General features: G+C 39.3%; 2 protein-coding genes and 1 pseudogene across 3 annotated transcripts in view; 2 read left to right on the top strand and 1 right to left on the bottom strand.

Annotated features, from left to right (window-relative positions):
* Positions 1–9465: 9465 nt before the first annotated feature.
* Positions 9466–161996, bottom strand: Ddx10 (DEAD-box helicase 10). Its single transcript, XM_005069535.4, has 18 exons — positions 161701–161996; positions 157484–157544; positions 155334–155464; positions 154264–154422; positions 153166–153286; positions 151911–152100; positions 142021–142147; positions 139001–139163; positions 136933–137017; positions 129110–129211; positions 128300–128387; positions 125960–126048; positions 122744–123215; positions 81500–81619; positions 78768–78929; positions 70260–70316; positions 28265–28401; positions 9466–10182 (listed from the first exon to the last, which is right to left on the bottom strand). The coding sequence occupies exons 1-18, from the start codon at positions 161884–161886 to the stop codon at positions 9999–10001; spliced, it is 2634 nt and encodes an 877-aa protein (XP_005069592.1). The 5' UTR covers positions 161887–161996; the 3' UTR covers positions 9466–9998.
* Positions 95177–95640, top strand: LOC101832881 (annotated as a pseudogene).
* Positions 161997–224205: 62209 nt separating the features above from the next.
* The window catches only part of Exph5 (exophilin 5), a 73648-nt gene continuing 9495 nt past the window's right edge, over positions 224206–288358 (top strand). The window contains exons 1-5 of one of the 2 annotated variants that reach the window (XM_005069536.4): positions 224206–224546; positions 263673–263833; positions 266363–266519; positions 277993–278041; positions 285336–285471. In XM_005069536.4, coding sequence (XP_005069593.1) covers positions 224428–224546; positions 263673–263833; positions 266363–266519; positions 277993–278041; positions 285336–285471 — 622 coding nt within the window. In that variant the 5' untranslated portion in view covers positions 224206–224427. Of the gene's footprint in view, positions 224547–263672; positions 263834–266362; positions 266520–266931; positions 267501–277992; positions 278042–285335; positions 285472–288358 lie in introns of those variants that run through there. The other variant, XM_021226821.2, reaches the window with a different exon arrangement.

A 288358-nucleotide genomic window follows, 5' to 3' on the forward strand; every position in this document is an offset into this window, starting at 1 on the left:
CTTTTTAATTCCCTACTATCACACAACAAACTTCAAGACATCAAGGTTTCCACAATGGCATTTCTCATGATTTTGTAGACTTGACATGTTCAGTTGGTGTAGCTGATGTGGCCACAACACATTCAGAGCATGACTGGACCTGGGATACCTAAAATGGGGCTGCTTATGGCAGGAAAGGCAGTAGCAATGAATTAAGAGGCCTGGAGTATAGCAGCAAATGCAGTGGGAACAGTGATGAGTTGACTGTTGGATGTATTTCAAAAGAAGAGCTAAGATTTGTTGATGGGTTAGATGAAAGATACGAGAGAAGTTGTGAATATCACAACATTTTCATCCTGAGAGACAATCAGTGGAGAGAGACAGAAAATGTACAGCAGGGGAAGATTTTGGCCTGTGGCTGGGAGATCTAAGGCCCTATTGCAAATGTTACTACAGTTTGTTCCAGTATATGGGCATGTTAAGACCATCAAATTGTTCCCTAAATGTTTCTGTTTATGCCCATAGATTAGTGTTGCTCTCAGCTTTGGCCTGAGGAACTAGGTTTTTCAGTGTATAGTAGTTACTACAGAGACTCATATGGTCAAAATGATGACAATAAGTGAAGAATGATTAACCCTAAAGGGGGCCTTCCTGCACCTTCTCCTAGGCTCAGGGAACATTGTGGAAAAAGTAGGAGTGTTGTGGAGCACCGTCTTCCAGGTGTGACATACCACTCTGTTCATGAACTCACAAGAGCTGTGATTACCTGCACAAGATTGTATCATCAACATAGGGAGGAAAGAGTCACAGATAGGACCCATCAAAGATAGGAGAAGAACATAAGATCCCACCTCCTTGAGGAACTAATGGCAGTTGTTTTATGGTCATGCAGACGCTAGTTTATTGTTCATATTCCTGTAAATTACTGCTCTTAATGAAAGCAACCCTAATTAAACTTACTGGGACACACACACACACACACACACACACACACACACACACACACACACATTCAAAAGAGAAAAAACCGGGCTTGGAAGAAGATCAGCAGGAATGAGATGGGGTTGAGAGTTAATGGGAGGTGAATATGAGCAAATGTATTATATACATAATATACGAAAATGTCATAATGAAACCCTAATCGTGCATAACTAATATGCAATTAGGAACACCAAGAGAAGCAAACAAAAGAACATGAGAAACAAATAGAAAATGAGACTGAAAAAAGGAGTCAGTGTTGTAATAACGCCAGAAACTCAAATACTACAGATAGATCAACAGAGGAACCCCAACAATTGATCTTGAATTTAGAAACACAGAAGATCATAGCAATCTAACAAGTTCTGTTTTAGCAAAGAAAAACCAAAAGCTTAATAATGGACTGGCTTCCAGTATTTGTCAGAATGATGGGGAAAACATTATTTGACATCAGAGGTAGGCTCTCTGAGGAAGAAACCCAGTGAAGATGAAGATTATCAATTACACTGAGAAAAGTGGTGCTGGCCAGGAGTCTCATTTCCATGAAAGCCCTGCCACGGCAATTTGAAGAAAGGGGTTACAGAATGAGGGGTTTGACCTGGATAAGCACAAGAAGCTTCTATCAACATGTCTACTAATGGGGCACATGCCCAGTGCAGGCAGGCCAACAACCTACGGGTGCCCTGGTAGACACTGTAAGATACTGTTGATCAAAGAGACAGTCATGTCTAAAAACTGAAATTTAGTTGACAAATTTTGCCATATATTAGAGTTAGCTCTAAAGGAAGCTGAAATCTGGATAGAAACTCTAAAATTTTACTTTTTAGAGGAAAAGATAGAAGATGTGATCTTAGGATAAGAAAATATTTCTGAGACATGACACTTCACAATCAAGAAAGGAAAAGTCAAATACACTGAACATCAAAAATTAAAGTTCTTAGCCAGGTGGTGGAGGCGCATGCCTTTAATCCCAGCACTCAGGAGCCAGAGGCAGGCAGATCTCTGTGAGTTCGAGACCAGCCTAGTCTACAAAGCTACACAAGAAACCCTGTCTCAAAAAAAAAAATTAAAGTTCTTCAAAAGAAAGCCAGGAGAAAAATGAGTAAGAAAGAGAAACCCAGACTAAGAGGAAAGATTTGAAATTCATATGTTCAATAAAGAACTCAGATCTGGAATATCAAACTTCTCAATTCTCAAAGATTCATAATAAAAATAATTAGAAAAATATGAAATAGATACCTCACCAAAGAAAGATACAGAAGCACATGGGAAAGCCCTCACTGATTTAGTTGTTGGGACAATGAAAGTCATAATGTAATACCACTAAGTATCCATTACAATGGCTTATCCTATCAAATAATGGGTGGAGAAGTAGGGTCTATCACACACTATAGATACAATGATAATAGCCATTTAAGAAAAGCATTTGGATTTTTTTAAGAGGTAAATGAACACTAGCCCACTGGAACATATGACTATGCACACACTCCCATTCCCTCTGAATTGCTAAAAACCATTAGATTACATTACTAAAGCTAGACACCAAGGTCTATTCCTTCATTTGACCACTTCCTCCTCCTGAGGCTGACTACCAAAATCCAGCAGTGAAAAGTCCCCATTGGTTCATCTAGTTAACATGCCCAATTAAAATTAAACACCTCATCCTAACATGGGGTTTCCCATTTTAACCTTCAAATACACCATTTGCCTATGTCCTACATCTGTCTCCCCTCTGGGACAAATACTCCTTCCCCCTTTCTCTAGTTCCCTATCTCCTTTACCACTGTGTCCTAGCCCATTCTCACACAGACCTCCCTTTCTTCTCCTCTTATGGATGACTCCTACAAGGTCATTTGCTGCTGTTTTTCTGCCTGAGTCAGAAAGCAGCCACTTTAACTTTTCTTCCCCACTTAATAAAGAATCTCTCTGTGAAAACAAGTGTTTGGGTGTGGTTTGTAGCTAACCCGGGGTCCAGGAGGAAGCCCCGCTGTACGTGGGTCTCCTTCAGTAAATATACACTACAGCATGCAGCAGTCATTCTACTTCTAGGCATCATACAAAGAAGGATCATGACAGCTGGAATTATGGTTTCCAAAAATAAAGAAAATTTAACCTGTTGGTTTACAGGTAAATGTTCAAACTGTGGTATGACCCATAAAATTGGTTTTTAGTCAGCAACAAAAAAAGAATATGCTATTGACTTAAGTTCTTCAGGGATTGACCACAGAGATAATGTTGAATAACAGGGTCAAGACAAAAATCAAGTGAAACTTGTCCCATTTATAAAAAATTCTAGAACACGTAGACTCTTGAACAGTGACAGAAAGCAAATCAATGGTTGGTGAGAAAATAAGGTGTGAGGAGGTGAAAGCTGGTCATAAGACGCAGAATACCAAGGGGCACGAGAAAAATCTTTGGGGGCAACCATCTATTCATAGATAGATGTGTGTATGCATAGTTCAAAACAAATTTCACGCTTTAAACATGTGCAGCTTTTTGAACATCAATTATGTCTCATAAACTGTGACTAAAAAAACTTGGAGAACGGTATAAATAGAGAGAGACAGTTCTTTGAGGAGTTATACCAACAGGCATATCATGACTAACCTGCAGTCTAGGAGCCACATGAACCCCGGGATATCCAAAAATTGTTCTGTTACTCAACATCATTACCCTGAGGTCAACCCATGGAGAACTTAAAACAATGGCATATTCTTTTATGTTGTGAATAATAATTCATTGTATGCTTCATAGCAGTTTAACCATTTACTTTTAAATCAGCAGATTAAAACCATAAATTTAATGAAAACATTATGAGAATTTGAGTATTTTTTTCATAATTTGATTATGTGAATTCTCAAATGTGAACTTTCTAGATGAAATCATGTTGCAATGTCAAAAGGTTGGATACACTTGGGAAAGTGATTTAAGGTGGCAGGGAGGGAATCAAACTTTTAGTTTTAGTTTTGTTTTGTTTTTTTTAGATGTGTCCTAACATTCCAGGAGACCTATCTGTCCACTAACCCAGTAGGAAAGAAAAGTTAGCAATTAAGGAGACACTTGTAGCAGTGATAATCTTGAGCAGACTAGAAAAGATGGAGACTGACATGCAAGCAGTAGGGAGGAACGGAGAGTATTCAGATGCCAGAAGCAGATGGACAGAGGCGCAGCTGGGCAAGTTCTCTTTGGACTACGTCCTTCTTAGCAAAACCCAAAGCAAGGTCATTAGAACAAGAGAGAGTTTTTCAAGTCTACGAAGAGACTCACGAGGTAAGCAGAAGATGAAGCTGGGGAAACAGTAAAGGTTCACTGAAGAACAGTGGCCATGAATTTGACAGTGGGGTGGGCATATGGTTGGACACTTTTCTAGTGCTAATGTCTACAAAATATGCCCTGTTCCTCCAGACTTTAAACCCATCAGATTCATCCAAACAGCCCCTTACTCTCCACCCCTGCTGTCCATTCAGTTACTGTTTCACTCTTTACAAATGTGCCCTCTGCATTTTTGCTTACCGTCTACCCTTGCTGCATCCCATACTGAGAACTATGCCTGGTAGGCAGTTGATGAGGAAGGGAGACCACAAGGAGCACTTTCCTCCTCCCTCAAGGAGAGTCTGTTAGCAGCTAAGTGAGGCAGACACTCCTAGGGGAAACTATGAATATTAATGCACCTTCAAAGTGTCCTTCCTGTAGCTGCAGCTAAAACCTTTTTTCTTTGGAGGGGAAAGCGATTAAGTATGCCCAAAAGTATTCCTGTCCACCACTGAAGATATGAGTTAAACATGTTCAGAATGTTCCTGCCACCTTCAACTATGACCTTAATCCAGCACACTCGGTCATGCACATCTAAAGCTGAAAATGCTCTGGAATGTGCCTGCCCCAAAGTGCTTTCTCAAGGGCTCCTGGGATATTAGCCATGTATTTTTTGTTTGTTTGTTTGTAATTAACTCTGGTGCTTCTCTATCTCACTTGCCTTCTCCATCCTTATCTTTGCCCATACTTGTTTGGACTTTGTACTGATCAACATACACACCTACTGCGTTTGGTTATAGTCTTCTATTTATGACCTCTATCTGTGAGCATTTCTCTAACTTATCCCTATACACCATTCACCCTGATGTTTCCTGGGAGGCAATCTGTTCTCAAACTTCTAGTAGGGTTGTATCAATGGAGGCCATCAAGTAGTCTAGCAAAGATAGCTAGGTCTGCATTTACTCTGTTGGTCCTTTTCAGCCACTCACTCAACCTGCTGAGTGTGTATTTCAACTTGAAGGTCATAAAGTAGCTGTGCATCTACTCTCTCCTTCTGGGTTTTAGTCATCAGCTTTCTCAAATCCTCAAGGGGGTTGTGGTAATACCTATTAGTAGCCTTAAGGCAGACAAGCTTTTGTGATTCTCTCATTCTGCCTCTTATATGTAAATAAAATTTATATTAACACTGCCCTCCCTAGGATTATCCCAATTTGTATGCACCATCTGTTTCCTGCTGGGACTCTGATAGAATGAATACCTGTTTGCGAACAATGATTTAATAACTCTGAACTCCATTACAGCCTCAAAACAACAGTTATGGGCCAGCAGCATTGCCACCCTCTGGAGCTTGGTAGAAATGCACAATTCCAGATCCAATCTCAGACTTGCTGGATCCCAGTCTAGAATTTGAAAATTCCTAAATGTCTCCTTTGTAAGTTGCAACCCAAGGAGCATTACATTGCTCTAAATTTTATTAAAGCTTTTTGAGGGAATAAAAAAAAGTTGAGAAAAAAAGAGCTAAGACTAATTCAGGTTATGGGATCTCAATCTCAGGCAGTAAATGAGAAAGACTCTGTCTCAGAAATCTAACAGGACCCATGAACGGTTTAACTTGTTACTCTGGAGAATAAGGGGGTCCCTGAAATAAAATGGCTTATTGAAGCATTGCTGCTGCTATTCCCAAAAGGACTGCTTCTAAGACAAGTTTCCAGAGCTCTCAGCAGCAAGGGCAAGTACTATTTGGAGAAGTATCTGTTAGACCAAAAGAAGAAAGAACATTTTCCTATTAAAAGATTAGAGGAAGGTATATATACATTGTTTGTACTGATTCTTCACTAGCTATAGCAAGGGAAGGTAGAGTTATATGATGAGAAAACTGCAAGAGGAGGTCAGCTAGCATGGAGAAGTCAATATGGTTTCTAGATCAGTTGGTGATGTAAACAAGGTATCAGTTTAGGTTTTAGCATACATTCAAGAATGTAAAATGGTCATTTTCCATTTCCTTGTCTCACTTTCCTTCTATCTGTAGAACCTTCTAATTAATCTTAGAACACTGGAGAAACTTTCTCTTATCAAGCTTAATGAACACAAATAATAGAGTCAGCTTATGATCAAAATGTCAAGTACAGGAAAAGTCAGGAGGTGTTTTAGTTTTGTTGTTATTGTGAGCAAACACTCAGCAGAAACAAGGAAGTATGTATGTTGCTCATGGTTTTCGAGGTTTTAGTCCACCATAAAGTGGGGTTATTACAAAGGTATTCACACCATGGCACAGCAGCCACACTTAAACAAGAAACCAGAACTTGCCCAGAGGTCTATTTCTAAACAAACCTCATATTCTGCAGTTCTACCATTTCCCAACAGTGTATTAAAAAGTTGAATTTTATCAATGAATTTAAATGATTCATAATCTGTCTGTCCTTGGAAACATCTTCACAGACATACTAAGAGGTATGCTATAACTTAAGCAGGAGCTTCTCAATCCAACCAAGATGAATCACTGTGGCAGGCCATGCCCTGTCATCCTTAACCATAATTCACTATTTTCCACATTGCTTTGGTTCCCCAGAACCTCTAGATCTCTTAGGCATGTATTCTTTAGCTTCCTGCCAACATCTTCCTTCATTTACCTATTTGCTTAACTCATAATCTGAGCTCTTTTTTTTTTTTTTTTTGAGGGAGGGACGTTCATCATTACACTCCCTGTTCTGTCCTGTAAACTCCTTTCTTGGCATCTAAATTTCAGTTGGGATAAGAATGTCATTTGTCTATTTGGGCAAAGCTTTCAGCATTGGTGTCTCTCACAGACTAAATGAAGGGTTAGCTATCAATTGCTGAGTCAGCAGGCACAACATAGCTGCTCTAGGCTATCTGGTCAGCAGGGGCAGTGTAAGAAAATCATGCCATGATTATGTCTAGTCTTAAGTGATTCAAAGCAGGGTTTCAAATCCTTCCCCTAAAGCACCACCTCACAGAGACATCTGCATCCCCTGGCAGCCTCTGATATCAAGGCTAAGAGATTACTTCATGTTCAGGGTATTTCAAGTGTTGTATAACAAAATTAATTACATTTAATTAAACTTATCCATTTTTTATGGCCCCAAACAAATCCAGAATGCCATGTAAGCTTATGAGATGGCAGCTCTCCAAAGGCTTTTTGCTTTCAGAGACTTATGTAATTTTAGGGATTATTTTACACTACCGAGTCTGATGAATGGCCTTTCAGCCTTGGTTTAGCAGCGAGAATTAGTCTCTGGGTTCTAGAAAATACAAACTGTCTTCTCTCTTTCCTAAAACCCTGCAATAACTGCCTCCCTCAAACAAGCACCGTCCTTTTTCCATCTGCTCTTTTTATGACACATTATAATTATGCATTTGGTTCCTTCTCCCAACTAAATAAATGGAGGCAGCAGAGGGAAACAGTCTCTCACAGGACAGGTACAGAGTGTGCAGCAGCATAGGACTCAGTAGTATAGTGAACCGATGGCTATTCTCATTTGCTATGTTTCTCTCAGGTTGTGAGCTAAACCAGGACTCCGTGTGTTTCTTGTTCTGCAAGCAGAGAAGTGCCTAATCTATTTCCCCTTGGGCCTAGACTGAAGGAATACTTTTGTCTCTAACTCATGCGGTCCAGGGGGTGGAGGTCCGTCTGACAGGAGCTGACAGAGCCAACATCTATTACCTAACTTTTAGATAGTTTTCAAAATTAGCAAAGAACACACTGAACTGCTTAACAAGAATTCACTCAATTCTACAGATAAAACACAACCCAAAGTATTTTATGAAACAAATGCCTTACAATATATTTATTCAGTATTACATAGAAGCAGCCAATAGGCTTAATTCCTCTTCAGGAAAAACAACTAAAATGGCGCAGCATGAAATCAATGGCAAGCCTTCAGTTTATGCTCTCTTGTACTTCGTGATCTTTGAAAGTCTTTAAAGACAAGACACTGTCAGAAGCCCTAACTTCAAAATCTTCTTGGGTTTTTAAACCCTGATTTCCTTTCCTATTTACCTTTTCTTCTCTGTTAAAGTAATTGCAACTAGTTTTTATGTCCAGAAACTACTACTCAGAGCTCACTGATGCTAGGCAAGAAAGAGTCAGTTTTCTTTACAGTGTTCTCTTGTAGGTTGACCATAAGTGGATGACCCCATAGCCATGCATTGATGGGCAACACTAATTGGACTTAGGAGGACATGAAGTTGGGAGAGGGATATGACAATGGGGTGGTACCCAGGAGGAGCTGGAGGGAGAACAGAAAATAAATTAAATAGTGTGTGTAAAGTTCTCAAAAATTAAAAAGATACCATATTAAAAAGTAAATACATTTCTCTTGGTTTACTATGAGCACTCATTAAATCAAAGCCCTAATTATGAATTGTAGGAAAGGTGCTATATTTAGCCTGAGCAGTATAAGAGATGGATAAAGTACAATCCTGTTCTCAAGGAAACTGTCAGATAACAGGGTAACAGATTTATACACAGAGGTTTATTCTATCACATGATAGACACCGTAACAAAAGGAAATAGATGAGGGAAACATGCTCAGATTACGGGCTACAGAGAGAACTCCCAGGGAAGGCAGGTTCAAGAATGTACTGGAAGAAGCAGAGACTAGCTAAGAACCTCAGGGGTCTGGGAAAGTCCCAATAAGACTAAACTCTGAATAAAGGCTGAAGATCATAGAATAAGCAATGGACCAGTCACTAAAGAGGAGGAGTGAGAAGGAACATGATAGTGCAGAATGGGGAAAGCTGGCATTCACTTTGATTGTGGGAAGATGGCCACTCATGAGGACACTCAATATACAAGGAAGATGAGACAGTTTTTCAGAGACAAATACAGGCAGGCTGAGTTGGAAGTGTTAAGATACCCAGAGGTTGTACAATCAATCTTGCTTAAGAGTCGGGATTGAATTTACAGCCATCACTAAAGATTAGTTTTAGTAGTGAATTGGATTAGAAGGTGGGGTTAAGAAAAGAACCCCAAGTGTGACAGTCTACATTAAAATCAATAATTTCATATCAATGCCCAGATTTCTCCATTTCTCCATGATGCCCGCTAAACAGAGCTCATAAAGAATGTCTTCAGAGGTCTAGAGAATGTATAAATAACTGCCAATATAAGTGCAAAAAATGTTACTTTTGAGCAGACTTAACAATACGAAACTTGCTTTAGAAGTTTATCACATATTTTAATTTTATGAATCTGAGTATCTTTCATATTACTGGACACAATGAAAACAACAGTACTTTATAGAAAATATTTATTTATTGTGAGCTCAATTAAAAATAACTCATTCTTTGTCAGTGCTGATCCATTATATTGTTTCTTCAGAGATGATGAAATATACATAAAATTATTAGCCACTTAATAATATTAAAATTTCTGTATTGTATGAAAGATGGGTATGAACAAGGGATCCAGAACCTTGTAAAACAAAGAAACAGGGACTAAGTACACAGCTTAGTAGTAGACCGCTTGTCCACCATGTGCAAGGCCTTGGTTTAACCTTCAGCATGGTGAAAACAAACACAATAAGCATTTCCAATGGTGATTATTAGGAGCCTATTAAATTCTAATAGAGTACCCAGTGCATATTTTGAGTATGTTCCTTGATGTTTCAAAACTTAGTATGTGAAAGAAAACCAGAGATGTGATAACTTCTGTTAGAAAATATATCCTCTGAGAATTGGACACATAGTACCTAAGTGTCCCATAGCTCTTTTCAACTTCTTGCACACATAATGATGTCCATCAAAGTCCATGAAGGCACAGAGAATATTTAGTTTTGACTTTTGAGCAGGTGTAACACTAGCTCTTCATCCTCTGCTAAAGACAGGCCTGTATCCAAAGGATCTAACGTTTCCCACTTGGCCTTCTTTCCATGACGATTTCTTGGTTGTACATCGTCCAAGTCCTCTTCAGTACTGTTCCTTTTCCTCATTCCTTGTTTCTTCTTGGTGTCACTGGTGGGAACAAATCCAATGATTTACTTTATAATAATTAACTCAATATAAAGTCAAACATTTAAAATGGAATAATCCAAATGTAGAACAGAGTTGATAAAATGACATAATATGCAACCAAAAGAAACCACAGTATCAAGACACCTATGTCATATATATACACCTGCTCATAAGCGCACAATTATAGGACCTATCATAAACCAGGCACATGAAGTGTACTGTATAAGCTGTATGGCATTCAATACAATAATAACAGGGAGCTCTGGATATATTATCCATAATTTGAAGACACTGAGAAGCCCCTTAGGTATGACAGAGTATAGTCTATCCTTGTCTTAACATATCAAATTATCTCTATTTAAATTTAAGTTGCTCTTTAGGTAGCAGGCTACATAGGCTGTAGCTACAGATAAGGGTATCAGGTACTACTTTTAATATTATTAGACTATGTTATGATAAAGTGCCTAAAATGTCAAAAAGCACCAAATCAATTTTCTTCCTAATGTGCACACACAGTCTCAAGAAACTAAGTACTGTTGGATAATCCTGTACACATCCTGCATACTGGCCATAAAAGTAGAACTAACTTCTGAGATGGGAGGGGGGGGGAGGGACAATCACTGAGCACACTAAATAAAGACAAAACACGGCGCAGATGAAATGGCTACCTGATTTCAATTCTGGAGACTCACATGGTAGAAGAAAATTGTTTACTGATTTCCACAAGTGGCCATGACACACTCATAAATCAATTAATATATTTAAAATAATCATCATAAAACTTTGAGATATGTTCCAGATGACTCAACTGGAGGGCATGGAGCAAGATGACAACTGAGTAGGAACAGCTGACAATCTCCCCTGCCCCACACTCACCAAGTTGAATAGCTATTTACATATTAACTGATCAGCCCAGAGCTAAGGAAGTCAGTAATCATTTCAAAATAGCTCACTATAGAAAGATGACATTTTTATAAACCTCATGGTAACCAAAAAGCAGACATCTGTAAATGACAAATGCTAAAACAATAACAGGAAATAAAAACACATAAACAGAGCATTTCCCTTAACTACCAAGAAAGACTGTGATAGAGAAAATAACCACACCACTAGATATTTTATACAGAATCCCACCCCAATACCAACAAAATATTGGAACTAATCAGTAAACTTAGCAAAGATATAGAATGTAAAATCAACATACAAAAATCAACAGCATGACTACATCTAACAGTGAGTTATCTAAAATACAAATCAAGAAGCCTCTCCTATTTATAGTAGTTATAAAAATAAAACATATTAAGAATAATACTTAAGGCAAAGGAGCTTGACAATGAGACACTAATAAAAACTTAAAGAGGAAACAAAAAAGTAAAAATGCATTCTATAATCATAGATTAGAAGAATCAATATTGTTTAAAATGTCCAAAGTGACTCCCAGAGTCAAAACACTCTCCACCAAAGTATCAATGTCATTCTGAATAGAAGTTGGAAAAACAATTCTAAAATTTACATGGAATTAGGAAAAAAATTCCTAAAATTTACTCAAACCCACGATGAGGTAAGAGAAGGGGAGAGAAGGAGGGGAGAAACAGTAGCCAATCAAACTCTGAGGTTTTGTTATTTACTTAGAATTATTCTGAGAATTAAATGAAACCAGCTAAATAAAAACATACAGTAGATCTTAACACATTAACTAACTTTCTGTATAAAAATTACATCCATTCAAAAGAATTCTCACAGTGGCTGTATATAATAACCAACAAAAAATGCTACATAAATATTACATTATATTCCAACCACATGATTATTCAAAAAGAACAAATTGTTCAAGTTTGAATGGACTCCATTACTGTTTAGAAGATAGTCTGATATAAAAGTGAAAATGCCTAATCAGCATATCCATTTATAACCAGCTGGAAGCAAAACTACAGATAATTTCCCCATTTACCTCCCAGAAGCCCAAATACTCTGACACAGCCATTTTCTTCACCAACAGAGGAAAGGCATGCTAGATGGCTTGATGTGGCTATCCAAAGCCAGAAACTGCTGAACTCTGAAAAGGCGCCTGGAGCACGAACATGAAAGACTTCAAAAAGAACTCAGCCAGCAAAGAATTAAGATAATTCTTATTTTTAAAAAATTAGAAGCTTTTAAAAAAATACTTAGTCCTAATGTGTTTAGGAGTGTGGCCAATTCTGTGACAATGACATTAGGTTATAGTGCCATGAATAATAGATGATGAAGACAGTGCTGGTTTTGTCCAGCTTGTGTACTGAGTGCACCCTGGAGAGGCTCACAGAAAGCTTAATTAGTAGGCTCTACTAATGCATCTTCCTCATTTAATGTGCTCTTGCACATTATATTCTCTGTAGAAAATAGCTGCTTCAGGTTTTTTTCAAAGGAAAATCAGATATGAATGTCACCTATATTCAATTAGCAACTGAAATTTTAGGAAGACATTTTATGACTGCTTTCTATAGGAAATGGTGATATAAATAAATCATATGGTACTAGAATGGGAATTCCACAAATAATCTGCCACAATTTAAGCCCTAAAACACAGTAATCTGAAAAGCAACAATTTAGTTTCATCAGAAAAAGGTCTCTTTCCAATACCTTCCAATGTTAGAAGCCCTCAGCTGTTTCACACCCTGCTGCATTAGGCAGGGGGCCTCTGGCCTCTGAGAACTTGGTACTTAGTGGGCACTCACTGAATCTAAGGAGGGACTGGGACTTCCTCATCAATTAGTAGACTAGTACAGGCCATGTTCAATTAATTTCTTAGTTCTTAAATTTTTTTTTTTTACAAATCCTAGGATAGCCTGTAGCTATCAGATAGTATATAGTAGTTGTAATGGTTAATATTGATTGATAAGTTAACAGATCTAGAATCACCCATGAGACCAACACCTGAGCTTATCTGTGAGGGAGGTTTGTTGACCGGGTTAAGTGAGATGGGAGAATCTACCCTAAACACGAACTGTAACACTCCATGGGCTGGGGTCATGGACTGAATAAAACTGAAAACCACCTGAACGTCAGTATTCATCCCTCTCTGTTTCCTGACTGCAGATGCCATATGACCAGCTTCCAATGATCCTGCTGCCATCTCTTCCCAGCCATAATGGACTGTGTCCTTAGAACTCTAAGCTAAAGCAAACCATTCTTCCCTTAAGTTGCTTCTTCTCTGGTATTTGGTCACAGCAACAAGGGGAAAACAAAACAAAACAAAACCTCACACACAAAACACAACACCACAGCGCAACACAGCAACACATCACCAGTGTCATTTAGCAAGTAGGTGGTAAAACTTCCTGAAAATACCAAGGCTGGAAAAATGAAAATGTAATACACTCCAAAACAGAAATGCACAATATGAAACCCATAAAGTAAGTGAACCCCAATGAACTGAAGAGGGCAAAGTGGCACACAGCTAACTGACAGGTAGGTAGTAGCCTTCATGGTGGGGCAGAATATCTGGGTTTGAGTTCCACATTTTATCCTCCTATTAGCACCCCTAAAAGGACATAAAGAGCTGATCTCTTTCCCCAAACTTCAAATGTTTGAGCCATATTACAATAAGTAAATATTAATAACATACCATTTGATAAAGCACCTCATAAAACATAAAAACAAGGCTTAGCCTGGAGCACCAAAAGCCCCACCAATATTAAAGTAAAAAAATTCAGAGATACTAATCTTTTAATAATCTAAACCATAGAGACTTCATTAATAATGTGTGCTTAAAGAACAAATCATACAACTAAGTAGAGAGTAAAACATTATCATTTGATATGCAATATGAATAGACAGCAAGAGGGAAATTGACTGAGACTTTACTGAAAACAGTAATACAAAAGCATACCACAGTACGTAAACCAAATACTTGAACCAATTATTTACTGGTAATAACAAAGGAAAATGAAAAGTGGAATGTGAAGTTTTAATATATTAAGAACTGATTTTTAAATGGGACATGACTTTCTTATTTCTTCCTTTGAGGCCCAAACTCAAAAATCTTCTAGAAGCGGAACTTATTTTTCTGTAGTTTCAATTTTTCTGGCTTCAACATTTAAATTATTTTCACACAATTTAATTGCATTTCCTACAACAAGAAAAGCATCTGTGTTAAATTCAAGAGTAACAAAAGATGGTGGGAGGAGACATGACACCCCAGTCTACACACTGGGCCAGCATTTCCACCAGTGCTCTCTGTTAGAGTAAGGCATCTCTTTCCAGCTGTATGTCTTAAATTTCAAACTCATCTCTGGTTCATCATCTTCCCTTGAAAGACATACAAGCACACAACTGGCCTATTAGTATGGATCTTTTCCCTTGAATTCAATATAGCTCAAATTGTTTACTAGCCATCTGACATCTAGCATTGTTACTGACTGATAATGTGATTTTTCTCACCTGTATGCCATTTGGCAGCACCTTTCAAAAGTTTTAAAGTAAGCATGCCCAGATTTTTTTTTCTGGGAATCTTGCCCAAGGCAATAATTAAGAGTATGCTAAAAGATTTCTGAAGAAAGATATTTAAGATAGAGCTATTTTTAATTTTGGAAAGTTAACAACCCTAAAATCTGCCCTAAAGGATTAATTCATTAAATACATTATAAAATTAAACATGAGATATTAATTAGCTATTGCAAAATTTTCTTTATGAAAACTGAAAAAATTAAGAAACCAACAAAGAATGAAGATCCATCCACATTTTAAAAATGTGTGGAAAATGATTTGGCGGTTTATTTTTAAATGTTCTTTTTGCTAATGCATGTATCTTCTGCTTTTTCTGTAACCATCCTATATTAGTCTTTGAAATAAAAATTAAACTCAAAGTTCTAAGTAGCTAGGCACATGTTAATTATTCTTTATAATTCCACAGAGCTTCAAAGCACACAGTGTGGAAGGAAGGAAGGAAGGAAGGAAGGAAGGAAGGAAGGAAGGAAGGAAGGAAGGAAGGAAGGAAGGAAGGAAGGGAAAAAATGGTTCCCATTGATAACCTAACTTAGCACAGAAATAGGAACAGTGTAAGACTTGGTAGTGCAGGATATATGGATGATGGGTTATTTTCAGCAGTCTTTAAAAAAGCTAGGAGTTGTAGTACACTCCTGTGATCACAGCACTTGGGAGGCCAGGGAAGTTGCATTGCAGGTAGAGGTCAATCTGGGGTACATAATGAGATTCTGTCTCATAAACAACAGAAGAAAGCAAAAAATATAAGCCAAATTACCTTCCAGCCCTTGTTTAGGTCCCCAGGGCATCTCTTCTTCCTGTAGTCGTGTGCCACGTTTAGCTTACTACTTTCTAATAGGATCAAGGAGACTAGCTAGAATGGCTATAGATCTTATATGCAAGCCCTACCATGAACTTAGTATCAGTCAGGATATGTAATGGGTAGAAGAGTGTCGGGATGAAAAGTAGCTACAAATCTCCTCTGGTGGGAATACAGGTAACTACAGAATCATTATTATTCTATTAGGTTACATATTTAATTGCAATAATTGTCCAAAGCATTCATGATTCAAATACTATGATAGATTAGATTATTCATTCTTTTCTTAGAGAAGGCTTTCAACAATTCTTCAGACTTTATTCAGAGAGGGCTTTCTTAACTACTTCGTTAAAAGTGAACTTCCAATTCTGCCATCACCAGTTATATCTTTCAAGGCCCTCATGACCAACTCTGTCTACTTTCTGCTTATTTCTTTATGGTCTCTCTGTCTCTCAGCAGTATAAGATCTATGAGAGCTAGGATCCACTCTTTTTCATTCTCTGCCTACTATTGAGTCAATTTTGGGTTTATCTATCTACATACATAGAGTAAATGATGAAGAACCAAAAGAGGACACTACCCAGACTCTGGATTTGTAATATGGACACTCTCTCATATATCAAATAGATCACATGGCATTAATTTCACAACATCATTCATTTCGACCAAGTAGAATATTTTTGCAGACTATTCCAAATATAGGGGCTGACATTTTGAATATCAAGCACTTAATGAACAATTCTGAAATGGATAATAATAATAATAATAATAATAATAATAATAATAATAATAATAATAATAATAGAAAGGAAACATTTCCAGAAAACATTATTGTCTATCAATTGTATGCTGATCTAGAATCTCCTACCAGTTTCACCTTAACTAATTACAATGATTATCACGCATCACTGACCTCACTGTGTTTCAGATCAGACTTCCTTTTTTACTTTCATTAGGTCTTGCAAGTTAAGCATTATCATTTGGTTGACTGTGAAAACTAGAAGTTAAGTAGTATATCTAAGCTCCAGAACTTGTAAAAGAAATTAAAATTCAAAGCTTTGAGTGTAGGAAGCCAAATTGTTGTTGTTTTGTTTTAACACATACTTAGTTTCCCCAAACCCATACTTCTTCTCATGTTGCAAAGTTTATGTCAATATCCAAACTACATGGAGTGATGAATGGGAACAAACACTCAGTAGTCTTTTGGTTCATAGAACCTTATGTAGTTCACATATCACCCCTTTCTAGAGCAACTACTTTTGCACTATCAATGTCTCTGAGATCTTTCTGCTTTACCAGATAGAGAGGGAAACTAATTCTATGACATACCTTTCCACCAATCAGAAACAAGTTTTATTATGCTACAGTTCTTAGGAAGCTTTAGGCAGCACTTACAAGAGTCAGAAGGGGGGTTATATGTTGCAATAGCAAGAACAAAAGAAAAATTGGTAACCACCATGAATATAGTTAACTGCTCACATTAAACAGCATATTTTAAAATTATGTCAGGGATTAGGAAAACAAAACAACAAACACCCAGATCAGAATGTCCTTTAGCTGGAAAACTACATTCCCTGGGTTACAAGCTTGTTGAAGTTAGAACTATTATACCAGGCCTTAAGAATGTTCAAGTGTTGTAAGACATGGCTATGATCTAGGCTGAAAGACAAATGTTAGCTAAGAAAACCAGTCAATATCTGCTGTATGCAATGCTTTGTTGGAGTGCAGTCTAGTGGAATGAACTTCCAAGGACACTAGGGAAAGTAGTTACATAAGCTGGACTTTGGAAAAGAGGATGTACTGTATTAGAGCTCCTGCCCTGAGAAAGGCTGTATGTGTATATATGTGTGTTCCATCATAAAACAAGATCAACACCACTGTACATCTTAGAAACCTAACAAAAGCCAGCGCAAAGGGCTTCTGAAAGAACATTTTATTGTAGTATCAGTACAGATCTTCAACTCATTATCCTTCTCTCTTTTTTCTTTTAGAATGAAGAGAAAAGATTTGAGCATATCTATAGATTGGTCTAGTTGCCAAGAAGATGACGTTGGTATTTAGAGGTATAGAAACACATACTCTCTTTAAAAGAAAACCTGAAACCCAGTGTAGACCAAGTTCAGCATTTCAGTGCCCAGTTTGGGTCACTATTTGTACAAAATTTTCCTCAGTCAACAAATACAGCTTGGATTTTTTCCCTACATAATTTAAAACTAGTAATAAATAAACATGTACTATTCATTCAAAAAATTTCTCCGAAAGTTTTGACCTATCCTCAAGTATTGACACTTTAAAATTCAAGTAAGTTGTGTCAGAGATGTTATCCCTTATAATTATAATTATTAATTGATAAGATCATGGTAATAGACCTAATGGAGATTAATCACTGCACAGTGTACTCCATAAAATCTGCTGTTTCCTTCTATGGTGAAGACTACTAGTGCTTATGCAGTGTTGGGGAAGTCCTGTGCATTTGTCAATAAAGCACTGTCTGGCCAATAGGGAATCTAGATAGGAGGGACTAGGAGTCCAGAAGGACTCTGGGTAGTAGAAACACAAGAGTCAACATGTAACGCCATGGGGTAGGAAGCCCGGAACTATTCTCCGGTAAGAAACATACTTAGATTAACAATTATGGGGCAATTACTTAAGTCAGAGCTAGCCAGTAAGAAACAAGCAAGGCCAACAACTTCATAATTAATATAGCCTCCTGTGTGTTTATTTGGGACTGATGCGGCTCTAGAACCAGGCTGGTGGGAAGGCTTCTCTCAAGGAAAAAAGCTTCTCTTTACAATGCAGTACTAAGAACGCATAACATTCTTAATGCCTCAATTCTCAATTTTCTGCTGGAACTAGAAAGAATTACGGGGGGGGGGGGGGATGTAGCACAGGAAAATGTGTCAAATTTATTATGAAGGTAACAAAGTAAACCATCCTGAGTGAGGTAACCCAGACTCAGAAAGACAAACATGGTATGCACTCACTCATAAGTGGATATTAGACATAAAGCAAAGGACAACTGGACTACAATCCACAGCTCCAGAGAAGCTGGAGCCTTCTTCCAGTAATTGATGGAACCAAATGCAGAGATCCATAACCAAGCAGCATGCTGAGCTCTGGGAATCCAGTCAAAAAAAGGGAGGAGGGAACATATGAACAAGGGAGGTCAAGATCATGATGGAGAAATCTACAGAGACAGTGAACCAAGCTCATGGAAACTCATAAACTCTGGATGAACAGCTGTGGAGACTCCATGGGACCAAACTAGGCCCTCCATATGTGGGAGACAGTTGTGAAGCTTGGGCTATCTGAGGGGCTCCTGACAGTAGGATCAGGATCTATCCTTGGTTCATGAGCTAGCTTGTTTGAGCCCATTCCCCATGGTGGGATGCCATGCTCAGACTTAACACAGGGGGAAGGGGCTTGGTCCTGTCCCAATGCCCCAAACTATGACCCATGGGAGCCCTTACCTGTCGGGAGGAGTGGATGGGAAGTGAACTGGAGGGAAGGTGAGGAGGGAGGCAGTAGGAGAGGTGGGAGGGAGAACTTCAGTTGAAATGTAAAATGAAATTTAAGAAAATAAATTCAAACATTATTTGAAACTGGTAAGATCTGTTTGTGGTTGTTGCCCATAAATAATGTGGGGATATGGTGAAGAACTAGGAGCTCCCTTGGAGACAGACAGACACAGAGTCATAGCCATTACACAAATACCTACATCATTATTTTCTATGCTATTTCTAGATTTTTGAGATTGATCTAACACTTATCTGCAGAGTCGAGGTTAAAAACATCTACTACTCTGCAGAAACTGTAAACACATAATTGTTTCTTCTCGCATACTGAAGTTAAATATCATCTAAGTTTAAGCTACTAATCTACATGTAGAATATTGTGTACTCCCTAGAAACAACAGCTTCAATCTCAAGCTACCTTAACTGATTAGTTTTCAACACCAAAGATCATCATGCACCCAAACATATCTCCAATGTTCCAGTTACATGACAAAATTAAGTTCACTATTACTCTTCATTAGTCTTCAAATGGCTTCAAAAGAGAGACAACTCTAGTCTTCACCAAATCTGCTCATTAAACAATTACTTATACTGATAAAACCAAACAAGAATCAAAAGCACGAATACAACTTAAGAATCTGAAAGGGAAAGAATATTAATAGACTATTACATTTTTATTATGTCATATTAATGGAAATTAAATATAAAGGAGTGACAGGGTGCATGTACAGTATCACTAAACACAAACGTCTCTCACATAAAGCAATGGCACCAATGATGTCACCCATGAAGGCTGGGTGACTAAATGACAGAGTAGAAAGCCTAAGCAAAACCTAAATGCAAAGAAAGTCAAGAGGGCAGTTTCATAAACCTCCAATCAGCCTTTGAAGTTTCCCCAAATAGCTTTGTTTTCAAATATTTCAAAAATAGAAGATAATGTGAAAGGATGGCAGGCTTCCAAAAAAAAACAAATACGTTATTTATATTATTAAGCTGACCTGACCCCTTTTTCTGTATCTGCCAAGCCACAATGAGAATAATCAGAAAGCAGAGAGGTTCGGATAAATGGAAATTGTCTTTAATAGTTCTCTCCCCCTCCCCCCTCTCTCTCACACACACACACACCACCTAGACTGTGTATGAAAAAGTGTTTAATTTTAAAATAATCTCTAAATCTAATAACAACAAAAAACATACTACTAAGATTTATATAATGTGCCATGCCCGGCCCCAATCAAAAATAGTTGAAATGGGCTGCAGAAATGGTTCAGTGGTTAAGATCACTTGCAGCATCACACAGCGACCTGTAACTCCACCTCCAAAAGAGACTTGACAATCTCCTCTGGACTCCAGGAAGTTTACACACACAGAAAGAAAATAAAATAGTTTTTAAAAGAAAAAAATTAAAAGGAAGGGTTGGGTAGATGGCTTGGTCGATAAGTACTTGCTATGTAAACTTGAGACTGAATCCCTAGAACACATGTAAGGCTAGGTACAATACTGTGTATCTCTAACCCTCGCACTCCTAAGGCAAGATGTGTGCCAAACAAGGAGAACCTGTTTCAAACAAGGTAGAAGATAAGGACTGACACCTAATGTGCTAGCAAGTTTAAGGTCAACTTGACACAAGCTATAGTCATTGAAAGAGAAACCCTTGAATGAGAAAAATGTCTCTGTAAGATTGGGCTGTAGGCAAGCCTGTAAGGCATTTTCTTAAGCAGTGATTGATAGCCCTTCGTGTATGGTGCCACCCACAGGCTGGTGGTCCTGGATTCTCTAAGAAAGCAGGCTAGGCAAGCCATGAAGAGCAAACCAGTAAACAGTACTCCTCCATGTCTTCTGTATCAGCTCCTGACTCCAGGTTCTACCTCAGTTTGAGTTCCTGCCCAGACTTCTTTCAATGATGGGCTATAATGTGGAAGCATAAGCCAAATAAACCCCTTCCTCTCAAGTTTCTTTTGGTCATGGTGTTTCAGAATAGCAATAGTAACTCTGACTAAGATACCTGAGGTTGTCCTCTGACATCCACTGGTACACTGCAACATGTACACTCCCTAACTCATATATGTGAAAGCACATGCCCTAACTCTCTATCAACACACACACACACACACACACACACACTAAAAATTATTTTTGCCCATCTTTTCTTCCTCAGAGTCTCATCTTTAATTCATATATGCTTGTGAAAAGTCCTCTGAATATTATAAAGCTGACTGAAAATCTTGAAATAGAAGTTGATGAGCAAAAATGAAAAAATGCTACAGAAACTATATACTAAGAGAACCCATGAAGATTAAAGTAGTTCACTAAGATATTTACAAAGGCAAATTTACTCAAAATTAAAACCATCACCCAACACGTTTCAAAGACAAAACCAAACACACAAAAGGCAAAACAAAATAACCCAAACATTGACCACTTATCAATTAGTATTAAGAACCTGTTAAGAACAGCGAATTACACATGAATGGGCTCACAGGCCAAGGTATCATCTGTAGAGAAGTCATGTTAAAATGATGACAATATCCTTAGTACAAACTATAGATCTAACTGGCATTATGCTACCTAGAACAACCTACCAAACACACCAGTGTGTGAATCACCCCTGCCCCTTTATTTCTGCAGTCATGGAGAATGAACCCAGAGCCTTGCACATTCTAGGAAAGCATTCTGCCTTAGCTTAGCTTGGCAGTTTCTTTTTTTTTTCTTTTTTAAAAATTTTTAAATTTCATTTTACATTCTAACCACAGCTCTCCCTCCCCCTCAAGGTTGTAGTCTACAAATAAGAGATCAAAAGAGGATACAAATAATTTAATATTTTCCTTTTTGTTTGAAACATTAAAAATATTAAATACTCAATTTTATTAGATAATGAATATCTAGAATATCCAGGTGTTTCTTCTTAATCATATTTAATACTTGGAATGTTTACATCATTCGAAATTCACATGAGGATGGCCATGAACAAAACATGATGAATGGTATCATATATATATGAAAATTAATATACTACATGCGAATAGTCAAATCTCTTATCTTGTGAGACACAGCCAAAAGAAGCAATCTTATTGCAAGAGTTTAAAAGAACTATTGCCAGCTGGGTAGTAGTGGCCTAAGTCTTTAATCCCAGCACTCAGGAAGCAGAGGCAGGTGGATCTAGGTGAGTTCGAGGCCAGTCTCTACAAAACGAGTTCCAGGACAGGCTCCAAAGCTGCACAGAGAAACCTTGTTTAAACCAACCAACCAATCAACAAACAACAACAACAAAAGACTATTGCCACCCTACTCTCTGTCTGGTTCCGATTTCTGGTATAGCTTAGTTGTTATTCTCTTCAAGGAACTCTTCTTGATCCACCATGTTCCAGTTAGGATCATGGCTGATGTGTTCTCCACTTTCATTTCCTATGTCTGTCCATCCTACCACATCTCTCCAAGTATACAAATCATAACATTTATGCATTACAAGTTTCAATAGTTCACACTTAACTCTTTATAACCACAAATGAGTTAAAAGCTCTATGAAAGTGCAGGAATGGTATTTTCTGTTTAATCTTTTTATGCTCTGTTCCTGCATTTGTTATGGGTAGCAGATGTCAGGCACTAACTCATTCTTTGTATAAAGAATATACAGAGAGAAATGATAGACACTCAAGAGACAAGCAAATCTGGTATTTCATTTATTTTGTGTGAGTGCTCTTGTGTACCACTTATGTGAAGGTGCTGTCAGAGGCCAAAAGAAGACAACAGATCTCCTGGAATCAAAGTTACAGACAATTGTAAGCCACCTGATATGATATGGGAGCTGAGAACGAAGCCTGGGTCTCCCCTAAGTGTGACAAGTTCTCTTAACTCCTATATTTTAAATTAAGTAGAATGTGGATTAAATAATGCAAAACATTCTTACTGTAGATGTTTCTACCACAGAGATAAATACTTTTCATCATTTAAGCATTGTGACTATAAGGCAACTGCTTAAATTAGCCTTTTTCTGCTAAGATCAAAAACTGTGCACTCAGAACACACCAATGATTAATGTCACAAAGTCAACCAAAACAAAGTCCTAGTTTCCCTAGGAAAAACCAGAGAAAAGTGGGCTAGCCTTTTAAAACAGATGAAAATGAAGAATCAGAGGGAAAAAAAGCAAGTTTTTCTTATTTGGATTTGCTATGAAAAAAAGAATATACTAAACTTGACTGAGGCAGAGTTTGGCTCACCCAACACCAGTCCCTCCTGTATCATGAGCACATTCCGGCTCCTTGCCCCCATTTCAGCTGTTTCTGAAGATAAACTAGGATGCTTTTTTAAAAGTTCCCACATAAGTACACTGTATTGTCATCCCCTCCCCCCTCTTCCCATGTTGGTGCCTTAGAAGGAACTCAAGGCCACATGATGTGCATTGTTACTAAGATGACAATAAGAGCTGTGTCTCAGCTGTGCTGAATTAAAGGAGTTGAATGATGAACATTAGAACACTCTGGAATGTCACAAGAGACATTACTTTGGGTAACTCCACAAAGGCCTGGGGATGGTTTAAATTCTCCTGCAGGTGTGCAATGAACTGAGGAGGGCAGAAGGATAAACTTTTTAAAGCCCTGTCGGATCTCCCTGGGAAAGAACTACTGACCAGAGATTCGGTCAATCGTCACTAAACATGGTTCTCCTGCTGCATTCTTCTTACTGGCAAAGTGTCTTTCCATGAAGACACAAAGGTGCTACTTATGATGAATAGTTATAAGCAGCAATAAAGTAAAGGAAACTTCCAAGTGGAACCAATTCACACTAGTTCAAGACTAACTGCTATTTTCTAATTGCTCTATCTAGTCCCTTAAGACTGAACTTATCTTTGGAAGCACCAAGTTTATATCCAAAGAATAAGTTTCTGAGAGAGTCATGATAAGCAGAATCAGCATGGGAATTGTTTATATTTATTGGAGCCCAGAAAGATCACTGCAAGCAACTCTGTAAACATGCAGGGAGAACACCCCAAGAGGTGACTGCATAAAACCTTAGGAAATCATCAAGTTAGCAACAGGCAAAGGAAACCTATAGTCCAACTGGAACAATATAGGACCACCTGTGCCTACCTTATTTCTATAAACAATAGTAGTTTCATCAAGTATTACTATCTTTGGTCTTCTGAATACTTCAACTTAATTATAGACTACTATTTGTACCTTATCATAAAACTCTGCTTTCTACTCTAGGGATGATAAATGGGGTTTACTTTGTGTATCAATTCCACTTGATTGACAAAGGTATGTGGAGAAGCATGACTTGGGCTACGTGGAAAGAAATATAAATTAAAACATATCTTCCATAAGGACATGAAACACCAGTGGTTTGTATCTGCCAACCAGAGTCTAGTCCAGTGATTCTGAACTACTACAAACACCCCTACAACCAAATCCCAAGCAACACCTAGCAATAGTTAAAAACATTTTTGGTCTCAACTCAGAGGGTGGGGATGCTACTTCTAGTGGCCAAACACAGTGTTAAAATAGCTATAACCCCCACTGCCCCAAACACTGTACTATGTGGACCAGAATATCAACAATCCTAAAACCAATCAGTACACGGATCCAGGTCTTCAGTCAAGTATCATCAAATGTATCTTCAGTTTTCCTGACCAACTTCTCTAAGGGCCATGGCAGTTCCATGTAATGTGACTGAAGTAATAAAACTAGGGAATCAGTTTCATTTACACTAATATTTTCTGTGACCATGGACATAAATTATTCCATCCCTTAAAGGTTTTGTTTCTTTACCTGTAAGACTGGACTACATGATGTTTATACACACACACACACAGAAAATTAACAGAGAACTCTTAAATATATTGATAGAATAAAATCTTCATGCTAGCAATAAAACCCTGTCCATACTCTCTTCAACAAAGAATATTTCTTTAGCTTAAGACAAGCTAAGCAATGTTAATCTTCCAGAATTAACTAGCTGCCCCAGAAATTAAACTTGTTTTAATTTTCATGTAATACTTAACTATCTTCCATCTGAATGCCACCTTACATTAAAATACTTTGGTACTTTTCAATATACTCTATCTCCTTCATCACTGTACTATATGCTCCTAGCTTCTTCTAAAGGTGTAAATAAATTCTGTTGCTTTTTGCATTATTGTTAGAACCAAGTATATAGTTTCTTATTCTTTTATCACCAATCAATTAAGAAACTGAAATATTTAAGGGCCTCAATACTCATGTCATTGATACCAACAGTGAGAACAGAGGCTGGATTTGCACATGTTCCTATAAAAAGGAATTGTGTAAAGTCAGGCTCTCTGAAAGATAATTAAAAGAGTAAAGTTATTATAAAAACCAATATGAGACTATTAGAGGACAAACCATACTAGCCATAGTAGGAATTGCTATTATGCAGGCAGCAATGAAAGAAACCTGAAACACAATGCCTTTTGAAGAATGACTTACAAACTGAACCCAAATCACTTACTCTAATGGTACAAACATGTATGCAATTAAAATTATTTTTACCCAAGGGATTAGAGTAAATTTTTTAAAAAAATCAGGAAAAAGTTGACAATTCAGATATAGAAAAACTACTCCTATTTGAAAAGCTTGTTCTCCTTTTAAAGTCATGTCAGGCAAGCATACAAAACATGATGGCAGAACAAACTGTAAGGCCCAAATTACACAGAAATAGCTCAACTCATGCTGTAAACCAAACTACATCTACCAAAAAAGAGAGCCTATACGCCACTCTTTAAGGAGAGGGGGTCCCCTTCTTAGAACATTAAGACAACATGCGGACCTTTCAGGAAACACCAAGAAACTTTCTGAAGCAATGTGTGCAGATTTACTTTAGATGTCACTTAACCTTAATGCACAAAATCTATTTATTTTTCTAAAGCCTAATGAAATTATTTTATCCTTGCTGTTTTTGTGTTTTGTTTTTTGCACTAGTAAAACTATGCCTGCCATTTAGCATCTGGAAACACTATAAAGTTTTGGTATATTTACTAGCTAGTTGCCCAATAGCTAATTCCTGACATCATTACATTTGGATAAGTAACTGCTTTAATAAATAAGGACACAGTTTGAATAAACACTAACTCTGAGTCTCTAAAGCATGGTTTTCTAAGATAATCTTTTTGAGAATTTTGCAAAATGTTGCTCTTGTTTTAAAACAAATTACTGTTTCTGTGGCATATTTCTTCAACACTAAACTAGTTCCTGGACTAGCATCTGAGGGGATTACATCAACTTTGTCTTTACATCAAAAATATTACCTTTATTTATCATTGCCTCCTAACTTCTTTTCAGTGGCTTAGAAAAACCATGATGCTTAAACCTCAATACAAGCTTATTACACAGTAATCTAAGGGGGAAATGCTGAGTAAGTCATACCATCATTCAATTTACCATATTTCACTTAATTTTGGAATAGAGGCAAATAGATAATAGACAGTCAAATGAACAAGCTTTAAATGGAAAGAACTTGGCTGTGTACATAAAATTTTTTCCATTATTTTATTTGCTAATATGGAAAATTGCAAATTGTAACTTTCTCTTTTAAATTTCAGAGCCTTTTGTTTTTTTAATTACATTTTATGTATTCATTCATTTGCATGGGGGGTTGCAGACAGTATGCCCACCTGTGGAGGTCTGTAAAATACACTATATTGGAAGACTGTTGGTAGCATTTGAGAGTATTGAGAAGCTGGAAGCATTTTGGTGAAATCACTTCAATCCTAAGCACGTTTATAAAGTGTCCTCAAAGTGTCTGCGGATGGGTATCCCAAACCAACTTTGTGACAGGAAAGCAGAAATGACAGCAATAAAGCCCAAGAGTAAAACACTGTGCCCCTGAGAACAGCTAGAAGATAAATAAATTCCAACAGAGACTTCTAGTGTTTATGCTATGATATAAATAAAAATGCCTGCAGTAGAAAGATGAGTAAGAAGTTCTACCATGAGCTCATCCATGGAGAGGAAATGCAATTGGGAACACCAACTTCAATGCTTAAAACTCCCCAGTCAGGGAAGGGCCTAGGCCCTGCCCCAAATGATGTGACAGACTTTGATGATTCCCCCATGGAAGGCCTCACCCTCCCTGGGGAGCAGAAGAGGGATGGGATGGGAGGTTGGTGGTGGGAATGGGAGGATGGGAGGGAGAGGGAACTGGGATTGATATGTAAAATAATTGTTTCTAATTTAAATAAAAAATCTGAAGAAAAAATACATTATTTAGAATTATAGGCTATATCCACATAAAAATAAAAATAAAAGTAGTTAAATGAGAAAACAAAACAAAACAAAAAACCTCCCCAGTCAGTTTCTGCTGGACATTGTGAGGGGCAGATTATGATGTTACTATTATGTGCTGTTATTTGTTCTTTTACTTGGAAGTTCTGCCCAAGGGAATATTTTGCTCTGCTTGGGACTCCCTGGGTTAGAAACTTCATCTGGCTGCCTTAAAGAGCTTGCCAGAGATAATATTGTAGATTAGTCTCTGAACTGTACAGAACAAATTCAGAAGGCAACTTGATAGAGACAGTTCTCTCATTCTACAATGTATATCTCTGGAGTCAAACTTGATTACAAGTACCTTCATTTGTTGACCCACCTCACAAGCCCAATTTTGTTGTTGTTGTTGTTTTGTTTTTTCCTTAAGACATAGTTTCACTTCACTTGTATAGCCCAAGATGATCTTTACCTTTCTCAGCCTCTTAAGTGGAATTACAGGTATGTACCACCATACCCAGGTTTTCAAAGATAATAGTATTCTCAATAAAATCCATTGATAGTTGATCAAAATAAAACCCTGACTGTTTGTACTTACTCTACTTTATAAACTACTCAAGTATAAAGGATTAAGAATGAAGGAGGAGGGAAAAAAAAGAAAGAATAAGAAAATAGAATTATATGTGATAACAGGAATTACAAATGTAATATTAACCAAAGTCCTTGAAATGATCAGAAGAGTATGAGCTACATGCAAAACAAGTAGAAGTAGATTTTATAGGGCATTAAAAGTAAAACTCACCCTCCCTGGGGAATGGTGTGGGGATTGAGGGGAGGAGGTGGGGGGGGGGGCTGGTGAAGGGACAAGGGAGGAGGGGTGGGAGAAGGAGCTGGGATTGACATGTGAAGCAAGCATGTTTCTAATTTAAATAAAAACATATATTTAAAAAAAGTTTAAAAAAATACAACAACACTCTTGATGTTACTAGTTCAGTAGTCAATGAATTCATTAAAATAGGGCCTAAGTGTGAAATTTGTATTTAATGATACTAAGGGTAAGAACACACCTCATCTTCTGTTTTATGTCTTCACTCTCAGATTCCTCAGAACTTCTGTACTTATCTGGATCTGGAAGTGTGCTTGGATCAAATCCACCATCATCTTCATCACTCCAGTCCAGAAAGGCTTCCTCTTCATCTCTGGCCTAAGAAAACACACAGAGAATTATGATGTCAGACGTCATCTGATAATAGTCATGTTTCGTGATATATTCAAATAAAACAGTCCTCTGATATTCCTAAATTACCAGATTTCATTATAAAGGTCTCGAAACAAGACTTCAAGAACTTCAGTATTTACAAAGACAAAAGCTATTATTATTTCAAAATTACAATAAAATATAATCCAGAAAATGTATTTCTATTGAGCTCTTTTAACTTGCTTCAGGAAAAAGTTATTGGTTTTACTTTTTTCCATGCAATTCAATTATAAAAAAAAAACAAGTTGCCTCATTACTCTTATCTACACACACACATACAACTTCAAAACTACCAAATATCAAAGCCCAGAAGTGAGAACATATTGTCTGATTTTTATGACTACAAAAGTTGACATTTTAAAATGCAATCACATTTTCAAGAAACTTCTTTATATCACTGGAATTTAAGTGTAGAAACAACGTGGCTAAGAACATTAGGGAAACAAAGGATGGAGAAAGGGAAAAGTGGAGAATGGGCAAGGACAAAATAATGCAAGAGTGAGCAACTACACATCCAAGGCATGAGCATCATTCATCTAAAATTGATTCCTGGAAGATTAGTTTGGCCACCTGCTAGATGAACTCTTTGAATTGAACAAAAAATATAAATAGGATTCAAATTTGAAAGTCTAAATTTAAGTTTCCTTTGGCTAACAAGTTTATAAATCTTTTTCACATCATGTTTAACAAAGCTAATGATTTTTTTATTCAAGTGGTTAATGATTTCCAAGAAAAAGATGCACTACTGCACAAGCTCACGCCACTGCAGAAATTCTCTTACACACATGAATGGCATTCTTAACAATTTTTAAATATAAGAAAATGAGGAACAAGTTAAGAAGGTAAGGATTAGTCACTTCTGCAAAAGTCTCTGGTGTTTTTCTTAAGAAACCTTCCTGGTAACAATAAAAGGTTAACAAATAATAGGAAGAGAAGGGAAGGAAAATTGCCTTTAGAAGCAACAAAACAGTACAACTATGACAAACTATTATGAAATATTTGAAATTAAAGATAGCAACAAAAATTTGGTGTTGCCATACACTGAAGAGAACACTAATCTCCTGGGCCACAAGATATTCAAAACTTCCCAGTCTGCTTCTCATAAAGGAAAATGCTATCTGGAGATGAAGGAAGAGTTAACTCTGAGAGGTTATCAATGTTTTTGATCTCAGGACATCTTCACACTTAAATAGAACTAAAGATCACAAAGAGTTCCTGCTAATGTGAATAGACAAGTTATATTAGAAGTTAAAAGTTAATTAATCAATTCATTTAATAACAATAAACTATGTATTAACACAAAAGATATATAATCTTTTTTCCAAAAAAGTCAAAGAACACTTTTATACTTTTCCAAGGTACAAATGGCTAACTGCATCCAATCTGCTACAATCGGTTACTGTGTCCTCTCACAGATAAGTAGTTAGAAACAGAGAAAATACTTTATAGCCTATAATTTTTAACACCCTAACAAATCGTCATGCATTAAATTTAAGAAAAAAACCCTTTATTGTCTAATATCATAATTTTTGGATCTGAGAATTATGCAAATGTATTTTTATTATATTCACCCACTCACCTATTCTCACTCTTTTCCTCTACCCACCCATCTGATATTTTTTTAATCTTCAAATTCAATTTGTGTTCCTCATAAACTCTTGTGTGACCTACTGGGGCCACACCCTTAAAGAAAATTGATTTTCACTTCCCCCAGCAGCTACCAAATGCCAGCCGTTCCGCACAAGGGGCAAGACTGTGCCTACCTCCCCACCCCACACTGGGATATTATCTAACTTCAGCTTGCACGATTAGCATGCTGTCACAACCACTGTGAGTTCATATGTGTAAATGTCATATTGTTTTCATAAAACACCATTTCACTACAGTTACCCACTGTCTCGGACTCCAATAATCATTCAATCCCCTGCTTTGCAATGGTCCCTGAGCTTGGGAGGAAGGGGTGTGATATAGATGTACCATTTAGGGCTGGGTACTCCACTGTCTCTTATTTCCTTCACCTTGGCCACTTGTGGATCTCTATAAAATGCCATCTACTGCAAAAAGAAGTTTCTCTGACAATGATTAAAAGATACACTAAACTATGGGTATAGCAGTAAGTCATTAGGGGTCAGTTTAATGTTATGTACTTAAGGTGTAAACCCCATGAGTAATAATAACAGCCTGACAAGTGACTAAAAACGGTACAGAAAAAGTGACCAAAAGAGGTACAGATTCATTTGAGAGAATCAATAAATATAAAACATATATGGACATATCAGATCCATAAAAAATATGAATGCTTAAACATGGTCTAAGAAAGCAGTATAGGAAATAATGTGAAGACGTCTTACAAATATGCCAGAGTTTGAACAGTTGTCTCTCTCTGAAACCCATCTCTTCTTATGTTACTGTCTGCAGTGTTAAATCTTGATTCTAAACAACTAGAGAGCACATCTGGAAGATGGAGCCAGACAGCATCAATGAGGAAGCATGACACTATCAACAGTGTCTGTCTACATTAAAAGCAAATACACGTCTCTTATGTTCATTCTCTTCTACTTTCTCTCCTCCCTCCCCTCTCCATAGCCTCACCCCCACTCCCAAAATAAATTAATCTGTCTTTAAACCTATTGGCTATTTAAGTTTATCCTTTCTTTAAAAACTGCCACATAGTTTTGCTTAGGTCTCCCCACCCCAGAACCCAACAGTATTTCCTGGCACATTCTAAGTGACTTAGAATACAATTCTAGAGTGACATCGTATTTGCCTTGGATGTTAAAATCCCCAATATTTTGATTATTCCTAATGAAATTTCTGTGTCTTTCAGATGTTTTTGTTGATTGGTAAATTTATTTTCCCTTTAGTTTATAAATCAGGTAAACCCAGAGAAAAAACATATGAATAGTACTTCCTTATTAATAAGTAATTTAAGATTGCTACAATATGTTTGAGTTTCTAGTTTACTTTGGACAGAGATGATTCCTGAAGCTTTTATTTGTGGAAAAATTCCAACATCTCCAGAATAATCACAAACGGAAAAATCTATACTCTAGTTTATGAAATATCTTGAAATGGATATAGAATCTTATACGTTGTCTATAGTTTTAGACTTAGAAATAAATCCTATAATGAAAAGCTAGTTATAGATATGGAAGATTAACTTTTAAACATATGATTGTCTTCTGACATAAATATTAACTTAGAAAGAAACGCATGCTCAAATCTCACTTGGTATAAAAATTAAAAAAAAAACACAGAACCACGACCAGCCTCTAGATTAAAGTTATGTAGTCACTATTTACTGAGTGCTTCCTATGTACAATAAACACATACAAATACATAGTAACTGACTCTGGTAAAGTCTGTCCTATGCTCTAAACATGCTTCTCCATTAACAGAGTCTGTAATGTACATACACAATTCTAATGTAAGGAAGAGAGTAACACATGTTCTATGAGTTATTTATAACTGAAATGCTAAGGAAGTTTAGCTAGTGGAGGGCTACATCTGGCACTGGGACTGGGATAATGGCAGATAAGATGACAAGAAACACCATTTAAATTATGGTTAATGAAACAAGAAAGGGATTGGAACACCCAGAGAAGTCCCTAAAAGGATGTTATGAAATATGGGATACATAGCACAAGCAAAGACAAAGGACACAGATTGTGCAGTCAGTGCAAGGTTGATTTGAAACTAGAGGCATAATTAGAAAAAGTATTGCCCACCCCTTCTCCAAGCAGAGTCCCCTGCCATAGTTCACAGCCTAAGAAACAGAAGGCCAGCTGGGTTTTAATTGTCTCTGGTTCCCTTAGTCGGGCATTTTCCTATTAACAACCTGGTACAAATCTGAGCGCTATGGACAGAGTACAGAGAAACATCAGCAGTCACTGAAAGACATATTAAACACGGGTTCTATCCTTGCAGCTGTGCAGCTTTACTTCAGGTAAATGACAACCTTACTACAGAGTTTAGTATCTTGGAATTTAAACATTATTAATGTCTACTTAGTGAGTCTATACACTAATGAGAAAATAATACCAAGTGCCCTGCACAAAGCTTGATAGTCAATGCAGATTCTCAACAAATGATCAGAGTAGTAATGTTTTGGGGTAACAGAAAGGGAAAAGGAGGACTTAAAATTCTAGAAAGGCCAACAGGACCTGAAATCCTGAGCTAATGTTTTTGCATATTTCTGAGGAATCAAAATATCTATTGCTGTGTGACTTCTGGGGAGAGCAGAATACCTTCCTATTCACTCCAGATAGGGCACCAGTGACAGACCAAAATAGCTATTCCACCCAAGTCCAGTTTAGTGAACCAGTAATTTTACTGGAAATACAACAGCACAGATGAGGGCTTACCTGCAGGAGGATAGATGACTCAAAGGCAGTTAATGACCAAAAAGTTCATCCCAACACAGGGAAAGATTCACAGAAAGCTGTGGTGATATTTTATTTATGATTTATTAAACCTTGCCTAAGGATTCAGAAAGTCAACCTCAAGCTATAGAGGTCAGGCAGTGATGGTACACACTTTTAATCCCAGGACTCAGAATTAAGAAGCAAACGGATCTCTGTTATTTCAAGGCCACCATGGTTAACACAAGAGTAACAGAGCTCATGCCTTTGATCTCAGCACCTGGGATCACACGCCTTCAACCCCAGCATTAGGGAGGTATTTAAGACAGAAGCAAGATCTCAGACCTAGCACTCAACTACCCATGTTGAGGAGAGCATAGCAGTCTGAGTGAATTTGAGGCGCAGTGAAGTTGGGAGCAGTTTGAGGATTTTGTCCCTTTGCTCTGAGCTGAAGTAGAGGTAAGTGCTAGTGACTGGCTGCTTTGCTTTTCTTACCTTCAGCTTGAAGCTTGAACCCTAATATCAGTCTCTGTGTCTTTTATTAATGTGCTACAGACATGAAGAGCTATAGGCAATTAATGGCTACTAAGAGAGGGAGAGACAGTCTTCTCCAGGGATGAGCCCTAGATACATTATCCATTCCCAAGTGGTAAGCCCTAAATACACACACATATAAGCAATATGCAATGTACTTAGCAGGTTGTGATTGTGTGTGTGTATATACCTTTACATACATATAGACACAAACATGTGAGATACACACACACACACACGCACACACACACACCTCCACAAATATAGGCTATTGTCAAGGCTATTGGCCATTCTCCATAACTTAATGGTAAGCCTTATTGCTGAAGACACCACTTACTTACGCTGTCAAACATGGAGAAATTAAGTTGGTACCCAACTAGAAGCTGCACCTCTACTGACTAGGATTCATAGTGCTGAAAGGTACTTGGCACACTACCAGAGGGAAAAAAAGCAAGCATCATTATCACCCAGTTACAAATCCTTTGACCTACAACAGTGACCTGTCTGCAAATATACTAGTACAACAGGTACTACAACTTTTTTTTATTGAATTTAAGGCCCATTCTGGCTATGAAATGGAACCCACACCTGACACTACTAAAGTGGCCAACAACCTAAGACTAAACAGGCCATGAGCCCTAGGTCATTACTACTACTATTACTCTGCTAAAGGAATCAGAACATGACTCCTAGTGACACACTGCTATACTCACTTCCAGTGCTCAGCCCTCATCAGAGAAGCTTCTTGCAGTAGATGGTAATTAACACAGAGGTAACTGAACAGAGTACAGAGAGTGCAGAGTGAGAGACTTTGAAATACTCAGTCCTAAATGGGATGTCTTGATCAAACCCTTCCTCTCAAGGCTCAGGAATCTATTTGAGAAAGGGAAGCAGAAAGACTATAAGGGCCAAAGGTGATTGATTGATGGATGATTCCAAGGAAATATTATCTTCCATATACAACAGGGCTGACACACATATGAACTCACAGACACGGACAGAACACACAAGATCTGCACAAGTTCAAACCATACAAAATCAGCACAGAGAAGAAGTAGACATAAAAGCCCACCCCTAATCAAGAAGCTATTTACAATTTCTACCTAAAGGAAAACCAATCCACTTTCTCCAATGGAGTGCCACTGAGCACATCAACTACATACCAGGGGAGGTCCCATGCCCAGGAGAAGCTGACCAACACCAAACAGACTCCATGTTCATTTTATACTTTTTGGTTTTGTACTTTTTTATCTTAGTGGTTTTTCGCTGTTGGTGGTGATTGTTGGCTGGTTGGTTTTGAATTTCATTATTCATTTTGGGGTGGTGAAGTTAGGTTGGTAAGGAAAGAGAACTGGGAAGGAGTTGGAGGAAGGGAAAGGATATGATCAAAATATACTGTATGAAAAAAACATATTTAATTTAATTTTAAATGTATTTTCTAGTTCTAAATCATATATATATATATGCTTAAATTTGCAGTACATATATATAAGACATACTTCATCTTATAAAAATTAAAGACTAAAAAAAATTAAAGACTGCTTCTAGGTATGTGAAAATCTCATCTTTGCTTATTTCATGATGTTTTGGGATTTTTGTTTTTTGGGGTTTTGTTGTTGTTGTTGCTGTTTCGGTTTTTTAATTGTCCTGGTCACTTTTCTTTCTGCCTAGAGACCTACCACCAAGTATCTGGGAAATTTCTGACTCCACACCTACTATTTGCCAAATTCAAATTACTGGTACCACAATCCTAAGCATAAATTATTATAAAATTTGGTAAGATTAGGTAGTCAGTTTTACAGGAACGGTATGTTTTAATAGACATGTTTTGGTACTCCTTAAGGTTCTCAAACTATGCTATGAAATATAAAAACTGACTCAAGAGTAGTACTTTAAGTACAAAATGGGAACAACCTGTGAGAAGTCTACTTTTTCTTGAGAAAGTGGTTAAGCTATCCTCAAAGCCATATGTAACTTGAGAAAGTCCATAGAGGAAGATTCTGATTATTGAGAAAGGTTATTCCTTCATCTGTCTCACCATTCTGATTTCACTGACCACATTCTAATCTCAATTGTGTAAGTTCCTGAAAAAGATTCAGGAAAGTCAAAAATCCTCCGGAGGCCTCAGGAGAGCTGATTGGGCTAAGAATGACCAGATTTTAAGATTAACATTTCTCAAAGTACATAAAATCGATTTCAGAGTACATATGGGGATGCATCTTCATGAAAGGCAGGGCATGAGTAAGATAAACTTGGAATACTGAGTGGTAGACAGAAAGATGGAAAGAAAATCACATGTTGGAATGTCCCTAAACATGGAAAGAGTCAGGAGAAGGCTGACTGGAGCAGATGCAGGTCTGTGGAAATAAGGAAACTGTCATATCTACTAGGTCAGAGATATACTCTAACATGCCCCCCTGAAAGCAGTCTGTATATCTCACTTTATTTCTTAGTTTCTTCTACTCTTTACTTCATTCAGTATCCCCACAGTGTCCCCCTTGTAAACATACTTACTCATGACTTATTACAAATGTTATTGTGAATTTCTCCAGTCCTCTATGGATTATAACAGTATAAAAAACAAACAAACCTATTTATATTGGGATTGTCAGATGAGGTCAGATTACATTTTCAACATTTATTGAATTAGAATCAATGAGGAAGTCTATACAAATATTTAAGTAAGAGAGTGTTACTGTATTTTTAGCAAAAAATACCAGAATATTATAAGAGAAATATAATCATCACTGACTTCAAGACATATTACAGAACTACAGTAATAAAAACAGCATGATTGGCAGAAAAACAGACATATAGATTTATAATAGGATAGAGGTACTCAGACATAATTCCACACAACTTCAACTATCTAATTTTGTGAAAAGATGTAAAAAAAAATACACCTTGGAGAAAGAACAGCATATTCAACAACAACCAAAAAAATGTTTAGAAATCTGGATATCGACATGCAGAACAATGAAACCCAATCCTTATCTCCTGCCTCACACACACACACAAAAAATCCAAATGGAAATGATCATAACTTAAGATCAGATACTCTGAAAGTACCAAAGAACTCAGTTATGTGTCAACACATAGGCTCAGGGAGACTCTAAGTAGGAATACGGGAAGTACAAGAAGTAAGACCAACAATCAAAGAAATGGGATCTCATAAAACAAACAATTTTCCATACAGACAAAGAAACTGTCACCTAAGTAATAGGAGAAAATCATTGTCGGCTATACATCTGACTAAAATACAAGTGTCTAAAATAGAGATAATTCAAAAATTAACACCAAGAAAACAATCCAATTTTAAAAATGGATTACAGAATTAAATAGATAGTTCTGAAAGGAAAAGAAACAACAACTAAAAAACACTTTTAGAAGTATTCAACATCTTTAGGGAAGTGCAGCTTAAAATTACTTTAAAATTACATCCTAGCTAAAGAGAGATCATATGGATAACAACAAATGCTAGCTGGGATATAGGAAAAGGAGAATCCCATATTACGTCCTGTTGGTGGGGGTATAAGCCAGCGTAGCCACTTTGGAAACCAGTCTGGAATTTTCTTTAAACACATGCACACATGTATGACCTAACTATACCATTTAAGGGCATATACCCAAAGGACTCTGCATAATTTCAAAAATACCAGGACATCCATGTTCATTGCTGCTATATTCACAAAAGCTGGAAAATGAAAGCACTGTACATGTTTATTAACTGAGAAATGAATAATGAAATATGAGGGCACATATACAAATACACACACATAATGAAATGTTATTCAGCTACAATGATAAATGAAATCTGCAGGTAAATCAAGGAAACTTGGAAAGATTAGAATGATGTAACCCAAAAGCAGAAGGATAAATACCGCATATTCTCTCTTATATGTGAACCCTAACTTTGACTGTTGCTTATTTAAACTGGAGTACTTACAGAAGCCAAGAAATAATGAAGGAGATATTTGGGGTAAGGCATCTTCAGAAGGGAGGACAGTATAACACAGTACAAGTAAAGGTAAAGGGGAAATATTAAGAGTGAAAAGGGTTAAACTGAGGGGAGGGTGGGAGAGTTGGGGAGACAAAAGGGTAGAGAAGACTTCAAAGTAAAGAGTGACACAGAGACCTGTATTATAAATCAAATAAAAAATGCAAAAGAAAAAGTGAAGTATATTTACCTTGCATAGCTAGATAATGAAGCCCTTAGAAACAGTGGGTTACCGATGGATGGATGGATGGATGGATGGATGGATGGATGGATGGATGGATGGATGGATGGATGGATGGATGGATGGATAATGGATGGGAGGGAGGGAAGGAGGGAGGGAGGAAGCCAGCCAGCCAGCCAGCCAGTCCCAGATGTGGGATAATTTCTATAGGAGTTGTGATCCGAGAGGCCTCCAAAGCATGCCAGATTCTTGTCAGTCCCTTTGGTTGCCCACCAGAACTAGAAGACAAGACCCTATTACTGAAGGCACCAGATAATTCAGTAGAAATACACAGAAAAACCAAGCAGGGAATGAGCTGAATTTTTTCCCTGCTGACTAGCATTCAAAGAAACAGACGGTTATGTGCCAGAAGCTTGGGAAGAAAAGTCTTTCTCAATGATGCTACTAAGCTGTAAAGTCTATGAACCACAAAAACCAACTTCCTGGGTAAGATGTACTGACATGTGTAATGGCAGCATGGCTATTATGGAGCTAACAAGAAAGTCTGCTCATAGGGAAGGAACTCATGCCTAAAACTGCAAGCATAGTGAATGTTGGGGGCACAAAGGTCCTTGCACCCATAGATCACTAGGGAAAGCAGAAATGGAGGAGATAAAATACCTGCTTTCCTGCCTAGAAGGTTGGGAGTGGTGAATTTTGTTAGCAACCTGCTGACCTTTTTGCTCTCTGTGGAGGCAAACCATACCCATCTTTTGATATAGAGGCAGGCCTCATCCAAATTCCCAGAATGATTATCCCAGACTCTTCCCTCCCTAGACCATTATCCATCCTTAGGGGAGAGATGACATGTACTTTATGGCCTGCTGACCTCTAAGCTATAGGTCAGGGATCACGTTAGATTCTAGACCTTTTAGTTATAGAACCCACCCTCATGGTCACATGTACTTTGTAAAGGAGTTTCTATGTAGCCACACCTTAAACTTTATTGTGCACCTGGAATTGGAATGGTTATGGGAATTATTATTGCCTAGAGACCCTTTTCCAAACTGTACTGTGTTTTAATATGCTGACAATGAACCACCTGGCATTAGACTCCCTGAAGTTTGATCCAGGTTGTCATGGTAGGAAAGCGAACCCATGATGAGATGAGAAATTAAAAACCTGGATGAGGCAGATTCTGTTATTACTGTATTCCATTTAAAGATACAAAAATTGAAGTCTGGTAACAAATGCATAAGTAACATCTTATTAATCCTGACCTCCAACTTAATCACACTAGGAAGTTAGCTACGTAATCAGCATTCCTCTACAATTACTGCTTCAAGTTCCTGCTTTAGTTTCTATTGTGACTTCCCTCAATGGTGTATTAAACATATATGCTGAAATGAACCTTCCTCTAGGGTGCTTTTGGTCAAAGTGGTTTTTTATCACAGCAAAAGAATGAAACCAGAACACTTCCTAAACACCACCAGTTAATTTTTTGCATCTATATTAAATATATTATTGATTGTTAAAATGGAGGCTTTGCTATGAGTTACTGACAGAATCATATATTACTTAAGTTGGAAAACAGTGTATTCAAATGTTCAAATCATGAGTTTTGGAGGCTGGTGTCTGGTACTGATAGAACCCAGCTCCCTTTAAGGCAAATCTGCACTCACTAGTGTGATATCAACATTCTGCTCTGAGATTATAGCCCAATGCTAGACCATTATAAGTTCAGGAAATGGTCTGCCTATGACAGACCACAGCTGAGAATGATTCTTCTTCTGCTGCTGCTGCTACTAACTTGCTAACACAGGTACAGCCCATGTATCATCTACATGTTATATGTAAATTCCTTAAATATTCCAAAGCTGCCACCTTGCTTTCAGAGTCTCCCAAACATATCCTGCTTACTGTAATACAATAGCACTCTTCTCATTGCTTTAGCATGGTACTCACTGCCTAAGTAATGTATCATTTTCTCTTTTTATACCTAGAACGAGATCATACTAAATGTCTTAGAGAACAGTTGTAATGCTACCAGTTTTGAGCACTTATCTCCAAGAAAATTTAGAATGATATCCTTCTAGATACAAAACAGTTTTAAAAAAGGAAAGCATGTATGTGGGTCCCATTGCAAAATTCACTATCAAACTGTCTACTAACAGGATTAAAACAATAGCCTAGGTTTGTTTTTTGACAAAGTTCTTGAAAAGGGCACGATTGGGGGTTTAAAAAACTATAAATTTATTCCTCTAAATCTGTATCTTTTCTGAAAGTTAAAGAAGGAAGGAACGAATGAAAAGAGGAAAAAAAAACCCTGTACATATAATCCTGGGAATTTTGTTCCACTATAGACAGCTTTGGGGGAGAAGAACCTTAATTTTTGTTAATTAGCAACTAAAATTAAAAATTACTAATACATGAAGAAAAATAAAGGCTTAAAAATGAACACTGCTCTTATTATTCCTATATGTAACACACGGGGGGGGAGGAACTTTTAATTTTCTTTGGTATTCCCACCAAACATAATTAGCAACCCCAGCTGTAACTCTCGAGTATTAATGGAAACTAGAACAAAGCGTTCTGGAGCAGCAAGAACAGGGGAGTACAACTGCATAGGCCCTCCTGCTCTTTAATATCATTGTTTAATGATTTTAATGAGAACTGTTATTTGAAATAGTAAAACCAAAAAGATCAATGAATATACAAAAAGACCCAAGTCACAGAATTTTAGATAAGACATATTTTAAAAAACAAATGGGGAAATGTGAAAGATGGAGATTTTAGATGATCTGTTCAAAGTCCTTTCACTGACCCATAAAAAGCAGCAAAGTGGAGCACTGAATGCTTTCCTGTAAGAATACTTTTGTAGGCCCGGCGGTGGTGGTGCACGCCTTTAATCCCAGCACTCGGGAGGCAGAGGCAGGCGGATCTCTGTGAGTTCGAGGCTGGGCTGGACCGACAGCCTCCAAAACAATACAGAGAAACCCTGTCTCGTAAAACCAAAAAATAAAAAAAAAGAATACTTTTGTAGAATATTACCAAAACATTTTCCATAATTTCTTAAAATATTAACAAAAATAGAAATCAAAAGCAAACAGGAAGAAAAACTTGTAAATCTAACCAATTGTTCATCAATGAAAAACAATAAAAATTTAAATACATATGATTTAATATTACAGTTCAAATTACCTCGTTACACAACTAAGACTAACTTCTTTTTTTCATGTTTATTACAGCCCTATTTATAATATTTAAATTAAGGGATTAACTTTGTTGCCCATCAACAGATGAATGGATTACTAAAACGCGGTAGAGGGCTGGAAAGATAACTCAGAAGTTAAGAGCAATTCTTACTCTCTTTTATATAAATTTTATTTAAATTACAAACAATCTTATTTTAATATCAATCCCAGCTCCCTCTCCCTCCCATCCTCCCATACCCCCTAATGAAGCCCTCATCCCATCCCCCAATCACTCCCCAGAGAGGGTGAGGCCTTACATGAAGGATCATTAAAATCTGTCAAGTTATTTGGGGCAGGGCCTAGGCCCTCCCCTGTGTATCTAGGCTAAGAGAGTATCCCTCATGGGAAATGGGCTCCTGAAGTCCATTCGTGCACTAGGGATACATCCTGGTTCCACTGCCAGAAGCCCCATAGACTGCCCAGTGCTCCTAACTGACACCCACGTACAAGAGGCCTGGTTTGGTCCTATGTTGGTTCCTCAGCTGTCAGACCGGGGTATATGAGTTCCTACTTGCTCAGGTCAGGTGTTTCTGTAGGTTTTCCCAGCGTGGTCTTGACCCCTTTGTTCCATTACTCATCCCTCTCTGAAACTGGATTCCAGGAGTTTGGCTTAGTGCTTGGCTGTGGATCTCAGCTTCTGCTTACATCAGTTACTGGATGAAGGCATTTAAAGCAGTCATCATTCTCATTATAGGAGATGGGTATTTAAGGTAGCCTTTCAACTATTGCTTAGGGTCCTAGTTGGGGTCATCCTTTTGAATCTCTGTACAATGCCCTAGCGCCACATTTCTCTTTAAACCTATAGTGGCTCCCTCTATTGATATGTCTCTTTTCTTGCTCTCATCTATTCCTCTCCCCACTCAATCTTCCTGATCCCTCATGTTCTCCTTCCCCCTCCTCTTTCTCCTACCTCCCTCCCCCATCCCCATATTCCCCATTTGTTCAAGGGCTCTTATCCCTTTCTGCTTCACTGGAGGCCATGTATGTCTCTCTTATGGTCTTCCTTGTTTCCTAGCTTCTCTGGAGGCATGGGTTGTAGGCTGGTAATCCTTTTCACTATGTCTAGAATCCATACATGAATGAGTACATACCATGTTTGTCTTTCTGTGACTGAGTTACTTCACTTAGGATGGTTTCATCTAGTTACTTCCATTTGCCTGCAAATTTCAAGATTCAATTTTTTTTTTCCCCACCGAGTAGTACTCCATTGTATAAATGTACCACATTTTCTGTATCCATTCTTCGGCTGACAGGCATCTAGGTTCCTTCCAGGTTCTGGCTATTACAAATAATGTTGCTATGAACACAGTTGAACAGATGTCCTTGTTGTATAAATGTGCATGCATCCTTTGGGTATATGTCTGAGAGTGGAATTGCTGGATCTTGAGGTAGACTGATTCTCATTTTCCAGAGAAACTGCCATACTGATTTCCAAAGTGGCTGTACAAGTTTGCACTCCCACCAGCAGTGGAGAAGCATTCCCCTTTCTCCATATCCTCTCCAGCATAAACTGTCGTAGGTGTTTTTATTTTAGCCATTTCTGACAGGTATAAGATGATATGTCAGAGTTGATTTGATTTGCATTTCCCTGATGGCTAAGGAATTTGAGGACTTAAGTGTTTTTCAGCCATTTTAGATACCTCTTAGTTCTGTACCCCACTTTTTAGCTGAATTATTTGGTGTTTTAGTGACTGGCTTCTTGAGTTCCTTGTATATTTTGGAAATCAGCCCTCTGTCTGATGTGGGGTTGGTGAAGATCTTTTCCCATTCTGTGGGCTGCAGTTTAGTCTTGTTGACCGTGTCTTTTGCCTGACAGAAGCTTCTCAGTTTCAGAGGGTCCCATTTATTAATTGTCAATCTCAGTGTCTGTGTTACTGGCATTATGTTTAGGAAGTGGTCTCCTGTAGCCAATTTGATTAAGGGTACCTCCCACATTCTCTTCTAAGAGGCTCAATGTGGCTGGATTTATGTTGAGGTCTTTGATCCATTTAGATTTATTTAACTTTTGTGCGTGGTTATAGATATGGATCTACCTGAAATCTTCTACATGCCAGCCTCCAGTTATGCCAGCACCATTTGTTGAAGATGCTTTCTTTTTTACACTGTATAGTTTTAGCTTCTTTGTCAAAGATCAGGTGTTCATAGGTATGTGGGTTAATATCAGGGTCTTCAATTCTATTCCACTGGTCTACCTGTCTATTTTTGTGCCAATACCAAGCTGTTTTCATTACTATAGCTCTATAGAACTCACCACGAAATTATTATGAAGTTTAGTCTAGGGGTGGTCCTTTGGCCTGGGGATTAACCTGAAGGAACTGGAATATGAGGTCTGCACCCAGGCCAGAGGTGCCATTTGCTCTACTAGTTTTCTTTATGGACCTGTAATGGCTGCTCTAAAATTGAGAGACCCTGGGATTTGCTTATCTTTTAAATTTAGATGAAGGGGGCAGATTATTAAGCAAACATCATATTACAGGGAGGATTATACCAAGAAGCAAAATAGTGGCTTCAAAGAATTCTTCAGAAATTTGGACTGTAGCTTGGTATTAGTTTGTCTTGCCTTGATTTATACAGTTCTAGGAATCAAACCCATGACCTCACCCAAAACAGCAAATACCACCACTAAGATGCACTGGCTCTGAACTGATTATTTAGTTATGGAGGATGAGATGCTTCTATTGTAATTTTCTTCTCATAATTCAAAGTAAATATGCCTGATGTTCAATTCTCTTCCAGGAAGTAAAAACATTATATACATACATACATACATACATACATACATACATACATACATAATATAGCTGAAAATTCAACTACCTGTAGATAAAAAGTTTGATCTTGAAGGATAGTCTACCATAAGATAAAACATCTCAAAATACCACAAACAAACAAAACATTTTAGGGCTAGCAATAGTGGTTATGGTGCTTTTCATCAAGTCTGTGACCTAAATTCAATATGTAGGACTCATACGTTAGAAGGAAAACATCAACTATCATAGATTGTCTTCTAAATCATGCCAAATTCAACATATACATAAATAAATTTAATTTTAAAAGGTCAACTTGCATTACTGAATTGAAAGAACTAACATAATCCAAACAATAATTCTACTAGAAGGAACAGGAAGGCTTGCCACACTGTGTGTAGTCATCTTTAATTTACATCTCAAATGCATGCAAGTCACCAAATTGATCCATTAAAAACTTGTACAAAGCCAATCATCCTGTGGAAGGCCATCATAAAGCTTAATAACCAACCCTATCTTGAAGGGAAAGGAGAAGCTACCATTAGACTACAAGGAGCTTTCTGGAGGACAAAATAAAAATCCTAAATCTTTTTGTTGCTATACAATTTTGTTTTCACAAAGCATGAGTACTTAAAAGGAGTGTAAAGGGAGTTTTAAACAGTTCACGCAATATAACTAAGTTAAAAAATAGCAAATAAGACTCCATCTAAAAAACAGACTAGTGTTAAAAATAATTTTGTTGTGTTAGTCAGTAGATAAAGCAATACAAATATTACTTTAACTAATAGAACAAAAATAAAAGGACATTATTACAACAATTCTACAACAGGAAAAAGAAAAAAAAATCTCTTCCAGAAATATAGTTGGGAAATAGCTAGCTTTAGGTCCTTAAAACTTTGGTTCTATATGTCTGAAGTCTAGGTAGAACTCTAAATATAGACTAGTTAGTTACTCATTCAGTTACTAGCACATATTTTTCCCACTGGTGAGGGAAAAGAGATTTGAAATCTGTGGATTTACCTGGTAAAATTCATTTGATGAGGGGAAAAACAACTCCCAGATATATGGTGGCAACAGAAATGTACCTATGAAATACCCCACCCCACCCAAAACAAGAAAATATAAAACTGACCCCTTAACAATGAACTAATCAAACTATTAAATAGATAAGATCAGAAGTATATAATTACACCTATTTAGTGTTGTTACAGCTTAGATCTGAGTGTTCTCCATAGTCTCATGTATAACAGCTTGGTTTTCTAGCCTGAGGTGTTATTACAGAGAGATAGGACTTAGAGGCCCTAAGTCAGGTAATTGGAAAATGCCCTTAAAAGGATATAGAGACCTGATCCATTCTTTTCTTTCACTACTTCCCAGCTGCCATGAGGCAATCTCCTGACTCCCTGAGATGTCATGCCTCCAACTCCTCAAGCAACAGAACCATCTGGAAATGGAACTCTAAAGCCCTAGGCCAACATAAATCTTTCCTCAAGTCGATGGTTTTCTCAGATATTTTGTCACAGAAAATAACACCAGTATCACTGAGTAATTATTAGATTCAATTCATCATGAGAGGGGTGGCTCAATGGTAAAACATGTACATATGCAAGGCCTCAAATCTCCCAAACTGCAAAACAAGAGTATCTTGTGCTCTGGTTTTGTCTTAAGAAACTGTTAAGGTACTGGTAACTTACATATAGTCAATCTAATATTTAACAGAGGCTGTTATCCCCATGCACAAAACTTGGAGGCCATGCAAATGTTGCAGGCATTATGTGATGCAGAGCATGTAACAGCTTTCAGCTATGTTGAGACATTTTCCTAAGGCCAATAGCATATGGATCATACATAAGAAATAAAGAAAACAAGTGCCATCTGGGAATTCGTTTGGCCTCTCCACTCTGAATATCCACCTCCAATTCCTACTAAAGAGTGGCAGTGAGAAGCTAAATAACAAGACCATGACAAGTAAAAAGTGCCTCAGAAACTTGGAGGGTGGTACAGGTCTGAGCCACTGCTGCTATTACAGTTAAAAGTCTGTGTTTTCGGTGGGGGGAAGGGTAAAAAAAAAAAGTCTGTGTTTTCTTTGTAGAAACAAAGACCCCCTCCCCCCACTTCCTTGCAACTGTTCTCCAGGACACCTACTCATTTGTTCTGAATGAACACTGGAATGGCACAGACACCACTGTGCATCTGTACACTCAGTAAAAGCTACAAGACAAATTTGGTGAGAACTACAAAACTGAAACAGTAACTCTTGCCCAGATCTTTCTGAATTTACAACCCTAAAAGGGGTCTCCTCAGTGACATGAAAAGGACCAGGATTACAACTACCTATACTCTTTCAAATGCTGTGACCCACTGGCCCCTCTGGTTTCTATAGGGTCTGCACACTTCAAAATAATGACTCACTATGTTACCAGTAGAGACAAAACCCTAAAATACAAAAAGGCAAAATTTAAAAACACTTGGAATAGGATCTTCGAAACAGCTGTGTCAACAAACAACCAGCACAGACTGGAAAAACAATCATCCAGTCTTTTCCTTTAAAAGAGAATCAAAATTTCCCTGGTAAGGAGCTCATGGACCCCAGACTGATAGCTGGGAAACTGAACATGGATGTCAGTTTGGAGGTCTGGTTAATCTATGGGGCCTCAGGTGGTGGATCAGTATTTATCCCTAGTAAACGAATGGACTTTGACAGCCCACTCCACATAGAGGTGGGGGTGGGGGGTGTCCAGGCCCTGCTCCAAATGATATGACAGACTTTGAAGATCCCCATGAAAGGTCTCACCCTCCCTGGGGAGCAGATAGGTGATGATGGGATGGGGGTAGGTAGGGAGCAGGGGAGGAGGGGAGGAAGAGGGAACTGGGATTGACATGTAAAACAAGCTTGTTTCTCATTTAAATTTTAAAAAAGGAAGAAAAAAAAAGATTTCCCTGGGAAATCACATGACACTCTAGCCAGGGGTCAGCTAACTGCAGACCTTCACCTTTTTTCCCTACATATTTAATTCCCCTAGTATCACTCCCAACTCTGCAGCAGACCATCATCCTCTCTGGCCCTATCTCCTACTCATCTCATTGTTCCAGCCCCCAACTCCAGCAGTCATTCATTAGGAACACTTTGGCCAAGACTGCCAGAGAAGCCAGAAGGCTAGGGAAGCAGGTAGGAGAGTTTCAGATATTCACTCTCCATCCTGCAAACCCAACCCAAGGTTCACATCCCCCAGCACCTTAACAGGCTGCCTTCTGTGGCCTCTCCTCACTCTCTATTCCCATTTCCAGGAAACAACGCAAATCCTGGAAAATCCTGCTTCCATTCCTCTGGTGAACACCCTAAGGCCCCCAAGTCCACATTCCTAAGTGTCAGTTCCCAATACCTAACAATACATTTTCCCTGGAACTTTCAGTGGCCACATCTCGCAGAATATCAGAAGAATTCCCTACCAGGTAACACATAGCCACCACCCTCTCCTAAGAACCAGGAAGGGCAATAGAAACCAAGGAAGGAAGCACCCACCCAACAAAGACAAGATCAGGTATAGGCACCCAGATTACAATCTTCCCAAACCCAGATCCCTAGGCACCAAAGTAAAAACATGGTAACAGCCAGACAACATGTCTCCATTAGCACCCAGCAGCCTACTACAGGAAGCCCTGAGAAATGCAACACCGATGAGGCACAAGACAGGGAAAATAGCCCTTATGAATATGACGAATAACCTAAGAAGGAGTGCCTAAAAAGTACAAGAAGCATACAGAACACCAAATAGATTGGAACATAAAAGTTCCCTCAGCATATAATAATCAGAGCACTAAATGTAAAGAATAAAGAATATTAAAAGATGAGAGAGAAAAATATCAAGTAACATATAAAGGCAGACCTATTTAGTATAACACCTGACTTCCCAATGGAGACTCTAAAAGCCATAATGGCCTAGACAGATGTTCTACAGATTTGAAGAGACCACAGATACCAGCCCAGACTACTATACCCACTATAATTTTCAATCACAATAAATGGAGAAGGAAAGACATTCCACAATAAAATCAGACTTAAGCAGTATATCTACAAATTCAGCCCTACGGTAGATGCTAGAAGGAAAACTTTAACCTGAAGATGATGGGAGATGTTCTTTTGTATATATGTTTCTCTCATTAGTTGATGAATGCAACACTGATTGGCCAGTAGAGGCAGAAAGACAGGCAGGGCTAGGAGACGAGGAGAATGCTGGGGAAAGGAAGGCAGAGAGAGACCAAGGAGGGATGCCACGTAGAGACTGCGAAGATAGGATGGGCCAGGCATTCTCTGGTAAGAAAAGGTCATGTTGAAATACACAGATTAGTAGTTATGGGTTAATAATTAAGAGAGAGCCAGCCAATAAGAAGCCATAGTCATCAGCCAACAATTTTATAATATATATATAGCATCTGTGTGTTTATTTGGGGGTGAATTAGCTGTGAGACCAGGCTGAAAAGAAACTCCAGCAACATAAAGAGGTTAACCACACCCAAGGATACATAAGGAATAATACCAAACCAGCAAATCAAAAACGGGGTAACATACCAAAGAAAAAAATAATAGGAATCAACAAACACCACTCATTGATAACTCTCAACATCAGTGGTCTCAATTCTCCAAATAAAAGGACTAGCAGAATGGATGGGAAAACAGGATCCATCCTTCTACTGCATTAAAAAAACAACAAAAACGAAAAAGCACAATTTAACATCAATATTAGGCATCACTTCGGGGTTAGTGTAGAAAAGGATAGTCCAAGAAAATGGACCTAATAAGCATGCTGGTATAATCATTTTAATGTCTCACAAAACAGACTTCAAACCAAAACTAATCAGAAGAGACAGTAAAGGAAATACATGCATTAAAAAAAATCCATTAAGAGGACACTGGAATTCTTAACATCTATGCACCAAACACAAGGCTACCCAAATCTACAAAAACACTACTACAGCTTAAATCACATATTGACCCTCACATACTACTATCACCACCAGACTGGTCTTCTAGACAAAACCTAAACAGAGAAATGCTGGAGCTAATGACATTATAAACCAAGCGGACCTAACAGATATTTACAGAACATCCCATCCAAATACAAAAGAATATACTTTCTTCTCTGTACCTCATGGAACTTGCTCAAAAACTGACCACATACTCATACACAAAGCAAATCTCAACAGACACATACACAAAAAAAATTGAAATAACACCCTGCATCCTAACAGAGCTGGATAGAAACAACAGAAATCTTACAAACTCATGGAAACTGAACAACTAAACATACTGAATGAAAAAAGAGTCAAGACAGAAATTAAAGACTTTCTAGAATTAAATGAAAATGAATACATAACAAACCCAACCTTATAGTGGGGTTTTAAGAGGCAAGTTCATAGAACTAAATGCCAACATTAAAAAAAAAAGTTTGAGAGACCTCATTTTAGTAGCTTAACAGCACACCTGAATACTCTAGAATAAAAAGAAGCACAAAAAAGACACCAAGAAATAATCAAACTCAGTGATGAAATCAGTAAAATAGAAATAAACAAACAAAAACCAATACAAAGAATCAATGAAACAGAGTTAGTTCTTTGAGGTAGATCGTAATCGATCTACTTCAAGATCCATCTATACGACTCTTAGGCATATTCCCAAAAGAGGTTCCATCCTACCATAGAGACACTTACTCAACCATGTTCATTGCCATTCTATTTGTAATAGTCATGAGTTGTAAACAGCCTAGATTTCTGACAACAGATGAATGGATAAAGAAAATGCTGTATATTTATACAATGCAATAGTATTCAGATGTTTTTAAAAAATTCAATCATGAAATTCACAAATAAATGGAACTAGAAAAAAAATCCTGAGTAAGATAACCGAGACCCAGAAAGACAAATATGGTATATTTGCTTATATGTGGATATTAGCTGTTAATTCCATGTAACCAAGCTACAATCTATAAAACCAGAGAGGTTAAGTACAGAGTAAGGGAATAGGGGGAGTGGGATGGATATATCTCCTATAAAGGGAAAAAAGAACAGATAGTTGCAAATGGATGGGGAGGGCTGGAAAGGCAAGATCAAGTGGGAAAGAAAGAGAAGCACATAGGGAATATGGGGAGATACAGCTAAAATTAAGCATCATTTGAGTGGTAGCATAGCAACTTAACACAGTAGAAGCTTCCTAAAATATATACATATATGAACACAGACTAAATGAAATCACCAAACAACAGGGTGACAGAACCCCAACTAGACATCATTTGTTACCAAATGAAGTTTCTATTACCAGGAATGGATTACATCTAACTGAGTTGTTGGGCAAAGGGGTCCCATGGGAACCTCTAAACAACTCAGGCTGTTGTCAAAGCTACAGGTTGCTCTCCACAAACTGTCAATAAAGCTATATTGCTGAAGATAACACCTAGGCAACTCACTGAATATGAAGAAGTTGACCTGGTGCCTATTTAGAGCCTTCACCTTAAATACTAGGGGTGGTACAGGACATGCACTACCAAAGGAAAAATGTTAAGTACCAACCCAGCCACAAACCCTTTGATATACAATAGTGTCCTGCCTGCAAGATGTGGTAGTGCAATAGGGGAACAAAGCTTGTGGGAGTAGGCAACCTATACCTGATTTGACTTAAGGCCACTCCACAAGACAGAACCCACATCCAATATTGCTTGGGTAACCAAGACCTGAGACTAGATAACTCAGGAACCTAGGGTAAAACCAAAAACCACTGTTCTACTAAAAGGACATAGCAATAAAATGACTCCTATTATCATTCAACTGTACTCATACAACAGTGCTTGCTCTGTCATTATCAGAATAGCTTTCTCTTATATCAGACAGGAACAAATACTGAGACTCAAAGTTAGACAACATGCAGAGAGTCAAAGACCTTGAAACAAATTTACTTGGTACGGGTGCTATACAGCCTATATTTTGATAAAACAATAAGGACATCTAAACTTTCTTGCAAAACAGCTGTATATTGTGAACTAAACATCTGAAATATGCTGTTAAACAAATACACACATTAAATGTGATGCAGCTTCATTCTTGGGGGGGTCAATCATTTAAAATGTTCAGGTAAAATATTTTATGAAGGCCAGGTGGTGGGGGCGTACGCCTTTAATCCCAGTACTCGGGAGGCAGAAGCAGGCGGATCTCTCTGTTCAAGGTCAGCCTGATCTACAGAGTTCCAAGACAGCTTCCAAACAATACAGAGAAACCCTGTCTCGAAAAACCAAAAACCAAAACAAAACAAAAATATATTTTATGAAAAGAATTCAAGATTCTTGACAATGGAAGTGATGATCTAGAACACAACAGAAGTTGTTCAAAGATCAACATATTTAGGGAAATAAACACTCTCTGGGATGGAACATCAGCATAATGTCATAGAACAAAAGTAATCATAAACTGGTAAGAAGACACATCCCTCAGTGATATATTTCTCTGTAATGGGTATCCTATGCTTAACAGGGCTATCAGCAAGAAAAACACAACTATGAACTATCACGTATAATGTGTCTACAGATCTGAAGTTGACAGTGAAGAAAACGAAGGAAAAAGTTCTAACATTTCTTCCTGAATAACTATGCTCCTTATGAAGAACAAGACAATCATTCATTATAAACATGCTATTCAGAAACAAAAATGTCAAATTTTCCCCAAATCTGACCTCTAGATAACAAAACATCCTTGTCTAATTGTTCTTGCAATAAATAAGACTCCTTTAATAAAAATGTTCCTTATTCCAACTTAAGCACCAAAACAAAAATGCTAACACAAAATAACAATACTAAATCTCCTGCCAGTTCTCTATGGAATCATGAAGGAATTATAAAGCATTGTGTATTTAGGGTGATTTAATTAAGAAGTCTGTCCAAGGTGTTTATTCTATATTTTCTCACAGATTCATTTCAGGATTCCATCTGAGCAGTGGCTCTTATTTGTGAATCAAAACAGTCCAGATTTAACCAATGTTTTTCAAGTTTTTATAAGACTTTATATTATGGAAGCAAAAACAAATGGTAGGAATGGGAGAATGAAAATACATGGGAAGAACAATGACTGCAAGAGAAAAATATGGAAGGAAGAGAGATTAATGGAAATTAGCATCCATATTTAAGAAAATATTTACATTTCTATTAAAAAGACAGCAAAAATCTTACTAATATTTCAGCAAGTGTTCTCTCTCTCTCTCTCTCGCTCTCTCACACACACACACACACACACACACACAGTGACTAAGTACCACAATTAATTCAGAAGTTCTTCTAAAAGAAACAGAACTATAGCAGTGTCAGAAATAACAGAAGTCAGTTGAGAAGTTAGCACACTGAAGCAAAATGAACTCAAAAGTTTTACTGTCAAAATGTTTGTTTTACAAATCAAAGCTGTCTAAACTCAGGGACAATATTATCTTAACATATTCCTGTTTTTATTTGTTTATTTTGGTTTTTCAAGACATGGTTTCTCTGTAGCTTTGGAGTCTGTCCTAGAACTTGCTCTGTAGACCAGACTGGCCTCAAGCTCACAAAGATTCACCTGCATCTGCCTCCCAAGTGCTGGGATTAAAGGTGTGCGCCACCATTGCCCAGCTTTAACATATTTACTTATGCTACACCTCTATCTATCCACCTCTACATTAACTTCTTAGAGTGCTAATTTTAAAAGAATAAGAAATGTTATGTATTTCATGCTTCCACCTGAAAATGCCAAACAGTCAAGAAATGACTTATTTTACAGATAATAAAATGGGACACTAGAGTATTCCATGCATTCCATACTTGATGAATAAGTCACTTATGTAAATTTAAATTGATTTTGAATGCAATTAGTCACCAATCTTTGATTCACTTGTGATTTACCTTGTTGATATAACATTATACTGGAATTCTGTATCCACGGGAAACATTTGACAAGATGATTTTCAAAGAACACACAGTACAAAAGAATGAATCAAAATAACCCCAAATGGTTGTCATTTTGTTTAAATTATTACTAGCAAGGCAATCACTTGTGAACTTAGGATCCTCAGTACTACATTAAAACTCTGATATAAAAAGGGGGAGATATCCATGCTACTAATGCTCAACTTGTTTGCTTTACTAACTTACAAGACTGGTAAGAAGAAGTTGATGAAACAAACAGTTGTAATTTAAGTTCTGGAAAAATAGAGGAAAGGGGTATTTTTTTCCTCTATGCTACTATGACAAATAAAGAGAGTACTGAGCTGGGCGGTGGTGGCGCACGCCTTTAATCCCAGCACTCGGGAGGCAGAGGCAGCCGGATCTCTGTGAGTTCAAGGCCGGGCTGGACCGATAGCCTCCGAAACAATACAGAGAAACCCTGTCTCATAAAAACCAAAATAAATAAATAAATAAATAAATAAATAAATAAATAAATAAATAAATAAATAAATAAATAAAAAATAGAGAGTACCGCAAAGGAAAAGAGAAGAATGGAAGATAATAAGGCATTATATCAAAGTCTCATTTTCTAGCAAGTGCAGCTTATGTGTTCTGTATTTCTAAGCCCCACAGAGATCAGGTTGAGTGTTTCCACAGGCTAAATCAATGGCATCTCTGAGTTATACAACTAAGGTGATACTGTAGCCTGGGTTTGCCCAGAATCAGTGGCCCTGGTGTTATTATTCACTGAACTTCCTTTTATTCTCCAAAGAGTTGTTTAAATGGTCACCTGAAATGACAATGGAAATTACCCACAATGTGTGACATCTTTTCTATGAGGCGGGAAGCATGCTCCAGCTTACACAGTAGATGCTGCCTATGGGTAGTCATTTCCACTTGTGTGCAGTAACATCATTTCCATCACATTTGGTATTAACTTTTCTTTCTCCAAAGTTATACCTTCTAATAAATAGTTCCCTGCAATTCTGGAGAGAACTGTTTTCACAGTAGAAATCAAGAAAATTAAAGAGGCAATGCTTCTGCAACACTGAATACTTACTATTTGCTGGGCATCACCCTATGCCACATACATAAAAGTGAACACAGAGGTTCCCATGATAGTGTAAGTAAGTCAAGCAACAATACATTGGTATATATTTATATATTTCATAGTAGGGATAAACACTAAAGAGAAAAAAAATATTTAGGTAAAAGTATGAGGTTAGTATCCTCAGGAGAGGATGAGGTTAGTATTTTATTATCAGGTGATTAGGAAAGCTTCACTAGTGAAATGGCATTTTTAGTAGAAATCCTAAAGGATTAAGGAAGTCATTCACATAGCAATCTAGAAACACACCAAGGGCACAGGCCAGAATTTGCTTATTGTTCATAAGAAATAATCACAAAACCTGAAGTTAAAGTGAATTAATTGGCAGAACCGAGGGAAATAAAATCTGAAGTGTATGCAGAATTTTGCAGCTATTGATTAAGCAGGAAAAGCCCTTTAAGACTTGGGAACTGAATTGAATACAACTTAATTTTCTAATTGTTGTTCTCGCTACTATATTAAGGGAGGAGGCAGATAGTAAAAATGCTATGAATAGACTAGAAGGTTCTTAAAAATTAATAGCCTATGTTTAAAGATGATGGTGACTTGAAGCAAAGTGATAGTAGTAAATATATTATTATGGATATAAATCTTATTTTTGGATAATTTTAGATTTATAAGAACTCTGCAGATATACAATTACTATATGACTAATATTTTATGGTATATTTATCATAACCAAATAACTAACTATGGAATATCACTATTAACTAATAATAACTTCAGATATATCTGAACTATACCAAATTTCCAGTTTTTTGTTTGTTTGTTTGTTTTTTGTTTGGTTTGGGGTTTTCAAGAAAAGGTCCCCCTGCATAGCCCTGGAACTTTGTAAACCAGGCCGGTCTTAAACTCACAGAGATCTATCTGCCTCTACTTCTCAAGTGCTAGGATTAAAGGCCTGTGCCATCACACCTGGCTTCCAAATTTCTTACTTTCAAGATAAAACAAATAAATAGACATTACTGTTCAGCTCTGTAGTGTCTGAAAGACAGACAACAACAGTGTTTCTAAGATTTCTACTCAGCTAATGAAAGGATATATGTATCATTTCCTGGGATAATAAAGATCATGGGAATAACATATTTGAGACACAAATATATGAAGGTTGAATTTAGTTATATTGAGACTCTAACTAAAAATCTAAATAGAGACATCAAATGGGCAACTGGATGTAGTTTTAGTTTTCAAAGTTATACCTTGTAATAAATAGATCACATTTCCCAATAATTATGGAAGTTACAGTTTTTCACAATAAAGTCAAATAATTAAACAGAATATTATTTTCAAAGGAATCTAGCTAGATGCATCCAACATGTGGCCCACAGGCTTCAGGGATCTTGTGGAAGCTATGATTTTAGCTCAACACATTCACAGATGCCAATGCCACATCACAGTATTGAAATGTAAGACACCCCATTAGATAAGTCCTTATTGGTTTGCATGAATTACTGAAATAGAATTACAAAAATCTGACATAGCTATGTAAGTGTGGAAACACTGAAAATGACTCCTAGATTTCTAGGCAGGGGGAAACACATAAATGATGCTAGAAGTTCTTGAAATTCAGCCTTTTTCTAATATATATCCACATCTTATAAGAATTCTCTACAATGAAGGTAAAAATATTAACTATCAAAATGTCTGTAAAAAAATTAAACAGGTTTAGCACACTTCATAAAAAGCATCATTTTAGAAAATAGCATTTCTACCAAACTTAATATAAAAATCTTCTGACAAAATTACAGAATATCAAACAAGAACAAAACTGGGATTTTGTGATCTATAAATACATTCAAGCACACATTCACTCTTATTTTTGATATCCATATTGATGATCCACAGTCTGTTCACAGTAAAATTTAGGGTAGTATTTATGCTTTAAGCAACTTTCAGTAGCATAGCAGACCTACAAGATAAATGCTAATAAAAACTTTCTCAATAAAAATATGTGATGAAATATGTCAAACAGGAAGATTTAGGAACATCAGCATGTGTTATTGTAAAAGAGTCCTCTGACATTTAAATACTAGTATTTTCAGATTTGAACATTAAATAATGAAACTGCTTTCCCAATTCAGCACATTCACTGGGAGGAAATTGGGAAAGTATTTTTCACTGTTTAATGTTGACACAGTTCATAAATTCCATGAAACCATACCACTCCTGGGTATATTCACCAAGAAATCTAGGTCAACATACAAGAGAGATAACTGTGTAATTCATGTTTATTTAAGCACTATTTATAATAGCCAAGTTACAGAATTAAGCTGAATATCCGTTAATAGATAACTACATAAAGAAAATGGGATATAAATGATAACAACATTTTATCCAGTCATAAAAGTATGAAATTATTCCATGTTCAAAAAGGAAAGATGAATGAAAAAAGAGCTCATCATGTTAAATGAAATACACCAGGCTCATAAAGACAGATTTCTTTCAGATTTCTTCCAATTCAGTGTTAGTTCCTCAAGAACGGGTTTAATTCTGGTATGCCATTATCAGAACACATCACACGCACTTCAAGAGTAAAAACATGAATCCTGTTAGGATCATTCTGCCACCCTATATTCTTCCTAAAATCCTAAGGCATTCTCCCATAGTTATTCTGAAACCTGCTACCTCTTTGCATCTATTAGCCTCTATTATTCATCAAATTCTTAAACTTTGTTTCCTGTTGTCCCTTTACATGCCAGTAAAATCTGATATGCTGTATATTCTTAAAAGTATTATGTTCTCCAAAAACCTTAAGAAAGTCCAATAAATATGCTACACTGTGATGATTATAGGTTTTTTTCTACATCCTAACTACTGTTGAAGATGATGTGCAGAATGAACCCACACACCTGCAAATGTAAACATGAAAGTGACAGAGGATACTTCATTACCTAATAGATAAGAAAGGAATTGGAATTGTAAATCTAAAAGGGACACTGCAAAACATCTATCTGGTCTAGAACACCTGAGTCATAGTAGTTATGAGATTTATTCAATGCTGTAATGACCTATTGCCGATACTAAAAACAAAAACCAGAATCTCAGACTATTAGATCTGGTTAGCATGAGATTAGGTTAACATCAGTTTTATGTAAACCATCAAGGGTACATTTACCAGTGTATTTACTCTCAAGGCTTTCTCTTTCCTTTAATACTGAAATGAACACACAAGATTTACATATTCTCAACATGGAAATGCCAAATTCTGATTGTCCTCCTATTTTCCAAAGCTCTGAGCAATATTTTTTCATTGCTTATATTGGTTTTGCATGTTGTGTGATGGTTTGCAGGGCATGAACAAGATATGTTGGCCTGCATGCAATCAAGCACTATGAGACACAACTACAACTGGGCATGCTGAGCTTGAACTGATTAAGGGTACATTTATCTTCACATAGACAATCTCCTAGGGAAGCAGAGGGCAAACCAAAATGGGCTTCTCATCTCAGGACTTGAAAGTACCTCAGGTTATAAGGTAAAATATATAAAGAAGCAAATTAGGACTTGGATCTCTGGCTCTTAGTGGGGGTGGTTGTAGTATCTTAATTATATACATGAACACTGCATAAATGCATGCAAATAAGCCTTCTGCCTAAATAGTTAGATGTCAAAGAAAAAAGAAAGAAGATGCTAAATGCCCGAGCTGAAGCATCTTTCAGCTACTCAATGGCAAGACATTCCATCTTTTATTGATCTTGGGTATCTCAGAACAACCTTATCTTAACAGACACATATAATAATGCTGATAGCAATAATTCACATTTTTAAAGTGATTCAAGGCTTACTATACAGATATATAATCCTCACAAGAGCCCTGGAAGGCTGACAATGCAAGATACATCACTGCTATTACAGAAGAGGAAACTAGGGTTTAGAAGATAAGACCTGGACCACAATCTCATTGGCAGAAATGAACTTCCAAACCTCATGCTCTTCTGAGAGCAACTCAGGAGGCTGGCAATTACTGATTAAGGGAGACTCACAATGCAAAAGAATTCATAGCATGGGTATTCTCATCCATTATAACCTTTCCACCTTAGAGAATATTTGTTCTTTTCTTCCTTTATTTTGTTTTTATCAAAGGAGTACTACAAAACACCAAGTACCAGTTGTACTGACAAGGGCAAAAAATTTAAGAGTAGGTGGGCTTTAGGACTACAAAAGCTCACTAGTAGTCATGTTAACAATTTCAATACCAATCATGTTTTAAAAAATTCAATGAAGCTGAATATACTTTCTTAGAATATACTTTCTGGCTTCCAAAGACAATTGTATTAGTATAAATAAAAGGATGGAATTGAGAGTATGTATTTTCAGTATAAAAGAGATATTGTCTTTATGAGGTAAAACTGAAATGTGCCTGTAATAAGGGGGAAGTGATGAACACAGGCCAAAATCAAGATGGGTAAAATAAACCAATCAATCCTGAATCTACTAGCAATTATGTTCCAGTTTAAAACAGATAGTCAACATGATTATTGCTCAGGGAACTTTAAGGTCATGCATATATTATTTTGCAGCATTTTCCAAGCTACGGAATCACAAGAATACACATTTTCTTATTTGAGAAATATAACTGTATAAATTTTAGGAGGTGAATCATCACATGTCTCGGAACATTGGAATCTCAAAATAAGTAATTGAAGAATATAAATTATTAACTTTTCCAGAGCTTTTGTTTAAGCCCCATTTTTTGCATTATTTACAAAAGTTACTCATAATATCCTATATTCAAAAATCTTCAAACTTAAACATCTGAGCTGAAAGACCTCTAATCTACCTCTTCATTTTCAATAAAAATGAAATCTTAATTGAAGTATGATATGTGTGGTGGTTAATCTTACTATCACCATGGAAACAAATTTCTGGGCATATCTGTAAGAAATTCGCTAGACTAGGTTAAATGAAGAGAGAAAACCTACTCTAAATGTGGATAATATCACTCAATAAGGTGGGATCTAGGACTGAATAAAAAAGGAGAAAACAAGCTAAGTATGAGTATTCCATTTCTGTTTCTTGACTGAGGAAGAATAAAATGTGACCAGCAGCCTTAAGCTTCTGCTGCTATGGCTTCCTCCCTCATCATGAGCCAAAATACACTCCTCCTTCTTTTAATTGTCCTAAGTGGGTATTTTGCTACAGTAATGAGAAGGTAACAAGTATGCTATTCATTTGGGAGCAAGCAAAAACCACAAGCATATAGCCCATAAGAGATCACAACGACATTACTAACTGACCAGAACTAACATGAATTAGAACTCAAGCTCCATGGAAATCCCCCACGTTCATCCTGCATTCTCAGTAGCAATACTCTTCCTCCCCCACAAAATCAGTCCTGAATCCTAAGTATAACCCCAAACATTAGTTTTCTTTGAGAAGGACTTTATATAAATGCAGTACTATACATTAACTCTCTATCTGGCTTATTTTGCTCAATTTATATTTGTGAAATTTGTTCCTATTATTATACATAGCAATGATAGATACATAATATTTCAGTATATGAATTTACTATAAGTTATCTACTCTGTAATTTAGGTAACTTCCAATGCTTGTTTATAACTAGTGTTGCTATGTGAACAGTTTTTTTTGCATAAGCATGTATGTATTTCTTTAGCTACATGCCTAGACAGTAAGTATGGCACACTGCATAAGCAAATATTCACCCTACCAGAAACTACCAACATTTCTCCAGAATGGTTGCATTAATAAGGAAAGGTAAAGCTTAGGGAACTAGAGTGATTTTGCATATAAACTGTCAGTGGTTTAGAAGAACTAGAGATAAATTCAGAGACTCATTCTACTACTACCTCCTAAACACTCTGGATATTGCCCAAGGCAACACAAGTACGATTTGTTAACTAAAAATCTCAAGAGAAAAAAACAGATAAACTCCTACACCAGCCCAAAAGACCTTTGTTGAGTCCTAAAATGTTTCACCCCACCAATTAGATATGATTTAATCCAAGTCAGTTAATTAGAATTTTGTTTTGTTTTGTTTCTAGTCAGGGTTTCTGTTTTGCTTTTGGAAGTTGTCCTGGAACTCGCTCTGTAGACCACGCTGGCCTCAAACTCACAGAGATTCGCCTGCCTCTGCCTCTGGAGTGCTGGGATAAAAGGCGTGAGTCACCAATGTCCTAATTAGACTTTTTGATTCAAACTTTTATCAGTTGAAAGACTGTAATGATTCACTTATTTCATAAGTGTATTTATTGCTCAAGTAGGATAATCTTGATGAAAGCATTTGAAAAATTGAAACATTCCAGGTGACGTAGACCATCTATACCAACAAACCCCACAAATAACAAATTCATGAGTTCTTCAAGCAAAAAAAATTTTTTCAATCCTGAAATACATCAATAATAAAAAACATGGAAAAGAAAAAACCTTTCTACACAAAACATTACTGATACTTGTGAATATCTTTTCCCCAAAGCAAGAAATACAGCAAAGATGAATCATTTATTGTTGATTATAATAACAACAGCTATAAAATTTTAGTTTTCAAGTACTTTTACCTATAATTTCTTAGAGGGGCAAAAGAAAAAACTATGGCAAGTAAACAAAGAAAATACCATGTCAAAGATAAAAACAAATTCTTCTTAGAGACATGATTACTAGTTACTAATTTAGAGTAATCAGGCACTAGTTTATGGTGCTCTCCAACAAAAGCCTTTATGGCTTAAAAGGAAGAAACAAACAAAGCGTTGCCACTCTATAGCCCACATGTAACAAAGAGTAAAATGTAGACCCAAAAGTCTTATTCACAAACCTACTGCCACTAACACAAGAGGTAGTAGATACCATAAATTCTTGAAAATAGGAAATCACTTCCCCTACCACCTCCAAAACCAAGAATGGTTTTTAATAATCAGTACAAAGCTTATTCTTTGTTAGCTATCTATGATACTGTTTTCATTTCCCACTGACTTCTTCCTCCTTTAAAAGGCAGAACCCTGGCTTCTTTTGATGAGAGATCAGTATGTTCTCCAAACTTGTCTTTTCCTCTCTCTCTGAGACTGCCTTGGATTCTATTAGGAATTTAATCCTCCTGTTTATTTACCATATAATTTTAAGTTTTGTACTGAATTCTAAAAACTATTCTTACATTCAATAAACCAGTACACTCAGGTGTCATTCAACAACATCATTGGGTGATTATTTCTGACCAAATAAATATTCTGTAGCTATTTATTGGGTTCATTTGATTTATGCTACAGTTTGATTTTGGAGGGTTATATTTTATTACTGATTTTGGGTTTGGATGACCAATCTATAAAAACAGGAGTAGAGTATTGAAATCACCCTCTACTGTTATATCAGAAACTAATTCCATCAGACCTTTTATACATTCATTAATATTTCTTTTATGAAATATTATTCATAGCATATATACTATCATCTTGCTGAATAAACCATTTTATTACTAGTGGTTTATCTCTTTTGAGTAATTTTGGTTTGGAATTTACTTTATCAAATACCAGAATAGCCATGCTAGCTTGTTTTCTGTTTCCATGGGCTTAGTGTTTTCTGACAGAAAGCAGATAAGTGGATCTAGTTTTATGATCCAGTCAGTCAGTATATATATTATTTGCTGGTCAGCTGAAGCAATTATTATAATTAAGGTTGATACTAGGAGATGTTTGCTCATTTCTATGGTTTTACTGGTTATTTCTCTGGTTGGTTCGATCACTGTGTATTCTATTTCTTTATCCCTACTAGAGATTTGCTGTTTTACTGTGTTAGATAGAACAGATTTCTTTTATACTCTACTTTATCTATTTCTTCTATTAATTGTATTCTTTCTTGTCCTCTCATACTTAAAACTGTCTTTTTATTTCCTCCGTATCTACTATTCTATTAGGTATTAGTATACATTTTTTGAAATATTGGCTTAGTTTTGTAAAGAACTGCATTAGTCTGAGCTTATATTTGAATGTTTATATTTCACCACTAATTTTAAAAGACAGCTTAGTTAGATATGGCAATTATTTACTTTTAATGCTTAAAATATATTCTTCCATTCTTTCCATGCTTTTAGAGTTGCTGATAAGTGATCTGATATTATTTTGATGTGTCTTTTGTGGCAAACTTCTTTTTTGTTCATTAAAGTTTTTAAAATTATTTCTTTACTTTTTATTTTTGACATCTTGACTTTAACAAAAAACCTGAAGTGATGGGGGATGTCCTTCTGTAAACTGTGAAAATGTTTCTCTTATTGGTTGATGAATACAGTTGTTTGGCCAATGGGCAGGCAGTATTTACCCAGGCAGGAAATCCAAACAAGAATAGAGAAAGTCCTTAAGAAGAGAATAGAGTAGCTGGGTGTGGTGGCACATGCCTTAAATCCCCAGCACTCCAGAGGTAGGCAGATCTCTGTGATTTGAAGGCCAGCCTGGTCAACACAGTGAGTTCCAAGACAGCCAAAGTTACATAGATAAACCCTGTCTCAAAGAACCAAAAAAAAGGACATGTAAAGATGGAAAATATACAGACAGTCTGGATACTGTATGTTATTGTATTGTCTTTGAATTGTTTGATGGCTGAGGAAGGAGCAACAGCTACTAAAAAAACATTTGATTACAAATGCTTCTAAATTAATCTAACCTACATATTTTGAAAATGCCTTGACTTCAAAATTGAAGTCTAAGGACATGTTACTTTGGAAAAGAAGTTCTGCTTTTGTTTCCATAGAAGATGAAAAGCTGTGGACTCCTTATAGACTTAAATGGTTTGATCAAGCAAGACCTCTTGAAACAGTAGCCCAGGTAATCCAGCATTCAAAACAGCTGAGACCTTGCAGCCTCACAGATCACTACAGCCAGGATTTGGCCAGGGTTCTGGATTTTCTCAGGATCCCCATGGGATTGACAATGTCCCCAAACAGTAGGAAGAAGTTTAGAGAGGTCAAATTCCCAAATATTGTTTATAAATGTTTGTTTCCATTTAAACAGGGTTGGATATAAAAATTAGTGATCACAGTCAATCTTGTTCTAAAGAAAAAAGAGAATATGATATAGAAATGAATATTTGCATAAGTATAGATTTTGGTTTATTGATACAACTTTAAGGTCAATTTTGATATATGTATATATATCACACACACACACACAGCTCTTTTAAAAATGTAATGTAATACAGATTATAGATAGTCACAATAGTCAAACTTATACTTTTAGTTAGGTTTTCTAGATATTCAGAGATATATTTCAAATGGATTGTTATTCTTCAAAACCTTTCAAAGAGCTATAGAATATGGCATTTAAAATGGCTTATTAGGGTTTTTCATGACAATGAGATACAACTGATCCTGGCAACATCAATTTTATCAGAGAGTAAGATGGGCATCAAAGAAACTAGTTATGGAGTTTGCCTTCAACATAGCAGGGATAGCCATTTGGACAAGAAACTGCTCTTGCCTAGACTGCTTGACAGCACGCTGTCCAAACTGGAAAAGCAGGTTACAAAGAAAGGCGACAGGAAGGTTCCTGCTACATCAAAAAGTCTGCCAGATATTCTGGGCTTATGGGCTGAAGAGGGACAGACAAACTTTGGGTGACTGTCCAAGCAATGAAATGTCTCTGTCAATTCTACAGTTTATATATTATCCTTCTGGGGTCTTTGATGGAGTTCAAACAGATAGTTATGGTTATGGTTTTTCTTAGTTATGATAAAAGATAAATTATATATAAAACTTTAGACTCAAAGATAAGACAGATAAAATATTTTCTTTAAATTTTACCAAATGTTAATGGACTAAATATTGTAACTATAATTCTTGCTTGATAACTGTTTTCTTATATGCAATTTTACTATGTTAAAGTTAAAACCTTCCTTTTTATTTAAACAGAAAAGAAAAGATGAGGGGGGATGTCCTTCTGTATGTTGTGAAAATGTTTTTCTTATTTGTTGATGAATAAAGCTGTTTTGGCCAATGGAGAGGCAGGATTTAGCCAGGTGGGAAAATCCAAACAAGAATAAGAAAGGTAGTAGGCAGAGTCAAAGAGACGCCATGCAGCTGCTGTGGAAGCAGGCCCAGGCATCACTGGTAAATCAAGACTATGTGGGGATACACAGATTAATAGAAATGGGTTAATAATTAAGAGAGTGCTACCCAATAAGAAGCCTGAGCCATTGGCCAAACGATTTATAATTAATATAAGCCTCTGTGTGTTTACTTGGGACTAAATGGCTGCAGGACCTGACAGGACAGAAACTTCCATCACCACTGGAGGGGTTCCTCTTTTTGTCTGTTTGGAGTTCTAAATCTCTCAAAACTGGATGTTTGTTTCTCTCTCTAGATTTGGGGGAAAATTCCTTGGATAGATTCACATGCCTACAGTTTTTATCTCAGCTCCTTTTATACCATTTGGGGATATCTCTCAATATCATTGCAGACATGAGACCATGCCTGTTTGTGCTGTTCACTTTTGAGTTCCTTACTGAGTTTAATATATACTTGAGCTTGTCTTTCCATCCCTGATATTCTTCCTTCTGTTTCTTTTGAATCTACTGGTGATGTTTCCATTGTAGTTTTTGTTTGATTCATTGACTTTGTTTCTAACAGTTCTTTTTAAATTTTAATTTAACTTCAAATTATTTTATGTGTATGAGTGTTTTGTCTCTACATACATGTATACCATTTACATGCCTGGTGCCCATGGAGGTCAGAAGAAAACATCATATACCCTGAAACTGTAGTTACAGGTAGTTTGTAAACTGTGGGTGATGGAAATTGAACTTGGGGTCTCTATAAGAAGTGCTCTTAACTAAGCCATCTCTTCAGGCCCCATTTCATACTTTTTGTTTTGTTTTGTTTTGTTGTAATTTCAATTTCCTTGATGAATTTTTTTTCTTCCATAGTTGGAAATTTTTCATTCATATTGCTAAAGTTCCAATTTTTTTTCTGCTTTTTCTTCTGTTGCTATGTTGAAGTAACTCATTGATCATTTGTATTAGGAAACTTGAACTCTTCACCCAGCACTACCTCAATTGGTATTGTTTAATTAAGAAGTTGAAAGCTATGGTATTTTGGAGGAGTCACGTTGCCTTGCTTTCCATGTTTTTGTTTCTACAATTAAAATGCACAACTGTTGGCTTTGATATTTCTTATGATTTTATTTATGGAACCTTAAAAAAACAAGGCCTATAGTTTAGATTGGCTCATTATGTAGCTGACAATGACTTTGAACTACTAATTTTCCTAACTCTACTGGAATTAAGGGCATTGGCAACCACATTTATCTCTTTGAGAAACTTGCTAAGCAGAGTACTCTTGAAGGAAAACTAAAACTAAAAAGTTTTACATGTAAAATACTTTGTCATTTGGGGAAGCAAAAATACCTCATTCCAATATACTCAGTTACTAATATTGAGTACCCTATATGAGTCATTTGATTTTTAAGTGAACTGCTCTAATACCTTGTACAAAAAAAAAAAAAAGGATAAAAGGGAAGTACCCTTAAAACAAACAAACAAACACACACACACACACACACACACACACACACACAGATTACATTTTAAAGAAGCTTCTTTCTGGGTCCTTGAAAATTGGAAACTGCCAATCATATATGGGGGGAGGGGAGGGGAGGTAAATTTGAATGTACCAGTTCTCCTGATTGTTTTTTGTCAACCTGACAGACTTAGATGATTGGAAAGAAGGAATCTTCATTGAGGAAAATGCCTCCATAAGACTGGCCTGTTGGCAAGTTTGTGGGGTATTATCTTGATTAATGATGATATAGGAGGCACCAGATCATTCTGGGTGGGACAACCCCTGGGTAGGTGATCCTGGGCTGTATAAAAAAGCCAGTTGAGGCAGGGCATTGGTGGCGCACACCTTTAATCCCAGCACTTGGGAGGCAGAGGCAGGTGGATCTCTATGAGTTCGAGGCCAGCCTGGTCTATAGAGCGAGTTCCAGGACAGCCTCCAAAACAATACAGAGAAACCCTGTCTCGAAAAACAAAAAAACAAACAAAAAAGCCGGTTGAACATACGACCATTAGGAATAAACCAATAAGCAGTTCCTCCATAGCCTCTGCATCAGTTTTTGTCTCCAGGTTCCTGCCTTGAGTTTCTGCCCTGAATTCCCTTCACAATGCCTTACAACTGTAGGCTGAAAAAGAAAAATCCTTTTCCTTGTAGGAATATACTATTTATGACTTACTAAAGCTTGCCTGAGGATCAGAAAGCAAAATCTGCCACAAGCTATAGAGGTTAGAAGTGGTGGCACACACCTTTAATCTCAGGACTCTGGAGATAAAGGCAGACAGATCTGTTAGTTCAAGGCCACCTAGGGATACATTAGAATAAATCAGTCTAAAAGAAAATCAGATCTCACACCTTTAATCCTAGGTCTCATGAGAGGTATTTAAAACAGGAACAGCATTCATTCTCCAGCCACACGGAGGACAGGAAGGCACTGAAGTCTCAGGATTCTCCAGCCTTGCTGAGGAGAGCATAACAGTCCCAGATTGCAGTCTGTGGAGCCAGGATCGCCTTAGAGTAGAGGTGAGGGCTAGCAGCCAGCTGCTTTGCTTTTCTGATCTTCAGCTTGAAGTTTGAACCCCAATACCTGTCTCTGGGTCCATTTATTTATTCATGCTACATTTCCTTCCCAAGTTGCTTTTGGTCATGACATTTATCACAGCAATAGAAACCTAACCAAACACCAACTCTTCTTTTCTATAGCATATGCTGGTGTTTACATTTGACTAGTGTTAAAATGTCAGCCAGACTGTTTTCACTTTAATAGTTTCTCTGGCATATCAGGGTCATCTGGTGGCCACACTTAGCTTTGCAGTCTATGGGTTAGACAGGTTAACTCACCCTCCCCCAAACTCCCCAGCTCCTAATCCCTGGAGAAGCTACTGTTCAAGCTGTGTTGGGAGTATAGGAAGCAAACACAAGCACTGAGATGTGTACAGGCACAGAGGCTTTTTTATACTTTCAAGACTCCCTGAGTATTAACCATGCTGTCAGAGTGACAGCACTATGAATCTAAAGCAGATGGCTAGAGCTTCAGAGTCTTCAAGTTCTATAGCAGTGAAAGACAGATATGTGGCTGCAAAGGTTGGTCTGTCTTTTGAGTTCAGGGCTCAGGTCCATCACTGAAGGCTACTGTCAGTTGATGAGCTCTGCTCTCAGTAAAAGAGTGTGGGAATACTATTCCCTATGTATTTTCTGTCTCAGCTGAGCCTACTGCTGCATGCACTCTCATTCTTAGTAAATCTTTTTTTCTTCTTCATCTCTTGCTGCTTTCTTTTTTCTTCCATAATATTGTTCTCTATTCCTGCCTTTAATTTAACTTTTTTTTCTCCTCTATTTCCTTCTTTTATTTGTCTCTGCCTGAAGGGTAAACTATTCTTAAGATCATTATTGTCAAGTAAATTAAGCATCCTAGCAATAAAACTGGAAAGATTTATAGTGATTATAGAACTTCAACTTCAAAACATATGAATTGTTTTGCATTTCAACATGTTACTTTTTAGTGTTTCAGTCTTCTAAGTTGTTTTCTTTTGTTCCTTTATCATCATTTCCTATTCCATCAGCATTACACTTGTGCTTAATAAATCCTGATTTTTTAAAAAAAAATTACCAGAGCCCTGAGAATTAAGGGGATGCATCTCAAGTTTCCACGCTGTTGTTTTTTTTCTTTATATAGCTGCAAAACTCCTCCCAGACACCAGATTAACATTTGTGACCAACCATCAGAGCAACAGGAAACCTAGCTAAATAATGATGAGCTGGGGCTGGACAGCTAGGCTCACAACCAATAATAAGATGGAGCTGTATTTCCCATACAACTTCTCTTAACTCCAAAACCAATGTACCCTGTTGATCATCATAACCACTACATACCATTTTATTCGCTCAAACAGAAGCAGTCCTATTGTTCAGTGTTTCTTTACTAAAAGAAAGTTTTCATACCTAAAAGATCTGCATCATGGGCCAGTAAAATGGTCAATAGGTAAATGTGCTTGACAACAAATCTGACAGCCTGCGTTCACTATCAGGACCTACATGGTAGAAGGACTGAACTCCAGCAAGTTGTCTTCTGACCTTCACTTGTGCACGCACATGCATGCGCACGCGCACACACGCACACACACACACACACACACACACACACACACACACACCAAAAAATAAATAAATGTAATTTTAAAAATCTGTGTGTCCCAAACCACTAAATATTGGGTACTCCATAAATCATCACGAAAGTTTCACTCTCATACTCTTCTTTCAACAGACCATAAATATAAACTTTAACAAAATAATATTATCAAGTTTCTAAGAGATAGATCATACTTTCCTTTTACCTCAGTGGACTGTCAGAAACCTGGATATAAACTGCCACTGAGCCCTATGGTAACACCACTCAAAGGAGATGGCTTTCATCTCTGTAGCCCCCAGAAGAGGGTTGTGATTTGGAGGTATCTCACCTATACACAGCAACTATAAGACAAAGCCTCTATCTACTAAAGATCCTGGCTGAGAGAAGAACCTCATCATTGGCACAACTTTCCCCCTTTGACTCATTCTCAGCACACTCCTCATGCCTATACAATAAGAGGTCTTCTTTTGACAAGGAAGGCTCTCTCCTTTTCTGGTTGTCAAAAAACAAACACACAGGAAAAACATGAAAAAAGGGAGGAAAGGAGGAGGGTTTTTGCCAAAAAGTTCAAATTTGAGATCAGCCCTAACGGAAAATCCTAACAGCAGGCTATAAGTTGACTTCTCCAACAGAAATAGGATCAAAACTAAACACAGACAACAATCTACAGAGGGATTAAAGAAAAGGAAAAGGAACCCAGAAGTAGGCTAAAAAGTGAAAACAATTTCTTAAAATTCAATCCACTATGAAAGACAAAGCACACAGCATCAATAAATATAAAAAGTAAGCCACAATGAGCAGTCTTCTCTCAAGGCAAGGGAAACTGCTTCCAAGACAAGATTCTTATCCACCCTCAATACCTAAACCTGAAAATGTCCAAGTCCCTATACTTTAAATCATACCAGAGTTATAATAACCAATGCTCTGTAAGCTGTATGTAATTGTTAAATTCTTTAAAAAAAAAAAAAAGAAAGAAAGAAAAGAAAAGAAAAGGCAGAGTGAACAGATAGCTCAGTGGTTATAGGCATGTGCTACTCTTCCATGGGACCTGAATCCAGTTCAGCAGCCACATCAGGTGGCTCCTAACCAATTCTATCTCCAACTCCAGGAGACCTGACCTCCATAGTTACCTGCACTCATGTGTGCATATCCCCACACAACAAAAAAGTACATGCAATAAAAATAAAATCTTTAAAATAAAAATAAAATGCAAAAAGATCTGTACATGCTCATTACAGATGTAGGATTAACTACACTTCTGACCTACAGATGGGAAAACTCTATAGCTATGAAACCCAGTACAGTTCCTATGATCCAGTTTTCAGGCCATGACACTTCAACCTTACATGATAAACATATGCAGAAGTATTAACAGTCAAGCTGAAAAATGTAGAGCTTTCATTTTCGAACACTTTTAAAGAGAGTGCTCTTTAATAGTGAGTATATACAGTCTTTCCCTTTTACACTATAGAGTAATTGCTTTCCACTTCAAAACTATAACATGAGTTATCATCTCTGACTGGCTGTCTAAGTGTTATGCACACAGTATAAGGGGTGGGGGTAAAGGACACTGTGTTATGGGCTTACTCAAGAAAATCAGATTTTTGCTAACTGCCAAGGAAAAAATTATGACTAGTCAGGCATAGCCCATACAGCATGAGACATGGCATTCAGTATTTGGCCCTGGGTCTAGAAAACCATTTCTATTAAATGTTCTGATAATGAGGGAGCTGACACTTTCTCAGGGTTAAGCATGACAGATTAAAAGTCATAGCTGTATATGGGTGGTGCTTATAATTTTACATATATATGCCAGGGAAACTATATATGTTTATGGGATACACTAAAGCTGATAGAGTATTCCATCTAGATCCTCAAAGGTGAAACGAAGCAACCAATGTTCTCACAGCAATCTATTATCCAATTATCCAGCTGAGTATAAACTGGCCATATTTCTAGTCTAAAAGAGACAGGTATGCAAATCCTGTCCGATTGGCCCACAAAATCAATTGTCTTCTGTATTTAACAGAAAAGGGGGGGGGGGGTCCCAAGCAGCCCAGATTACAAATTAGCTTTTTTAATTTTCAATCTTCTATAAAGGAAAACAAATAAATGAGAAACTAAACAATAGGCCACAAGTGCTCAATCCAACTAGATCAGAATGCCATGAAATAAAAAGGAAGATAAAAAAATAAATGTAAAATAAATAATAAATATATAGAAAATAGGGATTTAAATTAATTTCAATATTACAAAAGATTGTCTTTATTTTGTGTAAATTTCTCTTTGTTAAATACCTTAGCAGACCGGTTTTTTAAAGGAACAAAACAGCCAGGTGGTGGTGGTACACGCCTTTCATGCCAGCACTTGAGAGACAGAGGCAGATGGAGTTTGAGGCCTGCCTGTTCTACAAATTAAGTTCCAGGACAGCCAAGGCTGTTATCACAGAGAAACCCTATCTCGAAAACAAAAACAAAAAGAAAGCAAAACAAAAATAACCAAACGGTATAGATACGAAGATACTGATTTAAACACACACACACACACACACACACACACACACCTTTCTTACCTTTGTTTGTCTTTTGTTGGCTTCTCTTCTAGCTTCTTTTTCTTTTAGCCGTCTTTCCTACAAGAAGAGAAGGTAAATTAGAGGCACATAAATTTCTAGACATTTAAGTGCTAAGCAGCATACATACTCTTCAATTTTACTTTGTAAAACAAACTAAAAGCAATACTTCACATTTATTTTTCAATAAATTTTAACAAAATACCTACGGATGGGACTGGCCTAACAATTCTTAATGAATAAATACAGGTCAGATCTGGAATCATGAATCAATTCTATAATTACATACTACACAATTTTAGTTACTAAGAATTTCTTGCTCAGCCTAAAAGGAAAACAAAAGAAGCATGCATTTAATAACATACACACAAACATATATATACACATATATGTATATATATGTTGTAAGTATAATATCTGATACATGACTGGTACACAATCAATGACATTTACTAGAATAAAAGGAAGAAAAATGCACTCATAATTGTTTTTTCCTTGTCCTCAGTGTGAAACAGAATTTACAAAATATAAGAAATCCACACCTTTACTTCTTAGGAATGATGTTTATTCAAAAGCAACCAAAAGTCATTCTTATGAAACATGATACTTTATTAAATTGTTTTATAAATTCACCATTAGTTTTCCACTGATTACAAAAATGGTAAAAATGGGAAAGAAAAGCATATATAGTATTAAAGTTCAAAACAAAATGATTCAGCAAAAGTAAAAAAGGATATCATTTTAAATTCCATCTCACTCCTGTCAGAATAGCTAACATAAAAACCTCCAATGACAGTTTATGCTGGAGAAGATGTGGAGAAAGGGGGTCACTCCTATACTGCTAGTGGGAGTGCCAACTCGTACAGCCACTTTGGAAATCAGTATGGAGATTCCTCAGGAAAATGGGAATCAGTCTACCTCAAGACCCAGCAATTCCACTCTTAGGCATTTACCCAAAAGATGCAAATTCATACAACAAGGAAGTCTGTTCCACTATGTTCATAGCAGCATTGTTTGTAATAGCCAGGACCTGGAAGCAACCTAGATGCATCTCAACTGATGAGTGGATAGAGAAAATGTGGTACATTTACACAATGGAGTACTATTCAGCGGAAAAAAAAACAATGGAATCTTGAAATTTGCGGGCAAATGGATGGCACTAGAAGAAACCATACTGAGTGAGGTAACCCAGTCACAAAAAGAGAAACATGATATGTCCTCACTCATTTATGGATTTTAGGCATGAATCTGGGAAGTGCCAGCATACAATCCCACTGCCAGAGAGTCTAGGAAACAGAACCTTCATCCAGCAAATGATGAAAGCAGAGGCAGATACCCACAGACAAACACTGAACTGAACTCCTAGAATCCAGTGTCAGAACGAGAGAAATGGGCAAAGGAGTTAAGACTGGGCTGGTTTAACCCACAGAAACAGCTGACCTAAACAAGGGGGAGCTCTTGGACTCCAGATTGATGGCTGTGTGGAAAGCATGGGACTGACCCAGACCCCCCTGAATGTGGGTGTCAGTGAGGAGGCCTAGGTAATCTATGGGGCCTTGGGTAGTATTTATCCCTGGCATTCAAATAGACTTTGAGTGCCCATGCCACAATATGGGAGGCTCTCTCAGCCGGGACTCTTGGGGAGGGCCTAGGCCCTGCCCTGGATGAAATGACAGTTACTTGAGATCCACCATAGAGTATCTCACCCTCCTTGGGGATCATACTGGAGATTGGGTGGGGGACTGGGGGACCTGGTGGGGAGGGCAGGGGAGAAGGGGAGGGAGAGGAAGCTAGGATTGACATGTGAAACAAGATTGTTTCTAACCTAAATTAAAAAAAATAATAATAATAATAAAACTAGATTCCAAGAGAAACTAATAAAACCTCAAATTCATATGGCTACTGGGTATGTGTAACATCTCTAATGTCTATCTTTGCTGCTTCTGAAATTAAGTACTCTTTTTCTTCTCTGACCTACACACTCTTCTCTCTCTCTTTCTCTCCCCCCCCCCCCCTCTCAAAGGTGTCATGATTTGATCCTCTAATGGGAATACAAGGGCTATCAATGTTTTCTAAGAGTTTGGACAGGGAGGAGGAAGGAGAGAGATACACTTTCTAAACACTTTATATGAAAACTTTTATACAGTTGGTACCAGTTACTGATTTTCTTTGACCAGCAGTAGACTACAAGATGATAAAGTGAACCAAATTAATATTATTAAATAAAAAAATTTAAAAATGCATGCTATTTTACTAGTGTGAGAGCTATCTTAGCTTGCAGATGTATGTATCTGTAATTTGTTGTTTTTCTTTCTCCCTAAATAACAGGACTGCTGAACTATCTCTCCAACCCCTAAATGATAGTTTAAAAGTCAGGGTTGGGAACACAAAAGTACTTACTATACAAGGTTGGTGACCTAAGTTCAATTCTGAAATTACACATAAAGATGAAAGGATAAAACCTATTCCACAAAGTTGTCCTCTGAGCTCAACAAATGTGCCAAGTAATATGTGCACAACACCACATAATGTACTCATGCATACACAGACAATATTAATAATTGAAAAAGTTCAGGCTTGTGTGCTATTAGAATTCAATGTACATGCAAATCCAATGTTTCCTTTGACATTTCTTCTGCTGACATCAGATAAATGAGAGAGATCTAAAGAAATGGAGGTGTCATATGACGAAGACATGAAAGTGCATGCAGGGGGTGGGTGGTGGGGTATGCATTAAAGAACAACTATCTTTCAATATTTGGACAAAACAAAGGAAAACAATTCAAAATAAATCACTAGAAACTTCTCTGTCCTTCATATCATTCATATCCTACTATTCTCTCTGGAGCTCCACTATCAAAAAAAAGTTATTAACATTCTAGAAAGAGGAAATGGCCTTCAAACAGAAAAGTAGAACAGGAAGTAGAATTATAGTAATCCAGGAATTAGAAATGAACACAAGAAGTACCTTTTTCTTTCCTGAAACAGAAAAAAACTGTTATTTAAGAGTTGTGATAACACAAAACACAAAAGGCTACACTAGGTACAAGTAATACCTAAACATTATTATATTCAATAACTGAGATCTCCCTTAATTTAATATAGTTTGTGAAGTTTAATAAATTCTTTTTAATATCATTTTTGAGAACATGCTGATACCAAAAAAACATTTTATACCATGACAAAAGACTGAATTTTATCTTTAGTTCAGCCATGCTACAAGTGATTAAGTAAAAGAAAAGCATGAAATTCAATAACGAAAGTCAAACTAACATCGGAGGAAAAAAAAGAAAATCTCATTTCAAGGCACAAAATACTCACTGTATAACTATTATCTTTCTTTGACATCTCAGAAAGTTTGGACCCTCACCCCGCAAGAAAAACAAGTACCATGAAATATGAATTTGATCAGCAGTCAGGGCAAGCATCCATGATTTTTCCTTTCTCTGGTCATATACAGGAATTGACGATTTAGAAATGAGTCTCCTTTTTCAGCACATGATGGGAACACAAACCATTTGAATGGGTATCAGGCAACACCAACAGTTTGGTGCAGAACAGAGTTCCTAGCTATCACATAGGACCAGAGAGGGTATCTACTATCAGTTCGATATTACTTTCATCTCTTTTTCAGGGGCCGGGGGGTTGAGGAATGGAAGCCCAGCTCAATGCAAGTATGCTCAACGCACTGGCACAGGAAACAACTTTATGAATAGAACATAATAACTCAGGCACTAAGATTAACAATTAATAAATGGAACTTTATGAAACTGAAAAGCTTCTGTAAGGAAAGGACACCGTCAATAGGACAAAACAGCAGACTATGGAATGAGAAAAGATTTTAACCAACTCCACATCCAACAGAGGGCTAACATCTAAAATATATAAAGAAATCAAGAAACTAGATATTAAAAAGCCCAAATAATCAAATTTTAAACAAATAGGACACAGACCTAAACTGAGAATTCTCAATAGAGGAATCTCAAATGTCTGAGAAACATTTTTAAAATGTTCAACTGCCTTTACCATCAGGGAAATGCAATTAAAACTGCTTTGACATTCCATCTCATACCTCTCAGAATGGCTAAGATCAAAACCACAAGTGACAGCTTATGTTAGTGAAGATATGGAACAAGGGAAACACCCTTCTCCATTGCTGGTGGAAATGCAAACTTGTACAGCCACTTTAGAAATCCATATGGGGGTTTCTCAAAAAGCTGGTGGTAATCAATCTAGCTGTACTACTCTTGGGCATACCCAAAGGATGCTCCATCCCACTAAAAAGACACTTGTTCAACTATGTTCATATTAGCTTTACTCATAATAGACCAAAACTAGAAGCAATCTAGATAATCTCAACCGAAGAATGGATAAAGAAAATCTGGCACATTTACACAATGAAGTATCAGAGGTTGAAAAAAAAAAAAAGGCATGAAATTTGTAGGCAAATGTATGGAACTAGAAAGAAAAAAATCATCCTGAGTGAGGTAACACAGATCCAGAAAGGCAAATATGGTATGTATTCACTTATAAATGGATATTAGTGGTTAGGTAAATGATAATCAAATTATAACCCACAAATCCAGAGAGATTAGGTAAAGAGAAGGCTGTAGGGGAAAAGCATGGATCTCCCTGGAAAGGGGAAACAGAACAGATTCTGCAGATGGACTGTGGGTGAGGTGAGGACAGGAGCAAGATGGATCAAGTGGGTAAGGAAAATCTTGGAAAGAGATGGCTGGAATTGGGCAGCATGAGGGGGAGGGTGGAAACCTAGTGCAGTGGAAACGTCCTGGAATCTGTAACAATGACCCTAGTGAGGACTCCTACTAGTGGAGGATACAGTCTAAACTGGCCATCATTTGTAGCCAGGCCAGGTTCCTAGTGTTGGAAAGGGGCTACCTGTGGTCAACTTGTTAGCCAAGGGGATCCCATGGAAAAAGTCACTCTCCAAAGAGTGGGGGTGGGGGTTTTGCCATGGACAACATCTACACATCTCATTGAACATAGAGGGGGAGCTGGTACCTGCATAGAGCCTTCACCCCTATGTTCTAGTCTTTTTGGCATGAGAAGGTACTCTGCAGGCTACAAAAAAGAAAAACTTGGACACCAACACAACCATGAAACCCTCCACCTACAGTATTTCCTGCCTTAAAGATGTGTCGGGCCAGTGGTATCACAGAATTTGTGGGAATGGCAACTAATGTTTGTTTTAACTTGAGGCCCACACCAGGAGAGGGAACCCATACCCTACTGTGTAGCCCCAAGACTTGGCTATCAGTGCCTTGTCCAGTCACTCTGGCCACAAGTGGAGCAGGTAGGTACAGAGACAATCAGACACTATAGAGTCTAAACTAGAGGTCTCCTCACCTCAGAGATCAGGGAACCCAGAGGAAGAGAAAGGAAAGACAGTAGGAGTCAGAGGGGATGGAGGACACCAGGAAAATATGGCCCACTGAATCATCTGAGTAGGTCTCACATAGTCTCACAGCAACTGAAGGGATATGCAAGGGGCCTGCTTGATTCTACACCATATACCAGGTCCTCAGTGTATATATGATGGCTGTTAGCTTGGTGTTTTTGTGAGATTCCTAATAGTGGGAATGGGTGTATATCTCTGAGTCTTTTGACTGCTCTTGAGACTCTTTTTCTCCTACTGGGTTGCCTTGTTCAGCCTCGATATGAGGGTTTTTTCCTTGTCTTAATTGTATGTTGTTTTGTCCTGCTTAGCTGTCATTTCCTGCCGTGCTCCTTTCTGAAGTGGAAACAAAAGGGGAGTGGATCTGAGGGAGAGGAGAGGTTGGGAGGAGCTAGGAGGAGGGAAGGGAGGAGAAACTCATTGGATATATTGTATGAGAGGAAAATCTATTTTCAATTTTAAAAAAGAAAGTATGCCAAACTGATCATTAAGACTAAACTCATTTAAGGAATTAACTTTTGACATGAAATTATCATTCTGAAATATTTTAAACATGCATTTAAACATTCTGGAACTTATGAAACTCACAACTGACTTCTATTTATAAATAAGCCAAATATAGAAGCATGAAATCAGTTTCATGATGTTTCTTCCTACCGCATAAATTTTATCCAGTCACACCCCATATTCATGGTGGTTTTCTGTTCAATTTTTACTATATTTAGTGTTTAACGTTCTTGTATCCAATATAAATGAATAGAAACATTTAAAATACATTATTTGACTACCTACTATTTGCATGACAGTGGTGCATTAAAAGTTAAAGTAACCTGGATTGGTGATACAAAGCAATACTCAAGAGGCTGAAGCAGAAGGATGAGGAATTGAAGGCAACACCGAACTACACAGCAAGTTATAGGTCAGCCTTCGGGACTAATGAGACCTGTCTCAACCAGACAAACAAGGTGATTAAGGTAGGCAGCTACCAGGATAGAAGAACGGGAGTATAGGTATGAGCCAGGATATTTGGTCATTTTCATCTTCATTTCAAGACTATGTGGATATATCACTCATTCAAAAAGAAAAAAGTGAAAAAGACACATTTTACTCATTGCAAACATCATCACAGTTAACTATAATTTAAACAATTTTCCTAAGGACTGAGGATCATGTATTTTCAGTACTCTACCTTAACAGCCCACTTTAAACTCACTCTCTAAAAATTTCGGTAATGATATTCTATAGATAGTTGCCATTTGTGGGAGAAAAGAGAAGGCAAAGAGAGATCTTGTTTTATGTAAATTCTTCACATTTCTTTTATAATTGATTATAATTTTTGAGTAATATAGTATAAAACACTTTATACTCAATATATAAATACTTGGAGAAGACTGTAAATTAAACTATGGCAAGCAAGCTGTTGATACTCTTAGTATTTCTAAAGACTATAACAAGTAATGTCATATTTCAATTTACATACTGTACTAAAGGAAGCAATACAAGAAACATTTGTTTCTCTCAATAACATAAATATCCAACCTTAGGCATTACACTTCAGTTTGTGTTCTGCATGTCTAAAATGGTTTGGCAACACTCATTTCATACTTGAAGCTATCTTCAATATATACTTTTTTCCTTTGGTTCTTTCAAATGATATTGTAAAGTTGTATTAAGTCTTTAAAAATAGTAACTCTCATATATGTATGAGTGTGTGTGTGTATGTGTGTGTGTGTGTATGAGAGTATAATCAGACCACTAGTTACAAGATTAAAAAAAAAAGAACAAAAAATGTGCAAGAACCCTTTGCAAGGTGATAGCAATAATATTCCCATCCAAAGCATAAAAGGTTTTTAAAATAAAATTTAATAACATGGCAAGGATTCTCAAATATTATACTGTGCCATTCTGAAGTCACTCGTGCTTTAGAGGCATGCTGAAGAAAGGTATTTTTGATATTTCCATATACTTTATCTCATTAATTGCCTCATTAATCTAGTGGTTCATCCCACTTTTGGGGAATTACATAGTATGGCAAGACAATAATACATATGTCACCCACGAAGATAGAAGATAACTGAGGTGTAAGGTCTCCAGGGTCTTATACTTATAGAAATATTCTCTTTTACAAGGTATCATCAAGCAACCAATATGGAAAGAAATTTAGCTAATAAAATCTATCTGGAAACAACATCAATGTCTTTCGGTGAATGAATAATGAAACAATCCTAAGTCTGTCCACACAACAGGCCATTGCTCAGTATTTAAAGGATAATACAAAGGGTTGGAGATGTCTCAATAGTTAAGAGTATTTTCTACTCCTTCAGAGGACACAGATTTGGTTCCTAGCACCCTATTGGCAGCTCACAACAGTACCTTAATTCCAGCGTATCTGATACCCCCTCTTTTGGCCTCTTCAGGAATTACTCACACATGTGGTATACACACATACATTCAAGCAAATAAAATAAATATAAATCTTTTAAGCATCTTTCAGGAAAATGTCTTGATATACAACAATGTGTTGACTTTCTAGGAAATAATGATGAATGAAAAACAATCCTAAAAGGCTATATATTATATAGTCTCACATATTACAATATTCTGGTGATAATAAAATTCGAGAAATGGAGAACATGGGATCTCTCTGTATTACTTCCTACAATTACATGTGAAACTCCAATTATCTCAAAATAAGAATTTAAATTATACAGCCAGGAGTCAGTGATTTCATTGTTGTCACATATCACACAGTACATTTACAAACCAAGAGGGCTAAAACATAACCACACCTTAAGAAAACACCCTCAACTATGAGGCCCATGACTGATATGGGCATTACTAATTGGCACACAGACTGTACTTTTAAAACACAGCAATACTATCTGAGTTATATTACCAAAAGCAGATTTCAGTGGCAACTCAGTATTATACACTCTGCAGAAGAGCAAAAAAAGGAATAAAAATACAGTGCCTAATCAGCCACAAAGAAAGTGTCAGTGAAAACAATGATCAAAGCAATGTTATTAATGCGCTTCCAATGAATTACAAGTTAGACATATTAGGAACACAGTTGTAATTCAAGACAGAAAACTTACCCGATGCTTTGCCTTAATTTTCTTCCTATATTCTTCTTTGTCGAACTTGTCCTCTTCCTGAAGCCTTTCCTTTGCCTTGTCTAAGTTGATGCCACCAGAGTCATCTTCTTCCTCCACATCATTTGTAGCAGATTTCTGAATCTGTGGCCATTGCTGAACCAACTGAAGACAGGAAAGGGTAAGTACAGGGTGATGGAAAAGATGTCTACAGAAACTGTTTGCTTTTAAGGACTCATTTAAAATGGAGTATATGTCTACTTTCTACCTTAACTGTGTTATTTCTTAAACTTTCTCAGAAACTTCATAATTAAATTAAGGTACCATAGAAAAGACCTTCACAGCCACAGCAATAATGCCATCATACTTTGAGCACATGATTAAAGACTACTTCATGGAAGTATTTGGTAAAGGTGATTACAGAATAGAAACACTTCACAAAACTACCTGTTAATACTGTGTGTGTCCTCCTGCAACTAAGCTCAAAATCATCTATATAGAGCAGAAAACTGAGGGACACTGTATCTCCTCTGAGCTATACCCAGGTGTCTTGTGTAAGCTTCTGACATAGCTCACCAAAATGTGATGTTTTACATTCCTGTTTCTATTAGTAAATCTAATATCCTCATGGGTATCTGTCTAGATTGTTTTCTCATTCATCCTCAGAGCCCATAAAAGTATGAGACAATTAAAATTGGTCATAAGTCACATACATATCAACTAATACTACAGAGTTAAATAACTAACTAAAAAGGAGAAAATTGGTTTGGGTTTCACGGGCTGCTCATGATTCCACACAGCAATTTATGGATAGGAACAAAATGACAAGCAGATGGATCCAAAAGGAGACTTGGCTGAGTGTTCTGGCTTTTTCACTAGTTTAGTGTGTCATGCTAAGTAAATTCATTATTCTCTGGACACCTGTGCCCCTTCTATAGCTAAAAAAAAAGAAGCAACACAATAACTTCTCTTATCTCACACTATAAAAGTATAAGCTCTAGTCAATTTAGACAAAACAGTTCCATTAACATAAAAGCTTTAACTTAAAAACTGGTTGCCAGAGCATTTAAAATCTGTATCTCTGACTTGAAAGAATTCTAACTAAATTTTCAGATAAGCATTGCTACCCAAGCCATCCTTCAAGGTGAGATTCCCACAATCTTATTATTTTGGCAGCCAATGGTGATAGCAAAAGAACTTCCTGACAAACTATGAGCCCCCAAAGCTGTGAAAGGGATCCCTGGAGATGAAGAGGTAACATCAATTACTCAAACTTCTCATCCAACTAGATTCACAGAGGGAAATTAATACACTATACCTTTCTGTGGGTTAAACAAATCACAGTCCATTTTTTAGAGGTGCATAGTTTCAGTATTATGCATAGCTCCTCTTAGTAACAAGCATCTATTGCAATATTATACAGTTAAGAGATTTATAATCATCTTGGAGCTAATTACTGCAACCTGTGCAGCTGAACTCTGTAGCACACTAAACTCATTAGGGTAAGAGCACTCATTTTACAGGGGCATTAGACATGACTGCATTCTCCTCTAGTTCACTTCTTGGGTGCTCAATTCTCTATAGTAGTTTTATAATGAATATTTTTTTTCATTTATATTGGCTTCATCTTCCACTTCTGGAAACTCTGAACCACACTGTTATCTTGTTATTTTTCAGCTCATTCCTATACCCCCAAATAACATCAAATTGTTTAGCTTCAAAATGAAAAAGAAAAATACCCCTGTGGATGGGAACTATTTCAGCAACATTTCCATGATGATGAAACAAGTCATGAATTCTTTAGTTAATATGAAAGTAATCTGGAGTAACAGATTACTCATTCCAAACATTACTTTGAGGGTTTAATGCATGCTAGACAATATGCCTATGCTAGGAACCCAACAGCAAACAAAATACTTTTCTTTGTAGACAAGTACAAAAGAAAGTTATAATCATCAAAAAGACTGTGAAGTTATATAATAATTTCTAGGAAGGAAGGGAGGGAGGGAAGGTAACAGAGAAGGAGGAGGCAGGAAGGGAGCAATGAGATTATACAGTACTGTGTGATATGTCAGGATGGTTAGAGAACTTGTATGCTAATGAGAATGGGGTCATGAAATGAAATTCTAAAGACCTTGTTATACCAGGAACTAGTCTTCATCCTTTGGGTAATTTACTTGATGTCCTAGATTTACTTGATCATTTAAAAACAAAACAGTAATTCTTAAGATAACAGCCTTGTCTGAGAACAAAATAGACATTATGAATTCAGAGTCAGGCCCAGAGAAAGGCAAAATGAGAAGAACCTACATCTGAAATCACTTGAAGACAGAGAATTCCCACCATGAGTCAGCCCTGCAATGAACATGCAAGCACAGCAATATAGCAGGGGAAGTGCAAATGGGGCAGTTTACTGAGAGTCATGCTAAAGATGCTCTGCTAAGTAGCTGTGTTAGTATTCTTGTGCTTGTTTCCAGGGAACACTACCAAGGATTTTGATGAGAAAATCTTTTCTATAAAGAATGGGATTTAACATCATCTCACAGGCAGGACTTCAGTTTCCTGCCTAAGAAATCCCTGTCCACATCCAACAGCTGATGAAAAGAACAGGGAAAGAAGCAGCCAGTGTGCTGTAAAGACATTTTCAAAAAATAGTAAGTAGCCAGTCAGCTGGAAAGACAAGCTCCACAATCCCTGAGATGTAGTTCAGAAATAACATATTTATAGAATCTTACCTCCCCTTCGTCAGTAAATGTTATTTTCTTATTCACTTTAAAATTTCTCTTCATTACTTTTTTAGCTTCTGCAACTTTGGTTAATTTTTTCTTGACACTGGATTTAGAAGGTTCCTTTTTCTGTTTAAAGGGAAAAAAAAAATTAGAAAAGTGGTTACAATATAGCAATAAACTTTCCAAAAATGACTATACTTTCTATTCTCATTGGTAACTACAAGCACCTAAAATACTGTTCAGAAACTGAGCTCTGTGGTATTTTAACTAGCTCCCTCAGCTAAAAGGGTTTTAAATGTGAGTAAGACAGACATTAGGCACAACCTTTCATTTTGCTCTATTGCTAAAACTGTCCCATTTAAAATGCTAAAGCAGCAACACAACAGGATAAAGCAATAAGCAGTCATAAGACAAAGATATTTTCCAGGTAAAGCATAAAAATATTAAATTACCAAGTGCAAGCCTAAATTTCTAGACTAGGAATATACAAAGTCAGAGCAAAATGACTAATACAATGTTTGTAATTCAACATCCTTCTGTCAGCTATAAGAATTTACTCTAGGAGCTGGAGAGATGGCTCAGAGGTTGAGAGCACTTGCTGCTCTTCCAGAGGACCCTGGTTCAATACCCAGCACTGACATGACAGCTCGCAACTGTCTATAACCCTAGTTCCAGAGGACCAGACACCCTCACACAGACATGCATGCAGGCAAAACACCAATGCACACAAATTTAAAAGAAAAAAAAACAAGATTTTAAACTATGAATGCTGGAAAATATCCTATTACAAATTGAGTCCAAAGACAAGATAAATTAACAGTACTTTAACAGACCATTACAGCATAATACTGAAAATTCAAAGCTACTGCTTACTTATGCTAGTGAACACTAAGTGAGCCAATGAGGAAAGGAATAAGAAAGACCATGGTGGGGCTTCTATGATGAGTGATGGGAAATAACTCATGTCTTTGAAATGTTGGATAATTCTCCATGAACTGGAGCCGTAGTAGCAGTTGGTAGTACTTAACTAATACAGTGCAGCTTCCATTACACGAATAAACAGAAAGAGACGTCTTTGATATGGGACTAGTAAGTTTGCTCAGCAGTTAAGAATGAACACTGCTCTTCTTCAGGATCAGAGTTCAGTTCCAACACCCACATCAGGAGGCTCACAGCTGCCTCTAACTTCAGCTCCAAGGAACTGGAGCCTATGATCTCCAAGGGTACCAGCACATACTTGTATATACCCACACACAGACACACACATTCACATAGATTAAAATAATATAAATAATTTAAATAAATATTTGGCAAAGTAGTCAAGAAAACTTGTGGTAAACTCTGCAATTATGAACTGTGTGAAGATTATCTACAAATTGAGGTTACTAATATCCTACACCATCTCATAGACTGTGAAAAGGCTAAATAAATAAATGTAAAACATGCATGATAACTTCATGTCAGGCTTATTCTACAGTGTCCTAGACGATGAGCTTCTTAGCTTTTAATTCTGTACTACAGTATACCACTTAGCAAAGGAAAAAATAAGAGAAATAAAACAAGAATCATCAGAAGTTTTGGGAAGATACACAACTATTACATTATGATAATAAGTATGTCAATGTTGAATAAATTAAAATTAAGCACCCTAAATTAAAAACAACCAATTTATAAAATAGTTTGTGATACATTATTAATATATTTTTAGATATTTTTCATGTTTTATTATCTTGGATAGTTTTATGTCAACTTGACACAATCTACAATCATTGGAGAAGAAGATCATTCAATTGAGACAATGCCTCCATAAGACTGACCTATAGACAAGTCTGTGGTGTATTTTGTTGATTCATAATTGATGTGTGAGGACCAAGATCACTGTGGGTGATACCAACACTAAGCTGGTGATACTGCGTGCTATAAGACAGCAAGATGACCAAGCCATGAGCAACCCAGTAAGCAGCGTTTCTCCATGGCTTCAGCATCAGTTCCTGCTTCTAGATTCCTGCCTTGACTTCCCTAGACTACAGGTTATAAGACAAAATAAACTCTTTCCTCCCCATGTTGCTTTTGGTCATGGTGTTTATCACAGCAATAGAAACCCTAACTAAGACAGTTATGTAAATCAGACACTGCATACGATAAAATTATGATTTAAGTAAAAGTTGTATAAGAACTGATGTTTCTACCTATATATATATATATATATTGCTAATAACACTATATATTTCTCATTTTTGCAATCTATAGCATTTAATTCTATTGCTTCTCTGGCAAAAAGTTGATTTATGTTTAGTAAGGTACTAGCATATTTAATTCATATAAGGTTTATGAGAAGATTTGTTTGTCAGATAGCTATTAAGATTAATATACTACAATCTTCCTTACAAGACTTCAACTCCCTATGAACAGATAGAGAACATCATAGTAACATTACTATTGCCAACAACTGACAGATTGGAATTAAAGTCAACAAGAAAAATAGTACACTCCAGTACACAGGTCTGGTAAAAAGTGGAGTTATTTCTTTTTGGCACTGAATGATTTCTTAGTTTCTTGCTCCAGCTCCTTTGCCTTCCAAAAGGGTTCCCTTTATAAAGTAAAATATTTTAAGAAAACCACTGAAAAAGCAACAGAAGTGCCAATATGGCTGAGAAGAGGCTTATATTATCCCGATTAGTTACAGACTTGCGTCTAACATCTTCACTCACTCCAAAGTGTACTATTGACTCTACAACGCAAGGCATCTGTGTCAGTTAGCTTTCTGGATATATCAAACAAGCAAGATAATCAACTTGCACGAGAATATGTCTATCTGGGCTCACAGTTTTAGCTAAGTTTTCAGTCCAAGATACTGGCCCCTGTGGTGATATATTATTAAGATTTAATAAAGCTTGCCTGAGGGTTCAGAATGCAAAGCTAGACACAAGCCATACAGGCCAGGTTTTGGTGGTATACATCTTTAATCCCAGGAATCCGGAGACAGAGGCAGACAGATCTCTGTTAGTTTAAGGCCACACTGAACTACATGAAATTGATCCAGTTTGAAAGAGAAAGAGCTCATGAAAAGGTGATCTCAGCACTTGGGATCACAAGCCTTTAATTCCAGCACTAGGGAGGTGGAGACAGGAGTGATATGGATGGGCAGAGAAAGGAAATATAAGGCAGGAGATAGGAACTCAAGGACTGCAGGCTTGGTGGAGAGCAGTACAGTCTGCATTGCACTCACACTCTAAGGATTCACGGACACAGGATCACCCATTTTGATCTGAGCCAAAAGCTAGTGGCTGGCTACTTTGCTTTTCTGATCTTCAGCTTGAACCCCTCTGGGTTAATATTCGTGCTACAGGCCCCAATGCTTTGAACAAAATAAAACACCATGAGGGCAAGACTATTCTTTCCATGGTCAAGTAGCTAAAATGAAGAAGGGGTCCAGGTGGCATTATCTCCTTCAATGCCATGACTTCAATGGCCTAAGAAAAATAAACTGCCATTAAACTCCACCTCCTAAAGGTACCACCACCTACTGACAGAAATATCCTAAGACTCAGGTCTTTACCACATTTACCTTTTGAGGTCATGTAAGATCCATATTATACCTCTATCAGAGCATAGAGTTGAGGCCTAATAGTGCAAGCTTGGTGTTCTCTCTGGTCTCTAAGAGCCTAACTGATAATGATATAATAATTAATGAACATTAACTATTGAATCACAAGCACAGTAGGTGCTCAAATAAATATGCAAGATGAATAGTAACTTCCTTTTACAAAAAGGAAAGATCTTTAAACTTGTAGGAAAATACTAAGACATGTGCATTACTAGCACTTCAATGGTTACAAACACCTCAGAGGTTAACTGAGATTACCATCTATCATTCTCCATCTTATTTTTATGAGGCAGGGTCTCTCATTGAACTTGGATCTCACCTCTCTGGGGCATAGGCAGACAGTGCCCAGGATCTGCCTATCTCCCCTTCCATCCTGCACTGAGATTTACAGGTAGACACCCCCACACACATGTTTTTTTATGTGGATTCTGGGGGAGGGGAGTGACCAAAATCAGGACCTTGAGTTTTCAGATGAAGCACTTTACTAGGTATCCTAGTTGGCTTTCTTTTTTTTTTCTGTGACATATTCTTTATTATTTTATTAACAAAGAAACAACTGTGATATGACAAGTGAATCAAGAATGAAACAGGGAACTAAAAGTTATAATAATTCATAAAATGGCCTAATCAGGTTATATTCAGGAATCAAAAATATCATGTTGAATTGGGCAGGGTGGGTTAGCATTTGTAATACTAGTACTTGGGAGGCTTGGATAGTAGATTAGTACATTTATGGCCAGTCTATGCTACATAGCAAGACTGAATAAAATATAACAATCACAATTCAATAAAAAGCAGTCTATGCTCTCCACAAGAGCCATGAAATAAGAAAACTCTCAGTACCATCAAGCAACCTCCTTTTGAATGGTTGTTCAAGGTAGTTCAATTGACACCCAAAACAATATAGATTATCAATATAGTTCTTGGTTCTCTCTCAGGGATTAAGGGTCAGAACCTATTGCTGAAGATACCATACACTTAGGACACAGGACTCAGATGGTTTGAGCTGGATTCGACCTGAATGTCTATTTTGTGCCATCTAGCGTCCAAGTTTTCATAAAATACTATACAAGCTACCAAGGGAAGGAAATAATTATGCAACTGGAACACCTATGGCAAGATATGCATATAGGTGCACAAGATATGCATATACTTACATGTTGGTGACAACCACCAGCTATCTAACTAAACTCACTCAATAGGAATGAAATTATTCCTTGTACTGGAAACAAAGCCAGCTTTCCATGGCTAGTGACATCATAGACCTTACAAAATAATCTACTACTTCCACTTTGCTAGACCAGCTTAATTCCCACTACATTCTAAGTTTTATCCTAATCACTTCTGGGCATTTTGGATGAGATCAAGTGTAAATTTTATCCTATACACATAGAAAAGTGTGACTATCACTCCCATTAAAAAGGCATTATTTAGAGTGAATGGAGACCACCTCAGAAAGTCATAGCGGAACACAGTGCAGAGATCCGCAGACCATGTGAAGTTCAGCCCTAACAGATACATCTAAATCATAACCCATGCCTTTAAGCAACGTTTTGAGAAAGGGGCCAGAAAAATTGTAAGATAAAGAATATAAGGAAGTCTTCTATGAAACAAGATCTCCAACTATTGACTGCACAAACAAGACCAGAAAAATGACATCATCAATGGACATATTAACATGGAAGAAGGAATATTCCATGACAAAGCCAGATTTAAACAATACATATCCATGAATCCAGCTCTACAGAAAGTGCTAGAAGGAAAACCTAGATCCAAGGAAGATAACTACATTCACAAAGACACAGGCAAGATATAATCCCACTCTACAAAACACCAAAAGAAAAAGGGAGGAGAAACTACACAAAATAACTTCACTAACAATAAATCAAGCACAAACAAGAATCATCAATCAATGGTCATTAATATCCCTCAGTGTCAACAGCTTCAACTTGCCTATAAAAAGACACAGACTAGCAGAATGGATACGAAGACAGAACCCTTCCTTCTGCTGCATACAAGAAACACATCTCAACATCAAAGACAGAAGTTACCTCAGAGTAAAGGGTTGGGAAAAGATCTTCCAATCAAATGGTCCCAAGAAACAAGCGGGTGTAGCAATCCTAATATCTAACAAACTAGACTTCAAATTAAAATCAATCTAGTTGGCTTTCTACTGATGTGATAAAAAAAAATTTGCCCCAAATCAATTGCGGGGAAGTCAAGGCAGGAAACTGGAGCAGGAACTGAAGCAGAGACTACAGAAGTAGGCTACTTACTGACTAGCTTACTCACATTGCTTTCTTACACAACCTAGGACCACCTGCCTAGTTGTGACATTGCCTAACCTAATAAATTCTCAAGTAAATATTTCTATTATCCTAACTTGAATGTTTTAATAAAAGCAACTCCCAATATATTCATTTCCCTTTTCTGTCAGACACATTCCAACACCAAACTTTCATTCAAATTCCTTCAACACATTATCTACCTTCTCATCAATTTCCTGTTAGCATTAACATAAATTTCCTGGTTTTAAAAACCTTCTATATAGAAGTTCAGCCTAATAATTCCTTAAACCTTTCACTGTTTCCAATTAGTTTGATAAAATCCTATTCTCCAGAGCTAATCCTGTTTTCATCTCATGCCCTGATATTAAGACTTAAGTGTGTCACAATCAATTGAATTCATCTTACTCTTCCTCTTACACTCTTAAATGGTTCTGTTTACCTTTTCATTCTGAAACACATAAGGCAAATAAATTTTCATGGTCCTATATTTAATTACTCGTTACTAGGATATTTTCTTTGATTCACTTAAATTGTTGCTGGGATCAGTTTAGTCTGACTATAGCCACCATGAGTCATAAAATAGTTAAAGCATTAGAGTGGTATTTGGAGTTTTGTGACTAGACCCAAGTACTATGAGTGCTGGGTAAATGCCTCATATCTCTACTAGTTTGAGATATCAAACTGTGTTCCATTCAGCTTGGATAAAATCACTTTTCTCCTGGACATTACATGACCTCCTTCCATCAAGTCATGGAGAGCCACCATTATTGCTACTACTTAAGAATCATTTCTACTCTTAAGTACCCAACTGACTGTGCTCTAAACACTCATAGCACTTTGCAGTTGGTTACCATATGCTGGATCTGGATTTTTCCAGAACAGTTTTCTAAGCTGTTTATTAGTCTGTCTTCCTGTTAAAATGCATGTATCTGTTCCCCAATAAATACCTAAAATAAAGACACTAAAGTGATAAAACAATCTCAGAATGTTTTACTCAGATAAAATTATAAAACCAGTGATATTTTGTTTTACAAAATCAATTTACAAACCTGCCACTTTTAACCAACATTTATATTAAAAGGCAAGAAGCTAGAAACAACTTTGAGAAACAGAACCTGATACATTTTTGCTTTGTAGACTATACTAATCTTATTTCTAACTTATGCTAAAATTGGCTACATCACATTTCTGTTGTCTCCTGCAACTTATGAAATCCTTCTAGAACTGACGAATGTATACCAAACACCAAATTCGTGAAATCAAACTTTGAAGCTTATGTTCCTTTCTTGAGTCCACTATTCTACTGATACAAAGTAAATTCCAGGAATATTACTTATATGAAGATTAGTTTACATCACAAACACTAATGCCTAGAACCTTCCTCAGAGACAGGCATATGGTTTTCTATCTCTACTTTAAACAATTCAATAAAGAATTCACCAAAAAGAGAAAACATGTTGGTTGGGATATATATTTCTATTTTTCTTATATATCTGACAGTATTATATAAGTGGAAAACTATTCTTTTTACAAAAGGGGGAGAATATATGTCATTTCTACACAAAATGACATTGACCAAAATCCCAATCTAAATGAACTTTTCAAGATCTACTACTGCCCTAAAAAGATCTAGACCCTTAAAAGACCTATCCTAGTACCAAAAACAAAGATGTCAAATTTTCTTCTGTCACTCAAGGAAAGGATAACAGTAATTAAAGACAAAAATGAAATAAAGTTGTAAGGGACAGGAAACCTGACTAGTTACCAGTGCAACTACAAGCCAAGAGACAACTTGTAATAACAAAATAGACAGAGGGAAGGAAGGCTATCTGCACTTAAGGCAGTTACAGTGATAAAAGGAGACAAGTGGAAAACAAAATCACAAGAAAGAACAAGGGAGAAGAGAATAGAAGGTCTGTGAAAACAAATTCCTCTCATGATTAAAGGTGTGTTGCCAAACCACTGCTCCATTCCTACTCATACTATATAGTACTTTCCCACAACAGATTCCCAAACTCAAGTTCAAGAAAAGAAATTAAGTCAATAGGAGAAAACTGAAAATGCCTTAAGCAGACATAAACAGGATGCAAAATAATTGCCATCCACCTCCCAAAATATCTTCTTTATAGATAATATTTAAGATAAAATACGAACAGTACTAAGTAAAAAAAAAAAAAAAGAAAGAAAGAAAGAATACTGGAACACAAATGAACCAACTGATCTAGACTATTTCCTCTCAAAATTCTTCAATTATTTAAGCCATTTAGTAGTTAGACAGATTTGGTTGACTCATCAATAAACAAAAATATGAAATAACAATATTCCTAATACAAGCACATGTGGTAGGGGTACAGAAAGGAGGAAATGCAGATGTGTGTGAATGTATCAGTCAGTTTCCAGAGGCACCGTCTTATCATCTCATGCCATTTACATTGAAGATGGGTATTAAACACAGCTGTCCAACAGCAAAATGATAAGAAAGCTGTGTTTCCCTATGGTTTAAAAAATAAAAAATAATTGTTGTCCTCTTAAAAACATGGTTTTCTCTTTTCATTCTGGCACTAAAGACTTAAAGAGTCAACTCTTGATCCATATTTAAGACTAATAACATAAAACGATGTGACCTGCATTTTATATATTCTGCTAATCATTTCTGTTCTATTTATTGTGCACATATGCTGTCAGTTTCTAATAGAAAATCCTAAGAATATTTTAAAACTATTTCAAATTCATTTTGAAATGGAGAAGGAAAAATATGAATTAAAACAAAACTAAAGTTATATATTCAATAGACCTTCTCTACTATACTTTTTATTACTGCAACGAATATATAAAATTTACTAAGTTTTATCATGCCTTACAATTTTGAGGGGTTTCAGTGAATAAGCAATTACCTTTGTTATTTTGGGATACAATAAGGCCCAACTCTAAAAAACATGAAAGAGGAGGAAGCTTAACTAGAGATTCAGGCAAACAAAACAGGCAATGCAAAGAAATGAGTCTGTTCTTCACACACACACAAAAACTTTAGAATGATTACAGGTGGAATGTGATAAACCAAATCATGCACACAAGAAGATTCCAGATTACCTAAGATCTTAAAACACATGCTAAGGTGTAGTGATATACCAATTATCATTTATTAAAGCTTGACTGAGGATTCAGAAAGCAAAGGTCAACCACAAGCCATAGTAGCCAGGCACACACCTTTAATCCCAGCATCCAGAAGCTAGGATATGATGGTATACACCTTTAATCCTGGGACTCAGGATTAAGAGGTAGACAGATCTCTGTGAGTCCAAGGTCACCCAGATCTACACAAGATTGAATCAGTCTAAAAGAGAATTATAGCCCACACCTTTCATCCCAGCACTAGAGAAGTTTAAAAAACAGAAGCAAGGAGTAGGAGTCATTCATTCTCCAGCCACACTGAGGAGAGGCAGCAGTTTGAGGCTGGATCAGCCTTTTCAGCCTGAGCTAGGGGTAAGGATTAGTGCCCAGCTGCTTTCCTTCCCTGATCTTCAGGTTGGGCCCCAATATCTGTCTCTGGGTCTTTTATTTGTCATGTTACACAAAAGGATTGGGTTCCACACAAAATACAAGTCTGGGGCAAGATGCCAGTTACTTTTCTAAGGTGTTGGATACCAGGTTTTTCAGCAGTCAAGGTTGGTAGACAGAAAACTAATCAGAAATTATTCTAATGGCCTATATGCAAAATGATAGAGGGTTTTAACTGGGGCAGAAAGAATAGAAAATGATATGGTTTAGAAAATTTTGAAGGCAGAGTAAACAACCCTCCCTAAAAGAAAGGAGTTTAATAAAAGGACTATTCAAAGACCATGCATGTTTCTGCCCTCAATTAATGAATAAATGTATTAAATATACAAGAAATAATAACTGGATAGCTAAAATTTTAGGAAGCTAAATGGGTTTTGGACATATATTTAGATGTATTATCAATTTGCCTATGGAAGCAGAAGGCAAAAAAAAAAAAAGCCTGGGGGTACGCCATCAATTACACATGGGAAATAGATGAACCAAGGAATACAAGCCAAAAGAAACTATGGAGCAAAAGAAGTGGTCCCCTCAGAAAATGTTGCTGAGGTATTCATTACCACAGTCCAGTAGATCGTAGGAATGATTGTTGGCTTCAGGAACGTAATTTTACACAAAATAGCAGTGACATAATTTTTTTTTCCAAAAGAATTATGAGGTTAGGGAGCAAAAACTGTAGGCATAGTTAAATCTTCCAAAACATCTTCTTCCTTTTCCCTCTCATTGTGAAGGTTTAGAACTGAGTCCCACATTGGTACTAGGGTTCAGTTGTATCAACAGATACTTTTTACTTTTTCAATTCTAGGTTGAATATAATCACCAGATTTTTTCCCAGAAAATAATGATTATTAAAACTTCCTCATGAAACTGTTTCATTTATTGGGGAGGGGAAGTTTCAAAAGCATCATAATAAAACTTACCAAAGTAAAATGTGTATTTCTACTTACATAATGAGGTATAATATAGATACTAAATTATAGCATTATAGAGGTATATATAGTAACATGGAAGTCTTTACTGATATTTAAATTTTCAAAAAGTTAATTAATACAGCAAAGCTAATATGACAATACCATGTACAATCTGTAACTTAAACTCATTGGGGGAGAAGGGATATGGGAATGTTTGTATATAGAGAAAAGACCCACAAGTACAAATCAGAAGGGGGCTGTAGTTCAAGTGCTTTCTGGGATCATGATTTATTTCTAATTTATTTGTCATATCTTCCCTTATATTTTGAGCTTCAGTAAATAAGTCAGTAACAAAAATTACCAGTCACAATACAGTAAGGTTTATTTTCTAAAAAACTGTTTTTTAAACAAACAAAATTTCTTGCTGCTGCTAGTGGTGGCACATGCCTTTAATTCCAGCACTCAGAGGCAGAGGCAGGCAGATCTCCTAGTTCAAGGCCAACCTGGTCTACAGAGGAAGTTCTAGGACAAACCCTGTATTGGAAAAAAAAAAAAAAACAAAAACAAAAACCAAACAAACAAACAAAAAACACAGGACACAAAATTCCTACCTATCCTAAGTTAACTCTAACATCACTAAAGTCTTTTCTGTTTACTCATCAATACAGGATGATAAAGGACCTGCACTTATATGTGCTATGAGATATTATTAAGCTGTTTGTCCCTTGGGGCTTATGATTCAACAAATTGATCAAAGTTATTAAATTAAATGAGGGAAGCTGAGCACATTAAGTGAGCATTAACTGGCTACATTCATTTCTACAACAAATTTACAGATTGAATTATATATTTCCTCCATAATCGCTAAATTCCAAGAGATTATTCTTCTTTTAACCTTGGGTTTTTGTCAAATTTTATGGGAAGCTTTTTGTACCTCAATATTAAAGAATTTAAGTTCCAAGATTTTATGAATTAGAAAATTTGATGTTATATTGAGGCTTATCAAAACATATTACATTTTTATTGTGTTCACTGTTCTATGTTAATATTGATGCAATAAAAAGATGCAGATCATGGTGTGATGACAAGTCCTAAATTACAAGAGATAGGAGTTCAAAATGAATTCTCTATCTCTTAAGCTTCAAGTATATATATTAGTAACATCTGATTTGGGCCACAAACAAAGTTCAACAATTCACAAAGCTCATTAATAATAAAATGAACAGACATGTTTATACTGACACACAAAAAATAAAAATGTGCCCTCTAGATTAGCCTAAAAATAGTCTTTACATTAAAAGTAAAATTAAAAATCAGAGGAATAGGCTACGGAAGTACCTCAGTTGATAAAGCACTTACCATGAGTTCAAATCCCTAGAACCCACTTAATTCTAATGTGGTAACATGAAACTGTAATCCTGGTGTACCTAAAGAAAGATAGAATACCTGGAAGCCTGGAAGCTAGCTAGCTTGAAGTACACATTACAACAACTAGAGACCATGCTTCAAACACGGTAGAAGGTGACAATCAGCACTTGAAGCTGTCCTCTAACTTTCACAGGTACATCCACTTATGCTACAACACACTTAGTGAATAGATTTTTGAAGAGCAAAAACAACAGAGAAATATCTAAGACTACCAAATTATCATTGTGTTGATTACTATAATATAAATGAACTTATAAATCAATGTAGGTAATGAGCTGACACAACTGTTATTTCACACAAAAACATCTATGAAATACTAATATCATCCTTCGAGTGCAACTTTCTGAGACACACAACTCTATTTTTAAAAGGAATATTCAGAAAAACAACAGTGAAATTAAAATAAAGATAGCTTATTTGCCAAATGTAAATGATACCAATTACAGAAGAGTTTGCTGGTAAATCATGGCAAAAATTAGGCTTATCTCAAAGGCACAGTAGCAGTGTATAATGATTTAACAAACCCTGGAAAATAACTAGATTTGTCTTAAAGTTTTAGTTATTGATTTTCTTGTCCATTCCACAAATTGTGTCTGGTATATAAGGAAAGGTCTGCAGGCAACAGCCAAAGGAAAATTAATGAGCAGGCTGGCTATGAACCATTAATGCAAAATATGCAGTCGCTTTCTTAAAAGAAAAACAGAAATATAGTAATACACATACACTTAAGAAACACCAAGATAAAATAATCATTTCTATGGTAAGAGAACATCACCAACAAATGTGAAGATCTTTCCATACACGAACAAGTCAATATTGCAACTAACAGTCTAGTTATTTTTTAATTTAGAGTATAGTACTAAATATGAGGAAATCAAAGAGATGAAGCTATTCCATGGAAAGAAAATGTACTGCCTTCATAAACAATTCTAAAAAAAATAAAAACTAATGTCACTGTGAAATCTAAAAATAAAATACTGCTAAGAACAAGTAAATATGGATATTATCTTCTTCCATAACTATTCTTTAAATGAAACATGTTTACACTAGAAATGTATCTTTGATGTCTATATTTTGCCTACTACTTTCAGCAAAAGTAACTACAATATAATGAATAGTTTCACAAAAAAAATTATGGTAAGTTGTAATGATATTTATTACTTAGGAAAAGGGTTTTATAATTTATATTCATAATGAAGTAATTTCACTGATTATTACCATCCTATTTAATTAATATTTGTCCATTTGTTTTACATACCTACCACAGTTTCCCCTCCTCTCTCCCACCCCACCCCCACCATCTACCTCCTTTCCCATCCATTCCTCTGCCTCAGAAAGGGGCAGGCCTCCCATGGGCTTAAACAAAGCATGGTACATCCCACTGAAGAAGGGCCAAGCCCACAAAATTTTAATGAATACAATCTGGGGAGAAGGTGGGACTGACTGTCACAGTGTAAATGTCTCATAAGAGGACAGGTACAATGTCAGGAGACCTGTCCAGTTAAAATAGAAGCCATGTTTCAACATACTGTTCAGTTTGGTCCTGACAGGAAAACAATAAGTAAGGAAACATGCCACTTTAATCACCAGACATTTATTTCTATCTTGTCTATGGCAAAAGAGCCAAAGGTGACACCTCAATGACTTCGCCTTTTTATTACTAAGCTTGTGTAATAGCCTTACCTTCCATGTTAAGCAGGGCTTTATAGCTTTATTCTCTTCAATGCAACATGTCAATAATCACAAAGCATAGCTCATTATATAACTAAGAAAGGTAGTGTCTTGCAACACCAAAAAGATTAGTGCACACTGAGCTGTTAAAACAACAAGAAGTTGGGTGCGGACCCAGTGCCTCTTTTGTGAATTGGCAGCTGAGGAGACTCCGGCACTCGCCATGGCCGACAAGAAATCCAAGGAAGGAGTCAAGACTGAGAACAACAGTCATATTAATTTGAAGGTGGTGGGGCAGGATGGTTCTGTGGTTTAAGATTAAGATTAAGAGGCATACACCACTTAGTAAACTAATGAAAGCCTATTGTGAACGACAGGGATTGTCAATGAGGCAGATCAGATTCCGGTTTGACGGACAACCAATCAATGAGACCGACAGACCTGCACAGTTGGAAATGGAGGATGAAGATACGATTGATGTGTGCCAGCAGCAGACAGGAGGTGTCTACTAAAAAGGGAACCTGCTACTTTACTCCAGAAGTTTGTTACAGACCAAGAATACATTCGCAATTAGAAAGCCGCAATTTGTTTCCGCCACATCCTGACTACTACAGTATAGTTTTCTCTATTCTTTCATTTCCCTGTCACCATTTCTTTATTGTACATAAAGTAACTGGTATATGTGCACAAGCATTTTGCGCTTTTTCTTTCTTTTTTAAATTAAATGGCCAATGTTCTGTTTTGATTGACATCAGTTGAAGATGCTCTGGGGGGAAGTACTGGTTCTGTGAAAATATCCCCCTTTCTCCATTAGTGGCACGCTCATTCAGCTCTTATCTTTCTATTCCAGTAAGTTATGTTGCTCTCAATGGTTTTTTTTTGTTTGTTTGTTTTTGTTTTTAAGAGACAAGGTTTCTCTGTATTGTTTTGGAGGCTGTTGTTCCAGCCCGGCCTCAAACTCACAGAGATCCGCCTGCCTCTGCCTCCCGGGTGCTGGGATTAAAGGTGTGCGCCACCACCGCCTGGCTGCTCTCAATGTTTTAACAAAAGAACCCAACAACAAAATCCTTGCATACCTTGTTCAACTGGAGAATTTTAATGTTTTTCATTTATCGTTGTAAAACCAAGGACAATTTTATAACTTTTTTGTACGTAGCTGCTACATGTAGGGCAATCTGTCGTTAAGTAAGGATAAATTACTCTTAAACAAAATGGTCCTAGATAGTTTTCCCTTCAAGTCAAGCATCTTGTTGTTTAAATAAACTTCTTATTTAAAATAAAAAAGAAGTTAATTTGCACAATTCTAGAGTAACAAATATGAAACTGGGATGGAAAATGTCTCAACTGTTAAAAGGCTAGGCTCAAAACCAAAATTACAAGAAATGTGAGAGCAAGGTTATTAGCAACTCAATTCCTTGCGAAGATCCTCAATGGTTTTTGTAGAGGTTTTCTTGCTATATTTTAATATGGACATTAAGTCCACAATATGTAGACTGCAGTCAACAACCAGTAAAATGCTCAGTTATGCAGATGCAAACAGCCCCCCCAAATGCATTTTATGCCAATTGAGCCCCAAAATGAAAAACAAACTGGCAAATGCTTGATTGCAACTTTGTCAAAAGATCATGAGTAGAAGATCCAGTTAACGCATACTCAAATGTCTGGCCCACAGAAAACATGAAATGATTAACATGCTATTTTTTTAATTATCCCATTTGTTTATGTTTATTTATTTACTGTGTGGTTGTCAGTGTGTGAGGGGGGAGAGGGACAGAGGGAGGAGAATGAGAGGGAGAATGAATGATGTACAGGTGCCTGTGTGCATTAAAGGGGAGGGGGAGGGGGGGAGAATATGTGTTTGTACACACACCTAGAAAGGAGGTACAGGGGGAGGGAGGGAGGGAGGGAGGGAGGGAGGGAGGGAGGGAGGGCATGTGTGGCTGCATGCATGTGTATCACCTGTCATGATTCATGTGTAGAGGTCAGATGACAACTACTTGGGGGAGCCAGTTTTCTCCTTCCACCTTGTGGGTCACAAGAAGAAAGCTCAGGTCATCAGGCTTGACAGCAAAAGCCTTCAACTGCTGAGACATTTAGCAGGCTCTAAACACGTTATTTAATGCTAACTTTGTGACAATTTTTATACAATATGAAACTAGTATCCTTGAACTATCCTAGATAGTTCAATTATAATTTCTTTGGTATATCTGGACTAATATAATAGTACTACCCTTCATGAACATTTACTACGTTAACTATAATGGACAGATATTTATGATCCATTTTTATGTTAGTCTTAAAACCAGGCAAAAATTAAAACAGAAACACACAAACTACCTTCAAAACAAACTCAGCAGTAGTGTCATGTTCTAAAAGGGATTAAGGTGTAAGACCCAAAAGTCAGAGGAATAAGATTTCGCATAATCCTCACAAGCTGGAAAAAGGGACCAGTTCAGAGGCAATGAACAAAAATAGTTATTTCCATTAATTAGTGCTATATGCAATCTTGGCCAGAGAAGCTTCTCTCCCACAGTAAACAACAGATAAAACGGAGACTCAACTGGTCAAGATGCTGAGAATAAGTGAGTTCTGAGTGCTTAGTCCAAAATGAAATGTTTATACCATCACCATTGCGACACAAGGCTCAGGGAATATCACATAAGGAGGGGTGGAAAGAATGCTAGAAGGTGGTAGGGGCGCTGTAAAATGCTGTCTTCTAAAGACATGATGTGGCACTGCACTCGTGAATTCATCACAGCCACACAAGACCAAGCTAACAGGAACAGGCAGCACTCCAACAAACAGGCAGCGCTAACTGGACTCAGCAAACTTGGGGGGAAAAAAGGAGATGACATGAAGGTAGGAAAGGAGTGTTTGCGAGTCTCCAGAAACAGTTGGTAAAAGATAAAATCAAGGCGCATTGTACATGTGTATGAGATTGTCAAAGACTAAACGAAAGATGTTTTTAAGCCAATGTGGGAAGCCACTAGGGAAGCACAGACAGGATGATCCCTGGGGCAAGCTGGAGAAAGTTAGTTTACCAGAATCAGTGAGCAACAAGTTCAATAAGAGACCCTGTCTCAAAAGACCAGGTAGGGAGTGATAGAAAAGACTTCTGACCTCTACACACACACACACACACACACACACACACACACACACACACACAAATGAGAACATAAAACTATATACTAAGTACATTTTAAGTTAAATCAAGACTTGAATGATATGTGCCTTTGAGATGTGAAAATGGTAATGATTGAAACAAAGATTCTTGATGGTTGAAAGGTTCTAAAATATTGCTCCTGATAAACACTATTCATCCAGTGGAAGACAAATCCTGAGTAACAAATGTAGCAGAAAACTTGCAATACTGAATCAAGTCTAATACTGGGAAAGGGATGCTGGCAAATGAAAAAAATCATTTATTAGGAAAAGAAACAAGGAAATTAAAGAAAGTATTGTTGGAGATGTTGAAGAGGGCACTGATTTCTGACTATTGAATCCACAGAATAACCTCTCATCTGATTCCTAGGAACAAAGCTTTGTTGTCTGCTGTGCTGTACTATGACAACAGATGAAGACATGATTCTATTTAAATGTTGTATTTATATTTACATCTAAGCAAAAGGACTGATAACAACTGAATACACTTTACACATATAATGTTGTCATTCAAAAACGTGAACAGATGGAGTACATTTTTACTAAAGAGAACATATTTCTAAATATATACATATGTATCTTTCTACCCAATGTAATGGCTCCATGATCCTTTTTGTTTTAGCTGAGGGGAGGTGGATATGCTTGCTTCAGAAAATGAAATCCCATCAAGACTAAAGTTTCAGAATATTACTAAAGGGAAGTGACTTAATAGAAATGTATCAGAACCAGTGTCAAGAGAAGTGTCATGCCCAAATTAGAATAATTTGGATAAATCAATCAAAACAAGAGAATTTGTGAAAAATACAGAGAAATCAATGATTCACCTTTATTTGTATACTAATAAAAGGCTGTTTTAAAGAAAAAATCATTACAAAATAAAAGGCCATGGAGTGGAGGGTAATGCAACCAACACCAGTTATTTTTGAGCTACAGGTGTGTGCTATGGGTGGGTCTAGTGAACTTTATATCAACTCATTACTACTTGAACGTTACAGGTCTCTAGATCTATATTTCTGCATTTTCTAAGTACTAACGGGCTCCAAGTAGTCATCTTGAACAGCACTGCCTATCAAACACAAACCAGGGAGCAAGGGTGGGGGGTGAGGGAAAACTCCACAAATAAAACTTCCTGAAACTGTGTACCCTTACATAATTTTCATTTTCTTAACCTTTTATTGATTTTGTGAATTTCACATCTTGCATTCCAATTCCACTCAGCTCCCCGTCCTCTCATTCCCATCTTCTGCCCTTCCAACCCCCTTCAAAAAAATTTTTAAATAAAAACAAAAACGAAACAAAACAATAAAAAACATCTTGGCATGGAAGCTGTAGTGTGACACAGTGAGTCACATAGTATGCCCTTCAGTTCATACAGCTTTAGTTTTAAGTGTTCATTGCAATGAGTGTCTGGTTCGGGGTCTCTGACTTCTACTACAACCTCTACACTGGGCCGTCACTGGGATTCCTCTTGTATATCCTATTGTGTCATAGAGATCCTGTAGCTTTGGATCTGTAGGTCTGGCCCCTACGCATGTTCCAGCAGTTCATAGATGAAGTGGATGTTGGGGCAAGCTATTTCATAGTCCTGGTTCTGGGCCTGGATGGTAGCTGTGTCAGTCAGTCTGCCAGCTTTCCCTAATTGTCACCAACCAACCAAGCTCCCCTGCACTGGCCCTGCTAGCTCACCCAGTGTAGCAGGCAGCAAGGAGTGGGGCCAACTCTCATGTTGTCATACCCTTGGGTACAGCTAACCTGCACTTACACAACAAGGTCCAACCCAGCCAGGCTGTTGCCAAAGACCATGTCTGGGTCCGTGGTTGTACCACAGCCTGAGTCTGTGCTGTTGTCTGTGGTCCATGTTGCCACCAGAGACCACACTGATTCCCAGGATCTGGGCAGTAACCTTCTTGGTGTCCAAGGGTTGTGATGCTATCAGGCCCATACAGACCTGAGTAACACATGCCCCCAGGACCAGGGCATCATACAGGCCTGAGCTGAGGCCAGGGCCAAGTCTGGGTCCATGATCTCAATAAAGATAGGACCTTTGCTGATGTAGGGAGGCTCAGTTACCATCAAAAGCAGTGAAGATGACCAGGATCTGGGCCCATGCCTGGGGCCATACAGTGGTTTGAGGGCCATGCTGTCCCTGGGCCCATGCCGATCTAAGTGACCTACACTGCCACTTGGGGCCATGGTGTCATCAGGAGGCAAAGGCAGAAGCATAGGTAGATGGACCTCTTGAGTTCAAGGCCACTCTGGTCTAAAAAGAGAGTTTTTCAGGACAGCCAGAGCTACACAGAGAAACCCTGCCTTGAAAAGTAAAAACTAAAAAACAAAAAAGCTTCCTAGACCTCCCTTTTAATTAGTAGCTTTCCTAAATAATGAAATTCCCAGTGTGTCAATTCTACTATAATTGTGGTAATATAGTTGATAACATACATATTGATCAACAGCACAGGCTTAAGAGTAAAACACATCTGATCTGAATTTTAACTCTACTGTTCATTATTTTTGTGTTTTTAATTTAGCATAGTATCTAGAGCCACGCATACACAAAGACATCAGAAGAAAAATCAATGGTACTTTTATAAGAATGGAAAGGGCACCTGTTTAAGGGAATTGAATGCATCATAAAAAGTTGGAAAGAAGGTAAAAAAGATGTTCACATGGAAGCTGATCTAATGTCATGGCTAAGTTACCACATGAACTGGTAACTTCGCACATTTGTAGCACACAAGCTATAAACACTTCCACTTATAGTCTTATTTGAATTTCACAACAGGGTACAACAGAATAGTCACTTCTAAGAGATCAGGAAACTGCAGTGATAAGAAAATATAATATACATTCAGGATCTACAGGCCTTCTGGCATCTAGCCTACAAGAATCTTCGTTACAAATACCATGCTGCTGCCAATTTTGAATTTTAAGTGGTGGAAGAAGGCAACTGACTTCAAGGGAGATGCAGGAAACATGCTTATAAATAGGTTTTTAAAGGTTTCACCATACTTTCTATCACTCAAAGCCACTTTGTACTTATGGAGGGCATGGGGAACAGACTAACCAAAAAGTTTTAATTACTAAAGGTACACAGACCATCCAGTCATAAACTATTGTCAAATATAAGCAAAATACCTTCTAACTCTACCACAGTAAATATCAGTCAGCATAGGAGGTAATGGTTAAAAGTAAGTAGTATATTGTGTCCTGTGGAGAGGAAAGGGACTGACTGCCCAAAACCAAACTCAGAGCACACCAACGTAAATAGCATACTTAGAATCTCTTTTTTTCCCCCATAATATAAACTATTTTAACAGACACAAAATCTTCTCTTCTATGGAAGCAAAACACAGTATAACAAACACTAAAGAAAGTATATATTTAGAAAAAAGAACAAACATAAAACAATGCTCTTTGGTATAACTTGATATGGGTCTAACTATACTTGTGTTGGGTGTGATTGATAATGATGAATAACTCATCAGTATGAAGAGTACCTGCACAGGAGAATACCCATGTGATCCATCATGCTCAAATACCAACCAACAAATGATTCACACCTGGAGGTAAAACAAGCCCAGGCAAAGTCTACTCACATCAGAATACATCATGGACTACCTCTATACCTCTTACTGAAAACAACAACAAAAATAAAGCCTTTTTTGTCGTTTCTTTTCTTTTTTTTTTCTGGTTCTCAAATAGTCTCAAGCACAGGAAGTGGGTCAGAGGAAGTTACTATTAGTGGTTTTTCCTTTCCTTAAAAAACACATTCCTAGATAGGCCCTTCCTCAATGGATGTCTAAAGTCATTGGTCATGTTGAGCTTGAAATTTTTCATATATACACATGCAGATGACTATGACAAAGTTTAATTTATAAATTAGATACAATAAGAAAATAACAATGACTAATCACATGTTATAATAAAAGCAAATTAATTTCTGGAAATTTCCCATAGAACTTGGTTGACCAAAAGCAAATGAAACTACAGAAAGTAAAAGCATGGATAAGAGTGAATAACTGTATTAGGTATTTTCTGTAATTGCTTACATATCAGTGGTCTTACTAACAGTTGGCCTCTGTCATGACAGTTTGTCATGAGAACATACTGACACTATGCAGCCTTATATCACCAAAAATTCCACAACCCAGGGTTCTACATTTATCTGAGAATCAGTCCTTTTTACCTTGTCAAAGATAAAGAAAATATCTTCTTTTGTTATTCTCTTCTGCCTAAGTTCCAGGTTGGATTTCCTTTCTCAACATAATGATATATTACAAAGCAACTTACTGTGATTTTAGGTTTTTATTATTAATATTATCACTACTACTAATATGACTATTAATTATTACTAATTGTGTGTGTGTGTCCCGGGAGAATTAAATGCCCCTGGAATTGGATTTAGATGTGATTGAGAGCTGTCTGACATGTGGCTGAGAATTAAACCCAGGTCCTCTGGGAGAGCTTTACGTATTTGGTGCCTTTGATGGAGTTGAAGATAAGATAGTTATGGTTGCAGTTTTCCTTGGATATGATAAAAAGTAAGTTAGGTTTAAAATTTTGGATTAACCAAGATAGGATAGATTGTGGAGAATTTTCTTTAAATTTACCAGACACCAATGAAGTGGAATTAAGTACATTGTGAATGTAATCTTTACATGATACTGTTCTTATTGTATACTATCTTACTATGCTAAAATTAAAACTTTTCGGCTCTGCAAACAACTAGCCTAGGCCACTGCGCACTGGGCACTGCAGCTCCCGTCCTGGTGGGAGTCAACAAGCCCAAAGACTGCCAGCATCCTGGTCCCTTTCTCCGCCCACGGTACTAGGTAGTCCTGGGCCTGTCTTTGGCCCACCTCTCAGTGCCCTACAGGCAACTAGCTGTGACCTGGGGCATCCCATCCCATCAGGAGTCAGCCTGCCCAGAAACTGCCAGCGTCCAAGTCCCATTCTCCACCCATGAGACAGGTGAGGTAAGCGTGGGCCTGTTTCCAGCCTGCCTTCTGGTGCCCTGAGCAGAACCACGAGAGACCTGGGGACTGCGCACTGTGGATCCCACCCTGACAGGATCCAGCCTACCCAAAGACTGCCAAGGCCCTGGTCCTAGACCCACCTCTATCCACGCAAGAGGAGAGCCACCAGAGTATTAGGCCTGCTTGCCCCCACCGGAGGAAACCGTGATCATGCACCAACCAGGAGAGGAAGAGGGCTCCTTCTTCACCCACTGGAAGAAGTGATAGGAAGGAGACAATATAAAAACACACTCAGCAACAGAAAAACCAATGACACTGTCAAAGTCTAGAGACTCTACACCAGCAAGACCTGAACATCCCAATGCAGATGAAGCAGAAGAGAATGACGTTAAAAACAACTTCATGAAAATGATAGAGTCCCTCAAAGAGTATATGAAAAAATCCCTTAAAGAAATGGAAGAAAAAACAAACCAGAAAATGCAAGACATAGAAGAAAAAACAAACCAAAAAAAATCGAAAAATTGCAAGAAAGGGAGCAAAAGACACAGCAAAAAACAATACAAAGAGTGCAAGGGTAAAAAGCTGAAATAGAGACAACTAAAAAAAAAAAAACCACAGTCAGAAGGAATGCTGGAAACAGAAAGGCTGGACAAATGGCTAGGTACTACAGATGCAAACATAACCAACAGAATACAAGAGATGGAAGAGAGAATCTCAGGTGTTGAAAATACACTAGGAGAAATAGATTCATCGACCAAAGAAAATCTTAATTCCAACAAATCCCTAACACAAAATATCCAGGAAACATGAGACACCATGAAAAGACCAAACCTAAAAATAATATATATAGAAGAAGGTAAAGAAAACCAACTCAAGGGTCAGAAAACATATTCAACAAAATCACAGAAGAAAACTTTCCCAACCTAAAGAAAGACAAGTCAGTGAAAATACAAGAACACATGCAAAAAAAAAAAAAAATCCCCTGGTCACATAATAATCAAGACCCCAAACATACAAAATAAAGAATATTAAGAGTGGCTAAGGGAAACTTTAAAGTACCTTAAAACGTCCAAATTCAACAACTTAAGGCTCTTTACAGCAATACCAACATCTATCTTCCACATCAGTTAATATCTTCTCACTTTGCCGAATCATATATAAAGCACACTGTAGGCAATTAAATCACTGAATTGAAGCTTTGGCTTAATAAAGAAAATCACATTAATAAACAGATCAAAATCATTTTGTAGTACTCACATGATAAAATGTTCATGAATAAATATCAAACATCATAGTACTTTTACAATGCAGAAGTAAACTGACACATATTAAATAGAAAATAAGTCTTGGATCTAATATGAAGTTGTCAAATTTCTCAAGCTGCAGTCAAAATATTTTATTTCATTTCAGCAGCAGAAGTGAAACTAAGACTACAAATACTTTTCTTGGCCAAATTTCAAGACAGGCTACCTAATTTACTTGAAATTTAATATTAATAGCCATATTGCCATCTCATCCTAATTAATGATACAAAAAATTTATACTAAATTTATCTAAAACTAGGAAACTTAGTATTTTCTTCTCTGTAACAAAATATTATGATTAATTTTACTTACATTTAATAATCCAAAAGATGGACATGATGAAGATTTAGTATAAATTGAAGCAGCCTATTTTTTTAATTCAGCCCTATAACTACTGTTGTTTTATTTCCATTAATTTTAAGCAAATATTAGGTTATTACACTTACAGCCTCAGATTGAAGATGCCAACTCATCTTGGGGAATTGACAGAGTATCATTACTATATATTCCTCTGTCTGTGCTTCAGGTCTACAGTGAAACCCTATTTCAGTACACTGTTTAATTTGAAGGTCCATGGAAATCTCATGTAAGATGAACCTTGCACCACATTTCCATAATCCTAGCATTTGGGAGATAAAAACAAGAGACTCTTGTGCAAAGTCTATAACAGAGTCTAATTATACAGCTATACCGCTCTTGGGCATATACCACAAGGACAGTTGCTCAACTATGTTCACAGCAGCTTTATTCATAATAGCCAGAAACTGGAAATAGCCTACATATCCCTCAACCAAAGAATGGATAAAGAAAATATGGTACATTTACACAATGGAGTATGACTCAGCTGTTAAAAACAATGACATATGAAATTTGCAGGTAAACTGATGGAACTAGAGAAAATTATCATTAGTAAGGTAACCCAGACCCAGAAAGACAAACATGATATGTATTCACTTATGAATGTAGAATGTATATTAGCTGTAAAGTAAAGGATAACCATGTTAACCAAAGACCCAGAGAAACTAAGAAACAAGGAAGACTCAAGGCTAGACGCTTGGATCTCCCTGAGGTGGACTGGTGGCAGGTAGGGATGAGAATAGGAGAGATGGGGTTGGGCGGGTGGAGAGGGGAGAGTCCTGGAAGAAACAATTGGATGGGGGAAAAAAATACATCAGTTAAGGAGGTAGGAGTGGATCTGGGTGGAACTGGAGAAAGAGTGAGAGTGAATATGATCAAAATGCACAATAAAAATTGTATTTAAAATGAAGTTAAAGTTTAGAAACTTGATAGGCATAATGGTATATACATGTAATCCCAACACTCTTGAGGTTGAGGCATGAAGATCTTGAGCTCAGGGTCAGCTTGGGCTACAATGGACAGACTTTGTCCAAAAAGAAAAATTGATCAAGATCTAATAAAGGTTTATGGACTCCTTTTCAGCAAATTATGTTTTTTATAAATACAGGTTTAGAAGAAAACGTTGCTTTTAGAATTCCTGAGTTTTTTCATCCTACTGCCAAAAAATGCACTAGAAGTATCTGTTAAAGCAGAACGCAGGAAACGTAGAATTTCTAATCTGGCAATCAGAAAATGAAACTGATAGAAATTTAAAGTAGTTTACACTGGCTCCTAGTGTACATTCCTTTTTCTCATTCCATGCTGATCATATCTATATCATAAACTCTACAAATTTTACCAAAGATCAAAGCTAGCTTGACAGATCTCACTGTCAGAATTTGTTTATACCTTTTATAAAAAATACACTTATTGCCTTTTTTCTAACTTCTCAGCATTTTTGAAACATTAAATTATTCATTAATTATGACTGTTTCCACTGTTCTCTCTAGGATCCAAGCATACAGTTTTGTGACATCAAATTTTAGATAAAGATGTAAAGAGACAAGCACGTGGTATTAAGAAGAGAAGAAAAAGATTTTTAGTCCATGCTTGATGCAAATCTAGAAAATTATCCTTGGAGTAATGCATCAATCAAACTATCTCAGTTCATCTGAAATTGGTTAAGAAGCTGTCACGAGCCAGGCTCTGGTGGCACACGCCTTTAATTCCAGCACTTGGGAGACAGAGGTAAATGGATCTTTGTGAGTTCGAGGTCAGCCTGGTCTACAAAGCTACACAGAGAAACCCTGTCTCGAAAAACCAAAAAGAAAAAAGGGGGGAGGGGTCACTAATAACTTTCATTTTGACACACGTGAGCATTTTTTTAGGTAAGATCATAAAGATTCCCATTTTTCTTGCAAAGATGCCCACATACTTCATACCATTAAAATCCCCTGAACTGAATAAATCTTGATAAAAATGAAGATTGATTTTAGTAGGTACTAGGTGAAAACTTTTCCTATTACCACAACACTTGTAATAAAAGTCAACAGTGAAACGGTTTTACTGCACAAAATGTTCTTTTTTTTTAACTTTGGATGAATATGTCTAATGCTTAAAATAAGGTCAAGTTATCTGCTCTCCAGTAGAGCTTTATAATGTCTTCTATAAGGTGATTATGGCAAATCATTAGCGTTTGGAACAAATGGTTAAAGAAAGGTTACCTCTGACTCATACCTGGTAGGCTGAAATATTAATGTTCTCAATAGTTAGAGATTCAGTAAATTACTCAAACTGAATAAATGAACCGTTACCCATATGTACTACTGGGACAGTCAAAAGCACTGCCAGTTATGACTTGCTAATAATTTTTCAACTTAATATATGTAGACCTTCATTTTTTTAATAACTTAAGAAAATCAAGAACAGCAAGTTCAATTCAAAAGGACTGTTATTTTAATCCAACTGCCAGAAAGGGAATTCAAAAGTACCAATGAATAATACATATCAATACTGCTTACTTTTAATGAAAAGTACAAACTCAAACTTTTGATTTTTAATATATTATTGCTGAAATGTCATATACATTTACTTAATGATGTATTAACTTTATTTCCTATTCATAGTACATTTATTATGGTTTCTACATTACACTTTAACCAAATACATGTTGCAGGGAATCTGCATGTATAGATCTCCTTGGTATCAATATTTTATTCTTTTGTAACACTGCTTCCTCCATTTTATTTCTACCCCAAAAGGCAGAAGTCAAAATTATGTAAGTTGGAGCAGGAACACTACCAGAGCTACTGAAATGCTTCACAAAGACAAGAAGTCTGAATTTATGCTTGGTCCTTTCTCTACAATCCTTATCTTGATAATTCATGGTTCACAGTTTTTCCAAGTATTCCATCTAACAAGGAGCTCTCATCAGAAACAAATCACTGAGAGCAGCGTAACAATGGATAGATAGGCTCATCAAGCTAGAAGTTTACAAGATATTTTGTACCCAAAACATTTTTAAAGTTGGCATTAATAGCCATTTAGAAAGATTAAAATCAGAGGAACAAAAATATTATTTCAGTTCTAATGGTTACCACCAAGCAAAACAAACTGTCTCAGACCACACAAAGAAAGAATGGTTGCCTCCAGACCACTGTTCTCCAAAAGAAAGAAAAGGTGTATACAAAACAGCTATTTTTGTAACAGATTTAAAACAGTCTTCTGCAAAAGCATCCCTGCTTTTAGTACTCAATAATGTTGAAAAGAGAACCACTGGCTCACTCTTTGATAGCTGCTCAGACCATCCCCTAATTATGAAAAGAGAATGCAAAAAACTAACCCAATTCTTTGAGAACGTATCATATGCAATAGTAAAATGAAATGGGAAACATCTAAAAATGTTTCACTTCATACTTTGCATTTGTACTATTTGTTTAATTAAGTACATACTGTGGCAACTAGTAGGCATAAAAATTAGGATTTGTTGCATAGTTACAAGTATAACAACACATGCTTAGTGAATCAATTGCTGTGTTTATTCAACTTTCTACTCCTGATAATTTTTCAACAAATTTTAGTGAATGGCTCTGCCCATTAAAGAGAAAATATATGGCAATGGCTAAAATAAAGCTTAGAGTTCTGTGATGGTTAATGTTAATTGTTTACTTGATGGAGTTTAACATAATCCGGAACGTGAGCCTCTGGGCCTGCCTGTGAAACAGGCCAGCACAGATAGCCTCTGGTGCCTGAAAAGGGCAAGGCAATGGCTCTCCCCCTTCCCACAGAGAGAAGTTCAGTGCTGCTGATCCTTTGCTTTTAGCCAAGTGAATTTTATTTAATACTTCTAACCTAGGAAAAAAGTGAAATAATAAGTTCATATTTCCTTATGTCACTATTTGTAATAGTGTACTACAGAAAACAAAAACGCTCCTATTACTGCACTTTCCCCATCCTAATATTTTTTGAAACCAAAAGCTTTATTTACATTTACTTCAATATTTAATATAAACTTACTTGTGGTATTTTAAATCACTTATAAATTAATAACATAAAATCTTAAACATATACAGATCTTGAATACCCTCTGACCTGAATTTGCACTATATGTCAGTTTACAATGTTATCCATCACTTACCACCAAGCATCTAGTTTGGTGTTACATGTATAAGTTTCCTCCTAGCAATCATAAGAATAAGGTAAACAAGGATGATGGGTTAATAAATAATGAAAACAATTTTATGCTATCACCATGGTTTAAAAAGCAGCAGTAACAGTGAGGGGCACAGCTAAGATGCCCAGGAATAAAATAGGGAAGTTGGACAGCCAAATTAAACCTAGTTTGAACCTTGACAGGTAGAAGGGGTAGAAAGGCAAAAACACAAAGTAACTACATGTACTGATTGCTGAAGAATTATATATACAACAGAGAAGATAGAAAACAGGAAGAAGCTGAAGCTAATAGATGATCAGGAAAAAGCCATGAAACAAATGGAGAATAACTAATTATAAGGGCCAGAAAGTAAATAAATTAGGGTTAGAGAAATCATCAGGTGATAAAATATAACTACCCTAGTTTACTACAGGTCTAACATACATGTATATTAAATATGTATTGAAATATTAAATTATACCCTATAAACATGCAATTATACATTGACTAATTTTTCTTTTAAAATAATGGTTTCGTACGATAAGGAGTATCAAGAACAAAGAAATTAGAGTTAGGGAGAATAACAGTTTTTAAGGGGACAAATAATTCTGGAAGTAGAATTAATGAATTTGGTCAAATCTAAACAGAAGCACAAGATGATAAAGAGAAACTTCATTATTAAGGCAGCTAAATTTTGTTTTGTTTTATGTGTGTGTGCATCTGCTATGTCTGCTGAGAGAGAGGGGGGAGGGAGGGGCAGAGAGAGAGAGAGAGAGAGAGAGAGAGAGAGAGAGAGAGAGAGAGAGAGAGAGAGAGAGAGAGAGAGAGAGAGAGAGAGAGAGAGAACCACAGAGGCCAGAGGTACTCACTAGAGCCCCTGGATGCTAGAACAATCTGACATGAATACTGTGAACTGAACTCAGGGCCTCTAGGAAAGCAAGAAACACTCTTAACTGCTATACCATCTCTCCAGCCCCAAGACAAGACAAACTGTAAAGGTTGGTATTGAAAAAAACTAAATACACTTTAGACAAAAACCCTTGAAGGGCTCACTTGGTCACTTAAGAGATTAAACATCTTTTAAATAGATAGGAAAACAGGCAAGGATAGAAATGAAGGTGGCCGAGGAATTCGTTGTAGAGAGAAAGACAAGATAGACATGTGCTATAATTAGAAAGCTGAAATTTACCTGAGATCAACACAGACTACAGGCTTCAAAAGGCCATACCCCTCCCATAACATGGCACCTTCCTCAGCTGCCTTCTCTGTCCGTATCATGTGAAGAACTACCTCATAGAAAACTTTAGCATAGACCCAGGCTACAATCAGTATTTGTTCTACATTTACTTTATTTGTTCAAAACTTTCCTCTATCAAGAGAGATCGTTAATGTGTGAGGAAATACAAGAGAGACCATTCTACCAAATAAATGACAACTTAGTCATCTTTCAACTAAGACAAAACAGGTGCTGACTGTGACTTACTAAAACACAATCACATTAAGTTAGCAACAAAAACCTAGCAGGCATCAGAATCCTTAGAGAAAGAATGTCTTGATAAATACTCTACAACACGAGAATATTAGCTAGGCTGCACTGATGGGGCCTTTAAAGGAAGCCACCCTGATACTGAAAAAAGGTATTGACAGTGCACTACTAGACTAGCAGACCTATAAAGATGTTACAGGAACAAATTTACAAATTTAGTACCATGACTACAAAGATCAAGTAAAGTCTATATATTAAACCAACAGACATATTTAGCTACATAGAAAAAACTAAATAAACAACACTGAAACAAAGTACCCAGTAAAGGCACAGGCTCAATTTAAAATTATCTCTAACATAGTCCATGAATTCATTCTCTTTTTTTTTTTTTTTTTTGGTTTTTTTTGTTTGTTTGTTTGTTTGTTTTTTACGAGACAGGGTTTCTCTGTATTGTTTTGGAGGCTGTCGGTCCAGCCCAGCCTCGAACTCACAGAGATCCGCCTGCCTCTGCCTCCCGAGTGCTGGGATTAAAGGCGTGCGCCACCACCGCCCGGCTCTCATTCTCACAACTATTAATGTAAGAGTTCATTATGGTTGTAATCTGATGAATACAGTTGAATACACTGTAACCTCAGTGAGCTTGACATATATATGTATTTAAGACCATATGCGCCCTGGTATACATATAACCACTATCCAGCAGTCCATGAACATTCTAATAAGCAATCCCTGGTAGAATTATTGCTGTCAATATATTTCTTCTTAAATCAGCTAACACAAAACACATTCAATAAAATTTGCTGTAAATTAGCAATCCTATTGCTTGAACAACATCTTTAAAGCAGAAAACTATAGGAACACTAAAAAGAAAATGAGTATAGCCAGTAGTTAAGCATTAAAGAGTCAACTTCCAATGGCCTAGGAAAAGTTTTTCTTCACTTCAGAATAAAAGAAAAACAACCTAGAATGAAAACAGGCAATATTTGTTTGTCAATCCTTTGAGCTAGTGCTAACACTAGCCCCTCTTTCCAACCTAAGAAATATTTCTCAGAATTCATAGTTTATACATAGTTAAGATTTAAACTCTTTACATTTTACTCCTGAGTCAACATTAACTATTCCCCTATACTGTCTCAAAAAAAACCCAAAAAACAAAAAACAAAAACAAAAACCTTTTCCATGTAATGACCTGAAAAGTCATAACGGACAAAGAATAAAATTACTCACAAATATCTACAAGCTCAACTGGCTCATAAATAAGTGCAGATAGATAGATAGATAGAGAGAGAGAGAGAGAGAGAGAGAGAGAGAGAGAGAGAGAGAGAGAGAGAGAGAGAGAGAGAGAGAGAGAGAGAGAGATAGTTTGTGGCAGGAAGAGGGGCTGGGGAAAGGACAGGTAAAATATGGAAACCTAATTCAGTAGAAGATTCCTAAAATATATACATATGTAAAGGTGATCTAAATGGAATAAAAGTAACAGGGAGACCAAGCCCAAACTGGACATCTCTTGTCAACAAATGAAGCCTCCAGTTTTGAGAATGGGTTACATTTAATCAAGTTGTTGGTCAAAAGGGCCCCTACGGGAACCTCTAAACAGCCCAGGCTGTTGCCAATGCTATTGGCTGGTCTTCATAAACTGATGGTAAAGCCCTAGTGCTGAAGACAGCACCTACAAAACTCATGAAGAAGTCAAGCTGGTGCCTACATAAAGCCTTCACCCGTACAAACTAGTGTTTATGGTACTGAAGGTACTGTGCAGGCTACCAAAGGAGAAAGATAAATGCTAACTACAAATCCTTCGATCTACAATGATGACCTGCATATAAGATACACTGGTGCAACAGAATGATAAAGCTTGCTTGCCTAACCAAACAATATCTGATTAGATTTACGAGCCACTGCATGAGATGGAGCCCATCTCCCCAACACTGCTTGGGTGACAAAGAACCTGAAACTAGGTAGCCCAGGTACCTAGGAGGAAACCAAATACTACCGTTCTGCTAAAGGAATGTAGCAATAAAACGATTCCTAATGACATTCTGCTATGCTCATAGATTAGTGCCTTAGTCATCAGAGAAGCTTTCTCCTGCAGTACATGGGAACAAAAATACTATAAAATAATAAATCTTTTTAAAAACTTTAATTTAAAATAGGTATTTTATTACATTTTTTACCCATTATGAGTGTGATGCATGTGCCAGGACACACATGTGAAAAGTCACAGGACAACTTTCAGAAATCCATTCTCTTCTTCCTTCACAAGGGTCTTGGGGATCAAACTCAAGTCATGGAGCTGAGTGGCAAGCACCTTTACCTACCTAGCTATCTCAATATATTTTAGCAAAGTAATAGAAAACTTGGGATTCACATCCGCCATAGGTTTTGTATTAATACGTTTGGAAAGTAAACCTTTAATGTAAGTATAATGTAAGCTACTCTATGACTTTCAGTTTGACCACACCTGCCAAAACAAAAGATGAAACAAGCTACTATAGTATCATTTATTGCTAAAAATACTGAAACAAAAGATCTTTGAGATTAGCTTTTCTGACTGTTTCCCAAAGAAAACAATAAATGACACCCCAAATGTCTCCTTCATAACAAAATCTAAATATGGCTTCTTATCAACTACAACTTTCAAAGAAACAGCTGTACTTGATCCAGATTTTGAAAATGTTAGCTTCAATCATAACTAGACTCTAATCAGTCTTTTAAAAAGAAATTGCAAGTCCAAGACAGAAATCATTTTATAGAGTATTTATAGAATTGTCCACTGTAGTAAATGAAGAGCTGACAAGTTCTGTGTAAACTTTCAGCAAAATACACATTAAATATGATCCATTGAACTTACTTTATGTTGCATGTGCTGTATATACTGACATTTACAGAGCCAACCTTCAGCAGTGGTACCTCCAGGAAGTATAAGGAGATAAGGTCAAGCAATTCCACAAAATATTTAATAGGAAACTTAGATCTTCACTTTTTGAAGAATAAAAGTGTCAGTCTATGACCTTTAACTGCCAAAAAAACTTTAAATTTTTACCTGATAAAATACAGTCTTGTCAGTAAACTAAAGCTTGTGAATTAAATACGATAGCAATGCTCCATTCCTTTAGGGACTCCTGTCAGTAATAGTGACACTGCTGGAACATAGTCCAACCATTAACATCTTAATCAAAGCAGCTGTGGTTGCCCAGACCTCTCTCATAGGAGAGTGGGAAAGATCACTATCACCTCACCTGAGATTACAGCTGCTCTCTTCCCATACCCCAGCTATGTGTAATTTCTGTTCAGCTGTATGCTGTCTCTGGAGGTGCTAGAATATCAAAGGTAGAAGGTTAACCTCAAGGAGGGCTCAATCTATGCAGCTCATGGAAGATTGTCACCTATGTTGGGGTGAGACTGACTGTTCATTGATTCAGATACATGGAGTCAACCATCCTCCTGTAAGGAAACCCAGTAAGCTCACTGGCTCACCAAAAACTAGACTGACCCACCTTAAATTACTTAACATATAAAATCACATTAAACACCCCTATCTGGGGTGAATAAATGCTTGCTCATATCTCCTCGGAAAAACTCACACAAGTATAGCAAATCAGTATTTGATATACAGTGCATAATGATAATCTTTACTGTAAGCACTATTCTAGCCTTCAAAATAACTAGACATTAATTTAAATAATCCATATGGAACCCATTCTAATTTTTATTAGGTACTTCATTAGTATTAAACAATGGTCACCTTTGTTAATATAGTAGCTGAGGAGCCAAAAACAGATAATTAACAATGGTACTGTTTTAAAACCTTAAACAGCCACAATTCCCCAATATTCTGTTTCTGAACAGGTCCTATTGATTTCTATTTTAATTCAACTGCAGTTGGAGTACACACTGTTCATACAGTCAACCCATTAAAATGTTTTGAAATATTTAACGACCCAGTATATCACTCCTTCACTTTTTTAATAAGATCAAGTATATGACTAAGTATACAGTACATTAGAAATATATCATACAAACCAAGAAATAAACATTCTTTAGTACAAGTTATGGTGTTCTCCAACACCAATTAGGCCAAAGTAGTTGACAGTCAATACCATTATATGTCTTATGATTTTTTAATCAGCTTCTCTATCATTTGCTGACAAAGCAAAATTAAAATTTTTCATCATGATCTTGGAGCTTTCCACTGTCTGTGGCTCTTCCAGAAGTCTGACTCATTCTCTAGCAACCTTGTTCACTGACCCTTTCCTCAAAGCAACCAAAAAAAGAAAATTAAGTAAATTCTAAAACAAATTTTTAAATTAAGAAAAAAATTCAAACTTCTACAGGAGTTTGTCTTTCATGAAGATCATTCTCAGGACTAAGATAGTAACACAGGAAATCTACCCTTCCCTATGCTACATAGCCCTTTCTGGAAACACTTTTTTTTTTTTATTTCATGTGTATGGGTGTTTTTCCTGCATGCATGTGCTACACAGTGCCCCAGGCCATAAGATCCCTGGAACTGGGGTTACAGACAGTTATGAGCCAGCATGTGGACACCGGGAATGGAATTAAGGATCCTCTGGAAGAGAAGACGGTGCTCTTAACTGCTGAGCCAGCACTCCAGCACTCCAGCCCTCTTACTTCAAAATTTTGTTTGCCCTTTAAAACCTGATTACTTTTGCTCATTCTAAAGTTTTTCATTTTGTCCAAAATTCTACCCTATCTGCAAGAGGTTCAATTTTTAGAAGCTTATTCCACCATATCCAAAGCTACTGTGTAAATGTTTCTTCAATCTTACTTTGCATGTGTATGTTTATTATTCTGGGAAATACAGTATATACAGTATACAGTACTCCATATGCCCAGAACAGACCAGAAGTCATAGGAAGCTGATAAGCGTGGTATCAGCTGAAACAATTCCACAAATCAGTAACTTGAAGATTATATTATATTAAGCAAAAGGAAGTTTATTACAGTACTGACTAAATGTCTAAAATTATTTTGATAGCTATGTTGAGGAATACAATTGAGAAAATATATTGGGTGCTGATTTAACAACCCAAAGGACAGAATAAGGGAAAAAATAGTAGGAATAAAAAGAATGAAGAATGGGGTTGGATCAGAGATATTAGTAGGTAAACAAGCTCCACAGAAATTAAAAAGCAATACTCAAGAAGAGGCCACAAAACATTTTGTTTCCAAAATCCTCAATCTACAAACAGCATTTCTTTGCCTTGTTTCTTACATTCCTTACTATCACCCTGATTCACCTGAGAAACGGGAAATTAGTAACCATGTCAAAATTCCTCTAAAACATACTAGATGTAGGTCTCAGTAATCACTGTACTCTGGCCAATTCAGTTAAAGTTCAATTCATCTTTCTAGCTAATAGAGAAATATATGAAATACTATAAAATGACCGGTTTGTACAAAATAAGGAACCCATCTGTTATTAATTATTTACACATGGACTAGACTGACCCTCCTTAAATTACTTAATATATAAAATCACATTAAACAAAAAAAGCTAAGTGACTCCTATCTACCTGTCAAGCTGAAACTGATACACTGGAACCTCTAGCACAACCAAGTCCAACTTAACTCTCTTATATGTATATTCACAATCAACCTAGTTTCCAGTCATAACAAGACATTTCCATCCTCAAGTCTTTCCTTGTCCATGATATTTCCTTGCTTAAAAGTCCTTATTAACTACAATTATTAGCAAAGTCCTATTCTAAGACTCAATTCCTGTCTTCATTGACCCTCTCCACCCAAATACTTACCATATACAAGCGAACAAGTATTCCTTTAATATTTATGCTCTGTATCATCAACTAAACTATAAACAAAGGCCAAAGGCCTCAATGCACATGAAAGACCAAAATCAAAAACAACAACAACAACAAAAAACTCTTATATTTTTGGTTGTGAGCCTAGCCTTAAACCCCCAGAGAAGAGGAATGAGGCAAGATCTCCTGAACAGATTGGGAACACGGCGAGAAATAGGAGAGGGGGAGTGGGAGCTGGGAAGAAGAGAGGGGGGAAAAGCAGAAGAGAGAGTAGGTCATGGGGGAACAGGAAGGTTGAGTGGGGGGTAGAATAGGGGGAGAACATAATGAAAAATACCATAATAGAGGGAGTCATAGGTTAGAAGAGAGATCTGGCACCAGTAAGACCTCTAGTGCTCTAAAGGGATGACACCAACTGGCAAGCTAAGCAATAGTGGAGAGACCATCCCTGATAATGAACTTGACATCTACACTATATGCCATCCTAGAACCTTCATCCAGTGACTGATGGAAGCAGAGGCAAACACCCACAGTTAAACACTGAACTGATCCCTTGGAACCCAGTGACATTGAGAGAGGAATGATGAGCAAATTGGCAAAGAATGAGCTGGCGAAACGAGCAGAGACAGCTGATCTGAACAAGGGAGAGCTCATGGACCCCAGACTGACAGTTGGGAGGCCAACATGGGAATTATCCAGACCCCCTGAGTGAGAGAGTCAGTGAGGAGACCTGGGAAACCTATGGAGTCCTGGGTAGTAGATCAGTGTTTATCTCTGGCATACAAACAGACATCGTTGTGTTCATAACACAAAGAGGGATGCTCTCTCAGCCTGGACTCTTAAGGGAGTGCCTGGACCCTGCCCTGAGCAAAATGACAGACTCTGGATATCCCCTATGTGGAAGGAAGTGGGGATTGGGTGGGAGGCTGGGGGGGGGGATGGTGGGGGGATGCAGGAGGCGGGGAGGGAGAGGGAACTGGGATTGACATGTGAAGCAAGCTATTTAAAATTAAAGTAATAAAGAAACCCACAATGAGACAATAGTTCACACACACTAAAACAGTAATAACCATGATGGTACACAATGGCCAGTGACATGAGGATATGGAAGAACGGGAGCCATCATACACTGCTGAGTGCAACCACTTTGGAAAGCAATCGAACAACTCAAGTCTTAAGCATATAACAAACACTGACTGGACTCAGCACTCCTAAGTGAGTACTTCCAACAATAAATATGAATACCCACCTAAAAGCATGTATCAGTATACTTCCAACAGTACTATTTATAAATACCAAATGTATTAAAACTATTAAATGTTCATTAACTCATAAATGATAAACAAAATTAGCCTTTAAAATTTAAAGCCAACAAAGCCATCATATAGGGACGAGATACCCTGTGTGTGTTCCCATCCTTATGTGGCTTTTTCCTTTTATATTACTTTACTCTCTCTTTAAAGACTTCAGTATTTTTAAACTATGTATTTTCTACAGCTGCCTATACCCATTTTCTTTTCTTTCTTTATCATCTAATCACAGTTTTTAAGCATGCAATATGTGTTTAGAGGTTTTCTCAGTCTGGACCTGACTTATTGTGCATCTGCAGCCTTCTCTGACCATGTGAGCTAAACCTTAAACTGCTAAGCAACAGCTAGGCCCTTGCAACTTAGCACAAGGCCTGGTGGCTGACTCCATCCCCTTCATGTCAGTAAGAGTGGAGACTCATGCCTGGGCCGGTCTGGAGCCTGTCTATCTGCCCCAGCTCCAGTAGATGCTCCTATCTAGTCTCCTGTCACTGAGTAGCAGAGCGCCTGCTGCTCATAAACCCCATTCAAGTCCTCAGAGCTTTTATTTTAGTTTTCACAGGCCCTATGTGGGTTTACAAGCCCCATGCAGGGCACCAAATGTAACAGTACTTTCTCATTGGAACTACTGGCCTGCAAATAATGACATGGAGACTGTCCAGACCAGCGGGACAATCAACATGGGACTGGGGACACCTAGGAGAGAGAGATGGGGGACAAGAGAGACAAGGAACAGACAACAAGACAGGATTCTGATCAAGTCGACAATCTTTATTCTTTCCAAGGGGGTTTATAAAGGGCCATAGGCGGGAAGTGAGGAGGGGAGAGAATGGGGGGTATACTGCAGCTGCAAGGAAGCTGGCAGGGCAAGAAGTCAGTAGGAGGGATAGAACATCCTGTGTTGCCTGGTAACCTGACAGCAGGGTCTGATCCTATCTTTACAATTTACTGTCTATTGCTCAGGCCTATCTTCTGACGGACTTTGTAGTTTTCCAATTAAGCTAATCTTTAACTGACAGATAAGCCACAGGCCTGTTTCTTGGAATTTGCTTCATGTCAGAAGAGGCGGCAGGGTGGTCTAGAGTCACATCTTCTCTATGAGGACGTGATGCTGCTAGGGCTGGATTATGGCGGAGGTCCCTGACAGAAGACGTTTATTAATTATGAATGCTTGGCCTTCGCATAGGCTTTTTTTCTAACTTAATTAACCTGTTTCTACTAATCTACCTTCTATCATGTGGTTTGGTTACCTTTCCTCTGTTCCCATGTCCTGATTGGTCTACGTCCTAATGGTGTCTCCCACATACCTAGATTCATTCTTCCAACTTTCCCTCTCTGTCCCCAAGTCCCACTTAGTCTCTCCTGCCTAGCTACTATTCATTCAGATTTTTATCTTCACAGTATACAAATATCCCATATCAAAACTAGGGAACAACTGTCCAGCAACATACCAAAAAGTACAGCAGGCTTAATTGTGAGCCTCCAAGTAGAGGAGGGTCTTAACACTCCTAAAAACTTACAAACATCTCTCTTCATAAAGAAAAAAAAATTCAGATGCCTCTGTACTGTCTGCATTAAAATAGGGTTAATTAATAAAAGGGAAGCATGGGGAAGGAAGAAAAGATAAACTACAGATAGTAAAGGAGACCTTAAAAAAGTAAAGATTATCATATTCATAGAATCAAAAGACTCAGTATTCAAGTATCAATTGGCTCCAAACAAATTTAAAACTTCAATGCAGTATTAATGAAGACACCAGTAGGTTTTGTGTACAAATCAAATAACTAAATTTAAAGCCTATGAAAATGCAATAGTACCAAAACAGCTAACATTTATAGTGGAGAAAAAGATACCAAATTGGAAAACAGAAAGCAATTTGATTTAAGATTTACTATAGCCAGGCGGTGGTGGTGCACGCCTTTAATCCCAGCACTCGGGAGGCAGAGGCAGGCGGATCTCTGTGAGTTCAAGGCTGGGCTGGACCGACAGCCTCCAAAACAATACAGAGAAACCCTGTCTCGTAAAAACCAAAAAAAAAAAAAAAAAGATTTACTATAAAGCTACTGTAACCATGACAGATGTCATTAGTGAAAACACAAGCACCGCAGATAAAACAACAATCACAACACCACACACACACACACACACACACACGCACACGCACTCACGCACGCACGCACGCGAGCACATACACACAGCGTGTCTGTCAACTGACTTTCAACAAGGAATCAAGGTAATCCAATGGGAAAAAAAGCATCATCTTTTCCACAAAAGAGTTAAATTTGACCCCTGACTTATAATCATTCACAAAAATTAAGTTGACATAAATTTTAGTTCTAAATAAAATGCTAAATTCCTAAGAGTTCTGAAAGAAAATAGTTACATTTTCATAACCTTATATTGACCACAAACTAACTAGACATGATATTTATAAATTACAAAAGATAATAAACACTTCAAAACTTAATATTCTGCTCTTTGTAAGATATAACTGAAAGAAAATATTAGCAAAACACATCTAATGAGGGATACGGATCTAGAATACAAAAACAACTCAAAGTAATACAATTTTTAACAGCAAAAAATAGACATTTTACCAAGCAAGATATATAGACAGCAAATATAAGGTGATAGGATGTTCACCATTAGTCATCAGCAGGAAAATACCATAAAAACTTTAATAGACTCGACTATGTAGCTAAATATATACAGTTTAAAAACAAGCAATATTATGAGTTTTAAAGACTCGTCAATGTTCAAATGAGCCCATTTGATAAATAACTGTAGAGATTCCCTCAAATAAAAACATACTTACTTGCCTTACATCGTGATGTTTATCTACCCCACTAGTTTGCATTCATGCCAGAGAAATGGAAAGGGTACACATAGCTTTTGTCATAACCAAAAATTGTGGAGAGCAATGCCTACTGACAAAAACCTTGTGAATCCTCATACTATGAAACGGAACTCAACAATTAAAAGGAACAAGCTACAGATGAATATAGTAAAAGTAAGTACACAAGCACAAAATCACAAAACACACAATACTACAAACTCTACAGTTCTACCTATACATCATTCTGAAAACTGCAAAACTACCAGAGCAAAAGTCAGATCAGTGGTTGAGAATGGAATAAAGTAGCTTATTACAAAGGGAATGAAGCAATGTTTTAGTGATGAACTGCTTTATGCTGGATTGTGACAATGATTAAAATCTTCTTTCAAGCTGGGCGTTGGTGGCGCACGCCTTTAATCCCAGCACTCTGGAGGCAGAGGCAGGCGGATCTGTGTGAGTTCGAGGCCATCCTGGTCTACAGAATGAGTTCCAGGACAGCCTCCAAAACAATACAGAGAAACCCTGTCTCGCAAAACAAAACAAAAAAATCTTTTTTCAAGCTAAAATGTACTTACTAAGTGATTTTTTTTTTTACTATGTATCTGCTACATAAATTTACCTTTGTAGAAAGGTGAAATGACGGACTATGGACACCCCCCCATGGAGGGCCTCAACCTCCCTTGGAAAAGGAGTGGGGATTGGGGGAGGGAATGGGGGGGGAGGTTGGTGGGAGGGCGTGGAAGGAGGGGAGGGACAGGGAGAGGGACCTGGGATTGACATGTGAAGCAACCTTGTTTCTAATATAAAAATAAATTAAAAAAAAAGAAAGGTGCTTTACAGACAGTATGCTATACAAATCTTTTGGATGACTCTCATCCCAGTCAAGCAATCAACATCAATCATCACACTGACTTAATAGATTAGAATTAAATCCAATGTCTTATCCTTATTTCACTTACTCATTTAAAGGAGTCATAAAATTTAAATAGCTTAAATAAAGCAGAATAGGTCAGTACAGGATTTTGCTCCAGATTTTCTCTAACCTATATAAAAGTACCTACTTCACAGGACAGTTCAGGAAATGACATGCTTTTTATAAAGCATCCCTCTCAGTAAGTCAGGACTCAATAAGCCTATCTGCCACTTCCCAAAGTTTCCTAATGCAAAATGAGGTACTTGGTGTAACTAGTGATTTTTATAAATACTTTATTGATAAATAAGAATCAGGCTAAATATTTCACATAATTCTTTCAGAAGATCACCAAAAATAATGGGAAATTTCTACTTAAGATACTAACTTGGTTATCAAAAGCAAGTATCTCATTAAAAATAAATTTAATGGGCTGGGGAGATGGCTCAGTGATTAAGAGCACTGGCTGCTCTTCCAGAGGACCCGGGGCTCAATGGCAACTCACAACCATCTTAACTCCAGTTCCAAGGGATCTGACATCTTGATACAGTCATATATGCAGGTTAAAATACCAGTGCACATGAAATAAAAATAATTAAATAGACAGATAAATTTCATGAGGATAGAGGAAAGGCTCAGTAGCTAAGAACATTTGTTGCCATCTCAGAGGACCAAAGTTCAGTTCCCAGCAACCACCTAATGGCTAACAACCACCCCTGGCTCCAGTTCTAAGTTCTCCTGACTTCCACAAGTACTGCATGCATGAGATGCAGATGCAGACACACATGCATAAAATTAACAGTCTTTAAATAAATGAATTCATTTCATACTCAGAAAGAGTAAATACTAACAGCTAACAACTGCTTGGAGAGAAAAGGCTTATTTCAGTGGTAGGGCCCCCCGTAGACTGTCTTTGCTATAGAGACAGTTCTATACCCACAAGCATCCAGGCAACACTAAATTGACATGGTAGGTTTTATATATGGGGGGGAGTAGATTATATAGACAGAGATGGTAAACATACATATACACATACATACATACATACATACATACATACATACGAGAGGCCATAATTACACATGTATTGACATGAGGCAATTGAGTGAATCTGATCAAAATAAAATGGACTCGTGTATGAAGAAAACTAGTAATTTTTTTAAAGTATGTGTAATTGCAATTACTCTTTACAATAAGGTAGTCCATCAAGAAACTGGATGTTAAAAGACTCATAATAAGGGATTCTCACATCATAACAATAAACGACACTGCCCCCTTCATGCCACAATCATTACTACAGCTACTTTCAAAACAGCATTAGAAAACCATTCAAAAAGATTGCGGCTGACAACCTCTTGAATTTTGAAGTTAGGAAATATATGAGAATGTATTTAAATATGAAGAAAAACCAGAATCGTACACAACAAAGACACTTACTCCAACCTTCTCTTAGTTGTTACTTTTCATGAGTTTCCTAAGACGACAATTAGCACAAAGTAAAAAGACGAGAAGACTCCATTTGGATGAAACTTACCGACAATGCTTCATTCTCTTTAAGATCCAACCCAAACACATCACGCCGTTTCACTGTGAGGAAATCAGCATCAGGCCCATCTTCATCATCATCATCTCTGTCTAAGAACTGCAAAGGAACTTCCTTGGCCTCCTTCTGGGCCTCCTCAATGTTGGCAACAGATTCAGTGTGAGGTGTTCTTGCTTTTCCCAGCTGCTCTTCCGTTTCTTCATCTTCTGTGTCTTCGTCCTGTTCTTCACTATCACCACTGACCACGTGGTCCTCTGTCTCTTCTATTCTTTTTCCACTTTTGTGAAGAATGGACATTTTCTCACTGAAATAAGCTCGAAATTCTTCTACCTCATCATTGGTGAGGGAGGGATCCCTGGGCTGGATTGCTTCAGTGACTTGATTCCTTACCAATCCTTTGGTAGGCTGCTTCTCCATTTTCTGAAGAAACCTTACCCGTGGGGCCACAGCAAGACCAAGAGACCTTCAGAAATGGAAAGAACGAAGGTAATTATCTCATTATAGTGATGGTATGTTTGTTGTGTTAATGGAAGTTTCTCCACAGCACAGATCTATTTCCATGACTTTTTTTTAAACATTCCTCTAAGACACATCAATTCTGACGGATTAAATGATCCAAAATAAAGCCAAAGTTTTAGACAGCTACCACTGCTTCAACATAGTTGATATGGTATGTAAAATAGAAATAAAGTGGTCACCGTTCATGTACTAGACCCAATTTCCAAGCAAACTCTCAACTTCCTCACAACACATAATAACACCTGCCAGGTCTACCTCACAAGTGCTATGAAGTCTCAATTAACTGTATAGAAATACTTTGCAAAACATAAGCTACTACATAAACTATAAAAGGTATAGCTGAGAAATGAGGAAACAGTTATTCACAAAAAATAGAGCAGAATACATACCATCATTCCTACCTCAAATCCCACTTCTGAAAAAAGAATATGGTATAATCAATGCTACAAAAATAATTTTTCTTTTTAAAAAAGCTAAAGGAGGGAAATCTTGGGGTTTTGTTTCAATTTTGTTTTAAGGTTTTTTGTTTGTTTGTTTGGATTTTGGGTGTTTTGGGGAGGTGGGGTTGGTTTATTTTATTTTGTTTGTTTTTTACCTAAGAGTAAGATTTTGAGTGTTTCCTTCCAGGATCAAAGCTAACAATTTTTACTAAATTCCCACTGGTGGATAGAAATACAACTTTTAAAAAAGCAAAGGTTAAGCCAGGCATGGTGGCACACCTCTTTACTCTTTAATCCCAGCACTTGAGAGGCTAAGATAGGCAGCTCTCTGTGAGTTAGAGGACAGCTCCAGGTCTGCCAAGGTTCCATAGTGAGACAAAGCCTCCAAATAAATAAATAAATGCCAACTTTATCCACTGGTTTTTTTCACCTATATAATTCACTATGGAAACTGAAAAGGTCATTTTGAAAAGCACAATAGAACTGCTAAGGTTCAAAATGTACAGCTCTACCATTTACTAGCTGCATAATCTCAAGAATATTCCCCTCTAGACAGTTTTCTTATCTGCAAAATGGAATGATTGGGAATGCCTACCTAAGAGAGTTATTATATAAAGTTAATAAACAGATACAATACAGTGAAAGTAATAAAGAGGCAACTGTGGCAGTCATTTCTGCCATTACCACTGTCATGATATGAAGGGTTAGGACAATGAGTTTATATATACCAGAGGACTTCTCATAATACAGTACAATGACATGGTTTTCAAGAACTAAAAACCTGAATTCCTTGAAGACCAAGAGTATGTATATACTTGGTCCTGCCCCAACTGGGTATGTCAGACTTTGTTGACTCCCCAAGGAGGGCCTGACCCCCTGAGGAGTAGATGGGAGTGGAAAGGGTGGGAGGGAGGAGAGGGGGGAGAGAGGGAACTGGGTTTGCTATGAAAAATGAAAAATAAATTTTTAGAAGAAAAAAGAGTATACATACATATATAATTCTATCATTGAATATAATGACATATATATATGTATATATATATATAGGTCACTCAAAGTTTTTCTCTAGCACATTTTTTAACCTTGTATCTTATAGACATAGCATAGCAATTGCTTTAGCTATCATAGGCTTCTAGAGGATATCCTACACCTCAAGAAAAGTATATATCTTAATATCAATATAAAATAAAAACACAGTTAAACTATACTGATATCTTAGACTTAACATAATTATTTGCCTTCTATAAACATCACCAAAAGTAAGTCTTCAACAACAAACATGGCATTTATTAGTTTGATGTAACAAAACAGCTTCTAACTATGCCCCTACAGTATTCAAAACCTATGCCCATCATTTGTGAACATTCCAGCTGCAGCAGCCAAAGAAACACAAGTGAACTTCACATAAAATACAAAAGTAGCTAAAAATCCTAATCTTTGGACCATATTAAAAATAATGAAACTAGGAACTAGTAAATAAACATAAGGAAACAAAAGCATGTTTTCCATGGCACATGGGTTTCCACCCATTACTAAAACAGTAATATTATGTAACACTGTCTTACACTGCTATCTAACAAAAGGGTTTTAAAACAGTACAACTGACAGATTATGTTATATTAAACATACAATCTAAGACAGAATAGAAAACAGCATCTTACCCAGGTTGAAATTTTTATTATGAGGGGGAAGTCAAAAGGATACAAATAGTATCATGCATGAAATCCTCAAATAAAAACTTTTTTAAAATTTTCTCTGTTAAACTCAATTTAAAAATAAACATGGAAACCTAAGATAGACATTAAAGTAATGAAGTTCAAGGGTACTTCTAAAGATCTGATCAATGCATTTCCCATGGATAGGGCTTCCTCAAAGAGAGCTAACTCTTCTTTATAGGTGAAAAGATTATCTTTGTTTTTATAATCTCACAACTACTCAAACAAAACCAGTTAGTCATTCCATACGTTTGGCAACCTGAGTCACTAAATCTTGCAACATCTTACAACAGTAACTGCATAAGAGTGTCCATAAGAGGAAAAGACTGAAAAAAATAAACAAAACTTACAAATAAGGGCCTCCTGACAATAAGAACTAAAATGCCAGTTAATTTCCAATAATTAATTTAATATACTTCTCGGCAAATTTCCAATGGTTTGTTCTGAGGTAAAGCAGAAATGGTCTAAACTAGGACTCTTAGACGAAACACTAGGGGCTCTGGCTTTATTACAGCTATGTTATCAATACTTACAGTGCATATTCAGTAATAGGTAACTTGCTCACATTAAATACTTCTTTATCCTTCATAAGATATACTGAACGTATGTAGGAGACAAAACACTGTAAAAACAAAAGTTTAATTACAATGCAATACAAGATAAATACTAAGCTGAACTAAATTAGAAAACTAAGAGATAGTCAGCAGTAGTGAAAAAAGAAACAAAACAGAGCAACAAAACTGTATTTTACATACCCAGAAAAATAAACTTCTACAACTGTAATATGAGAAAAGATTTTGCATTTTATTCCATCAGTCCAACATAATACAAAATATCACCTTAGCTGGGCATGGTGGTACACTGCCCATAATTCCAACACTTCAGAGATAGAAGCAGACACTGGAAATTCAAGTCCAGGCAGGGCTATATGAAATCTTACCTCAAAGGAGACAATTCCTCAACTTCCCAAAAAGCTACTGAATATTAGTACCGCTTAATTATAGTCAAGTGCAATGGGACAACACAGGCAATAGAATAATACAGATGGAGTATCTGTACTGATTACATATTCTTTTAGCTAAGCAAACGTCATCATTTTCCTAAACTGCAATTTAATCTATCAAATTTATAACAGTACCTTCTACTAAGTGTTAAAACAATAAGAAATTCAAATGGAACACCCAGAATATCTTCTGAAATATTGTAAATGCAAATAAATGCTTTTCGTTGGTAATATTACTGTAATAGTCAAAAGATAATTTTTTTCAACAAACTAAAATTTCACTATAAATGAGCCACATTTTGACAGAAAGGTCGTTTTCCCTTTTTTATTATAATTTCAAATAATTTACCATAATTCTAGAAATTTTTACTTCCATTTTTTAAACAAAATTATGTCATCCTGATCCTATCAGTTTATAAAAATAAATAAATACTAAAATAGATCTAAGCAAGCATTTTTACTTTAATGACAGTTTGTAAAGTACTGACCACAAAAGTTTAAGAACTCAAGTCTGAATGCCCAGCATCCACATTGAAAGTCTGGGCATGCAGAATGTGCCTATAACTCCAGCAATGGGAAGCCAGTAACAGAAGGGTCCCTGCAACATGCAGCCCAGCTAGTCTAAGTCTAGCCAGATGCATAGCTCCAGGTATAATAAAAAACATTGTCCCAAAAAAAATAAGGTAGAGAATGATTGAAGACACCCATAATTGACCTCTAGCCTCCACACACAGGTAATCACACCTATACATGCAAATGCCACATGCACACACAAGAATGCATACAGTACACATATATAATTTTTAAAGGGGTATTTAATCCTTCTGTCCATATTTCTTAAACTTTACATTTTCTTGTGCATTTCTACATTTACATCAATCTTTTCTACCCAACTAATGTCCCCACAAACTTTCATTTTCTGGCTCCAAAGGTATTGACAATGAATGGTGCTGATTCAAAGGTATTTTCCCCTCCAATCATCCACAAGAAATAATACCACATGCTTATAGGTTTTGTTCCATTCAGATTAATCAAAAGCTAGAAAGTCACTTTTCTGAAACCAGATGGCCTGATGGCACTCTGAACACAGTCATTTTACTAAGCCATGCATGACACCAATAAGTCACATCATTTACTTCAGTGTACTAATCTAGTTTTTCTTCTAGAAGGCTCATTTCCTATATTCTCAAATCATTGAAATTACATCTTTTCAGCATTTTCTATTCCTAAACAACCTGCTAGTCATGTAGTACATCACACCACCAGCATTTTCAGCATTATGTGGCTTTTAATTTCTAATATTTCTCCTCACAAATAACTGATCTGAAGATTGATTAGTCTGACTTGGCCATTCCAGAATGTACACACATTTCAAAATGTCAGATGTACATCATAAATAAAATGTCTGTGTAGGAAATTTCTTACTAAGACTCTTTTAGTCCAGAAAAACAATAAAAAATTAAGCTGTATTAACAGATTCAAATTTCATTATTGAAGATAATTTGCAAAAATCTATGCCAACTAGAAATTTAGCTTAATACAAGACAATGCTAATCTATCAGAAAATGCAATCAGAACATATAACAATTTCATTAAAAAAATAAGAAGTTAAGTTTATCAAGCATACTAGACACCAGGCTGCTTCAAACCTAAAAATCATCTTGGACTTTCCCCTGTATCTCTAACAAAATTATACACAAGTAAATTTTAAGAAACACTTTTTTAAATTAAGAAGCCATCTATGTAAAAATTCCATTGCTTAAACCTTTCAGCTATAGCCATGCAACATAGTAATAGCAGAAACTGATGATATATAATTTAATTATATAAATGCATTCCAAAACAAATCCTGAATTCATAGGTAACTTACCCTTTGAGCTCTTTCTTTTAAATCTTGGTCTTGGGCTAAAAACGATTCTAATTTTTTCTGAACATCAATAAGTTTTTCTGGATTGATTCTTTTTAATAAAAAATAAATAACAGTTAAACTAAAAAGCAATCTTAATTTCAAAATCATGAATAATACATAGCATTTTCTTATTCCCCCTCAATTTGACTTTAAGTGTTAACATTACTTCTCATCTATTGACCGAGAATAAAACAGGAAGAAGAAAATGAAAAGACAGTAGATTTGAGTAAGAGAAGTTATCTACATTAATACCATTATTACCATTGGCTACTTCTTATTCTATAAAGCTACAAGATTCTCATAGGACATAATGAAATAAATTTCAATGTCACTTTTACAAATGATCCTGCTTTAAATCAAATATATAAAATAAATTTCGAGTAATAAAGATATAGAAATTTTTACCTATTTAAAAATTAGATACATCAGAAACAGTAAGTTTTGCTCAACTATGCTATAGCAAAGAATGAAAGGGTCTACATTTCACAATAGACTTCACTTGTTTTTCTAACTTGAAACTTATGACATTATTCCAATGCTAGCATAGCAACAGGGAACAGTAAGTGTAGATGAAGCTGGTTTTCCTTTATTATTAAATTTTTCAGAACATACAAAGCTACATACGACTTTTTAAAAGTCTTTTTCTCCCCTCTAAATCAGAAGCCAGATGGTGGACTAGATTATGAGGAAGAAGGAGGCAAGTGTAGGCAATAAGCGCAGTGATGTCATGTTCTCACTCCTAACAGCAGCACAGGAACAACTAGCTCTTACTTGATCTCCTTCACAGGCACTTTCTTCTGGAGAAGCTGCTGCACCATGCCTTGTTCTTCTGAGGGTAGTAAAATTAATAAAGCTTCTCCATCCTCTTTGTATCTAAGCAAAACAAAATGTTTTAAATGCATCAAGACAATCTTCATTCTACATTTTGACAGTAAAATGAGTAGATGACATGAAATCAAGTTCTCTTAATTAGTAAATGCTAGAAATACCCACTTTTAATTTTCTATGATGTCAGAAAAGTAGGACTCTAGTTGCCTTATATCAAATTCCAATCGCCTGCTATAAGTCCCATTGTCTTTAAGGCTGTACCTCAAAAGTAGAGGTAGCATGTAAAAACAATAAATAAGCAACTAAACAGAATTCATCTTTTGAGACAGGGATCTCCATATTGTAGGCCAGGATGTCTTTGCTTTTGTATGGAACCCATGCTGCGCAACAATAGGCCCAACTCCAAAGGAAATACTTTTAAATAGGTTCATACAAATATATCAAAGAGACTGTTTCCACCTAAACCACAGGAGTGTTACGACAAAATTACTTATTAAACATGGCAACCAAATACACTGAAGAAATCAGTTTGTTGGGAACACTGACATATTATACTGACATACATATGCCTGCAATTTCTGGATACAGGAGCAGGCAGAAGAATAGCTGCAGATTCAAGGTAAGATTGAGCTATACAGTTAAAACTCTGTCTGAGAAAACCAAAATATATAAATCAATCTTCCTACAGACTTTATTAATACCTTTAAAATAAAACTTTTCAGATCAATTTAAGAAATGGGCCTATGTAAATACCTCCAATCCTTATAACTGTTCTTCCCTCATCTAAGGCCAAGTCTTATTTTATAACCATACCTTCAGGAATCTGTGCTGACACAGGCCAAAAGCTTCCTAAAGTACTCAAGTTGTTTGTGCTGCCTGAATATATTTACTAACATCACAGTCGGTACACATGAGCAACAAAACAGAATCAAAAGGGATATTTAGGGAATTTTTTATTTACACAGAAGAAAACATAATCTCAAAGCATTCTTTACATTCATGCTATAAAATCTGAGGTGCACATGTTTATAACTAACCAAGTAACTACTTACTAAGAGGCCATGACTCAGGAATAAACCAAACACAGAGAAGCAGGACCCTGTCTTGAAGCAAAGTAACACTCAGCAGAAACGGCAAACACATTACAAGCACAAGATTCAGGAAAACAATCAAAGAATGCCAAAGAACAATCACAGGCAACAAACGCCACCAGTCAGAAGTAGAGAAGAACTATTCAGAAGTGCCAGAACAACAAAAATATGACACAGCAGATGGAATTTCAGGTAGGTCTTTAAGGTAGATAAGGGACATAAGGTGTTCTAAAAAATGCTGTGTCATGGTATAAGAAACCAGACAATACAAAACTGATTTAATAAAGAGGGACCTAAAAAAAGGAAAGGTCCACAGTGGGAATACAAAAATGAACAGCAGGAAAGATGACTTAAAAAGCTATATACAAGCATGGTTTTGCACTACCTGAATGCCTCTGCAAGAGATTCTGTAGCACTGTCTGAAAATAGTATTTTATCATTGAATGTTGAAAGAAAAACTGGCTTTAACAACTTAACTAAGAGATGGTACACTTTTATTATGAAAACTAAAGGAAAGCTTTTTATCTTACATATTAATTTTAAAACTCAACTCCACTATAATTAGAAAAAAATATATCCTTGTATGAACAGACTGAAAAAGAGTAAAAATATATCAAAATGTTAAGCTAACTTATTATAAATAATTTGTTAATTTTTTTAAATCTTATTAATATGCCAGGTGCTAAAATGTGAGAAAAATAGACATCATGCTGGCTATTAACAAAGTTGAGTGCCTATATGAATTGGTATTTAAAACCAGAAATAAATCCCAGCACTCAGGAGGCAGAGACAGGTGGATCTCTGTGAGTTCAAGGCCAACCTGGTCTACAGAGTGAATTCCAAGACAGCCAGGGCTACACAGAAAACTTTGTCCATAGTAACATAGAGGAAGCTGCAAGAGCATGACAGAGAATTCTACCTAATAGCCTAGATATTAACAAAATTGTCCAGAAATGATGACATCTTAAATGAACTTGAAAAATCAGGAGTCAGTCTAACATTAAGTGTAGAGACACAGAAAGAACAGTCAAGTTTCACAAGTGAAAAGGTCATATTTCAGTGATCAATGAATACTTGAATATTTTTGTCTTCATGCTTATTTTTCTTATACACATAAGAAATATGAATATATAAATACTCCTTTATCCAACTATATGTTAGAACTGAAAAAACAGTTGTAAATACTTTCCTCATTGCTTAAATGCAAAATTGTATGGTTCCAAGTTATTCATCTTCATTTACTACCAAAAAAAAATATGAATTTAAAACACTCCTCTTTAGCCATTTGACTAAACCATACATGATGGCAGAAGTTATTAGATAGATGACAGACATCAAAACAGCTGTGTCTGCTCTTTGAGGATAGGTTAAAAGTCAGAGAACAGACAGGCGGTGGTGGTCCGCACAGCAGGTAGCGCTCTGAGTTCCAGGACAGCCAGGGCTATACAGAGAAACTCTGTCTCAAAACCAAAAGAGAAGTCAGAGGACAAGTTGAGGAGGTGGCACCATGATGAACTAGGAAAAAGCAGCACATGCTTTGTTGAGTAAGAGTGAGGGAAGACCTGAGTTCAGTTCCCAACATCCCAGTGAAAATCTAGGTATAGCCATGTATGCATAGAACTCTAGTGCTGAGTAGAAAGGAAAACAGGAGAATCTCTTGGACTTGCTGGCCATCAATTTAGAAAAAAAAAGTCTTTGTAATACAATCTAGTAATGAAAAAAGGAAAGAAGAAAAAGAAAACCAACTAACCACTCTAACATAATAAATGTAATAAAAAGGATACAGAAAAGAGAAGGGTACAAAGGAGTGGCCTACGGAGGATAACAGAAAGAGCCATACAGATAACTGTGGGGAAAGCAACTAATAAAGAAACAACTAATATAAAAGGTCCTAAAGCAACACCATGCCTAACATATGTAAGCAGCAGGAAGACACAGAACAAGAAAAGCAAACAAACAGGGAAGTGTATAGGCCTGTCACTGACTGAACTGGAGTGAAGAGAATTTGAATTACATTTTAAAAGACAACTGCCTGCTGGACTGAGTAGCATAGGAGAACAAGGAGGAAGGAGGTGCCTGAGAAACAGCTGACTCCTAAGAAATATCAAACCCTTACTTGCCTCTGTGCCTCTGCCAGCTGTGTGTCATCCCAGCTCTTCAATGCTTCAAGTTACAAGACAAAGGATTTACTCTGCCAGTTATTAAGCCTTTAAAGCCCAGTTACCAAGAGACATAGGTAGATAGCCATAATGAAGCAATTTCCTCCTTGGGAGAAACATACTCAGTAGAACTTTAAAATTCCTAGCTAAGTGAATTTTTAAGAACAGGAAATTTCACTCGAAAATACTGTTCCTATCACATACCTAATAAATTCACATTAGGCTTCATTTTTTGTGGAAATTGGCTGTTCTCTATTATTTCAATTTGCAAAGAGCTAAGGAGTCTTTAAAAATTATCATTGATTCCTTAAAATATGAGCATTTTCTGCAAACCATGAGCCCTTCACAATTTAGGAATTTGAACTAGTTTACAGCTTCATACTTGCTGCTAAAATGCACACCAAAGACATATGAAATGCAAAAGCTTGGCTCTGCTGTCCCCTAGTGGAATCATAGCTTATTATCTAAATTAACTCAGAATTTTGAGAACTACAAACAAGGCGTAAATGACTAAATGGGAATACAGCTAAAATGATTTTTTTCTCTCAGCACTCTACAATGGAAACAGTTACATATAAACGCCTATCTTATATCCTAGCCTCCCTACTACCCACAAACAAAAGGCTTATCTGGCATGTGCCTGCTTCCTAAAAACAAATCTTCTGTGTTTTCAACTGCAAATTTTTATTTAAAATAAAGGTCAGACTTTTGAGTACCAAAAATTGCAAGCCTTAACGACAATCGCTTTTAAGTGGCAAAATGTACCACAGGACAGACCAAAACACTATCTTCACTCACTTGTCTCAAAAAGGACATCATTTTGTTAAATGGATTAAGGGAAATTTTTCTTTGTTATAGATCCAACAAATTCATTAAAGATCAAAGAATCCATTATAACAATAAATGCATAGAGGCAATAAACACCTGAATTGCCCTTTATTTTTCCTTGGTAAAGCACAAAAAAACAAAAAACAACAAAAAAAGCCATATTTTCCAACTTTAGCAATGTTTCTAACAAATCCACTTTTTTTATATTTATATATTAATGCTCAATTCCAAAAACAAACACTTTCTGGCAACCTGGTTTTAATTACAGCCTAACACAAGATTTTAATTAGTTTCAATTTTTAATTTAGCCTTTATTCAACTCAATTATTCAGTCTCATGGCCCACGAAGCTTTCTCATTATCTCTAAACCCATTAATGGCCATTTGAAACCACCAGAGAAAAAAGTAAGCACAATAAATGCAAACCTTTTCATTGACTACACATCTGAAATAGTCAATTCAGAATGTGTTGTTTATGTATGAAGGGTCAGACTTCTACTTTAAAAGCTAATGACTATGGTAAAAATATACATTAAAATATTCTTTAAAATAGTATTCTCTTCAGACTCAGCATTGCAATGTTATCCTATAAGTCAGCTCCATAACCATCAAGACCCAATTTAATGCTCAGCATAGCATGTTCAACTATACTATATTTCAACCAACTTCTCCAAAACTAAAAATTTGGAATACTTTTCTTTTTTGAATCGTTTCTTGATATACTGAACTGTTCATTAATCTCATATGGAGAGATTTCAAAATGCTGCTAAATTCTATGAAAGAATCAGTGCATACTTACCACATCACACAACTGGCACAGGTGAAAGGCCTGTAAGTCATCCTCTGGGCTAGTATTTTTGAAAGATACCATATACAACCATTCCTATCTAAAGACATACAGAACCACAAAAATGCAAATGTGCATGGGTGCATGCACCAATTTTTATGAACTACATGCTTACTAAAGGGAACTAAGTCATTGGGGGAAGGGTTTTATTACCCACCAGCTTCCAAAAACTCTCTCCATGAAAAATAATTCAAATGTGAACCCATAATATTAAGGTACACCTTCTTAAGAAACTGAAAACTGGTGAGATGGTTTAGTGGGTAAAGGCGCCTGCCACCAAACCCTAGAAACCTGAGTTCAAGCCCTGGAACCCAATCGAAAACAGAAAAGGAAAACTGACCCCCCCCAAAGTTGTCCTCTGATCTCCACAGGCATGTCATGTGTACTCACACATACATCATACACTTACACACATACACATACAACACTAGTAATTAAAAACAGAACAGTTTTGTGTCCCATTTTTCTTAGCTCTCAGAAAACAAATTTTAGAGGCTAGTTCTGTTCTACAGAACTCAGTCTCAACTCTTACCTCTTGTTTAAAATATATTAATTCCAATCCAGAGATTTATTTTTGTACCTTCTAGCATATCAATCCACATTAAAATATGCCTACCATTACAGTAGTCTTCCTTCTTTTATTCTTAAAAGAAACATTTGTGTATATTTTTACTACAGTCATATTTGATGGTGACCCATGATGCAAATTCAGATCAGTCAGAAACACTTAGACATTCTTAACAGTCTATGAAAATTAGAAAACAGGAAAGGAGACGCTCTATTTCTTATTATGCTGTAGAAAAACATGAAAAACTTTTTTTTACTTCAGCTGAGAAAACCTGTCTCTACATATAAAAATATCTGTTATTTTCTTCAAAGTTAGCTAAAAACTGAATGTGAAAGGGAAGAAAAGAAGGGAAAGTTTGCAAAGAAAGAGGAAGGAAGTTTGCAAGAAGGAAAGATGGGAGGAAGGAAAGGGAGAGCAAGAAAGAGGAGAGGCTCAGGGGAAGAAGGAAGGAGGAGAAGGAGCGGGCACTGATGAGGTAGAAAGACAAAGCCAGCCAGGGAGAAGTCTTTGGCCCTCAGGCCTGAAGATCCTATCATCCCTGGGGAAAGCCTTGAAATCAAGCAGATACTATCCAGTTAGATCAACACCAAACTGCATGAAAGTACCAAATTACACCATTTTGATGGCAAGGAAAACAGTAAGAAAATGTAAACCAAAGAAATTGTTCAACTACAGCTAATCATAAACATGACTTTATTACAACCAACATTTATGTTACTTACAACTCCTATTATAAATATCCTATTACAACAATTTTATTTAAATGTTATTCATCTTTTTTTCATTTTTTGCTATTCTATGTTGCATGTTCATGTGAGTGTATGCACGTGAAGGCCAGAGATAACTGTTAGTGTCGTCCCCATTTGCTCTTCGTCTCATTTTTTGAGACCATCTCTCACTGAACCTGGAACTCAGCTACTCAGCTAGGCTAGCTGGCCACTGAGTTCCAGGGATCTACCTATCTCTATCCAACAGTCGTAGAATGCAGATGCATATCACTTCCCAAGTGTTTGTACATGGGTACCAGAGATTCAAACTCAGGTCCTCATATATGCAGGGCAGGCACTACAGACCTCACATGCTAGGATGAGAATTCTTCCACTAAACTATATTGTCAGTCCTCTTTTAGCTTCTTTTTAAAGCAAGGCCTAAACTGCTTAGGCTTGCCTTAAACTTAGTCTGAAGCCCAGGCAAGCCTTGAACTTTAAGTTCCATCTACCTCAGCCCTCCAATCTCAGCTGAGAGCCATCACATCCAGATTTCAGCTCTCAATTTTACAAATTTCACTGTAATCTCAATAGTACTAACACATTACATAACACTTTTCAGTCTTTTAGAGCCATTTGTAATTTAGCTGTGACTTTGCTTTATGTTCTAGACATTTTCCCACAGCTCATTAGCCAGTCTAAGATGCTTTAACTTGAAATATAAAAAAACAGAGAAACAAACAAATGAAAAAAGTCACTGGGAGAGACCTTCACCAGTGCTTTTGCTCTCACTTAGAAAAAGAAATATATGACTCCTACCAAACCTGTCCCTTACTAAACCCTATACCACAGAAATTAAAAGGCCTAGGCTAGAGAAGTCAGACTGCCTGGCTCAAATCTTGGCTCTTTGTATTTTCAAACACATTGTATTGCTGCTTAAAAACTGGATTTCTTCATATGAAAATAGAGAGGTCATGATGATTCAATGAGATGTCGGTCAGTAAGTGGTTCTTAGAAAAATTTAGAAGGATAAATTAAAACAAAATACAAAACTTCATGGACTATTCTCAACTACAACAGCCTTCAGGCTATAGTTTTTTGGGTTTTTTTTTTTTTACTGTTTATTGTGCATGCATGTGTGAGAAAGAGAGTGAGCAAGCCATAGTCTTTGTAGAGGTCAGAAGACAACTTTTTGGAGGTGGTTCTCACCTTCTACCTGCTAAAGAAGGCTCTCTTGCTTCTGCTAATACAGGGTTACTCTAGGCTAAGAGTCCAAGCATCTGAACAAACCAGCTAGCCATCTTACCATAGGAATACAGAGGTAAGTACCCCTATATTAGGCCTTTAAGTGAGCTCCAGGGGTCAAAGTCAGATTGTTAGGCTTATATGGCAAGCACTTTAATCCACCAAGCCATCTCCCTAGCCCTATCAGGAAGTTACTAACTCACAACAAAACACTAGCACTCACATACCTAATTGTTCCATTCTTTGTTTACCTACAGCTAGAGCAGAAGCAAGCTTTGTTATTAAACAATACAAAAGCAAAGAAATGGGCCAGCCCACCTACCTGGCAGTTCTACCAGCTCTGTGAATATATGTGTTAGCATCCTCTGGACAATCAAACTGAAGAACCCAATTCACAGCTGGAAAATCTACACACAAGAAATAATAAGGGAAAAAAAACAATTTCAATATCTATCTAGACTGCTGTACTACTGTTATTTTACAGTATCATATGCCAAAACTTTCTATCACATCTCCCTAACAAAACTTTATTAAAAATAAAATCAGGGCGCCGGGCGGTGGTGGCGCACGCCTTTAATCCCAGCACTTGGGAGACAGAGGCAGGCGGATCTCTGTGAGTTCGAGGCTGGGCTAGACCGACAGCCTCTAAAACAATACAGAGAAACCCTGTCTCGTAAAAAAAAAATAAATAAATAAAATAAAATCAGTTGTATTAACCAAGAAATTTTAAATATTTCTCTATTTTAACAAAGTGAATTAAAATTAGATTGCTTCTTTCTGAAACAGAAGAACCAGTTGCATTGTGACAACAATGAAGCACCCTGATGTTTGTTTAATTACCTTAAAGCAACACTCTTCATAAGGTCCCAGTAAACTGGTTTCTGGGTCAGAGGAGATGGCTCATTTTGGTAAAGTACCTGTCACACAAGTATGAGGATCTGAATTTGAATCCCCAGGACTCAAATATAAATCATGTTTTAAGTCAGGCATAGAAGCACTTTCCTCGTAGCTACAGCTTGGAAAGCGGGGATAAGAAAATATTTAGGGCTTGACAGTTATCTGACTTAACAGATTCTATGAACTCCAAATTCTGTGAGATACTAGATATCAAAAGCTAAAGTAGAAAGCTTAGAAAACCTTAGAAATTACCTCTAGCCTCCACACACTTTGCACACCCACAACATATACATGGTTACACAGACACATAAAAATAAGAATTTAAAATTATTAAATATTTTTTAATTTACATAAAGCTTTAGTTTTCTTGCTAGTCCTACCTCTAAATAAACTGATATGCAATTATATACCCTTTATTTCTGGATACTACAAGCTTTATTCATTTTCAAAGAAGTCTACTCTCAATTCTAATCACTTACAGGGTTTGCTTCAAGGATTTCTAATGATAATAAGTAAAATAATTTTTGTCTGATTTTTTTTGTTTGTTATTTTGGTTTTTGAGACAGGATTTCTCTGTGTAACCCTGGCTCTGTAGATCAGGCAACCTTGAACTCAGAGATCAGCCTGTCTCTCCTTCCCGAGTGCTAGGATTAATGGCATGTATCACCACAGCCTGGTAAAATAAGTAAATAATTTTTAACTAAAAAATAAATAAATAAATAAATGAACAAATAAATAATAAAAGAAGGAAGAGGAAGAGGAGATGATCACTCTACAGGGCCAAGATCACAAAGAGAATCACTTAAAAAAAATTTTCAGCTGTAAGTGGTTATATACACCTCCAATCCCAAGCATTTGTAACTTTGGGCCACACTAGTCTACAAAGCTAGTTCCAGACCAGCTAGAACTACACAGTCAGACCCTATCTCAAAAGAAAGTAATTGCTAAAGTAGGGTAATATGTTTATCTACTGTTGATTTATGTTTTAAATATACTATAATTAATTACACAGTAAGTGACTGAAGAATTCAAGTTACCAGCTCTCTAGTCACCCCACCTCATCCTATCCCGCAAAGCTACAAGATGCTTGTCACCACAGTACCTTTTTGAAAATAAAATTAAAGTATGTTAAAAATAGTGACATTAAAATAAGAATGGCTGGTCAAAAAGGAGATTTCACTGATTTTTCTTATTAATTAAGTTAACAATTTCAGTCTTCAAAGTTATAAGATTTTTTTTAATCTTTAAACTCTTCCTTTGATGACTATAGAGGTTCCTCAGGGTTATGATTTAATTATCATGAAACATAACCAAGCTCACAAGAGATGTAAATACTACACAAAGTTTCACTGTCATCTCTCATGTTCATCAACTTACCAATTTACTAATGTTTCTCTCACAAGATCTGAGACTCTGAGAATTCCAGAAAAACACCCTATAAGTAAATATATTTGTCATGACCACAGCAATGGTACTCCAGGAAGTTTACTTACCCAATCCCCTGGCTGCAATATCAGTAGCAAACAGCACTGCAGCCCTTTTTCGGACAAATTCATTGTAGACTTCCATTCTTCTCATCTGCTGTTGCCGGCCATGGAGAGCAAGGATAGAGATACCTGGGCGCAGCCGGCAGAAAACCCTGTACAGGTACTGAACCTGGGCACAAGCAGAAGGGTAAGTCTGGCACCTCTTCAGAATGAAGTACGAATTTCACCAACTGACAGTTTTTTAAAAGAAATCTCGTCTAGATTTAAAGTCTTGAAACATTTTTGCTTATATATTTTCTAAAAGAATTTTTATTTCAAACAAACTTTTAAAAATCTCAATTACTATAGATGAAATTTGGAAAAAAAAAAGGAAAAAATTGCTCTTACATTTCTAAGTCACCTAAATTGCTTCCAGTTTTGAAAAGCTGTGAGAACATGACTTCTGTAAAACTGTATTTAAAGAAGACACTCTATCATATGGATACCCAGGAGACACTTAAGAGAAACACGTGAAGAACTCCTGCAACTTCATTGCTATCTCTTGACCTTCACAGCAGAACTGCAGCTTATGTTTTAAGCCTGAAAGTCTTTTTCTTTTGGGTTTTTGGGTTTTTCTGTCCCTTTCTTTTCTTTTGTTTTTGTTTTTGTTTTGTTTTGTTTTGTTGTTTTTTTTTTTTTTTGCTTGTTTGTTTCTTCAAGACAGGGTTTTTCTATATAGCCCTAGCTGTCCTGGAACTAGCCCTTGTAGACCAGGCTGCCCTCATACTCACAGAGATCCACCTGCCTCTGCCTCCCGAGTGCTGGGATTAAAGGCGTGCACCACCACAGTCTGGCCCAAAAGTCTTATTACTCAAGTTGTAATTCATAAATTTCTACAACAAAATGTCCTTAGGTTGTGTATTTACTTCCTAAACCAATAGGCTGTGTTAACCTTCTCCTCTGAGTGAGCACTTAGCTGTACCCCCTTCCTGAAAAGATAGGACTTAAAAACTTAGACATAAATAAAATTTTATTATAAATGTATTTCAATGTATAGGCCTAAAGGAGTTAACTGTTGTCTTAGCTTTATTTCTTTAATATGTACTTACTACTAACTGGATACTGTTAGACTGAGGCAGAATTCAACGTCATTTCTAACACATATTAAGAAAATTTGTATACATAAATTTTTAAAAAATGGATTCAAAGAAAACTTTTTGAACTCTGAAATGACAAAATCACAATAAAAGATGAAGCCTGAATTGCACAACTTGTTACTAGTCCTAAGTGTTTCTGCTTTACCAACAGCAAAATTCTATATAAGAACACAGGTCTGCCTCTAAACATATAAACTGCATGCATTACTTGTGAAGGGAATTATGTGTCACCTTCCTTTTTGGACCAAGGATTGCTGTTTTATTACTTCTATGCTCTTTAATAGTCTAGAGCCAAGAGAAGCTCTGATTCTAGCACATTTATGCCAATAAAATCAAGAATATTGGACTCATGCCTTTTTACTATAAAGATACATGAAGAAGACACTACAAAAAAGGAGATGGTAAAGGAGGATCTGCAGGCCACAGATGCACCTAGGCAAGTTAGTTTTATGAAAATCACATACAGAAATTCAGTTAAATGACTTTAAGAAAACTTTCTGCAATCTGACTCTCTTGAATCAAAAATGGGCTTTGATTCCTATTCTTTAAGAAATCAGCTGAAGCTGAAGGTAAGTGTGACCTTATGGAATCTAAGCATGGACTTCTCTAACTCACAGAAAGTCATTAGAGGGTTTTAGGCAAATCAGCGGCACATTCTAGTGGCCACTTCCCAAAAACCACTCTAGCTAAAGCAGAAAATCTAAAAGAATGGGAAGATCAAATGGGAGGCAAACAGAAAGTTAAGCATGGTCCAAACTGTACTGGAGATGATGAAAAGGTATAAAGCTAACAAATTACCAATAGCACCACTATGGATGAAAAGACCAGAATTAAGGATTATAAAAATGGAGACAAGTTTGGGGAAGCAAATCTGGGAACAGCAACTCTTACATTTTTTTCAGAGGCCTCTATATACAACTAGATATTCTCAGCAGTCGAAGGAGAGCTCGGGAAAGAAATCAGGACTTGAGATGGTGATTCTGCAGTTGACAGTATACAGACTGCATTCACACCATGAAAGTCAGGAAGTTACCCACAAAGCATATTAAGAAATGGAGGCAGAGAAGTACTCAAAAGTTCCAGTAGTCAAACAGAGGAAAAACCCAGCAAAAGTAGTTAAAATAGATCAGTCAGTAAGGTAGAATACAAGTGAATGGGTATGAAGTCAAAATTTTAAGATAGGGCATAGACAAGATATTGCAGAAAGATTTTTTAAAAGGATTGATCCCAAAAAGATCCTAAAAAGGACTTTCAGGTATAACAATTCAAATATGCCTTAAAAAGCACCAACTATTTACCCAGAGGCAGGCAAAGGTATGTAGTGCAAGCACTACAAAAAGAGATGACCATGAACAAAGATTTGGGGCATAGGGAAAAAAGAATATTCAGTTCCATGCTCCTAGAGGTAAGAAGAACTACTACATTATAAAAGCCTCAACTTAGCCTAGCTAAGTTCCTTCTGTGGGTACTTCTGATGGAGACTACTATGTTCCCAGAATTATTAACATCTAAAACAGTACTAAAGAAGAGACAGCCAAGTGCCTGCTTTCAATGGGCTTGAAGTCTCATTCATGATTTTTTTCCAATAACAACACAGGCTGGGCGGTGGTGGTGCATGCCTTTAATTCCAGCACTCAGAAAGCAGAGGCAGGTGGATCTCTGTGAATGAGACCCGCCTGGTCTACAAGAGCTAGTTCCAGGACAGGCTATGCAGAGAAACCCTGCCTCAAAAACCAAAAAACAAAAACACAAGATTTTCGATCTTTACAGATCTGTCTCCTAGCATTGCATAGCATACAGAGTAATGATTTGTCTAACTGAATTATGGACAGCTCAAGGATGGTGATCTAATGCAAACACATTCAAAAGGAAAAATTAAAGAGTCAATACCTCTTTGCAACTGGAGAAAAACACAATACTCTTCTTCTTTAGGTGGCTTCTCAAAAAGGAAAACAGCACACTGATTTTTTGGTGCAGCTCACAAACTATATAGTTCTGTTCCAATGTAGCAGGGGTGCTTGTAGAACCAAGAAAAACAAATTCTTTTAACAATGTCATATTTCTGCTTTGAAATCAACACTAAAAAAACAAAAATAAATTTACCAGTGGTCCATTCTCCCAATTTCTGTCATACAAACACTTTTTTCTCTATTGTTCTCTATAAAAGAAATTTACCATGGCTAAATATATTCAGAGGTTGCATGAAAAGATATGAACAGAGAAGTACAAAACCAAGAGTCAACCACAGAAAGAAGACGAAAACCATCACCTATGAGAAGCAGCATAGGAAAACTGTGGACCTGATGACTAATGTCTACATCATTTATTGGGTTAGAGATCAGAGAAATAAAAACATTCATCTAAGCAATTTAAACTTAACATATGCATGTTTCATAGTAAATGTGACAAAGAAGAAAATATATCAATATTGAACTCACATTAGTAATCATGTATGATGAAGCATTTATGGGCATCCAATATTAAAATGGGTTAATATACAAAAGTATGAAGAAATGGCTAGTAAATGGATCATCATTGGTAGATAGTAAGATCACATATAGCAGGTATAAAGAATATATTGTAGACATGGAAGTAGGAGACAGACATATTAGGAAGGAGAGGTTCAATGGGGGAAGAAAGGACGTAAGAGAGAGTAATGGAAATGTAATGACTGTTTATTACATGTATATATGTATACATACATGTGAAATTATGAATAAGCGACATTTTTAGAGAGTATATTGTAGGCCGGGTGGTGGTGGCGCACGCCTTTAATCCCAGCACTTGGGTGGCAGAGGCAGTCGGATCTCTATGAGTTCAAGGACAGCCTAGTCTATAGAGCGAGTTCCAGGACAGACTCTAAAGCAATACAGAGAAACACTGTCTCGAAAAAACCAAAATAAATAAATAAAATCAAAATAAAAAATGGTGCTGAGATAGCTGGTTGTCAACATGTAGAAGAATGCAAATAGAAACATATCTATCGCCATGCACAAAACTCAAGTACAAATGGATCAAAGACCTCAATATAAATCCATCCACACTGAACCTCATAGAAGAGAAAGTGGTAAATACACTTGAATGCATAGGCATAGAACACTTCCTAAATAAAACATCAATAGCATAGACACTGAGAGCAACAATTAATAAATGGGACCTCCTGAAATTGAGAAGCTTCTGTAAAGCAAAGAACACAGTCAACAAGACAAAGTGACTCCCTACACAATGGGAAGATTTTTCACCAACCCCGCATCTGACAGAGAGCTGATCTCCAAAATACACAAAAAAAAATTCAAGAAACTAGGCATCAAACTACCAAATAATCCAATTAAAAAATGGGGTACAGAACTAAAAAGAGAATTCTCAACAAAATCTCAAATGGTGGAAAGACACTTAAGGAAATGTTCAACATCCTTAGTCATCAGGGAAATGCAAATCAAAACCACTCTGACATTCCATCTTACACCAATCAGAATGGCTAAAATCAAAAACACTAATGACAGCTTATGCTGGAGAGGATGTGGAGTAAAGGGGAATACTCCTCCATTGCAGGTGGAAGCGGAAACGTGTATAGCCGCTGTGGAAATCAGTATGGCAATTTCTCAGAAAATTAGGGATCAACCTACATCAAGACCCTGCAATACCATTTTTGGGTATATACCCAAAGAAGGTACATTCACACCACAAGGTCATTTGCTCAACTACATCATAGCATCATTGGTTGTAATAGCCAGATCTTGGAAACAACCGAGATGCCCCCCAACTGAAGAATGGATAAAGAAAATGTAGTATATTTACACAATGGAGTACTACTCAGAGGTAAGAAACAATGACAATGTCGCAGGCAAATGGACAGAACTAGAAAAATACATCCTGAGTAAGGTAACCCAAAACCAGAAAGACAAATACAGGATGTACTCACTCATAAGTAGATACTAGACATAAAGCAAAATATACCCAGCCTACAATCCACAATATCAGAGAAGTTAGAACCCTCTTCCAGAAACAGATGTAAACAGATGCAGAAACCCACAACTAATCAATGGGCCAAGCTCCTGGAGTACAATCAAAGTGAGGGAGGAGCGGCAATATGAACAAAGGAGTCAAGACCATGATGGGGAAACCCACATGGTGACCCAAGCAAGCACTAACTCAGGCCTAACAAATGGAGAACCTGCAGAAGATAGAACTAGACTCCCTTAATAGAGGTGACAATGGTGTAGATGGGATAATAAATGAGGCCACTGGCAGTGAGCCCAAGATCTATCTGTAATGCCCAAACTGACTTAGTGGAATCCTGTAGGGAGTGATTTTATGTATACGTAAGCGCTGACCACTACCATGTGGGTGTGTTCACAGGTACGTGCAACATACGGGTAAATAGAGCGAGAGGAAGGAGACTCTCTCTTTGGGTTTCCATTTCGACCTGGAGAGCAGTGTAGAGACCTTTGGTTCTCAGCTTTCTTGACTTTTCACATAAGTGATTTCTCTTACAATAAATATCATAGAACATCCCTAAATTTGTGTAGTTTAATATTTCTGTTTCAGAGCCCATTCTATATGGAGAGACACCTTGCTCAGCCTAGACACAGGGTGTGGGGGGTGGAGAGGTCCCTTGGTCCTGCCTCAAGGAGATGATGGCCTTACCTTCTCCGAGGAGCAAATAGGAGGTAGGAGGGGGAAGTGGGAGGAGGTACTGGGAATTTAAAGTAAAAAATAAATTAACAAAATAAGCAAAAAAAGGATGCCCCCCCACTTATGCTTATGAGAAAAATTCAAAGATTCCACTATACACTCCACTATATACTTAAGAGCCTCCAATACCAGATTTTGAGAAATGATACAGCTACTTTAAGATAGTTTTCTTCCCAAACCATTCTTGTCATCTAGTCCAGCAATCATACTCTTTGACATTTGCCCAAAAGAACAGAATATTCAGTTTACACAAAAAAAAACCCTGCACCAGATATTTAACAATTTTATTCCCAACCACAACTTAGAAGCAATCAAGATGCTGTAAAATAAGTAAATAGATATAAAGTGTTATGCTGAGATAATAAAGTAATTTCAGCAGTAAAAAGTTGTCAGGACTGGGGTGTAGCTCAGTGAAAGAACACTTTCAGAGCACACACAAGGCCCTGGGTTCAATCCTCAGCAGTACAAATATTAAAACCTTCACACACCACTTATAAAGCCTACTGAACAATACATATTTCTTAAAGTTATCTTGTCAGAAATAATTATTATTATTACGGATCTTGTCAAAAATAATAATAATTATTATTATTATTATTATTATGTAGAACTAAAATGATAAACGTTTTACAGGAGATAACTCAGGACTGGGAGATGGCTCAATAACTAAGATTCTCATTCATAGTGCATGCATGAGAACTTGAGCTCAAACCCCAGAACCAACATAACCAGAAGAGCATCTGTAACCCTAGTGCTTCTCCTACCACAAGATGGAAAGCAAAGATAGTCAAATAGCCAGGTCTATGTACCAAAACAATCACAAACAGGGTACAACAAAGATTATCCTCTGATCTCCACATGCACACCATGGCATCCATACACCTACACAAAGACACACATGCATATATACACAAATAAAGAGGGGGGATAATTTAGAGCCAAATGGTCTGTAACTAGGAATATTTCTTAGCATTCTGTTGGGAGCACAAAAGTCCTTGTACCTACAGATCACCAGGGAAACCAGGAAAGTTAATCATGCAGGGTTGTCCCTTCAAAGGAGGAAATGAATACGTGTTTTCTACCCATAAAGGCTGGGAAGTAGATGTTGTTAATCAACTGGTGACCTTTGCTATCTGTAGAGCCAAATCTCCCAGAATGTATACCCTAGACTCACACCCCCTAGACCATTATTTTTATCTTTATTTCTCAATCAATAGGACCCTTAGGGGAGATGTCACATACATTTTAGCCTGACCTCTATATTATCTCAGTAAGACACTATACCAGATCCTACGCCCCTAAGCTACAGAACCCAGCTTCATGGTCACATGTACTTTAAGTTGAGCTTCAACGTAATTATGCCTCCTTTGTACTCCAGGAATTGTGTTATACCAGGAAGATTTTTTTCCAAAAAAATTGTACCGTGTTAAAATAAACTGCCTGGTGTCAGATTCTCTAGGAAATCAAAAATCAACACCAATTTTTCCTTCTTGCCTGGTGTAGTTCATTTCCCTGCCACCCATGGCACTTGCAAGGATACACACACACACACACACACACACACACACACACACACACACACACACACACACACAGCACTCCTCTCATGCCTAGATTTAAACAATATATTCTTAACAAATTCACATAACAATTTTGTTTTAAAAAAAAAATCAGTGAGTCTCAAAAAAATCAAAAACAAAAAAACACTCATCCTTTAAACCTTAGTGTAAATTACACTGAACAATGTATCCTAGAAAACCACAGATACATATAGACAGTCTACTGACAGTAAGATATGACTCTCCCTTGGAAGCCTATATCCCTATCTTAGCATTCCTTATGATTACACTGGGAATCTCCCTATTAACCCATGTGCTTAGGAGCTACATTAAAAGTATTTTTTAAAAAACCCTGGGTCACCGGGCAGTGGCGATGCACACCTTTAATCCCAGCACTCGGGAGGCAGAGGCAGGCGGATCTCTGTGAGTTCGAGGCCGGGCTGGACCGACAGATTCCAAAACAATACAGAGAAACCCTGTCTCGTAAAACCAAAAAAAAAACAAACAAACAAACAAAACCCTGGGTCATGATGACTTATCCTGAAATTCCTTTCAGTGACCCCCAAATGGAGGTTCCTAATACAAAAGGGAACTGGTGACAGTGAAAAGTTATGTCTCTGTCCCTGTCACCTATACCAAGATACACCTCAGAAAATACCATGTGACCATATTTAATAAATTCCTAAGCAAATCTTTGAAGACAATAACTTCAAAATCACCAAAATCCTATACAAAGACACTGAAGTGTATGCTCCTTTGTGAAGCCCACATACATACTTTAATGTCTTACCTTTGTGGGGTGCCTCTTTCTTTTAACCTCATACTAAAAATCTTTATTACAATCTCTTTTAATAAGTGATTTCATAATATCTAGTGCTGAAATTATTTTCTGCATCAAAGTCAAGAATTCTAGGTTTGCCTAAGCGGACATCTCTAATAAAACTCAGATCACTACCAACAACAGTGTGGAGCTGGGACCCACGTCTGCCTCTGCTAACAACTTGCCCAATGCATTTAGCCCTATGATGGAATCTCATGACAAAGGAAATCTTTTCTCATGGGCAGCCAGAAAGGAAAAGGAAAGGGAAGAGAGTTTTCCACATATCCTTCAACATCAAGTCCTTAATAACTTCAACTACACTATACCCTAAAGGTTTCCAAAACTTCCAATAATACTGCTGGCTAGGGATCAAGCTTTCAACCTATAAGCCTCTGGGGAACATTCCATATCTAAACAACAACCAATTCTAACATTATATACTGGGGTGATAAGATTACAACAGGATAACTACATCAATGCAGCAAAGGTCCAACTCTACTGGTGATTGTTGGTAATAGGAAAGAGTATGTGGCAGAAGGAAGCATGCAGAAATTCTCAGTACCTTTCTTTCAAACTTGCTGTGATTCTATAACTGCTCTAAAAGATAACTTTAAACAGACAGGGATATAGCTCAACAAGCATAGTGCTTACCTAGCATACCTGAGGCTTTAAATTCCATACCCAGTACCAAACAAAACCCTATGTGGTGGAACAGGCATGCACTCCCATTGAAGAGGCAGAGCCTATAGTGAGTTTGAGGGCAGTCTGGGATACATGAGACCCTATCTCAAACAAACAAAAGTATTTAAAATGAAAGCAAATAGGCCATAACTGCAAAGGAATGTGTTAACTGAGCAAAATAAAAAGAAATAAGCATTTTCAACAACATAAAAATTATTTCAAAGTACATTGTTACAATGCCGAACCAAACAAAAAAAAAAAGAAATGCAAAGGAACTTCAGACGTTTCTAAGTAGTCATAGTGTTGCTAGTATTGGTAATACCCTCAAATTATTGTCTCAAATTATTCTAGATAATGGTGACTAATAATAAGTACAAGACTGCAGAAATGAAGGTATTTGGTATAAAGAACATATTTTTTTTCAAAATAGAGCTGAGTAAAAAGCCCCAACCCTAAACTTGATTTCTAAGTATCAGTAAGAACCAATGTGCTTACTCTTAAAAGGTTTGTCTGCTGAAAAACAGAGCTCTACCCACAAAGCCCATTCTACCAGTACTTAGTTGTGCCATTTAAGTTACATATCCTGATAAAAAGATTTTATTATGAGAGACAGAAACATGTAAGATGAACCTAGAACACCATAAAGCAATGAGTCCAAGGACCAAGGGAAGACATGTCACACCAACTCAGGAAACAGTCTGAACATCACATTCTAAGACAAGTATAGGACAACTCTAGAGAAAATAGTAAATAAAATAATTTCTGTTGTATGCAAGATGTAAAAATGGTTTAAATCTACATAATAAAAATCATTAATTTATCATTCATCATCAAATCTGAGTCAGTACAAATAAAACAAAACAAAACTGGTCACAGTGTCAAGTAAGCTAGCAACTCAACTAATAGCTGATCAAGAGAAAGCACATACTCATTAGTCTCACCTTCCTCTCAGAATCATTCCTGAGCCTAACACATTTACAGGGAAGCTGGTGGATACAAAATATTCCAGCCAAGAAATGATACAGATAGAATAGAATAATGTTATAAATCCTAATGAAATAATGGAACAAGGCAGTATACAAAAATTATAAAATTTCAATGGTATTGGTTCCTGCCATAAAGTAGTTGTCTATATGAGTTTAACCCAGAACACTAGCTAGATTTAGCACCAGACAAAAAAATTTTTAAAAGACTGAAGGTACTTGAAAAGCCACCAAGGTAGCCAAGACTTGATCTACTAAAGGAAAAAAACAAATAAATGTGAGGCAGGCATTTGCTTTCAAGACAAGAGACATACAAAGCCCCAAGATCAACATTTTAGCTACAAGATCTCCAAAGAAGAAAAACTATACCTAAACTTTTCAATAAGCCAGTTCCTAAATGAGTATACACAAGGAAAAATGTGTGACACTGACAAGCAAAAAGTTTCTGTAGGAAGCTACAGAAATGAGCAGATAATGGCAGTCTCACATTACAGCTTGAAAGGATGTCACCAAGGGCTCCCAGTGTAGTTCAGTACTATGCCACCTGCCTAGCATGCACAAAGTGGGTAGGTGTGACAAAGTAAAAGGACAGCTAAAGATTAACTAGCAAAACACTAACAAAAGAAAGCTTAGATGACCCAAATAATTAGTACTAAGGTAGATATTAAGGTCCAATGTTAGTAAAGATGATACATTTTTAAGGATTAATATATAATATTAATAAGCACACAATATTAACTGTATGTACACAGTAGCTCAACAACATTATCTAAAATTTGAAATTTTTCCTACATCTCCAGATAATTTAACCTGTAGTCACTGAAAAACATGACGAATTTGCTACGGCACAAGGACAGCTATTTCCCCAAAAACCATTATAAGCATCACTTATCCATATATAGTAATAAAAAGAAAACACCAGTGTACTTTTTATAAATATATGTTGATGTTCATCTTTAAGAAAGCTTAAACTAAAGCTCAGACTAAAGACTGAGTACAGAGCCTCATGAATAATAAGGACAAATTCTACCACTGATTTTTATGTATGTATATATATATATATACATATATATATGTATATATATATATATGTTGTTGTCCTCTTTTAACGTTTTATTTTAAGGCAGAGATTTACTAAGTGGCTAAGGTATGCCTTCAATTTGTGATCCTCCTGTCTCAGCCTCTCAAATAACTGGAGTTACAGAGCTACACCAGTAGCCCAGGCAAGACAGTCTTGTTTATCTTTCATAAACTGTTAATGATAGTGATGCTATTAAAGGGGAAAAGTCCATTATACAAAAGAAATTACACAAAAGTTCCAACAGCACCTGCTCTAGAATTTTGGATCAGAGTCCTAGACAGTGCTGGAAAGGCACAGCTAAGTTACATATCTATACATCTCCCTTCTAAATTTATTTGAAAGTCACAGTTTTACAAATGACAAAACTACACTTCAAAACTCACTTATTTTTTGAAATGAAAGTATTTGCATTTAATCTAAAGATGCTAGTAATCAGTCATTTCACTAACTCAAACTAACCTAGATAGTGTCTATATCAAGTTTATCCTAACAAAAATATTAAGATACCTCAACAGAACTGAAAAATAGTATCTCCTCAAGAGTAAGCCAAGGAATAACTATTCCTCTAACACTTTTTGCTATCCCATTCCCATGTTCATGTAGCCAAAGCTCCCAGAACTCATATTCTCCAAAGTATATCCACTAAAATCACCTGAAATCATGAAATACAGATTTTTCTTTCTTTTTTTTTGGGGGGAGGGGTGAAAATTTTGTTCGAGACAGGGTTTCTTTGTGTGGTCCTGGCTGTCCTGGAACTCACTCTGTAGACCAGACTGATCTTAAACTCACAGAGATCTACCTGCCTCTGCCTCCCAAGTGCTGGGATTAAAAGTGTGTACCACCACTCTGCTCAGGTTTTTCTTTAATCTTAGACATCTAGTCAACAAAGTCAAGGTGGGTTAAATACCCACAGTATATATTTATATCTAAGAACTATATTTAAAAGCTTTCAAATAAAAATTAGAGTTCTTTTTCCAAATCTTTCCTTAGACTGACATTTCTTCATCAAAAAAAAAAAAGAAGTGAAACTTTTAAGATGAAAGAACAGCAAATTTGAATACAAATTGATATCTTTATAGTATCCAACTTATAGTAAATAAACAATGTATCTTCATGCCGGGTGGTGGTGGCCCACGCCTTTAATCCCAGCATTCGGGAGGCAGAGGCAGTCGGATCTCTGTGAGTTCGAGGCCAGGCTGGACCGACAGCCTCCAAAACAATACAGACCCTGTCTCGTAAAACCAAAAATAAAAAAAAAAAATGTATCTTCAGGAAGTTAACTGTGTCCACAGTCTATAATGGCTCATATCAGGTATTAAATACAATTTAAAACAATTCCAGCAATGTTTATCCACAAATATATACACTCTTTACTGTCACATAAACATATATACTACAGTCCACATTTATTAAGTCTAAGATAAAAATAACAGTAGCTAAAACAATCCCAAACAGAATATTGTTTTGTTAAATATTAGTACATTAGATATGTTCCAAAGCATTACTACTGCTTAACAGTGTGACTCTGTACTCAGTTTTAATAGATTTAGCACACTGTATTCATCTCACTACTTTAGAGTCACAACATCCACAGAAACAAAAGATTCTGAGAAATTTTGTCAAGACAAATGCTTGACTTTAACTCAGTATTTGCTATTATTATCCAAAAATTTATCCTCTCCCCTCATTTATAGTGGGAGTGGCTAGTAAATGGTAAAAGACCTGTTAACATCATATCAAAAATGTTTCTTCTCCAGACCACATTTTCAGAAACATTAAAATATTCTCAAACTTAAACATATGCAGAATTTAAGTAATTTTAATAGATAGGAGTAGTATGTTCTGTATAGCTAATGACAAAAGGCATTCCACACAAAATTTTTAAAAATTAGATCATCAAAAAAAAATTAGATCATCAATTACTGAAATAAAAAGATGGTCAGGAAGAAAAGAATCCCTACCTGTATTTTGCTTTTTCATGAACCCAAACGTACTCAGGATCTTTCAAACTCAAGCGTGCCAGGTCCTTTACAGATTTTGTCTGTGTGGCTGAGAAAAGTAAAGTCTGGCGTTTCTTGGGAAGATTTTCAATAATAGCATTCATGGTGTCAGCAAAGCCCATGTCCAAGATCCTATCTGCTTCATCAAGAACTGAAAAAAAAGAAAAACCAAAGATGCAAGCTGCTCTATAATATTTAAAGAACAATTTAGCACACTGCTTGGGATTCTAAAGTAGAAAAAGACCTTAGCTAAGATAAAAATACAGTTCAGGAGTAGTGCAATTGCCTAGCATGTATAAGACCCAGAGTTCAAATCCCAGAAACCCAATTCAAATCAAACCGATAATAACATAGTAGAAAACTGATAAAATCTAAACCAAGAAGCCTAGTGCTAAATTAATATAGTGCATTGTTAATCTTACTATCATAGTTATGTGCAAGTTTAAAACTAGGGGCAACTGGGTAAAGAGCAACACAGAAACCCTGCCATTGAAACTTTTCTGTAAGTAGAAAGCATTCAAAATGAAAAGTTATCAAATACCAGTAAGTAGCATCTCCATGTAAAAAAGTTCAATAAAACAAATGATAACCAGTTACCAAAAGTAGGTATTACTTAAAAGAGGAAAAAAAAAGAGGGGTGGGGGAGATGGCCCAGTGGACAAGCACTTGCTATGCAAGCATAAGGACTAGAGTTCAGATATCCATCCACATGAAAAGCAAAGTCCCAGCACTTGAGAGAGATACGGGATCCCCAGGCAAGCAGATCAGTTGTGCCAATCTGGTACACTCTGTATTCACCAGAAGATCCTGACTCAGTAAATAAAGTGGAAAGCAATAAAGGAAGACACCTGACATCAACTTCTGGACTCCATATGCATCCACCCAAGTGTGAGCACACATGCATGCACACATGCCAGAGAGAAAAAAGAAAAAAATTGTCAGCACCGAGTTAAACACGTAAGTCCATACATTTTCCTCTTTTGATTAAAAAAAAAAAAAAACAACCTTGACCTCCCAAATATCAAAATAAAAATACGAATTATTTCTCAGACTGTTTTCAATCTGTTATAATACAACAGTTCAACTATTAAATCTCAGGAAGGCTTTCTTGGTAGTAAGCTGCGTTTTTGTGGGGGGAGAGGTTAGCTGAGGGGGGGCTGGGAGTTTTTTGGGAAGAATGGTGTTTTGTTTTTTAACAGAAATCGTTAAGACTCACCTAACATCTGAAGATTGGTGGCATGAAAACATATTGTTTCATCCATGTGTTGAAGAAGTCGACCTGGTGTACAAACGAGTATATTTATGTTGTTGATCCTCTCAGCTTCATGTTTCAAATCCTGCAAATAGTTGTTTCTTTGATTACACATAGACGCCTCACAGCAGCACTTGTACATAGAATTTCATCAGAGCAGTTTAGATACTTAGAAATATATACCACTTCTCCCTTCCAGTTCTGTTGTATACCCACATTTCCAAATTAAATCAAAGTCCTCAGTGAAGACCTAAGACGCTCAGAGCTTTCCTAGACCCCTTCATCATATCCAGGACTCTGAGGCTAAGAAAAACTAACAAATGACTGAGTCAAGACTTGATTTCCTAGTAAGTCACTAAAACTGTCTTAAAAATTAGAATTTCTCACACTCTTCCAGTCAGGACTAGAGTCACTGAACAGGCTCTCCCATACAGCTTCCCACATCTTATGGATGAGGGCTAAGTAAGCACTACAGTTTATGATTTAGTTTACCTTGTGATAAGAACCAGCAGATACTCCTAAATGTTAAAGACAAGTAACAGGTACGTAAGTAATGTTTGTGATGCTACGTCTTCCTTGCTTGTGCTCATTTGCACAGGAATTCAACATAACTTATCCTCATAGTCCAGAGGTGCCCATAGCAGATACAACCATCTCAGATGTACTAAAAAGTCAACAGAAGTTGACCAGATTTTACCGTGATCTAAATAAATATTCCTCAAAGCAATCTATCTTCCTATCATATAGCATTGACACAACAGGTTTTTAATTATTAAGCCTCTTAGACATCCTATTAAAAGGTATATGTCCACATACTGCAATGTTCTCTTTCCCAAAGCACACAAACAAATAGGTTTGCTCTAGTTAACCTGTACATCCATCTGAAAACCTCATCAACTCAGATGCTGACAAGAACAGACTTTCTGGACCTAGGCTCTGGATGACAGTGATCATAATGAAGACCCCACCTAGAGAAGGCCAATCAAGTTAGACGAGTCTCCATCGCCTTTCTCCCTGTCATTTGCATAGTGCTACTGAAGGAAGGGGCAGATAAAGACAAACCTTTCCACCAATGATGAGGCCAGCTGAAAAATCATGATTCTTTCCTACTTTTCGTAGAACCTCAAATGTCTGATAGGCCAGTTCTCGAGTAGGTGAAATTATCAGAACCCCCAGGCCATCGGTTGATGTCCACTGAAGGCGGTATAAGGCTTCCAACACCTTGAAGACAAGAGCAAAATGTGCATTCAATAATCTCTTATAAAAGTCTGCATTGAGACTCAAATCCCAATGATGTGAGCTATTGTAGAATACTATCTTAACAGCTGTCATCTTAATTAGAACAGTTGTAACTACCACCAAGAGACTCCTGAAATTGAGTTTGTTGATGTTTCTCATAGCAGAGAATAGGAAGGTCACTGACGTTCTGTTCACTCCCTTCTGTACCTCCCAGTCATTTATATATCATCTTCCCTAACTGTATATGGCTCAGTGTCTCAAGAGATGCTAGCATACACAGATGTAGTGAGCTAACTGTCAGTGTAGCTATGGAGATGTCATGACCATAGTCCCTCACTCATGTTCTATAAGCAAGCCCAATAAACTCACTGGTTCCTAAAGCTGAACTTCAGGGGGACCATACTTTGTTTTCTTGGTGGTGTCTGCAAGGCAGGAGTAGATATTTGCTTACATCTCCCTGGGGAACGAATTCTCACACGAATATATTTCAGCCTTATCCTAGACAAGTTGCAAATATAAATACCAGTGGCAGGAAACAGTTTTCTCCACCAGGTCTCATGGGAATTATATCAAATGAAATAAGCCAAGCACAAAGACAGCGCAGAACCATTCTAAACTGCCACGATGGGATATCCATCTCCTTCAGAATGCAATAGCTTATAAAAGTATACTGATTTCTTCACTGCGATAAGTTACTTCTGGTGTCTTCCATGAGCAAGGCCCTGTGGTAGGAGTTAAAGAGTGTGAGAGCAGAAAAGAACAAGGCAGACGTGGCTCCTATCTGGCCAGGAACACCAACATCAAACAGCTGTTTACCTAACTGTTTTCCTTGTAGGTACAGAAGGTAATAAAATTATATAATAGAGGCTCTGATCCAAAATAAATGTACTTACTGGAATAAGAAAAGCCAAAGTCTTGCCAGATCCAGTTTTGGCCGCTCCAAGCACATCTTTACCTTGCAAAGCCAACCCTATGGTCTGCTTTTGTATTTCTGTTACCAAGCGGTACTGGGCTTCTTGCAAACCTGGCAGTGTAGAAAGGAGAAGGATACTTAAGAAAATTCCTAAAGGATGATGCTACAGGTTGAACTGTATGTCCCCATCACAAAAAAATGGCTGGAAGTTCTTCTGTTCTACCCTGATTGAAATCAGGAAAAGAACAGCTCACTTAATTTTGAAGGCCTGGAGGCTCACAGGCTAGACTTCCAAACCTACTGTCACTAAGACTTATATCCTGAAAATTAAAAGCTTATGGCTTTCAATGCTGCAGGAAATAGGTCAGTGTGATGGCTCATCAGGTAAAATGCTTGCTGTGCAAGCCTGATGACCTGAGTTCAATTCCCAGGACCAAAGTGAAAGGAGAGAACTGCCTTCACAAAGTTGTCTGACCTCCACATGGTCACTGTAGCACTCACAATTCCCCTGCAACATACACACGCCAGTAATAATAATAAATTAGTCATTTTGTTTTAAGTTGCAGACTAATTGTTCCAGTGTTCAAGACAGAGGCTTATTTGAGGACTTAAGATAATGCATAGAATGATGACAACATGGATGAACCTAGAATAAATTATATTAGATGAAACAAGCCAGGCACAGAAAGATAGATACCAGATAATCTTGTATTTATAGATCCTAAAAAGGAAAAGAATGCTTGTTACCAGAAACTAGGGGAGTGGGGAGATAGAAAGCTATTACTCAAGGAACACAAAGTTAGGTTGGAGTAAGTTCAAGAGATACATTGTGGACTGGGGATAGTTGAGTTAGTAGTGTTAATTAGACAGATGACGCCCAGGATTTAATCCCTGTTACATGCCTATAAAACCAGCAGTTAGGACATAGAGATGGGAAGATCAGACATTCAATACCATCCTCAGCTATAGAGCAATAGTGGTAAGGGGGCCAATCTGGGATACATGAGACCTATCTCAAAAACAAAAATCAGATATATTGTACATCACAGCATCACAAGAACTATAGTTAATTATGTGTTTTTATGCTTGAAAATTGCTGAGAGTTTAAGTGTCTTTATGCAGAAAAATAAGTACATTAATGAGCTTGATTTATATAAATATTTCAAGCTATACTGTTGCATACCATAAACACACACACACAATTTTTGTCAAAAAAGAAAAAAAATCACTCCAAGAGAGAGGCCATCTGCAAGTCAAGGTGGCAAGCCTATCAGAGACCTTTCTCTTAAAGCCCTGAGACTATTCCTGCCAGCATCTTGTCCTTGAACTTCTAGCCATCAATTCTAAGAAATTCCCTACTGCTTATGGCTGCTATTTTGTTAGGGCTACCCTAAAAAAAACTAATGCAAAGGGTAACATATTTTTGTTTGTTCTCCTGTTTAACTAGCAGAATCATCAAATTTCATTCTAATTTTCCAGAGATTCCTGATAACTAAACCTCTTCAACCAATCCAGAAACAATAAAAAATAAAATGGTTAAATTCAGTATTTTAGAGGTGTGGCTGATGGCACACGCCTGGCAGGAAGAGTGCTGAGCCTGGACTATAAAGGGAAGTCCAGGCTACCCTGGACTGTGAAAGGAAACTCTTTAAAAACGCAGACCTTGTGTTTATGGTATTTCATATACCAAAAATGTCAAAAGGAGAATTTTTTTCAGGTTAACTATTCCCTAAACTATCTTATCTTACAGAAAAGATGTGGGGCTCTGGAGAGATGGCTCAATCAGTAAAGTGCTAACCTCAAAAGCATGAGGACCTGAGTTCAATCCCCAGGACCTAGGGAAAAAAATGCTACACATGGTAGTATGTGCTTTCCAACCTAGACTGGGAGGTAAAAACAGAGAACTCCTGGGGCGTGGTGCCCAGTCAGTCTAGTCTAATTAGTGAGCCCCAGGTCAATGAGAAACCTTACCTTAAAAGAAACGAATGGTTTCATGAAGATAATACCCAAGGCTGTCATCGGGCCTCCACACACAGGCACATATAATCAGGCATACACAATATGTACATTTTCTTAAAAATTGAAAAGACATGAATAACAATCTATCCTAAAATGACCATATATACCTACCTTTCAATGTTTTTTTGGACAAAGGGAAATCTGAAAATCTTGTAATTTCATTTACATTTATCTGGAAAAAGATTGTAAAAAAAAGAAATACTTTCAGATAAGACAAGAAATGCTAGATGATTCATTCGTTTAATAATACAAGCCCACCGCCCCCACAATCACCCCCCATCCCCCATCCCCCCACCTTATCCTACATTGTGCTGCCTAGCTCATCCTGCAAATAACAGAATTAGAGGCAACCATCACTTGAAATAACATTAAGTCCCCTAGAGGAACCAATTGGCAGATACCCTCCTAAACAGGACATAAGATGTGTTTCTCTTTCCTTTTACTTGTGGTACAACTAAGGAGCTGCTTTCATAGATGTAGAATACCCAAAGGAAGAGTGATGTTTAACACTGACTGTCAACTTGAAAGAATATAGACTCATCTAGGAAACAAACATTTAGACATGTCTATGGGGCAGTTTCTAGACTGGCTTAATGGAGGTGGGAGGTCCAACCTAAACACAGGCAGCACCAACATTCATCTGTCTCAACATAACCAGCCATCTCAAACCCCTGCTGCCATCTCCTCCCTGCCAAGACAGACTGAATCCTTTCAAACTAAAAGCCAAAATGCACCCCTTCCCTCCTTAAGGTGCTTCTTGTCAGGTATTTTGGCTCACAACTTAATACAGAAAATGGTACCAAGAACTGCAGCTGTTCCTATGATAAGCCTGATGATGTGATCTATAAGCCTTCAGCACTTGTTTGTGAGAGGAATATAGAAGAGTATAAAACTTCAAGCTAGAAGTCTTAGAGTGCGCAAGCACACCTGAATAAGATATTCTTGTGACAGTTCAAAAGACCAGAATGCCAAAAGAAATGCAGACAGTGGAGGCCCAGCCCAGTTCATGAGGTTCAGAAGGACAAAAATACTGTCCAGAAATATACTATAAACCATTCATGTTTATAATATATCTCTGTCCAAGAATCTGACTGCATTCTGCCCGTGTCCTGGGAACATGCATGAAGATGAAATTCAAAAATAAGGAATTAATTTGTTTTGCTAGGGAATCTCAAGACAGGGTAGCAGTCAGCCTGTCCGTGTCATAGTTACAGCTTACTGCTCTTAAACTGGTCTACAGTGAAAACATCTAACAAATGAAGCAGATAGGGAAAATGTACCATTTCGCAAGGAACGAGGGGAATTTAAAGTTTCAGGATATATGGTTGCTGAGAAAGCAACTGTAAACTGTTAGGTTGGCACCATTAGGGGAAACCTGTGTTCTGCTGGAAACGGTGCCTCAAGAACAGGACTCTACCCATAAATCTCCATCTAAGGGGAAAATGCAAATTCATCTGAAAGGAAAGTACCTAAACTGAGAATGCCACTGAAGAAACTCCCTGGTCGGAAACCAACCACCTAGATAGTGCTTTCTGGGGTCAACACACAGAGGCTGACCCAAGTGTATTCCAGAGTGGCCAGGCTGTAACACAAGCAGACAGCAAAACTTTCAGTCTGGCAATGCCATCCACATGGTGCTAGTTTTACAGGCACAGACATGAAAGATGCCAAGAACAAGGGATCAAGGAGATTTGTGCTAAGGTTCCAAAAGCCACTAAGGCCAGGTGAATGTGTAGCAGGGTCAGAGTCTCTGCAAGACTGCCCTGAGAAGCCATTACATCAATGTGTAATGGTGAAGCCCAAGATGCTGGACCATGGGACATCACTGATGAAAGCTCAGTCACAGAATGGAGCCAGCCCAAGAGAGGGGGCATATGTACTGCAGGTGATAGAGCTACAGAAGTGGAGTCTGGAGCCCAGATGACTATTCAAGTCTCCTATGTCAGACCTGGAGTTTCAGGGTATGTTTGCTGTTTGCCCTGCTAGGTTTCAGTATTGCTTTTATCAAATCATTCATCGTTATGACCCCAATCCTTCCTTTTGGAATGAGAATGCTTACTCTGTGCTATTATATATTAGAACTACGTCGTACCTTGTTTTTTATTTTATAGGAGCTCACAGGTAAGGGCTTGTCTTCGCCTCAGATGACACTTTGGACTTTTTAAATAATGTTGGGACTGGTAAAAACTAAGGGGACTTTTAGAGATGGAACAGATGCATTTTGCATTATGAGATGGTCTTGAGCCAATGGACAAGGAACACAAGGTCACATCTTTAAAAAGGTATGCTTAGATGTCAAGTTGTAAGAGGTAGACTTGTAATAGTTCACATAATCAACTAGATGAGATCTAAAATCCCAAAGAGACAAACTTCTTGACATAACTGTTCAGAATTTCTATTTGGGCTAACTGGGGTGAAAAGACCTAAACATAGGCAGGGCCATTCCATGGGCTGGAATTCCAGACTGGATAAAAGTGAGAAACTTAAATGAATACGATATTCAATTCCCTCTGGTTCCTGACTCCAGACAGAAAATGACCAGTGGCCTCACGTTCCTGCCACCAGGTCTTTCCTGCTATGGCAAACTCTCCTCATTACAGTCAAAATAATCCCTTCCTTCCTTAAGTTGCTTCTTGTCAGGTATTTTTGGACATAGAAAAAAAAGTAACTAATACAGAAGGAAAGAGGGAGCCAGCCCACTCTGCAAGCTTCACCAAACATAGCACAGGCAAGCATTGCTTTCAAAGTTTAAGGTGTAACTGGGTGGCAGCACACTCCTTTAATCCCAGCACCGGGAAGGCAGAGGCAGGTGGATCTCTGAATTCAAGACCAGCCTGGTCTACAGAGCGAAGAGATCTGCCTGCCTCTGCCTCCTGAGTGCTGGGATTAAAGGTGTGCCGCCGCCACCGCCACCACCACCAACAACAACAACAACACATCACAGAATACCCTGCCCCAGCAGCAATTTGTTTTCAATGGCTTCTTCACTTGACTTTGACTATTTTCTATGGACAGGCATTGTGAATAATGCTTTCCACACATTATCTTACTAATTCCTCACAACTTATAAGGTAGGTACTATTGCTAAGCCTTTTAAAGACAGGAGAGGAGCTAGTATAAGAAAAGTAACCAAAGACACACAGTTAGTGGACAAAATCACAATCAAATCATCTGAACACAAAGCCCACATTAACTCTTAAATGCCACCAACTCTAAACAGTTACCTCAGTGTTGATTGATGCTGTTGTTTAAGCTACAAGATAACAAATAATGAGTTTAATTCCAAGATGATTCCACTTGTGTTAAGCCCCTTCACTAGAAAGGTGGCATTCACTGACAGAGTGAGGTAGATGAATGCTGAAAAATACAGGTTTTTACGGGGAAGGAAAGGAAGTAACATTCCTAAGGAGCAGAAGTCCTGTCACACCGTTGACTAAGGAACTTATGTAGGAACATTTACTACAAGGTAACAGATCAGCACAGTCCAGTTTCTGTACACTGATTCTTGGTGAAAAACACGGAGTAAGGAAATAAGACAGAGCAAAGAATTATGCTAAGGGATGCAGTCAAATGTCCAACTTAAAAGGCTTTGGAAATAGACATGGGTTTAGGTTCCAACTCCATACTACTAGGTGTGAAAAACTAGGACTAGTTCTTATCCGCTCTACTGTTCTCATCCATAAAACAGAATGTTAAGATCCATACATACCTAAAATAGGAGCAAAGAATATACATAAAACACACGGAGAGAACCTTTAAAGGTGGGTATTATCTCTATTGTTTTAAATTAAACATTTCTCAAGAACAGCAGCATTCTCTTATATCATTCCATATTTTATTTTTGAGACAGAGTTTCATGTATCCCTCCCTGGCTGACCTCGAACTTGCTATAAAGCTGTGGAAGAGTGTGTACTTCTGATGCCCCTGCCTTCGTCTCTCTGGTGCTCCGTTTATGTGGAGCTGGAGACGGAACACAGGGCTTGCTGAATGTTGGGCAAGCACTCCACTGAACGCCAAACACCCTCGGCTCTCACTCCATCCGCTATGTTCTTTGCACGGCTGTCAATACTACCTCGGCCCTATTCTGTGATCACTGCTGCACTAAGTGTCCCTACCCGGAGTATCACTGCATGTCCACCTCTTTTCCCAGAACTGTGGCAAGCAGAGGAGCCAGACCTGGGTAGTGACACCCAACCGACTGCCGGTGAGGCCTCTCTGGTCGGGTCCGCCCCATCCCCGCACCACCATGCCCCGACGTCCACCGCCGCCCCGCTGCGCCCACCCGCGCTCCCCAAAGCCGGACCGGACGTGCCTGGAGCCCGCCTCACCTTCTCGTAGTTCTGCGTGAGGCGGCTGATCCCCTCGCGCTCGACCTGCCATTCCGGCTTCTTCAGCTGCTTCCTCCGCTCCTTCTTCTGGTTCTGCCTGTGGCTGTGTTTTTTCTTCCAGCGATTGAAGCTCCGCACAGGGTCTGGTCGGGTTCCCTGACCCAGAGAATCAACCGTTTTGCCCATGGTGGCGGCGACTAGGACCCACGTCGCTCCTGACCCGAGACAACTCTTCCCTTAGGTTACCTTACGGAAGACGCGAAAACAGCGTGTGGAGAGAGCGCAGGAGCGCATGCCCAAGGCCGGGAGCCCGCCCCAAGCCTGTAGAGGGTGGGCACGCGCTAATGACGACAGTCAATGCGCGGGCTATGATTGGGTAGTTTGGCTTCCGCAGGGCGGAGCTAGCTCAAGGCACCGGGAGAAGCGTGCTCTGGGGAACTGCGAGTGCTCTGCGGCTTCTGGAGGGTGAGTTACCTTCTTGAGACAGCGCATGTGCACTGCTTGTTGCTGCTATGGTGATGTCATACTACCCCGAGTTAAAGTACTCTTGTCCTTTTGCTCTGGGTTCAGAGGTACCCAGCATTCACGTTATAGAATACGTTTTGTAATCATAATTTTCGTTCTGCGTATTTCAACCCAGAGAACAGAAAGATTTGTCAAAATCTGCTAGTTAATGATTTATCTCCTTCCACTACAGTGTACATCTCCAGGAATAAAAAAGGACATTTAGATCTTTCGGCGTTTTCCCCTCAGCCCTTCAGACTTTAACCACAGTAATGAGGATACGGATACAAACTGACTGAATTCGCCCTAAAATGCTATTACAAAAACAAAATGATAGCTAACAAATAAGTTGGAGAAAATAGGTTGAGCAAACCATTTGGTTTCTTTTTTTTCATTTTTCGAAACAGGATTTCTCTGTATAAGATCTGTCTTGGAACTTGCTCTGTAGACCAGGCTGGCCTTGAACTCATAGAGATCCGCCTGCCTCCGCCTCCCTAGTGCTGGTGTTAAAGGCATGTGCCACCAACGCCTGGCTACTTGTTTTCCCTTTTTAAGTGAATTCGTTTTTGATGAACTGGAGTTCCTGACACGTTTACATAGAGCCTCTCCAAACACATCTTGGATTGGCTATGGAAGGGACCAGGTTTTGGAAATGGACATTGGAGAGTTAGGTTGGAAATTTATACGTAAAATGTTGAGACCTTCAAGTTCCTCTTTGACCCCACATATCCACACAAAGACCCTAACTCTCTGCTTTATCCATCAATCAGGAGCCACTTATTCAAAATGACAATATGACAAATACGACAAAGAATAACCATAAACCAGCAATTCTGCCTCTGAAAATAAACCCAAAATAATTGAAAAACAGAGCTTCAGATATACTCCATGCTCATAGCAGCCACTCCATCCACAAATTAAGGGGTAAACATAAAGGGAAATATTATTCATCCTTTAAAACCAGAGGATTCAACCCAGAACACACATGGTAAAAGGAGAGAAGTGACTCCAACAAGTTGTCCTCTGATTTACACACACACACACACACAGAGCAAATATTATTTTTTTAGCAGTTTTATGAAAGAAAGTAGAATAATGGTTGCCAGGAGCTAGATGAAGAGAAGGTTTTAACTGTTTTCTTAAAGAGTTTCCAAGATGAAAACAAGCCTGGAGATTTGTTGTATGATAATGTGACTGTACTTAACTCAGCTGTAGACTAAGAAATGATTGAATGATAAACTTAACAGTATATGTACTTTACCACATATAGCACATGTGTGTGCACACAGAGTATCAAGCACCTCTGCTTGACTCACTGTTCTCCTAAAACTGAAGAACACAGGCACAAAAACACCAGGAAAGAAACTGGAAGCCTTATCTATCAGAAAAATGAATGTTCAAGAAAAAGTTAGAGCAGAGGAAGTGATAATCAAAATATAGTGTATAAAAATATTTCTTTTTAATTTTTCATTCTATTTTATTTAGTTACATACTTAATTTTTTTAAATCCTAAGATTTTTGAAACCTAATTTTTTATTGATTCTTTGGGAATTTCACATCAAACACCCCAATCCCACTCATTTCCCAATCCTCCTCCATATCCACCCTTCCCCCTGGTAGGGTCTCCCCCAAAATGGAAATTTTAAAAAGAAATAATAAAAATAAAGAGCACAAATAAGAATATTAATTTTAGAGCCGGGCTTTGGTGGCACACGCCTTTAATCCCAGCACTCAGGAAGCAGAGGCAGGCAGATCTCTGTGAGTTTCAAGACCAGCCTGGTCTAAGGAGCAAGTTCCAGGACAGGCTCCAAAGCAATACAGAGAAACCCTGTCTCGAAAAAAAAATATTAATTTTAAAACAAACAAAAAAGTAAACAAATAAACAAACAAAAAGCACTTTGCTCTCAGGTGGTGGTGGCACACACCTTTAACTCCAGCATTTGGAGGCAGAGGCAGGCAGATCTCTATGAGTTTGAGACCAGACTGATCTACAGAGTGAGGTCCAGAAATGCTGTCTCAAGAAAAGAGGGAGAGAGGGAGGGAGGGAGGGAGGGAGAGAGGGAGGGAGGGAGGGAGGGAGGGAGGGAGGGAGGGAGGGAGGGAGAGATGGAGATCTATTTTCAATTAAAAGAAAAGGAAAACGAGCTCCATAAAATGACATAAGGGCAGTTTGCAAAGAAATGACAAATAACACATCTCCCTCTGGCTTCAATGAAACTTACTCATTAATATGCCCTCTAGCAAAATTTGGTGCTAAATTCCAGCACTCAGGAGGCAGAGACAGGAGGATCGTCACAAGATAAAGGCCCCCCAAAAACCATATGTTTCCCCAGGAAAAGTCACACAACACAAGGGAACCTGCAAATAAGCCTCACTTCATTCTTTCCTCCAGATATACTCACCTTCCAGTTTCCCACCTTTGGATCCTGCTTACTGAAGATGGTCCATAAGCCAGCATTCCAAGTCACTGCTTAGGATGCTTCTGAGGTTTCTTGAGAGTGACAGGGACTGAATTAACATGTTTTCCTCTTGCTCATCTGTTCCAGATGTCTGATCCTACTACAAATGTATAAGCATTAGGGAAAATTGGATTCCCTCACTAAAAAAATAATGAATGGGGTTTTTTTCTATATATTTTTAAATTTTGCTTTATGTGTATGAGTGTTTTGCTTACATGTATGTCTGTGCACCGTGGAAGCCAGAAAGGGATGTCAGATCCTTTGGAACAAGAGTTGCATACAGACAGTGGGTTTCTCTGTCTGTGCTAGAAATCAAATGAGGGTCCTCAGGAAGGGCAGCCAGTGCTCTTGACCTCTGAGCCACCCCTCCAGCCCCTGGGTTGTACTTTCTAATTAAAATGTGTTTTGGAGTGTAGGGCTGGAACTTGCTTTGTAGATCAGACTGGCCTCAAGTTTATGATAGTCCCCCTGCCTCCTGAATGCTGTGATTTCATTTATATGCCACCATGTTGGCTTCAAATGTTTTAAAACAAAATTCTCAATAACAAAAAGTTATATAACAGAGAAAATACACTTAACCATAGGCATTTCAAAAGTTGCCTTTGCCTAGAATTCTTGACATCAATCACCATTTATCTCATAAAATGCCAAGAAAAGACTGAGATGATTACCATCTTTCACTGCCCTATCGCAGTGAAGAGACACCATGACCAAGGCAACTCTTATAAAAGCAAGAGCTTGCCGGGCGGTGGTAGGGTACGCCTTTAATCCCAGCACTCGGGAGGCAGAGGCAGGCAGATCTCTGTGAGTTCGAGGCCAGGCTGGACCAACAGCCTCCAAAACAATACAGAGAAACCCTGTCTCATAAAAGCAAAAAAAAAAAAAAAAAAAAAGCAAGAGCTTAGCTGGGGCTGGTTTACAGCTTCAGAGGTTTAGTCCATTATCATCATGGAGAGGTGGGGCAGGGAGAGAGAGGCTGCTTGGCATGGGCTTTTGAAAGGCTAAAGCCTGCTCCCCTCCCCAGTGACAAACTTTCTCCAACAAGGCCGAACTTCCAAATCCTTCTCGAATAGTGTCACTCCATGATGACTAAGCATTCAAATATATAAGCCTATGAAGCCATTCTTATTCAAACTACCACATTTACTAACTCTAAGTATGAGCAGCAGGGTGGCTATAACTGAATATTCACATTGTATATTTTATAGTGATTTTTAAATTAAGTTAAAAATGTTTATTTTCATGACTATGACTGTAGTTGTAGGTTGAACAAACTGTAGGTTAAACAAAGATTTTTTCCATATCTTCCGTCACAACATACTTTTTTTTGAATGCACGAAGACTGCACTGTGTGAACTTTCTCCGAGGACAAATGAGATAGGACACCAACAACAACTAAAGCTAAGAAAGGATTCTATCTAAGGGGAGCTTGGAAAACCAGAAATTATAGTTGGGAGTCTTTTTTAAAAAAAAATATGAGCAACCTTGGGCACCTACACTACTGAAGAAAACAGGACCCCTTACCCTCCTTGTGAGACTAGGGTATTGTCTAGCCAACAGACTTAGGAGGGCTTGGTATTGATGCAAATAGGCCAGCCCATCCACAAACCCTGTAGCCCTCAACATCAGAGACCAACACTGAGCTCTTGTCTCACAAACACTTCCAACGAATCCCAGACAGAATGAAACTGCAGACAGCGAATGCAAAAGGGAAACAAGTTCATTGAACAACCGAGGGAGGAGACAGAGCTCCTGAGAGTAGAGATGCTTAGGTCAGGATCGGTCACCAGAGCTGCCCAACAGAAGAGGTCCTAAGAGTGGGTTGCCACTGAACAGCTTCTCTTTGGGGTCTTTAAAAAGTAAAGGGACTGGGGATGGCACCTGCATTTAATCACAGCACTCAGGAGGCAGAAACAGGCAGATCTCTGTGGTTCAAGGCCCTGTTTTGAAGATAGATAGATAGATAGATAGATAGATAGATAGATAGATAGATAGATAGATAGATGGATGAAACTTCAAAATAAAAAATAAATTTGAGGTGGTGATTTCTCTTGCTGTTACATCTACAATGCAGCTTCACATCTAGGACTCAGGGAAAATTCCAGAAGAGAAGGAAGAAAGATTGTACAACTCATCGGATCAGGACATAGGCTTCAAGATAGCATGTTTTAGGTACGGAAAGGAAGCTGCACTTATGAGATTTCAATAATGTCATTGTCTGAACAAGACCTCTGCAATAACAACACCAACAGACATGCCACCATAAATGGAGGGGGGGGGATTTCACAAGACCCTACCACTGGATGCAGAGCTATAGGAACCCAATGGCTCATGAGAGAAAGAGAGAGAGAGAGAGAGAGAGAGAGAGAGAGAGAGAGAGAGAGAGAGAAGGAGCATCAGTTTTCTCTAGGAGCAAGGCCCCCAATAGGTCATCCAATCCCAGTGGTCAGCCCTAAACACATATACATATGAGCAATACTAAATAAATACACGCACGCACATGCACATGCACACACACGCACATGCACATGCACACACAAAAACCAACCAGTAAAATATAATTTAATATTTAAAGTAAATACTTGTTACACCAGTGAGACAACTCAGCGTGTAAAGATGCTTGCTTTGAAAGCTTCATGTCCTGAGTTCAATCCTTGGAACCCACATAAAGATGGAAGAAGAGAACTGAATCCACAAAGCTGTCTTCTCACCTGTGGCATGAGCACACTCAATCAACAACAACAAATATTTTTAAATAAAGAATATCCCAGCACTCGGGAGGCAGAGGCAGGCGGGTCTCTGTGAGTTTGAGGACAGTCTGGTATACAGAGCGAGTTCCAGGACAACCTCCAAAGCAATACAAAAAAACCCTGTCTCAAAAAAAAACTCGTTGTTGCTATAATTATTATTACCAGGTTTGAGTTTCCCAGAGAGCTATGAGTGAGAGAGTATTTGATTTTCTCAAGGGAACATCATTTTTCAACTTGCCATAGCATCCTTACTTCAAAACTGTAACATGACAAACTTTCATCAGGTTACAGTCCTTTTTCAGTTATAATTTTAATACTGTTATAAGGGACTTTTTAGACATTTATTTTAATTTTCAGTATTTGTTCTACTGCCACTGCAGAAAACCAACTAAATCAGGGTAGTAGAAACATGCTTTCAAGATGTTATGAGTGCAGGAATATATTGTCGAAAATACAATGATCTTTTCCATTTACTTTAATTCAAATATCTTTTTCCTTTTACACTATTTTGGTTTTGTTCTGTATTTACAGGCTGCCTATTAAATAAATGTGTGTATGTTAAATCATTCAATTGTTATATCTTCCTGCAGCGTTGATGCTATACTAAAGCCCTGGCAAAAGAAGGCATGTTCTAAAGAGAGACACTGTGCCCCTTCTGTGGGCTAACCATCAATCAAAATAATGACTCTAATACAATGGACCCCAAAGAATCTCATCTTGGGAAGGAAAAGATTAAAATGTCCTGTGGCCAGACAGCCAGAAGAGGAACTACCTCAGAGAAAAGTTGTATTGTTAGTTTTGTTTTATTTTCTTTTGTTTTAAGATGGAGAGCCTGGAGCGATGGCTCAGAGCCTAAGAACACTCCCACTCTGATGTAGGACCAGAGATTGGTCCCACAACTCACTGAGGACCATGTGGCAAAAATGTCTTAACTCCAGCTCCAGGAGATCAGACACCTGCAATTACTCACCTCTCTCTCTCTCTCTCTCTCTCTCTCTCTCTCTCTCTCTCTCTCTCTCTCTCTCTCTCTCTCTCTCTCTCTCTCTCACACACACACACACACACAATAAGAAGAAGAAGAAGAAAGCAAAAATAAAACTAAAAAAGATTTCAAATTTCACCTAATTCTAACTCTTATCTCATAGTTAAATTGGCAGGTGTATATTTCCTGGCTTTTGTTTTATTTTTCTTTCGGTAACACTGTAACATTATTACAGACAAGGTAAAGAGAACCTTGGGATCTTCCCTTACCTGTTTTTTCCCTTTACCAGTTTCTGATTCCTTATGTAAAATATAAGGAAACTGGCTGGTGATGGAGCTCAGTTGGTAGAGTGCTTGCCTAGCATCCACAGGATCCTGAGTCCAGTCTCCAACACTGAACAACACTAGACATGGCAGTGCGCACCCGTAAACCCAGCACTCAAGGAAAAGGCAGGGGTGTCAGGAATTCAAGACCAGCCTTGGGTACACAGAAAGCGCAAGGTCAGTTAAAGCTGCACAGACCCTGTCTCAGAAATGAAATACAGGAAAACTCAGGTAGGAGGTTTATGAACCTGAGCGCCCCCCAAAACCCACTCACAGCATCTGTGCTCACAGAAATGTAAGGGTACCCCAGTCAACATTTGATTTTCTGTGGATTCTGTAACCAGCACCTGTAGTCCAAAATATGAATATTTGTCTTGAGTCTTCCAGAGAGTAAAACCATGGAATTTTATTTCAGGACATTGTTACAATTGTTCTATTTGATTAATAATTACTGTTGATCTTTTTACTGTGCCTAACCTACGTGCTACCCTGGATTAGAGGTATGAGTATATAGGAAAAGCATATTATATATGAAACGGTGTAACATGGACCATTAAACAATAGACTTGAAAGAATTAAAATTGTCCATGGGTTTCATGTGCCCATAGATAGGCCCAGATGCCAAAGGAGGCAAAGATCTCGTGCAGCTCAGCCCTGACAGCTTACATCCCAGACAGAGAATCCTAATACAATTTTTTGGTTGTTATTTCATTTTTTTCTGTAAAATTATAATGCTATAGGAAAAGAGGGAGAAACCTGAAGTCTTTTTCTTCTTGGTTTGGCCAAACTATAAAGAAATTCATTTTTTCTTTATCAATTTCTAGATCTTGATTTTTTTTTAATTCAAGGAAACTACAACCCAGATTTATGGGCCACAGTTGGGTTTTTTAAACAGTGTCTTACTAGTCCAGACTGACTTTGAACTCTTCCTCCTCCTGCCTCTATCTGCCTTACCATACCTGGCTTGCATTGGGCTTTAGAAATCCATAAGTACTTATCTAAGATAATTAAGCAATACATAATGTTCAGCAAATGATCAAATGATATTAATGTTAACTCATTTATTCTGCGTGTGTGTGTGTGTGTGTGTGTGTGTGTGTGTGTGTGTACCTTCAAATAAGTTTTCAACTTTGGGTACTTCTACTTTGTTGATATGCTTTATGGTTATAAAAATATGTCATAAATGTCAGTCTTTTTATTCTATGGTTGCATTTGCATTGTTTGGTTGTTTTTTCTTCAGGATTTTTAATAAAGACAAGGATAAAGTAATCAGAACAAGAAAATTCTTACCCTTTCAGTTTGTGTTTTAAAAAAAAGTCTTCAAAAACTTACACCTTACTCTGTTTTCTGTTTCCTAAATTTCAGGTTTGGTGGCTTCTGTAAAGTAATTCATAATAAAAATGACATGCATTTTACTTCATGTTACCTGATGACGCAGCTGAGTTGAGTGAATGCTGTGATGTCATTGGTGAGGGAATGGACACAGTTCCACACTGTCACCCCCATAATCTTTTCGGGACTTTGACTCAGCCCCTAATGGGAATTTCAGGCTTTACCAGTTTGATGGACAGTCAGAGATCTGATTGAATATGTTAGTCAGAAAAGACACTGGGAAGAATAAAGCACATTCACGAGCTTGTGTTGTGGATTACCCTGCTCCAACACCCCTTGAGGGAAGAGGTGAGAATGAGAGATCCCAACTCAACATATTTAGACCCCTAGTGACTAGCCCATCACAGAGTGACTTGCCCTTCTGCCCTCTCCTGAGAAACCAGCGACCTCAAGATAAATTTAAAAGATAACCCTCCCTGATCCAGGAACTAGCTCACCACATTCCTGCTCAATGTTTAACTGTACAATGCCCAAAGAATGCTTCTTGAGATAACCTTCCTGTTAAGACATAAGCTATCATTTAACTTCCTCATCCTTTATGATGTTTGCCTAACTCCCCCATTCGGTTTTTCCCTTTAAAAAACCCCTGACTGCAGCTACTAGGGGTCGAACTCCTCTGCCCCTGCGAGGCCCCAGTGCACTGGTTCCCCGAATAAACCTCGTGTGCTTGCAGCAAGAACCGTCTCTCTTGAATTATTGGGGTGTTGGCTTATCCCGAGACTTGAGTGAGGGTCTCCCTCACTCAAGCTGCACCAATGACTTAGGCCCTGGGAGTCAGTGAGAAGCAGGCCTGCCTTTATACCCACTCCCAAGGTCCTATTGGCTCAGGAGGCGGACTCTGTTGCATTGTCCTTTCCTCATTGGTGTCTCTGGGTCAGGTGTCTCTCTGTTAACAATCTCTGCGAGTAGAGGCCGGCTTGGCTCAGGGAGGAATTGCCTGCCTCGCATGCTCAGTGGACTGGCCTGGGCTTGGGCGGGCCAGGGTGACTTCGGCTTGGGTAGGCTGGCCACAGTTTCTCCTACAAGCATGGGTGCGAATGTCTTGAAAATGAGTCACAGAAAATAAATTATAACCCCTGTGAGTATGTGCGCCTCTAGGGGTTTAATTAATGCCTCATTGTTAACCATGTATAACATTTTGGTGGCTCCCAAAGTACATCTAAAAAAAGTAGGTGAGACCAAGCCCCCCTCTTTTTTGATACTTGACACTGGGGGACGGTTCTGGAGATGCCTTGGGTGGAGTTACAGTCTGATAAGGTACAACCAGGAGCCGCTAGGGTTGCACAAGGGCTTTTGCACATGTCCTTTCCTGTATTAGAGACTTCTGGGAGGCTCTTTGAACATTGCATGTTTACAGCTAGAAAGGGAGAACCGCTGCAAGCAGGGTTAGTTGTGCTGGAATTCTGAATTCTCGGCTTCAGTCAGACTCCTGGGGACGGCCCCATTCCCTTCCCACACCCTTATAATATTCACTTCTTTGTCTTCGCTCAGTAAGAAAAATGTATACTCTATTTTTCCTTCCACATTTGTTTGTTTTGTTATTTTTTGTTTTATTTGGGACAGGGTCTGACTATGTAGACCAAGCTGTCCTCGAACTCACAGAGAGCCACGTGCCTCTGCCTCCTGAGTACTAAGGTTAAACGTGTGCACCACGACTGCCGACTCCTTCCTTTTTTATTCAGTTAGTCTGGGTGTTAATGCAGAGGTAAAGAGCTGGTTCCCATTCTCCTCTCAGTTCTATGCTATCTTCACCTTTTTGTGCCCGAATTCTCTGTATTTGCTTTGAAAACATCTACTATCCTACTTACCGTATCAACCATGGTTCTCTAAAGGAACAGAACTGGTAGCATGGACATATATAGGTCTATATTTAAAGGGGATTGAGTTGATTGGTGGTCCAGGTGGTCCACCAAGGGACCCCATGTGTGTCAGCTGCTTCCATATGCAGTCAATCTGACAACCAAGACTAGTCATCACACTTAATATTGCTTCATTTCCTACTATTATGGCCTCTACTTTCTGGTTGTTTTAAAATACTGTTATCACAAAATTTATCATTAGATATTAGTATTCAATTATGTGATAACAGTATTTTACCTCAGGTTTTTGTTTGTTGCTGCTGCTGTTGTTTTATGACAGAATTTCATTATGTAACTGGCTGACCTGGAACTTATTATGTAGACCAGGCTGGCCTGAAACTCAGAGATCTGCCTGCTTCTGCTTCCCAAGTACTCAGATTAAAGGTGTGTGCCATCATGCTCCTGTTTATCTCATACTGTCTGAGTACTTTGCTATTATTTTTTTGTTTTTGGTTTTTAAGATGGCATCTCGTGTAGCCCAGGCTAGCCCCATATTTTCTGTATAACTAAGGATAATCTTGAACTTTTGATCCTCCTACAGACATCTCTGAAGTGTTGGAATTAAAGCGTATGTCACCATATCCAGATTTTGTAAACATTTTAAAAATACATATAAACAGCAATGTCAAACTCTACTGCAACTCTTCACTGTGAACTAATGTAAAAAAAAAACCTGTTTTTAAGAACAGACAACTTGAAACCAGTTAAATCAATTTAGTTCTCTGACAGTTGTGTGAAATTTTATATGATACTTATGATGTCTTGTTTTACTATGACGTCTGTTTTCTTTTGCCATTTTAATTTTTTATGTCACTAAGATTGAACCATAGAAAAACCCTGGAATATTAACATGCTAAAGGACATCTCCTTATGATTCATATGACCTTAATTCTATAGATAATATTAATATACTTAACAAAACAATTTCCACTCACTAGCATGTAAAAAAATTATGGGTGTAGCACCAGCATTGGAGAGACAATAGCCCAAAGCAGCTCCTAGCAGCCAAGGTAGTTTCCTTCACACTTAGGGATGCTCAGAGAATGCCAGATTCTTGGCTACCCTGAAGAAGAGACTTTCAGGATGAGCTGGAGTAAAGTCAAGTTAGTGAGTTTATCAACCACTCAGACAGAGCCTTGTAAAAAATGGACAATAAACTATCCAGAGACATGGGTTCAGATTTCCTGAGAGACGGCTATCCTTAGGGTCTTTATGAAGAATAAATGTGCACATGCGCACACAGGATCCTGTGACTTTCTGAGATGTTCATCAAAGGATGTGATTTACAAGGTTCAAAGATGAAGCAAAGCTTAAAATTTTAGAATGTTTAAAAGTTAAGTACTAATACATGAGTTGGCTTGTTTATCTATTATAATTTGGTGTGTATGGGTGTTTTGCCTGCCTGTATGTATATAAACCACATACATGCAGTGCCTGCGGAAGGCAGAAGAGGGTGCCAGATCTCCCAGAACCAGAGTTAGGCTGTTGGTAGTCACCATGTGGGTGCTGGGAACTGAATCTGGGTCCTCTGAAAGAGTGCTCTTAACTTCTTGAGTTGTCTCTCCAGTTCCCATGTTTATCCATGTAAGTGTAATTGTGAGGTGGCCTTATGAGGTTTAAGCATGGGGATGAGAAAGGAGGGCTAATATACTAAAACTCGGGGCTGCATGCATTCTGGCCCTAAGTAAGCATGGTTCATCAGTTGTATTTGATATACTTGTTTAGGACATCTTTAGAAAAGCACGTAGGTAGCTAAGCTTTACCTGTTGTGTTGGCTTTTTTTTTTTTTAACTCTCAGAAAGAAAAGCAAACTAGATCCCAGGGTGAGGGGCATCCTTCCCTTCTCCTGTCTCCTACCTTTCCCCTCCTCATGTCTCCCACACATATTAATTCTAATACTGTAAAAATACTTGAAAAATCATTTTTAATCATGTGTCTGAAACAAACTCCACTTCTACAATAATTTTTTTTCATCAAGTGAAAAATTAGGATAGCCACGTTGTTTGGCCCATTTCTGGCCAGCAGGTGGCAGCAGACGATTAAGTGCTATTTTCCCTTGGGGATTTGATTAAATTTGCCACACATTTTTTTTTAATAGCCACCAACTAAGTAGTTGGCTTGTTGGTGAGTTGACCTGTCCATCTACATCACTGAGCCTTTGAGACATTAGAACTCCTCAAATTTTCTAGAATAGTTTTGAATTGCTTTTTCCATATTTCTTTTTTCTTTCTTTCTTTGTTTTTGTTTTGAGACAGGGTTTTACTGTGTAGCCTTGACTGTCCTGAAATCACTCTATAGGCCAGGCTAGTCTCAGCCTCACAGAGATCCGCCTGTCTCTGCCCTCTTGGGATTAGAGACTTAACTGGCTGGCATAAGGCTTTGGGTTCCATCCCTAACAGCACATAACACTGGGCGTGGTAGTGTGTGTGTAATTACAGAATGGAAGGTAGCGGCAAGAGAATCAGGAGTTCAAGGTCATCCGCAGCTTCATAGCACGTTTGAGACAAGCCTAGCATACATGAGACCCGGTCTCAAAAATAAGTAAATGAATAATAAGCCCAAACAAACAAAAACCTTTAGTCTAAAGCTTAAATGATATTCAAGAGGGTCAAGCACTCAGTAAATGAAGGCAAGCATTGCTGGGACCATAAACTGACAGAAACTCCTAAATGTCTTTTTGATAAACGGCTGGAGACTGCTGTAGGCTATGGTGAGAATTAAGGACACATTAAAGTTAACTAATAGCCTCAGAGGTTGGTAGAGATGGACAATGAAGGCTCCAGTCACTACTGAGATACTACAAAGAATGATAGCCATTTTAGAAGACAGATTCTATAAAACGAAAGCACACGGCCCAGCCACACTAGCAGACTTGAAAATTCATGTCTGCACAAACATCATTGTTCTGAGTTTTATATGAAATGTCCCCCACAACAGATTCACATGTCCTCAGCAAGTGATGTTATTCTCAGAAGTTGTGGAAACTTTGAGGCCTAGCTGGAAGAAGTACATTGCTGTGAAATATTATTTTAAGATGTGTTACATTTGTTTATGCTGTGGAACATTTGTTTAATGATGCAAAGATGTGTGGCACTCTTTTATTCTTTTATGTTGCATTTGTTTAACTCTGTGAAGCTATGTTACTTTACCTGTCTAAAACACCTGATTGGTCTAACAAGGAACTGAACGGTTAGTAATTAGGCAGGAGAGAGGATGAGCGGGGCTGCCAGGCAGGGAGAATAAATAAGAGGAGTCTAAGATGGAGAGAAAAGGGAAGAATGAGAAAAGGAGGAGAGGAAGATGCCAGAGTCTGACCACTGAGCCACCCAGCCAGCTACAGAGTAAGAAGGAAAGAAAGATATATAGAATAAAGAAATGTAAAAGTCCAGAGGCAAAATGTAGTTAAAAAAGAAACTAGATAATTTAGATTAGAAAGGCTGGCTAGAAACAAGTTAAGGTTGGGTGGTGGACCCCAAAGAGTAAAAACAAAACAAAGCAAAAAGCAACCAGTTACAGTAACTAACTCAGGGATGGTGGGAGCTAGCTTGTCTTTCCCTGCCTTCTCTGCTTTATGGCCTCTCTGACAGAAGCAGCCTCTCCCGCACACTCCCTCCATGACATTCTGCCTCACTTCAGGCCCAAAGTACCGGATCCAGACAACCTTGAAGTGGAACTTCTGAAACCATAAATTAAGTAAATCTTTCTTCCTTTTGAACAGTTTCCTTGGGGCATTTTAACAGTGAACACTCCTCCCCCTCCCACACTCCCCCCAAAAGAAAACAAGTAAAAATTTTCAGATAACCTATAATGGTTGAATAGAGATTGAGATGACAGACAGCTTTGGCATGATTGATGCTAAGCAATCCTATGGTATAAGCAAACCTTTGCATCCTGCCTAGAAAACCAACAAATTATAAAAATAATGTCTTCATGTAAGACTACTTTCCTTTAGCACTAGTTGGTTCAGGGACAGCCAGATAGTTTGGTGGGTGAAGGTACCCATTGCTCCCAATCTGAGTTCAACCCTTGATACATGTTCTTAACCACTGAGCATTCTCTCCAACCCCCAAAATTCATCCACTTTCATCAGGATTTTGGACCTAGGCATTTGACAGGCAAACCAACACACTTTTAACAGAGAAAGAAGAAGAATTAATCATTTTCCTAAAGCATAAATTGTGTTTGTCCTGGATGAAAATGGGTCATACTATCTCTACAGTGACTATTACAGTAAGTCTGGTGGCATTGTTTCAAATAACAAAATCAAAAAATTTGTATAGGTTGAATTTGAATGCATTCCTCTATCAAAATCCCAGAGTGAAATTAAAAGACAAAGTAGAAAGTAGTAAAACCCTACGACTTAAAAATAAATTCAAAATGCCAAAGACCACCTCTTCCTAGTCTAATTTGATACAGGTTGCTAAGATGAACTGAACATAGATCTATCCTAGGACAGTTCTAAAATTAGTGCATACAACACCATCTGTTCTAGGCCGCCTTCCTGCAGCCCCGCAATTATGCACTTTCCTCTATCTCACATTTTCCTTTTATACTGGATCTTTGTCTTTGCTTTTCTCTATAGGAGAAAAATAAAATCAAAGCAAAAGTTCCCTTGAGGGACCATTATTACCCTGATGTTCCACTTTTCTTTATAAAGCCCTTGGGAATATTGCCTGCATCCTACGCATTTAATTTTTCTTTCCCATCCACTCTGGAATCTACTTGCCAGTTTTTTCGTTTTGCCATCCATCTAAATTGCTCTGTCAAGATTGTTTCAATGATAAATCCAGGCATCCTTCATCACTACCAGCAGCACCATTTGACATAGTCAGGCTCTCTCATCTTCCATCTTCAATTGACTCCAACCACATTCGATTCCCTCTTTGCCTGACCTCTAAATTTTGGAATCATCCTAGTCTTTATACCTTTATTCTGACCTAAACTCACTTCCTAGGTGAAGTCACTTAGTTACATGGCTTTAGATGCCATCATCTGAAGTGATCATTCCACACTTGTATCTTAGATACAGGCATGGATTGTGAACTCCAAGTTTTCTGTGTCCACCTATTATTTGACATGACCACTTGGGTATTTTCTGTGTATATGTATCTGCTTGTGTAAATGTGTGCTTTCAGGTGTATACCTGTGCTTGCGAATGACAGAGGTTGGCATCAGAGATCTTCCTTCAACATTCTCCACATTGTTTTTTGAGACAGGGTCTCTCAATGAACCTGAAGTTTGATTCATCTAGGCTGGATGGCCAATGACACCCAAGGCCGGTATTATGGACGATACCCTCTTGGCTCCTATGTGTGTGTGGCTCCTATGTGTGTGTGCTAAAGATTCAAACTCAAATCCTTATGCTTGCCTAGCAGACAGTTTACTGACAGAGCCATCTCTGTAACCCCTTGATATCAGCATGTGCAACTCTTCTCCAGCTTCTTCAGCTCAGTTCATTGAAATTCAACTCATCTGTTTACTTATGCTAAAATTCATTTATTTTTTGCCCTATGTTTGTGGATGGGGTAGGCATATTAAAACTATTTGCATATCCACAGTGGACTAGGAGTTATGTGGTTCTGCCACGAGCTGTAACTAGGTCATCCACACTGTGCAGAAGATCTTTATAAGCATGCTCAGTCTAAAGCATTTGCCATATTAGTTGAGCATTCCTAGTGGGAAGCCATGTTATAGTCATCTGGTGGGAGTTTCAAGGGATCTAAACATACCCAGGGGCTGTTTTTAAGACCCAAGAAAGAATCAGAGTAGTAGAGAGAGAAGAACGCATTCCATTTGACTAGGTAAGAAGAAATTAGCCTCTGAAGAGTAAAATGAGGAGGAATCATTTAGCGAGCATTGGCCATTATTCCAGATCTTTTACTTCCGAGCTGGCAACCCCGTCTCTAAAGCTGAGATACAGCACAGTTAGAATGTTGGTCTAGTATGTGGGAGGCTCTGGGTTTGATCCTTAAAGGTACTACATAAATCATGTATTCTGCCTATAAACTCAACCTTTGAGAGGCGAAAGTAAGAGGATCAGAAAGTCACCCTCACCTACAGAGGGAGTTCAAAACCAGCCTGGGGTAGAGACCCAAACAATTAACAATAGTAATAACAAGAATGGCAGTAATAACTGTCTGAAACTTAGTCACCTTTTACCACCTTTCCTCCACCACCTCTTCTCTCTTCTGTCTTCCTCTTGCTTTTCCAAAACATCCATCTTTGTTCTCCAGCCATTAGCTATTCAGAAGGCAAAGTGTCTAAGCCGTATCAGTTCACAAGGTGAACTGCTCAAAACTCTCTAGGGTTCACTGTGCAACTCAGCATAGAAGACAAGGTCCTTATTGTTAGGCTTTGCATGGGGCAGGGGAAATTCAAGAAGACACAGACTCCTGGGGACTGACTTTATTAGCAGATTTGTTAATGCCCTGGACAGAGGGGTAAAGGGGAAGCAGCATGTCAGGAGACCCAAAGAGAATTCAGGCCCCAACACCAGACATAGATGGTGTTTGTCAGTTCTCTGAAGAGAATCAGAGTGGCAGAAATAGGGTCTGTTCTTATTCCTTTGGAAGATGTAAGAGGTCTAAATTTTTCCCATTCTATAACCAGATTTTTTTTTAAGAGCAAACAAGTTTTTTTTTCAACAAAGGGCCATTGGTCAACACCACCACTAACAGCACAGATGAGTAGAAAATCATGTACAAGGCCTGAGTCAGCCCCACAGTGTCACAAGACAGTGACCAAAAAAAAGGACAGTCTCCTTAACCCCCTGAAATAGGCCCGGACTTGCCCTAGTAGGCCCAAACATGGAAAAACCAAAAACCTCAGCCAATCAAAAATAAACTAGTATAACTGCTGCTTGCTTGACCAATCATGTTTGAGATGACCTAACTGTTCCTGAAATTTCCTTGGCTGAGCTTAAAAGCAGCCTGCATGATCTTCTCAGGGTTGGTGCCATTTTGTACAGGTGAACTAGCCCACATAAGCTGGTAAGTAAACACCCTTTGCTGTGGCAAGTATGGGGTCTTCCTTCAGCATTTTCTTGGATCCCTACAAGATCTTGGGAGGGAGGTCTGTAGGAAGAGTAGGCAACCAGGCTCTCTGAATCTACCTTCCCTTTCCTCTTTAACTCCTTCCACTCAGCCAGGCAGGCAAGCCGCCGTTGGGGAGCATGCCGGGTGAGACATCCTGCCTGCAGAGTCTCTCTCTATATATAGTGTTCCTGTCGGTGTCTACCAGGGGGCGAACTGTTGTGCAGCAGTAGTTGGGTTTTGCCATTCCAGTCTTACACTTAGGACCTGTAAGGCTGGACCCACGAGCTCTGTGGCTTCCTGCTCTAAAGGCAGCATGAATCTGGGAGAATGAGGCCTAAAAATGAGGCACACTAAAATCTCATGCAATAGCCAACTTCATTTAGAGCATAAGACAGTTTGTACTCTCAGGGTTAAGAAGACTCGTCTGAGTAAAATGTACAGTCACAAGGACGAGCCGCACATGGCATAAAACATGTTTTTCCACAGAGACACAAGAATAACAGCTCACTGCTATCTGCCACACCTGGGAGGAGCAGGAAAACACATTCTAAAACAATTCTGTGCTTTGGAGAAACTGAGGTCCCAAGGCTCCTGCCTTGTTTCCTTGGAGTTTTCTTACAAGCACGCAGAATTCTCAAACGGCTCCATTCTCAGACCGTGTTCTGACAGCTTGCCATCTCTCTGACCTCATTTTCCAGCACTTCCCACCCAGTCTCTACCCTGGCCACACCTTCATCTGTGCCTGTCCTTGAACACGCTGTGAACATGCTCGCAGCCGGCAGTTTGCCCCTGCTGTTCCTTCCAAAGCAGGTATCTTTCAAATATTAAAAAACAAAACAAAAACATCTTTTCACCAAGGCTTTTGACACGCCCCCACACAGCCATCCTGACTTCAGATACTTCATACATATTTTAGTTGTTTTGTCCCTGTTATGTAACACATTTAGATTTCCTCTAAGTTCCGTTCCTTCCACTTGTTGAACGAGTAAGCATAAGATCCAAGAAACATGTTGAGAGTCCTTAATGCAAACGGAATGCTGAATTAATCCGATCCAACATTTCTTAGATTCCTCAAAATTTCTTAGATGCCTTGCTTTAGTTCTCAGAACCCAGTGACCAATGGATCTAGACCCAAAAGTTTGCTCCTGGGCGAAGACCAGTGCGCAGGCTCAGTGGTCACTGGAGGGAAAGGCCTCAGGAGCTGGCTTCTGGTTCCATTAGGGAGTCAAACCCCATGGGGCATCTCCTTCATCACTTCCTTGTGTTCCTGTACCAGTGTAGAAGACCCTTGTGGCCCTCATAGTACAGGATCAGAGACGGTCCTTCCTGACAGTCACTGTAACTTCCTTTTCCTATCCACTTCCTGTCACCTTAATGCTGAGCTGAGGGAGAACTTGTCCAGAAAACAGAGTTGAATTCTCTCACAACAGGGCACTTTTGTTATGCACGACAGCAGCTGCAGGATTTCTCAGGACTTTTTAGTAGGCTGATAAGATAAATCAAATCTCCAAGAAGCAGTGTTTCTATAATTTATTTGGTCATTAATGCCATTTCTCTGAGCCTCTTTATTGCAGAACAAAAATGTCTCTTTGGAAAATTATGTAGCACATAATCATTCATTATACTTCAACATTGCTGATATTACTGTGATAAACTTTTATGCATCTGTTACATAAATGTGAGCTCCCTTCTCCATATTTAAAGCTGACCAGAATCTCAATATCTCCTTTAAGTTTTTCTTGGTCAGCCAAGAAAGAAGACATCAAGATTCTGCAGCACTTACTGCAATCTTTTTTGGGTGCCTGGGTGGGTGGGGCAGCTTTATTGGGATATGACTCAGTACCATACAACTAATTCATTTTAAAGTATACAATTCATGACTTTGAGTATGTTCGCATCTTGGTAATCACCATCATAGTCAATCTTAGAACATTTCCGTCAGCTCTAGAAGAAACCGTGAACTCTTTAGCTGGTACCTTCTCAGGTCACCATATTCCTGCAGCCTTAAGCAAGCACTAATCTTTCTAGTTTTGAATATTTGCCTATTCTTCATATTTCACCTAAGTAGAGTAATATACTATATGGCCCTCTGTGACTGGTTTCTTTCATAAAGATCTCCATTCATTTGGGTATCACCCTCTCATTCTTTTTATGTACAAAAATAAGCTGTTGTACTGATTAACCATCTTTTGTCAATCTCTTCTTCAACTGATTGATGGGCATTTGGGCCTTTTCTCCTCTTTGCTATTAAGAATATGAAGATCCCCATAGAGGTTTTCATGTGTATGCTATGAACAGCGTTCTCTAGAAGAACAGACCCCCTGGAAAGTGTATGAAGAGACAAAACTGTTCAGACAAAAGGCATCGATGGCAAGCAGCACGAGCCAATGTTCTTTTAGACTGCTTTCTATCTGGGCTACTCTTTCAGAAGATGACACCCACTTTGAGGGTGGGGTCTTCTTACTCAGTTAATCCTTTCTTGAAACACACACACACACATACACACACACACAAAGGCACTCACACTAGCACGCCTCTATGCAGGCTGTTTTTCCTAGGTGATTCTAAATTCCATTACAGTGTTTTTATTTTTCCTTCATATGTACTTAGCTTCACAGTCTTTTGAAGACAAATTGGCTAAGTTCAATCTCCTGCTTAAACATCTTCCTGGTACAGTTAGAACAGAATCCAAATTCTTTACTAATGCTTTCAGGATGTCCTTAATCTCACATTAGCTACGTGTCCCCTCATTTACCATGCTCTGACAATCAATGTCCACCAAGCTTGTTCCTGTTGGCTTCTGAAATTGTCCCTTGTTCTAACTCTTCCCCAGATGCTTGGTTGGATAACTATCTTAGTTATGTTTTTATTGCTGTGAAGAGACACTATGACCATGGCAACTCTTATAAATGAAAGCATTTAATTGAGGGGGTTCACTTGCTCGCTTACAGCTTCAAAGGTTCAGTTCATTATCATAACGGCAGGGAGCATGGCGGCACACAGGCAGATGAGGTGCTGGAGCTGACAGTCCTACATCTTGACTCAGAGGCCACAGGAAGTGGACTGACTTACTGGGCAGTGTCCTGAGCATAGGAAACCTGAAAGCCTGCCCCCACAGTGACACATTTCCTCCAACAAGGCCATAACCACTTCAACAAAGTCACACCTCCTAATAGTGCCACTGCCTATGAGATTATGGGAGCCAGTTACATTCAAACTACCTACTTTCTTTGATCAAATAGACCTCAGTCCAAAGATGGCCATGCTGGCAAGCTTTTATATCAACTTGACATAAGCTAGGATCATTTGGGAAGTCTATAGGACAAGTCCATGAGGCATTTTCTTGACTGAAAAGGGAGGGCCAACTTGCTGGCCACTCATAGGCATGTGTCCTGGATGGTATAAGAAAACAAGTTGTACATGTGCAGGGTAACAGCCAGTAAGCAGTACTCCTCCGTATATTTGAACCTACTTCTCCCAATGAGGCTTCATCTCCTAAATGCTTTATAGCTTCCCCAAATAGTACCACCAACCAAGGAGCAAGTATGCAAAACAGTAGTCTGTGATGGGCATTTTAGATTCAACTCACAATAAGACATATACCCAAGAGTGGGATAGTTGGACTCTACGCACTTTCTATATTTTAGTATCCCATTAGCAATATTGGCTATAATTAAATTTCCAATAAGGACATATAAGGGTCCTTTTTCCCCCACATCCTTCCCAGGGTTTTTCGTTTCTGATTCTTTCAAGGGAGCTATTCTGTCAGGAAGAGGATAAAATCTCATTGTAATTTTATGTATTTCTCTTATCCATATTTTCTTGGATCCAGGCAAATATTGGGCGATGAAAAGGAGAATCTTCTCCTTTATCCACCTTTATTACCGATTTACTTGAGGTTCATTTACTCAAAACATATTGTACCTCAGTTTCTGTGATATGTTTCAAACATGAAGGCAGTCATGCTTGGGAAGCTCATGAAATGAGGTAAACAAGCTGGGTCAGTGTCATGTGGATGATCTGTAAAAGGAGACACAACTCCACGCAAATACAATAAAGTATTTATTGTGCTACAAGCAACTACAGCCTCACCAATCTCTGTAAGGGTAAAGAACACTTGAAATTGTCATAATCTAGTTCCTTTCATGTACAGTTTATACAGTGTCTAATTTTCAATCATATTATAGGAGAAAGTTCTGTGTGTTTGTCTCTTTCAGTTTTAGATTCTGCTACACTGGACAATGTCAGACATTCATTTACTTAGAACAATAAAAACTGTATTGTACTATGCACAGCATAAAACATATAGCTGCTTGTGGTGGCACACACCTTTAATCCCAGCACTGGGGAGGCAGAGGCAGAGGCAGAGGCAGAGGCAGAGGCAGAGGCAGAGGCAGAGGCAGACGCAGAGGCAGAGGCAGAGGCAGAGGCAGAGGCAGAGGCAGAGGCAGAGGCAGAGGCAGAGGCAGAGGCAGAGGCAGAGGCAGAGGCAGAGGCAGAGGCAGAGGCAGAGGCGAGATCTCTGTGAGTTCCATACCAGTGTGGTCTACAAAGTGAGTTCCAGGACAGTCAGGGCTGTTACACAGAAAAACCCGTCTCAAAAAACAAGCAAAAAGTGCACTTTGGCTGAATGCCACATTAGTTAATATTCCTGCTTGTTCTCTTGTTAAAGTTCATACCTGGCCAGGGTAAGCTACTACAACCAACCATATGCTGCTGTATCTGCTTCTATTTGTGGAGCAAAAGGAATGTGATTTGTTTACAATGGCTACCAGGGCTGGTGACTATTGTGAAAGTAGGTGACCATGATGCTTAAAAAATAATGCATCCATATTTATATAGGCTAGGGCTATTATGGTCAAGAATCCTGGTCCAGATGATCAATGGAGAAGGAGGGAGATGAAAACCGACCTATCCACCATTCAAGGTGAGCCAAGCAAGCTCGCCCCGTGCTTGACAATAATCGGAGCAGTAAACTTGATAGAATGTGCTTGAGAATTATGGGATGGTTTGCTTTAAGAGAAATATTCAAGAGTCCCACTAGAGGCTGCTTTCTTCAGGGAAGTGTGTTCGCGGATAGGAAATGTTGCTCATCTGCATTCCATTCACATGACTCCTGGCCTGACCATGTAGAAACAGAATCAGAGCTGTTAACCACTTCAGGCCAGAGTTGGAGAAAAGCAGGACAGGAGAGAGTGCTTACAAAGAGGCTGTCATGCACTATAACCTGATGACTTCCGTAGATCCAAGTAGGCACAAACCAACTTGCTACGGACACTTGAGCAGTTAAACAAAAGGTATAGGTTATGACCACAGCGTTTATCTGAAGAACTTCTATGCGCAATTTCAATACTGGATTGGAAACACCCAACCTAATTGTTGTCATAGTTGTGTTGTGTGGGGGTAAGCTTGGGGAAAGGGAAGATTTCTGGGGTGTCTGCCAATACATGGAAAACAAGCCTCTAGAATAAAACAACACGAATGAGGGGCTTAAGAGCAGGTGGAGTAGGTAAAAGAAAAGCACGACAGAAAGCAATAGAAGATAGGAGAAAAGCTGAAGAGAAAAAGGCCAGCCCACCAATATCTTACAGTCATTAAGCTGACCAGCCATTTGATGGGCTGGGATACAAGAAGAAAAACAATCATGAGGGAAGTTACACACTATCTATTTTTGTGATCCATATCGTAAAGTGGAAGACGTTGGGGTGTCAAGGATCCAAGTAAAAAATTAGCTAGCTAATGTTAAAATACGTGAATTTAAGTCAAGGTTCCCAAGGTTTGATGTGGATCAGGCAATCCCGATGTGGCTTTTCTGCAGGCTGGAACATGAGGTGGCCTCATCAGGAGAAGAGATAGCCATCAGGCCTGGTGGCTTCCGTGCTGGCAGGTGTGGCTTCCAAGATGATGGGTTCTCCTAGTTTTCACGATATAAGTCAGCGTGTGCAGTTTCCAGTTCTAGATGCTCTCTTGACTTCCTGCTCTGGCAAGCAAGAGTTTATATCTTTACATTTAAATCTTACTTACGCTTAGTGCAGCAACCTCCTTCACAGACATCTTGGGAAGAGAATTCGAGGCGTCAAAATGTCGAGACCCCGTTTGTCTGAAATGGCCCCATCCCCACCTCACATTTTCTTAGGTTGTGCAGGAGGGATGGAATTCTGGCTGGGAAGCCATTTTCCCTCAGGCACTTGACCATGCCGCTCCACAGGCTTCTCAGTTGCTTTTGAGAAATATGCCCTCTCTGCCCCCCATTCTTTGGACCTGACACAATTATCTGTGTCTCTCCTTATTTTCTAGTTTCCATTACAGTGTGACCTTGCAGAATACTGTGTCTTCGCATGAACTGTTTTCCTCTACTGTGGTGATTCCTTTAGCCAGGAAATAATCGTCCTTTAGTTTTAGTTTTTGAGTTTATTCCTTTGATAATTTCCTGTCCATTTTTATCTCTTCTCCAACTTTATGGTTGCCATTTTTTTCTCTGATTTATGGGAAGTTTGATCTTTCAACACTTTGTTGAATTTATCTTACACTTTATTTTCCAAAATTTCATTCATTTTACACATGTTCTTTTTGTTTGTTTTTAAGTTTTATTTATTTATATTTATTTTTTAGGGAGTCTCATGTAGTCCAGGATAGACTTTAAATTTTTATGCAGTCAAGGATAGCCTGGATCTCTTGATCTTCCTGACTCTACCTCCCAAGGGCTGGAATTACAGTCATACACCATTATACACGGTCCATTTTCAGTTTGGGGAACAGAGTCTTGCTGTATTGACCAGTCTAGCCTCAAACTCATGGAGGTCTTCTTGCTTCAGGTTCCTTAGTATTGAGATTACTGGCATGAGCCACTATATCCAGCTAAAATGTCCTTTTTTTGTTTGTTTGTTTGTTTGTTTTGTCTTATTCTGATTTTTGGATGCATTTTAAAATATTAATATTGAGACAGAGTCCTATTGTACAACCCAAGTGGGCTTGCACTTGCAATCCTCCTGCCCCCAGCCTCTCAAGTGCCAAAATTCTAGGGTGTATCGCCATGCCGGGCTGCTTTTCTTAGATTTTTAATTATGATTTTATATGCAGTAATATCCATGTAGCATACATATAAAAACACTTATTCCCATCTCATTGCGTCTTTTAACACTGCATCTCTTTTTTATTCTATAATTGTTCAAAATCTCTGTCTTTCTGGTTAAAGAATGACTCAAACCCCAAATCTTTGGTTATCCTAGTCATTTTTTCATCTGTAAGAACAAGGCATAAACAATGAATTAACTTCAGTGAGACACAGGTACACAGAAAGACATGGAAGTTGGACAGGGGGCTGATTGAAAAGAAGGAGGAGAGGGAGGTAGGTAAGAGAAAATAATGGGAGTGACTCTAAAAACAATACACTACATACACGTATTGTCAAAAGTCACACTGTCCCTCATTAACTGTATTATAGTTATGTGTCAATGAAAATAAACTTGAACGAAAAGTTTTTAAAATTTTATTGAACCGACTTATTTATGGGAAGGGTCCACACATATCTGTGGAGGTCAGAGACAACCCAGAAGAGTCAGTTCTCCTCTACCATGTGGGACCAGAGGGTCAGACTGGGGTCTTCAGGCTTGGCAGCAGGCACCCAATAAACCATGTCTCTGCCTCCAAATAAAAGAGTATTTTAAGTTGGGGCTGAGGGATGGCTCTGTAGTTAAGAGCACTTGTTGCTCTTCAGAGGACTTGAGTTCCAGTCTCAACACCCACACCGTGACTCACAACCACCTGTAATTGCAGCCCCAGGGGATCTGACACCACCTTCTGGTCCCTACAGGCACCAGACACACATATGATACATACACATACACACAGGTAAAATACTCAGACTCAGAAGACAAAAATAAATCAATCATTATTAGATACAAAAAAAGAAAAAGCCAGTTTGACCCTAAGAATTTGGGCTATGCCTGTCAGGTTTAGTGATGCAGGGTTAGTGACAGAGATCCCAGGATACTTTGTTCTCTTTGATCTGGCAAATGTTCTACCCTGAAGACTGTCCTTTGCATCTGGGATGTTTAGCTTCACCCCAGCCTCTGCTCGTTAGATGATAATTGCAAACTCAGTCTGTGACTACAAACTGTCTCCAGACACTGCCAGATGTCTAAGGTGTCCCTTTTCAGAACCACTGTTCCAGACTGGTCTGGGAAAGATGAGGGTGGGCTCCAACAAAGTGTCTGTCATTGTCCTTTTTTCTCACCGGTGTCAGCTTCTCTTACAGGAATCCATTCACTTTCCTGCCTGCAGATGGTTGCCTGGATGTCAGAAGTGTCTTCTGCTTCTGTGTTGATTGAGTTTGATACTGTCACCATGCTCATCTTATTACTTTTTGCTGATTTATATTGTGTGTGTGTGTTTACATGGGAGTATGTGTATGTGTGTGTGCATACACGAGTGCTCACATGTGTGTGCACCTGGAGGTCAAGAAGTCTCCCCTTCTTCCATGTGCCTCCCAGGGATCGAACCCAGGTCATCAGGCTAAAACAGCGGTCACCTTTATCCACTGAGTCATCTCATCAGCCCATTCTCATTGCAGCTGCTGCTGGCACCATCCAGAGCAGAGTGCCTCTGGGCTCTATTTTTGGAGAGCATTGCAACTCCGTTCTTCTGTCAGGAGACGACAACCATGCAGCTGCAGTTCTGCAGGATCCGAGAGCTAATCTGAAGATTCAACCCCTTCTTCCACAGGCTTGCAGGGAATCTTGTTCAAACCTCACCTGCTCGCTGACTTCGGGCTATCTGGCATCTCCAGTCCTAGGCTGTTTACAGTTCTGCATCGAGAAGCAATCTGCTTCTCGGCTCCTCCTAACCTACATCTTTCTTGGTTCTGTTATGTCAGTTTGTCCTCATCCATTAGCTTCCCAACTTCCAAAGAGTTTTTTTCCTCCTCTCTGTTTGTCTGTATGGATTTTTGGTCATTTGTTTTTTGTTTGTGCAATACAGGGTCTCAGTCTGTACCCCAGGCTGACCTTCAAGTTTGTAACCCAGTCTGGCCTTCACCTTCTAACAAACCTCAGCCGCCCAAGTGCTGGAATTAGAGGCATGCGCCGCTGTGCTCAGTTGTGGAGTTCTGTCATGTTGAACTCTAAAGAGATATGACAGTTTATAGAAGCATAGTAAGTTTTATTAAGACAATCAGGTTATTTGACTAAATAGAAAAAAAAAGTTCTTCAACATTTCCCTATTACTTTGTTGGTGTTAGAAGTGTTTATCAGGATGCTATTGGAGACCTCCTGTGAATGGCCCTACCAGAGACCAGGGCAGTCAGAAAGGAAACCTGAGGCCTGAGTGTAATAGGAAAAATAAATAACCCAGACAGATACGAGGGTTCAACCTTCAAGCTTAAGATTAGAAAAGCAAAGCAGCCGGCCACTAGCTCTCACCTCTACCTCAGGCTGAAAGGGACAGCCGGGCTCCACCAAATCCCAGACTGCTATGCTCTCCTCAGCATGACCGGAGAATCCTGAGACTCAATGCCTTCCTATCCTCAATGTGGCTGGAGAATGAATGCCAGTTCTGAGACCCTGTTCCTGCCTTAAATTCCTCCCTAAAGCTGGGATTAAATGCGTGTGATCCCAGGTGCTAGGAATAAAGGCATGATCTCTGTTACTCTTCACTCTTGTGTAGACCATGGTGGCCTTGAACTAACAAAGCTCTGCCTACCTCTTAATCCTGAGTCCTGGGATTAAAGGCGTGTGCCACCACTGACTGATCTTCATAGTTTGAGGCTGACTTTGGTTTCTGAATCCTCAGGCAAGATTAAATAAATCATAAACAATATATCCCCACGCCTGAGTCTTTCTCATTATCTAGGACACAAGGCTCTTGCTGTTGTCAATGCTGCCCACTGCTGAACTTCTCTTTGTATATTAACCTTCCCTTCTGTAAAGCAGGAAAAATGACGCTGACTTCACTGAAATTGCTTTGTCAGGTCAGGCTGAGAGATCTGTGCTACACTGTACAAAGCAACCTTTGAAAAGTAATAATAAAGCTTCTATAGAAAGACTGGAGTATTGTCAGTGGGGTAACCGGCCTCCAAAGGATTATCTAAATCAGAAGTGTGCCTCCATTTCTGTTAGCCGACCGCCATGTTCCAGTATTCACTGTGTGCCAAGCTGAACTGCCAATTCCCCGCCCACAAAATTAAAACAAAAGTGAACCAAGACAGGAGGGGAAGCATTGGAATGAAGATCGAAAAACTAGGAAACATTATATGCCATTTAGGTTTCAATCCACCTCATTTTCTGCTTTAGGAAAGCAGACACCTGACAAGCAAGGTCCTTCTTGAACTTTCCAAGTGAATTCTAAAAGAGCCAGTCAACGATAGTTGTTCAAATCTGAAAGGGTTAATGTTGTCATTATGACACACAGTTGTCTTCACTACTGCTCCAGCCCTAGTATTCAAAACATGATCGAACAGGGAGGATCTGGAAACAGCTCTCCATGGACCTACATGCCACGCCAGTATAAATGTTGCACCGGGGAAGCATGCTAGACAGGTATGTTAATTCTAAAGGAAGTTTACTTTTAACAACAGTGCCAAGTACACGCCGGAACATCTCCAAAACATAAGCCCTACCTCCAGTGAATGATATCTTTGATGAGACAATAAGCATATGTTGGCCTATCGGCTTGGGAGAGCTTGTAGCTATGATTACAATAGATTGACTGCTATGTACATATTGATACAATCATGAGTGAAGAAGTCAAATGTTATTGAGCATACTCCTCAAACTTATGGCCTAGAATTCTTGGGCACAGGACTTTTGACCTTTCATATGTTTTCATTTCCAAGGTCATCCATGGAATTAATATTAAGGCTGTTCTACATATATTCTATTGCTGGGATAAAATGACTAAAATCAACTCTGGGGAGGAAAGGATTTGTGAGGCTTTTACTTTCAGGTACAGTCCATCATAGAGGGAAATCAGGCCAGGAACTCAGGGCAGGAACTTGAAGCAGAAACCTTAGAGAAATGCTGCTTCCTGGCTTACTCACAGGCTCATGTTTAGTTGGTGTTTGCTTTGTTTTGTGTTTTAGTCTGGATGTGTCTTCATGAGTTTACGTACATCGTATGTATGCAGGTACCTGCAGAGGGCAGAGCCTGTTGGATCCCCTGAAAATGGAGTTCTGGGCAGTTGTGACTGAGTGATGTGGATGCTGGGAACCAAACCTGGGTCCTTTGCTTAACCACTGAGCCATCATCTCTCCAGGCTCTTAATTAAGATAGGTTCTTATGCATCCCAGGACCACTTGCATATGGATGATGTGGCCCACAATGGCCTGGGTTCTCCTGAATAATTTTGTCAGCCCTATTTTGCTTCATCACAACTAAATAATAATGATTTTGTTAGAATAGAATTCTTTATTTTTACTTTTCTTTTCTTTTTCCACTCATTTCTTTTTGTTGTTGTTGATGGAGGAACCCAGCAATTAATAGTTGTAGGCTGTCCTATGTGGACTGGGTTCCAGGATTCCCCACTGTGCTTCAAACTGCCTGCTGGTAGGAGGAAAAGCAAGGAAAGTCTCTCCTGGTCAAGAAACCAATGATGTAATTTTTAAAAAAGGGGTGTGTGAGAGAAAGGCACCATTCAACAGAGCTTGGGTGGAGGTTTTTTATTGAGGGAAAGGGAAAAGGAGAGAGAGGAGGCGGGGAGGCAGACTCTGGGGACAGGAGTGGCATAACAGAAGAGAGAGGGGGAGGGAAGAGAGAGAGAGAGAGAGAGAGAGAGAGAGAGAGAGAGAGAGAGAGAGAGAGAGAGAGAGAGAGAGAGAATTCTATTGATAGTTTTGAACTTTTATTCTATGGGCTTTGTTGATAGGAGTATTGTTTTAACTAATGTGCCCTTTTAGTGTAATTTTTAAAATCTTTGATTGTCTCTTTAAAATGTTTTAGATGTTTTGTAGTTCTTTCCTCTGAAGAGAAATGTGTTTTGTGTTGATTACTTTTCTATTTCTGTGATAAGACATCAAGCCCAAAATCTCCTTATGGAAGAAAGGGTTTATTTTGGTTTACGGTTCCAGAGGAATGTGAGTCCATCGTAGGGGGGAGGCAGGCAACATGTGGCAAGTGCATTGGCAGAAACGGGGAGCTAAGAGATCAGACAGCAGAGAGAGCAAACTGAAGTAGCCAAAGGTCTAAACTCTCAGTGCCTGCCCTTGACTATGGACTTCCTCCTGCAAGGCTCTGCCTGCTGAACCATCTCAGACAGTCCCACTAACTTGGAGCCCAGTGTAGGGATATCCAAGCCTATGGAGGAATTTCTCACTGAAACCATGTTTCTCAAACATTGTAAAACGTTACTTCTCTCACTCTCCATTCCTCCTCTCAAAGTCCTTGTTAGATAAACATTGACGATTTTACTGTCTCCATTTCTGTCTTTATTTCAGACAGGATTTCATGTAGGCCATGTGGCTCAAATTCACTATGTAGCTAAGGGTGACCCTTAGCTGATCCCTCTGCCTCCTCCACCCAAGTGGTACATTACAAACTGAGGCACACTTTCATCTGCCAGACAGGAGGAGAGTAGAAACGGAACACTTTGCATTCATCATGGGCACTTTGGTATGTTTAGTCACACAAGCTTCCCATGGGTTGTTTAGTTCTATGAAGCATATGAAAGGATCTACTCCAATTTTGATTACAAAGCTGCATTTTCCTGCTGTAAGTGTACATAGTTTTAAACGATCTCATGGGGGAGAAGCCCTTTTCTCCTGTAGCTTAAAATGCATACTGAAAATGTCTTCCCACATTTGTACACTCAGACATGTGTTGCCTCACTGAGTTCCTCGAGATCTTATAAGCTATAAACTTCTTTTGACGTTCACCTTCTGTATACACCTCCTTGGTGTGTATTGTAGGTCATGAGTACAGGAGTTAGGTTTTAAAATGGCAGTTGTAGTTTTCAGTTTTATTTCAGGAACTCTGAAAGTGGGTAGCAGCTTCCTATTTCCCACCATTTCTTATCTCGGGCTACTTTAATCAGACTTGTTTTATGGGGCAATAAGCTGCAGGTCTCAGGAGAGACAGCATACATCAACCTGCTGGCTGTTGAGCCTCTGATCTGCTACACCTAGTGGATTACTTCCTGCTGTTTCCTCACTGTCAAACTTTCACTCTGAGCCTCAGTGGGGATCTTTGTGCAAGGCTTTAGACTCAGAAGCCCTCCTAATTGGCTCCTTTAGTAGTTGAGTTTTTGCTTTTTCTAGGCTGTCGGGCTGTTTTGCATTAGGCTTTGATTGGCATGGAAGTTCTTGGGCCATGTGGAAAGTACCAGATCTATCTGTACATAAAGTTGGGGGTTTCAGCCTTCAGCTCTGTCCATGAGGTAAACTTAGGGTTTTTATCTCTTGGGAGTTTGGGGGCTATTCTTTTCACAAAGCCCAAGATCTTAGTAAGTTTCGTTGGTGCCTTCCTCTGTGACAAGACAGAGATTTCCCAGTCTCTTCTCCACACAAGTATATTCTCTCTGTACCCTTGCACAGGTTTATGCTTCTGAATCTTATTTTTAATTTCAAAGCCTATACTCACCTCTGTTCACCAAGGCCACTGCAGCTCAAGGTCGTGAGCTTACCACATGGCACCCGGCATTCAGAAATCTTTCCTATTGTTCACATTTGGAATTTCTCATTTCTCCATACAGTCATACATAAATATAATGCAGCCCCAGTAGTTGCTTTACCTAACTTTTCAGGGTTTGCAAGAGAGGATACTGTGTTATGCTAGCCCCTGCTGTTAGAGTGACAGGCAAAGAACTTTTAACTTGGATTTCATTTTAACATGTCCTAATAAGGAAACAACTGTTTTCTGTGTGCAAAATAGTGCTCATGTTTAATTATTTAGTCAAACTCAAGCTTCTCTTTTTACTGTGCTAATTCAAAATTAAAAGTCATTTCATAGGGAAAAGGACATAGTCTCATAGAAGACAGTCATTGAGACTTTGGTTGCTGTGTAGCAGTCGTGAGCTACTGTGCACAAGAAGCAAATGTAACCCCGGAAGGACCGGGTCCAGTCCAAGTGGAGGCTTAAAGTCTACACGAGTGAAAATTTTACAAGCAGCAGGAATAGAAAAGCAAACTGACTCATCACAGAGTAAATCCTATAAAAAGCAGGCTGTCATCAGTGAACAGATGTGCTACATAAAGTTCATCTCTGTACATGAAAATTCCAACACTTTATGGGATAGTGGGAAATAAATGATCAAGAAATTTCTTAAAATTGTTTTCTATTCATTTGCATTGTATTAATGGATAGGTCATCAATGGGATGTTTCATTAATGTAATGGACTGGTGATTTTATTATTATTATTATTATTTAGCAGCAGAAAAAAATTGATATTCAAGGCCAGCCTTGGCTACATAGTAAATTAGAGGCCAATCTGTGCTATAGGAGGCCCTATCTCAATTAAAAAAGAAAAAACTCTGAGAGTGAGGGAGGAAGTTTAGATAAAACACTTGTCATGAAATCTGTGGACTGGAGTTTGGAGCTCCAGCATCCGTGTAGATACTAGGTGGGTATGGCAGCCCTCCTGTAGTCCCAGGCCTCAGGATATAGAGAAAGGGGATCCTTGGGCCAAACTGTCTAGTTAGTCTAGCTGAATCAGTAATCTCTAGGTTCAAGTAAGAGGCCTTGCCTCAATACAGAAAGCAGAAACTAACTATGGGAGACACTTGACATCATCAACCCTGGCCTCCACATGCTCTCTCACATAAGTATGCACCCTCCACATATGTGAATACCGCACACATACACCTGCCAAAAAGCTGGCTTAGTGTTGTTTTCAGTAAAACAGTATCCTGTGTCATTACTTATGTGGACAAATTGTGAAATTTTTGTTTTTCTTTAATTTTCAAATTAAAAAACTTGTTCACAGTTAACACATGAATTGCAACTTTATGCTTAATTTTCACTTGTATATATTAAGTTGCAGAGGTAAGTCATCATTAGAGAATCAAGTAAGAAAAAATGGTTGTGACTGGAGTAGGAGACAGGAAGCAGGCACCAAGGCCCTCTCCTTTCTATAGGTTGAGACACATAGAATTATATTATGGCCTTCTACAGTAGCTGCTTTTGCATAGCCGTGACTAATGGTGCCTGAAAGAACAACCTTTTCAGCTTTCTTTTTCTTTATCCTTTCTGTCTTCCACATCATGCATCTTGATCCCATTCACTTTCCATCCCTGCGTATCCACTCTCTGACCTGGCAGCCACCCCCACACCAATAAAGTTTAAGAAAAAAGAAAAGAAAATTGCAGGGGGGGTCCCATCATGGAAGCTGTAGTGTGACACCGTGAGTCACACAGTAAGCCCTTTTGTCCATACATCTTTACTGCGAGTGTTCATTGCAGAATTATTGATTGGTCTGGTTTGAGGCTTCTGGATTCTGCTATGTTATCGATGCAGGGTCCTCACTGGAACTCCTCTTGGTTATCCTGCTGTTGTCCTGTGTTGTGGGGATCCTGCAGCCTTGGGTCTACAGAACAGCAGATCGCAGATGGGGGAGGGATATTGGGGTGAGCCAACACATAACTCTGGTTCTAGTCCTGTTGTAGATAGGGTGCAAGTTCTCTCGGGTCTGTCGAAAGACAGAGGCACCTTAAGAATGACTTTCTAGCCTTTTCCAGCTGCAAGGAGGTCAACCTCTGCAGACTTAGCCACTATAGCTCAGCAAAGGGCTTTTTTATTGTTACACAATTCACACCTTTAGCAAGTCAATTTCTGTACACCAAAATGTCTTATCTAAACTGCCAATTCAAACTCCAAAATCACATGGTATCTCAGTTTGCTGAGTGCTCCTATAATCAATTTTTTCATAGGCTTTGAACCCTTAGGAAACTCTCAGCTAAGACTTGAAACAGAAGGTACCGGACCCAAAAGGTAGCAGTCACCATAGGCAGATCAAAGCTAGGTGCTAACACTCCAGAATCAAACCAGCTGCAGCTTTGCGGGAGCTCTCCCCACATGGGCCTAGGTAGTTGCAGGGTGGGTCAGCCCTCCAGCTCTCCCTTGTCCTCACCACCAGGGTGAGCCCTCCTGCATTGCCTTGGTGAGTTCATCCTTTGCAGCAATGACCAAGGCCATGTGGCAGCATAGGCGAGGGAGAGATGTTCTCCTACACCCAACACCAGAGGCAGGTAGGAGAGCTGGCCCTGAAGTCAGAAGATCGAGCAGGAGAGCTGCTTTTCCAACCACCAGCTGAACACTCAGGAGAGCAGGCCCTGCACCTTGCCTGGCAGCACAATAGAGCCAATCTTGTTGGTGGAAGTGTGGGTGAGCCAACTCTGAAGTTGTGAGGATGGGAGAGCTGTCCCCATTACAAAAACAGCTTAAAAGGAAGGCTTTACATTGCTCACAGTTTCAGAGGGTTGCTTGGCCCCAAGCACTTGAGCAGGGTATCACACTGTCAGGGCATATGGCTAGAGGTAAAGAGCCATGAGGTATGTACTCTGATGGTTTATTCACTTTGATTTCAAACATAACCTTCTATTGTCTACCAAATCAGGAACATACAAATAGATATGTAAGTGCAATGAGAGCTTCTCCCTCCCTGACCCAAAGCTGTATATGGATTTTAACATAAGTGCCCACTACCCCATAAAGTGTTGGGGGCTCTTTACTGTATGATGGACAGAAGTAGAGAGCAAGGAGAAGGCTGGGAACCAGCTATAACCTCCAAAATCACACCTCCAGTGACCTACTTCTTCCAGCTAGGACCAACGTTCTCAAGTTTCCACCACCTCCCAAAAAAGCTTGTCCATCTGGGGACTAAGCTTTCAATATGGCATCTGTGGTAGACACTTCATATTCAACTGCAATGCTTTTTTTTTAAAAAATGTTTTAATTGTGTGGAAGTGGGTGGGTATGTGGCCACAGCACTCATGTTAGAAGGCAGAGGACAACTTGCTGGAGTTCTTTCTTCCTCCATGAGGGGCCCAGGTATCAAACTAAGGTCTTCAGGCTTAGCAGAAAGCACCTTTACCCACTGAGTCATCTCACTGGCTTTCATTTAAGAAAAGTTACTTGTGGATGTTCCAAAAATAGATAATAGTCTTATTATGAAACTTATGTCTTTGAGCCTATCATTTCTCATCTGTAAAACAGAGAAAAATGGTTCTAATCTATCAGATAGTTGTACCATGTTTTTCCTTTTGGGCCACCAACCAGCTCCCAACTCATGACATGATGACTTCTTATTAGTTATGAATGCCTAGCCTAGCTTCTGCTCATTTCTGGCTAGGTCCTTTAAATTAAATTAACCTGTTTCTCTTTATCTATCTTTTGCCTCGGGGCTTTTTACTTTCCTCTCTATATATATCTTACTTTCCTGATGTCTCTATGTCTGATTGATGGCTGCCTGGTTTCTGGCCCCAGGTTTCTCCTCATTCTCTCTTCCTTCTTCCCTCATTCCTCCCATTCTTCTTTTCTTCCACCCTAGCTTTTGCCTCCTATTTATTCTCTCTGCCCACCAGCCCCACCTATCCTTTCCCTGCCTACCTATTGACCATTCAGCTCTTTATTACAACAATCAGGTGTCTTAGGGAGGCAAGGTGAAACAGATGCAACACATCTTTACATAGTTAAACACTCATCCTTACATTGTTAAACAAATGCAACATAAACAAAAGTAACACACTTACACAGTTAAAGTAATATTCCACAACATATAGTTGCTTATACATTAGAACTAGATTGTTTTTACATATCTAGTAGATTGTCATTTTTCCATTAAATATATACTCCCAGAGAAATGCATAGTCTGGGTCTTTGAAAATCAGACAGTTGTTCCATTCCCAAGGAACAAACTAGATGTCCTAGTAATCCAGCCCCTACCCAGGAGGAGCAGCAACTTCTTGAAAGACAAAATTATCCCCAAAGTGGAAATTCTCCACAGACCTTAAAGATGGCTCTGTCATGTTTGGGAATGTGTATACTCTTTTTTTTTTAAGATGGGTTCTCACTATGTAGCCCAGGATGGCCTGGAACTCACCCCAGACCAGCATGAACCCAGAGAGATCCACCTTTTCTTCTCCCAAGCGCTAGAATTAAAGGCATGAGCTACCATGTTCACCCATTACTATTTTTGGTTTGACTAGAGCCTAAATTTAAGTAACTTCTGAATATGTCACTCTAGAAAGCCAAGGTGTTATATGCCTCACAAAGTACACAAAGAACAGACTCAGTACCAGAATCTATATGTAGGACCATCAGGATTAAGCAACTTATGTCAATATCCACATACAACTCTGTTTGCACTTATTTAGCTGTTTGTAGGATCTTGACTTGATAGACAAAAAGAAGGTTATGCTTGAAACTAAAGTGAATAGCTGAAGCCACCAGAGTACATACCTTGAGAATGGATTAAAGGAGTCAGAGGAGATGTCTCAGTAGCTAAGAGGTACTGCTCTGTCAGAAGTTTGGTACCTTGCAATTACCTGTAACTTCAGTTTCAGGAGATCCAGTGCCCACTTCTGGCCCCTTACTTGCAACTACACACACACACACACACACACACACACACACACACACACACACACACACACAGTGCATGTAAATAAAAATATGTTTTTTTATATTTTAGGTGTTTTTTGAGACAAGGTCTCTCTGCTATTTAGGTCTGGCTGTCCTGTCCTGGAACTCACTATATAGATCAGGCTGGCCTTGAATTTATAGAGATTCATCTGCCTGAGTGCTGGGATTAAAGGTGTATGCCATCACATCTGACCTAAAGCCTTTCTTTTTTAAATGGGTAAAAGCTATAGGATATAAGGCATTGATACATAAATCTACAAGCATATATGTGAAATGCATAAAACCTTTTAGTCAGCAAATGCAGACACAAAGAAAGCAGGTGGAGGCACACAGTGGAAGGAACAGAAAGACTGGGTGCATTTTTTTTATGGATCACAAGGAACTAAGAACCACCACCAGATGTGTTGACTCACATCTGTAATCCCAGTACTCCAGAGATTGAGACAGGATGATTGTCTTGAGTTCAGGACCATTTTGGACTAAATAGTGAGTTCTAAACAAGCCTAGACTACAGAGTAACCAAAAAAGAGGGGAAAAAGAATTAAGGATTGACAAACAAGGTTAGTCAGTCGCATTTGGACTGGTCAGTATTCATTTTCATCAGTGTCCAAGGTGACACAAAATTCAATCTAAAGTCCCACATATGGGGCTAATAAAAAATTTTCTCAAGGACTTGCCTCAGGCAGTCATGAGAATTAGGTAGCACGAGACTCGATTTCTCAAGGGGTTGTAGTGACCATGAGTCACGACATATTTGTTGTAAGATGACTACCTACTGTCCTATTTTTTATTTACATGGGACTGGGGGGAAAGGAAGTAGATTTCACAATGTAACTAATTTTGAACTTTTAAATCTTTTCATGAGACCTCTCTACTTGATTCTAGACAAAGGTTGAGCTGTATGGTTGAGATTATTAGCTTTCTCAAAAACTCAAATGAAAGCTAGACAAAATGATCCCTCAGTCAGGCAACTACACAATGTTGGTCTTTTCCATTTAGGATGTATATGTTTCAGGTATCAAGAATATTCTAGAACATTCAAAGAAAATAAATGTGTTTAGCAGAAATATTTCTTAATATTATGAGGTCCCTTTCTTCTAAAACTTGGATCATAAATTCTAAAAATGGCTATGCTGGTGTACACACATACTACCTACCACCAATCTTTAAACAAATTCCCCCTCAGTTTTCATATATTCAGGTACATCTGAAGTTTGTAAGTGTGGTGTGGGAGAGACATCATCTTTGTATATAGCTCTGGCTGTCCTGGAACTAACAATGTACACTAGGCTGGCCCTAAACTCAGAGAGATCTCCCTGCCTCTGCCTCCCAAGTGCTGGGACTGAAGGTGTATGTCAGCACACTCAGTATTTCTAAATTTAAAAAAATGTTGTGTTTTATTATTATTATTGTTATTATTATTACTATAACTCTTAACAAATGCATGCTCTCAATCATGGTTGGGTAGATATCTCAACAGTTAAGAGGACTTGCTGTATTTTCAGATGATCCAAGGCCAGTTCAAGCACTCACATGGAGTGGCTCATAAAAGGGATCTCTTCTGGTCTCCAAAGGCACTCACATACACTTGGCACACCCACACTTGGCATACACACACACACACACACACAAAGTAAAAATGAATTCTCCTGGTGACATATAAATTTACAAAAGGATGAGGAAAGAGAGGGTGCCAAGGAGCTTATGCCATTCCCTAACATGCTAGACCCACGCAATCATGCCTTTAAGCATCCAGCTTACTGTGGCTTCCATTCCAGGCGACTTTCAGTTTACCCAGATTCTGCCATAAAATCATTAGCTCTTCATTAACTGGATCCAACCTCAAGACTCTCTCTAGAACTTCCCTGATATACTTCTGATGTTGAGAGAAAACACACAAAGGAAAAGAATAAAGGCTTTGCTCCATCTACACCCTCACAAGGTGACTCACGGTTTCATGCCCACATATGGCATCCACATTCTGCAATCTGACAAGACAGCATCATCAGGTAAAGCTTCCATCTCTCTCTAATCCTGGAAGTAGCCCTAGTCTAATTTCAAGTCACCTTCTTCTGTTTGTTTCCTATTGACACACTCTCTCTCCTAAACCCAGCTATGAAGACCTGCCAACACACTGTACTCTTAGAGAGAGGAGGACATTGGACTAGGACACGAAAAGTTTTCTTTCTTTTGTATGTAATGGTGATAGTGGAATCCCTCTGTTAAACTTGCTTAGAATGGAAACGCAAAGGATTTATTAAAGCTTTGAGGGACTTAAAATGGTCTGTAGAATTAAAAATCTCCAAAGTAGTTCTTAATAAACTCATGGTACTTTTTCTAATTCTGTACATTCAATGTGATGTTAAAATGCAGAAGCCCTGGGAATTCACTGAGGATTTTTGATCCCAAATTGGGAGCACATGTTAGTTTAGGTCAATCGTCACTTTGAAGAGAGGTCTTGTCTTCACCAAGTTACCCATGTGTTTTTTGTTCCCTCACCAGTTTGTGAAGATTTAAAGGGCAGACTAGGACACTGCGTATTGCATTGCTTAGATGCTCATGTAATGCTTAAGAGTAGAGACACTCTTACTGCTGCTAATTCAGCAGGGTACACCACTCCTGCTCTGGAATGTGGTCACCTGTCTGGAGTGTCATGGTGAAGGTGTCGACCACAGTAAAGAGGAAGCAATCATTCAGGAGAAACCAGGAGGCATCCTTCTACTTAGTCAACATACACAGAAGACTAGGCGATGACTCATGCAACACCACTGAGGCAATTGGTAAGCAATAGAATTAAAAGTCAAACAGAAATTATGAGTCACCACAGTCATGCTTTAGGTTGACTATCCAGGTTGTTTTGGTTCTCAGTTAAATAATAGGTAGCATTCCTGAATACAGATGAAAACAGAGTCAGAAATCATTTGATTTTTAAACTTAAATTCTCTTTATTTACACACACAAAAAAAATCTGTGGTTTCATGACTATGGAGGAAATGAAGTGACTTTTTTACATTTTCTTTATTCTCCAAATTTTTACACATCCCTAGGACTTACTTGTGTACAGGGCTAGCCTCTGAGCCTAACTGCCACCATCTCTACCAGCCAGCTGTGCCATCTTGCAAAAGATCACCACAGCTGGGCTTGCTGACTGCTGATGTTCCCTCTTAGAAGGCATGGAGGGCCAAAGAAGGAAGGATGGTGAGGGCCAGGGACATCAGCAGCTCTTCCCAACAAGTTGTATGCAGTTGTGTCCTGACTGCATGTGGCCTCTTGGAAGGGCTCTCCCATATAGGAGGGAAGGACTAGGAGATGAGGCTCCTTCTACACAGCCGTGAGGCAGCCATCATCCATGCTTGGTGCAGACCTTCCAGTGTGGGTTCTTTAAGGTCACTCATGCTCCCACCCGTAACTCATCACCCACTTTTTGGTAAGTTAAATATTGGTTCCTAAAGATGAACTTTGATATAATCACATCTCAGTTTGTAGTTTTGACCTTATAAGAAAGGTGTAGACATTGTTTAGTTCTCTCCCAGGAGAAGTGAAGAAAGAGTTAAATTTTTACTATAAAACGTCTTTTATGAACAGCATGGCATCTGTTCTTGGGCTAGTATGAGTTGTTATCTCTTAAGAAATATAGTTGACTTGAGAAGCATAGACAAGTGGATCTCTAGGAGTTCAAGGCCAGCCTGGTCTATAGACTGAGTTCCAGGACAGCCAAGTCTACACAGAAAAACACGAACAAACTGTGTGTGTGTGTGTGTGTGTGTGTGTGTGTGTGTGTGTGTGTGTGTGTTTGAAAAATAATGGTCACAATAGTGAAAGTACCACAAAATAACAAGAAAAAAAGCAACCATGATTAATGAGTAATACTTTCTCTTATCACTTTTAATAAAAAGTAGGCCAATCTTTCTGGGAGTTAAGCCTTTCACCCTCTGTGTAGATATTAGCATAGTGAAACTTTCTCTACTAAGTCCTTAATCATTTTGGCTTTCCATAGTATCTTCCACACAATGGTGTCCAATATGTACTTGATTCACAAATAGGTGAAGGTATTAATGAGTGAAAGTATATTAATGAGTTTCTAAACTTTGAAAAGCTAGACTTCTTAGAGATCCTTTGAACAGACTTTGAATTGATTTGACATTATTCTTTAACACTCCTGTTAGAAGCAGCTGTTTTTCATGCTACCTGATGACCTTGAAGGTCACCAAGTAAACAATACCCATAGACACATCCCCACAATCATGACCTAGACTAAACTACTGCATTGCATTCTTGTCATTGCATTTACAGGTGCCAGTTCTGTAATACTCTATGTGGAGTAAGAGTGAAAATTTTGCAAATTCCTTCCCTCATCATTGATCAGTCACCACAGTGCCTAATAGATATGCTGTATAAAGAAAAGCTTAAAAGAAAAGCATGATGTAACAAAATTAAGCTATACACATTCTGCTGTAAGTTAACTTTTCTGGTACAATAATAATTCATTCCGTGTGTCTGGCTGAGCACTGACACAGTAATGATCGGCATTACAATGTCTTAAATAGTAATCTTTACGCAACTAAACCCTGTGTATGCTCATCTCAAACTTCTTGTTATTTGTGTAGCCTTCCTTTAAGTATTTCTCAATCCAGAAGTGATTTTTTTTAATTTACCCTGATAACTTATCCAAGAAGGAGCAGCCCAGTCTCTCTGAAACATGAGCTCATCAGAGATTTCTACAACTTAGGAATTTTCTTACTGTCAATACACTCCTTGAACCATTAACTGAATAGCTCTTCACCATATTCCTGGACCACTCATGAAAAATGAGAAGTAGAGTGATTCGTTGATTGACCTGTGTTTTTCCAACATTGTCAGGGAATGACGTTCTTTAAGTACCACCACTGACTCAGAATCTCAGAATGTGTTTCTCTAAGTGAGACTTGCCTTGTCCCTCCCTCTAAGGCTCGTTGGACATCTTGAATATCCCTGCTAGGAGTACAGGGCAAAACTGATCCAGTGGAAACATGGACATTCAAAAAGCTAATATAGCATCAACATGGCCTTAGTAACTAGAACTAGTAACTACAACAGTTTTGTGTTTCCTTGAGGGCCTGAGAAAAACTACCCACTATTTAATAAAAAATACTATGACATAAAATAAGTAGAGAAGAAATTTTCATTATTGAATTCTTATTAATAGATGAATATAACTTTGAGTCATAGTATGCAATAATAGTGAAAAAATACACTTTGTTATTTTGTATATTGGGAAGAGGAATACACAGTCAAGAGAATGCTTGGGCATCTGCCCAAAGAACTTTGTCTCTACCACAGATAATTAACCATTCATGTGCATTGATGCTGTGCTCACACAGCAAGAAAATGGAATCAACCTAAATATCTATCGGTTGAAGACTGGGTAACAAAAATGTGAGATATATACTCAGTGAAATTTTACTCAACTGTAAAGAAAGATGAAATTAGGATATTTGTAGGAAACTTGATGCCACTGGAAAGCATCATATTGTAAGGTGAGGTAACCCAGAAAGACATAATGCATGTGCTCTCAAATATATGAATCCTAGCTTCCCATTTTTATACGTATGTGTTTATGTGAGAGAGAATATAGAGACCAGGAAACTGGAAAGAGACCCATCTATGACAGGGGCAAAACAAGCTTTTAAGGAAGAACAGTGAGTAGAACACTAGCACACATTTAAAATGAAAGAGAAGGGGAAAATACTGGGGGCAGAAGTGTTTAAGTGGAGATGGGGATCAAGGAAATGTGGGAGGAAAAGTAGTTGGGAAAGGGTCAACCAAAACTAAATATGAAAACACCACAAGGAAACCTGCCACTCTGTAATCTAATAAAAAATAAGGAAGTTAGAGAGATGGCTAAGTGATTAAAGCACTTGCCATACAAGTGTGAGGACCGAAGTTCAGATCCCCAGAAGCCATGTAAATGCTGGGTGGATGTGGCAGCCAGCCTGTTATTTCAGCTCCAGGAAGGAAGGCTGAGGTGGGGCAAGCTTGCTTAGCCTGTCTAGATGTGTCATTGCGCTGTGGGTTGGACTGAGAGACCCTGTCTCAATGAATGAGGTGGACAGTGATTACGGAAGGCAACCAATGGCAACATCAGGCTTCCACAGAAAGTGCACACGTATGCATTTGCGCCTGCAGACATACACATGCACCCACATACATGCAAATATGCACACACACATACATGCACACAAAGTAATAAAATAATAAGAGATAGAACTCAAGAGTCATAACTCTGGTACTTATCTTTGACCACCTAGAGTCTGTGAGAGTTTCCTCATCTAGTAACTAACACAAGAGTTTTCAACATTAGCTATGTTTTTATAAGCTCTAGTAAAATAGAAATTAAGAATCAGATTTTCGCCTCTAGAGTCAAAAGTCTCAGTAAATGTACTCAGTTCATGAATCACATTGTAAAAGAACTAAGTAAGATAAAAATAATGTTCTAGTTCTAAACTCATAAAAATGCTAGTGAAAATGAGCATACAAACCCATGATTTTGGAAACAGTTACAGAGGAGCAGTTCAGTGCAGTGGAAAGTAAGCATGAATTTTTAAAACGAAAAGGAATTAAGGTCACATCAAATTCATCCAAGAACTGCTCTTCTCACTTTGAGCAAGGAGCTGGATGCTTCTAAAAATGTTTTCTTCATAGAGAGGAAAGTTATGAGATACAGTTTTATTCAATCTACTTTTCCATATTATGTAAGGCTCATTCTTCTTTCATATATAGTTAAGAAAAAGAAACATTGCCAGGGCCGGGGATGAGCTCTTGCTGGTAGAGTGCTTGCTAAGAATGCATGAATTCCTGGGTTTGGTCCTCACAACCATATAAACACCACATGCACATGAGTCAGAATGGCACACACCTGTAATTCCAGCACTCAGGAAGTAGAGACTGGAGGATTAGAAGTTCAAGGTCATCCTTGGCTCCATAGTGAGTTCAAGACCAGCTGGGGTTACACGGAAACCCTGTTTTACAAAAGAAAAGAAGCTGGGAAGTGATGGTGAATGACTTTAATCCCAGTACTCCGGAGGGGGGCAGATGGATCTCTGTGAATCCGAGGCCAGCCTGGTCTACAAAGCTACAAAGAGAAACTCTGTCTCAAAAAAAAAAAAAAAAAAGCCAAGAAAAGACTGCCAATTGCACACACAGTGCTTTCCTGTAATGTAGAATTTTTTGAAAGAGCTATTTAAATGTATTTACCAAGATAAAAAGAAAAATCTTAGAAAAATAAAACATTAATATTCCTAAATGGTATAGTGACTTTTGATTCTGTCACAATATCCCCAACTCTATCTGTTATCAGCCTCCATGTCAGTGGTTCTCAAATGGAAGGTCACGACCCCTCCAAGAGGTTGCATATCAGATACTTACATTCTGATTCATAACAGAAGCAAAATTATAGTTATGAAATAGCAACAAAATGATTTTATGGTTGGAGGGGATCACCACAACATGAGGAACTGTATTAAAAGATCACAGCATTAGGAAGGTTGAGAACCACTGCTCTATGCCATCAAAAGCATTGAAGATATTCATTTCTTTTGTGTGCCTACATGTGGTATTGTAACCTTCACGCCACAGGAAGCAACAACCAGGTAATGACAATTTGCATATGAGTTGCCTTGTGTACAGAGACTATGCTATATCATCTGCTGTATGATGTATTCTGAATCCAGAGATGTTAGGTCTGAAAAAAGTACATCTTAGCACTGTGAGATTCAGGTAACACTTGAATCTCCAAAGACCTATTGTGGGGATTAATAAAGTACATTGGAAGACTTAATAATATGCTAGCATACACACAGGCAAATAGTAGACATTATATTACAGGGAAATGGAGGAATGCAATGCTCCTGCTCTGACTCCTCTGCATGCTGCTGGAACATTCTTAACTGAGTAATTACAAACTCGGAGTTGTGTCCTACTTCAAGTTTAGCACTTTTGTACATGATGGACTTTTAAAGTCTGAAGTAACCATAGCCAAATAAAATGCCCTTTCCATTCTCTCAGCCCCTTCATCCAAAATAACCTAGCACAAAATCTCATGGTTGTCCTTATCATGTAAAAGTTTGGCAACACCATTGCAGTGAGACCCTCTTTTCCTTTCCTGTTTCCCAACTCACCTTCTCTGCTCACTGGATCCTGCTCACTGCTCACAGCCTCATGGCCCCAGGTCCATTGTAAGTAGCCTTATTTAGAGATGCAGGTCTGGCAAATCGCAGAGAGTTGAATCAATTAAAATGCTAAATCTTCTTTTGAAAGTAAATGTAAAATGGCCATAGAAACTCTTGGGATTTTATTAGTTGACTTAGGTCTCCAGTGAAGAGTCTGAGGATTCATCATGCATAGAAGGGAATGATGAGAGATGCCCCTCTGAATTTCTCTGCCAAAAGAATAAGGCAATGGTCCCAGGCTGTCTTCACTATACCCTCCAATTAGGAGGCTACATCCCTGCAAACTCCATAGGATGCTCTAACTTTTCAGACAGACCTTGTAGTAAACATGGACCAGAGCTTGGAGTGGAAATATTCTGAAAATACTTGGTACTGGGAACAAGGTAGGAGATGGGGGATGGACAAGGGTCACACACCGGGTAAGTCAGGCAAGGCAATGTCCAACAGGTCAAAGTTTTTCCATCATCTTTCATTATTTGCATTTTGGATGGAGAGGGCTCCCTGAACATTAAAGGAAATTCAGTATCAACACTGGCTTCTGTGAAACTGGATGCTAGCAATGACCCATGAGCATTACCCTTCACCATCATTCTGTAGCTAGTGGCCATCAAAATTGTCTCTGGGTATTGCCAAAAGGTCCCATAGGGAAGGGACACAAAACTTTCCCTGGTAAGAACCACTGGCACAGGATAATATCAGCAAAGGTCAGAGTTTATTGTGAGACACCAACAGCCCCCAAAAGAGTCTAAATGAGGATTAATTCATTCAGGAATAGTTCTCAGGAGTGGTTGCTGGGATTGACTTTAGCTCTGACTCATTCCTCCTCCTCCTCCTCCTCCCCCTTCTCTCTCTCATTTATCCTCCTATTCCTTCCTCCTTCCCCTCCCTCTCCCATCTCCCCATTTCTCATATTGAAGATGTGATTTTGGCATTCAGTGAGTAGCCCTTTGAAACAGAAGCTTTTACAATCTATGCTTGAGCAATTTTAAAATACCTTTATATTTTTAATTGTGTTTATGCATTTGTATGTGTGTGTGGAGGCCAAAGATCAGCCTCAGATGTTGCTCCTTGGGTGTCAGTCACCTCATTCCTTGAGATAGCTCCAGGGATCCACCTGTCTCGACCTCTCCAGCACTGGGATTAGAAGTGTGCACCACCACATGTGTGCCACCATACCTGGCTTTTTCACTGAAGTGCTGGAGGTCCAACTCAGGTCAGCATGCTCGCCTGGCAAGCACTTATCTGACTGCGCTACCTCCCCGTTCATCCCAGTCCTCTAAGTTTCTGGGGTAAAGGCACAAGAAGCATGACAGACCCTCCTCCTTGTCTACTCACCAAATGTACATTCAACTGTGTAGAGAAAGAGCACGGAGGAGGAGCTAAGTTCAGCTGGTGTATTTGAACCATATTGAGAATCTAGTGAGCACAAACATATTTTTTTTCATTTTGTGACATAATATTGTCAGGTGATAAGTTACTGTTTTAGGAAGGAACTTGGCACATGAAAACCTTGGCAGTGTTTGCAACTGTCTGTATGCATAAACCTCATCTTGCTGCAGAATCCAGGTGCTGCTCCTGCTCTTGTTCGGGAAGCCCTAGGAAACCCAGTGATTTGTATTCTTAGCAAGCAACTCAGTTGATTCTGGTCTTCAGACAATCCTTTGAGATACACCAGTACAGAGTGGGGGTTAAAATATTAGCACGCACTGAAACTAGTTAGAAATGTATGCTCTGTCAGCAGTGACAGAGTGCAGCTTTCTTCAATGAAAATAAAGCTTTTTAAAAACTTGATTCCCAAAGAAGAACTCAGAAAACAATAGGGCATAATCCTAGGGCTATAGAAATGTCTCTAGATTTGATTTAAGGGCAGGCAACTGTCAAGTGTCTCAGGTCTTGTTTGATGCAACTCTGGGTGGAGGTATGAAAGATTAGTGAAGGGGAGGGATTCCTCACATGGATAAATCACCCTGTGAGGAAAGTGGGTAATTGCTTGGCGTTTAGGTCATTAGGCATGCAAATTAGAAGAGAATATATATATATATGAGCCAAATGAAACAAAACCAATTGTTAGCATACTGAGCCACCATGCCAGTCACACCATCATTGCCAGCTTCCAGGATGTAGTAAGTACCAGCAATGACATGGGTTTCAACTGCTCGATGCTTTGACAGTCATGTATGGAAGCAACATTGCTTTCTTTGGAGGGTGCTTTGGGCATTAAATGAGGAGAAATTATCTTTTTTTTACTGGTTGGTTCTATATTTCTCCCACACTAAAAACCAGAAAATATTGATTATAGAGCCAAATAAGTTTAAAAACAATTCTTATTTTCCAAATTCGCATTTTAGTTATGATTTTTATTTTTTCCTATAAAATATTATTATTGAAATTTTAACATCCAGTGTTAATAGTGATTGTTCCCAGCATGGGACTGTGGGATTATTTCTTCTTTCACTTCTCTCGATACTTCATAGAAAACGAATGGCATGTTGGTGATGAAGGCAACAAAGAGAAATCTCTAAGACCCTCAGTGTTTCGTAGTTTCTCATGTTTGTCTTTTTAATCTGTGGTCCAACACAGCTGGTGTTCTTCTGGACATTAGCAGGTTCATATTTCAGGGGACCTTGGTTTTCATTTTTAGTTGCAGGCTACTTCTTTCGAGCCTCAGTGTGATGACTTCTGGGTGGCCATAACTTAAGATCGCTATATTCTGTGAGGTTGAATGGAGATATTTTTAAAGTCTTCTAAACTTAAAAGTATCTGTGAGTGGTAGGAAAGCACTGAACTTGGGCCAGAGTGTGTGAGTTTAATGAGAAATGATTAAGCTAGGGTCTCTTCTCAGAGTTTTCATCTGTAACTAAAGGAGAATGAAGCGCTGGGGCCTTGAAGAGTTCAACAATGAAGACCTGTATGGATGAGTTTTGAGGAAGGCTGTTGCCAGGCAGGAGTGAATCATAAACGGAAGGGAGGGGAAAGGCTTCATACACAAATGAGTCTCAGCTGAGTGTGTACTGTGACAACGGCCTCCAAAGGCTTAACGTTAAAGATGTTCTATAATCTCTAGAGAAAGCCTGAATTTTAAAAATCTCTGAAAGACTCAGTGAATAATTTGACAGGAAGTTACGTGACACCAGTAAAAGACACAAAACAGTACTGGAAAGCTGAGACAGGTCGGTTAGAGCAGATACAAAAGGATTCATGAGAGATGTTAAGATGAAGCAAGCGTCAGAAGGGGATCTGGGAAGACAGGGGCAAGACTGAAGAGCATAAAGCAGGCAGCGTGCAAGCAGAGAGGACTGCTCTGATGTACCTCGTACAGTCTGATGTTTGGTAGGAACAGTCCTCGCAGCTCTGTGAACCATTTCCCCTCACTGGAAACTTGTCAGCTGAGACTTGACTGGGAGGACCTCACAGCAGCGTCACTGCCTTTGTGACCAATTAGCCCTGAAAACCATTAGCAGTGAAAGTTTCTCAGCCCAGATGTCCTTGTCAGGGGGTTTCACCATCACACCCCATTTCCACCTGGAACTTGGGGGATGATCAACCTAGTATCCTCCTCCCAGAAATCGCTTACCATCTTCTGAGACCTTCATTCCTTGTTACCTCACTCTTGGGGAATGCCCCTCTTGTTGAGTGACCTCTTCTTTAAGTCTGTCCCATCGATAAAGCTCCCTCCAGCTCAGCCAATTATCTAACTTGTTTGTGGTCCCCCAAATCTGTGTCAGTATATACACATTTCCTATACATTTAAAGACCTTTATGTGAGACTTTTCTTCCCCATTCAGTCTCCAATTGATTTTGTCCTGATTCTGAGTTTCCTCTTGGACCACAGATAGTGATGCCTTCTTGTATTATCAACTGACCCTTGGTCCTGGGGTCTCAAGGCCCTAGAGACTGGCAGTCTCTCGCCATCCCTTCCCTGCGCACATGCGCACTCCACTTTCCTAGCCATCCTGTTTCAGTACTCTGTTCCTGATGCCGAAGTTCTCTTCTCAGTCGCCCCACCCTGTCATCCATAAACCAGCCTTCACTTACAGAGGTGGGTCCAGACCTCATTAGGGAAATCTCTCTGAGTTCTGATTTTCAATAATAATATGCCCCAGGGCAACATAGAAAGTACAAGCAGATCAGAAATGAGGCAGGATGAATAGAAAAGAAAGACTTTTCTTAATTAGCAAAAAAGGTCAGTCCCACCCTTTTTTGATGAAAAATAATTATGTCTTTCCAAAAAGCTAGAACAGGTTGACTGTTATCAGAATGCCCCTTCTGATCTAATCACCAGGTAATGTATTTAACTACCTGTAATGTATATTCTCTGATGAATAATAGCCTGAAGGCTTCCCAGCATCCTTTGGAAGCCCAACCATCTTCTTCCTCTCTCGGAAATCTCTATCTGTGGCTCCTAGAAATGGCCTTTGCTTCCTCCGGGTCAGTCCATGAGGAAGTCTTGTTCCTTGTGACTGTCAGAGCTTATTTGATGGGCAGCGCGCAGACTCATGTGAAACGAGCAGACTGTAATTGAGAACAGAATGGCTGTGTCTTGCAAGTGTGTACCGTGCCTTTGGCTTGCTACTGTCCTGATGAGCCAAATGTCTGCTTCATGTTTTGGGAAGATTGAGTAAATAACAGTGCAATATTTGATGTACTGAGGTTACATTGAATGGTTCTATACACAACCAGTTGGGTAAGGTTTATAGTTTATCAACAGGGACAAAAATGATGAAAAGCAATTGTAACAATTTTACTAGGTTATAATTCACATTTCCATATAATCATTTATTTTCAAGTAAAATATTCAATGACATTTAGTGTATTCACAATGTGATATAACTACCACTTCTGCCTAGTTCCAAATGAAAACCACATACCTGTGGAAATTGATTTTAAACCAACGTTGGAATTTATATATGATTTACATAATATTTGTAGCATGTGTTAGATTTCTATTTTTTCCATCCTATTGCTCCAGTATAATCAATTTTATGTTAAAGATGTTTTCACTGAAGTGAGACTATAATGAATTACATAGGAGAAACCTTTCTAACCCAAGAAAACTATATTTCTAGAAAGCTACTAGGTAGCCTAGATCTATATAGAAGATACTCTCCAGAAAAGGAAAACGTTTGAAGGAAATTAAAGTGAAAGTGGAATTAGACAAAAGAAACCAAGAATATCAAGAGGGCCGTGCCCAAGAAAGGCCCAGTAAGTGTCTGTGGAATGAAAGAATGAACAAAAATATCTATTAGTCTAGAGAAATGAGTGAATAAGTGGCTGCATTGGAAAAGGATGCAGGATGTGAGTGGTGTTTCAGACAGAAATGTGATCCGTTTCCCCCATGAGGGAGAAGACTTTAAAGGGCCCACTGGGTCATGCAGCTACTCCCCCTTAAAAACCAACAGGAAAGATGTATAAAGGACCCATGATTCTGTGTCTAAAAACTTATACAAATGGGAAAACGATTGAAGTTTCTATAACTTTTGTTATTATCATATCCAAAATCTGGAGATAGTAGAACACAGCTTTTAAAATTGGTTTTTTAAAATCAGCATACCAAGTAATGGTCATTTTCATTATACCTTTTTCTTGCTGAGCTTATTCCTGCAGCCTCCCACCCCCCACCCTGAACCCCCTGCCCTCTTCCTCCTTCAGTATTCACCTCTGATTCTATGTACCATGTATAACACAACTCTGGATGGAAAAGGACTGATTGAATTCCAATACTTAAGGCCAGAAGGAGAAGGGCCTCTTTTCCTGTATAAATCCTTGTTTATAAGCTTGGACTGGGCCTCGTGAGGCTGTAAATTTATATGACTGCTTCTGAGTCAATCTTGGGGAGACTACTCCTAGTTTGTACCTCTTAATGTGTTAGGTGCATTTTTCTCCCCTGTGACTCTTAATAGAGATATGTTATTAATTTTCAAGTTTGTCTGGTCAACCTCTGGACCAAAAGAATGTCTGGAATGACACATATCATCTTGTAACCATTGGAAGTATAACAAAGTTAATTAAAGCACCAGTGTATTTTCGTCAACACAATAATTAGCTTAATGGAGTTTAGCAAGACCTAGAAATTAGTCTATTCCAGTTCATTTGTGCTTAAAATGAAGACTTAGGGGTTGGAAAGATGATGCAATAGATTAGGGTGCTTGCTGCTAAGCCTGATGATCTGAGTTCAACATCCAGGTCCACATGGTAGAAAAAGAAAACCAACATCCACAAGTTGTCTTCTGATCTCCACATGAGTGCTGTGGCAGCAGCATGCCCAAACATACAGATGCATAATCACACACACACACACACACACATACACACTCATACACACTAAATAAATGAAAAATTTAAAAAATGAACAAGGTCATAGAAATGGCTCAGCCTGTAAAAGCGTTTGTCTCACAAGCTCAATAACCAGAGTTCAATTCCCAGGTCTCACAGTAGAAAGAGAGACTAAATTCCCAAAAGTAGTCTTCCAGCTCAAAGGGATCTGACACCTTCTTCTGGCACCCACTGCATATGCACGCAGATGATGCACATAAACTCATCCAGGCATCTACATGTATGTTTAAAAATAATAAACATTATGAAATTAACAGTTAGGAAAGTCATTCTACTCAGGGACAACAAGTGCATTTGGTGTTTTTGTGTGCAGCAGGAATATTCTGCTCCCTGAGGAAGTCCTATTCCATCCCCATTGCGGGTCATTCTTGTGGCTCCACAATCTCAGCTTTAGGGCTTACGTTGTATGTATCATCCTAATTGTCAGTTGGCATTAAACTACCAACAACATAAAACAACATTTTTAGCCAAGGAAAACAGCTGATGCCACGAAACAGGTGATGTGACGATCGAGACATCTGTACAGTTCAGGTGTGTTTAAAGCTTGTCTCATGAATCAGAAGAAATGAGAAATAATAGAAACAAGGGACCAAGATCAGTTAAAGTAGACATGAGCTCAACCCTGACGATGAACTTTGGAATAAGAAACACAATTGTCCAACCCTATCCAATGGAAATCAGGATTTGCATACACAAATTCCACAGTACTGAAGAATTCCAATCTTGGTTCTGGTCACATCAAACGAACAATAATTGTTAAGGCCTAGACTCATAAATGAAAAAGAGAATGTTCACAGACAAGACTGGGGACGTGACTCAGTTGTAGAGGGCTTGCCTAGCTTGCAGGAAGGCCTGGGTTTGGTCCTTAGCACCACACAAAGCTGGCCTGGCAGTACAAGCCTGTAATCTTAGTACAGGAGAAATGGAGGCAGGGGGTTCAGAAAATGCAAGGCTGTCTTCAGACATGCAATGCTCAGGGCCAATCTACATATTAAAGAAAAAGTCACAGGGAGGACAAAGCCTTCCAGGTTAGTGCTAGTCAAGATTTGATCAGATGTAAGTGGCATATAAATTAAATGCAATGATCCAGCTGATTGGAGGTTACAAAGAAACTGTTGAGACCAGTGAGAAGGCTACAGATGTGGAAAGGAAAACATGGCATTCAGTTTCACTCCTTTCTTCTTGCGTGGGCCTTTCTTTGACCTGAAAGGACCTGAGTTTCATCTTCTAAATCAATACTTCCTTTCCCTGCCCTCCACTTCTCCCTTTCTATACCATGGGGCAAGGTCCTCTCTTCCACTAACTGTATACGTTCCAAGTTATTCAGGTCACAGCCTCATGAGGGCAAAGGCAAGCTTAATTGGTTGACATTATATGTGCAAACAAATGGAAGCTATAATTGTAGAAGTTAACTATTTAGAACTCTATAGTCTTGTCAAGAGCAAGCTTGGCATTCTTCCCTCCACTCAATGGGAAGAGGGCTCTCGCTTGCCCTGCTCTCTTTAAATGATGGGTAGATGCCTCAACATCAAACAAAAGATGTATTTGCAAGGTGTAACCTAATGCACACACAAGGGTGTCAGGGGCCACTGTCTTCTAATAAGACATAGAAGCAGGCTCAGTCGCCAGAAGGGAGACTACTCAAAGAATGAATACCATAAATGTTAGTCAGGTACTAGGCACTATGAAAAATATCAATAATTTAAATTCAGGCGGGGCATGATGGCACATGCCTGTAATCCCAGCCCTGGGGAGTCCAAGGCAGGAGAATTGCTATACATTCAAGGCTGGTTTGGGATGTGTAGCAAAACAATGTTTTAAAAATCTGTTTCTGTAAAACACTTTAAAGCTCTCTAAAACAGTCAAGCATGGCTCAGTCATGACATGTGCACACATACATATGTGTTTGCACGTGCATGCACACACATTAAATTAAAATGTAGCACTCTCTACAAAGTTTTAAAACATTTAAATCTGAACTGGGAACTCTACAGAGGCTTGCAGTAGTGATATAAAAAAGGCTTTCTCGATACATGCCCCTTTGACTACTCTGAATGCATGTGTTTAGCTGTGATTATAGCTACAGCTATGTACAGTTTTGCTACTGTGTTAATCACACCAGACAGATATTTTTATCTAGTCTTAAACCTTGCTCTTTTTTCATCTAAATGAGAAAATATCCCAGCTATACCAGCAAACTCTCTTTCAACTGCGCAATGAAGAAAATAAAACGTCTGGCTTAGTTTGAGCCACCATTAGATTAGGGGAAAGTGGCATATTAATTGCAATGATCCAGTTAATTAGAGTCTGTAAAGAGGCTGTTGATCACTGTGTTTGGGGAAAGGAAAATGGAACATTCCATCTCCCACACTGCACATACACAGAGATAACACAGACACACACACAGCACCGTAGAGAATGTCAGGGTGATAGTCAAATATGGGAACAGTCTTTACACACACGCCCACTTACAGCACTGTAGAGAACTTCAGGATGATATTCAAACATGGAACTGTCTTTGGTTAAGTCTGGTTATACCACCTTTTTCTTTTACAGTGTCGGTATCATACTACAGTTTCTATTGAAAACACTTTTCACCCCAGTGTCACAGATGATTTAGGGTGACTTCCTCTCAAAGGCGAGAGTTCTTCTTGCTTGGAATGAAGGAAGACATGTCGTCTAGACATGTCCTTCCTTATCCCAGAATTGGCAAGCTGTGGGAACAGTGTGAGGGACAGTGGAACAGAATCCAGTTGACTGCCTGACTGGGGAGAATCATTTTCTCTCCTCTTTTCTCCTCTCCCATTCCTCTCATCCCCCCCCTTTTTTCTTATCCCTTCTCCCCTCCTCTCCCATTTTGTCTCTATCATCTGATTCATTCCACAGCCTTCTGAGGTGTGCTCCATCATTACCCTTATCTGGCAGATGAGGAGGTGAGATTGTCAGTCCATTCACACATCTAGAGTTAGAACACAGACTCCCAACTCCAAGACCACGCCCTTAAGACGAGATCTAATCTCTCTGGCCTTGGTTACTTGTCTTATCAGGCTTACGGGTAAGTCTCCAGTCTTCTTTGATGTTTGTTTACCAAGGTTTATAAACATTAGCCTAAAGTATGCTCATCTCCCTCCTGCTGAGGTGTCTAGGTGCTTGCCCCTTCTTTAAAAAGCCCTTCCCCTGGTTGTCTCAAGGGTGGATCCAGTCATCCTGCATGCAGCCACTGTGTCAATTCAGAGTCATCTCCCTGGCCACTCCACATAAGGAGTGTCCTCACCTCCTCCCAGGACTTCCTCTGCCATTTTGCCTTGTGAGTTTTCTTCATGGCACTAATCACACTTAGGAAATAGATTATCTGTCTCTTCCTCTAGGAACGCACATGAGGACAGCTGTTGGGTGTTTTGTAATTCTGTGTTTCATTAACCTGGCATAGAACCTGACATACCGTAGTCAGGGTCACAGTATCTGGGGCAGTGGATTATTTCTTGCATGAAGGTGATGTAGATTGCAGAGACAGCATCTGTCTGCACCTTACCCACATTTTATTCAAACATATGTCCCTTTGAGGATATGCACTTACTTTCCTATTTCTGCTCAAGTCTAGCTTCTTATCCTTTAGTTTCCACTCGAGTGGTATCTTGTCAGCACCTTCCGGATGCTCCCCTCCCTGTGACACACTACCCCACTTATTTGGATCATAGTATTTCTCACACTCTAAACTTACGTTGTTGTTTTTTTTTTTAACCTCTCCACATTAAAAAGTAAACAATGCCTAGGCCTCCTCACTGACACACACATTCAGGGGGTCTTGATTAGTCCCATGCTGGATTCCCAGCCATCAGTCTGGGGTTCAAGAGCTCCCCCTTATTCAGGTCAGCTGTTTCTGTGGGTTAAACAAGCCCAGCCTTGACTCCTACGCTCATCAGTCCTCCCTGTCTGTCACTAGGTTCCTTGAATTCAGCTCAGTGTTTAGCTGTGGGTGTCTGCCTCTGCTTCCATCAGTCATTGGTTGAAGGTTCTGTTTCCCAGACTCACTGGCACTGGGATTGTAGGCTGACACTCCCCTGATCCATGTCTAAAACCCATATATGAGTGAGTCCATGCCTTTTTGTGACTGGGTTACCTCACACAGGATGGTTTCTTCTAGTGCCATCCATTTGCCTGCAAATTTCAAGAATCCATTGTTTTTTTCCACTGAATAGTACTCCATTGTGTAAATGTACCACATTTTCTCTATCCACTCTTCAGTTGAGGGGCATCTAGGTTGCTTCCAGGTTCTGGCTATTACAAATAATACTGCTATGAATATAGTGGAACAGACATCCTTGTTGTATGAATATGCATCTTTTGGGTATATGCCTAAGAGTGGAATTGCTGGGTCTTGTGGTAGGCTGACTCCCATTTTCCTGAAGAATCTCCATAATGATTTCCAAAGTGGTTGTACGAGTTGGCACTCCCACCAACAGAGGAGGAGTGTTCCCCTTTCTCCACATCCCCTCCAGCATAAACTGTCATTAGTGTTTTTGATTTTAGCCATTCTGACAGGAGTAAGATGGTATCTCAGAGTTGTTTTGATTTGCATTTCCCTTATGGCTAGGGATACTGAGTACTTTCTTAAGTGCCTCTCAACCATTTTGGGTAGTAGATCAGTATTTATCCCTGGCATACAAATGGACTTTGGGTGCCCATGCCAAAATGAGAGATGCTCTCTCAGCCTGGACTCTTGGGGGGAGGGCCTAGGCCCTGCCCTAAATAAAATGACCGACTATGAACACCCCCATGGAGGGCCTCACCCTCCCTGGGAAAGGAGTGGGGATTGGGGGGAGGGGGTAAGGGGATTGGTGGGAGAAGGGGAGGGAGAGGGGGCTGGGATTGACATGTGAAGCAACCTTGTTTCTAATTTAAATTTAAAAATAAAACAAAAAGTAAGCAATGCTCTTTCTCCACATTAAAAAGTAAACAATGCTCTTGAGAAGACAAACTCTGCTGCAGAATTTCCCAAACATTTTCAAACTGACAAGCACTCATGAATATTTTTCACTGAGCCAACTCTGGCCACTTACATGTCTCTTTGCGCTAATCATTTAGTTGTTCTAAAGGTTTACTATTTGTTTGTATGTTTAAGACAGGGTTGCAGATAGCACCAAGGTTGGATTCAGACTTGCTATGTAGCTGAGTCTAGCTTTGAATTCCTGATCCTCCTGCTTCAGCCTCCCAATTGCTGGGATTACAAGCAAATGCAACCACACCTAGCAGGTCTAAGTGAGTTTCTATTGCTTCAAATGTTTTTTACTGTTTTGGCATTTTTGAGGGGCCCACCACCCAGTTCCCAAATAAATCACACACAGAGTCTTATTACTTATGAATGCCCAGCCTTAGCTTGGCTTGTTTCTAGCCAGTTTTTCTTATCTTAAATTACCCCATCTACCTTCTGCCTCTGAGCTTTTATTTTTCTCTATTTCTGTATACTTTACTTCTTGCTCCTTGGCTGGCTGGGTGGCTGGGTGGCAGGAGGCTGGCCCTGATGTCCTCCTCTCCTTGTTCTCTTGCTCTCCTCTTCCATGTTTCTTCTTCTATTTATCCTCTCTGCCTGCCAGTCCCACCTATTTTTGCTCCTGCCTTGATATTGACCATTCAGTTGTTTATTAGACCATCAGATGTTTTAGACAAGCAAAGAATTATAGCTTCACCGAGTTAAACAAATATAGTATAAACAAAAGTCACACACCTCAAAACAATATTCCCCAACAGATTTCTTTGGTTTTTTTTCTAGGTTCCTAATTTTAATATCTAATCAATTTTCTCTTCTGAGAGTTATAACTTATTGCTTTTCTTTTTACTATATTAACAGAACCACAACAGTATAGGCTATACAGGTAATAGTATATCTGTTTCCTTTGTCCTTAATTAATTACTGTTAGTTATGACATTGCTGATAGTTGAAACAAACTAATCCTTAGACAAAGTAAAAGCTTTATAATCTTACTTTACTAAGGTTTTACTATAGAGTTGGTTAATTGATTTCGTTGGTTGGTTGATTGCTTGATTGGCTGGGTGATTGATTGATTGATTGGTTGGTTGGTTGGTTGGCTGGTTGAGTGATTGGTTGATTGGTTGGTTGGTTCATTGATTGGTTGATTGGCTGGTTGGTGGTTTGGGTTTGGTTTGATTTTGCTTTGTGCTGTTTTGGACAAAATATTGCTGTGTAGCCCAGGCTAACATCAAATTCATGAACTTCAGCCCTAGTTTCCCAAATGCTGAGGCTACAGGCATGTACCACCACACTTAGTACTAAGGGTGTTAAATTTAGTATAAGGTAGGTTAATTTTAACTAAAAGCCAACTTGGATTTTACAAAGAGCTTTTAATCACAGACTTTTCTCCCTCTGATTTCCTACTGGTGTAAATTCTGGGATTTTGTAAACATTGAAATATGATTGTGGGGGAAGGGGAGACAATAAGGGCTCATATAGACTATGCTGTCTTGAACTCTGGCTCTTCCAGTAACTTCCCAGAATGCTAGAATTACAGGCATGCACCCCTACACCAGGCTGAAATAGTCCCATATTTCTGGAATAACCTCTATTAGCTATTTAAGTAGTTCTGCCTTCTTTTGTTTTCTTCATGTTTGGATTTTCTGCACACCTGTGGTCACTGGGGTAATGGTGACATGTTTGTTGGGTTTCTGTCTGTTTATAAAGCTGATATTTTTTCAAGTTCTTCTAACCAAGGTAACAGTGCTCTTACAGAATATATGGAAATGTGATACTTACTTTCTGGGTGATACGTATTATTTCAGGGTCCATTGCCTCCCTCCTTTGTCTTTTGAGTAGAGTAAGAACACTAAAAACCATGAAAATGACAAGAGCTGAGTTTTGGATCACAGGGAGGAGCATGTGCTGCTCAGCTGGGTTTTGTCAGATTTCTAGAGTTTGGTTTTCAGGAAGGATGCCCAGTTAAGTTTTTTGTTTTTGTTTTTTGTTTTTAGATGTAAACAGATTATCAAACTCTGGCATGAGTGAGCGAAAGTTTCTTGTCTCCTTACTTCATCTGGTTCTTGGGATTCCCAAATCATATACATATGCCATTTGTCACATCAGGCCTCAGTGACTTCTTTAAATGCCCCAGAAGTCCTTAAGAATCCCTCATGAAGTTCAAAGATCCAGGATATTGCATTGTCCTAGGGAAGCAAGGGACATTATATATTATAGGACACTTTTGTATAATGATGTAATTTCTAAATATAGAAACATAAAATAAACATGTTAATACTTAATATATATTAAATAGCCAAGAAAGTTTTGTTCTTTTATGTATTTTTATATCATTTTTTAAAATTTTAAATAGCTTGTTTTACATGTCAATCCCAGTTCCCTCTCCCTCCCCTCCTCCCGCACTCCCCTTCCCCCCTACCCTCCCACCCTTACATTTATACAGATGAACATTATTATGGGGGAATAAACACCCCTTCATTTCTCTGAGGGGATTTCCATGACTGGAATTTCATTGCGTCTATATGCCTGACCTGTACTAATTCCTTTTCAGGGTAGGTAGAGGAGTAAGCTATTTGACTGGGGTGTTAAGAATATGAATTCTTGCCGGGCAGTGGTGGCGCATGCCTTTAATCCCAGCACTCGGGAAGCAGAAGCAGGTAAATCTCTGTGAATTCGAGACCAGCTTGGTCTATAAGAGCTAGTTCCAGGACAAGCTCCAAAGCTACAGAGAAATCCTGTCTCAAAAAATCAAAAAAAAAAAAAAAGAAGAAGAAGAAGAAGAATTCTTTCATGGATGCTTTTAATGGGGTGATGCTCCTCCATTAGACAGCTAGGAGCACTTAGTAGTAATTATCTCTGCCATACAACATAACCAATAATGTCTGTTTCCAATGCAAGCCCTGCTCTGGTGTTCTTCCTGGAGTCAGATCTGGAAGAGTTGGCAGGAAAAGCCCACCAACTTGTACAACTTAGCCACATTCTTACATTTAAGCTCCACTGGTAATAGTAAACCCGAGAGTTGTATCTCCATCTTTGATGGTTAATCTTGATTGTCATTTTGTCAGGATTTAGCACCACAGATGAAACAAAGAAGTGGATGGGTCTGTGTGGGCATTTCCAGAGGGTTTATCTAAGAGAAAATTCACTCTAAATGTTGTCTTCCATGCCATGGTCTGGAATCTCAGACTGAATAAAAATGAGAAAGTAAGCTGAGCACCAGTCTGCTCAGGGCTTCCTGACTGTGGTTGCAATGTGACCAGACGCCTTATGCTCTGGTAGCCGCAGCTAGTGACACCCATCGTTGCACATCTTCCCTACTGTGACAGACCTCATACTCTGAGCCAAAATAAACTCTTCCTGCCTAAGTTGCTTTTCTCAGATATGTGATGGCTGCAAGAAAAGTAATTAATGATCTTCTATATGATTCCTGGGTTATGGTTTCCAATTTTTCTCAGCCCAACAAGTAAGAGTTGCCTTCACAGTTGAGAAAATTGTGCTCTTTATATTGTAGACATCTGTGTCCAAAGAACATTATTCATAGATGCCATTTATTCAATAAAGCTATGTGTTATCTCTGCTAGTTGCCTTGTGTCACCATTGGATTTTTACAGTAATCCTGTATGACTGGTTCTGTTATGATCTGTACTTTATAAGTTAAAAAAAGAGCAAAGATTTAGAACATGTTGAGGTCTATTTTTTCATAGAATCTTGACTCCAAAACTGTAGATGCAGTACTGAACCTTGGGTGGGACTAAAACAGACGTTTCTAACTAGATTTGTAAAGCCAGTTACCAAGCAGAGCAGTGAAAACTGAAGCAAACAATTACACAAACTCTCTTCTCTGAGCCCCACACCTCTTCATTACTAATAAAAGCCAATGTCTTATTTTCAAGCTGACATGTATTTGCTTGTTAAACTGAGCACTGCCACCAAGCACACCCCATAATCTGCTGTTGAAAGAGATTGTGCAGGGAAATGAGCCGAAGTAGGTAAGAAGGATACTACTGTGAGAAAACTCTCTCTGACCCCCAGCATTGCTTCTCAGTGACCCACCAGAGTCAAAGTGACCTTCAGTAGCAAAAGTTGAGACATTCAATTAAGTGATATGATTTGCCTTTCTCTTGGCTGAGTGGTTATCAAGAATCCTTCTGTTGGGATTTGACCACATTCTGGAGAAGATAGACCATGGGAGGTTCCCAAAGATTGTTTTTTCTTTTATCCAGCTGTTAGTATTAAAAATCCAATCTGATGAGTGTATCTTTAGCTGAGGGTCTGGACAGGAGGCTGCCAAGAGTTACCAGATGTTAATATTGCATACAGGTGGCTGAACTTCGAAGTGCTGTAGTCACAATCCCAGTGAAACCATTCTCAGCAACCCATGTGGTTTGCAGGGCAGCCCCCCAAAAGTTCTCAGTGTAAAATGCCAGGATAAAACTTTCCCAATGGTGTGCCCTGTGATGCTGTAATGAAGGAGGAAGCACAACTCGGTGCCAATGATGGGACTGGTCACGGAAGCTCCAGGCTCAGTCTTGCTCTCTGTACGCCCTTTGCTGTGTTCATTCTATTTGCTCTCTAGGTTTTCTCAGCAATATTTAAATAAATGATTTCTCTATCCCTTCTTCAAGGTATCCGGACTTTGCTGGCCATTGTCCTATAGATGAATTACAAGTACTCCAAACTTTATATATCTTTCTTCTTCTCTCTATTCTTCCTTGTCTCTGGCCATCAAAGTCATCTTCCAAAAGTTCAGTTCCAACTATGTCATCATCTCCCTCAAAACCTGAGCTGGCTCTGCATTGTTCACATAGTAAAGAGTATATTCCTTAGGACAATGCTCACAGCAGATCTTACCCTCATTTATTCTTCTTGTGCTCTGTGGTCTGATGTTCCTAAACCTTTTCATTACTGTTCCTCCCAAAATCTTTTTAACAATAATCATCACTCATGAAATGCTAACATTATAGATATGTATCTACCTCTGTTTGTTATATATATATTTTCATTGTATGTATGTATGCATGTATGTATGTATGTATGTATGCATGTATGTCTATTTCCTATTGAAAATACTCTAGGCTGAGTGTGGTAGTACATGCCTATAATCCCAGCACTTGGAAAGTTGAGGCAACAGCAGCAGATATTCAGGGTCATTCTTGGCTACACACCTCAGCTACCAGGATTTTGAGTCCAGCCTGGGCTACATGGAACCTTGTTTTGAAAAGAAAAGAAAAAAAGATATGTTTTAGCCAAAGCATATCAAGTACTTACTAGTCCTCGTATACAGCCCTATACTTTTTAGCTTCACAGTCCGTGAAGGCTCATCGTGGCCATTGATCAAAGGAACTGAGAGAACCCGGGAGGCTCCCAGGAGTGCATTTCTGTGATCTAGCCCACGGCTGCTCTCCTTGCCTAGAATAGATTCTCATGTGTTCTCCCACCTCCGTCTGTCTTCTTCTTCATCTTCAAATCTTACTCTACATGTTTCAGTTCTACATCCTCTGCACTGACCCACTTAGCTAAAACTAATTTCCTCTGTGCGCTGTGTGGCATTTTAGCACTTCCGTTATTTTAATAAATGTAGAGATGCGTGTACATGAATGCAGGTGCCCAAGGAAATCAGAGGCATCAGAGCCTCCTGGCACTGAAGTTACAGGTGCTTATGAGCTGCCCAATGTGGCTGCTTGGAACTTGACCCAGGCGCTCTTTAAGAACAGAAAATGCTTTTATCCCCTAAACCAGCTTTCAAGACCAAGGGATTCTTTTTATTGAGTAATTATATCTCTATTCATGCTAAGTCCCTCACTGGATTATGAGAAAAGGACTATGTTGTTTAGTGTGTACACAATGGCTTCATGTCACAGGATACAGAACAGTTTAATTGATTTAAAAAAAACAGGGCAAAACTCCACCACTACCCACATAAGAAAATCAATATGTATATATACTAAATAAATAAATAAAAGAACATGCGAGAATAATTGAACAGTGTGTGCATGACAAATTTCCAAACCATCACCAGTAACATAGACACAATTTATGGAGTTCTGTGCTGTATGTGCATAGAATGGAGCCTCACTTCATGCAGATAATAGACGCCCACAAAAAGTTATTTCAAAGGGTAGCTGTCCCAACATGACATCAGTGATAATCAAGATAAGTCAAGGGACCAGAGGCAAAACCAGCCATTTTTCACTTCATGGCTTTGATTGTTTTTCTTTTACAGGGCTAAAACCCAGTATGGTTTATTTACCATGCAAAGATGGTATGTGTGGACATACCTTACAAGTATTAGTAGCCATTACCATAACATCAGAAAGGACCAACTTAAGGGTGTTTAGGCATGCATGTCCATCGAACAAAATTGTTTTTATGTAGAGAAATATGTTTTCTGGAAAGACATTTATTTTTTTAAAAAGCACATAGATAAACATTTTAGGAAATATCTGACTTTATTTCATCATGGAATCTTTCTAGGAAAAGCAGTTTCTGTGGTTGCACAGGATTGCAATTTGCTCTAGTCACAGGCTCTTTCTAATAAATATCCTTTGCCTCAGGGCTGCCTTCTAAAATAATGTAAGTGGGGCTTTCGCTTGCTGGCTTTTCAAAGACTGAGAATGATTTCCTATGAGACAACGGGAGTGTGTTTGTAAGGGGAATGGGAAGTTTGGCAAACAATGCGTTTCTAAGGGTAACCTGGTGCCAGTGCATCTATGAGTTCCTCTGAGACAAATGGCCCTTGAGTGAGTTTAGCCTTCCCTGGTCTTTCAAACAGGGCAACCCTCCTGCTAACTCTCAAACTCTTACCGGCTTTACCACTTTTAATCAGTGAAAGACAGGATTAGTTATGAATCGTTTTCCTTCTCAGTCTTTCTACTGGCCAAGCTCAAGTTCTTCCAGCAAATAGCAACAATCAAGCAAATACTTGGGTCTAACACTTAAAGGTAAGCCTCACTTAGAGACAGAATTATGTAGGCTTGTTTGCTTAACAAGTCACCCAGAGGATGGGAGGGGGAAGGAGGAAGGGAGGAGCCGCGGCAAGGCCCGCCCCCCCCCATGCGATTGGCTCCTTCTCTTCATTTAGTGATTCATTTTGCATCTCGGTTGGACAGGTTAAGAGAAACATGTCATTAAGGTGTTGTCAAAAGGAGTTCTGTATGTGTGGGCTGGTCTCTAGGTTTGTGGTTTTAGCTTTTCAAAGGCGCGGAGCTGTTATGGGCTATGGGATCAAGTTCGGGAAAACTAGTCTTCTTTATTTTGAAAAATGGTTTTGTAAAAGGAGGTGCCAAGGAGCTTAAATACACCTAACTCGCACCCGAGAGAGAGAAAAATGACGAAAGTTCCTCAGGGGTTTGATTTCAGTTTCCTAAACGAGGAAGAAGCCAGGAAGATCCTCCAGGTACTGGAAAGAAATGAGGAACTCCGAAGGGCAGAGAAAGACAGGATCAGGTAAGAAGAAAACTCCTCCTCGGGGGCTGGACCTGCATCTTGTTGGTCTCGGGAATCCAAGGAAACTCTCCGCTTTCTGGGGCACCTGCTGGGACCCTGTGCAGTTTCTGCTACTCGGTGGGAAGAGGGAATCTGTGTGGTTTCTCCCTGTGAGTCTCAGATGCCTTCCGGGTGCTCTCTCCAGGCTCTCCATCCCCCCCGGGGTGGCTGTGAGTCCAGGACTCCGCAGGGAGGAGGGAGAATGTAGCGAGTTCTTTGCATTTCTCTGCCACCTGTCGCCACCTGTTCAGGACACCTGGGCCAACCTCAGCTGGGAGGAGTTAGGACATGGCAGAGGCTCAGGTGCCTCACCAGCCACTAGGGATAGAGTCTGACCGTTTGGGGCACGTGAATTATTATGGGACACTCCCGAGAGCTGGGTCCTGGCAGCTGCACCCTCCGAGCTGGAGGCCCAGGGCGGGAGATCCAGGAACTCCAGAGTCCTGTATGGGTGAATGGGACTTAGACACGTGGGGCTGGCTGCAGTGTGGTAATGTAAGGAGGAGTTTCTACGGGGTTTAACCAATGACCTTATTAATAAATACAGTGCTATAGGTGAGGGAGGGATAAGCTACTAACAAGTTAAAATCAGAAGTGATTACCTGGGCACTATAAATCAACCCCCCCCACCACCACCTCTTGCTGAGGTAAAGACCCACAGACCTTTCCAAGTCTTCTGCAGTGAACTGTAGTAGGAAATTCAAGATATCACTCAGGCTGCGATGCGTGACATAAACTAGAGTTTAGAAAGCCAGTGAAGTCGTTCAGGTTCCCAGTGCCTCCCAGTCCTTCCCACCCCTACCCTTCTCTCCCTTACCGCAAAAGAAGCCCTCCAAGGACAGTCTTCAAATTGAGGGATGCCTTTCGTCTTTGCAGAGAAAGAAGACTCTGGTCTGCGCTCTCCCCTCCTATATGACTTGGGGCGGGGCAGAAGGGGGATGACTGTTTGAAGTTTGAGAAAGAGAGCTCACCACACTCTGCTTTTGAAAATCAGGCTCCATCTCCTCCACCCATAAAATGTCTGTCCTTCTAAAAACAGTTTATCCACACTCATATTGGCCACACAGGTCATTCAGAGATGGACATTAGACCTGCATAAGGACAGCTTGAAAGCATAAACAATCCCAAGGCTCCCAAACTGCAGTTCTTAATGTGTTATTGGGAATGTTCCTTGACTCTTAAGAGAAGGTGACCATTAGGTATGAGGGGAAAGCAAGGGCAGAATTAGGAAAATAGTGAGAGGGAGGAGAACTTGCATTTAGGTATCAACTTGGCCCTTTTTTAATTATAGTCTTGGGAGCTCCAGTGGCAGCATTTATACAAACTAGTAGTCTTAGAAATAGTGATATAATTTATTTTAAATTCCATTAAAGGAAATTTATTTTGTAGTGTATTAGAGTTATGTAAAATAACAACTGAAGGAAAATAGAGGAAGGATATGTAAGTCATATTTATACTAATTATTATTGTCATGTTTATATTGTATGGGTGTGGTATATATGTGTGAGGTGTATGCACATGTGTATGTATCTGGACAGTCCTGGAAGTCAGAGGAAGATAGTTAATGTCTTGTTTTATCACTCTCTGTCTTACTTCTTATTTATTTTCTCACTGAACCTTGAGCTAGGCTCAATCCTCCTGATCTTGTCGTTCACATCTCCTGGGTTACAAGCATCTTCTACATTTGGCTTTTTATACCCACTGGCACTGAGATCCAAGCCCAAGTCTTTGTGCTTGTACAGCAAGTGCCCTTATCCCCTGGCTGTCCCTCCTGCTCCTTCAAAGTAGTTTTAGAGTTGTCTCAACCCTTATCTTGTGCTTTCTCTACTGCAATTCATGTTGCCCACATCAGTTGGCTTTAGGGGAAATGGGTCTGTGCATAGGTGGCAAATGCTGAAAGGTTAGGTGTTAAGGAGGAAGGCTGAAACTTCTGATTTCATGATACTCACGTCCTCAATGAAGCACCAACAGAAAAAGCCACAATGTAGAAAGGGCCTGGGATAGTGTGGAGCCCAGCTGTCTCCTCTGATCTTTATTTTGACAAGTATAACCATTATATTTTCCAAATAATAACTCAGGATATGTGAATTATGTAGTCCCAGACTGTAACTTCAAATAGCTCAAAGGGCCTGTCTAAGAGATGCTGAGGTGTTAACACTTCCTCAGAACCAACTTCAAGATCTCTTGGGTAGAACAGTAAGGGACTAACTAGATAGGGGAGATGTCCCCTGTTCCTCAATACTTGACCTCTTTGACTCCAGTTTCTGGAAGAGGATTTGCATTTACTATTACATTGCTTCTAATATATAGGAAGTTCATTCAAATTTTAAGGGAGCCATCAAGATTCAAGTTGATAAATAGGCAAAAGAGAGAAGTAGAGCAATCACACTTGAATATATGTAAGCAATAAACAAAACAGAAGGGGAAATGTTGAATTATAATCAGAAAGGAAAGTTAATTTTCAGATGCCCATAGTATGTGTGCTGTTAGTGTCTTAAGTAGATTTCAAACCCTTTCCAAAAGATTTGCTTTTATTATTTTTAATTGTGCATATAATGCATATCTATGTGGGGGGTCTGTGCATGTGATTTCAGGTACCCATAGAAACTCCAAGACGGCATGGAATCCACCAAAGGTGGAGATACAGGTGGTGGTAAGCTGCCTGATATGGGTGCTGGGAATCAAACTTGGGTCCTCTGTAAAAATCAGAACACATTCTTGACTGCTGAGCCATCTCTGCAGCCAATTCTAGTGATGAATAGCACAGTTTGGATAAACCTTGCCTTTGGTCCATTTATCCATTTCTTAGATATTTCTCATCAGTAGGAGGCTTAAGTCAGAGATGGCCATAGCACCTTATATTAAGTACTGCCTTTTATATAATAACAGTAATTATTGTCATAATAATGACAGCTAACACTTATTAGGCACACACTTTATACAGGCCACTACACTAAATATGCTGTACAAATTTAATAAATCTTCCCAATAGCCATGTTAGGCACACTTTATCTTCCATTTCACAGAGAAGGAAACTGCTTACAAAAGTTGAGTATCTTGTCTACAGTAAGTAGTAGAATCATAATTAAAATCTAGGTTCATCTTAAAATTATTTTTCTGAGCCGGGTGTTGGTGGCGCACACCTTTAATCCCAGCACTTGGGAGGCAGAGGCAGGTGGATCTCTGTGAGTTTGAGGCCAGCCTGGTCTACAGAGTGAGTTTCAGGATAACCTCCAAAGCAATATAGAGAAACCCTGTCTTGAAAAAACCAACAAAAATTATTTTTCCTGTCAAAATTGAATAATAGTCACAGCCACTCCTGGGACACCTATTGGAATATTTAACAAGGTCAAGACACCTGCCAAAAGTCCTTAGGTTCACAAAGCACAAATCTAAAATGTGATCCAAGATGGATCGGGCTCTCAATAACTTTTCTTTTTCCCATATCGAATATATATGTATGTATTTATCTGTATATATTTACATCTGAATGGCCTTTATATATTTGCTTTTATTTTCATCCTAAATCTGATCAAGCAGAATTTTTATTTCTTGAAAGCTAATAATAGGGACTGGAGAATTGGCTCATTAATTAAGACCTTTGGCTGCTCTTGCAGAAGATTTAGGTTCGATTTACAGAATCACATGGTGGCTCACAAACATCTGTTAACTCCAGTTTCTGGGTATCTTCTGCCTCCTTCTGACATCCACGGGCACTGGGCATATACATGGTGCACATACATCCATGCAGTCAAACATTCATATACATAAAATAAAAAAATTTGAAGCAAAAATAGGTCACAATAATTGCACCGAAGGCTGACACTTGCTGGGCACTTGTATTTTTCCTAATTCTCACAGTGCTTTAAATCTCCATTCTCACTAGAAGTTAGAGCACATGGTAGATAGCTTGAGATAACACCAGCAAGCCGGGAAGTGTGTGTTTGGTGTGCATCTTTACCTCATCATTGTGCACTACTGTCTTCCATGCTGCAAAAAGAACTGAAATGACTCCTTTACTTTGTTCATCCACAGCTGAGGTCTTTATCTTAAAAGCCCTTGCTATTTCCATTGACTGTGGAAATAGAGAACACAACCACCCTAGCTAGTTATAATGGTTACCTTTCTTATCATTGTGACCAAACAAAGCTTATGTTTGGCAGGATTTTTTGGTCATGGCTGGAGAAGGTAGTGTCCATGATGACAGAGAAGATGTGATGGAGTTCATGGTTATGGGAACAGGAGTTGTAGCTCCTTATATGTTGGAGGACCAGGGCATGGAGAAAGGAGAATGCTAGCTAGCTCTCTCTTTCCATTTTGTTCAGTCTAGAATCCAGCCATGGGATGGTGTCTATCACATTTAGAGCCAGCCTTCTGCCCCTACTCAGCCCTCTCTGGAAACACCCCACAGACATATGTAAAGGCACGTCTCACTAATACCCCAGTGGTTTCTTTTTTGTAGACTCCCTGGGTGAGCATCTCTGTGTCTCACTTGTCAGCCCAGTCTAGCCATTCAGGGCGTTCCAAGTTCAGTGAGAGACCTTGCCAGTAAATAGATAGACAGATAAACAAACAAATAAACAAATATGGTAGAGAAGGGGTTGAGGAAAACAGTCAAGTTCATCAGGCACACCCAGCCACACACTTATATATAAACACTAAAAATGCATATTGGACATTTTAATATCAGTATCTTGTGTTTTATTTATTTATTTGGAGGGGTGGCATATACATGTGTGGAAGTCAGAGGACAATGTGCAGAAATTGGCTCTCAGTCCACCACGTAGGTCTCAGGGATCAAACTCAGGTGTCAGCTTGGGGGCAGACACCTTTACCCAATGAGCTATGTCTCTGGCCCTATATGCATTTAAAGCTTTGGGACTCTGTGTGTGTGTGTGTGTGTGTGTGTGTGTGTGTGTGTGTGTGTGTGTGTGTGTGTGTGTGTGTGTGCGCGCGCGCGCGCGCACACACACCCCAGTACTTGTGTAAAAGTGTGTGCAGGACAACCTGTGGGAGCTGGTTCTTTGCAGGGCATGGACTCTGGCTGTCAGGCTTAAAGGCAGGTGTGTTTTCCAGCTGAGCCATCTCACCGGCCCTTTACAGATAAATTATTACATATACTCCAAACAGTTACCTCTTAGGAATGGTGTTTAATTTCCACCTTGATTTTGAGGTCTCAGGCTAGCTGGCTCAGGAACTTCCAGGAACTTCTGATCTCTGCCTCCCATTTTCCACAGCGGTGCTGAGCCCACAGGCTTGGGGGGCTTTTATTCACTGAGCCATTTCCCAGCATTTTTTTTAGGGCAGGATCCCCTTCTATATTATACCAGATTGGCCTGTTTTGTTTTGTTTTTTAACAAGGTATGGGCATGCCAGATCCTATTCTTGAATTCATATAGTATTTTCTAAGTTATTTTCCCTAATGGCTGTAACATATTGCATTCCTATTCATTGAATATGAGAGTTCCAGGTATTGTCTTAGTTACTCAGGCTAATATAATAAAACGAGTACCTTAGATTGGGTAATCTATAAACACAAGAAGCTTATTATCCACAGGTCTGAAGCTGGGAATTCTAAAATCAAGTCTAATATTGAACACCAAATTCTTTCAATGTTTTTATTTTACCCCATCTTTTAAGTTTGTGGTATTATTATATTCTAACTTTGCATTTCCTAATGACTAATGATGGCAAACATTTTCATGTAGTTATCTGCCTTTCATCTGTTCTCTTTGATGTCAAATCTTTCACATATTTTTAGTTGTGTTGCTCATTTTCATACTGTTTATTTTAAAAAAAATTTTTATGTATTCTGTTCACCATCCTTTGTGGAATACAGGGTTTTGCAAGCATTTTCTTCCTAGCTATAGCTTATTTCACAGTATCTTTGAAGTACGCAAAGTTTCCTTTTTAAAAATTTTTTTATTTAAATTAGAAACAAGCTTGTTTTACATGTCAATCCTAGCTCCCCCTCTCTCCCCTCCTCCCCTGCCCACCACCTACCCCCATCCCTTCCCCTTTCTGCTCCCCAGGGAGGGTAAGGCCGATGGAAGATCTTCAAAGACTGTCATATCATTTGGAGCCAGGGCCTAGACCCCCCTCCATGTGTCTAGGCTGAGAGAGTATCTCTCTATGTGGAGTGGGCTCCCAATGTCCTTTCATGTACTAGGGATGAATACTGATCCACTACCAGAGGTCCCATAGATTGTCCAGACCTCCAAACTGGCATCCACATTCAAGTGGTCTGGAACAGTCCTATGCTGCTTTCCCAGCTATCAGTCTGGGGTCCATGAGCTCCGTCTTGTTCAGGTCAGCTGCTTCTGTGGGTCTCTCCAGCCTGGTCTTGACCCCTTTGCTCATCACTCCTCACTCTCTGCAACTGGATTCCAAGAGTTCAATTCAGTGTTTAGCTATGGGTGTCTGCTTCTGCTTCCATCAGCTACTGAATGAAGGTTCTAGGATGGCATATAAGGTAGTCTCATTATCGGAGAAGAGCATTTAAGGTAGCCTCTCCACTATTGCTTAGATTGTTAGTTGGGGTCATCCTTGTAGATCTCTGGACATTTCCCTAGCACCAGATTTCTCTTTAAACCTATAATGGCTTCCTCTATTATGGTATCTCTCATCCTACTCGCCTCTATTCTTCCCCTGACTCAAACTTCCTGCTCCCTCCTGGCCTCCTCTCCCCTCCTCTTCTCCCCTTCTCTTTCTCCTAACTCCCTCTCCCCTTCCCCCATGCTCTCAATTAGCTCAGGAGACCTTGTCTCTTTCCCCTTCTTCAGGGGACCATGTATGTCTCTCTTAGGGTCCTCATTGTTTCCTCACTTCTCTGGAAGTATGGATTGTAGGCTGGTAATTCTTTGCTCTATGTCTAATATTCATATATGAGTGAGTACATACCATGTTTGTCTTTTTGTGACTGGGTTACTTCACTCAGGATGGTTTCTTCTGGTTCCATCCATTTACATGCGAATTTCAAGATTCCATTGTTTTGTTTTGTTTTTTCTGTTGAGTAGTACTCTGTTGTGTAAATGTACCACATTTTCTTTATCCATTCTTCAGTTAAGGGGTATTTAGATTGCTTTCAGGTTCTGGTTATTACAAATAATGCTGCTATGAACATAGTTGAACAGATGTCCTTGTATGAATGTGTATCTTTTGGTTATATGCCTAAGAGTGGAATTGCTGGTCTTATGGTAGACTAATTCCCATTTTCCTGAGGAATCTCCATACTGATTTCCAAAGTGGCATATGAGTTGCACTCCCACCAGCAGTATAGGAGTGTTCTCCTTTATCCACATCCTCTCCATCATAAACTCTCATTGGTGTTTTTAATTTTAGCCATTCTGACAGGAGCAAGATGGTAGGTATCTCAGAGTTGTTTTGATTTGCATGTCCCTGATGGCTAAGGATGTTGAGCACTTTCTTATGTGTCTTTCAGCCATTTTTAGATTCCTCTATTGAGAATTCTCTATTTAGTTCTATCCCACTTTTTAATTGGATTATTTGGTGTTTTGGTGACTAGCTTCTTGAGCTCTTTGTATATTTTGGAAATCAGCCCTTTGTCAGATGTGGAGTTGGTGAATATCTTTTTCCATTCTGTGGGCTGCTGTTTTGTCTTGTTGACTGTTTCCTTGGCCTTACAGAAGCTTCTCAGCTTCAAGAGGTCCCATTTATTAATTGTCAATCTCAGTGTCTGTACTACTGGTGTTATGCTCAGGAAACAGTCTCCTGTACCAATGCATTCAAGGGTACCTTCCACTTTCTCTTCTAAGAGGTTCAGTGTGACTGGATTCATGTTGAGGTCTTTGATCCATTTGGACTTAGGTTTTGTACATGGCGATGGATATTAATCTATCTGCAGTCTTCTATAAGCCAGCATCCAGTTATGCCAGCACCATTTGTTGAAGATGCTTTCTGTTTTCCAAAGTTTTCATTTTGATGAAATTCAATATACAAAGTTTTCTCTTTTGTGAATTGTGCTTTTGGTAGCATTCAAAATTCTCTGAGGACCTTCACTACACACAAAGGCACAAAAATCTTTCTCCTAGGTTTTAAAGAGATTTTCTTCTGAGTTTTGTCTTAGATGGTTCCATTTTGAAATATTTCCATGTACGGTATGTGGTTTAGTTTGGTCTTCTTATTTCCTGGCTATGGATGCCCAGTTAACCCAGCATATTTCCTAGAAAGTCCCTCCTTCTCTGATCTGCTTCTATACCTTCTTAGAAATATATATATATATATTGGGTTGTGTTTCTGGACTCTGTCCAATTTCATTATCATGCTCTTTTCTCAATAAATTCTATATTTGTTTGATTTCCATGGCTTTATAGTTAACCTTAACATCAAAATTAGAAAAAATTATTATTTTGCCTATTAAGTTTCTCTACTCTCCTATATCAGAATCTCAGATTACCTCTATGTTATTAGTATAAATCCACACTAAGTATCTTGTCTCCCAATATTCTGCTAAACTCACATAGACGTGGTTTTGTTTATTCTTGTCTGACAGCTATGTCCTTTTTCCTTATTGCATAATATTAGTTAGGACTTCCAACATGGCATTGAGCAGGGCTGCAGAGGTACACGTCCTGACCTTGACTTGGAATCTTCAGTATCTCGGAACTAGGGCTGATGTTGGCTATGCTTTTCTGATAGACAGACACTTTGGGTCAGTTTTTTATTTCTTGCTGCTGAGAGTTTTGATGCTTTGGAGACACTAGTTAATGTATCGTGCAGTTTTGCATCTTTAGACTTGATATTGTGTTTACAGTTACCACCTTTAACATACCAATACATTGCAGAATATATTGTGTTTTCAAAATGAATGCTGGTCTAAGCGCCAGTCCCTCAGTGTGGCCTTTGAAGAGAGGGCTTTCACATAGGTAGATTACTGAAAATGGGTCACTGAGGTGAATCCTGCTGTAATGATGCTGAGCTCCTCATTTAAAAAAACAGAAACAAAACTCTGAACACATGGAGCAGACATAAGAGAGAAGCCATATGCAGACTGCCATTCAGTTACACAGGGAATGAATGGTCAGGAACAGGACTGGCACCTTTGGAGGAAGCAGGGCCCTGCTCCACTTTGATCTCGACCTCCAGAACTATAGGACCACACATCCGTCTACGGCCACACTGCTTCTTTATTATGATGCTTACTGCATTACTTTCTAACCACCAGGCTAGCACACAGGTACATTCTCAAGGTAAGCCCCATTAGTCAGTGGTGCATTGCTATTAGAGTTAAAATTTGGTTTGCCAATGTTTCCTTTGGGGGTTTTGGCATCTGGATTGGTGAAAAATACTGATCTACTATCTTTTGTATATTCTGTTGCTTTGTTTTATTTTTGAGACAGTCTTATGTGTAGCCCAGTCTATCCTCATACTTTGTAGCCTAGGCTGGCCTCAAACTTCTGGTCCTCCTTATTCATTTCCCTAGCATTGGGATTACAGGTATGAACCACTACGCCTTCTGGGTTTTTATGTTTGGTTTCTTGTTTGTTTTTGTTTTGTTTTTAAGGTTTTCAAGACAGGATTTCTCTGTATAGCTCTAGAGCCTGTCTTAAAACTCACTCTCTGTACACCAGGCTGGCCTCAAATTCACAGAGATCCACCTGTCTCTGCCTCCCGAGTGCTGGGATTAAAGGTGTGTGCCACCCCCAGCTGGCTGATTTTTGTCTGTTTTAATGTTGAGTATATCTACCTTTGTTGTGGATTCTCTTCTCTCCTAGTCCTGTGAGAGTTGATACAGCTTCTTCTATAGGCATTTGGTAAAAGTACCAGGAACGGAGCTTTGTTTTCTCAAAGGTTTTAATTACAAATTAAATTTCCTTAATGATACTGGAATTTTCCAGCTAGATTACCCTGCATGAGTTGTGTAGGTGACAGTTTCAGAGAAATGAGTCCATTTTGCCTAGATTATCACATTTATGTATATAAGGTTGCTGTAGTGTGTATCTGGTAGGCTATGTTAATAGGGTCATTTTTTGACATACAGACAATTTCTATCATTACATGAGTGCATTTATTTAAGTCTAGCATTTTGTTTCCTATTTGTTAACTTTTTTATTCCTCATTTTCTCCTCTTAGGCCTACATTAAAATATCTTAAATATGTGTTTATTAGTTCTGGGAGGAGGCACACACGTAGGGAGGTCAGAGGACAACTTGAATGAACTGGTTCTCTTTCCTACCTTGTGGATCCCAAGGATCAAACTTAGGTCCTCAGACTTGGTGGCAATCTGCTTTATCTGCTGGACCTTCTCATTGGCCCCCTTGCAGCATTTTTAAGTATTCTTTTCAAAATTGTTTACTGAAGTTTTTATTGTTTGTCTGTATATAATTTCTGGTGGTTGCTCTGAACACACACATACACCACACACACACACACACACACACACACACACACACACACACTTTTCACAGGTAACTTACAATCACTATTTTAATGGTATTACAAGCAGGTGCCACCATGCCTGGGCCATCTTTATACTTTCTAGCTCCCTGGAGCCCCCTTTCAGTCCTGCATCTTCTTGTAAGATGCTGAGGGGAAAAAATCAAAGCTGGGTGGAGGAGTTGCCACATCTTAGAACAGTGTTGGGTGTTTTAGCAGTATGCATGCTTGCTGTCCCTACCCTTGCTTCCAGGAGACCCCTTTCCTGCACCTCTTATCCAAACTAGAGGCACCTTCTGGACATCCCTGGCTCATTCCAGGCCCTCCTCTGGGAATCATCTGGAATCCAACCCAAAACCAGAAACTGCTCTGTGTATGAGGTAGTAAATTGACTACATGGTGGCAAAAAGAACCAATGGGGGTGAGGTGGGGGCAGTAATGGTGAGTCAGAAGAGGGCAGTACATGGAACCTGTACCACAGAGGTTATAGAAGCCAAAACCTCCTGGAAAAGTGGTTCTTCTCAGAATGGAAAAGAAAAAGCAAACTTCTGATTTGCTGTGTTGGTCAATTTCAAACTAGCAATTGTTAAACAACCAGCTTGTAAAATTCCTGGATATTTAATCGTGAGAGCCAGTGCAAACCAGCACCAAGACTCACTGTTCAGAGGCACAAGAGGACTGCGTGGTGTTCTCTAGCCTCTGGGTCCTGCAAAATCTAAGAGGAACCCTGGCAGGTGTGACCCGGGATTTGGAGATGGTGAAAGGTCATTTGCAGAAATTCTCCATCATTAATCAGTCAAGAGGAGGTAGCAAACCCCTGACTTTCCTCTTCCCTCCTAACCTATCAGTTCCTGAAGGACCACAGTCAGAAGCAGAGGACGCCTGCAGGTGTCCCCTCCCAATAGCTCTTCTCCATCCCGTCTTCCCTCCCATGGCTCTGCCTCTGTTGCAGTATAGAGTCTTCCTTCTCTCTGCTCATTCATATTTGCTGCCCTGCCTGCCTGAAAGTTCTCGGGAACGTCCTCCATGTGTAACACTGCTGTCCACATCCCATCCTTCGCCCTTTGCTCTCTCTACACTAGGCACCTTGGGAGTTGCTCTATTCTGCTGTGGCTTCCCAAACCCGCTGCTTCTCTCTGCCTTGAGCAGTCCTTACCCAGAAGGTGACCAGGCACTATCATACATGCAAGAGTTAAAGACTGTGAGCATAGACTCAGGGCACCATAGTTACTGGAGGCTCTGGATCTGAAACTGAAAATCGAAGGACTTGAAACTGGAACACCTCCAGGCACAGGTTGCTCATAGCCCATACCCCTTCTTCCCAGGATGCCTTTGACTCTGTATCCTCCAAATGGCCGATTTGCCATGGCTCAGATTGTGGGTGAGGGTCATAACTGTCATTTCAGTCACTTACATCCCTAATCAGCTGCTCTGAGTAAGGCCAAACACCCGCTCTGAAGTCCCTCCTAGCTGAAGCCTGGTGCTTAGTGTCTAGGCAGGGGTTGTGAATCATTGGGTTCAGCTGAAGTGACACAATGTTGTGGTGGTGGACACAAGATTTGCCTGCCTGATGGGACCAGCTGTGCACCTGCCTTCTCCCTGTTCACTCAGCTACTCCTCTGTGTATCTACCTGCATACCAAGGCCAGTGACACATCTGCTGGGTATGCTTGGCATCTATAATGACATGTTTTAGGCTATGGTGATTCTTAGCTGTGGCTGGAATGACGATGGTTTAAAAAACTCTCAAAATACCAAAGCCAGGCCCCATCTCAGTATTAACTAACTTCCTTCCTTCCTTTTTTCCTTCCTTCCTTCCTTCCTTTTTCTTTTCTTCTTCCTTTCCCCTTTTTTGAATATCTGAGGCTCTAGGGTTCCATTTGCCATGGATGTGAAGCTCAGTTCATGAAGAAACCACAGAGTCTTGGTATACAAATCCTTATAAGAGAGGCTGGGGGTCCGAGGAGTCCACTGGAAGCTTGAAGGACCCAGCATGCTTCGTTTGCTGACCTTTTATTAGGAGCAACTACGGGCATGTGGAACAGGCCTTTTAAAGCGATGAGACTAATGCGGGCTAAGGGATCTGACAGGGCCCCTGGGCACATGAATTGTGTGCTTCAACTGTCCTGTCTTTCTACAGTCCACTCCTTTGCACGAGTTGAGAGACTGCTAGTATTTCAGGAAATCCTGCGCCAGGGAGGGAAAAGCCAGAGGTCCTAGCATGAACCAGTTGAGGGGACTACGCTTGATGCCAACATAATGAGATTTGTTTCTAGTCTTTTCTGACTTACATTTGCTTAACTGGATCAAAGTTACCTTCTGCTCCCAGAGCTGTTTAGTCAGGCAACTGGAAGAATCACCTTTTGCTTTCGCTGTTGTCATGTTGTGCTCCCCTGAGTGCAGGTTACTATACACACAAAGGCTGAGATGGCCACAAGCTCTTAGGTCCTGGCCCTAAGAACTGACTTCCTTAAGCACCACTACAGGGTGTTGAAGTCCTGCACTTTGGCTGTTGAATGGTTGGATTCCATTCCTATTTCTTAAACAGCTGCTGTGTATTCACGTGTGGCTCTCTTCTCCTTAATGCCATGGAGATATGTGAAAACTGACTTTAGGGTTGTGTAAATTTGAGGGTAGCTTTAACTGGTTATCTGGATTGTATATAACATTTGCACTTACACTGTGTGACTTCCGCTGGGGTAATGTGAACAAACAGCTCTTTGGCCCAGATAAAGCACTAACAACCGATCAAAGAAACAGTTCCAGAGAGATGTAACTTACTGAACCAGTGAATTAGCAGGACTCTGGATGACTGTCAGCCACATTAGTCAGAATGTGACTGACTAATGGCAGCTGCATCACTGAGAAGCCCACACCAGGATGGGTAGGCAGGCACCTGGAGAGCTACATCCCCGGAACTCCCTGAATGGCTTACTTGCCTGAGCTGAGTCAATGTCCTCTTCCCGGCAATTGTTACTATAAGCATAAGTTTAGGGAGGCACCTTGTGGTCGTACACCTTTTCAGAGCTCCCTGGGCTTATGGATCTCATTTACTTCCTGAGTCTTAAAGGACATCCCTCTAAGAAGGAATGTTTCCATTATGAGAACATTACTACACAACAACTCAGAAGTTCCTCTGCAGGACTAGGAGGCAAGCAAGGTCTCTGCTCACTGGAAGTCATCCCTAAGTAGCTGTTGGTGTTTTAGTCCTCACTGTATAAAAAAAGGGATACTCCTATGTGTGTGGGAGGGGATTGGCAATGGCCCTATCCTCCATTGGGGAGTGGGTAAACAAGAGTATGACCACCCCTTCAATGTCGTCAAGCAATCTCCCTATCCACTCACCACAGTTCATTCTTACTGTAGGTCACAGGTATAGCACTGGCTCCAGAGAAGGTCACTGGAGAGGCCAATAAATTAGGTCATGTCTATCCACAGCTGTTTAATTACCTAGCCCCTGACATCCAGGCAGATGTCTTTAAACATTTACAAGTAGCATATCCCCTCCAGGTTAGCTGTCTCTAACTTCAAAGCTGCAGCAGACCCCACCTTCTCCAGATTTTGTTGAATTCTGGTTCTAGTTGCTTACCCAGCTTTCTTCTTACTTCCTCGTATACATTGGAACTTTTGCTGTGCTTCTGAGGAGAGTCTACTGGGATAAACCAATACATAAATGTGCTATGCACATGCGTGTGTGCATGTGTGTGGAGGTCAGAAGCCAATATCAGACACTTTCCTTGGTCACTTTCCACATGTTTTATTTTTTTAAGTGAACCTGGAGCTTGTCTGAATAGCTAGACTGGCTGGTCAAATTGCTTTGGGGATTCCCCTGCCTCCATCCTCCAAGCACTGGGATTTACTGGTGGGCTTCCTTGCCTCCCAGCATTTTCCTGGGTTCTGGGGATTCAAACTCTGGCCTCATGCCTGCGTGGTAAATGCTTTACTGACTGAACTATCTCCCTTATAATTTTTTTATTAAAGCAATTTGCACATATCTATGTAACATGAAAAATAAAAGACCCAGAGACAGATATTGGGGTCCAACCTTCAAGCTGAATATCAGAAAATCAAAGCAGGGGGCCACTAGCTCTTACTTCTACTTCAGGCTATAAGGGCTGATCCTGTCTTCATGAGCTCTCCTCCAAGCCTCAGACTGCTGCCTCTCCTCAGTATGGCTGGAGACTACTCTCAGAATGCAGCATGAGACACTATCTTTTATATACCTCTAGGGCTGGGATTACAGGCATGAGCTCTAATTCTCTTTTAGACTGATTCAATCTTGTGTAGATCTGGGTGACCTTGGATTCACAAAGAGATCCATCTACCTCTGTCTCCTGAGTTCTGAGGTTAAAGATGTGTGCCACCACTGCCTAACTTTTATGGCTAGTTAATATGGCTGGTGGGATTAAAAGTGCATATCACCATTGTCTGACCTCTATAGCTTGTGGCTGGCTTTGCATCCTGAACCATCAAGCAAGCTTTATTAAATAATAAATAATATAACACCACAAATCTAAAAATCAATTTTCAAATAGTGTAAATTCTTCAATTTCCAAACAATGACCCCTTGAAATAACAGAGATGGTTTTAATTTGTGTTCAGGTGTGTGTGTGTGTGTGTGTGTGTGTGTGTGTGTGTGTGTTACACTCATTGGAGGTCAGAGATTAACATCAGGTATTGTTTCTCAGGAGCCATTCACTGGTTTTTGAGATGGTCTCTTGCTGGCTGGGATCTGAATAGGCTAAGCTCCAGGGATCCAGCTGTCTCTGCCTTCCCAGGACTGAGATTTACAAGTGTATGCCACTGTGCCTGTTTTTTTTTTTTAATATGAGTTCCGGAGAATCAAATTTGGTTCCTCATGGGTGTAAGGCAAGCACTCTATTGACTGAGCTATCTTCTGAACCCCAGGTTAGTTTTATGATGCAGGTGGTACCAATGCCCTTTGTCTCCTGCTCACTTTGGCTGCATGCACTGTAGATAGCCATTGGCAGCATCCTCACACAGTTGACGACTGTATGCGTTTCCATGAGTACGTCATGTCAGGAGGAAACCCAGAGCCTGGCTACTTAGAATTTTTCTTCCTGGGAGGCAGGAGTTTAGGAGTATAAGTCAGAGCTGACAAGGGTGAGTAGCACCTCTGATCGTTATGGCAACTGTCTTTGGAACTTGTCACAGATTTAGCATTCAGGTTCCTCCTCCTAGTGCTTCACAGCACCAGAAGACATAAGTTAGGGAACTCTGTCCTCCCGTTAATGACAGCATTACATTATGGGGTAGATTTTTTTTGCATCAGAATTCAGTAACACCAGCAGCAAGCACTCATCCTGTCAGCAGGCGTATCTGAGCTCTTACTAAGTTCCTAGTAGCAGATACAAAACTCCTCTCTACATCTTTCAGCATAGTGAGGATGCAGGATTTAAGTACCAGCATCCCCATCAGATGCCAAAGTCCACAGATGCTGAAGTCCCTTATTTAAAATGATGCAGTATTTACATACAACCTGTGGGTCGCCCTACTTTAAGCCACGTTTGACTACTTATAATACTTAACCCAATGTAAATGCTATGAAAAAATTTAGACTATATTGTCTAAGGAATAATGACTAAAAAGTGTATGTGTTTCATACAGATTTAATGTGATTTTCAAATATTGTCAATTCATGGTTTTGTTTTGTTTTTTTGTATCCATGGGTGTAGAACCCAGGAATAGGGAGGTCCAACTATATATCCACTGCTATGTGGTAAATGATCAGACAGTTTTGTATAGGAGCCAGAGGTCATTAAATACAATGCTGGAAGAGATGATGTCTGAACTGAGTCTGGAGAGAGATGAGGGGTGGATAGAGGTGGGCAGGGTCCTGGAAGTACAGTGAGTAATGTTGGCAAGACTCAGATATGTGGAAAACCACAGAGAGGTGCAGTCAGAATGCAGAGGGAAAGCCACCAGGATACAAAGTAAGAGGCAAGTGTGTGAGTTAGGAGGCAGAGATGTGTCACGGTAGGTCCCTGTGCCATGCCAAGGACCCTAGGCTTGATAAGGCAGAAGACAAAGAGGAACCAGGGGCATATTTAGAGCAACAGAATAATGAAGTCAAATTTTTCTTGTAGGTAAATATCACTGGGTCCAGTCTGGGTTAAGGAGAATTCTGTCAAATTAATGTCCTCATGTGTCAGGAACTTATTCACCAATGCTGTAATGCTGGGAGGTGGAACCCTATAGAGGTAACGGGTCCTAATGGCTGTGTCCATATGAATAGACTGTCATTATTTCAGGAGAGGGACTTAGTATAAAAAGAGAGTTTGGGGAATGGAATATACCTCAGTTGGTAGAATGCTTGCCTAGCACGGATGAAGCCCTGGGTTCCATCCCAGCACTGCATAAACCAGCTACACTGGCTCACACCTGTAATGCCAACACTCAGAAGATAGACGTGGGAAGACATTCAATTCAAGGTCATTCTTGGTTACACAGCAAGTTGATATCAGCCTGAGATACACAGTCCCTCTCTCTCTCTCTCTCTCTCTCTCTCTCTCTCTCTCTCTCTCTCTCTCTCTCTCTCTCTCTCTCTCTCTGTCACAGAGTAAATTGGACTTCTCTGGTTTGCTTGGTCTTTCATGATCTCTTGCTTTTTTGCCCTCTGTCTTGATGCAGGGACTTCCCAGACGCTAAAACTATGAGAAATAAATTATCCTCCTGCAGCACTCTGTTATAGCAACACAAAATGGACCAAGACAGAGGTCTTGACTAGGAATCAAATGAAAGGAAGAGATTCAAGAGATATTGGGAAGTTAAATTGCAGGACTTGGTGGCTCCTTTTCTGAAGGAGGCCCAGGAAAGGGAATTATGGGTAAAGGAAGGTTTGGGGCTTTGATGAGGTTTTGGGATCCAGATCATTGTTTACATTGAATGGATTGGCTCCAAACAGCCTGCATCCTTTGAGCCAAGGATGGCTAACAAGCTGCATCTGATGGCCATCTCTCTAAAATATTTTGACATCACTTCTTGGCAGTTGAGATCAGCACTTAGACCTGTGACTGGTGCTGGAGGGGAGGGGAGGACTGGACCCATTTCCAGGCAGTGTTCTGGCAAGGAAGTTTGGAACTGTTCCCCAGGTCCAGATGGCCTGTGAGGGACTACTGGGAGAGAAGCTGAAGGTAGGCATCCAACAGTAGAGGAGGGGACGGAAGCCATCACAAGTCCAAGCCACGATGAACAGCCTGTCAGACAGCAGGTGACGGGCCAACCAGAGGAACACACAGGTCCTTTCATCACCTGCCCTTTGGCTTTGGACTACAGTGAGATTTATTTCCTTTTTCTCTAAGCAGAAATAATTATGACCAACTAATTGAAACAGCCCCCTCCAAATAAAACAAGACCAAAAACCCAAGACTCTTCATTTTAGCCATTTGTCCTCCCTGATAAGCAACAAGCTTCCCTTCCAGCAGTTCTGTCCATTTCCAGACAGGATGGACAGAAATGCAGTTCACCTCCAGGGAGTGGGAAACCCCCCACCTCAATCCATCCTGCTCCCCAGCACAGGGCGCTGAAGATATCACTTTTGAAGTTTATGCAGAGTCACTGAGGAGAGGGGCAAGACAGTCAGTCTGTGTGAGCCCCAGCACCAGCCAGGCAGGTGGTCATTCACCTGTATGAAGCCCCCAGAGTTCTCAGGCCAGTGATTCCAGACTTAGCTTAAATATATTGAATGCACACCTCGGGGGTCAAAGCAGCAAGGCTAAGAATGAGGTCCAGTAGACATGGTGATGAGAAGATACCTACTTTAAGTTCATGAGCATGGGCGTTTTCTTAACTCAGCCCCAGAGTTTTATGGAATTAGGGTGAGCAGTGTTTTTACTCATTAATATATGAGATCCTTGACAAATATTTTGAAATCGATTGCTTATATAACGTAAGCAACTTAATATTGTTAATGAAAAATCCAGGGCCCAAGAAATGAATAATCGATTTGGAAGAACAGGACATATTAATTTAAATACTTGCTTTTTCTTTCCTTCTTTCTTTCTTCCTTTTTTTCTTTCTATCTTTCTTCCTCATTTTTATCTCACTCTGTAACCCAGGCTGTTCTAGAATTGATTGTATACCCCAGGCTACCTTTAAAAGTCCGATGATGCTCTGTTTTATATATTATTGGGCTGCTCGTGACTGGTGAGTGACACAGACTGTGGTAAAGTAGGGTTAGGAGACAGAGAAACATGGATGAGAACTAAGCTTATGGGGAAAGCAGTTGCAAAGAGGCCAGCCATGCGGGCTCAGCTATGGTTTGGATATGTAGAACATAGTTGGAGAAAACGATTACTAATTATGGCTTGTCAAGGAATTGCAAAGAGGCCTACCATGCAAGCTCAGCTATGGTGTGGTTATGTAGAGCTTGGTTGTAGAAAACGAGTTCTAATTTTGGCTTGTTGCTCTTCCACTGAATGGAATATCACACTTATCAAAGTGCAATTCATAGTTGGAATATGTAATCTTCACTTCAGAAAAACTATTCATGTTCCTTCTGGGAACTGACGCCCTAAACAAAAGACTTGGTGCATGCTCTGTGGTAGCTGCTGTCTCCTTTAGTCTAGAGCCTCGGCCCTACCCCTCCTCCTTCCCCTTCCCAGAATTCCTACATTTATCTTCAGTCGCTATTGTCAAATGCTCACTACTTTTAACAACCCAGCACACATAAAGAATGAGATTTGAGTAGACTGTTTCGTTTTACTTTTCAACTCTGTACATTTTAAATAGAAAAGAAATGTCATAGCCTCTGAAAGACTAAACATACATTAAAGGTTTGGTAGCATCTCTCTCTAATTTCTGGCTTTCTGTTGAATCAGCTACATCAGAAAGCAGTTTCCCAGAATGCCAATGCTTTCCTGTGAGTGAATGCCTCACAGAACACAAAAAGAAAACTCATCCCACCACCCCAGCAAGCTTACATGGTTGAATTAGAAGTTTCCAGAAGACTTCTATGATCTATGATGTGTTAAGGCCATGATTGTACATCTATTAAGTAGCTGAGAGAATTTACGAGTTTGGAGAAATCTTACCTACAGCCCTAACAACACAAGACAACTGTGAAAATAGTAATAAATAATGATTTGGCTTACACAGATAGATATGGACAGCTTTCAGAAGCAAGGCTAGCAAATAAAAACTGCAGACCCCTAGTCGCAAAGAAAGCAAAACAAAAAACTCCAAACAAGCCCCCAGTTCTTCTCTTCCGGTCAGACGGCTCTCTGCGGGGATGGCAGTCCTCATCCACAACCACTAAAATACCTTTCAGTCACTCACTGTGAATGAGCATCATGGCTGAAGACCACCGACAGCTTCAGTCACTGCTCTGAGGGAGTTTAAACCCCGGTAAGACCGGCTCTGTCTTTAAAGGCCCATCTTCATATTAGCTAGAATGAATCCCACCCGCCTCTGTGAGCCTATATCAAGAGTCTTGGCTTTTTGTTATACAAGATCTGTTATGTTCTAGGTTACATCCAACTTAATCCACAAACAGATCCTAAATTTCCCAGTGTCTTCATTACCTCATTACTAATGTTAAAGCTTGTTAAGGTTGAAATGGATTTTCCCTAGTCAAAAAGACATTTTTAAAAACTTTAGCTAGGTGGCAGCACTGAGTCAAATACTGGGACAAAGAATGTATAAAAGGGGCTTAGAAAGCAAAAGAGAAACTTGGAAAGTATCCCAGAACGCATGATGAAGACTTTAGAGTGGTTGGCAAACAGGGTTTAAACGAGAGAGTAAAGGCGAACAAGTCCAGATAAGTAAGCAGGACTGAGGACAAAGACTGGAGTCCCAGAGATGAGGAGGAAAGAGACAAGTTACTTGATCAGTCCCAGGAACAAAGGGATTAGAGCCCGGCCCATGAGGGTCCCAGCCACCCAGGTGCTACATCCTCCCATCAGCTCAGACAGTGTTAAACTCCCACGCCAGTCTGGCACAACTACCTGGGAAGAGATGGCGATCTTGATTGATGGGATGTCCTGACAGTATTGTCTGTACAGTTGGGCCACACAAAGCCTCTCTTTGTACTTAGTTTTGTAGCCTGAACAGAAAGAGAAGCAAAGAAGTGGAAAAATTAAGTGAACCGAATGTGACATTCGGCACAGGTCTGTGACATGCTCCAGTGGCCAGGCTGCAGATACTCAGACCCACCCACGAACTACTCTCAGCAACTACCAAGTGTTGCCAGCCTTGCTGTTTGTTCTCCTGGTACTTTATCTCAAACATCAGAGGACCAATATTACCAACGACACCTGGGTTAGAATAGCAAGCCAAGGTCCTGAACAAGAGAAGCCATAAGACTACCCATATCCAAGAACACACAAAATAATGTTCAATTCTCCAATAAGGCAATGGCAAAGGACAAACTCAGTCTGTGGTTTTTTCCGATAAGCAAAAGACTGGAAGAATGTGATAACTGGTGGGCTAGAGAGATCTATCAGGGTTTAAGAGCATTTGCTGTTCTTGAAAAGGACCAAGGTCAGTTCCCATGTAGTTGAACCTCCAGTCCAGAGGACCTAATGTCCTCCTCTGGTCTCTGTGGGTTTGAACATACAAGTGCACAGACATACATACAAGGAAAACACTCACACGAATCAAAGTAATTAAAAAAAAGAAGAAGAAGAAGAAAGAAAAGAAAAGAAAATTGGGCATGGTGGCACATGCCTTTAATCCCAGCACTTGGGAGGCAGAGGCAGGTGGATTTCTGAGATTGAGGCCAGTCTGGTCTACAAAGTGATTTCCAGGATAGCTAGGGATACAGAGAAACCCTGTCTCAACCCCATCCTCCTCAAAGAATAGTAATAAATTTTATGGAGACAGATAGGTCCTGAGGAATTTGGCAATGTGTTTTATAAACAACTTAAACAAGTTCCTTCTTTGGTTTGGCTGATTCTACTCCAAAGAAATTGATTCTGTGGAATTAATGAGATGTGTGCCCAAGACCAGTTTTAAACTATGTTCATAGCAACATCGTAACCATGAAAATTCAAAAATAACTCATGTATTTGACTACAGTAACAGAAATACAAAGATGGAATATTGATAGAGTTCAGCAGTGTTCGTAACTATAATGCTAAATGGAAGCATACATATACTGCAGTATATACGGTGCGAAAACATTTTTGTTTGTTTGTTTGTTTGTTTTTTGTTTTTCGAGACAGGTTTTCTCTGTATTGTTTTGGAGGCTATCCTGGAACTCGCTCTGTAGACCAGGCTGGTCTCGAACTCACAGAGATCTGCCTGCCACTGCCTCCCAAGACCAAAGGCATGCGCCACCACAGCCCGGCTTTCTCTCCTTACTCTTACACAATAAAAAGTTCTTTGACCACTTTAAAGCACACAGCACAGTTACATTTCCATAAGATAGTTAGAACATCCAGTTCAGCCCACATCTAACTAGATTCGGTGAAATAGCTGGTTCCTCTCAGCGGCCACCACCTGCTGCAGGATGCTACTACTGTGGAGAGGAGCCACTCCCTTCTGTAAGCCACCTCCTCTCTTCCCTGGCCTTGCTTGGCCCCCTTCCAGCCCTTGGCAGTCTGAAGAGGATGGTGGTAAATGGGAAGGGAGGAATCCAGTTGTCCCTCTCTGGAGAGCATGCCTGTCACCGGCCTTCCCTCCCGCCCCCCCCCGTGTCTCCACTGTCCTGACCCAGGGCGAGTAAAGGATGCTTTGCTCCAGGAAGTCTTCTTGCAAATCCCACCAAGCAGGCTCCCTCCCTGGGCTTCTTGCAGCTCGCCTAGATTTCAGAAATTTCTTGGTTTTATTTCTCTGCTAAAACCAACACAGACAGGGACTCAGTATTGTGCCTTTTTTAAAACTGTTAAGTCAACACACACTACTACCACCAAACACTTCTGGTTCTGGGGATTGTAAGTGGTTTTTTGCTTTTTGTTTTTTCTTCAAGATTTTTTTTGGTAATTTCCAGGTTTTCTGTGTTGAATTGAATTATATTTTCATAAAGTCAACTTAGGAAAACTTTAGAAGAGCAGTTAATTTTGTCAACATTTGAACGACCCTGTTCCTCACACTAAGAATTCCCTTAAGAACAAATCCCTACGTGTCGCTTACAGCTGGATGTTTTAGTTATAAGCTTCAGGTGACAAGGAACTTACACTGGCTTCCCATAAGTGGTAGGTGGCATGGTGTTGTACAGTTGAAATGGGAGGTCAGGAAACAGCCTGGGCCCCCTGCAGCCAGTCGTCAGGAGCTGAAGGGTGGCTCCACTCTGCTCCCAGTCATCCAGTGAGAGTCACCAGGTCGGGGGCTCAGGGCTTCTCTGCTTCTCCTGGCTCACATCCGTTTCGTGGCTGATTCCCTTCTCGGACCATCCATTTCTGCCCCTGGCTTCTGCCTGCACCTTGCTGTTGCATTACGGTCTCTGTGTGGTTCTGCTCAATGTCTCTCACTGTGTTGCTCTCAGACTCCTGTCACTTTAGTTTGTTCTAATTGTCATGACTTGGGACATAGCAAGGCATGATTAAATTGTTATCATCTCCAGACTGGAGCGTGTCAGCTGGTGACAGTCTTGCTCAAGTTTAGCTCTGAGTCAAACACAAGTTGCTGGTATGGTTGGTTAAGGCAAGGAATGCCAAACGTTTGGGATCCCATGACCCAAAGCACAGCAGTCACTCCAGACCACTTTGCTATTCGTGTTTCCCAGCATACCTCGGGCTGCCTGTGGGAGGAGTCTATTGTTTCAGGCAGCTCTCCCAGGCTTGTGTTAACTCTGTAGCTGGGTGATGTTCTGTGGTGTTTATAAAGAGAACAGATGTAACAGAATGATTTCTTGAATATTTATCACATTTTATTCACTTATTTTTTTGTGTTTACGTATGTACCATGACCCATTGTAGAGATCAGAGGACAGCTTGCAGGAGTCAGCTCTTTCCTTTAACCATGTAGGTTCCAGGGATTGAACTCAGGTCCTGCAACTTGATGGCAAGTGCTTAATCTCAGCTGGCAAGTGGCCATCTCAGCAACCTCTAAATGATTTTAAACAAACCAAAACAAAATGTAGGGGATATCAGGCTACTCAGATTGGTCGTTGTTAAAAGATCATCCACAACCATCCCATTTGTAGATGCCGAGCAAGCAGCTGTTTCCATTGCTGCTTTTCCTCTAAAATGCACCTGGCATTGACTTTTCTTTTCATTCTTGAGAAATGAGTTGGGTGATTACACACCAAGAAAGATTTTTCTGTACCTGTTAGTATCAAAGACACATTGGCTTACAGTGTCCTATCAGAATTACACTGTCATTTGTAATGTTCAACAGTGTTCATTCAAAGCCTTTCTCCAAAGAACCACTGAGACTTTATGACTAAGTAAAGAATGAGCCCAAACTTTGTTTTTGAGATCTGAAAGAATTTAGTACTAGCTTCCAGTCAGATGTGGTGGTACATGCCTTTAGTTCCAGCACCCAACTATTTGAAATACCAATATAGGTGCTAGAGACAGGCTCAGTGGTTAAGAGATCTTAGCTGCCAGGTGGTGGCACACGACTTTAATCCAAGTATTCAGGTGGCAGAGGCAAGTGAATCTCTGAGTTCGAGGCCAGCCTGGTCTACAAAGCAAGTTCCAGGACATCCAGGGTTACACAGAGAAATCCTGTTTTGAAAAGCAAAAACAAACAAACAAAAAATAGATGGATACTAGCATCCAAAGGCTAAAATTATATCAAATAACATCAGTGACACTACCAGAAAAAAATCTTTAAAAAAATATTACAACAGGGTCTCTAGTCGGTGAGATGGCTCAGTGGGTAAACACACCTGCTGCCAACCCTGATGACCTGAGTTCTATATCTGGTACCCACATGGTGGAAGGAGAGAACCAACTTCAGAAAGTTGTCCCCTAACCTCCACATACACACTGTCACATTTCCTCACCCCAACATCAACAGAGTCCCCTCCCCCTTACATACTCAGCTTGTCATAAGTTTCCAGAAACAAGTTATATAATTTATATGAATGTGTATTACTAGCATTATTACTTCATTTTACTATAAATTATTTTATTATATAATTATTTCAGGACTGTTTCAGAAACATTCAGAAAGATGTTTTGGTTTAAAAAAAAGTATAACTATGTCTAAAGAGAAACCTTAAAGTCTCATGGGTAAAACAATAACAAATGGAATAAATTATCAGCAGAATGAGGATTATAATGACCACATTATATATGTATGTATGTGTGTTTATATGTATTATGTATGCATGCATGTATATATGTATGTGTGTATGCATATATAAACTCAAGTATGCCCAGCCTGGGAGCACCTTTAATCCCAGTACTCTGGAGGCAGAGGTAGGCAAATCTCTGTGTTCAAGGCCAACTGGTCTACAAAACGAGCTCCAGGACAGCCAAAGCTACATAAAGAAACCCTGTCTTAAAGAAAACCAAACCAAAACAGCAACAACAACAGCTCAAAGTAGGGAACATATTCAAACTCTTGCCCTGTGGTTTTGTGGTTTCAGAGGATCCTGAATGCCAGGTCCTGCCGTTGGTCAGTGAATGGAGAACTGTAGAGCACCCACAACCCTGATCCCCATAACACTGCTTCAAGAGAGAACTTGAAAAGGGCAGGAACCATTTAAGTAAAGCTTCCTTCATAGCCTAAGCCTTCCTGAAAATACTCTGCAAACTATAATCAAACCCATGAACCTTAATGTCCACCACAAAACTCTGCAAGTGACTCCTGCTGTGGACTGTGTCAACAGGTCACAGATTTCCCTGACTTCCACTGTCCTTGTGGGAACCCAGAAAGCAATATATTCACATGGTGACTTTAGGAAAACTCCGGCCGATTGCTCAGCATTCCTGGAGGAGAGGCCCTGGTGTGATATTTTCTTCCTCCAGGTTGCATGTTTGATCCTTGTATGAAGACTGATTGGGAAAAGGAGAAATCACACATGCAATGTGAGATAGGTTAAGAATACAGCTAATACCAGGAAGATTTAAGACGATGTCCTAACACCTTTAAGAACTTCACAGCACAGAGTGTAAAGTGGGTTGAATATGATAACTGTGTGTTTTAATTGCAAGATGAGAAGTGAACTCTCTGCTTAGATCCAGGACGAGTCTAGGAAGAGTGTTTTTTGTTTTGTTTTGTTTTGTTTTGTTTTGCTAGCCTGAGAAGTCGCCTCTTTCTGCCTTCTTTTTCCTGTAGGATGTGTTCTAAGAATAAGCATTCAATCGGAGGTGGTGGGTGAGGGGACATGGTTTCCATCCTTGTTACTGTAAAGGAAGAAAGGATGTTATGGATGTACGTAAGTGGTTAGAGCCTGTTACCTAACTGCAGAAGTAGAGAGGATGTGGTCAGAATTTAGGATGTAGTTGTCTTTGGAGAAGAGCCACGAATAACAAAATAAACAAACCCAGGTGTTGAGATCATGCACTTTGTCTGAGAGTCTTTATATGTGGTTCTGCACCCCCAGAGTCCTAACACTCAGGTGTCTGGGCAACTGTTTGAAGGGGAGTAAGAGGTGGGCAGCCGCTAACAGCCCTAGTTTTTCATTTGCTTGTGTTCTTTTGTTGATTATTCAACAATACTTATTCACAGCCGGCAGTCTGTGCAGGAGACCTGGCTCAGGGAATTGACAATATAATGAGAGGAGTCAGTCAACATGAAAAAGGTTTAGGAACTCTACATAGAAGTTTAATTCTAGGCAAGTGTTAAATAGCTCAGGCTCTGGGGTTTATATAATAAACTGTACCTAATATAAGGGGTTCAAAGTTAAGCAGATATATTCCACTCATCTCTTGGATGAGTTTTATCTTTCGCAGTTTCCTTTCCCTCTGTATAGGGGTCTGTGAGTATCCACGGGGGGTTGGCTTCAGGATACCCCACTACTTGTATACCAAAATCAGACACTGAAGTTTCTTATATAAAATGCCATGCCATTTGCATTCAAAAACCTTCCCGGTGTTTTAAATCATCTTTAGATTAGTTAGAATAAAGAACACAATGCAAATGATATGTAAATAGCTGGTATGCTGCCTTGTTTAGGGACTAATGGCCAGATAACATCTGCGCTGGTGAAGCCCAGAAACACTTTTATCAAATCCTTATCTCCAGTTGGTTGAAGCCAAGGATAATGGAACCAGTGGCTATGAGAGGCTGGCTGTGTGGTAAGACCTCCCTCACTGGGTTCTCATGGTGATGAGAGCTGTCACAAAGCACATGCTTAACATTTAATTCCAGGCTCCCTCTCTTCTTTGGGGGGGAGGGGCACAAAGTGAGGTTACTGTGCATATGTTCTCAGCATATTCAGGTACATTATGAAGGCAGTTAGTTGCATTATGAAAGTATCAAAAATAACATAAAATAGTGCCTTCATCTTCCATCAGGCCCTTGTTGGTAGGAATCAGTACTGTCTTTTTTGTTGTTGTTTTTGTTTTTTGTTGTTGTTGTTGTTTCAAGACATGGTTTCCCTGTATTGTGTTGGAGGCTGTCCTGGAACTCGCTCTGTTTTTTTTTTTTGGTTTTTCGAGACAGGGTTTCTCTGTGGCTTTGGAGGCTGTCCTGGAATTCACTCTGTAGACCAAGCTGGCCTCGAACTCACAGAGATCCACCTTCCTCTGCCTCTGGAGTGCTGGGATTAAAGGCACCAGTACTGCCTTTTAGTTTCATTTTAATTGTGTGTTAGATCCAGAGAGAAACTCCAAAGAGAAAAGGCAAGAGAGTGAAAGGACAGTGGATACCAGGGAACCATGTTAAAGAGTTGGCCAGAATACAGAGGTCCAAGAATACAGGATTGGCTGGGTGTGGTGGTGCATGCCTTTAATCCTAGCACTCAGGAAGCACAGGCAGGCGGATCTCTGTGAGTTCGAGGCCAGCCTGGGCTACAGAACTACACAGAGAAACCCTGTCTCAAGAAAGAAAGAAAGAAAGAAAGAAAGAAAGAAAGAAAGAAAGAAAGAAAGAAAGAAAGAAAGAAAATAAGCAAAACAAAACAAACACAGGGTTGAGATGATCTCAGCTAGAGCTACACTGGATTAGCTACGCACATCTTTTCACGGTGGGTACCCTTCCAAACTCTGAAGATTTCTGTGTGTAGAGTCACAGCCAGAGAACAGGCCGTGCAGTCTCCATTGCAACATTTCACAGGTGAGAAATCAGCCTCAAGGAAAAAAGCTGTCCCCAAATTCACGTGCACTCCTTTGATCTCTAGGCACCAAGAGCTTACTGCATCTCTGCCAGTGTCTGGTATCATCCAGAAAACAAAGCAAGGCCTCCCTGTCATGAGCTGTATTTTGTAAGGGCAGAAGAAGACATTAAATGAAGCAAATAAATGAAGGCTTATGCAGATAAGAAAAAGAAAAAGAAAAGAAGCAAAGAAACTTGAGCGACAGAGACTGCAGATGGGATCATTAGCTTTGAAAAACTAAGGAAGGGCTCAGCAAGGATGTGCGGGTTTAGCTCAGGCATGAGACAAAGAATGTCCATGCGGCAGAATGGTGGTGGGCATGGGTACAGCCAATGCAGTGCCCAGACTGGAGCTAGCTTAGCTCCTTGGAGGAAAGAAAGAGGCCAAGGGCTAGGAGAGTAAGACAGTATGAAATACAGTGGTAAGAAGGTCAGTACTATACAGCTTCAGAGAGCCTGGAGGTGAGCATGGTAGGAAGCCATGGAAAGATTTGACCAGAGCAGTGGTGTGAAATACCCGAGAAAGAGTATTGTGTGAGGAGCTTTTCTCGTCGCCCTGACAGAGTAGGTACCCAAAGCAGGTGCTCCCAGCTTGAGGATGCCATCTGTTGATGTGGAGAGGGAGGGAAGGAGGGAAGGAGGGAGGGAGGGAGGGAGGGAGACATGGCAGCAGGAATGTGAGGCAGCTGGTTACATTGCATGCACTCGGTGAGCAGAGAGAGGTGAATCCAATGGTGGTGCTCTCCCTCGCTTTGTCCTTTTCATTCAGGGACCTAGCCCATGGGATGCTGCCACCATCCTAATCCCATAGACTGGGGAGATGGCTCCAATGATGAAATGTTTGCTGTGTGAGAAGAAAGAGTGGGTTCAGATCCCCAGCATCATGTAAATCAGGTGTGGCTGACCACATCTGTAATTTCAGCACTGAGGAGGTGGAGACAGGAGGCTGCCAGTCAGCCTCGATGAATAGACGAGACCCAAGATTCAGTGAGAAACCCTTTCTCAAGAAGTAAGGTAGAGGGAAGCCGAGAAAGACACCAGCTGTTGGCCTTGGCCCTCCTGTGTGTAGGCACTTCACACACAACTTCATACATCAACTTACAGCATCCTTTGTCACAAAGTCTCATGAAATGTCACCACTCTCATCCCCACTTTATAGATAGAAAACTGAGGCACAGAGATTAAAATTATAGTTGATAAAGGTTGGGTCAGGGTTCAACACAATTAGTATGAATGTGCTCTAGATTCTCAGTATTTTATTTTTCTCAAGTGAATAAGTAATACTATTAACCTTTGTAAGAGTGCTTGAAAAGGTTAGCTACGATGTGTAGGTATGCCTAAAAGCACTGTGTTAGCTGTGGTTAGCTTTGTCATTATTATTCTTACAGAAAATTTTAAATGTATACATATGTGCATGCATACACGAGTTTAATTTCTAAGCAGGACGGCACCTCTCACTTATGTAATACTAACTGACTTCCTTCACAGTGATGGCATGAGAAGTTTAATGAGGGTCTGGACAGATGACTCAGTGGTTGGGAGAGATCACTGCTCCTCCAGAGAACATGGGTACAGTTTCCAGAATCCACACAAGGCAGCTCATAACTCCCTTTAATTACAGCTTAAGTTCTGATGCCTTTTCCTAGCCTCTTCACATACCTGCATACATGTATGCAAATACACACACACACACACACACACACCGTACACATGATTAAATAAAATAAAATAAATTTAAAATTAAAACTTTTAAGGAAGTTTAAGACTTGGGCATAGCCAGACATGATAGTACACGACTCACACCTTTAATCCCAGCACTTGAGAGGAAAAAGCAAGTGGATCTCTGCGAATTTGAGGACAGTCAGGGCTGATGCCCAGAGAACCCTGTCTCAAAACAAACAAACAAACAAAAAAGAGCTAGTTATAACATCACATACCTGTAATTCCAGCACTCAGAAGCCTAAGGCAAGATGACAATGGGTTAGATGCCAGCTTGGGGTATGTAGTGAGACCCTATCACAAAACAAAACTGAACAAACAAAAAAGAAAAGAAAAAAATCAAACCTTTCAGAACTCATTCACTGTCACCCAAACTAGACAACAACAAAAATGCATGCTGGTTGACTTTAATCAGGGACCACCATACTAGACCCTAGGGATGCCAGATAAATAAGACACAGTCCGTATTTGTGGTGGTTTGAAAAAAAAATGGTTCCCAAAGGGAGTGGCACTAGTAGGAGGTGTGGCCTTGGTGTATAGATGTGGTCTTGTTGGAGAAAGCGTGTCACTGTGGATGTGGGCTTTGAGGTCTCATATATGTTCAGTTCATTTCCTGTTGCCCACAAGATATAGGACTCTCAGCTCCTTCTCCAGCACCATGTCTGCCCGCATGACACCATGATGATAATATGCCAAACCTCTGAAAATGTAAACCACCCCAACTAAATGTTTTTCCCTTATAAGAGTTCTGGTGGTCACGGTGCCTCTTCACAGCAGTAAAAATCCTAAGACACTATTCTTAAGGACTGACAGTCTGGTGACATACCCAGGCAACTACATGCCAAGTAATTCAATATAATGTAACAAGTATGGCGGTATTTTAGGGTGTCATCTAAAGTGGTTTGAATAAACAGCATAAATTTAAAAAAATATGTATGCCTCAGAAGACAGAAGGGCCCATACAGCCTCGAGAGGAATTTACATAAACTCTGAGTGGATAACCAGCCACCCAGGGTGAGCCAGACCTTCCTATAGCACCTTCATTAGAGTAATTTTGGGTTGAGGGGTCACTAGATGAGAACCAAATCAGGATAGCAAGTACATAGTGCTCTTTTTACTTAGGCCCCTCACGTCCTCTTTCCATGGTAACTTTGTGCCATATCAAAACAAACAATTTCATGGAGGTTATAACAATCAGTTTTAAAAATACAGAAACAAAGCTTTTGTCTGAGAATGGGCAGCCTAGATCACAGCCATCCCAGGATTTTAAATGGGCTATTATGTCTCACTTGGCTGAATGCCGGTGCCATTGTGTCACTGCCCTTTGAGGGCTGGAGATTTGCTATAGTTACTGCTTGCTATTTAGTTTACCTTTTCTTTATCTGAACTTCTTCCCAGACTTCCCCCAAAGGTTTAATTTTGTCATTATCAAAAGAACATTTTTTCCCAGTACACCTGCTTGCTGTTTCTAGTCTCTGCCCCTCCCTGTATCAGGCTCTGGCATTAGAGGCAAAGGATCTCATATAACCTTTTCAAAAGATCAACAGGGAGAAGAGAGATCAGACCCTGGGCTGTAAAGTCTTGAGTGCTGCTAATGAATCCCGGGACTGCCAGCCTCAACTTGGCCTCCTCCTGGCTGAGGGTGGGAAACTCTGGTTGAGTGAGCTCCTAAGAAGCCTACCCCTAGAAGCTTTGTCTTCGTGGAGCAGGGAGACAAAGAGTGACTCTTCGCTGAGATGCTGTGTCTGTCTGAGGGGCTCGGGATTTGGGAAAGTTCTTGCTTGGGTGAACTGACCCACGCTTTATCATGACATCTATCTTGCATGTTGTCTCCATCTCAGGATGTAGTTCCTGCACCATCCTATGCATGTGTGCCTCATATGTCTGCAGGAGTCTGTGGTTAGCAGTCAGTATGAAACAAGAACAAACTAGAATTTCTGTGTGGGAGGGAACCTACTCTCACAGGATATAGTGTAGTTGGGAAATTCATTCTGGGGCTCAATGACGACTGAGCCTGTGAGGCAGGGATGGGGTGGGGCACTTTTGGAGTCCCTGGAAAGAGGTACTTGAGGTCTAGAACAGAAGGTTGATAGGATAGGGATGATCGTCTGTGAGGAAGACAGAAGAAGCCATCTGTGTGGACAGGTCGGGCGAGAGAAAGCTGGAGGGAAAAAGCATCTGTAAGGAGGTAAACAAAAGATAAGAGCAGCAGAAAAAGAAGATTCAGGGGAATGGTTTTGATAAACGTTGAGATCGTGCTGACCACAAAGCTATGATCCCTACATTCCTCCCAGAGGACTTGTTTGATTTTAAATTTTTTATAACTGCCCTCTCTTCAAGAGCATCAGTGGGAAATGTCACTGTAAGCTTGTAGCTGCTGCACTGTTTATCAGAATTAATGATATTTAGGCAGTAAGTTCATAGCAGGGAAGCATGGGCTTTAGAATCAGAGACCTTATCTCACACCCCAGTTCAAGTTCTCTGGCCTGCCTGGTCCACCAGGCTGCAGCGGCCCCCCTAGGTGAGGCCTTGCATTGTTACCATGGTGATTAGTAACAATGATAACAAAACCCTGGAGACAGGAGGATCTCACTGCATCTCTGCTGCTGCTACTGTTACTATCATCACCATCATCATTATTAATTATTCCACCTGCAGACAAGAAGACTAAGTATATTATGACTGCAGATCTCTGTCAGCTTTATAAGATTACGCATTTAAATGTTACATAGCAATGTTGAATCTTTTTGGACCATGGACTTTAAACCAGAAATATGGTATCTTCAAGAATATCGCATCTATATCTATTTTTTAGTTTTATTATTTATTCCTTATCTTAAAGATTTTATTTTAGGTTTATTCTCACGTGTGTGTGCTTATGAGTGTGCATGTGTGTGTGTGTGTGTGCACAACAAGTGTGTGAGCATGCCCAGAGATGCCAGAAGAGGGTGTTAGATTCCCTAGAGCAATGTGGTTACTGGGAACTGAACTCAGGTTCTCTGGAAGAGCAGCAAGTGCCCCTAACTACTGTGCAATCTTTCCAGACCTTGTATCCATTTTTACAAACTGTAAAGAACAAACCATATCCAATTAAAGGCTTGAAACTGTTTTGATTTACCAGCTTGTGGTGCTAAGGGCATTCGTGTGAGCTGGCTTAGCCAGGCACTCCACCCAGGTTCCTTCCTTTGGCTCCAGTGGCTCAGCTGAATCTAAATGGCCTGTGGTGGCTTTACCCATGAGTATGGCAGTTGGCCATGGCTCTCAGCTGAGCCTCTCTGAATGTGATCTCCCTCTCAAAGGCAACACTCAGGTTTCTTCACTCTGAGGTTCCCATGCTGCAAGAAGGATAAGACAAATTTCTCTCTCTTGATCGCTTAAGACCTGGCCTTGGAAGTCTCCTGTTTCACATCTATCATGCTCTGTTGGTCTTAACAAGCACTATGTCTGCCCAGGTTCAGGAGTGTTGTGGAAGAGCCTCTGCCTTTTGGTAGCAAGAATGGAAAAGTCACAGTGAGAAGTGTGTATTTATTCAGGCAAGGGAGAAATTATGGCGGCAAATAGTCTTACAAATGGCAAAAATAAAAAATAAAATAAAAAGAAAGAAAGTTAAATATTTGACCCTGGTCATCCTTATAGGACCTGACCCTGGTCCTGTCCTGTGGTCTTTCTACTATCTAATGAGCCCAGCCAGGTGTGGTGGCACACACCTTTAATCCCAGCACTTGGAAGCAGAGGCAGGCAGATCGCTGAGTTTAAGCCAGGCTGTTCTATACAGTGAATTCCAGGACAGGTCAGAGCTATGTAGAGAGACTCTGACAAGAAAGGAAGGAAGGAAGGAAGGAAGGAAGGAAGGAAGGAAGGAAGGAAGGAAGGAAGGAAGGAAGGAAGGAAGGAAGGAAGGAGGGAAGGAGGGAAGGAGGGAGGGAGGGAGGGAGGGAGGGAGGGAGGGAGGGAGGGAGGGAGGGAGGAAAAGAACCAACCAGACTTTGATTAGCAGTGAAGAGAGAAGAGAGAGGCCAAAACACTTTCTCAGAAAAAAAAAAAACACAGAACGGTGAGTAGGTACATCAAGGGTCTAAGCATGGAGGACCAGTAAGAGGTGATGGACATGACAGTCACAGCTTAAGGATGCAAACCACAGGAAAATTAACATTCACCCAGGAAGAGGAACCTTGGAGTATGTGGCATGGTGAGGAGGTGCCAGGGTGGAGTCTTGAGCAGCACAGGGCAGAGTGAAGGAAGGGCACTTGGGCACTTGGAACTGAGGGCTGGACCAGCAAGAAACGACCTGATCTAATGTAGTCTAGTTGATCAGCCCGAGGGTGAAACAAATTAGAAGTGTAGACAGCAGTCCCTTGTGATATGTTGAGTCAGACAGGGCTAATTAAGCAGACAAGCTGTGTCCTAGTAATTTGCCCCATGTATGTCATTTCTAACCCTGGGGTTCTTCTCGTTGACTTAAGTGGACAGTACGCCCTGATTGGCTGCCCCGTACATAACAAAGCAAACAGGAGAATGAGTCTCCATGAAAGCAAGACCAGCCGAGATAGAAATGTCTGTCCTGTTTCACACGTCACTGTGCCCTGCTTTTATGTTCAGAGTCTTTTCTTACTTGTCCATGGTGAGCTTACTCGATATCTTACGTTTGGGGTAAATTCATGACTCAAGACCATGTTTGTTGAACAAATGTTGTGTTCTTTTCAGTCAGCTGCCGTAGGTGTGCAAATTGCACTGCACGGTCCACAAACTGTCACCTACTCAAGGTTGGGAGAGCTAGCTCCAGGTCCTCAGAGTTTGGACTGTCATGTCATGCTTAGTTCCTCCACCTCCATTGCCCATGCTTCAAACGCCAGAACTAATTCTGATTTCCTTTTGTAACAGTGAACACAGAGCCTTCTTTGACAACCTGAACCCTGAACTTCCTGGCTCCTGACTGTCCTGTCTGCCAGCCCCGAGTCACCCCTGGCATACTTGTACTTCCTTTACAGTTTCTCAAACTGTTCTGAATCATGCTCTTATGGTATATGTAGGTATCTCTGCTTCCTGAGTTTCATTTCTTATTGCCCTCAGGAAACAAATAGAATTTTATCACAAATTTAACTATAGATTATACATACTTCAGCCCTGTCTAGAATCTTGTTTTTAAGGACCAACATTCAAAGTTTAATCCTAATAAATGTCAAAAACCTGGGTTAAATACTTAGAAGAGGGTCGGGCATTGGTGGCGCACGCCATTAATCCCAGCACCCGGGAGGCAGAGACAGGTGGATCTCTGTGAATTCGAGGCCAGCCTGGTCTACAGAGCAAGTGCCAGGATAGGCTCCAAAGCTATACAGAGAAATTCTGTCTCAGAAAAAAAATATTTAGAACAGATAAGAAAAATCAGGACTTTCTAAAATGTCTGATTCCAAAGGAGAAGTCTTGGTTCATAAATTTTAAAAAGCATGTAATGCCAAAACACAAAATATAATCACAAAATACTTCAACATCATTTCTTAGAAATGTAGTATATTGAACAGAAGAGAAAATTCTCAGAGCAAAAATAATTACTGACAATCATAAATATAGTACCTTTAAAATATTACATAAGGAAAATAAGAATAGTTGAAATAATTATACCAAGCTTTCTAAGGGTGTCTATGCTAGGCTGGTATCTTGTAGCCTGATTAATACCCTTTGGAAGGCATTTTGGCTTTATGTATAAAGAATTCCAAAAATGTATTAACTCTCTAACCCCATCATTATATTTCTGTCTGAGACACCAGGAAGGTAAAAAAATTCATGGTATGTTAATTACAGAAATATTTACAAGAGGAAATCTCAGTGACTTGTTCTGGGAGATGGGAAATATATTACCTTGAATATTTAGTGATTGCTCTGAAAATAAGCAGTTACAAATGTGTGTGTGTGTGTGTGTGTGTGTGTGTGTGTGTGTGTGTGTGTGTGTGTGTGTGTCCAAGCATCAAGGCACATGTGTGGAAGTCAGAGGATAACTTGTGAGGGTGGTTCTCACCTTCTACCACGTGGGTCACAGGAAATGAACTCAGGTCATCAGGTTTGGTGGCAAGGGTCTTTACCTGCTGAGTCATCTTATTAGCCCTAAAGGTGTTTTTGATAAATGTCATTTTAATGTTATATATGCTAGATCTCTACAAATTGTGTCTTCTCTGTGTTATAGCAATAAGAAATCTAGCGTTCTTCTTTGGCATGTACCCTTAACCCCCCCCCAAATCATTCCATCTCCCTAAAAACTCTCCATTTTTCCTCAGCCCCAACATCATCAGTTTGAAATAAATGGTTTTTTTCTCCTGGACTCTATAGGTACTCTGACTGGTCTTCAGTCCCATGCTGGAATCTGTTCTCTGCCTGTAGCTAAATGTAAATCCAATGTGACTCACACACATACACCATTGCTTCAAATGCCCAACACCTTACCTGACACCAAATGCTACAGAAAACTGTGGCTGCCTCTCTAGACTTTCTTCTCCATTGCCACACTCTACCTAGGCAGCTCCCTACAGTTGATACTCTCCTGCTTAGGACAGTCTATGGTTGATATCTTATGCCTAGGACGCTGTTTAAGGTTGATACTTTCTGCCTAGGACGCTGTTTAAGGTTGATACTTTCTGCCTAGGACGCTGTTTAAGGTTGATACTTTCTGCCTAGGATGCTGTTTAAGGTTGATACCAGATGCTGCAATGACAAGGCACACTTGTTGATTCGGGCCGAGGGGCAGCCACTTTCCAGGGGGCCTGGATCCGGGTTCCGGAACTCCTGACACCAAAATGATGCTGCAAATTGGGCCTGGCTAGTGGCTTAGTTCACTGCCCTGTCTCTAGTCATGCCCAAAGTGGGTATGGTTAGTGGTGCAGTTCCGTCCTTTTGTTACCACATCCGTATGCGTCTTTAGAGCGTCACGAGGCTAATGGCGGAGTCCTAAGTTTCCCCCTACACATACCTTCTGCCTAAGACACTGTCTACAGTTGATAGCTTCTGCCTAAGACACTGTCTACAGTTAATAGCTTCTGCCTAAGACACTGTCTACAGTTAATACTCTCCTGCCTAGGATTGCTGTCTATCTATGGTTGATACCTCCTGCCTAGGCATCTCTCTGCAAGAACCTTTCCTCTTCCTGTGCCTTCCACCCGGTCGGTCGCCTCAGGGAATCGTTGTTGCTGTCCTAGTGCAGAGCCTCTTGTCACACTCTCTTGTGACCTCTTTACTTTTTTCTTACTGACGGCTCACACACAGTACCTATCCCAGTAGAATTTAAATTCTGTGAGAAAGGGGACTCGACTCGTTCACTGTTCTTTACCCAGAATTCAAATGTGTATTTAATTCCCAAGTTACATGTAGCACTGTCACTTACCTAATCTGTGTCATTGTGGGATTCTTGTGGCTTTCTCCTTTTAGACTTCAGTCTCCTGAGGGAGGGGTCATTCCTGCTCTGCCTAGAGAGGTAACTCAGTATCTGCACAGTAGGAGGCCTTCTCCAGATGTATACTGGATACATTTGCCAGAACCACGTAAAAACACAGGGAAAAGCCACAACCACAACAACAAAACCACAGTTAGAATTATAAAAAGATACCTTTTTATAATATAATAAAAATTCACAATTAAACAGAAATAGCTCTTCTAATACATTGTAATTACAGAATCCATATGACAAAAGGCTAGCCATAGACACAGTACCTACAATTATTCTACTGTAAGAGATCAGATGTTTCTATTTTCCCCTAGTATATACAAGTGATTGTGTAATTTTTGCATAGCTATAATCATAGATTCAATTCTATGTTTTGTTTCTTTTTCTTGTTTCAAACTGCATCAATTTTGCTACATTGCCTATGTAATTACAGTTAGCAATTACATGGTATTCACTTAAATTTGTGTGCTTAAAAGGGTTCTTACTTTAAGATGTATTTCCTGGAGAAGAATTCAAAGTGTATGAGTATGCAGGGAAATATAGATTACTAGCTTCACTGGCCACAATATGGAAAAGACACGGGGATGGTCATGTGTGCGAGCACAGACTGGTGTTTGCCGTGGGACTGACTGTGATTATATTTACAAGAGAATTCAAGTTGCCCCAAACCTATGGATGGTGGGAGGTGGGGGGGGGAGAAATCCCTCTATTTAGTTCATACAGAGCATCCTAAGACAGGTAGCTCCTGAAATACAATGGATATGTCAGGAGTAGAGGGGGGTTCAGTCTTCTGGGAAGTCAACAATTAGAGGGAGCTCTAAGAAAAATGGAATTGGTAGACTGATGAAAGACATTCTTGAGGGAATTGGTTAGAAGCAGACACTTGGGGGCCTCTTTGTTTTGTTAGTACAGGAGATGGCAATAGAGACAGGAGTGACTGGCCAGGTGACAGGAGGTGGCAATAATACAAAGAGAGGCACCAATGCAAATCTGTAGGCTGAACATAATGATGCAGCTGCCTAGTGCTTTTCAAAATGCAAGTCTGGGCAGGATGACCCCTGGTTTCTCAAATACTTTTTTATAAAACGGCAGTATCATAGCCTCAAGCAGGGGTGAGTTATGCCTTCTTGGTTCATTGGCTTTAACTCCAAAGTGGCCACTTGACTGTCTTCTTGCTTGCTATCTTCTTAGCAATACAAACACCCCACACCAAATCCCGGCACAATGACTCAAACCTGTAATCCTTGCACTTGAGAAACTGAAGTGAAGGGATTGACATGAGTTCAAAGCCAGTCTGGGCTACATAGCAAGACCTCATTCTCAAACCACACACACACACACACACACACACACACACACAGAGTCATAACACTCATGGTTTCCAAAAGACCTTGGATAAAGTATTATAGCCACAAGTATTTGAAATAATTCCCCAAACACTAGAAGTTCCCAAATTTGGAAACAAACAATCCTAGAGTTTTCAGCAGTGCTAAATTATCTGCTTTTAAGGTTGGCATCATGGTCTTCATCCAGGGCTATCTCCCTCTGGATTAAGCATCTATCATTTCCAAATACTTCTAGAGTCCTCCTGAGAAGTGATTTACCCTGGAGAGGAATTAGTTAAGGACATAAAGCAACTTTTCTTTGAAAAGACAGCTAAATAAGGAAAAGCATGGGAAAAAATAGTTGTGTTAGGATTTCAAATCTAGTATGCCAAAGATATAGCAATGTGCACACTTTTGCTCTCTACTTGGTGTTTTTGTCCATGTCTTCTTCAGCCTGATCCCTAACTCTGTTCACATTCATGGTCTTTGTGTCTCTGTACTGAACAAATTTCATTATCCAAGGCCTTCAATTATGCTAACAACCTACCTGTTAGTTGCTGACCACTAAACAGATGAGTAAGGGTCCTATCTGTTACATTCCCCACAACCTACACAGGACCTCAATAAACATTTAGTTGGTTAATGTTACTCAATAAACATTTAATGTATTAATGAATAAGTGAATGAGTAATCAGAACCAGAATGTTCTGGTTTCTACTTGTCATTAGGACATCTATCATTTAGTTGCTTTATTAGATCAGGTCTTAACACATTGCTCAATCAGGTTTCTTGTCATTCACTCTGTGATTATTTTAACAACCATCAAAAACTTTTAAGTTGTCATCCTATGCAGAAGAATGCACCATCTCCAGAAGAATGTGTGTCAATACACACACCATGATCAAAGGGGGAATTCTAACTAGGGCAACTTTTCCTTGGGTTATTAGCCAGTGCTGACTCTCTAATATGCAAAGTTTAGCTCATTACACGAGCTACTCTAATTAGGAATGGATTTGAACAGTGCATTGATATTTTTGTTTTATTTCAGCAAACTTCAAAAGACAAAGAGGGACATCAGATGGCTTCAAGGAGCAACTGGCGAATGGTTTGAAGAAATTCAAAGAAAGAAGTTTTGCAATGAAACGGATGTTAGCCAAATGATAAAACCACCACTTACATACAGGCTACGGAAGGGGATGACAAAAAATGGTGAGAAAAAAAATAATTTTGCTTTAAATTATCTTTTCCTTGTCTTGTGGTATAGTGTTGTAGACAATGAACCCATGTATCTGCAATTTAATCAATTTATGGCTCAGGGCCGTTATAAAGGATTTAAGTTTTGTACTATATCATATGCTAGACAGTTTAGGCAGATGACAAAATGCCGGATGCAACTCACTGGGAATGTGGTCAGATTATTTGTTCTTGGTAAACTTCAATATGTTTTCCATTTTTAAATGGGTATAATGTCTACCTGATAGGATAATATAAGATTATATGTGTTAAGAATTAGCCTAAGGGCCAAGGATACAGCTCCAAAAGTAACACACCTCACAAGTGTGAAGACCTGAATTCGAGTCCCCAGAACCTACATAAATCTGGGTAGCATAAACAAGCTACAGCCTCTCTCTCCTGTGAAAGACAAGGGAGAGAGACAGGAGAATTCTCAGAGGCTTCTGGACTGGCTGCCCTGCCACACGGCATTGCAACAGAATATCAAGAGAAGGCAGAAGGGTGCAGACTGACAAATTAAAGTTTGCCCAACCCAGCCGTGTTTATGCATGAGCGTGCTGTGCACAAACACTCACACCTACACTGGGACACATCAACACACTACAGACTTAAAAAGAATTAACCTGAGCTGATTCTGATGGCTTGTGCCTTTAATCCCAGCAGGCTGAGGCAGGAGGATTGTGAGGAGTTTCAGGCCAGTCTGAGCTACAGAAGCCTTTCCTCCCTCCCCAATGAAAAGGAAAGAAAGGCAGAGAATTAACCAGGAACCTAGTACTCACTTACCTAAACGGAACAATGATGAAGAAGGCAGAAGAGAAGGCTGGGGGTTTCACAGCAGAAAGGGGAAAGCTGGCAGAGGAGCTGTGATCCCTCTGAGTCTCAGTAGTCTCCATAGTGAGTGGCAGTAAGCACCTGCTGTGGACACTTGGCTCTGACTGCCAGCCTGTCACTTAACTTCACCCCATTTTCTTAAGCTATTAATGAGGGCAGTGAAACCTGTTTCCACAGGACACCCATGAGTGTGGCAAACTATCAGAAAGAGTAAACTATAAACTAACCATGCTACTGAACCAGCCTCATGGACTGCTTTTACATATGAGTAACACTTTGAAAACAGGTTATAGTATTCCTGAATGTACAGATGGTTGAAATCTCCAGCTCTCATAACAAAACAATCATCTAAACGAAAAATCCAAGTTTTCATTTGTGTGTGGGGTAAGTGTGGCAGTGGTGCCCATGGTGCTGGGGGTCAAACCCAGGGCTTCGCGAATGCTAGGCAAGAGTTCTGTCACTTAACTATGTCCCCAGCTCAAAGCTCAGAGTGTTAGATTGAGCCCATGTGTGTGCCATGGTGCCTTACCTTGAACTCCAATATAAAGTCAGTGTGCACAAAAGGATTATGGTATTACGGTCTTTGAATATGTGAATGGGCCTTAAATTTAAAATCAAAGGCTCACATATAAAGCTATATGTTATTATACATATTACTTGCATACGCATAAATCAAATAAATGTACATAGACACACACACACACACACACCACATACCACACCAGAATAGATGTTGGAAAGGAATAAGGAACACTCTAAATGGTTTCATTTCCCTTTTATTTACTTTCTTTGGCATTAAAGAGTCATAGGAAAACTCTTTCCATCATTTTAAAGAACTGGTATTTTCTAAGATACTTGGATGCCGGGCAGTGGTAGCGCATGCCTTTAATCCCAGCACTCCGGAGGCAGAGGCAGGTGGATCGCTGTGAGTTCGAGGCCGGGCTGGACCGACAGCCTCCAAAACAATACAGAGAAACCCTGTCTCGTAAAAACCAAAAAAAAAAAAAAGATACTTGGATCAGAAGATGCGGAATGAACGGGCTCCCTGACTTGCTAGCTTGGATGTCGGGCATCCGTGTAGAAGATGTAATGAGAAAGGCACACTGAGCCAGCGCCAGGCAAGGAACCCTCCCGGTTCAGAACTGTGGCCTGTGACACATACTGAAAACACCCTGCTTGAGTGTGAAGTTTTTCTCCACCCACCGGAGTCACCGGAGCACAGTAGCCTGAGAAACAGCTCTGAAACCCCTTCGTTCCTGAGGTCCTGCGGGGATGCCACCTGCTTCCTTCTTTCGAATAGACTTATCTGTCAGGTGTAGCAGCAGATGCCTATAACCACAGGAGGCAGGAGGATTGCCAGCTTGAGATCAACCTGGACTCCCTGGCTAGACAGAGCTATACTATATAATCATCTCAAATTAAAAATAACCAAAAAGCATATTAATCTGAAATTTTGAAAGACAATGATCTCATGTGGCACAATCTGACCTAAAATGTAATGTGTGCCTTGACTTCTAGCCACCTATCTCCACCTCCCAAGAGCAGGGTTTATAGGTAGGTGCCACTCTGTCAGCGATGGGCATGGGTGCCAGGGCTCCCTGTGCTAGGCAGGCACTCCACAACCAAGCTACCAGCTTGCCTCCAGGTATAAAAATCTTGGCTTTTTCCCCCCAGATCCGATGGAACTACAAACATCAAGATCTAAAAACCTAATAAACCAAAAACCGTCTGTTTCTCCCCGAATGAGCTTCCGGTCGTCCTTTGCTTCACTGTTCTCCTTCAGAAGATCTGGGAAGGAGACCCTTAAGCCTCAGTCTCAGAGAACAAAAGGGTGAGTTTTAACTCAGATCGTGTGACAGCTTCCTTGGTTAGCTGGTATTGAGGCTCGTAGCCTGTTTGGTGGCCAGAGTGTTCAAAGTCTGTTCTTAGAGCTGTAGTCACGAGGAGTAAACAGGGTCTCACTCACGTTAGCATACTTCTTCGGGACTGTGAAACTCACCTGAAAGCTACTTTTAAAGCAACTGCTTACATCATGGTGGGGAAGCTGGAGAAGCACGGGTTAAGTGTTGGGAAAGAGTTATTGACAGTTAATCTGCTGAGCCAAGAGCAGGTTCTGTGCCTTGGCTAGAAAGATCTATTTAAACCACTGCTTTTTGGTGACCATGTGTTTCTGTCCGGAAGTAGAGCTGACAGGTAAAGGCCCAAAGAAAATAAGTATCAGGTGGGGGAAAAAAAGTGGAGAAAAATCAACTCCAAAACCGAAAGGGCAGTTAATATGATTTCCAGAAATGCTGACGCCACTGTTCTTGAGTGGTTGGCCGGAATTTCAGTCTAAGGCGAGGGAGGGGCCGCAGTTTGCTTTTGGAGCTGTGCAGGCAGGAGCGCAGACAGTTCCCGGTTGGGCGCTGCGTAAACCATTGCCCCTCCACTCGCCTGTCAGTCTTTGACAAACAAGAAGGGCTCTGCTGTGTAGCCAAGCTGACGGCTGAGTATTTTCCACACGTCTTCCTGCTTGCAATGCTTCCCACCCTCTTAAGGTGTTGGCTTGGCACGTGATTTGCTCCCTGCGCTGGCGAACCATTAAGATTGAGATGCAGCGCTAAATCAAAGGTGTTGGAGGTCACTGTCCCTGAAAAACAAGCCGCAGCAGGCAGCTGCTGGGGCGTGTGGGGAGGCTCTGGGTGGGACCTCGCGGAGCACCGGGAGTTTTTGCTTTCGGCTTTTCCCTGATGAAATAACGAACAGCTGAGAAAAATGTAAGATCTTTGGGACTGAACCTACCTGAGACACATGCCAAGAATACTCTTCATCGGTGAGTTGCTTTAAAAACAAAAACAAAAACAAAACACTGGGGACAACTGTTGGAGAGATTTAAACTGAAAAATATTTAGTGGTTTGTTGAAACCATTTCCTTCAAGGAGAAAAGTTGATTACCAGCATGTGGGGGGATCGAGGTTTTCACTGTGATTTGTATTTTAGGCAGCTGGATTTTTTTAAGGGAGAGTTTTAGAGAGCAGAAAGCAAGATGGCTTAGGACACCAGGGAAAGTGGAGGAAACGTGTGTACTCCATAGGCAGGTTTGTTGGTTTAGGGTTTTATTTTTCAAGCTCATGTTACAGATTGCTTCAAAAGTGGATCAAGGGAGATAAAAGATTTAAAGATGTAGGACCTTCATTCTTGGTATGTGTTTTGGCCAGAGGGCAAAGAGAAAAGAGAAATCTTGCAAGTTCTTTTCAGCTGATGTCCTTGTCAGATACCAAAATGACTCCTAGCCAGGCAGCCTGGAGACACGCAACAAATGTCATTACATCCGTGCTTCCCAGACATTGTCGTCTTTGAATACATCTTTCTTTCTTTAAAAAATTCATTTTTCATTATTAATGTGTGCATGAGAGAGAAAGACAGAGACAAAGACAGAGAGGAGGTACGCATGTACTATAGCGTGCATGTGGTGGAGGTCAGAGGACAACTTCCAGGAGTTGGTTCTGTCCTACTGTGTGCATTGGGGATAAACCTCTGCCATCAGTCTTGGCAGCAAGCACCTTGACCCACCAAGACATCTCATCGGCTTTAATGATGGGGTATTTAATGCTTATCTTAACATGATCATTAACAGTGATGTGCCTTTTATTTATTTGTTGCTTTTTCTTTTGAGCTAAGGATATATATTGTAGCCTAGGCTGTCCTGGAACTCACGTAGCCCAGGCTAGCCTCAAGCTCACAGTGATATCCCTGTCTTTACCTTGGCAGATATTTGTTCTGCCAGGATAGAATATAATGAAGGATAAACACTAGTATTTATTTATTCCTACAAGATCTCACAGGATCGTACAAAAGATATACTCTTTTTATTTTAAAATTTGAACTTGACTTCAGTGTTTGGATAGAAATCCTAAATGTGAGGGAACAAATGTTTTTAAGGTGGGAGTGGGGTTATATCATGAGGCAGCTAATATAAATTCATGGCTTCTCTAATGCCAGGTAGCATCTAACTTTAACAGAAACAACCTTCAAAATACTTTCTGACCCAGGAGCTACATCTTGCCTGAGCTCTGGGGAGGGGCTGGTGGGATCTGGTGTTTCTAATCTCTGAAGCCATCAAAGGCTTGACTTCTTGATGTCCTGGAGAACAAGTCAGCAAAACACTTTAGAGGATATTTTTTCACATTGATAAATTATTTCAGTTCCTTTTAAGGTGTATAATTTATACTTTTCAGTTTATTTATTTTTGTTCTTCTCTTGTATCAAATCATATTTGTGATTCTCATTGTAACAAACACACACACACAATTGAATGTCGGGGACAAAGGCCAATATCAAAGTTATTAATATAGCTATAAGATATGAATGGATGATGTAGAGGCTTTTTCATCTCTGGCAGACAATCCAGAGTTAGAGAACCTTGGTTTGATTTTCCAGAGTGGTGTTCCTCCTCCCTAGCCAGTTAATTCTCAACCCTGATCCAAAACTACAAGAAGATGAGGAGAAGCCTTGAAAGAGAAAATCTAGACTCATGTAACTTTTATTATAGCATATTTTAGTTGCCCCAGTTTGTTATTCATTGGTGATATAGAATCTATCTCTTCCTGTGCCTAGCACATGAATTAAGCTTTAACATAGGTGTTTATGTACAAGAAAAACAAGGATTTTGTCAGTACAGGATTTTGTACTATCTGTGGTTTCTAATAGCCACTAGGGATCTTAGAATGTGTCCCTCACACAGAATAAGAGAAACCACAGTATGAGGGGTTTTGTGGGTGGTGGTGGTGGTGGTGGTGGTGGTGGTGGTGGTGGTGGTGGTGGTGGTGGTGGTGGTGTGTGTGTGTGTGTGTGTGTGTGTGTGTGTGTTGTTTTTCCCTATTTTGCTTTGTTGAGGCAGAGTTGCACATGGTAGTCCAGGCTGGCCTGAAACTCTGTGTGGTCCAGAATGACCTGGAATCCATGGCTATCTTCCTACCTAAGCCTCCTGAATGTTGAAATTCCAGACAGAGGCAACCAGGTCTTGCAGTATGTGGTATCTTGAAATTTTGGTTTATTATTTTCAATGGCAAAAAATTTGGGAACACAATGATTCCATAAATTATAAAAAGCCAAAATGATTTCTGCTTCAGACATATCCTCTCCCTCCAAAACTCATACTGCCCAGCTTCCATTATGACTTAAATGCTATTTGCAAATGATTGAACTGCCCCAGACCCCAGGGAGAAAAAAACACTTGTACACTTGTGTTTATATATATGCTATCCAGTATATTCAAGACAGCCTAATGTGGTACATGCTGCTCTCCTCAATGTCTTCCTGTAGGGGTGTTTTCTGGATGATGCGATGAGGTAGCTGGTGTATGTGGCCTGTGATGCTCTCTGTTGTCCCACAGGTTCCCTCCATAGAGCTTAGTAAGTGTCTGTGGTGTACATCCCTGGGCAGTCCAGCCTTCAGAGTAGCATCCTAGACTATTCCTTTCTTGATCCAGATTCCCAGTTATAGAAATGACTCCCTTCTTGCCATGATGAGGCAATATGTTCCGGCATGCTCCACCAGGAAGTCACTCCCCCAGGGAGCCACCAACCCTCCGTCCACCTACCATCTGTCATGTGTTCCTCCTGGTTATGGCAATTTTAGGAATGAAGTTTTTGGGTTTTTTGTTTGTTTGTTTTTATGTTTTTTGGTTTTTTACCATTGCTCTTTTCCTTGTGGTAGTCCCAAAATAAAAGCACAAGGGAACTAGTTTGCAAAGGTCATGAATAATGCCTACATGAAAGCCTCGTTTCCCTTGAGGATTATCATAGTACATGGCACACCGGTGACTATCCCCAACATGGTTACAATAGGACTAATAACTGTGACTTTGGGGAGAGAATGCATGCCCACTCTCCTATTCCTTAGGGATGCTTTTATTCCCTTCAGATGCAAGGAGCCTTGGTGGATCCGCCTAGCCACTTCTCAGACATGCCCAAATTTGCCTGATCCATAGGGCGTACACAGCTTGGGCCTTTCGGCTGCAAACTCCCTTACATAAGCAGAAAGATCATATACTATTTTGGAAGGTTTAAAGGCACATCATATTTTCCCTGAATTTATATTCCCTCTGTGCCTCCCACTGTCTCTTTCTTCTATCCCCTCCCCATTTTCTAGCTGGAAAGTTTGAACTGGAATATAGAAGACTCGAAGACCCTTAGCCAAAGGACTCGGTGAGAGAGATCCTTCACAGGCTGTGTTCCCTTTGTGGTCCCTGGCGTGGTGCAAAAAGATGAGCAGCAGGGAGAAGCAAGATACAGGGACTGTCTGGGTTTCTTTAACCTGGGAAGCCAGTGCCTTCCGGTTAATCTGGTTACCTTTATTAAGTCTGAGTTGCATGTTCAGTTTTCAATCAGGACTCTGTAACGTAGCTCTTTCAGACTAAGGTAATGGCTGTAACAATTCCTGGTGCAGGTGATAACAGCCAAGGTGCTAGCTTTACTTTCCTGTAGTATCATGCTTTTATCAAAGTCCTATGGTGCATTTAGTGTTGGAGGTAAAGTGTGGACGCAAAGCCAAGTCCCTTCCCAAAGGATTCTATAATCTAGTGAGGACCCCTGATTGTCACTTGCAGTGACTGGCCACCTCAGTTCTGTTGTGTTCTTTCTTTTTGTTGTTGTTTTTGTTTTTCAAGACAGGGTTTCTCTGTGTAGTCCTGGCTGTCCTGGAATTTGCTCTGCAGACTAGGCTGGTATTGAACTCAAGAGATCTGCTTGCCTCTGCCTCGAGTGCTAGGATTAAAGGAGTGCACCACCAAATCTGTTCTTTATTTTGGCAGTTCCAGAAAATGATAGTCAAGGGTCTTGAGGAAGTTACATCCTTTTGAATTCACACAGGGATCTATGTGTCCCAGCTGTAACCGGGTAACAACAGTAGACACATTGAGGATTGCATTATCTGATGACTGATGATCTTGCTTCCAGAATGTCTTAACTAGACTAGAGGATGCAGAAGGCTTCCTGGAGGAAGAGGACCAAGCTAGGTAACTAAGAGACAAGACGCTGTACCAAGCAAAGATGTAGTAACCAGAGAAGGCAGAAATCCATCTAGGTGACAGAGACTCACTGAGTCAGTTCAAGTCAGCATCATCTGTTTTTATGTTAAAAGATCACTTCAGCTCAGTGGTTCTGCAGCCACTATGCCCTGATGGACATTCAGCAATGCTGTAAGATGTTTCCAGTTTTCACAGCTGAAGTGAGGGTGGAGGTGAGGGGTGCTGAGGAGCACTGAGGTGATCAAGACAGGCCACCTCAGGGAAAGGAACTCCAATAGTGCTGAGGAGGAAGAGTCTTTGCTCCAACTTACAGTGCAAAAAATAGATTTGAGGAGGAAAAATTAGAGTCAGAGTAGCAGAAATGTTGGCGTGCTGGAACATGGTTACTTCTAGCCTCAGTTACATAGTGAGTGTGAGGCCAGCCTGGGCTACATAAGACTTTGTCTCAAAAAAAGCAAAACAAAATGAAAATGAGAGTGAGAGTAAGAGCTGGGGGGGGATATTTATGATACTTAATCTTAGCTACCAACTCGACTGACTTGAGAGTCATCACCAACACATGCCCCGGGTGTATCTAATTGTGAGCCTAATAAACCCTTCATCCCTTACATCAATTCTTGCTGGGTATTGCTCACAACAACAAGAAACCACTCGCTACATTACTGGGATAACAGGTGTAAAATACGAACAGATCTGTGCATGATTTCAAGTGGTCATGGTCAGATGTGGTGGATGAGGAGGGAGGAGAAGCAGAGGCGAAGTTCTTTCTGTTCTGCCTTGGGGAACTAGGTGGATGGTGATGGATGGTAGAAGAAGGGCAAACGGGAGAAGCAGAACTGTTAAGAGAAGCTTTTTCTTTTGCTAGCTGCTTTGGTTTATCCCCCGCCAGTCGCCTGGGCTCTGCCGCGCCAGCCTGGTTCTAGATCCGCATGAGTCCCAAATAAACACACAGGAGGCTATATTAATTATGAAGCTGTTGGCCTTGTTTGTCTCTTACTGGCTAGCTCTGCCTTAAGTAATTACCCCATAATTGTTAATCTAAGTATGTTTCTTACCGGAGAATAGTTCCCGGCGTCCTACCCCCATGGCGTCACATGTTGACTCTCTTGTGTTTTCTCCTTCCCAGAATCCTCCTGGACACCTAGCCCCACCTATCTAGATTCCTATAGGCTCAACAGTACTTTATTGACAAATAACAGGCAAATAACAGGACTTCCCCAACACAGAACAACCACATTCTTTCTTTTACTCAGTCAGAGCACACACATTCTACAGGACCAGCATGGATAGTACTCCCTTCAACTGGGTCTGTTCTTGTGAGGACGAGACAGAATCAGAGGCCGAGGAGGAAGGCTACATATGGTGTGGGTCACATCAGAGGGACAGAACTTTAGCGTAAGTCTGGGCCAGTCTTCTGGAGAGAGTGACATCTATATCATCCTTCCAGTGTAAGATAATTGTGCAAGCAGAGTATGTGCAGAAACTCGGGTGTCTGTTAAGTCCCCTCTGACTGAGGGAACATAGGGAGGTGGACATAGGGGACACGAGACTAGGAAGCATGTAGAGACTAGGTTGAGTAGGGTTTCATGGATGTAGAAAATAACCTCACCTTTCACTGGGGAGCAAATAAAAGTTTGCAGGAAGTGGCACGGTTCAATTTGTCCTGATCTCTGTGGCTCACGTACAGACAATGGACTGGGACAAGCTTGGAGACTGCTCCTGCACCAAAGGCAAGAGCTGATGGATGCTATAACCAGGGTAGTGGCAGGTATATGTAGAGACAAGGATAGATTTGAGAGAGAATCCTGAGTTTGAGTCGGTAGGGTTTGTTGACCAGACAGGAAGGAATGAGGATGGAAAGAAAGGAAGCCCATGCCTAACCATGGGGTCTAAACTGTCTATGACCCTATAGGTGATCAAAGTGTTAGAAAAGAATATTCCTGAGCCCTGCCCTGCCATGCCCTGCCCTATTATGTGAGGATTTCTGAATGGCATTGGCAAAGGCGTGGGAAGGGGAGAATATTTGAGGTGGAACTAAGTTGATAGACCCAGAGATGTATAGGAGGGAGAGCTGGGAGATAAGGTTAGGTGGGTGAGGGATTGCTTAAGAGGGTTCACCAGATAAAAGAAAAGCCCTGGGCTAGTGAGATGCTTCAACAGGTAAAGACACTTGCCACCAAGCCTGGTGGCCCAAGTGTATCCTCGGGGCACACAGGATGAAAGGAGAACCAACTCCTGCCAACAGTCCTTTGACCTCTACATGTACTTGTGTATGTATGCTTAGACACACACTAAGTAAATAAACGAACATAATGAGAAAAACAATGTTTAAAAGAAAAGCCTTGTGTCGTGGTAAGATTTTGAACAATTCCCTTCACGATTTTCAGGGGGGATTGAAAAGATAGGGTCTGAATTTTACAAACCCTCCCTGTTATTGGCATGAAGGATGGAGAGGATTCCAGAAGAGAAACAAGGTTAGTATCAGGCAGCATGTTTGGAATGGAAGGGGTGAGGGCATTTGTGAGAGATTTCTGAGATGTGACATCATTAGGGACTTGGGGATAAATGCAGATGGTGAGCTGTTTCACCAAGTCCAGAGGGCTTTTCCAGCCTACCCTTCCTGACACCAGACACGCTGTGGAAGGCCTGGGGGCCTGCAGTAGATGCAGACGTGCGGGCCTCACAGGCAGCCGGACATTCCCCTCTTACAGAGTGTGTGGGAGCACACACAGCAAGGCACACTTCAGGAGCAGGCACAGCCTTCCGCTCGTTGCACCTGCACCCCATGCCACTCTGTCCTGTCTACGACAGGGACGTCCCTGTCCCTTTAGCCCCACCCCCGGCCATTTGCCACTCTCTGCAGCCTGCCCCTGGTGCACTGACTCCAAATCAGATAAGGGACCTAGAGAGATAATGAGAGGCTGGCTGTGAGGATGCAACGAGGACAGCCGTCCCCAGGATTATAAAAAGAACTGGCACAGTCTGGGTTGTACTCTTGGCTTGAGGCTTACCGAATCGCTTGCCAGTTCCCACCCAAACCGGTCACATTCCTATCTCCAAGCCTTTTGTTTTTGGGGTGGGGTATTTATCTATTTATTTATTTTAATTGTATTTACTTATTTTTAAACTCTATTTATTCTATGTCTGTGGGTGTTCTGTCTGCATATACGTCTATGTGCCAGGTGCGTGTCTGGTGCCTATGGAGATCTCCTGACAGATGGTTGTGAGCCACCGTGTCAGTGCTGAGAATCAAACCTGGGTCCTCTGGAAGAGCTAGTTCCCGGCTAGCCTGGAACTTGCTGTGTAAATCAGGCTGGCCTCAAGTGTGTGCGGTCCTTGTCTGCCTCCTGAGTGCTGGGAGTGCAGGCCGGCACACCACACCAGGCTTCCAGCTTCTGTCCATCCTGCCCTTTGACCTCCATGGCGGTTCTCCCCTGTGCACCCAATAGAAGTGTGTGTCCACTCCACAGTGTCCACGCGTTTACTCCCCTCTCTTGATTCGCCGTATCAAGGTTAAAATGGTATTACAGCTCTTTATGCTGCCCTTGGCAAAAAGCACCCTGAAAACACGGAGTCCCTGTCTCAGCCATATTGGTTTCCTTCAAAGATTTCAAAGCAAGACTGTTTGTGTGCTCAGCTTGTAGGAGGAATGTAGATTCAATGGGTGTGGACAGGGGGAGAATATAAGCAGTTGAGACCGGTTCGAGGCCTACCTGATTTACACAGTGAGTTCAGGCCAGCAAGAGAAGCATAGCAAGACTTTGACTCACAAGGCAAGTGAGTAAATGAACAATGCATCCACCCCAATCCCAAAACCTCAAATTTGACATTTTTAGTATTGCTTACATTTATTTGTTTTTTCCTCAGTGAGTGTGTATGTGGGCCTGTGTGTGCCGTAGCACGTGTGTGGTCAGAGGAACAGCTTGCCTTAGCTGGTTCTCTCCTTCCACCGTGGGTTCTGGGAATTAAACTCAGGCCACCAGTCTTGATGGTTCATACTTTTACTGGATGAACCCTCTCACTGCCCACCTCCCAAAATTTGAATCTGTTGACGATCCTACAAATAGAAAATTCTACATCCAACCTCATGACCCCATGTGATAGGCTACAGTCAGATTATGTCATCTTCAGGCAGTGTGTGTGAGATGTTTCTGAAATATAAATGAATTTTGTGTTTATACTTGGGTCCAGTCCCCAATCCATCTCATTAATTACTCACAAATACTCACATTTTAAAAGTAAAAAGAGCTGGGCTTAGTGGTACAGGCCTGTAATTCCAGCTACTTAAAACCTGAGGCAAACAGAGTCCAGGTTCAAGACTAACCATGTCAACTTAGTGAGATGTAGCTTCACAAACAAAACAAGAGACAGGAAGGGAGGGAGGGAGGGAGGAAGGGAGGGAGGAAGGGAAAAAAGGGATTGCTGGAGATAGAGCTCTGTGGTCAAGCACTTGTCTGGCATGTGTGAGACCCTACAGTGGATCCCAGTACTTAAAAAAAAAAATGAAAGAAAGAAAAGAAGGAAGGGAAGGAAGGAAAAATGGAACCATTTCTGGTCCTAAGCACATTGGGTAAGGAATCCTGACCTTTTTTTAACATGCAGATATTATCAGAATATTTCAGGATAGTATAAAAATCTACAACATTAATTTAATTTCTGTTCAAAATCTGAGATCAACTATAAAACATCTGTGGATGTCTTTAAAATATAAAACTGTCGGTCTCCCGGCTTTGATGGTCAACTTTCACTAACCATGAAGTGGGGAAGTAGATGGTGGACAGCTGGTGACTAATCACTTTTGACTGTTCCGACCCACAGTCCCGACTTGTGTAACTCTTGATTCCCTTGTTGCTGCCTTAGTGGAGGAGGTGGCCTACTTTCACAGAGAGCTGTGAGTCAGGGCAGTCTACTAACCCTGAATCCTGATGGGGAAGAACACACCTTGGCACAGGATTAGAGACTGACAAGCTTGACATCTATCTGTTTTCATTTGTATATGTACTCATTTTGTGTGCGCACACCACGGCATGTATATGGGCGTCAGAGTACTATTTGTGGGAGCTGGTTCTCCTTACACCGTATGGGTCCTAGGGATCTGGCTCTAGCAGGCAAGTTCGGCGGCAAGTGCCTTTGCCTGCTCAGCCATGTTACCAACCCATACCTCCATGTTGGACTCAGGAGCTATAAGTTTTCATTTTATTGTTGAATTGAGAGAATCAGTAAAAATATACTTGCTTACCTCCAAAATAATGTCATGTGAAGTTGGGCGTCTTTATGGACAAAATCACCCGGAAGCATTTTTGTAAGGTTTGTTTTTTAAATAGTTCTTATGAATTAACTCTGACACTGACATAATTGCTCCTTAAAATATAAATGCCCAGAAACAGAAATGTTTCTGTTTGCAAGAAAAGTCAGTCAGTGTACTGTAAATTTAGAGAGCCTGTACCCACTTCCCACCCTGGACGCTAACTCCTTCTGAGCTGTGTCTCCTGCCTTCCCTGCACTTTATCATCAGTGAAACAGGACACAGGTGTAACCTCTGCCTTGAAGATGTGGGGTGTCTGAGTGAAATCAGTGTGGGACACATAATGAACATTGGCAGATGTAGATGGTTTGTTACATGGTTTCTTTCCTTCCTCCTTTCTTTCTTTCTTTCTTTCTTTCTCTCTTTCTTTCTTTCTTTCTTTCTCTCTTTCTTTCTTTCTTTCTTTCTTTCTTTCTTTCTTTCTTTCTTTCTTTCTTTCTTTCTTTCTTTCTTTCTTTCTTTCTTTCTTTCTTTCTTTGAAAAAGGGTTTCTCTGTGGCTTTGGAGGCTGTCCTTGGACTAGTTCTTGTAGATCAGGCTGGTCTCGAACTCATAGAGATCCTCCTGCCTCTACCTCCAAAGGCGTGCACCACCACTGCCTGGCTTGTTACACATTTTCATGCTGGGCTCAAATGCAAATCTACTTGGGTGCAACCGCAGGAGACCTTTTCTGAAATTTTGCTAAATGATGCATTAACCAAGAGGTGCCCTTCTACAGAGCATTAGAAATACATCTTTTTGTTTTCCTAGGTTACTTTATTACAGTGATTTTTTTAAATTTATTTTTTATTTGTCTAAACAATCTTTTTATTTTAGTTTATATACCAATCCCAGTTCCTCCTCCCTCCCCTCCTCCTGCTCTCCTCACCTTCCCTAGAGAGACATCTTATGCTGTCTTGATGTTGGCATATAGTGGTAAATGTGCTATTAGTGTTTTTCTTCCTGGTGAAAGTCAACCTCTTCAACGAAATGATTTCAAATTCTTTCTCAGGTGTGATGACCCTGTGGGACCTCCAGTGTCTGTGAAGGAGACAACTGCAGTAAGTATCCGGGGAACCAAAGGTAAATCCTGGAGTCAAATTAGAAAAGCTGTGTTGGAACCATCATAGTTGAAAGTCAGCCGTGCCTGCGGCTGGCCCACCCTGACATGCTCTTTGCTATAGATACCAGTGAACTGCTCCCTGCAGACATTTCATCCTAACTCAGCCGGGGACTGGGGTGGCATATACTCTACCTCTACTTCTGATTTCTAAGAAGACAAGGAATTGGTCCTAGATGCTTCTGTGCTCTCAGTTTTCCTGGAGGAATATTTGAGCATCCTCCAATGTTTGGGTCTAGGAATATGAAGGAGATGCAGAGTTTTAAAAAAAGCAATGTGGGTGCCTGTGTTAACTTCTAGCAGAGTTAATGGGGCATTCTTAGGATTTGAAACTCAAACCTGGAGGATCAGCAGATATTTTCCTTTGAGACTCCTGGCTGCCACTTTCAATGAACTATGTCAATGAGCCCTTAGCATGTAAGGGACTTGCCAGTGAGCAAGTGAGAGTGATTGAAGCTACCACCAGCAACAAAAAGGAAAAAGAACAGAAGTTCTGCCTGAAGCTAGAACTGTGTGTAGCATCCTGGAAGTTGACTGTTGATGCCACAGGAATTCTTGTCAAGATCTGAGGAGATGAATTTCCCACCACTTGATTGGCATCCTGGCAGGAGTGGTACAGGGGCATGTTAGTGTTTTGTGTGAGGTTTACAATGTAATTGAATGACCCTCCTCTGTAAAGAGACAGCAGTTGCTATTTAAACATTGTTAAAGGAAACAAAGCATTTCAGAAACACTGGATTTTTGGCAGCAGATGGAAACCTAGAGATCATCTAGCTCAAGGTTCCTCTCAGATTCAGCAAAATGGGCATCTTCAGCTGAACCGTGCTCTGTGAGAGTGCTGTCTAGTGTACTGCAGGATGTGTAACAGTCCTCCTACTCTGTACATAGCAAGTTCAAGACTATCCTGGGACTGGGCTATGTGAGATTGTATCTCAATACACACACACACACACACACACACACACACACACACACACACACACTTGTATGCGCATACATCAGACAAACCTACTGTGTGGTGATGAATGCCTGTAATTCCAACCCTTGGTTGGAGGCAGGAGAGTCAGAAGTTCACAGCAGCCTCTGCTACATAGCAAGTTAAAGGTTAGCTCAAGCTATATTTAAAAAAAAATGTGACCTGGGCCAGCTAATTGTTCTTAGTTTTTCTGAACACATTCTAGCTTAGCTTACTACCACCAGCATTGTATCTGGAGGGGCTCCAAGGTGACATTTACCAAATAGACAGTATCTCACCTCTCCTCGTGTGTCCCTGTGTGGGAGATCATGTGTGTCCAGGATCTGACAGCAGAAATGAGTATGTGATTTTTAAGCCACAGAGCCCAGAACAGGTTGCTGGATGTGATCTCTGCTGAAAAGCAGACATAGAACAAATCCAGGAGCACCTTGAAATTTTAAATTGTTGACTTTACCAAGGCGTTTGATAATATCAGGCAGCGTGGGTTCCAGCTCCCACAGCCGCTCTGCAGGTTTGGCCGCCCTAGGAAGCTCTCAAATGTTTGAAGGTTACGCTCTGACAGGCGCTTTGCTTGTTTAGTTATGTCAACACTGCAGACGTATCAGCACAGGGCATTGGAGTCGTGTAAAGGGCTTGTCTCTCTCAGAGGCTTTTATGTTCCCTGTTTCCTGAAAGCCAGCCTCATACAGTGTTCTGCGGGGAACCTGCCTGGATTATGAGCTCAACACATTCTCAGGAGTTTTCCAGAAAATTCTCCATAGCCCAGGAATGGTAGCAGTAGGTGTGGAGGACTCGCCTAAGGCCTGGCCCTGTTCTCAGTGGCTGCCAGCTGTTAAATCAGTCCATCATCTTAGCAGAGGGAGCATTGCGTTGCTATTGTCTTTAGTTTCATTTGACCAACAAACTCACTAAGGCACAATAAGGTTAAATAATTTGCCCAGTGCCATGTAGATCAGTGGCTCTCAACCTTTCTAATGCTGTAACCCTTTAGTATAGTTCATGCGGTGGTGACCCAACCTTAAAATTATTTCATGGCTACTTCATAACTGTATTTTTGCTAGTTATGAATTGTAATGTAAATATCTTATATGCAGGATATCTGGTATGTACCCTCTGTGAAAGGGCCATTTGACTCCCAAAGGGGTTGAGAACCACTGACGTAGACATTTCTGGGCAGAGACACTATGCTGTCCTTACTCCGGGATGCTTTTCTGGGTCCTAATAGAGAACCCCACAGACAGGGTTTCTCTGTGGTAGCCCTGCCTGTCCTGAAATTCACTCTGCAAACCAGCTGACCTTGAACTCAAGAGATTAGCCTGCCTCTGCCTCCTGAGTGGAAAATTTTTTCGATAGCTCACCAATGTTGTAACTTTTACTAGTAACCTCCCCTCTGTGGTTTTCTATCTTGGCGTGTCATGACTACGTGCAAAGTGTCACTCCTCGCGGGGAGGCCAGGGAGTGTTTAAAGTCAGGTTCCTCCTTTCAGATGGATTGTCACGTAGATATGAGCATTAGCAAAGTGACAGATCAGGGTTTGGGATCAGGTCAGATGAGTGTGAACAGCCACCACTACCATAAGTCATTCATGTGATGTCAGTAAGACACTCGGCTGAAATTCAGTCGTTTTATCCCCAAAATGGGGATGGTCCTTAACTAGCTTACACGTTTGTTGAAAGGATATGAGAAATGTAGTATTGAAAAGGAACTGAGGACTGGCAGCATGGCTCAGAGGGCAAAAAAAAGGCACTTGCCACCAAGCCTGACAACCTCCATCTCTGGGACCCACACGGTAGAATGAGAGATCTGATTCCTACAAATTCTCCTCTGACCTCCACAGCCATGCCTTGGTGCACACACCCTCAAATAAATAGATATTGTTAGAGATTTATTTATTTTTATTTCATGTATGAGTGTTTTGCCTGCATGTGTGTCTGTACACCACATCATGCAGTGCCCACAGAGGTGAGAAGAAAACACTGGATGCCTTGGAACCGGAGTTCCAGACAGTTAATAGCAACCATATAGAATTGAATCCAGGTCCTCTGGAAGAATAACCAGTGCTCTTAGCTACTGGGTTATCCCTCTATCCTCTACCCTTGTAATTATTTTTTTAATGAGTGAATTATTGTGTTAAAATATAAGGATGCTGGTAGCAGATGAGTATAAAAAAGATGTATTAGAGGGGCTAGGGAGATAACTCTGTGGAGAAGAACACTTGCTGTGTAAGTCTGAGGACCTGAGTTCAAATCCTCAGTTCCCACTTAAGAACCAGATTATATGCCTGTGATCCCAGCATTGCGAAGCAGAAACAAATGGATCATAGGAGCTCATTAGCCAGACAGTCTAGCCAAAATGGTGAGCTTCAGATCCAGTGAGAGATCCTATCCAGAGAATAATGTGGAATGTGATAGAGGAAGACACGATAGCCTCCTGACTTTGGTAGGTGCACGCATGGATACATGCACCTGCACACACACGTGCATATATATGCACACACCACAATTCCACTTCCACACACAAATTTTTAAAAATGTTTTAGACAAATTCAGAAGGAGAGACTATTCCTGGGGCAGGGCGCCATCTTGAATTTGGCAGTAGTCACCCCTTGCAGACTGTGTGTTATGTTGGTGTCCGTGGTACAGTTGAGAGTGAACTGCTTTATTGCTCTCCTGGGAGGCTGGCCACCTCCAGGACCAGACTTAATTGACTTTGAGCCCTTGGTTAGGAGAGTGAGATTTTTAGTAGGGAGGAAGGAGAGGAAGCTAGTGTCAAAGTGAAAATGAAAAGAAACCAAACTTTGAACATGATGCTATTATGTGAAATACCAGAAGGGTGTAAGAATTATGGTGGGAATAAATTCTTCTTGGGAGAGTTGAAAATGGGTTGCTGCAGAGAGTGAATTCTTGGGATTTGGAGGATGAGTAGCCATTTCTAAGAGAAAAGGTTGAGAAAGAGCAAAAACCAAGGATACAGGGACAAAGTTCTAGAAGTCTGTGACATTTGGGACACTGTGTGTGTCAGAGCTTGGAGCACAGGGAATCTGGACAGAGGGAAGAAAGGCTTACATCAAAAGTCAGGAAAGTTCTTGACATGATTTCAAACTTCATCCTCCTAACCAAGAAGGGAAAATAAACTTCCCATTTTATGGTGACCCTGCAGCGAGGAGGGCAAGACTGATCCCCAACTGAGGATCAATGTCTGAACTGGATCACAAGAGACTACAGCTGTTCCCAAGGTACTGTGGGACCTGTGTTTAGTTGATGAAAATTCCTGTTACCTGGATATAGCATTTCTGATAGACCAAGAACTGTAGGATTCTACTAGGAGCAGTAAAATTCAGTAGAGTTCTAAAAAGCCAACAGCCTAGGAATAAATCCTCTCCCTCCCACATCCAGGCACACAAACAAATGACGTGGTCTCTTGAAACTTCAGTTTCCTGAAAGTGGGGATAATAGTAGTACCAACTTCATGGGATTGTTAAAATATTGAAAAGCATCCCACTCAAAGTCCTTAAATAATGGCTTTGATAGTCAACATTCACTCACTTCTGGTAAGAAAGCAATTACAGATAATATCTCATGCATCGCTTAAATGAAAAGGACCTGTAGAGCAAAGATGACACTTGGTCCTCTTGGTGCCTGGTACCAGCCATTGATAAGCTTCAGAGTTGAAGCTGCATGTTAGTAAAATCTTGATCTTTTTCTTGGTCATTTAATTCACGTCTCTCTACCAGAAGTAGCAGGGATATGTTGGGTGTGTAGGGTTGGTCTTGATGAAAAGAACCTGGTCCCTAGATACAGAGCCTTCCAGCCTACAGAGACTGAACTCTCACTTGAGACCCCAGTACGCATAATTTCCATTTCACTATAAATGCTTGCTCTGCAAAATCATGGTCTGGAAGGCCACAGGCATGTACTCTGGTCTGTATAGGGGAAATCTAAAGTTTGTTTGGATGTTAAATGGTTATGAGATAATGATGCCTGATGACTTTTATCCAGTAAACCCATTCTATACCAACTATCAAAACTACTGATTTGAGAATAATTATTATTAAATGGAGAATTGAGCCAGGGTTGTGGTGTACACCTCTAATCATTTGAGAGACTAGGGCATAAAAATTGCTCTAAAGTTGAGGCCAGCCTGGTGAGCTACCTAGTGAGTGTCTAGGAAGAGAACTAAAGAGAAGCCTCTTCAGCCAGACATTGGTGGCACACTCTTTTAATTCCAACACTCGGGAGGCAGAGGCAGGCAGATCTCTGTGAGTTTGAGGCCAGCCTGGTCTACAGAGTGAGTTCCAGGACAGAGAAACCCTGTCTCAGAAAACCAAAAAAAAAAAAAAAAAAAAAAAAGAAAAAGAAAAAGAAAGAGAGAGAGAGAGAGAGAGAGAGAGAGAGAGAGAGAGAGAGAGAGAGAGACGCCTCTTCATACTCTAGGGATTAAAGAACTAACTTTAACCAATTTTTTCAAGTGATTAACTTTCAGTTCTTGTATCTCTAATGGCTATCTATAGTCAAAGTTTTATTGTATCTGTTTACTTTAGATTTTTTATATTTGTGTGATAGGTTATATCCAATAATGAATAAATTATTTGTGGGAGTGTTATTTCTTTATTAATAAGCCTCCTTTGTGAGTATTCACTTATGCCCATAGAGCTACAAACAGAAATCAATTAGATCTTGGTGGGCTTCTAGAAACACAAGGGAGGTGTGAGGGTTTAAGAGGACCTGAACTTTCAGCCAGTGGTGAAGGAATTTAGAAATGAGGGCCTTGGCAACGTTAGGCTTTATAGATAAGACGGGATGTAGAGTAGAGAGGGGACACTAGAGAGTAGATCTCAAGGGATCCCACCAGACAGGAGGAGCTGAGGCAGGGGACTGGACTGACAGAGCCAGTTGGACATAAGAAATGCAGGTGGGTTTCTCGCACAGGACAGTGAAGGTGTGGCGAGGATAACTGTCCCAATGTTTTAAAGACAAACCAAGCTTTTAAGTAGGACAGGAATTGAATCTGATATCAGCATGAACACTTGCTAGGCTTTTTATTGTTTTTTATCGCTTATTTGTTTTAAGAAATATAACTTCAGCTTTGCATCTGTCTCCTAAATCTTTTAAAAGTAGCACTAGTTTAAGAAGATATGTAAGATCTTACCTTTAAGTGTCCTGTTTCCGAACTACTACATCTGCTCAGGACACAGAGAGGGGTCCCCATTCCTTTTTTCTTCCTCTTAAAATATGATTTTATTCATTTTAAAAATTAACCTGAGTGTGATGATTTCTGGCCCAGCATTTTCACACTTGTCTTGATGCTTGTCCCTGCTCACTCCCTTCCTCCTTCCCCTGCCCTCTTCCCTCTGGCCCCTTTCCTCCCTCCTGTCACATGTACTCAGTCACTCTCTGTGTTTCCTCTCTGCTGTGTCATCCGGAATAACCCCTGGGCAGAAACACTGTCTTCTCTAAAGTCCCTTGAGTTCACAAAACTCGAGGTCCACCTAGACAGCAGCTAAGACGCTCTTAACAGAAAATGCAGGCTTAGGAAATCCTAAGTCCCAGCCATTATCACCATGGAGACAATTCTTCCAACTTGAGAAAGGTTAATTTCCTGATTGCAAGGAATCACCCTCCTCCCATAAGACCTTCTGTAAGAGTCTGCCTTAACATTGTTATTAAAAGAATTAACATCCACTGAATTATGTTTAGATTGCTCATATGAATGTATATACGTGAAGTGTATATATGTATGTGTGTGTAGGATAGTGTATATGTGAAGGTATGTATAGGGGAGTGTACATATGAGTGTGTATAGGGAATATGCATATAGGAGTATATATAACGGATCATGCATGTGAGAGTATATGTAGGGGAGTGTGCATGTGAGGATATGTGTGGGAGACCATGCCTAGGAGGGTATGTATAGAGGGATGGGCATATGAGGATATACATGCATATATAGAAATGTATGTACACACACACACACATATACGGGAGCATACATATGAGTGTGTGTAAGGGAATGTACATATGAGTGCAGATGTAGGATAATGTGTATATATATATATATGAAAGCATTATATGAAGGTATGTGTAGGGGAGTTCCTGATTCATTGTAAATGGCAAAAACAAGAAAACACGAAATTGAGACATAAATATTCAGAAAATTGATCAGTAGCTCTTAGACTAGACCCACTGACATTTTTAGGGAAACATAACTATTTTTTCTAGAGGAGATGTGAATTCTTATATTTTTACTTTAAAATTGGCAGGCAAAAATATACAATTCACCGGTGGGGAATCACCCAGTTGCCAGTGTGTTTGTTCCTAAGCCAGCCACCATGCGGGAAGAGAGTGGTATGCCTCCACCCTGGGATCCGTCTCTGCTGGAGAGTGAGCTTTTCCAAGGTAAGTCCATGCACCAGATCTCCCTGGGAACACCAGGACCCACAGAGGCAAACACCAACAATAGTTTGTACTAAAATGCTCTAAACAAATCGAGGCCTGAACTTGGTTTCTGAAGCCCCTTGCTTCCTGAGTCTGAAGAGGATACCATTCTGTCCTATGAACCCAAATCTTGAAGAAACTTGTAGTTAAATATAACCCAAGCAAATATTCTGAGATCAAAGACGGCAAACATATAGGCTGATAATAATGTTTAATGTTTTACCTCAGGTCAAAAAGAAATACACCTATAAAGCTTGAACTTAAAGAGTCTTTTATTGTTCCTGATTAGGGCATACGTGCAATGTGATGAAATGCAGTAGTCGTTAAAAGTTCACCTGTGCTGACCCGGCTTCCAGAAGTGCACAGTACATATGACTCTTACTTATTTCTGTGTCAGATATGATTTTATTAATGACTATTTCATAAATAAATGCATAATCTATTATATTCATCACAAAATATATATGATAATAAATCTATTATAATGCAAATCTTATAAAAATCTAAAAACCTTAAGGAGAGTGCAGTTATATTAAAATTCTAACAGTTTAATGAATTCTAACAGTTTAATTAATTATGATTAAATATAATGCCAAGCGATGCCAGCAGTAACCGGGATGATGCATGCTAGCTTGTCTAAAGTTGCAGACTAAGGTACTTCAGTCGTGGACCCTGGGTCTGGACTTGGCCTCTGTCCTTCATTATAAAGAGATCACTGGGACCTGGTTTGGACACCACTCTTTCTGGGACCTTGTCCTGAGATAAAAGTCAGCATTGTTTGACATCAGCAGCTTTGCTTCCTTGAAAAGCTCCTTGGCATGGCTCAATCCTTTGTGAATTAAGACTCAGGAGACAGAGTCTGGGTCCAGATCGTTGCACTAAGTGACTTGGACATTTACATGATTTCTTTCTGCCTCAGCATTCTCACTTAAAAAATAGTAAAAATAGTTTTTTAAACCCTGTAAGGTTCTATAAGTATTTATTAATCCATGTTATGTGTCTGACACATGGGAAATGCTATGTTACAACAGTTTCCGGGAAAAGCAATCTGCAATTAACGTATCATTTAGTAATATTGTGTAGGACTTTAAATTCCACACATTGTCCAAATTTATCCAAGTATTTGTACATTATATAGTAATGAATTTTTGCCTGTAATGCTGTTTTTTAACAGTACAGCTAAGAAATCAAATACTGTTTACAGGCTTATTTTTATTATCGTCTCATGATATGACTAAAGACTGAACTATTACAGCAACCTACTGATGTAAAAGAAAGAGAGAAACATGACTAACAATCTCCAGCTTGCCTAATAAGGCAATGGCAAGCCCATATTGCAACCTACATTATTCTCTGCTGTTTACTAACTCATGTAGCACAAACGGTAAATACACAGAGAGAAGCTGGTTAAAATTCGTTAGGACAAATATAACTTAGTGCGTATGTGTGCACAGACAGGCATGTGTATGAAGGTTTGTGTGTATGCAAGTGTGTGTGTGTGCACATTTGCACATGGAGGCCAGAGGTCAACTTTGTGTGTGGTTCCTTAGGCACTGTCCACCTTGTTTTGTGTGTATGTGTTCATGTATGTGTAGGTGGACACACACTATCAGCACTGACTTCCTATGCTGCTTTCTACCTTTTTTAATTAGCATGTGAATGTATGAGTGGTGTGTGAGTGCAGCATGAGAGCTGGCACATTTGTGTGCACATGTATGGAGAGGCCCAGTTTGGCATTGGATATCTCCCTTGGTCATTCTCCACTTTGTTTATTAAGGTAGTGTATTTCATGGAACATGGAATTCACTGATTGCAGCTGGTCTAGCCAACCAGGTCAGCCCTGTCTCTGCCTCCCAAGTGATGGATTGCAGGCCAGCTGCACCCGACTTTTGACATGCCAACTAGGGATACAAACTCAGGTCTCCATGCTTACTGGGCAAGCCCTTTACCCACTGAGCGACCTGTCCGGCTCTACCTTTCATACAATTACCTTATGTATATAGTGTGTATGTGTATGCATGAGTACAGAAGCAAGTGTGCTACTGTGTACATGAAGAGGTCAAAGGGCAACTTTCAGGAGTCATTTCTCTTCTTCCACCTTTTTAAAGTAGGGTCTCTTGTTGAAAGAAGTTTCTGTCCACCAGGTCCTGCAGCTGTTTAGTCCCAAATAAACACATAGAGGCTTATATTAATTACAAACTGTTTGATCAATATCTCAGGCTTCTTATTGGCTAGCTATCTCTTAATTATCAACCCATTAATAACATATTAATCTATGTATCTCTACATGATCTTGGCTTACTGGAGAATGCCTGGGCATCCATCCTTCCTGGTAGCTACATGGTATCCCTTCACTCTGCCTCCTACATTTCCCTGTTTTAATCTCTTGCCTGGCTAAATCCTGCCTGTCCACTGGCTGGAACAGCTTTATTCATCGACCAATAAGAGAAACATATACTCAAAGCTTATAGAAGAGCATCCCCCATCAGTCTCTCTTGCTGTACCTGCCATTGCACAGCATATTCCACGGTAGGTGGTCTACAAGGTTTTTGGCCTGTTTTCCTCTCCACTTCCCATCTTGCTGTAGGACTGCTGGCCACACCTATTGGTGTATGCCATCATACCCAGCTTTTTAAATATAGGTTCTAGGGTCTGAGGTCATTAGGCTTGTGTGACTGCTGGGCGATCTACCATAGTTTCCACCTTATTTTTTGTGACAAGGTCTCTCACTGAACGTGGAGCTCACCGATTTGGCTAGACTGGTTGTCTAGTGAGTTTCAGGAACCCCCATCTCTGCCTCCCTAGTAATGGGATTACAGGTGCAGGTCACCATGCCTGGCTTTTACAT

Source organism: Mesocricetus auratus, unplaced genomic scaffold (genome assembly GCF_017639785.1).
Source record: "Mesocricetus auratus isolate SY011 unplaced genomic scaffold, BCM_Maur_2.0 Super-Scaffold_100022, whole genome shotgun sequence".
In the NCBI taxonomy this organism is placed as follows: domain Eukaryota; kingdom Metazoa; phylum Chordata; class Mammalia; order Rodentia; family Cricetidae; genus Mesocricetus; species Mesocricetus auratus.

Excerpts from the sequence above, each read along its gene's own strand:
- Ddx10 (XM_005069535.4), bottom strand. The coding sequence starts at position 161,886 with ATGGGCAAAACGGTTGATTCTCTGGGTCAGGGAACCCGACCAGACCCT. Across the intron at positions 142,148-151,910 it reads CATGAAAAAGCAAAATACAG|CACCCCTGCTACATTGGAAC; the intron begins GTAGGGATTCTT and ends TGGTTCTACAAG. Across the intron at positions 128,388-129,109 it reads GTGCCTGTGAAGGAGATCAA|AATCAATCCAGAAAAACTTA; the intron begins GTAAGAGCTAGT and ends TTTATTAAAAAG.